General features: G+C 48.8%; 4 protein-coding genes and 1 long non-coding RNA gene across 9 annotated transcripts; 3 read left to right on the top strand and 2 right to left on the bottom strand.

Annotated features, from left to right (window-relative positions):
• The first annotated feature begins 19,251 nt into the window (after positions 1-19,251).
• On the top strand, positions 19,252-72,911 carry TGM2 (transglutaminase 2). The gene is made up of 13 exons (XM_083744311.1): positions 19,252-19,411; positions 30,741-30,920; positions 44,433-44,675; positions 46,931-47,049; positions 55,136-55,264; positions 56,673-56,850; positions 58,145-58,280; positions 59,706-59,809; positions 60,653-60,892; positions 61,805-62,074; positions 68,755-68,915; positions 69,470-69,606; positions 70,956-72,911. The coding sequence occupies exons 1-13, from the start codon at positions 19,402-19,404 to the stop codon at positions 71,110-71,112; spliced, it is 2,064 nt and encodes a 687-aa protein (XP_083600437.1). The 5' UTR covers positions 19,252-19,401; the 3' UTR covers positions 71,113-72,911.
• A 10,359-nt stretch (positions 72,912-83,270) lies between these two features.
• Positions 83,271-109,276, bottom strand: RPRD1B (regulation of nuclear pre-mRNA domain containing 1B). Of its 3 annotated transcripts, none has more exons than XM_083744645.1 (7): positions 109,117-109,276; positions 103,465-103,594; positions 102,191-102,324; positions 99,239-99,351; positions 98,573-98,699; positions 97,385-97,560; positions 83,271-85,203 (listed from the first exon to the last, which is right to left on the bottom strand). In XM_083744645.1, the coding sequence occupies exons 1-7, from the start codon at positions 109,265-109,267 to the stop codon at positions 85,054-85,056; spliced, it is 981 nt and encodes a 326-aa protein (XP_083600771.1). In that variant the 5' UTR covers positions 109,268-109,276; the 3' UTR covers positions 83,271-85,053. The 3 variants fall into 3 exon arrangements, 2 of the variants coding, with proteins under 2 accessions (XP_083600771.1, XP_083600772.1); XM_083744646.1 differs by having other exon boundaries at positions 109,123-109,276; XR_014565663.1 differs by lacking the exon at positions 83,271-85,203 and adding an exon at positions 95,679-96,361 and having other exon boundaries at positions 97,177-97,560.
• A 229-nt stretch (positions 109,277-109,505) lies between these two features.
• Positions 109,506-138,443, top strand: TTI1 (TELO2 interacting protein 1). Of its 2 annotated transcripts, none has more exons than XR_014565642.1 (8): positions 109,506-109,906; positions 110,554-112,870; positions 115,018-115,218; positions 116,327-116,472; positions 118,009-118,149; positions 122,518-122,722; positions 124,407-124,778; positions 125,053-125,134. XR_014565642.1 is itself a non-coding variant. In XM_083744158.1 (8 exons), exons 2-8 carry the CDS (start codon positions 110,605-110,607, stop codon positions 137,912-137,914), a joined length of 3,267 nt encoding a protein of 1,088 aa, XP_083600284.1. In that variant the 5' UTR covers positions 109,506-109,906; positions 110,554-110,604; the 3' UTR covers positions 137,915-138,443. The 2 variants fall into 2 exon arrangements, 1 of the variants encoding a protein (XP_083600284.1); XM_083744158.1 differs by lacking the exon at positions 125,053-125,134 and adding an exon at positions 137,695-138,443 and having other exon boundaries at positions 124,407-124,494.
• Positions 138,444-155,478: 17,035 nt separating this feature from the next.
• VSTM2L (V-set and transmembrane domain containing 2 like) lies at positions 155,479-244,746 on the bottom strand. Of its 2 annotated transcripts, XM_083744754.1 has the most exons (5): positions 244,254-244,746; positions 183,857-184,026; positions 176,162-176,212; positions 157,702-157,987; positions 155,479-156,796 (listed from the first exon to the last, which is right to left on the bottom strand). In XM_083744754.1, the coding sequence occupies exons 1-5, from the start codon at positions 244,363-244,365 to the stop codon at positions 156,789-156,791; spliced, it is 627 nt and encodes a 208-aa protein (XP_083600880.1). In that variant the 5' UTR covers positions 244,366-244,746; the 3' UTR covers positions 155,479-156,788. The 2 variants fall into 2 exon arrangements, with proteins under 2 accessions (XP_083600880.1, XP_083600879.1); XM_083744753.1 differs by having other exon boundaries at positions 155,479-157,987; positions 244,254-244,745.
• On the top strand, positions 175,485-206,432 carry LOC310847286. The gene is made up of 2 exons (XR_014565763.1): positions 175,485-175,591; positions 206,370-206,432. It is a non-coding gene; the product is annotated as an uncharacterized lncRNA (long non-coding RNA).
• Positions 244,747-285,629: the final 40,883 nt, after the last annotated feature.

Genomic DNA, 285,629 nt, shown 5'->3' with positions numbered 1-285,629 from the left:
GCTGTGGTGGCGTACATAAAAAAAGTCTTATCCTTCCTTGACACCAGTTGGCCGACCATGCCCAAGAGAAATGTCTCTGGTTTCTTATGAAAAGTACATTTAAGTACCTTCTTAATTTCATTATAGATCATTTCCCAAAAGGCTTTAATCTTTGGGCAGGTCCACCAAAGGTGAAAGAAGGTACCTTCAGTCTCATTACATTTCCAACATTTGTTATTGGGCAGATGATAAATCTTCGCAAGCTTGACTGGGGTCATGTATCACCTGTAAATCATTTTCATGATATTTTCTCTTAAGGCATTGCATGCCGTAAATTTAATACTGGTGGTCCACAACCGTTCCCAGTCAGCAAACATAATGTCATGGCCTATGTCCTGTGCCCATTTAATCATAGCTGACTTAACTGTCTCATCTATTGTATTCCACCTCAGCAACAGATTATACATTCTTGATAAATTCTTAGTATTGGGTTCTAACAATTCTGTTTCTAATTTCGATTTCTCCACCTGGAAGCCAATTTTCCTGTCTTGTTTAAAAGTCTCCATTATTTGATAATAATGGAGCCAGTCTCGTACCTTGGACTTTATTTTCTCAAAACTCTGTAATTTGAATTCGCCACTTTCTTGTTCTAAGATTTCAGAATATTTTGGCCATTTAGATTTCATATTAAGTTTCTTCACCTCCTTAGCCTCCTTTGGTGATAACCACCTAGGAGTTTTATTTTCCAACAAATCCTTGTATCGAGTCCAAACATTGTATAATGCTTTCCTAACAATATGGTTTTTGAAACCCTTGTGAACTTTAACCTTGTCATACCATATATATGCATGTCAACCAAACCTATTGTCAAATCCTTCCAAGTCCAGAATGTCTGCATTCTCAAGAAGTAGCCAATCTTTCAACCAGCAGAAAGCTGCCGATTCATAATACAGTCTTAAGTCCGGCAGGGCAAACCCCCCTCTTTCTTTTGCGTCAGTGAGTATCTTAAATTTTATTCTGGGCTTTTTGCCCTGCCAGACAAATTTAGATATATCTTTCTGCCACTTCTTGAAACAATCTAGTTTATCCACAATTTGTAATGTCTGAAACAAGAATAACATTCTAGGCAATACATTCATTTTGATCACTGCAATTCGGCCTAACAAGGAAAGCTTCAAGTTCGACCATATTTCTAGGTCTTTCTTTACCTCTGTCCAACACTTATCATAATTGTCTTTAAATAAGTTCACATTTTTAGATGTCATGTTAATCCCCAAATATTTTACTTTCTTTGCCACCGTTAACCCAGTTTCATTTTGGAACCTCTCTCTTTCAACATTTGTTAATTTTTTTTCCAAAACTTTAGTTTTTTGTTTATTCAACTTAAATCCTGCAACCTGACCAAAAACTTGAATTAGTTCTAAAACTCTTTTTGTACTAGTGTCTGGCTCTTGTAAAGTCAATACTAAGTCATCTGCAAATGCCTTCAATTTATAATGTTTGGCTCCGACCTGAACTCCTTTTACCAGCTGGTCCCCCCTGATCATATTCAACAAAACCTCCAGGACTGATATAAAGAGTAGTGGGGATATTGGGCTGCCCTGCCCTGTCCCTTTTTCTATAGAAAGTTCATCAGTAACCACATTATTTACAATTAACTTTGCCTTTTGTTCAGAGTATATTGCACCTATACCATTTTCAAACCTTTGGCCTACCCCCTTCCCATGGAGATTCTTCATGAAGTTCCAAGAAATGTTACCAAAGGCTTTCTCCGCGTCCACAAAGATTAAAACTGCCTTTGTATTATTATTTACTGTCAACATTTCCATAATGTCAATTATGTTCCTTACATTGTCTGATAAATGCCTTCCTGGGAGAAAGCCTGCCTGGTCCTTATGAATCTCCTCCACCAACACCCTCTTCAGTCTTTTTGCTAAAATGTCCGCAAATATTTTGTAATCCACATTAAGTAATGATATAGGGCGGTAGTTCTTGATCTGATTTTTTTCAGTTTCAGTCTTTGGTATAAGTGTAATAAAAGCTTCTTTCCACAATTCAGGTGCCTTTTCCCCCTCTAATATTTCATTGCAAACCTCCTTAAGCGGCTGTATTAACCATTCCTTCAATGCTTTGTAGTATCTGGAGGTTAGTCCGTCTGGTCCTGGAGATTTCCCTAATTGCATGTTTTGAATGGCACCCTCTATTTCTTGATCTGTTATTTTCTCATTTAAAACCAACATACTTTGTTGCGAAATTTTTTGTAATCCATATTTCTTAAGAAAATCTTCTATTTCTCCTTCGTTTTCCGGCCCTTGTGCATATAGTCTTCTGAAATAGCTCTGAAAACAGTTGCTGATCTCATTTGGTTTAAAAATGTTCTTTCCATCCACCTCCAAGCTTGTGACTGTGTTCAATTTCTGTCTCTTCTTCAGTTGCCATGCTAGAAGTTTTCCACATTTGTCCGCTGATTCGAATGTCCTCTGTCTCATCTGCTTGATTTTCCATTCTATCTCCTGGTTCATCAATTCCATATACTGCATTTGGTAAAACTTGATTTCTCTCAAAATCTCATGAGACTTTGGTTTAGACCTCAATTTCTTTTCTCCTTTTATTTTTTCCAGAATCTTATCTTCTCATTTTGTTTCTTCCTCTTTAAAGAATTCTGTTGTATTAGGAAACCCCGCATCACGGCCTTGCTTGCGTCCCAAATCACTCTTTTCTCAACATCTATCCTCAGATTTATCTCAAAATAGTCCTTCAAAGTTTTCCATTGATTTCAGTTTGGGTTGCCCGTCCCTCCGGTATAGTCTAGCAATTCCCTGCCCCCCCCCTGTCTCTTTCTGCCCTCCTCCTCTGCCCCCCACATGAAATCTGGTGCTTGGCCTTCCCAAGCTTCTCTTGTGCTTCCTGGGTGTATCTGGCCTCAGTCAGGGTCAGGGCAGAGCCGTCTCGGTCTGGTTCAGCCAGCAGGGTCTCCTCTTCCAAGAGAAACGCTCTGCTTTTCTCCTTTCTTTAGATAAAAGAACAGAAAAACGGTTCTGATAAACTCTTCCAGGTGTTGAGAAAACATAGGCTCTTTCTTCACTAGCAGGATTTATTTACTGCCTTAGGAAGAAAGTGATGCATGTTGAGCAGATCCAGAAGAGGGAGACATGAGACCAGAGATCCAAATTAGGAAGGAGGCCCAGTTAGCAAATGCACCAACTCCTGTTCATAAATGCTGGTTGTGTACCTTGCACTCCTAATGCAGCAGGCTGCTCTGAGTTCCCGTTGCCCCGTCTCAAAAAAAGGACATCCATGGATCTGAAAAACCCATAAAAGGCTGCCCCCAATCATCGGGGGGGGGGGTGATACAAGCCTTTCCCTGTGAGTATTTCCACTCTTAGCAGGACTCCCACAAGGCTAAACCGCTTTGAGCTTTCTAATTTGAGAGAATATATTCTCTGTTTATTTGCTAAATCTGTATACCACCCTTCACCTGAAGATCTCAGGGTGATTCACAGGATAAAAATACGAGATACAAACACAAAAGACATAATAAAAACAAGAACCAAACTCCTCTACCTTCTATTATGTTACAACGTGGTGTCACCCTGTGAAGCGAACTTTGCAGTAGGTGCTCAACAGATAAAAGTACACACTCGTGCAATACACAATTAGCCTACATAATTCATTGGCAGAAGATGAGGTGATGACAGCTAGCATATACAGCTGTACCTTGGGAGTCGAACATTTTGGCTCCAGAACACTGCAAACCCAGAAGTGAGCCCATTTGTGAATGTTCTTTGGAATCTGAACGGCGCTGCTTCTGATTGGCTGCAGGAGCTTCCTGCACTGAATCGGAAGTCACACCTTGGTTTCCGAATGTTTTGGAAGTCGAACAGACTTCCAGAACTGATTCCGTTTGACTTTCGAGGTACGGCTTTACAGTATTTTAAAGAGGTTTGGAAGAATGAAGGAGCAGGAGGCAAGGCTGCTGAGCAGTGTCAGGGGGAGCTGGCAGCAACACACGCTACTGGCAAAATGGAACCTCTGTATTCAGGGGCACTGTACCCGAGTAGGGACAGAGCAAGAAAAGGCCTCACTGGCAGCCTAGTCACATCTGATACAGAAGAATATCTTCTTAAGCAGGACACACCCGGGTTCTAATCTTTTTGTTTGTTGTTACTTCAGGTCCTGTCCATCCTATCTCCATCTATTTTAAGAGGTGTCAAAAGCAAGGATGAGCCTGAGGGGTTGCACATCTTCCATTCTTTCTTGCTCCTATAGATATTTTGACATGGGTCACCACTGTTAGTGCTGAGCCACGCTGCTCTCCCTGCCAGGAAATGGGGTCTCTCCCACCTAAGAAAGTAGTCTCAGATAATGTGCAAATTCACGCATGCTCGCTGTAAATGTATCTTAGTGCTACAGAGGACAGCCGTTCTGGCTAGAGACTGATGGGGTGGGATAGGAGCTTTTGATGGTGGTCAAGACTTAATCTGAAGGGTTTTTGTGCTCTTTTTGGAATTTGGTTTTGTATCTTTATTGTTATACATTATTATGAATTACCTGGGGCCTGTTTAATCTTACCGTATGCTTACTGAGATGTTTTCATTTATTATTGTTTACTGGCGGGCACATGTATATATTAGTGTAGTTTGTGAATTTGGCCCCATCACACCAAAAATCGGGTGAAGTCATGCCAAAGTCACATTTCAGTCCGCCATCTCAATTCAAAATGACTCCTGGCTTCCAAATTTGGTGTGAAATTCATTTTAATGTAAAATCACCTAATCCGCCGTTCCCAAAACAATATGCAAACACAGCCGTCTTTCCAAATCTGCACTTCTCTGAATGCTGCAGTGCGGTTTTCTTTCTTTTTAAAAATTAGTTTTTAATAGGGTTGTTTGCGTTACAAAGAAAACAGATAAACATGTTTGCAGTTTTCAAGCCAAAGAACATACTCAAAAATGAGTACAGTGGTGCCCCGCAAAACGAATGCCTCGCAAGATGGAAAACCCGCAAGACGAAAGGGTTTTCCGTTTGCGAGTTGCTTTGCAAGACGAATTTCCCTATGGGCTTGCCTTTGCAAGAAGAAAGCCCATAGGGAAATCTCCGGGGATCTCTTTTAAATGCTGGCGGTGGGGAGCAAAGCCTTTCTCCCCCCCTCCGGCCTTCAGAAGAGGTCCAGGAAGGCCGGCGGGGGCCGAAAGGCTTTGCTTCCCACCGCCAGCATTTTAAAAGCCGTCCGGGATAGCAGGGAAGCGCTTCCCGCTATCCCGGACGGCTTTTGAAGGCAGGCGGGGGGGAGCAAAGACTTTCGCCCCCCGCCGGCCTTCAGAAGAGGTCCCGGGGTTTTTTAAAATGCTGGCGGGCGGCAGCGAAGGCTTTGCTGCCGCCCGCCAGCATTTTAAGATCGCCCCGGACAGCAGAGAAGTCCTCCGCTGTCCCGCGGTTTTTTAAAATGCTGGGGGTGGGAAGAAAAGCCCTTGTCCCCCCCCCCAGCCTGCCTTCCCGGGAGAGTGGAGAAATGCAGAGTGTTTCTCCGCTATCCCAGACGGCTTTTGAAGGCAGGCGGGGGGGAGCAAAGACTTTCGCCCCCCGCCGGCCTTCAGAAGAGGTCCCGGGGTTTTTTAAAATGCTGGCGGGCGGCAGCGAAGGCTTTGCTGCCGCCCGCCAGCATTTTAAGATCGCCCCGGACAGCAGAGAAGTCCTCCGCTGTCCCGCGGTTTTTTAAAATGCTGGGGGTGGGAAGAAAAGCCCTTGTCCCCCCCCCCCAGCCTTCAGAAGAGGTCGGGGGACAGACTGTCCCCGGACCTGGTCTGAAGGCGGTTTCTCAATGCATTCCTATGGGAAACCGTGCTTCGCAAGAAGAAAAACTCGCAAGAAGAAAAAACTTGCGGAACGAATTAATTTCGTCTTGCGAGGCACTACTGTATATTAGGGGAATATGTACATTAAAATAGCATGCCAACTGAATTATGATAGGGGCTAGTGCTTGCAAAATGTATTTGTATTATAGCAGGAATGTGCGCTAATATGCTGATGAAAAATTGTAAAAAGATAAAGATGTGCAAGAACTGAACCGAAGATTGGGAAGGAGAGAAAAGGTGGAAAGCCAAGACTGATTCATGGATCCCTGCTGTTACACACCAACAGAAATGCCTCTGTTAAGAGTTTTCCCTCCCTTTCCCCTCCTTTCAGAGCTACACATCTCTATCTCAGCCAAGTGTCACATTTTTAAGACCAGAGGAGTTCGAATGCAAAGCAAACAGCTCTTTCCAGTTGCCAATGTTTTGTTCTTTCTTTATCCTGATCTGCGTTGGCAACAGCAACCAAACAGCTGAAATGAAATCAGTTTGATCTATTTAATCTACAGGAGACACTGGGACAAAGCAGGCGTGTGTCCGTTGTGCTCTGATTTCCGCCTCCTCTCCATCTGCCGTCAGAAATTTGGGTTTTCTGCCAGCCCCCTCGCATGCAGCCTGGACACGCATCCAAGCCGTTTACATCCCCAAGGCTCCTGCTCATTGACAAGTGGCTTGCGGTGCCCCGGCTGGCTTGGTCGAGTGCCAGAGGCATCACTGCCGTTGCCGAGTGTTGCTTCTCGGGGGTCAAAAGCAATCCAGGCATCCTGGCTGGCCTTGAAGTTTGACTTCAAGCCAGGCATACTTATGCACCCACTTACGTTGTTAACCCACCGCTTTCCTCGCTGCCTGATTCCACAGCGGCCCTACCAGACGCATGGCTAGGGGTGGCGGAGAAATCCAGCTCTGTGTCTAGTTTGCATTGCTTGAACCAATTTGCAACGCGGAACACAGCTGTGCTTTGAAATTTGCACTTCTCTGAACTTTGCAGTGTAGTTCTCCAACCAGCGCGCGCACACACAAAATTATAAAATAGTGACAATACAAAAAAAGCATTATATAAGAGAAATACTGCTTTCTTAAGCGTTTTTAAGGACTGGTTGGATGAGAGATGGTTGAGTGCTGGGGCGTCAGAAGGTATTTGGATAGAGGATGAACAGCTACTATGATGTATCTTTTGCCATATAGTGTGTGTCCTAACGCAGGGGACGCAGGTGGCGCTGTAGGTTAAAGCCTCAGCACCTAGGACTTGCCATTCTAAAGGTCGGCGGTTCGAATCCCTGCGGCGGGGTGCGCTCCCGCTGCTCGGTCCCAGCGCCTGCCAACCTAGCAGTTCGAAAGCACCTCCGGGTGCAAGTAGATAAATAGGGACCGCTTACCAGCGGGAAGGTAAACGGCGTTTCCGTGTGCGGCTCTGGCTCGCCAGATGCAGCTTTGTCACGCTGGCCACGTGACCCGGAAGTGTCTCCGGACAGCGCTGGCCCCTGGCCTCTTGAGTAAGATGGGCGCACAACCCCAGAGTCTGTCAAGACTGGCCCGTACGGGCAGGGGTACCTTTACCTTTACCTTTACGTGTGTCCTAATGGAAATGCTCTCGCAGACTCTTTGGACTCTGGTGAAGCATTACTGAATGATGTCTGACTAGTTGGGAATATGGTGTGGGCCTCTGTACTTGAGCCCCAAGGGGAATTTACCCCATAAGACTCTTGCCCAGAAAGTTCTGGATGTGATATGCAGGAAAACAGCACTGTACAAGGCAATAAATACTCTCAACACAGCTAAGACCTGATTTCTCCAGAGGAAAAAGAGTAGAGACAGGCTTGTAATACTGAAGATCTTGGCATCAGTCAAGTTTCTTTTCCCTATTTCCGCACATCGTTTTACATGCGTGTTGCTTTAGTTCATATCCCCAAACCTAAAGTCTGAAACCAGAGCAGCACTCAATGGCTCCCGGCTCCCTCCTGGGAGACCCATTAAGAACGTCATTACAGCAATTCGCACTCAGGTTTGCATTCACTTGATAATCTGTGTTAATCCTTGTCATGTTGTGTTGCTATGGAGATCAAAATTGCCATGGTGAAGTCTTCGGAAACACATTTGCCGTTAAATTTATGCTCGTGTCATAAATTTGGGGGTTTGGATCATTATGTTACGATGCATGTTGTGCATCCGAAAATTTTTACACATCACTTAGGAAGACAGGCAAACTAATGCCAGTGTACTGGAAGAAGCAAAGATCACCCGTGTGGAAGCAATGATTCTTCAACATCAACTTCGCTGGACTGGTCATGTTGTGCAGATGCCTGATGGTCATCTTCCAAAGCAACTACTCTATTCTGAACTTCAAAATGGAAAGCGTAACACGGGTGGTCCACAAAAGAGGTTGAAAGACTGTGTCAAGGCAAATCTTTAAAAATGTAGTATAAACACTGGCAATTGGGAAACACTGGCCTGCGAGTGTCCCAGTTGGAGAACAGCCTTTACCAAAGGTGTCCTGGGCTTTGAAGACACTCGAACTCAGGACGCAAGGGAGAAACATGCTAGGAGGAAGGCACACTTGGCAAATGCACACCGTGATCAACTCCCGCCCGGAAACCAATGTCCCCATTGTGGAAGGACGTGTGGATCCAGAATTGGCCTCCACAGTCACTTATGGACTCGTTAAAACTGTGTTTATGGAAGACAATCTTATTTGGCTACGAGTCATCGCCGAAGAAGCATGCTGTTTTTTTGGATCTGGAAGGTGCCTCGAGGGCTTTCTGGTGAGATTGCAAAGCAGCATTCCCCGGGGATTTGGAGCCACGTGGCCTCAGGATCAGCCCTTGGGACTTTCCCAAGACCACATCCGCTCTCGCCAGGTTACACCCTCCGGTGAATAATGTGATTGTGCTTTTTTCTTGCGGCCAGGCAGGATGAAGAGCTGTGTGGGTGTGTAGAGCAAGCCTCATGAGTCTGGTGTGAGCGGAATGCAGCTATTGTTGAGGAAGTTAGGTATGTTCAGCCTGGAGAAGAGCAGACTGAGGTGTCACCTGAGATCCACCTTCCAAGATATGAAGAGAAATTGGAGCAAAAGCTTTCTGCTCCTCCAGCAAGGTTTCAAACCAATAAATACAAATGCCAAGAATGGAGATTCCGGCTGAACATTAGGAAGAGCTTTTTGAGGGCAGGAACTGTTCAGCAGTGGGGCAGACTTCACTGGAGATTTTTAAGCAGAGGTTGGATGGCCATCTGTCAGGGATGCTTTAGCTGTGATTCCTGCATTGGACTAGATGAGCTTTGGGGGTCCCTTCCAACTGTACCATTCTAGGACATGACAAGGTTTGCCGCTTCTTGGATGGGAGTCCATTGCAGACATGTATGGAAAGCAATGCGTTGCAGATTGGGAGCAGCTGTCTCTGGGTGTGGATTTGGAAGTGTGTCTCGTGCGTGCCGAAACAGTCAAAGGATACTTATCCCAGCTTAAAGGCTAACACGTTTATTATAGCATGAGGTTTCAGGAACTCAATCCCACTCAGTCAGATGCATGAAATCTTCATTGGCAGGTATATAAAAAAGAAGTGTAAGGTGGGAGTTGAATAGCAATGAGGTGCAAAAAAGCACAGTCAGTGATCATTAGGGCTTAAATTATGTTTACGCGCGTTTCACCATTTTTAAGTATCAGATTAATGATCATTGCTGAGATTCTCTTATTAGCACCCGTAGTGGCGTAGGGAAACATTTGCAGGAAATAGTCTTAGATGACACAAAATATATCCGGATACTAACGTTAAATAAGTTGGAGTTCCTGTTATTAAGTATATCAAGAAAAAAGCACACCAAGAATTCAGGCTTTTTTCTTGATACAAAAATATCCTGACATTCATAAGCTAATTAACACATCTAGTTTGATTTTTTTTAAAAAAAAATTGGCTCTGTTTAGCCAACAATTCTTGGTATTCAACTTTCTGGTGAATGCTGGTTCATATTTCATCGCTGCATGACACCATCACAATCTGCAAGCGGTGAGAGACTGGGGGTTCCAGGCACGCAGGTTCGGTTTCCTTGGAATGAAGGTCAGCATAGACTATGGTGTCTTTAGGATTATATGGGCTTATTTGCACTTATAAACAATCTGGGGGGGGGGGCTCAAAACATTAACACCCCAACTGATCGTACATCTCCATTCATCACAGCTTTGGATTCAGCACAGAACAAGCAGGTCTCTGTGTCTCCAGCTTCCAGCCTGCTTCCAGCTCACCCCCCCCCTCAAACTTTGGCTCTTCATCTCCTACCTAGCAGCTGGGTGAGGGGGGTGGAGGAAAATCCCACCCATTAGCCTGAAGGGCTTCACACCTTAGCTGTAGCTCTGGCAACCTGGCTCCCTCTTTGGGGATGCTGATGAGACTACTCGAGTGGCCAGGTAAACTCAGTTTCTGACAAAGAAACTTGTCTGACCAAATCAGCAGCCACTTCTATTAGATTGTAACCACTACTAAGTACAGTCATACCTCATGTTACGTCCGCTTCATGTTATTTCAGGTTACATCCTTCGGCGACCCGGAAGTACCGGAAAGGGTTACTTCTGGGTTTCGCCACATGTGCAGAATGACACCACATGCACGCACAGAAGCGGCGAATCGCAACCCGTGCGTGCGCAGACGCTCCGCTGCGGGTTGCGCTCTTTTCATGTTGCGAACGGGCCTCCGGACCGGATCCTGTTCGCAACCAGAGGTACCACTGTACAGGACCCCAAGAACTGGGAGGGCCTCAGGGCATCATCCTGACCACACGTGCAGATCTTGAGCTGAGCCTGGGAAGCCAGTCTAGTGCCAGTCTCTTGGAACGGCAACCCAAGCAGGTGGTGGGCTCAGCAGAAGACGGAAGTGACGCTGAGCTCTGTCCAAAGTCAATAGCAGCAGAACAAAGAGGGATTTGCAGCAAGATTCTCCTCTTCCTCCTCCTCCTCGCTGACTGTTGTGTGACATCCTACGGAAGTTATGAGAGACTTGAAAGGAGGACTTGGGGTCCTTTGCAGACAACGCCTCTGTTTTGGCCTCCAGGAAAAAAAGGACTCCTGCCAAAATAAATCTCTCTGCAAATCTCCCCTTAACACCCATTTCCCCATGGCACATTCTGGCAAGCAAGAGGCGTTTACTTTCCTGGTTCTGAGCCGAGACCTGACAGGGTCACCGTCGGCCACATCTGTTTTCCATGTATTGGCCGTTTTTGTGCATAAAACAAGGGCGGGGGGCGGGTGTCTGATATTCACAATGAACAATGTCCCTGCGAGGGAGGGCAGCCAAACGCGCCCATGACTGAGTAGACAGAAGAACGGAGGAAGATGCCTTAGACGGAGTCAGATCTAGCTAAATACTGCCTATGCTGATTGGGTTTGGCTCTCCGGCATGTCAGGCAGGAGTCTCTTCCAGCCCTACCAGGGTATTTCAGAGGGGGTTGAACCCGCAGCCTTTTGCATGCAAGGCAGATGCTGAGTTAGGGCCCTTCCCTCCTGGGGTCACGCTAGTAGCCCCACAGAGGAAAATGTATCTGTCGGTAAAGGAATCTCTTTCTGTTGCTGTTCTCACCTGAGCCAGGGTAATGGTCTTTGTGGAAAGGCCAGGTGTTGTGGAGTTGTCCCCCTTGAGCCCCAATAAGAATAAGGATCAGGCAGAGCCCAGGAGGTGCCGGGGTGCCATGCTGTAGCGCCAGCATGTTAGGCTTCTCGAGTCCAGATGCCCTTTCATAGGAACATAAGCAGAGCCTACTGGATCAGAGTTCGAGTGTCTTCAAACCCCATGACACCTTTGGTAAAGGCTGCTCTTTCCATTTTTAAGTTCGGAATAGAGTAATTGCTTTGGAAGATGATAATTGGGCATCCACACAACATGACCAGTCCAACAAAGTTGATGTTGAAGAATCTTTGCTTCAACACTAGTGATCTTTGCTTCTTCCAGTACACTGATCTTAGTTCGCCTGTCTTCCCAAGTGATGTGTAAAAATTTTTGGAGACACCTTTGATGGAATCTTTCAAGGAGTTGGAGATGGCATTTATAAGTGATCCATGTTTCACAAGCATACAGTAAGGTTGGTAGTACAATAGCTTTGTAAACGAGCCTTTTGGTTTCCCTGTGAATGTCCTGGTCCTCAAACACTCTGCACTTCAATTGGGGGAAAGCCACACTTGCAGAGCTCAGGCGATGCTTGATTTGGGCATCAATGTTGGCCCTTGTGGAAAGATAACTCCCTAGGTAGGAGAAGGGCTGTCTGCTATGACCCCAAGATCTCATTCCTGGTCCATCACTGCCCGTTCAGACCCTATGAGCGTATATGTGAAAATCAGGGTGTGTTTTTTTGCCCTGACAAATGATATTGCTGTTCTGGAATCTGGAAGCCCCTTCAAATAAACCTTTTCTCTGATTCTGGGCAAGGTTATTCTGCTATTCCAGGCAGGAGGAGGGAGGTGGCTGCCAATATTCTCCTGCCAAGCGGTGGGAAGGCTGTGTCACTCCAAAACCACCAGAAGACAGCTGTCGGTGACAGCCAAGACCCGTTACCCTCCCTGAAGCCGTAACAGGTCATGATCAGTCAAGGCCCACTGCGGAGAAGACAGACAACCCAAGGAAGAGAGGCAGCTACTCTTCGGAGCCTGAGGGGTCTCCCTGTGGGTGGGTGTCCATGTGTGTCAACATGCATCTGGCCGTTCCTTCATTCAGCATTCAGCGTGGGGCGACGAAAGAGCCTTTCAGAGCCAGAGCTCAGCCTGGCTTTTGCATCCTTTGCAGGGATGAAGGCATTCTGTTTTGCTCACTTCACATTTGGCCAGCGGTGCCTGCTGGCTGATCTCATGGCTGAGGAGCCGGTCCACGCTGCTCCTGGAGAGGAAAACACGTCGGCAAGCCAGCAGCACATTCGCCTGGTTGTTCTACAAGGCAGGGACCAAAACAAGCTTGGCTGCCAGCGTCAGCCATGGCTAAAACCTTTTCCCTATAGATTTTTGTAGTGTGTGCATTGATGGTTTTGTTTTTGTGGATTTCGTACATGCAGATGCTCTGATCTATTTTTTAAAAGGACTTTATTAAGTAGTCAAAGTGTTTCACAACAAAACAAAGAGTCAAGGAGTAACTTGCTATAAATCCATACTACCTAATTGGAACATAAAGAGGTTAGATCTAAAGTCAGACTAGAAAATAAGATTCTTCTCACAAGAACTGAGAGGACGATCAGTACCGAAGAAAGTCAAATTTGGTGGGAACCTGATTTTTTTAACATATGCATGGATTAAGCAAGAGGCACATGATGCCTGAGCTGTTGGGGTGAGAAACTAGACAGGACACCCTGTGGGGCACAGGATGATTCAGTGGGGTGGTGGTGAGGTCTCCACACCCTCTGTGAGTGCCAGAGCCAATATCTGCTCCCAGCAATGCAAACACTATTCAGCCGGACACTGAGGCATATCTGTGCAAATGTCAATACTTTGCTCAGGTGGTGCCAGACTGGTGGGAGGGTGGGAGCAGAAGCCGCCTCTGAATGTGATGCAGTCACAGTTGACACACAGGGACTGAAAGCTCTCTGTGGGACAAGTCACAGCAAGGGGTGGGGGCCGCAGAGCTGCTGGTCAAGCTTTTGCAAAGGGCAGCTCCAGTTTCCTAGGGAAATGAAATCAAAAATTTAAGGTCTTATATATATATAATAAATGTACCAAGCAAACACGTACATAAAAATATAACCCACATGTCTGAAGCAGCACAGGAAAACAGTCCTGGAACCATTTTGGCTCCCAAACTGACCAAATGATTTCTCTGCAAGGTCAAGGAAAATGGCAAAGCCTCCCCATTGCCTTTTCACAAATCCTGTCTTAAGGGTATGTCTGTGTATGACTAGGTTGAGCCTGTGACCTGGCTCAGGAACTAAGTATTTGTCACTACAAAAGATTGGCCAGGCTCCCCAGGGTATCCAATCAAGTGAGCATTAACAAGTAACCTGCCAGACAGGAGATAAACAAGGCACTCAGATTTCTGTTGTAGACCGCCCTTTCTGTGATGTAGGTATGATGTGTCTGGGTGGTGGTCTTGGACTCCAGGGTGGGCAATTTAAAATGTCTACATAAGTGCAGACACACCTTTGTTCTGGGTTCCTCCTCCTTTCCTGCGTGTGAGGGGAGCATCCTGTTGCAACAGATCAATAAAGATCAGGCTTACTAGCTGCTTTGCTTCTCAATATTCTCTCATTGGCCTCTGTTATTTTCCCTGACTGATAGGGAACCCACTTAAGGACTCTATCCGGGCTCTTGTGTCCCCCACAAGGGAATAAGGGCAGGTTTTCGTTTATTACAGAATTAAAGGAAAAATGGAGGATTCAGGAGACTATCTGCTCTCCTGGGAAACCAGGAAGTTTGAGCCTGAAGCTCCTCATTCATCTGATACTGCAATGTGCACCCAAAAGCAGAAATCAAAAAGTCCAGCTGGAAGATACAAGGGCAGCTTTCCCAAACCCAGGGCCCTCCAGATGTTTTGGAGTCCAGCTTCCATTGCCCCCTCCCAGCACAGCTGCACACCCATCAGCCCATCGTCATACAGCCCCTGACTGGGGATGATGGGGTTTGTTGCTGTGGCTCAAGGGTTGAGAACTCGCCTCGCCTGCAAGAGGCCCCAGGCTCCATCTCCAACAGGACTGGGAAGAGCCTCCTGGATCAGGCCAATGCCACATCCAGTCCTGTCTCCTGTCTACACAGGGACTGACAAGGCGCTTGTAGGAAACCTGCAAACAGGATTTGAGGACAAAAGCAATTCTCACTTCCTGTGGTTTCCAGCAACTTGGATTATGGCTCCCATGGTGGAGGCAGAGCTTAGCTATCATGGCTTAGTAGCCATTGATAGCCTTGGATTGGAGGAATCTGTGAGTTGGGAGGGACACCAAGGGTCATCTAGTCCAACCCCCTACAATGCAGGAATAACAGTGAAGTATACCTGGCAGATGGCCATCTGACCTCTTTAAATACCTCCAAAGAAGAAGAGGCCACTACATTCTGAAGGAGACCATTCCACTGTCAAACAGCTCTTACTATTTACGGGACCGCCTCTCCTGGTCTGCCCCACAGAGGACATTAAGGTCCATGAATAATCCTAGTTTAGAGGTCCCAGGCCCTAAGGAAGTCAGATTATCCTCCACCAGGGCCTTCTCAGTGATGGCTCCGACCTGGTGGAATGCTCTGTCCCATGAGACCAGGGCCCTGCAGGATTTAACCTCCTTCCGCAGGTCCTGTAAGACAGAGCTATTCCAACTGGCTTTCAGTTTGAACTTAGCCTGATCTTTTATTCCCCTTCCTTCCCTCCCACTCCCCTTTTTATGAAGATTACCTGCTCTGGGATCCCACAGCTAATTTTCCCCTGGTCTCCTCGCTGGCCCAAGTAGGACTAATTTAGCCAGCTAGCTTTGGGGATCATCTAATGTTTATTGGATGGATTTCCCCCCAAATTGATTTTTGAATTCTGAATTTATTGTTATTCACGCCAGGCCCTCCTGTCTTCCACTGCCTCCCTCATGCTGGTAGCTTCGAGAACACTGTCCCACCATCTCGTCCTCTGTCGTCCCCTTCTCCTTGTGCCCTCCATCTTTCCCAACATCAGGGTCTTTTCCAGGGAGTCTTCTCTTCTCCTGAGGTGGCCAAAGTCTTGGAGCCTCAGCTTCAGGATCCGTCCTTCCAGTGAGCACTCAGGGCTGATTTCCTTCAGAATGGAGAGGTTGGATCTTCTTGCCATCCATGGGACTCTCAAGAGTCTCCTCCAGCACCAGAATTCAAAAGCATCAATTCTTTGGCGATCAGCCTTCTTTATGGTCCAGCTCTCACTTCCATACATCACTACTGGGAAAACCATAGCTTTAACTCTACGGACCTTTGTCGGCAAGGTGGTGTCTCTGCTTTTTAAGATGCTGTCTAGGTTTGTCATTGCTTCCCCCCCCCCCGACTCCCTCAAATGTTCCTCATAAGGCGTAGGTCAAGACCCCACTGCAATAAGATTCCTCCCACTCCAGACTTCAGAATCAGCCCTAGAAATTTACCAAAGAGTCTGGCTGTTCCTGGGCGTGGGGTCTCTGCATGAGTCTGTGTTTCTGCTTTAATGTCCGCAGGGTGAACTGCAGGGGCGACAGGAAGGCAAACAGCATCTGCTGAGATGAAGAAGAATTCTTGACTCAGCTTTTCTCAGAAGCGGCTGCTGATTCTTCAAGTCACATCACCCTCCAGTTTACTCCTTGGTTGTCTAAGCAAACTGTTGTGTTTTTTTAAAAAAATATTTTTTATTAGGAATTTCAACAAGTAACAATTTATCAAAAATACATCATCCTCATTTTTTTCCTCTCCCCCTCCCCTAAAAAGACAAACCCACCCTCACACCCCACCCTCCAGACCCTAACCCTAACCCTCAGCTCCTCTCTCTCTGGTTTCTCAGCACATATTATTCTCTGCATGTTATAAAGTTGTAAAGATCCTCAATTGTCTAAGCAAACTGTCAAGTCAAACATGTTAACCTAGAAATAGCTTGAGACAGTCAAGAAGAAACTTCAAGATAAAGGCAACAGAGACTTTAAAAAAAGACTGGGAACCATTTAGTAAGTTATACTTACAGAAACATTGTAAAGAAGTGGACTCACTAGCAGGGTTTGAGTAAACACAATTAACAAAACAAACATAGAAAGTGAGGGAAGTCGTGGACACTGATATGGGAATTGCATTTTTCTTTTTCTCTGAGAAAATGTCATTGTGATGAATATAAAACTAAAATTTAATAAAAACTTTTTTTTTTTTTAAAGGAGACAGTCATGTGGCGAGGAAAGCAGGAGAAAGGTCCTTGGAGAGATCCGAGCCATGGAATTAAGCAGGGCAGAGAAAATGTCCTTCTTCATCCACTGCATAGTTAAACTATGGAACTCCCTTCCACTTGAGGTAGCAATGGCTTTATAAATCCATACAGCAGGAGAGGGCTTTCAACAGCTATTCACGGTGATGGCTCTGCTTTGCTGCCACAGTCAGAGCTAGCAATGCTTCTGGATCCTGGTTGCTGGAAATTGCAGTAGGGGAGAGGCCTCTTGTGGTCGAATCCTGCCTGCAGGTCTCACTTTGGGGCCTCCAGTCAGAACAGGATGCTCGGCTAGATGAGACATTGGTCTCATCCAGCAGCCGCCTCTTGCGTCCTTATGTCCTTGTGATTGGTCAGTCATAGAATCGTAGAATTTTAGAGTTGGAAGGGTTCCCGAGGGTCATCTAGTCCAAACCCTGCAATGCATCCATGACAAATGACCTTCCAACCTCTGCTTAAAGACCTCCAAGGAAGGAGAGTCCTCACCCTCCCAAGGGAGATGGTTCCACTGTCGAACAGCCCTTACTATCAAAAGGTTCTTCCTGGTGTTGAGTCAGAATCTCCTTTCTTGTAACATGAAGCCATGGGTTCGAGTCCTACCCTCCAGATCAGGAGAGAACAAGCCTGTTCCCTCTTCCATGGTACAGCCCTTGAGATATTTGAAGATATCTCATATCTCCTCTCAGTCTCCTCTTTTCCAGGCTAAACATACCCAGTTCCTTCAAGCGCCCTTTGTAAGGCTTGGTTTCCAGACCCTTAATCATCTTGGTTGCCCTCCTCTGCACATGTTCCAGCTTGTCAACATCTTTCTTAAATTGTGGTGCCTAGAACTGGACACAGTATTCCAGGTGTGGTCAGACGAAAGCAGAACAGAGTGGCACTATGACTTCCCTTGATTTGGACACAGTAGACTTTTGTTGATGCAGCCTAGAATAGCATTAGCTTTTTTGCTGCTGCCCTGTGGAACACCCTCCCATCAGATGTCAAAGAAATAAACAACGATCTGACATTTAGAATACATCTGAAGGCAGCTCTGTTATAGGGAGGTTTTTAATGAATGATGTTTTAATGCATTTTTAATCTTTTGTTGGTAGCTGCCCAGAGTGGCTGGGGAAGTCCAGCCAGATGGGCAGGGTATAAATAAATAAATTATTATTATTATCATAATCACCATCACCATCACAATCTTGACTCATGTTCAGCTTGTGGTTTATTAAGACCCCCATTAAGACCCCGGATCCTTTCCACATGTACTACTTGCAAGCCTGACTGCCAATAGCCCTTTCCCCTCCATGAGTTTGTCTAATCTTCTTTTAAAGCCACCCAGGTTGGCCATCTCTGCCTCTTGCAGCAGTGAGTTCCACAGTTTCATTCTGCCCTGTGCGAAGAACAACTTTCATTTCTCTCTTCTGAAACTTCCAAGATTCAGCTTCATGGATGTCTATGAGTTCTAGAGTTGGGAGAGAAGGAAAATTCTCTGTCCGCTTTCTCAATTCCAGATATAATTTCATAAGCTTCAGTCATGTTGCCTCTTACTCACTGTTCCTCAAGAGGATTGAGACCTACCCCTCCTACTGCACGCACTACTCTAAAAGAGAATGTAATGAAAATGATATATCGCTGGTATTTAATACCTGTCAAACTAGCAAAAATGTATAGGATGAGTAGTAAAATCTGTTGGAAATGCAAAGAAAAGGATGGTGATTTTTACCACATGTGGTGGACATGTGATAAAATGGAAAAAATTTGGGAACTGATCTATAATGAATTTTAAAAGTTGCTTAAATATACTTTCCCAAAAAAGCCTGAAGCTTTTTTGCTAGGTTTGATAGGGGAGGATATTAAGAAGGTGGACCAAAGATTATTCATGTATGCTACAACTGCTGTCAGAATCCTGATAGCCCAAAATGGAAAACACAGGAATTACCAACTTTGAAGGAGTGGCAGACGAAAATACTAAAATGTGCGTAATTAGCAAAACTGACCCACAGGATCCATAATCGGGAGGAAACAAAGTATCAAAAAGAATGGAGTAAATTCATGGACTATATAAGTGAGGACTGCAGAAATTTGAAAACATTAGCAGGACTGAAATAAATCTTCTGACACAGTCTAGAGATTACTAAGGATTAGAGATTGGAATAAGAAAACCTGCGGAAGGGAAGGAGGAATGTCAATTGCTCTACGGAGCGTAAAGAAAGATAGATGTAAAAAAGATATGAAATATTTGTGTATTTTGTTTGTGTTTGCGTATTTGAAATGAAAAGCTAATAAAAAGCATTTAAAGAGACCTACCCCTCCCTGTGAATGCCACAAAAGAGCCCCAGTTTTCAGGTGGGGGCAGCAGTGGTGGCATCTTGCCCCCCAGGGAGAACATGTGGCTGATCAGCCGGCCAGAGGGTCTCTTCCTCCAGCTGCGCCACAGTTGACTTGGTCCCCGAAAAGCCCCCTCATTCATGCTCAAGTTCAACAAGTGCAGCCTTTAATTTTCCCTGGAAATGCGTTTGCATTTCTCCCCCTCCTTCCTCTGCCACAACTTTTGTTTGGCCACGGCCAGACATACACCCAGCCTGGGGTGTGTGTGTTGTGTGTGTGCGCGCGCTCTCCGGATGACTATATAAGTGGACAGACGCCAGGCAGGGGAGCTAAGCTAGGAGCTCCTTTTGCAGAAGCAGGAGCAGGCAGAGACCGGAGGCGAGACCAAGGAAGGGCATTGCGGGGCTCCTGTGACAGGCAGCATGGCAGAAGGTAAAAAGAGAAAAGGGAAAGGAAACCCAGAAAGGAATAGAACAGCTCTGTAGGGACTCTTCTCTCTGGCTTAAGGCAGAGATCCTGTCTTCTTTCCATGGTCTTTCTGCAAACGCTTTTGCCTAATTGTAATACGATCATTGCAAAAGGATATGGACAATATTTGCGTGTGTGCATGCATACTAACTCCAGAACGAGCATGTTCCAAGTCGACTCACCGACTCTATTAATGGCAACCTTGTCAAAACAAACTGCACTACTTTTACTCCTTGAACCTAAACTGTCCACACAGTTGTTGAAAGATGTTCTGCTTGTTATATTTTTTTTAAACAAAGAAGACATTCTCAATTGGGAAAAGCTGAGGTAAACAAGCTAAAGCAGTTGTGTTTGGCATATGTGAGTTTGTGGGCAGGCAGCAATTAATTTATCCGTATAATACTGAAATGATTTTTAATAATTTTTGCTTTTAAGTAAGGGGAAAAAAATACCAAAAAAGGGAAACTTTGGAAGAAAAAGTTCGAATGTTTGAATAGGGTTTGCCGGCAGTTGTTAGAAAATGAAATATATATATTTATTTCAGAGTGCTTCTTGCACATCCAGAATTTATAACAGTTACAGCCCAATGGAATATTTTTCTGCACAAACCCCACTGTAATTAAATCCCTGTCTTTAAACTGAATATTTTCTGCAGCTATTCCCTGCATTGGCCAAGGTGACAAATCCGCTTGCTTGCTTTCTGCCCATGATTTTTGCTTTCGGAAACTCATCTTCAGATTCAGAACGGACGTCCTGCAGGTCTACGCAAATAATTGCTTTAGCGCGAAAAATTGTAGAGAATTCCTTCTGCAGGTCTTGGCTTCCTTTCATCTTCCTCATCACTCTTCTCTGAAGTTTAATTCTCGATTCCTCCATGTCCTTGTTATTAAAAGGGAAAACCTTGATGGCCCTCTCAGGAGAGAATGGGTGCATGAGATCCACAGCTTAAGAACAGGGCCTCTTGGCTTTGCTCTTTACACAGTCCACTTTCATCTTCATCCAAGGTCTCCTAAGCAATGCTCATTCCGAATCAGCTTTGCAAAAGTACATTTTCCTAGCACTTAGCTCAGCTCTTCTTCAGGCAGATGAAAACGGCCCTTGCAAAACCTGAGCTGCCGGCTTATACGACGCAGCCTCTTGCAAGCCCCCAGCTGCTTTGCAAACTTAATAAGCTGGTCTAAACCCTTGCGGGGGAGATTAGCAAGACCACCTCTCCTCTCCCACTGGAATGGGCACGAAGGCTATTTCTGAAGCCCTGGGTTCAAATCTCAGCTCAGCTGTGAAATTCACCGGTGTGGTCAGTCACCAAACCATCTCTTGCCTTCACATACCTCACAGGGTTAAGTCCTCGTGAAAAGTGACAATTCTTGAGCTGGACTGTTCCGTTTTCTCCCTTGGGAGGCTTCCTCCCATCCTTCTACTTTATTACAAGGACAAAGAAGAAGCCATCGACCTGGGAAGGGCTGCAAACTCTCTTTCACCAGAGGTTTATAAGCAGAGGTTGGAGGGACACCCGTCAGGGATTCTTCTGCTGAAATTCCAGAATTCCAGCATTGCAGGGGGGTTGGACTAGATGACCCTTGGGTACCTTCCAGTGATTCTATGGGGGGATTGTCTGTATGCTTTTAGACCTCTTCTTTTCCAGTGATGCTTTACCAAGAAGTCCACTGGTCCTTGCAAGTTGGTGCAACCTCTTTCCTCGGGAATATTGACGTGGGTGTCGTGCATGTGGCATAACACTGTTTGCTTTCTTGCTGTGTGCCCTCAGTGTGCCTGGATGGGCAGGGAGAGAGAAACGGAAAGAGAGCCCTAGGGTTGTGGCACAGGTGCAACTTGTGTCCTATACAAATTCAGAAGTTGGGAAAAGACCTAAAATGGCTTAGGTCAGGCTATCTGAAAGACCCTATTCCCTCCAATGAGCCTCCCCAGACAGATAGATAGATAGATAGATAATTATTTTAATTCTGTTAGGGTTAAATTTCTTTCTAATGACTATCTTTGGTATGTTTTTAGCTTTTTTAAATTGACATGTGTCATTTTAATTTATGTAAGCTGCCAGTTTGGGAAAGGGAAGGGATAATAATAAGAATAAGAATAAGAATAGCAGTAGCAGATCATTAAGGCATTTTGTTCCACTTTGGAAAGAGCTCCAAAATCTGGGCGTGGGGGGATTCAGACAGAAACATAGACCATAGGAAGATTCCTTATTCTGAGTCCGACCTTTGGTCCATCTGTCTACTGTACAGCACACTCTGGTGACTTCTAAGCTGGGTTATTGCAATTCACTCCACGTTGGTCCAAAATGCAGCACTCCGACTTCCAGCCAAGGTTCCATTTAGATCTCACACAACCCCTGTTTTAAAAGAGCTGCGCCAGTTGCCCTTTCATTTCCGGGCGCAATTCAAGGTGCTTACGTTGGTGCTTAAAGCCCTGAATTACTCAGGCCCCAAACACCTGAAGGACCTTCCCCACAGACCCTCTTGAATGCTGTGATGGGCAGAGAGTCCCTCCACTCTACCCTCTTGGTAGTCCCTCCACTTTCAGAGGCCCAGGGGGAAAGGGCCTTCTCTGTGGTGGCCCCCAAGCTGCAGAGCTCTCTCCCCATGGATGTGTGCCTAGCACCTTCACTGTGCACCCTGCAGAGGTTGCTGATGATGATCTTCTCACGTTGGCTTTTTACACCTGAGGTGTGTGGTTTTAGGACCCACCTCATTTTAATAATAATAATAATAATAATAATAATAATAATAATAATAATAATTTATACCTCGCCCATCTAGCCAAGTCTCCCCAGCCACTCTGGGCAGCTTCCAATAGAATATCAAAACAGAATAAAACATCAAACATTAAAAGCTTCCCTAAACAGGGCTGCCTTCAGATGTCTTCTAAAAGTCTGATAGTTGTTTATCTCCTTGACATCTGATGGGAGGGCGTTCCACAGGGTGGGCGCCACCACCAAGAAGGCCCTCTGCCTGCTTCCTTGTAACCTCACTTCTCCCAGTGAGGGAACTGCCAGAAGGCCCTCGGAGATGGACTTCAGTGTCCAGGCTGGACAATGGGGGTGGAGATGCTCCTTCAGGTCTACTGGGTCGAGGCCGTTTTATAGCTGCAAGTTGTTTAAAATTGTTTTTAATGCAGTAGCCCACTCTTAGACTTTGGGGTGAAGGGTGGGAAATGAAAAAATCAAAGCTCAATATTATCTACCCCGACTGGTAAGGGGATTCCGGCAGGAGTTACTCGCAGCCCTATTTGAAGATGCTGACCCAGGGACTTTTTGCATGCAAAGCCCGTGAGCTGAGCCCTTCCCTAAATGAGGATTGTTTCAGAAGCATCCGTGCTCTCAGAAGGGCTGGTTCCTCTCCTCTTTCCCTGCGTGTAATAGCTGCGTGTAGATTTACAACTGCCAGTCGCTGCACATTCACTAGACCCCAAAGAGTGCTGACTGAACGTGGGCTGCCCAATTGCACAAGGACAACAGCGGGTGTCAACTTCTCTGCTGCTGGCGGATCCAGGTTGGCGCCTTTCCGAAAAACATACCACCGGTTGCCTCATTTTGCTGGATGTGAGAGTCTGTGTTAGAAGTTCAAGAGAGCGTGGCTGACTTGCAAGGAAGGAAACAGGGACTAAAGAGACCCACAACTAGGAGGAAGATTCTCAACAGCAGCTTTAATAATAATAAACATAATAATAATCAAAATAAACATAACATGAGCCCTGCTGGATGAAGCCAATGGCCCGCCTAGTCCAGCATCCTATTCTCCCAGTGGCCAACCAGCTTCCGTCAATGTGCTGCCCTGTACTTCCATAGCTAATCTTTGGAACCCCCTTTCTGCAGGAGGCAGCTATGGCCACCAACTGGGGTAGCTTTAAAAGAGGGTGAGACAAATTCATGGAGGAGGAGAGAGCTATCGAATCTATAACCCACAATGGCTGTGATCTGCCTTCACGGCTGGAGGCCGTGATGTTACTGAGTACCAGTTTCTGGAAGCCACAAAGGGTAGGAAGGTAATAATTTATTATTTATGGCCCACACATCTGGCTGGGCCTCCCCAGCCACTCTGGGCGGCTTCCAACAGAACACTAAAATACAATAACCTATTAAACATTAAAAGCTTCCCTAAAGAGGGCTGCCTTCAGATGTCTTCTAAAAGTCTGGTAGTTGTTGTTCTCGTTGGCATCTGAAGGGAGGGTGTTCCACAGGGCGGGTGCCACCACTGAGAAGGCCCTCTGCCTGGTTCCCTGTAACCACACTTCTCGCAGGGAGGGAACTGCCAGAAGGCCATTGGCGCTGGATCTCAGTGTCCAGGCAGAACAATGGGGGTGGAGACGCTCCTTCAGGTATTCTGGGCCGAGGCCGTTTAGGGCTTTCAAGGTCAGCACCAATACTTTGAATTGTGCTTGGAAACGTACTGGGAGCCAGTGTAGGTCTTTCAAGACCGGTCATAGAGCCGTAGAGATGGATGGTACCCCAAGGTCATTCATATCCAACCCTGGGCAACACCGGAATCACAGCTAAAGAATCGCTCTGTTCGAAAACCTCTACCCCCTTCCAAGTTAAGTTTGTCCTCCTGCTTAATGGCTCTTACAATCAGAAGGTTCTTTCCAATGTTTAGTCTGAATCTCCTTTCTTGTCATTTGAATGCTTTGGTTCGGATTCTCCCCTGTAGAGCCAGTGGCGTAGCACATACACAAACATGCCAGTGCCCGGGGCAGAGCCTTTTTTAGGAGACCAGCCGAAGTTGTTGAACTTTTTTGAGGGGCGAACAGTGGCTCCACCACCCTGCAGCTTACCTGCAGCCCCCCCCTGATGCCCATCAGCCCTCCGGGGTACTCAGTGTGCACCACCACCCCTCCCTTCCTCCACTACTGTGTAGAGCAGCAAACTTGCTCCATTTTTTCATATAAGAGACCTTGACGTACTTCAAGATATTTTTAGATAATATCTAAGCTTTGTAGGGACGCGGGTGGCACTGTGGGTTAAACCACAGAGCCTAGGGCTTGCTGATCAGAAGGTCGGCGGTGGGTGAGCTCCCGTTGCTCGGTCCCTGCTCCTGCCAACCTAGCAGTTCAAAAGCACGTCAAAGTGCAAGTAGATAAATAGGTACCGCTCCAGCGGGAAGGTAAACGGCGTTTCCGTGCGCTGCTCTGGTTCGCCAGAAGCGGCTTAGTCATGCTGGCCACATGACCCGGAAGCTGTACGCCGGCTCCCTCGGCCAGTAAAGCGAGATGAGCGCCACAACCCCAGAGTCGGTCATGACAGGACCTAATGGTCAGGGGTCCCTTTACCTTTAAGCTTTGTAGGTCACTTAGAGACTTTTGTAGTAGCGAGCAACTAATAAATTGAAGAAGTAATAAATAATAATGTTTTGGATGACAAGTTGCTCAAGAGACAGACAAGAAGGGGTCAAGGGGGGGTCACTTGTGTGGATCTTCACCCTGTATTGTGGCCCATAAACAGTTGGCTTACTTTCTTCCCCATTGAGTTGAGGATTAGGGTACCCTCTCCGAAAGGACCCACCTTACTGCTGTAATTTGAAGTTGTTTCAAACTGTTTTTCATATTGTGTTCTAATTTTTTGCAACCCGCCAAGTGTGACTTGAATCCATCCAATCTTGGCATTTCTTCCTTGTTAGCTTTGCTGGTGGTGACATGCGATGACTTTGCCTCCCCTTCCTAGAATGGGCTGTTCTGCCCTGACTAATGGAGAGCATTGTGTCCTGTGACACTTTTCTTCAAGGTCAAGGGAAGAGGAAAGGTGGAAATGGAGAGGCAGACACTGTTCCCAAAACAAGTAATTTGGGGAAATACTTCTCCCTTCCAGCCAGGGCTGGTTCCTTCTTCCATTCCCACCATCGCCAGATGGAAAGTGCGATGGTGCCATCACAGGTTAAGCACCAGAGACGGGGCTTTCACACTGAACACAGATGAGCTTTTGCTGATTTCCTGTTCATTCCAGTGGAAAGTCCTGCAAGGATTATGCCTGTAAGGTGGAAAAATGAGTGCATTATAGAATAGCTACATTAGAGGTACCTGGCAGGTGATTGTAAAGTTCAGAAAGTTTTGAGAACATTCCCTTGTATGCTTTCCCGTGGTTTCACCATGATCCCACAACCTGGGCAACTCCTGTTTTGACCAAAAGGAAAAGACTGTCCTCAGCTACAAAGCATTTAATTAGCATGCATTTAGACTGGCAGGCGATTTCAGGACACGGATAAGAAAACACTTTTTCTTGCAACAAACCTTTGACTCAATGCAATGCATTCACAGTACTAGCGTTGCTTTTTTAAAAGTATCTTTTTTAAAATTGTCTATTGATAAACAAAATAAACCAAACATAAAGAGCTTTAAGAAATCCTGTTACAGCTGGCTGAAAGCAGCCTAAAATTGGACAGTATAATTGAACTCGTTCCAAAACGTTACCAAAAATACCCGTCGCTCCATAAACCTGCTAGGCTGGTTTATATGTATTCTTTTGTAGTAAGTTAGCTTGATGCTAGTAACTAGGGACTAGATTTTCTCAACCCACTTAGATATTGGAGGAGATAAGAGTTTTAGCTATCCTAAGTACTGGTGTTGCCTCTAAAGCCTGAAAGAGTTTGGGAATGGGGGTCCCTCTGTTCTAGGAGCATCTAAATAAATAAATTTTTATTTATACCCCGCCCTTCCCATTTAAAACCCGGGCTCAGGGTGGCTAACGCAAATATAAAACATTGATGAAAATGCAACTTAAAAACAGCATAAAATACAACATAAATGCAGTATCAATGCCAATAAAATCCAAAAATTCAGGGTCATTTTTTTTCGGGGGGGGGGGGGGGGACACAGTCAGTAAACATCAAATGATCACCAGGGCTAACTGGCCAAGTTGGTCCTACTAGGGCCAGCAAGCAGACCAGGAAAGAGTTTAAATGTGGGGTCCCAGAAGGTTTCTTCATAAAAAAGGGAAGGGAAAAGGGAATAGAGGATCGGGCTAATTCAAATTGAAGGCCAGGCGGAATAGCTCTGTCTTACAGGCCCTGCGGAAGGAGATCAAGTCCTGCAGGGCCCTGGTCTCGTGGGACAGAGCATCCTACCAGGTCGGAGCCATCACTGAGAAGGCCCTGGTGGAGGATAGTCTGGCTTCTTTAGGGCCTGGGACCTTTAAGCTATTATTATTCATGGACCTTAGGGTCCTCTGTGGGGCAGACCAGGAGAGGCGGTCTGCTGCCAATGCCCATTTTCCATTTGTGTTCCCACCCTGAAGTGACGTAGGTGGCATTTGGGAAGGGGCTCTTGATCAGTTCTGGCCCCCTGGCATTTGAGATGGCAAGAAGGGCAGAAACTGGGCCTCACATTTGTTCACAGAATTGATGAATGGAAACCAAACCTTATCAGACAATTTAGGTTCCAGGCAAATAGCTGCTTACTTGTTCAGGCTGCAACTCTTTTAGATTTGCTGGCTTATCTTTTCACGGTGGTTCTGCGTATTTGCATTTTTGTTCACCTTGGCATCTGAGCTGGGAAGCTGGAATCAATTCTGGACAAGAGCAGTATCTAAAGAAGAGATCTGCACTGGTTGAAAAATTGCTGCTGGGCCAAGTTCAAGATGTTGCTATTAGTCTATAAAGCCCTTAACAACTTGGATTACCTATGGGATCCCCCACATGCATCCATGAGACCACTTCAATTGGTGGTTCCACATTTATAAGAATTTGATCTTTCAGTGCAGCAGCACCAAGACTTTGGAACTCCTTGCCTCTTGATATCAAGCAGGCACCTTCAGTGTATTCCTTTTGGTGCTTGCTAAGAACATTCTTAGGGATGCGGGTGGCGCTGTGGGTTAAACCACAGAGCCTAGGACTTGCCAATCAGAAGGTCGGCGGTTCGAATCCCCGCGACGGGGTGAGCTCCTGTTGCTCGGTCCCTGCTCCTGCCAACCTAGCAGTTCAAAAGCACGTCAAAGTGCAAGTAGATAAATAGACACCACTCCGGTGTGAAGGTAAACGCCGTTTCCGTGCGCTGCTCTGGTTCGCCAGAAGCGGCTTAGTCATGCTGGCCACATGACCCGGAAGCTGTACGCCGGCTCCCTTGGCCAGTAAAGCGAGATGAGCGCCGCAACCCCAGAGTCGTCCACGACTGGACCTAATGGTCAGGCGTCCCTTTACCTTTACCTTTAAGAACATTCTTGTTTAGACAAGCCTGCTTAGAAAATTGGTGTGAATTTTGACCTCTTTTAGTATTTTAGCTTTTTATGTTCTAAAATATGGTTACATTTATTTTATTTTATTTTATTGTTTTACCTTTTCATAAACCACTTTGATGGCTTTTAAAAAATACAGTCAAGCAGTGTATAATTTTTATGAAATATCTATATATATAAATAATAACATTCACTGCCCCAAGGTTTGGTGAAAGCTTCCAGTTTGAAATGAAGTTGTGGCAAATTCATGGAGGAGGGTGGACGCGAGGGAAGGATCTGTCAAGAGCTGTCAGTCAAGGTGGCTTTCTGGGACAGACTAAGGGCTGATCCAGTCTCCCTTCTGCAACCTGCTTTCCAAACACAGGCCAGTGCTTTAAAGCTCCATGTCCAAACAGGGGGATTTTTTTGGTCGATTGCAGTTTGCCCCAGTTCAGCAGTAAAATGTGAGTTTTCCCCTGGAAACTGCTAGGACCAAAAAAAACACACAAATCCACTCAGAAACAAAGCTTTAAACTCCCAGACCTGTACCTAGAAACAGGGCACACAAGGAGGTTTGGATGAGGCCAAAGTTGGAAGCCACATCCTGGGGAACAAAGGCAAGAATGGCTATTTCCTTTATTTATTTATTTATTTATTTATTTATTTATTTATTTATTTATTTGTATTATTACATTTTATTTATACCCCGCCCTCCCCAGCCAAGACCAGGCTCAGGGCGGCTAACACCGGTATAAAAACAATTGATTGAAATACAACTTAAAAACAAGATTAAAACACAACATTAAAATGCAGCCTCGTTTCAGTAGGAACTCAAATCAAAAACTTTTGGGGGGATGAAAACGTCAAGTCTTCACCAAGGCCAGACTGTCCTCTGTACCCCGGGACATCTGATGGGCCAGTGTGTGAAACAACACATGAGTCTATGTGGACCTTTGGTCTCATCCAAAGATGCGCTTTTTATTTTTTTACTTAAGCTCTTATTATTTTAATACTAATGATGATGATGCAGAATTGGGAATACAACATTGCAAAACACCCCAGCTGCCAGACAACTGCGCGTCTAGGAGGTTGAAACTCCTGGAAAAATACGATCCAGCAAGTGAGAGCCGTTAAACTTCGCTTTGTTCATTTCCCCGAAGGAAGGTGAAGAGGGGATGGGGGTCTGTTTCATGTTGGAAAGGAAGCAACAATAGCAAGGGGGTGATTAACACTCGGAACCAGCTGCCAGCAGGAGGGGGGAGGGCTGTTTCCAAAGAGGCCCCCATCCTCCCACTGTTGCTGCTCACAGGCTTGAACTTAGAATCAGAGGAACATCCCTGCCCAGAAATATAAGTTATTTCCACCGCTGCGTGGAAAGTACCTAAGGATTAGGCCACACAAACACACACACCTCTCCCTGCAGTTTCTCCACTGAAAGTTCCTCCAAAGGCTGCTTTTGGTTTTTTTTAATAAAGGAAAGGTGGGAGAGATACAGACATGGTCAAGTGGTTTGGTTTAAACCTCACCCACACCTCTACCTGACCTGTATTTTGATAACAACATGGGAAGAGCCTGTTGGATCAGATTCCTGCATTTCAGGGGGTGGGCTGGATGACCCTCAGGGTCCCTTCCAACCACAGTTCTATGATTTTATGATAGTTCAATCTTGCCTCAAGTAGTTCCATAGATGCTGATTCCACCACCTACCTCAGCAGCCCAGCCCTATTCCATAAGCTGGTTTGATTCTAATGTGTTGTTGTTTAGTCATGTCCGCCTCTTTGTGACCCCCTGGACCAGAGCACGGCAGGCCCTCCTGTCTTCCACTGCCTCCTGCAGTTTGGTCAAACTCATGCTGGTAGCTTCAAGAAGACTGCCCCACCATCTCATCCTCTGTTGTCCCCTTCTCCTTGTGCCCTCCATCTTTCCCAACATCAGGGTCTTTTCCAGGGAGTCTTCTCTTCTCATGAGGTGGCCAAAGTCTTGGAGCCTCAGCTTCAGGATCTGTCCTTCCAGTGAGTACTCAGGGCTGATTTCCTTCAGAATGGATCGGTTTGATCTTCCTGCAGTCCATGGGACTCTCAAGAGTCTCCTCCAGCACCAGAATTCAAAAGCATCCATTCTTCGGCTATCAGCTTTCTTTATGATCCAGCTCTCACTTCCATACATCACTTCTGGGAAAACCAGAGCTTTAACTACACTTGTTGGCAAGGTGATGTCTTTTCTCCCAAGAAGATTCTAATGCACAACCCTATAATTAAGAGCCCGCTTCTGTATTCACCGGAACTGTTAAGAAGAGGCTGCTGGATGACACCAATGGCCCATCTCATCCAGCCTCCTTTTCTCACAGTGACCAACCAGATGTGTCTTCTGGGAAACCTGCAAGCAGGATTCAAGCACCAGAGCAACTCTCCCCTCCTGAGATTCAGAAGCATCACTGTCTCTGACTGTGGAGACTGCGCAGAGCAAATAATAATAATAATAATAATAATAATAATAATAATAATAATAATAATTTATACCCCGCCCTCCCCGGCCAGAGCCGGGCTCAGGGCGGCTAACACCAATAAAATCACAGTAAAAACACAATGCGGGGGGGACACAAATTTAAAATACAGGTTAAAATGCAGTCTCATTTTAAAAGTAGCACATAGAAGACCATAAGGGGAGGGAAACAGAAGGGTCAGACTGAGTCCAGACCAAAGGCCTGGTGGAACAGCTCTGTCTTGCAGGCCCTGTGGAAAGATGTCAAGTCCCACAGGGCCCTGGTCTCTTGTGACAGAGTATTCCACCAAGTCGGGGCCAGTGCTGAAAAGGCCCTGGCCCTAGTTGAGACCAATCTAACCACCTTGCGACTTGGGACCTCCAAGGTGTTGTCATTTGTGGACCTTAAGGTCCTCTGCGGGGGATACCGGGAGAGGTGGTCCCGTAGGTACGAGGGTCCTAGGCTGCGTAGGGCTTTAAAGGTCAAAACCAGCACCATTGTGGCTTATAGCCCTCTCCTCTTCCCTGAATTTGTCCAATCCTCTTCCAAAGCTATCGAAGTTGGCGGCCACCCCGGCCTGCTGTGGCAGTGAGTTCCGCAGCTCCACTATGCGCCGCCTGAAGAAGCACTTTCCTTCTTCTTTGTTCTTGCAGATCTCCAGCTAGAAACATGGGACCTGGAATGCGAGCGCAACAATCGGGAGCACCGGACCTCCGAAAACGGCAACGAGCGTCTGATCGTGCGCAGGGGGCAGCCGTTCACCATCACCTTGCACTTTTCCGGGAGGGAGTACCAGGAAGGTGTGGACCAGCTCACGTTCCACGTTGAGACAGGTGAGTGCTCCTTGATGCCCCTAACCCATCCTCCTCCATCGTGCTGACTTCTGGACTTGGCTGTACCACAACTCCCTGGGAGTCTGGGCTGATGCAAGTTCGAGTCCTCCAGTGTCTGGAGGGCACTGCTCAAAATCAGTGGCAAGCAAGTAGACAGGTAGTGTTGCATAGTGGTTAGGGTGCTGGACTGGGACCTGGGAGAGGCCAGGGTTCAAATCTCTCCCCTCAGCCATGAAGCTCTTCCTGGGTGACGTGGGCCCAGTCGCTGCCTCTCAGCCTAGCCTACCTCCCAGGCAATAAATTAATAAAATAAATAAACCTGGTTGGACTTTAGAGACCCAGTGGTGGTACTGTAGTTAAAGAGTTGGTCTGGGACCAGGGTTCAAATCCCCTCTCTCTCAGCTTGACCTACCTCATAGGGTTGTTGTGGGGATTAAACGAGGGTGGGGGAGCCATGTTTTCCGCTTTGAGCCCCGTGGGGGAAATGATGGGGTACAAATGCAATAAATAAATATGGATTAAGGCAGTGCTGCTCTTAAGGTTCAGCCCGCTAAACTGTGCATAGGACTGAGCTGGACATTTTACAGGAATGTGAGAATCCGTTCTCGACATGTGGACGCCACAGGTCTGGATCTTGACCTCACCACACGCATCCTGGTCCTCAGCCCTCTCTGGTGTAAGCAAGCACTGCATTGCTGACTCATGCCTGGGAACTGGGTCTGAATGTTTTCCCCAGTCTCAAGGCTGCTTTTTAATGTGACTCTGGCGAAATGTCACCGGGGTGAAGTAGCTTTGAATGCTGCGGCCAAATGGGTGGAAGGGCTTGATGTAAACTGAAAAAACAGCCTCAAACTCATAATAATAAAGCTTGCAGTGGTGTCCAAACTTTTTTCAAAGAGGGCCAGATTTGATGAAGTGAAGGGCCGTGAGGGCCAACCAAAGAGCCAACCAAAGTTGTTCAGCTTTTTTTAGGGTTGAAATTGTTGAGTTGTTGTTTTTCAGGATTGAACCTACCAGGTTAAACCTACCAGTAGGCCGGAACAGATTTTGGACATGCCTTAAGGCTTAAGGGTTTTTAGCCCTTTAAAAACCTCAGTTTAAAAACCTCCAGTGAAGAAGACTACACTGCTTTCTGAGGCAGTTGAGTTAGCATCTGCCTCTGCTCAGAGTGGCAACCAGTCAGATGGGAGGGGTACAAATAAAATTACTATTATGATTGTTACTAAGTAATTGTGCAAGGCCACTTTTGCTCCATTCCAATCCTGCCAACCCTTTTTCTTACTTTAATCAAAAAGCAGCCAACAACTTGGTTCCTCCTTTTTTTCCTTTCTTCCTGATTATTTTTGCCAAATTTCCCTTATTGTAATTCTGTGGACAATGCAGCCAGGAAAGGAAAACATGGCAGAGGATGGGTGACCCCAAGCTCCGTCCCTGGCCAGGGTCCTCTCTCTCGCTTTGTTGTTGGGCTTAGGAAACACTGGCGGAAAAAAGGGAGTCATCCTCCTGGAACTTTGCAGCAGCAGCAGCAGCAGCAGCAGCAGCAGCAGCAGCAGCCGGGCCCTGGAAACCCATTTCATTTTGGCCAGTGGCTACAGAGGTGTTGCAAAAGCAAACAAGGGGGGACTTTTGCGGGAGAAGCAGAAATGGAAAGAGAGAGTAAATGATCCAGTTTGTGCAGTGAGAATGGAGGGAAGCTGTGCGGGGAGCAGCTGGAGGAAGAGGCACCTTTAAGATGATGGTCTGGACTTGCACTGGTTGGGAAGCTAGGATTTGAAGGAGCTGAGTATGTTTAGCCTGGAAAAGAGGAGACTGAGAGATGACACGAGAGCCATCTTCAAACATCTGATGGGCTGCCATTTTCTCCTGCTCTGGAGGGGAGGACATGAATCAATTATCCAGGTTTGTTGTTGTTGAGTCGTTTAGTCGTGTCCGACTCTTCGTGACCCCCTGGACCAGAGCACGCCAGGCACTCCTGTCTTCCACTGCCTCCTGCAGTTTGGTCAGACTCATGCTGGCAGCTTCGAGAACACTGTCCCACCATCTCGTCCTCTGTCGTCCCCTTCTCCTTGTGCCCTCCATCTTTCCCAACATCGGGGTCTTTTCCAGGGACTCTTCTCTTCTCCTGAGGTGGCCAAAGTCTTGGAGCCTCAGCTTCAGGATCTGTCCTTCCAGTGAGCACTCAGGGCTGATTTCCTTCAGAATGGAGAGGTGTGATCTTCTTGCAGTCCATGGGACTCTCAAGAGTCTCCTCCAGCACCAGAATTCAAAAGCATCAATTCTTCGGTGATCAGCCTTCTTGATGGTCCAGCTCTCACTTCCATACATCACTTCTGGGAAGACCATACCTGGGACCAATTATCTAACCAAATATTAGGAAGAACTTTCTAGTGGTGTGAGCCATTTGACAGTGGAACAGACTCCCTTGGAAAGTGGTGGACTCTCCTTCCTTGGAGGTTTTTAAGCAGAGGTTGGGTGGCCATACGCCAGGGATTCATTGGCTGAGATTCCTGCATTGCAGGCTGGTTGGGCTAGATGACCCTGGAGGACCCTTCCAGCTCCCTAGTTCTGTGATTCTAAGAGCCTGTATTTCTCTTAACCTCATACCTTCCAGCTATGCCTGTTCTTTTCCCGTGTGAGGGCTCTGTTACTGTTTCCTGGAGTTTGTTGAAGCAGAAGAGTCCTGCCAAATAATTAGCATGTGCAATCCAGCCCTCAGCATTCCTCTCTGAACATAATGCTTTTAGACGGGGAGATGGCAATCTGACAGTGCAAAGACATCTTGTCCTGGGAGTTAAGAACATAGAAAGATCCTGAAGAATCAGAGCAATAACACGTCTAGTCCAGCATCCTTTTTTCACAGCGGCTGACCAGATGGTCGGTGGGAAACTTGCAAGCAGGATTTGAGCACAAGAACAACACTCTCCCCTCCTGAGGTTTCCAGCATAGCTAGTAGCCATCAATAGCCCTCTCCTTCGGGGATTTGGCCAGTTCTCTTTTAAGGCCATCTAAACTGGTGGCCATTCCAACCTCCTGTGGCATGGAGTTCCATAGTTTAACTATGAACTGTGTGAATAATGACTTTTTTAAATCTGCCCTGAATCTTCCAGTGTTCAGCTTCATTGTATGTCCTTGGGTTTTAGTGTTAGGAAAGAGGGGAAGGCCTCTCCTCCGCCTCTTCCTCCTCTTGCATCAAAACATACCAGATCCCGACAGAGCCGTGGGGTTCATGAAATACCCTGCAATAATGTCCAAGAACAAAACAAATAGAAAAGCTGGACGCGTGTCGTCCTCACCCTTGCAGCAACTCTGCAGCAAAAGAGAATTTGCTTTGGGGATTAACAGTTTAGGTGATTCCTTGCAGGGATTAATTGATACAGGGGTCCTTCCAGACAGATGTTGAATGTGCAACTGATGCTCCTCATAAACACAAGCACCTTTGCAGCATCTCCATGAAATCATGAGCATCAAATGGCAACCAGTATACCTCCCCCCCCCCCCATGGATTAGGTAAAGGTAAAGGGACCCAATGACCATTAGGTTCAGTCGTGGCCGACTCTGGGGTTGCGGCGCTCATCTCGCTCTATGGGCCGAGGGAGCCGGCGTACAGCTTCCGGGTCATGTGGCCAGTATGACTAAGCCGCTTCTGGCGAACCAGAGCAACACACGGAAACGCCGTTTTTACCTTCCCGCCGGAGCGGTACCTATTTATCTACTTGCACTTTGACGTGCTTTCGAACTGCTAGGTTGGCAGGAGCAGGGACCGAGCAACGGAGATCACCCCGTCACGGGGATTCGAACCGGCGACCTTCTGATTGGCAAGTCCTAGGCTCTGTGGTTTAACCCACAGTGCCACCCGTGTCCCTTCTCCCCCAATGGATTACCTGCTTGCAAATTAAGTGATTCCTGCATTGCTGGGGTTCGTTCAGATGGCGCTTGGGTGTCCCTCCAAACGCTACAATTCTATGATTTTATAAATGCTCCTAATAAATGCCTCTCCATTCGTTCTCCCAGGGCAAAGACTCCACATGCCCTTTTGAGGCTGGGATGGGAGAAGGAGGCGAGGGGATGGAGGCTCCCCGAGGTCTCCGACCCCATTTTATCTCGCAGCCTCAGGCAGCCGGTGGTGAGTTGAAGAGCTCAAGGGCAGGAAACAAAAGGAGGAAGCTTTCCCCTGGCTTGGCCTTTCCCACAGTTCTCTGTGTGGCTTGCAAGGAAGGAGGACTCCCACTTCATCCTTCCCTTTTCCAGAAAAAACAAAGAAAGCAAAGCACCCAGAGCAGAGCTCGGGTCTCAGCTTCTTCAGCCCCTTCTCCAGGGCTTAATTCACACACAGTGCCAAGAGGTCACTGCCTGGTTTTGCTTAAGAGGTTAAGAACATCCGACGAGCCCTGCAGGATCCGGCCAAAGGACCATAATAAAGAAATAATAAATAAAATTTTATTTAAATCCCGCCCTCCTCAGCTGAAGCTGGGCTCAGAGCGGCTAACAACATTAAAGCAACACAGCATTCTAAAATCAATTCATTTTAAAATCAATTCAAAATCTAATTCATGGCAACCATTGGGCTAGAGTTCTATGAGGATTGCCAGGCAAAACAACAGCTCTGTCTTGCAGGCCCTGAGGAAAGATGTCAAGTCCCGCAGGGCCCTAGTCTCTTGTGACAGAGCGTTCCACCAGATTGGAGCCGTGGCCGAGAAAGCCCTGGCTCTGGTTGAGGCCAGCCTAACCACCTTGTGACTTGGGACCTCCGAAATGTTGTCATTTGTGGACCTTAAGGTCTTCCGCGGAGCATACCAGGAGAGGTGGTCCTGTAGGTACGAGGGTCCTAGGCCGCATAGGGCCTTTAAAGGTCAAAACCAGCACCTTAAACCTGACCCTGTACTCCACCGGGAGCCAGTGCAGCTGGTATAGCACCGGGTGAATGTGATCCTGCGGCAAGGACCCCATAAGGAGTTTCGCCACGGCATTCTGCACCCGCTGGAGTTTCTGGGTCTGTCTCAAGGGCATCTTCCATATGAGAGCCCTTAAGATCATTGAAGATGGCTATCATATCTCCAGGCTAAACATACCCAATTCCCTCAACCGTTCCCCATAAGGCTTCGTTTCCAGACGCTTGATCATCTTCAGATATTTGAAGATGGCTCCCCTCTCACCTGACAGCCTTCTGTCCTGAAAGACGAGGGCACCAGAGAAGACCCGACCCCAGGATAAGGGACTTTTGTGAGAAAGATGAGGCTCCAACCCACGCCCTGATGTTCAGGGGCGCCGACTTATAAAAAATATTGGGGGGGCCCATACCGACTTATAAAAAATATTGGGGGGGCCCAAGACCTCCAAACCGCTGCTGCTGGGGGAACGAAAGGGGCGAGCCCCGGGCTGCCCCAACCTTAAGTGAACCTGTGAGGGCCCGCCCTTTGCGGCAGCCGATTGGCTGCCGCCGTGGGCGATGAATATTAATGAGCTAGGGGGAATCCCCGCTTCTAGGGGCTGACGCCAGCCCCGCGAGATTGTTGATGGGTCGAGAGCCCGCAACCCCACCCCCTCTCTAGATTGGGAGTGGCTTTGTTTTAACTCATTACTGAATGTATTTTAAAAGGTAACTATCGTCAAACAAGGAAAATAAAAAATACCAACATAATTTTGTGATTTTACAAAGCATAATATAACTAATAATTTTCTTAAATTATTGGGGGGGCAGAGCCCCCCCAAACGAATTTTTGAGGGGGCTCGGGCCCCCTCAGGCCCCATGGAGTCGGCGCCTATGCTGATGTTTCGACCCACCCTTCCCAGAGCAAAGTGTACCAGTCTGGATTTATCCACCCAGGTGGTGAAAGGCCCTTTGTCTCCCCCCCAGGTTCCAGGAAGTCTGGGCAGTGAGAAGCTGACAGGAGGGCCTCCTCCACCTCGCTGTGCAAAGAGAAGGTCTTGTTGATGAGCCACCGGGGGTGGGATGGTCCGGTCTGTTGTGAGGCCGCAGGGTTGCGCATAAACAGATCCTGTGGATGTTTCCGATGGAGAAGGGCCTTGCGTTCCCCCACCCTGTAATTCTTTGCATTTGTCCGAGGGAGGAAGAACACAGTGAGCTTGTTTGAGAAGAAGGCGGAGGAGAAACAGCTACTCCTGTTCCCCGGGGGGCTGAGTAATGGCTCCGGCGACTCAAGGAAGCCGTAGCCTAGCCTTGTTCTCACGCTTGAGTGTCCCAGCAGGATCACACACACACACACACCCCACTGCCCTGCTCCAAGGAGGGAGGGCAAGCAGGCTGCGCACACCAATGTGAGCTCATGTGTATTTTCGTACACAGACTCCAACTCCGTCCACAACTAGGGTGGGGGTGAGGAGCAGCGCAGGAGACCAGGACTTCGCTGGAGGCTTTTCAGCAGAGGCTGGACATCCATCTGTTGGGGATTCTTGAACTGGGAGTCCTGCAATGCAAGGGGGTTGGACTAGATGACCCTCAGGGTCCCTCCCAACCCCCTTGCCGTTCTATGATCCACTGACCTCATAAGGTGGTGGACTCTCCTTCCTGGGAGGTGTTTAAGCAGAGGTTGGGTGGCCGGCTGTCAGGGATTCCCTGGCTGCCATTCCTGCTTTGCGGTGGGTGGGTCTAGAGGACCTTTGGGTGCCCCTTCCAATTCTGCCATTCTATGATCTTTCATATGAAGCTACAATGTCCCTCAGCTCCCAGGACGCCCGGAGCTAGAGGGGACATTTTAACCAGGGGGCAGCTGTCCAAAGTCCGTTTGGGGAGCCCAGCAGTCGATTTAATCTGGCCCCATAGTAGTATATGTCCTGGGGTCAAATCCTTTAAAAAGCTCAACAACAAAGGGGTCAAATCCTTTAAAAAGCCCAACAACTTAGGGGTAAAATTCTAAAAAAAAAAGCTCAACAACTTCAGCAGCTTTCGTCGGCCTCATGCATGTTCACATCATCACATCTGGCCCTCTTTGACCCAAACCTGGCCTTCTGGCCCAACCTTCGCCAACCTGGTGCCCTCAAGATCTTTTGGACAAGGGCTCATGCTGGCTGGAGCTGATGGGAGCTGTAGCACCTGAGTGGCACCTGAGCAAAGGGGTGTCAGGAGGTAGGAACAGAAGACCTGGGGCTCATCAGGAAATGCCAGGGCCACCCCTACAAGTGCCTCTGCTCCAAGGCCCTTCTGTGGCACAAACTGCCCAAAATTCCTGCATTGCAGGGGGTCGGACTAGATGTCCCTTGAGGGTCCCTCCCTTCAACCCTGCAGTTCTCAGATTCTGAGTTTAGCAGACAGTCAGGAGCGGAAGTCTGTGACCAGCCCTGGCACTCTGTGAAAGCTGTGAATCACCGTGGGCAGACGGGCGGGGAGGGCGGGCGGGCGTGAAGCATGAGTCTGCAGTTCACCAATTGCCAAACCCTCCGTCTCGGGTGGAGCCTCGGAAGAGGGCAGGGCCTCTTTTTGCAAGGCTCCCTGTCGCTTGTGGGCTGCGCCTGGACAGAAGCAAAAGGGAGCTCTGTCTTCGGGGCATCTTGCCTTCTGACCACTGGCCAGTGGAAGTTTACAGCCATCCCTCAAAACAACCTGGCTATTTAAGGGCAGCCAGTTGAGGCTTTCCAGTACATAGTCCAGAAGGTCTGGGTCACCCCCAAAGGCTTGTCTCAACCACAGCACAATCATGGCACGCAGAATGCTGCAGCACGGTTGCTGACAGGGGAGGGGTATAGAGGGTGGAGTATTATTATTATTATTATTATTATTATTATTATTATTATTATTATTAGCCCCCATCAGCATATAACGCCTGTGCTCAGAGATCTGCATCAGTTGCTGATTTTGCTTCCAAGTCAAGTTCAAGAAGTTAACTGTTCGCATATAAATTGTGGGAACTAAGATTTCAGTTCTGAAAAACGAATTAGCTGAATGTCACATTTCCTGTGATAATTTCTGAAAGTTAATAAAGGTTTATTTAGCAATTGTATTTAATTTCAGAGTTTATGTGAAAGCTAGAGACAGGGCAGTTTAACCCTTTTGTTTGGTTCCCTTTCCCCTCACAAAAAATACAAAAGACACTCTTTTAGAGATTAGATAATTACTTTTCCTCACGGTGTCCTTGCACTTGTTAGATTAAATGCATATGCATAGGGCAGGCAGGTCTTTCTTAGGTTAGTAATGCACTGCAGAGATTTATCACTAAAACTCCAACAGACTCTCACTAACTCGGAGTCAGGCAGCAGCAAAACAGAACAAACCGACTGATCAGCTGCTCTAGCAACACAAAAAAGGCTATAATTAACTGCCATAACTGTGCCAACTTATGCAACCGCCTTGGGCACAAGGTATAGGATTGTCACAAGGTTCTTTCTTAAAACGTTGCAGCCCTTGTAAGTATCAACCTTTGACTTTGGAAGCTCCTATCCCATATAAATCGACCATAACATCCTTCTGGACCGTCTAGAGGGGCTGGGAGCTGGGGGCACTGTCATACAGTGGTTCCGCTCCTTCCTCCTGGGCCGTGTCCAGAAAGTGGGGGTGGGGGGTGAGTGTTCAGACCCCTGGGCTCTCACTTGTGGGGTGCCTCAGGGTTCTGTCCTCTCCCCCATGCTTTTCAACATCTACATGCAGCCGCTGGGAGAGATCATCAGGGGGTTTGGGCTGGGTGTTCATCAGTATGCAGATGACACCCAGCTCTACCTCTCCTTTAAATCAGAACCAGTGAAGGCGGTGAAGGTCCTGTGTGAGTGCCTGAAGGCGGTTGGAGGTTGGATGGCGGCTAACAGATTGAGGTTGAATCCTGACAAGACAGAAGTACTGTTTTTAGGGGACAGGAGGCAGGCAGGTGTGGAGGATTCCCTGGTCCTGAATGGGGTAACTGTGCCCCTGAAGGACCAGGTGCGCAGCCTGGGAGTCATTTTGGACTCACAGCTGTCCATGGAGGCGCAGGTTAACTCTGTGTCCAGGGCAGCTGTCTACCAGCTCCACCTGGTACGCAGGCTAAGACCCTCCCTCCCCGCGGACTGTCTCGCCAGAGTGGTGCATGCTCTGGTTATCTCACGCTTGGACTACTGCAACGCGCTCTACGTGGGGCTATCTTTGAAGGTGACCCGGAAACTGCAATTAATCCAGAATGCGGCAGCTAGACTGGTGACTGGGAGTGGCCGCCGGGACCACATAACACCGGTTCTGAGAGATCTGCACTGGCTCCCAGTACGTTTCCGAGCACGATTCAAAGTGTTGGTGCTGACCTTTAAAGCCCTAAACGGCCTCGGTCCTGTATACCTGAAGGAGCGTCTCCACCCCCATTGTTCATCCCGGACACTGAGATCCAGCGCTGAGGGCCTTCTGGCGGTTCCCTCATTGCGAGAAGTGAGGCTACAGGGAACCAGACAGAGGGCCTTCTCGGTAGTGGCACCCGCCCTGTGGAACGCCCTCCCATCAGATGTCAAAGAGATAAAGAATTACCTGACATTCAGAAGACATCTTAAGGCAGCCCTGTTCAGGGAAGTTTTTAATATGTAATGCTGTACTGTTTTTAACACTGATTGGGAGCCGCCCAGAGTGGCTGGGGAAACTCAGCCAGATGGGCGGGGTATAAATAAATTATTATTATTATTATTATTATTATTATTATTATTATTATTATTATTAAAAATCCCTTCGCAATTTGGGACCAGTTTGCCCTTCCCCTTATGCACCCATCTGACCTCTTCAAACTGTTGCAGCTGCACCTAATAATAATAATAATAATAATAATAATAATAATAATAATAATAATTATTTATTATTTATACCCCGTCCATCTGGCTGAGTTTCCCCAGCCACTCTGGGCGGCTCCCAATCAAATGTTAAAAACAATACAGCATTAAATATTAAAAACTTCCCTGAACAGGGCTGCCTTCAGATGTCTTTTACAGATAAGATAGCTGCTTATTTCCTTCACATCTGAAGGGAGGGCGTTTCACAGGGCAGGCGCCACCACCGAGAAGGCCCTCTGCCTGGTTCCCTATAGCTTTGCTTCTCGCAGTGAGGGAACCGCCAGAAGGCCCTCAGCGCTGGATCTCAGTGTCCGGGCAGAACAATGGGGGAGGAGACGCTCCTTCAGGTCTACTGGACCGAGGCCGTTTAGGGCTTTAATGGTCAGCACCAACACTTTGAATTGTGCTTGGAAACGTACTGGGAGCCAATGCAGATCTCTCAGGACCGGTTTTATGTGGTCTCGGCGGCCGCTCCCAGTCACCAGTCTAGCTGCTGCATTCTGGATTAATTGCAGTTTCCGGGTCACCTTCAAAGGCAGCCCCACGTAGAGCACATTGCAGTAGTCCAAGCAGGAGATAACCAGAGCATGCACCACACTGGCAAGACAGTCCGCGGGCAGGTAGGGTCTTAGCCTGTGTACCAGATGGAGCTGGTAGACAGCTGCCCTGGACACAGAATTAATTTGCGCTCCATGGACAGCTGTGAGTCCAAAATGACTCCCAGGCTGCGCACCTGGTCCTTCAGGGGCACAGTGACCCCATTCAGGACCAGGGAGTCCCGTTCCACATTTGCAAGGAACTGATATTTTAGTGAGGCAGCCCCTCAGGTCAGGTACCTTCACTGTCCGCTTTCCAGCATCTGCTGAAAACATGCTTGCTTAGATAAGCCTATCCAGATGTTTAGGAAGTTAGTGCAAGTTTTAATCTGCTCTTAGTCAATTGTTCTTTTAACTTTTTGCATGCCTCGAATTACTGTCCATTTTTCTTAGCCATCTTTTAACTTTTCGCAAACTAATGTGAGGTGTGTGGTTGTTTTTTTGCAATCCCAGCGGCTTATACCTTTTATAAATCGTGTGGGATAATAAATGCCTCGCTGCCTTGAAAATGTGGACGCTGCCGGTTATGAGACGCAGGGCTCCCACGTTGCATTAAAGGAGTCTGTCTGGAGGTTTTCATCCTTGTCTGAATTTCACCTTGTTAACTTGTGCTGGGGAGGAAGAGATGGCGAGGGAATCGCCTTACATGGCAAGATGCTCCCTTGCTCCTTCTCAGATTTATGGGCTTGTGGGATTGCCGGAGCAAAACCGCCGGCGGGGTGAGGCCACCAGAAATGTGTGCATTGGTTCAGGAGTCTATTTATTGACATGGAATGACGAGGGACGGGGCTGGTGCACAAAGCACAGCTTTGATAAATCTGCTCCGCCAAGGACGCCTCTCCTTTGCTGGCCTCGTCCAGTCCTGCATCAGTCCACGATCCTGTTGTCTCTTAGCGGTGGAACAGCTTGCAACCTTTGTGACTGGGGGTGTGATCCTGTGACCCTCAGGAGACGCAGCTCAGGTATCCTCATCAGTCATCAGGAAAACCTCCTCCTTCCCAAGCAGCCACACCCTGGAAAAAATGCTGGAAATAAACGCTCTCCAATAAAGACTCTTCAAAGGAACATACCTTGTAGCCCATCTACACTTCTCCTGCTCTTGAGACACAGTGCTGTCTGTCAAGGTTTTGCCTTTTGTGGGCACACGCGCTAAACCCTGTCTGTGGTGCCTACCCCATTATCCCAAATGATGAGACAAGAGACCAGAGTATGGGTTCAAATTGGCCACAACTTTATTGCGCTTCAGAAGTGGGCAACTTGGCACAGGCCTTGGCAGGCAACCCTCTCAGCCCACCTGCCTGAGGATATGCAGGCAGGTGAGGTCCAGTGAGAGGGGACTGCAAAGCACAAACTTACACAGCATGCCCTTCCACCGACCTCGTCCCGGGAGTTTGACCTACTTGCCGCCGCTCTAGGGCCAAGGACTCCCAGTTTTTTGCCCTTTAACAGGCCCTGCAAGCGCCGCCGCATGGGGAGGGAGCATGAATGCATCCCCCCCAACTTGATGTTAGACTAAAGGCTACCTTGCCAAGGTCTAAAAACTGCTACTCGAGGCCCTAAGGGGCCTCGCTGCCAAGTCCCACAACCAAGGACCAATCAAACCCCACAATCTATCCGGTCCCCAAGGGCTTGTCGCAAGTCGTGGAGCCAGAAATCATTCCCCAGTGGGGTCAGGTGCACCCCGCCCCCGCCCCCCCCCCCGGAATAGGTCAACTCTATCTGCTGTGATGGTGGGATGTGGGATAGAGAACCCACCAATTTGCCGCATGGTGTTGTGCATGGCCCTGTTAATTTTACTCACTGCATAATTAATGCGAGAGGGATTGATCCTGGAAGGAAGAACAGCAAAAGAGGCTTGAGCCAAAGGGTCAGCCTCTTTTCTTTTGGCCTTAGGCCCACCCTCTGCCGGCCGTCCATTTTCCTCCCTGGCTGAGGGTGAGTCAAAGACCAGCTCAAGCAGGTGGGTGGCACCCACCCAGGTAAGCCCCGCTCGGTGCCGCAAACCCCACCCACCTGCAGGGAAGGGAGGGCGGATATTACTCCATTGGCCCTTGAATTCGGCTTTTTCCTCCCACCTGTGAAGCCAGCAGGGCACTTTTCTCTGGGGCACTTCAACCCCACAGGCTTCAACTGGTCCAACAATCAACCCCTCTTTCCAGGGAAATGTGGGAACTGTAGTTCTGTGAGGTGGATCGGAGTCTCCAAATATCTCCCACCACGCTTTGCTAACTACCATCTTACCATCAGAAAGTAGTTTCCGGGGTTTAGTTGGAATCTCCTTTCACAAAATCAGAGAACTTTAGGATGGTTGACTTGGACAGGGACCTCCAAGAGTCATCTAGTCCAACCCCTTGGCAAACGACAGTTTCCATGATTCTTTGGGGGAACCCTATCTGTTAAAAGTGGCATAAAACTGCTATAAATGTAACATGTGGGAGAGGTTCTGCTTGCTTTGGGTCTGATGGCTGATGGCTTTTAAAGTGGGAGTGGCTAAGGTCGTCCGTTTCACAGCTGAGCAGCTCTTTCCATCAGAAAGTTGTTTCTGGTGTTTAATTGGAATCTCTTTCACAAAATCATAGAACTGTAGGATGGTCGATTTGAAAGGGACCCTCAGGAGTCATCTAGAATCAATTTGATTCCCTCCCCCTCTTCTTTTTTCCTTTCCCCTCCTGTGATGGAACTCCTATTTGGGGACTTCCCTGGCTTTTTTCTGGCCCATGTAGGACCAGTCTGGAAAGTTAGCCTTGGTGAAGACTTGACGTTTTCATCCCCCCCAAAGTTTTTGATTTGAGTTTCAATTGAAATGAGGCTGCATTTTAATATTTTAACGTTTTAATGTTGTATTTTAATCTCGTTTTTAAATTGTATTTCAATCAGTTTGTTTTTATATGGGGTGTTAGCCGCCCTGAGCCTGGTCTTGGCTGGAGAGGGCGGAGTATAAATAAAATGTATTATTATTATTTATTATTATTAGTCCAGCCCCCTGCAATGCAGGAATCTCAGCTCAAGCATCCCTTTTTTTTCCCTTTTATGGCCCCCCAACCTCTGCTTAAAATCGCCCAAGGAAGGAGCGTCCGTTCCACTGCAAATCGGCTTTTGCTGTCTGGCTGTTGTGTTCTGCACCGTATCTCTAGTTCATGCGCAGAGAGCTCTGACCACCGGCCTGTTTTGCTTCCTCCTCCTGCAGGGCCCTGCCCCATCGAGACATCGGGGACCAGATCTCTCTTTCCCCTTTCCTGCTCCCTGGAAGAGGCTGTCTGGAGCTCAGCCGTGGAATGCCAGGAGGGGACCTCTCTGACTCTGTCCATCTCCTCCCCTCCTGACGCCCGCATCGGCCGCTACCGCCTGACCATGGACGCTGCCACTGACCATCAGGGCTCCAGCTTCAGCCTGGGCGACTTTGTCCTGCTCTTCAACCCTTGGTGCCCAGGTAGGTGGTTGCAAGCCTTGGCAGGAGCCTGCGTCATCACGGGAGCATCTGGATCAGTGCTCACCAACCTGGTGCCCTCCAGATGTTTTAGACTACAGCTCCCATTGACCTTGGCCAGCACCATCACGCTGATGCTGCTGCTCCAAACATCTGGAGGACACGAGGTTGGCAAAGACCAGGTTGCAGTGACCAGCAGTGGACAAGGGTCTTTTGCAGTCCTGCCTAGAATTGCTGGGGATTGAAGCTCCAACCTTCTAGATGCAAAGCAGCCATGGATGAAATGGTATTAGAGCGTGTGCTCTGTGGGCAGAAGGTTCCCACTTCCAGTCTGTAGGATCTCAGGCCGAAGGGCTGCAGAAGCGTGGGACAGTTAGAAGGAGGCAGACCCGTTTGGAAGGAGAGCTGGCTTGGAGAGAGTTAGACCATTGGTCTATCTACCTCAGTATTGTCTACACGGGTGGGCAGCATCTCCTGCTCCCCCACTGCCTCCTCCCCCAGACAAGGCTTTATGTTTCTAGTGCAGGGAGACCACATTCCCCAGCAAACTCCGCTGAAAGCGTTACAGTTCCTCCCCTTATTATCGCAGTCTTGCACAGCCTAACCTGGGCGGCGACACTGCTGGCGACGCTTTGCATTTCTGTCGCGTCTTTTCAGTATCCCATATGATGCTGCCGATGAGTGTTATCTTACCACCTTTGTCTGTGTCAGTGTTCAAAGGTTGAAATGCACCCACGGGGTTTGATGCTAAAGTGGAACAGACACACAGAGCAGAGCAAAATGGAGGATTATTTTAGATTCCAACTACGTTTGTTCTGGGTATAAGCTTTCGTGTGCAAATCTGAAGAAGAAGTGTGCATGCACACGGAAACCTATACCCAGAACAAACTTAGTTGGTCTCTAAGGTGCTACTGGACAATTTTTTTATTTATTTTGACTGTGTTAGACCAATTGGGCTGCCTACCTGAATTTAGATTCCGTTTACTTGAAGGAGCAGCTGGAGCAATCTGCAATGTTTGCTCCAAGATTCTTTGCCGTGTCGCTGGGGCTCTGCTCCCGGGTCATCCCACTGTCCTTGATGACATCAGAAGGGATCTGCTTTCTCAGCTTCTAGGCTTTCCCAGAGACAGTGCAATGCAGTGGTTAGAGTGTTCGCCTAGGACCAAATCTCTCCCCTCAGCCATGAAGGTCACTGTGTGACCTTGGGCCAGTGCTTGCTTTTCACTCTAACCTACCTCACAGGGTTGTTGTGGGGGTTAAATGAAGGCTAGAATCACGTATGTGGGTGGCGCTGTGGTCTAAACCACTGAGCCTCTTGGGCTTGCCGGAAAGAGGCTCGGCAGTTCGAATCCCCGCCACGGGGTGAGCTCTCATTGCTCGGTCCCTGCTCCTACCAACCTAGCAGTTCAAAAGCACACCAGTGCAAGTAGATATATTTAGATATAGGTACTGCTGTGGCAGGAAGGTAAACAGTATTTCCAGTGCTCTCATGGTGTCCCATTGCGCCAGAAGCGGTTTAGTCCTGCTGGCCACATGACCTGGAAAACTTTATGTGGACAAATGCTGGCTCCCTTGGCCTGAAAGCGAGATGCATCCCCGTAGTCGCCTTTGACTGGACTTTCCCCCCGAGGGGTCCTTTACCTTTACCTTTTACCTGGGAGGAAAAATTGGGCTATAAACATTCTAGGTAAAGATAAAGGGACCCCTGACAGTTAAGTCCAGTCATGGACGACTCTGGGGTTGCGGCGCTCATCTCGCTTTATTGGCCGAGGGAGCCGGCGTACAGCTTCCGGGTCAAGTGGCCAGCAGGACTAAGCCGCTTCTGGAGAACCAGAGCAGCGCACGGAAACGCCGTTTGCCTTCCCGCCAGAGTGGTACCTATTGATCTACTTGCACTTGGATGTGCTTTCAAACTGCTAGGTTGGCAGGAGCAGGGACCGAGCAACAGGAGCTCACCCTGTCATGGGGATTTGAACCGCCGACCTTCTGATTGGCAAGTCCTAGGCTCTGTGATTTAGACCACATTCTAGTCCTCATTAATCCCCACAACAGCCCTGTGAGGTAGGTTTAAGCTGCGAGGCAGTGACTGGCCTCCAAGGACACACACCATGAACGTTCATGGCCGAGTGGGGATTTGAACCCAGGTCACCCCAGTCCTAGACTAACGCTCTAACCACTACACCACATGGCCTCTCCCCCATCCCTCTCCTCTGAGGCCTTTTCCGCCTTCCTCTTCTGACGGCATCTTTCCCCCGCAGCGGACTCTGTCTTCCTGGAGAGCGAAGAGCAGCGTGTGGAATACGTGTTGACCCAGCATGGCCAGATCTACCAGGGATCCAAGGATTACATCTACTCGATCCCATGGAACTTTGGCCAGGTGAGTTGCTTCCTTGTCCTCTGCTGCCCTTTTGCGAAGCACGTGGGGAGCAGGAAGAGGGGCCCAAAGGATCCATTAGTCCAAGCCCCTCTGCACTTGGTTGAAAACAGGCACTCCAGGAGTGTAAATGGCACCACACCTGAGAGTGTAAATGGCACCACACCATCAGATACCTGAGCAGAGAACTTGCCTGTCTATCGTCCTCTTAGAGAATGTTCCACAAAATAGAAGAGAGGCAATATGAGGAGTTTCTGGCATATTCCCCCTGGGATGGAGATGGAGAGAGTGAGAGCGTGCGCAAAAGGCTGAAATTCCTCAGCAAGCTTTAGAAAACAAGAACACAGAGGAGACTGAAGTGGATCAAAACATTTTCACAACACTCTGCAGCTCTTCAGGCAATGGGTTTCAAAACGGCTCTGTCTTCTGATGTCCTAGACCAGAAGTGCTTCCATCATCCATCCGTCTTTGCGCCCACTCATAGATTACTTTGGCTCCTGTCATGCTGTCCACTTGCACAGAAATAATCCAATTGCCCCCAGAACCCAAAGTTTCCAAAGGCTTTGGGTGGATGATAGTAGATTTAGAAGCATATGGGGTGAGTTTTTAAAAACGTAAGTCTTGCAAAGGTTTAAAGAGGAGAGTGTGGAAATGGATCTGCCAGAATGATTTTGTTTCCTTTTGGAGAGTCTGGGCAAATGAGAGAATGTGCTTCTTTGCAAAGCACCCGGTCAAACTGCCGCAAGTTCCAGGGATGGCTGCCAACTCTGAAGGGTTTAAGTGGGGATTAGATAAATTCATGGTGGATGTAGCTGTCTTTTGCTATAAATATACCAAGAAAAAAAGCACACCAAGAACTCTGGCTAATATAAGTTTCAATAGTGGGGGTGGTCCCTACTGAGTAGTTGGTTGTAATGATGATTCCAGCTGATGAAGATGAATACATCGAAACAGGGCCCTGTCCTGGTTTCTGATCCATAATTGACTTCTGACTTCTGCTCAATGATTGAAACTAAGATCTTCATGTCAAATCTGACTATGGACTAACATGAACTTATCTGTACTCATAAACTCTTATCTCTAATTCTGTAACAAATTATTGTGTTATACATATCCTTATGAGTTTGAGTTTGTAATCCCTGTTTGAGTTTGTAATCTCTATTTGAGTTTGTAATCCTTGTCAGAATACATACTTTTGAATGGATTAGTTTTTGTTACAATTGACTACTGATTTGTGAGTAGGGACCACTTCCACTATTGAAACTTACTGGTATATTGGCCTGAGTTCTTGGTGTGCTTTTTTCTTGGTATATTTAATAACAAGAACTCCAACTTATTTGGCTGTAAGTCACAATGTTCTACCTCCAGCATCCAGTGTGGGAATGGCAGATGGACAGAATTATTGCACCCCAGTCTTGATAGCAGATATCCTGTGGGCATTTTGTTGTCTGCTGGGAGAACAGAGTGTTTGACCAAGTGGCCTGATCCAGCAGCAAAGCTCTTCTTATGTTCAGGCAGTTTAAACGGAACACTCCTAGTTATATGCTGTTATTTGATCATTTTGATGCCTGTGGGAAACCCGCTGGCTGGACCCAGGCATGAGATTCCTCTCCTCTCCTGCAGCTTCCAGCAACTGGTATTCAGAACCATTGCTTCCTTCGACCGTGGAGGCAGAGCAGAGCCATCCTGGCCAAGAGCCATCAGTTGTCTCCTCCTTCTCCATGAATTTTTCTAATCCTCTTTTAAAGCCATCTAGGTTGGTGGCCACGACTGCCTCCTGCAGCAGTGAGTTCCATAGTTTAACACTAGGCTGCATGAAGAAGGACTTCATTTTATCTGATGCCAATGGTCTTTTAAATATCACGGTCCTGTATACCTGTGTACCTATATACTTGTATATCTCCACCCCCATAATTCAGCCCAGACACTGAGGTCCAGCTCCGAGGGCCTTCTGGCGGTTCCCTTGCTGCGAGAAGCCAAGTTACAGGGAGCCAGGCAGAGGGCCTTCTCGGTGGTGGCCCCCGCCCTGTGGAACGCCCTCCCATCAGATGTCAAAGGGAACAGCAGCTACCAAACTTTTAGAAGACATCTGAAGGCAGCCCTGTTTAGAGAAGCTTTTAATGTTTAACAGACCAGTGTATTTTAATATTCTGTTGGAAGCCGCCCAGAGTGGCTGGGGAAGCCCATCCAGATGGGCAGGCTATAAATAATAAAATATTATATTAATATTATCACACAAATTCATCTCAAATGGGTGAAACCCAACAAGCTGAAAGATGCATACTGAGGACCTGTCAGGACCAATGAAACAATCCCACACATTTCTGGATGTGAAAATGCTGACTCCAAAACTTGCAGGAACAGAGAGAGAGAGAGAGAGAGAGAGAGAGAGAGAGAGAGAGGGAGGGAGAGGGAGAGGCAGGCAGGCTATAGATCACTGAACCCAGTCAGGGTCAGGGAAAACTGCATAGCTTGCATAGCATTGCACACTGGAATCCAGATTTTGTATCCGTTAGCAGGAGCAACATGACCCACATGAAATTCTGTGCATGCAGAGTCATAAAAGATGGGCATCCCTTGGGTATGTGCGAGTCTGGAGGTGGTGTCCCCAAATGTTTGGTTTGGACTGTGGGAGGCAGGGCCGTCTAGCAACAGAGCTGCACAGCTGAGGGGAAGCTAGTGGCTAACTAGATCAGGGGTCAGCAAACTTTTTCAGCAGGAGGCCGGACCATTGTCCCTCACATCTTGTGGGGGGCCGGACTATATTTTGAAAAAGAAAAGAAAAAATGAACGAATTCCCACGCCCCACAAATAACTCAGAGATGCATTTTAAATAAAAGCACACATTCTACTCATGTAAAAATACACTGATTCCCGGACCGTCCGCAGGCCAGATTTAGAAGGCTATTGGACCGGATCCGGCCCCCAGGCCTTAGTTTGCCTACACATGATCTAGATCAGTGGTTCTCAACCTGCGGGTCCCCAGATGTTGTTCAACTACAACTCCCATCATCCCTAGCTAGCAAGGCCAGAGCTCAGGGATGATGGGAGTTGTGGTCCAATAACATCTGGGGACCTGCAGGTTGAGAACCGCTGATCTAGATCAGTGTTTCCCAACCTTGGGCCTCCAGCTGTTTTTGAACTACAACTCCCATCATCCCTGACTAGCAAGACCAGTGGCAAGGGATGATGGGAATTGTAGTCCAAAAACAGCTGGAGGCCCAAGGTTGGGAAACACTGATCTAGATAGTCTGGCTATACTATTAAGCAGCTGCCTCAGGTGGCAGATGCTGCAGAGTGGGCAGGAACAGGGAGGTATTTGAGCATATTTCGCACGGCCAGCTCTAACCTAGCCAGCATCTCTTGGACGTAGCAGAGGATTCTGCCCACTTGACAGCGTTGAAATGAGATGCATCTGACCATGTGCTGGGCTTTGCCCATGGGGTAGGGATAGAGGGAATATCTTGTCCTTTGCCTCAGGCAGCAAAATGTCTTGGGCAAGTCCTATTCTCCAGCCCTGAGGCAATAACGCAGGACACCATCCATCTCCAGATTCAAGCACATGATAAGGAGAGAACAGAAGGTCCTCAGCCACAAACAACCATGTTGCAGGCACTTTTAGAGCCAATCTAATGCCTTCCAGATGTTTTACGCTACAACTCCCATCAGTGCTGGCTAGAGAGCACCACGTTGGCAAAGGCTATTTTAGAGGATAGGATGGCAAGTTAAACCAAGATCTCAGAGTCCTGATGATCCTCACAGGGACATGTCACCTTGGGCAAAGCTGTACCCCACAGCCTCAGTTTCTCCGTTTGTGAAATGGAGCCAAAGATAACACACTTTGCACTAGCTTTTCGGGTTCCAGGTGGTTGTATTTGCTTCGGACGTGCGCCAGAAGCCAACAGGAACAAGTGCAAACATCTGACTGTACAAAACGTTCATCATCACATCACCCAGTCCAGCATTCCTGGATCTCTCCAGTACAAACAGGAAGCAAATGCAGATATTTAAAGAGAATAAAAACAGATCAAATCCACATACAGCAAGCCTGCACATGAGGAGAAATCAGATAGTCTGAAACTGATCCGGATGACAGCCAAGGACAAGAAAGGGAGGAAAACACCACAGCATTGGGGCGAGATCTGCCAGGGGAATCAGCCGTGCGCTGGGCAATTCCATGGCTGTCAGGCTTGATCCAAAAGTCTCCTTTTGGGTATGGTGGCCCCATAGCCACACAAACAATTTCACAGGGCAAGGCAAGGGCAAGTGCGGAGCATGGCTCCCTCTGCCCCAGATGCCCAATGGGAAACCCACAACCAGGAATCGAGCACCAGAACAACTCCTGTGGCTTCCAGCACCTGGTATTCATGCGCATTGCTGACTCCGAAGGCAGACCATAACTCTCCGGGTCCTCTCCTGCATGAATTTGCCTAATTCTGGAGGGCAGCAGGTTGGGACTGTTCATTGAGCCAAACTGTGCTTTGGCTCACAGCTGCCCCCTCCCCTCCTTTCGCCTTTCTATGGGGCCAGAACAGGGGGAAAGCTGCTCCCTGGAGTTCTCCGTTCTTATCTGAGGCTTCAGCGAGCATCTAATCTCTGCTGCACAAACAGGCCAGAGGCATCCTGGCTGGCTGTCAGCCTGCCCAAGTCCTCTTCCTGGACTGTGAGATAAAAACCATAAAAACCGCTTCTGACGCCTCCAGACGAGGCAGCCAGTCGTTGCTCTCTCCGATGCCTGAGAAAGTCCTTCAAAGTGGCGTCCGCTGCCACTCTCGGTGCCAGACTCGCTTGCCCTCCGTAGGCTCTGCAGCCGTGAATAAAATGCACATCAGGCTCTGCCAAAGTCCTGGTCGTTGCAGCTTTGAGAAATGGGACCCCACTGAAGGATTTTCTCCAGGAGGCTCCTAGCCAGGAGGGCTCTACTCTGCCTCCACAGTCAGAAGCAGAGGTGCTTCTGAATCCCAGTTGCTGGAAACTGCAGGAGTAGAGAGGGGTCCTGTATTCGAATCCTGCTTGTGGGTTCTCCAATAGAGGCATTTGATCTGGTTGGCCATGGTGAGAACAGAATGCTGGATGGAAAGAGCTGTTGAATACCTTCCAACATTTCTCCAATGAAAATTGTTGTTGTTTAGTCATTTAGTCGTGTCCGACTCTTTGTGACCCGATGGACCAGAGCACGCCAGGCACTCCTGTCTTCCACCGCCTCCCACAGTTTCGTCAAACTCATGCTCGTAGCTTTGAGAACAGTTCCAAGCCATCTCGTCCTCTGTCATCCCCTTCTCCTTGTGCCCTCCATCTTTCCCAACATCAGGGTCTTTTCCAGGGAGTCTTCTCTTCTCCTGAGGTGGCCAAAGTCTTGAAGCCTCAGCTTCAGGATCTGTCCTTCCAGTGAGCACTCAGGGCTGATTCCCTTCAGAATGGAGAGGTTTGATCTTCTTGCAGTCCATGGGACTCTCAAGAGTCTCCTCCAGCACCACAATTCAAAAGCATCCATTCTTCGGCAATCAGTCTTCTTTATGGTCCAGCTCTCACTTCCATACACCACTACTTTATCCAGGTAGGATAAAGCTGTCCAATTCCCACAGGTGTAGGGAAAGTATCCCTCAAAGGGCTAGAGGTGCTTTTGCAGGAAAAGGAAAAGTGCATAGTCCTTAGCTGCTACTCCTGTGTTATTGCAGGGCGATGACGCTTTGGATCCCTTCCAACTCTACATTTCTATGATTCGAGGAGGAAATTGTTTTTATATAAATAGTTCTGTAGTGGAGGATTGCAAGCACAGTTCGTGTTCAAACCTGAACTGGCATTTCAGACAGAAAACCAGTACTGTGGCTTTAATGCTGAACCGGTCACGCTTTATCCCGCTCTGAGAGTTTAATAAAAACACAGTTTTTGTTTCCATTGTGCCTCAGCTCTGATTTACACCTAGTGCAGGGGATGAGTTGTCACAGGGCCCCCCCAATATCAAGAGTCCTTGCTGTGGGTTTAAATGATACTGTACGTTGCCACCTATAGAGTATCCCCAAATTCTCGGTTGTTAGGGAAGCAACCAGGGTTAAATTCCCTCGGACTACGTCCTGTTGCCCTAGTCCCATCTTCCTTGAGGGAGGGTGTCTTGGCAAAGAAAAAGGAGCTAGCTGTGTGTGTGTGTGTGTGTGAGAGAGAGAGAGAGAGAGAGAGAGAGAGAGAGAGAGAGAGAGAATATGCTATGAACTCAGTGGGACAATTAGCCTGATAATCACAGGCGTTAAGAGAGCTTTTAAAACGCAGATTACCAACCCAATGGGCATGTGGAGCTGCTGAGATCTGTGCAGCAACACACAGCTTTGGATTTTAATCAATCGGTAACCATGCTCAGCTTCCCTCCTTATTTCCCCCTGCCTTACCAGAAAGGGAAACTCCTCAAACCAGAGAAAAATGTGCTGCACTCAGATGTGTTCAGGTTTTTCTTGGAGTCAACGGTTAATAATATGTCTTTGACGTGTGCACCCGTGTTTGGACAGGTTTGTCCATGTCCACTTGGGGCCTGAAAAATACACCCCTTCCCTGATTTTGATGGCTGACTTGATAGACGTTGTGTTGGATTCAGGGAGGCGTTTGTGGTGTTCTTTTTTCCTTTTTTTGAAATAATTTTTATCTGATTTTACAAGTGTAGAATTATGACAATACAAAATACATATCCATATTTAGAGATTTCTCTGAATCTCCAGACTTCCCACCCTCCACTCCGTGGGTCCTACGGTCAACATTTTCAACTGCATATTCTTTCCTTATCCATATTTTATATCTCTCCAAATGGTCCACGGTACCGGTATTTTGTTTGTGATGTTCTTCATCCGCACGATGCAGGAAGACATACAGCAGGCATCCTTTGGCTAAGATGAGTCCTTTCCCCCCACAGCAAAGAGATGTGGGATGGTGATGGTGATTTTGGTAGTGGCCAGGAAGGTTTAACCCCCTCCTCTCCACATGGCACAGCGGTAATACCGATTGTGGCTATTTAGAGAGAGAGAATTAGGAGTGCAGACTTCCATGATCCAGCATCTTGTCTAGTTTGCTTTATTCCTGATTTATTGCAGCTCAGGGAAATAAGAAAAACCTGGGTGTTTTCTTTTTCATTTCCTGGTACTGTCTGACAGCACTGGCTACCCATTAGTTTTTGGGCCCAATTTTGACCTTTAAAGCCTTATATAGCTCACGATGGCCTCTCCTCCTATCCACCAACCCAGACCCTGCGATCTGTTGGAATTCTGCCTCGGTCAGAGGGATGTGCCAGTCTTCCAGGCACCGGCAGATATTCCTTGGTGACCTCCCCGCTGCTCCACTCTGCTGATAAGCAGCCGAGGTCTCGGCGATTCTTCTCAGATGTGTGAGAGGAACACACCGTTCATCCTCTCTCCCCTTTGGTGTCCCCCAGGGAGGGGAAAGAAGCAGACAGAAATCTATTTACATCTTTTATTTCTGTCTCTTACATCAGTACAGAGAAATATGTCTGCACTCCACAGCAGTAAGAATAAACTCCACCCATGTACTCCCAGTACAGGTCATATGACACACACTCTGAGCTAACATCCGGTGCTCAGTACAGAATGGACTGCCCCTTTGTTCCCATGGCAACAGTCACAAACATCCTGTTTGGCTTTCCAGCCACAAGCAGCTGACTTGGCTGCTAGAGCCTTTGCTTGCTGCTGCATTGCTGCTTTAGAATAACACGATCATCATCTGAAGCCCTTCTTTGTTTGCCTATTTCACAAGAGGCCCGTAGGGCGGCAACATGAGAACGGGACCTTTTTAGTGGTGGCTCCCTGCTTGTGGAATGTTCTCCCCAGGGAGGCTCGCCTGGTGCCATCATCATATATCTTCAGTCACCAGGGAAATCATTCCTCTTTCACCAGGCCTTTGGCTTTAAACTACGCACTTTTAGAGTTGGTGAGATGTTTTAATGTAAACCCCCCCTTGGTTTAATGCATGTATGTGGGGTTTGCTGGTGCTCTTTCACTTTTTGTAAGTTGCCGTAATGATGATGATGATGATGATGATGATGATGATGATGATGTCTTCCTCTTATGCCTTCCTTCTCCTTCTGGATTAGTTTGAAGATGAAATTCTGGACATCTGCCTCCAACTGTTGGACACCAACCCCAAGTTTCTCCGTAACCAGGACAAAGACTGCTCCCGACGCAACAGCCCTGTCTATATCAGCAGGGTAGTGAGCGCCATGGTGAGTTTGGAGCAAGAGGGCAGGCCCTCCACGTGGGCAACTGTGCCAGCGGCAGCCTCCCCAGGCAGCTTCTGCCCAGTCCTAAGGAGATGCTTGCGTTGTCTTCTGCCAGCCCCACAGAGAGCCGAGTCCTCCTCACACACTCGGGGGCTTTCCTGTGAAGCTGAAATGGCCCAAACTCCTGCCATTTGCAACTCTGGTTGCAGAATAATATAACACAGAATTATGTGTTAGGGGACACTTGCATTCTGAAACGTGTATCAGAGATGCTGCTGCCTTTATCTTACTTCAGGTAATTAGTTCTGCAAGTACAGGTGAAACTCGGAAAATTAGAATATCTATGGGGCATTGCCAAGAGAAAGATGAGAGACATGAGACTGAGCAATGCAGAAGAGTTGAAGGCTGCTATTAAAGCATCCTGGTCTTCCATAACACCTCAGCAGTGCCACAGGCTGATAGCATCCATGCCACGCCGCATTGAGGCAGTAATTGATGCAAAAGGGGCCCAAACCAAGTACTGAGTATATATGCATACTTCTAACAATGAGTCCGTAAGTGACTGTGGAGGCCAATTCTGGATCCACACGTCCTTCCACAGTGGGGACATAGGTTTCCGGGCAGGAGCTGATCATGGTGAGGGTTTGCCAAGCGCGCCTTCCTGCTAGCACATTTCTCCCTTGTGTCCTGAGTTCAAGTGTCTTCAAAGCCCATGACACCTTTGGAAAAGGCTGTTCTCCAACTGGAGCGCTCGCAGGCCAGTGTTTCCCAGTTGTCAGTGTTTATACTACATTTTTAAAGATTTGCCTTGAGACAGCCTTTGAACCTCTTTTGTTGACCACCAGCATTACGCTTTCCATTTTTAAGTTCGGAATAGAGCAGTTGCTTTGGAAGACGATCATCAGGCATCCACACAACATGACCAGTCCAACGAAGTTCATGTTGAAGAATCATTGCTTCTGCACGGGTGATCTTTGCTTCTTCCAGTCCACTGGCATTAGTTTGCCTGTCTTCCCAAGTGATGTGTAAAAATTTTCGGGATCCAGGGTACAACTGTCAAGACAATGAAAGCAGAGTTCACAGCACCATCAAATAAATGCAGGTTTTAAAAAATGGCTCTGGAAGTTGTTTTGAAGATGAACAGGGGGAAAGACCACAAAATGGTGTCAGGCAGGCCTCCCTGGGAAGGATATTCCATAACTGGGGTACCCACTGCATTTCATTCAGTAGAGGTACCCGGACTGGACCTCCAAAGACAGCCTCGGGCTTTGGGCAGATAAATAGGATCCCTTGGCTCCAAGCTGTTTTGCACCTGGACTCAGGAAACCCCACCCAATCTGTGCAAATGGTTCCTTCAGCTCCTGAGCCACCTGTCCACATCCTCCTTCTCTTGTTGTGTCTTGGGCTGCAGGTGAACTGCAACGATGACCAAGGCATCCTGTTTGGACGCTGGGACAACCAGTATGATGACGGCGTGAGCCCCATGGCCTGGAACGGGAGCGTGGACATTCTCCAGAGGTGGCAGAAATATGGGTGCCTGCCAGTCCGGTACGGGCAGTGCTGGGTCTTTGCCGCTGTGGCCTGCACAGGTGAGGGGTCCTCAGTGAGGAAGCAGAAAGGGGCTGCCTCCTTGGCTCACCCCCATCACAAACAGCATTTGGGGAATACCATGTCTCTGTTGGTTTCTGTGTGTTGCCACTGTGCAGTGCCCTTGGAGTCACAGGACTCTGTTTACATTCCTGGGATTCCAGACTGTTGGAAGTCTGATGGAAGACAGGAGACAGATGTGATGTTTACTGGTTTACTGGAGAGCCAGTGTGGTGTAGTGGTTACGAGCGGTGGACTCATAATCTGGGGAACCGGGTTCGCTTCCCTGCTCCCCCACATGCATCTGCTGGGTGCCCTTGGGCCAGTCACACTTCTCTGAAGTCTCTCAGCCTCACAGAGTGTTTGTTGTGGGGAGGAAGGGAAAGGAGAATGTTAGCCGCTTTGAGACTCCTTCAGGTAGTGATAAAGCGGGATATCAAATCCAAACTCCTCTTCCTCTTCCTCCTCTTCTTCTTCTTCTTCTTCTTCTTCTTCTTCTTCTTCTTCTTCTTCTTCTTCTTCTTCTTCTTCTTCTTCTTCTTCCTGTTCCTTTGTTTTTCGGTTGCTCTCTGCTTTCACAGAGAGAGGATTTATTTCTTTTCTGTCTGCGTAGCTTAGTAATAAAACTCTTAGCATGTAGCTCATATTTCTTGCCCTTCCCTGTGCTGGCTACTCTGCGTAATGGGGAAATGTGCTTGGAGCCTTATCAGAGGCTCAGGTCGTTAATCACATCGGAGGCGGTTTTTTAAAGTGTGTTGGGGGTTCTGGTATATGCAACAGCCCCCTGTTCCACCATTCTCTGTAGCAGGGGGCCGTTTCCTCACCCTCTCCATGGGGGACGGTGCCCAATGCCCCCTCCTATGGGGGCAAACTAATAATAATAGAATGTGTTTGCGGGAGGGGGGCTATTGTTTTGTTGCTTTTTGTTGCTTTGGCTTTGGCTTTAGCTATTTATTTGTATTTTTATCTTGTGAATGCCCTAAGATTTTCTGACGAAGGGCTGTATATAAATCTAATAAATAATTAAAATAAAATAATAAACTTGGGCTTGGGTATCCTCCCTTTGGGAATGAGGCAGCTAGTTCTGCCTTTGTCTTCTTTGCTTGTTAATATTTCACTGTAGGACCGGAATGATTGCAGATGCAAGTATATCTGTATTGCCTTGCATGGAGTTGTGTGGATTTTTGAAGTCAGCTGTTGGAGCGAGTGTCTCCCTCATTTGGGAGCTTGCCAGGTCTGTTGGGCGTGTTCCATGAATCGTTCACCTCTCCCTCTTCTGCTCCCCTCCCTTCCCAGTGCTGAGGTCCCTGGGGATCCCCACCCGCGTGGTCACCAACTACAACTCTGCCCACGACACCAATGGCAACTTGGTCATAGAGCAGTATTTGGATGAGAACGGGAAGCTGCAGCAGGGGAACCGGGAGCTCATCTGGTGAGTGGAGGTCCGGTGGGTGTTTGGGACTCCCCAAAAATACATGCAGCATCTTGGACCTGCTAGTCTGATAGCTTTGCCTAACTATGAGGTGCTGAGCTCTGTCCATGAAGGAACTTTAGGGTTCCTGGTGCAGCTAGCAGGGAAGCAACAACTGAATCAACAACAGCAGCTTCCTTGGGGGTTTTTAAGCAAAGGTTGGACGGCCATCTGTCAGGGATGCTTTCAGCTGAGATTCCTGCATTGCAGGGATTGGACTAGATGATCCCTGGCAGTCCTTTCCAACCCTACTGTACTGTTATTCTGATTAATAATGATAATAATAATAACAATAATAATAATAATAATAATAATAAATTATTATTTATACCCGCCCATCTTGCTGGGTTTCCCCAGCCACTCTGGGCGGCTTCCAACAGAATATTGAAATACAAAACCTATTAAACATTTAAAGCTTCCCTGAACAGGGCTGCCTTCAGATGTCTTCTAAAAGTCTGGTAGTTGTTCTTCTCTTTGACATCTGGTGGGAGGGTGTTCCACAGGGTGGGTGCCACTACCAAGAAGGCCCTCTGCCTGGTTCCCTGTAACTTGGCTTCTCGCAGGGAGGGAACCGCCAGAAGGCCCTCGGAGCTGGACCTCAGTGTCCGGGCAGAATGATGGAGGCGGAGACACTCCTTCAGGTGTACTGGACTGAGGCCGTTTAGGGTTTTAAAGGTCAGCACCAACAATTGAAACATACTGGGAAACAATGTAGGTCTTTCAAGACCAGTGTTATGTGGTCTTGGCAGCCACTCCCAGTCACTAGTCTAGCTGTCACATTCTGGATTAGTTGTAGTTTCCGGGTCACCTTCAAAGGTAGCCCCATGTAGAGCGCATTGCAGTAATTCAAGTGGGAGATAACCAGAGCATGCACCACTCTGGCAATAACCTTTTGATGGTGGAATGGACGCATTTGGAAGGTGGAAAACTCTCCTTTCTTTGTGGTTTTTCAACAGAGGTTGGAGGGCCGTCCATCAGGGATTCTTTAGTTGTGATTCCTGTATTAGAGGGGGTTGGGCTGCATGAACCTTGGGATCCCTTCCAATCCTATAATTCCACGATTCTCCTATTGTTGCCTCAAGTCAAAGCTGTTGCGCTGCTGGAAGCAGCAAAGTTTGCATTTCAGGCCTTGATAGGATTTCTCTGCTTACGAGGTGCCTGATACTTGAGCATCCCATAACGGCTTTCAAGCATCTTGCAGAGTGAGGGTGCCTGGCACTCCTCAGGAACACCTAGGAGAGAAATTCCATGGGGGGGAGCTGAGAATTTTCCAGCTGGTCCTGTGCCAAACGCCTCTGGAATGCGAAGGTCCTTTGGAGCAATGCAGAGTGTGCCTCTCTTATCGGACTTCGCTCCCTCCCTCTCCCTTTTCTCTGCCTCCCACAGGAATTATCACTGCTGGAACGAATCCTGGATGACCCGCCCAGATCTCCCAGGCGGGTATGACGGCTGGCAGGTTTTGGACCCAACTCCCCAGGAAAAAAGCGAAGGTATCTCTGCCCAGAGCGCCAGCCAATAGCCTCCTCCTCCATCCTTAGGGCTACAGCTCTCGGCCCCATAGGCAGGCCCCCAAGGATTTGGGCTGGGAGGAGGTTGTTTGTGTTGTTTAACTGAAGGACAGAGTAGAACTTTAATAGAATAAAGGAAAGGTGCCTAAAACACAGGCAATAATGATGATCGCTTATTACAGCTAGGCACGTATCTATAATGTACGCCCAGCCCGATACCCAATTTCCTGTCATCGCTTTGGCTGGGAGGTTCTGCAGAGCTGGGAATGGAGGCAATTAAGGGACAAAGAAAAGAGGCTTGATTATTCCCCTAACGCTCCATACAGTGGGACCTTGGTTCTCAAACGCCTTGGTATTCAAACAACTTGGAACCCAAACACTGCAAACCCGGAAGTAAGTGTTCCGGTTTGTGAACTTTTTTTGGAAGCCAAATGTGCTCCATTTTGAGTGCCACACTTTCATTTTGAGTGTTACGCTGAGGTCTGTCTGTTTTTGCTATTTATTTTGTGTTTTTGTTTTTGCGGCTCTTTTTTGTTTTGTTTTTGTGACTGTGTGGAACCGAGTTCAGCTACTGATTGATTGATTGATTGTGTGACTGCAGTACATTGTTTATTGCTTTCATTTTATGGATCAATGGTCTCGTTAGATAGTAAAATTCATGTTAAATGGCTGTTTTAGGGGTTGTTTTTAAAAGTCTGGAATGGATAATTTTTTATATATATATTATTTTTTATTACTTTTCAACACATCATTTTCAACAATAATTAAACACAGCCAGTGTACGTTTTAATATTCCTCTGGTCGATGGCTTCTTTCTCCTCACAGGAGTCTACTGCTGTGGCCCCACTCCGGTCCGAGCTGTCAAGGAAGGAGACCTGAAGCTGAAGTACGACGTGAAGTTTGTCTTCGCCGAGGTCAACGCAGACGTGGCCTATTTGATGCTGCAGAGCGACATGTCTCGGAAGAGGACCACGTACTCCTCTCTGGTGGGAAAGCACATCAGCACCAAGAGCGTGGGCAGGGATGCCAAAGAGGACATCACCCACAACTACAAGTACCCGGAAGGTATCCAGAGCATCTCTGGGTTTTATATAAGTTGGAGGCAGGCAGGGAGGGAGGGAGGGAGGAAAGGAGGGAGGGGATACTTGTTGTTGTTGTTGTTTAGTTGTTTAGTTGTGTCCACCTCTTTGTGACCCCCTGGACCAGAGCACGCCAGGCACTCCTGTCTTCCACTGCCTCCTGCAGTTTGGTCAAACTCATGCTGGTAGCTTCGAGAACACTGTCCCACCATCTCGTCCTCTGTCGTCCCCTTCTCCTTGTGCCCTCCATCTTTCCCAACATCAGGGCCTTTTCCAGGGAGTCTTCTCTTCTCATGAGATGGCCAAAGTACTGGAGCCTCAGCTTCAGGATCTGTCCTTCCAGTGAGCACTCAGGGCTGATTCCCTTCAGAATGGAGAGGTTTGATCTTCTTGCAGTCCATGGGACTCTCAAGAGTCTCCTCCAGCAGCATACTAGAGGGAATGCTAGATTCAGGGAAATCTTTCAATAATGACAAAGATTCATGTCTCTGAATGTAAGGAGAGGATTCACATCAGTTTCCCAGACTTCTGTATTTATTAATAAAAACATTTATAGACCGCTGTCTCATTAAAAAAAAAGGTCAAAGCGGTTTACAACAAAAATACACAAAGCCACACACAGAACAAACCATACAATTTAAAAATATTTTTTTAATGGACATCAAATAAGATAAATAAAATAAATAAATAAAATCCTTCCAGTAGCACCTTAGAGACCAACTAAGTTAGTTATTGGTATGAGCTTTTGTGTGCATGCACATTTGGTATCTGATACCAATAACTAGGACCTCTAAACTACTAAACTACAGTTATTCATGGACCTTAAGGTCCTCTGCGGGGCAGACCAGGAGAGGCTGTCCTGTAGGTACCTTAGTTGTTCCTGCTTCCATTTTTGCAGACTCAGAGGAGGAGAGGTCCGTCTTTGAGAAGGCGAAGCACCAGAAGGTCTACCCGCCATCAGAAGAGGGCTTGAAAGTCAAAATCAAGGCCTCCGAGGGAATGAACAATGGGTGCGACTTTGACGTCTTTGCCGTCATCAACAACAACACGGACACCGAGCGGCGATGCCGGCTTATGTTTGGTGCCCGGACCGTCACCTACAATGGGACGCTGGGGCCCGAATGTGGGAGCAAAGACCTGCTCAACGTCAACCTGGAGCCCTACGCAGGTAAAGACAGATGAGAGCAGGTGATCTATCTGCCTTCTCCATCCCCTAATCCTATGGACCCATGAAGCCTCCCGCAGTTTGGTCAAACTCATGCTGGTAGCTTCGAGAACCCTGTCCCACCATCTCGTCCTCTGTCGTCCCCTTCTCCTTGTGCCCTCCATCTTTCCCAACATCAGGGTCTTTTCCAGGGAGTCTTCTCTTCTCATGAGATGGCCAAAGTCTTGGAGCCTCAGCTTTAGGATCTGTCCTTCCAGTGAGCACTCAGGGCTGATTTCCTTCAGAATGGATACGTTTGATCTTCTTGCAGTCCATGGGACTCTCAAGAGTCTCCTCCAGCAGCATAATTCAAAGGCATCAATTCAGGAATCTGGTGGGGGAGAGCCTGAACCATTTCCCTCCCTATATGGGGGTCCCCATGAACCTCCCCCTCAGAGTCATGGGGCTGTGGAAAGAGGGAGCAACCCCTGGCCCTGAGAACATGGCTTGGATCCCAGGAGTCTGGAAGCAGAGCAGCTGCTGCTGCACTTTCAGCTTTGAGTAGAACAGCAACGACTGGCTGTTGTGCTGTTTCTCCATCCTTTCTTTGGAGGCAGCAGACAGAGGATTTGCAAGCCTCCTGCTGAGCAGGGCCCAGTGGCCTTTGCTCCCCTCTCCAGTCCCTTCCTGGGCTGCAAGCTTTCCCTTTCCTCCCCTGCCCCTCTGTTGCTCCTCTTCTCCTCCAGTTGAGATGGCTTCCCTTCAGCCCAGCTGTTCCCCATCAGTCTGTGACCTCCTTGCGCCCCCAGCTCCACTTCTCCTTGTTTAGCATTCCTGCTGCGCTTCAGGAGTGACGCAATGGAAATGATCTGCATCAAGCGCCCAGACCTTCTCCTTCTCCTCCTCCTCCTCCTCTTCACCACAAGAGGAAGCACCAATGGGGAGCGGCTGCCTGGGCATCCCTATCTCCTAGCCGCAACATCACCTCCACCGCAGCAGACATCTCCAGATGTTGGAGAGGCTTTCTTTGCCCAGGGCAGCACCTAAATCTTTGGCGTTGCACTTTCAGCTCTCTGCATCTCTGGTTAGAGCAGGTGGTTAGGAGCCTCTAGATCAGCGGTTCTCAACCTGTGGGTCCCCAGATGTTGTTGGACTACAACTCCCATCATCCCTGAGCTCTGGCCTTGCTAGATAGGGGTGATGGGAGTTGTAGTGCAACAACATCTGGGGACCCACAGGTTGAGAAAGGCTGCTCTAGATCATGGGTAGGCAAACTAAGGCCCGGGGGCCGGATCCGGCACAATTGCCTTCTCAATCCAGTCAGTGGATGTTCCGGGAATCAGCATGTTTTTACATGAGTAGAATGTGTCCTTTTATTTCAAATGCATCTCTGGGTTATTTGTGGGGCACAGGAATTTGTGCATTTCCCCCCCCAAAAAAATATAGTCCGGCCCCCCCACAAGGTCTGCAGGACAGTGGGCTGGCCCCCTGCTGAAAACATTTGCTGGCCCCTGCTCTAGATCTCCTTGGACTACAACTTCCATCCTCCTTCCTAGCCACTGACCATGCTAGGTGCTGGGCCTGCTGGGATTTGGAGTCCTCCCACGTCTGGGGGGTCCACAGGGCTGCCACCCCTCAGCAAGGCTGGAGGGAGCCTCTCTTTCCCAGCTGGCAACCTGAGACATCTCTTGGCAACTCCACCAGGCCATCCTAGGATGGAATTGGAGAGGGTGGCATCGTCTCCTGGTTTCGAGCAGACACACAAATGCTTGTGCATTCTTGTGAGCTGCTTGTCGCTTGGCTCACGCCTCTTGGCTCCCGTCCTGTGGATTTTGGCACGAGGGCCTGGATTCACATCCTGGGGACCCAGAGTAAGTGGAAGGGGATCATTGCACTCTGAGCAGGCAATTTCCTGCCCTTTGTGGCTCCTCCAAGTGAGCAGCTGCTATTCCTTTCAGCCCATTTATATAACAGCACCTGAAAGGCGGGGTTTGGGTGGTGGGTTGCAAGCGAACAATGGGCCTTGCAGTGCTGGGGCTGGTGGAGTCAAGTTCCTTCCAAATTGCATACCTTCGCAGAGGCAAAACCGCTGAGATAAACAGCCCTTCCGGAGATGGAGACTGGCGTGAGACTTGGCTCCCTGCCCCAAGGGAGAGAGAAGAGCTTGTTTGCTTTGAACCCGGACCAAGATTGTCACTGTGCATTCATGCAGAGGGTGTGTTAGCACAGGAGTTTTTGCTGGCTTCCTGGTGCCTGGGACTGTGGGGCTAAGAATCAAGGCGATGGGTGTTCTTTGATTGGAGCCTTTTAAGCGGAGGTGGCCATCCATGAGGGATTCTTCAGCTGTGATTTTTTGCATTGCTGGGGGTTGAGCTTTTGGGTTCCCCCATCTCTGTAATCCCATGAAACAGCTGGACTGGTTCTTCAAATTGGTGGATCTGGCTGTGCACTGAGTGACACTTCGGCGGGAGTATGACCTCACCTTCTCTTTCGTAGAACCATAGAACTCTCTAGTGGCAATCACAAAACGCCTGACAGATGGCCCTCCAACCTCTGCTTTGAAATCTCCAAGGAGGGAGAGTCCGCCACCTCCCAAGGGAGTCGGTTCCACTGTTGAACAGCTCTTACTGTTGGAAAGTTCCTCCTCATGTTTAGTCAGAATCTCCTTTTCCGTCATTTGAAGCCATTGGTTCAAGTTTTGTCCTCCAGAGCAGGAGAAAACAAGTTGGTTCCATCTTCCATGGGGCAGCCCTTGAGATATTTAAAAATGACTATCATATCCCCTCTAAGCCTTTCCGTCTCCAGGCTAAAATACCCAGCTCCACAGGGCATGTTCAACAGTGCCCAGGAGAGGCAGAGGGGCCCTTTACTAAAGAAGAACCAGCTGCGTTTTTCCTCCTCCCTCCAGATACCTTTTCCTTTTGTGCCATGTGCCTTTTAGATCATAAGCAGGGATGTTCTGCGAACATTTGCAGACAGTGCAGAGAGCCTTTTTTTCTGGCTGAAGAGCAAGATGAAAATGCTACGAATAAAAGAGGCAGGCTCTGTCTCGTTCAGCTCCCTCTCTCCCCCACCCCTGCACCCATGGTCAGCCAGATTGCCCCAGAAAGCCCCTAAATAAACCATGCAAGCCAGAACCTTCCCCCCTCCTTCTCTTGCATTAAGAAAGCCTTTCCACCCTGGGGACTTCCTCTTGCTTCAGCTGGCAGGCCTAAGCCAGAATGCTCATTTGCATTACAAATGCCCTCCATCACTTCCAGACAAACAGCAAGAATTTAGAGGTGAGCAGCAAGGGAGGCTAGCTTCCTGGGTGAAAACACCCACAGCCTGAGCACCAAATGGTTGACAACCATTTGGAAGGGAACGCAGAGACACGTTGAGGCGAACCGCAGGTTGTCGTTCAGCGCCCAAGACTGCTCAGGCAGGAATGTAGCTGTTTGGCAGAAATCCACCTTAGGGTCATTGATGGAGCATCGATGTAAGGACCAGTGGTGAGAGGCACACAGACCCCTGAGAAGCTGCGACAATCTGGGTCGCTCGAGCTTCCGAGTCCTCCTGAGGCTCCGTCTTGCTGGATATCTCCAAGCTGTGGGATTTTGGGAGTATTTCCACCCTTTGGGGACCCCCAAAGCCTCTATGCTTGCAGAGGTTAAAACCCAGGATGCTCCCAGGCTGCTGCTATTTTGCAAGCAGGGCTTGGATCTTGTCCCAAATAACTCAGGTTTGCTGTTCCAGTGGATTCGGTGCTTTGGCACAACAAGCCCATTTTCCTTTAAAAAATGACCCTTTGCGGTGAGGAAATTAATGGGGAAATTCAGCGTGGGAGAACAATGGCTTGGTACAGCGCAGTTTAACCTCCCTTCAAATAGGTCAGGATGACAGCTCAGTTAAACCGGTTATCTGGGAGTGACCTTGGCCAGCTCGCGGATCCTCTTTGGAAAGACATGATAGAAACTTATAAAATTATTCTCGGCATGGGGAAACTGGATCGAGAAAAGTTTTCCTCCCTCTCTGCTGACACTGGAACTCATGAACAGCCAGTGAAGCTGAATGTTGGAAGGTTCAGGACAGATAAAAGAAAGTCCTTCTTCATGCAGTGCAGAGTTGAACTATGGAACTCCTTGCCACAGGAGACAGTGATGGCTGTTAACCTAGATGGCTTTAAAAGAGGACTGGACAAATTCATGGAGAACGCTATCAATGGATATTGGGCATGCTTCTGAAAGCCAGTTTCTGGAAACCACAGGAGCGGAGAGTTGCTCTTATGGTCAGGTCCCGCTTGTGGGTTTCCCATAATGGGCATCTGGTCAGTCACTGCGAGAGCAGGATGCAGGACTGGATGGGACCCTGGCCTGATCCAGCAGGCCCTTCTTATACAGTGGTACCTCTGGATGCAATCGGGATCCGTTCTGGAGCCCCGTTTGCATCCTGAATAGAACGTAAGACGCAACTGCGTGTCTGCGCGTGCGTGGGTCGCGTTTTGCCACTTCCATGCATGTGCGTGATGTCATTTTGAGCGTCTGCACATGCACGAGCAGCGAAACCTGGAAATAACACGCTCCGTTACTTCCAGGTCACCGTGGAGCGTAACTTGAAAACGCTCAACCTGAAGCACATTTAACCCGAGGTATGACTGTATTCTTGACTTCTGGGGAAATTGTCCAAATGCCATCTCCATGTCTGAAAGCATTAAATGGTGTGTCCTATTTGCATCCTATTAATACCCTAGAGTTTTTGTCCTCTCCAAGTTTTCCATTTCAGCTGCAATTCTGAATTAAAGAACCAGAAAGCTGAAGACACAAGGCATGGGAACGACAGTAGAAAAAGCAAACTATCTCTCTCTCTCTCTCTGCATTCTTTCATTTAGAAGTGACGGTGTTTTCTTCCAGAGCTGGGAAGGAATCCGATATGCTTTGATCCAACGCTTTCTGATGGTGCTCTAGCATTTTACGTGCACCGGAAACTTTTTACAAGTGCAACTTCCACTTGACCCGCCTGCATTAACTGGGCCTTATCTTAAAGGCCCTTGCCATTGGGCAGACTTTGGAAGAGATTTAGAAACAAAAACCCACAAGATCCCTAAAGGGGGAAACTCTGCAAGACTTGGAGGCACAGGCCAAGCGTAAACCCAGAGTCTTGGCCAAATGCATCCTAGGGCAGCTAATTTGCGTCTGGCCCCCTGCTGGACACAGCTGGGTTTGGGGAGCTGTCATGGCTTTGAAGTGCACCCAGATGTCCATTGCACTGAGGGCCAAAGAGAGATCAGGACAGGTGCATGGCTGTCACTCAACGCAGCAGCAGGTGACCCACATCTATGCCCCTCCCCAAATTGTTGTTCTTTGTTGTTTAGTTGTTTAGTTGTGTCCACCTCTTTGTGACCCCCTGGACCAGAGCATGCCAGGCCCTCTTGTCTTCCACTGCCTCCCACAGTTTGGTCAAACTCATGCTGGTAGCTTCAAGAATACTGTCCCACCATCTCGTCCTCTGTCGTCCCCTTCTCCTTGTGCTCTCCATCTTTCCCAACATCAGGGTCTTTTCCAGGGAGTCTTCTCTTCTCATGAGGTGGCCAAAGTCTTGGAGCCTCAGCTTCAGGATCTGTCCTTCCAGTGAGCACTCAGGGCTGATTTCCTTCAGAATGGAGAGGTTTGATCTTCTTGCAGTCCATGGGACTCTCAAGAGTCTCTTCCAGCACCAGAATTCAAAAGCATCAATTCTTCGGCGATCAGCCTTCTTTATGGTCCAGCTCTCACTTCCATACATCACTGCTGGGAAAACCATAGCTTTAACTATACGGACCTTTGTTGGTAAGGTAATGACTCTGCTTTTTAAGATGCTGTCTAGGTTTGTCATTGCTTTTCTCCCAAGAAGCAGGCGACAATACTAAACTCGGTGGGCCATTGGACTGGCTCAGTAGAGGGCAACTTTCTATGTTTGGAGGGGGAACAGAAGAACTCATTAGTGAGAAATTGGGCCCTCAAATTTCAGTGGCACCTTGTGTGGTGCTAAAATTCAGCACCCCCGCTACCCTAAAATCGCCCCTGCGACTGCATATGACCTCCAGGGTCAGGGTCCAACATGCTTTGGAGAACATCAGCCCGAGAGGGCGATGGCCCTCGTCTCCCACTTGTGGGTCTCCCAGAGACATCTGGTGGTCCACAATGAGACAAAGGATGCTGGCTGAGATAGACCAATGGCATAGGGAACCTTCGGACAGCCTGATGTCAGTGGATTTCAGCTCCCAGAAGCCCCAGCAAGCACGGCCAATGGTCAGGGATGATGGGAGATGGGAGCAACATCTGGAAGGCCAGAGGTTCCCCACACCTGAGAGAGGCTCTCCCTATGTTCTGAAGGAGATATGAGGCTGATGCCCTCAACCCATGTGCATATGGGTTGGTTTTTGTATGTGATGCTGCGTTCAGAATGCTTTCTCCCTCCTGTGGTTATGTGGCTGGTTTCTCCCAGCTGTGGTTCCACCCAGCGGTCAACTGGGTATGTGCAAGAGACAGTCCCATTCCCTCATGCTGTTTTTACATGATGTTGTGGAATCTTCTTAAAACTGGAGGAGATCCAAGGAGTCTGGATTCCGTCTTTGGCAAAGCTCATGTTCTTTCTTCTTCTTCTTCTTCTTCTTCTTCTTCTTCTTCTTCTTCTTCTTCTTCTTCTTCTTCTTCTTCTTCTTCTTCTTCTTCTGGCTTCCTCTCCAGAGAGGGTCGTCCCCTTGCGCATCCTCTACGAGAAGTACGGCGACTGCCTGACGCAGGACAATATGATCAAGGTGATGGCTCTCCTGAAGGAGCACGAGACCAACGAGATCGTCCTCGAGTCCAGGAACATCTATGTCAAAAACCCAGATATCAAAGTCCGGGTAAGGCAAATTTGCATGGGCATTTTATGGCTGCTTCTGGGAAGTGCGTGCCCTGGGCGTAATCACATTGTAGAGTTGGAAGGGGTCAGAATGTTCATCTAGGTTCTGGGGAAAGAGAGAAAGACAGACAGACAGACAGACAGACAGACAGACAGACAGACAGATGTTGAGTCCAGACCGTGCAGCTTAATGAAATTCTGCTAGGGGCATGTGTGGTTCTTCTGTGTTTGCAAGAGAGAATGACAACGTATCACATAAGAAGGATCTTGCTGTTAGAAGCTATTGTAGGGGAAAAGAGAAGGAAGTTAGAAGAAAGAAGGATGTATTGTCATATATGGGCATAGCTTCCCCCACGCTTATAGGTGCATAAATGTTTGTGCTGTTTTCATAGTTGTCCCGCTGCTCATCAACTCCTTGTTGGCTGAGCATGTCCTGTTTTGTTGACCCCTGGAATCTGGGTTTTATGGGCCTCCAGGCTGAACCCAGAGTGTATTGGGCATTGAACCCCAATATTTCCCCATCAGGCTGAGCTTTCTCCTCTTTTCCAAATGCAGATCTTGGGGGAGCCAGTTCAGAAGCAGAGGCTGGTGGCCGAGCTGACGTTGAAGAACCCCCTTCCGACCCCCTTGAATGGCTGCCTCTTCGCCGTCGAGGGTGCCGGCCTGACAGAAGGGCAGAAGATCCAGGAGCTGTGAGTTTTCCCCAACCACATCTTCTGGTTCTCAATACCAACACTTCCAAGACACGAACAAGGGCTGTTGACGCCCAGTTCAGTTGTGGAAGGGGAAAAGGCTTAATTCTGCAAGCAGAGCAGACTTTGGATGTTCCAGGAATTGCAGTGCTATGAGAGAGGGAGAAGAACTTTTCTCAAACCAACCATGCATAATTTCACAAACGTCTATCGTGCCACCTCTTGCTGGCCTTTTGGCTCAGCTAAGAAGCCTGAAAAACGGCAGCCTTCCGTTGTAGGGAAGTGGTTCTGATCCCTTGGACCATTGGATCGTTACAAAAGGAAGTGAATATAAAACTACCGGCATCATGATGTCATTCTACAAATCTATGATGCAACCACATTTGCAGTACAGTCGTACATTGGATCCCGAATGTTTTGGCTCCTGAACACTGCAAACCTGCAAGTGAGCGTTCCAATTTGTGAACGTTCTTTGGAACCCGAATGTCCGACACGACTTTCACAGCTTCTGATTGGCTACAGGAGCTTCCTGTAGCCAATCGGAAGCTGTGCCTTGGTTTCTGAATGTTTTGGAAGTCAAACGGACTTCCGGAACGGATTCCGTTTGACTTCCAGGGTACGACTGTACTGTGTGACGTTCTGGTCACCTTGCCTCAGAAAGGATATTGCCACCAGAATTTTTCCTCCCTCTCTCAGAACTGTGGAACGTGTGGACATTCAAGGAAACTTATTTCAGGACAGATAAAATTCTTCTTGCAGTGCAAAGTTAAACTATGGTACTCATTCCCACCAGATTAGATAACTTCGTGGAGGAGGAAAGCGTTATTGAGGGCTCCTAGCTGTGAGGGCTGTTGGAAGCCGCCCAGAGTGGCTGGGGAAGCCTAGCCAGATAATAATAATAATAATAATAATAATAATAATAATAATAATAATAATAATAAATAAATAAATAAATAAATAAATAAATAAATAAATAAATAAATAAATAAATAAAATTTATAGCCCGGCCTCCCCAGCCAAAGCCAGGCTCAGAGTGGCTAACAGTAAAATAATACAGATGGGCAGGGTATAAATAATAAATAATAAATTTGTTATTGTTATTGTTATTGTTATTGTTATTGTTATTGTTATTGTTATTGTTATTGTTATTGTTATTGTTATTGTTATTATTTTGCCTCCACAGTCAGAGGCAGCAATGCTTCTGAATATGGGTTGATGGAAACTCTGGGAAGGGAAAGGGCTCTTGTGTTGATGTTCTGCTGGACTCACTGGGCCCTGGGCCTGATCCAGTGGACTCTTCTGATGACCGTAGGCTGACCTCGTGTGACCCCCTTCCCCTCTCTCCGCAGGGACAGCCCCGTCGGGCCGGGTGAGGACGCCAAGGTGAGGGTGGAGTTCGTGCCCCGCCAGTCGGGCCTGAGGAAGCTGGTGGTGGATTTCGAGAGCGACAAGCTGAAGGGGGTGAAGGGCTACCGGAACGTCATCATCGCCCCTCTGCCCAAATGATGTGCAGCCCCGCCCTGCCCAGAAGGGAAGAGGGTTGCTTTGCTGGCCCGGCTTGAACTCCATCGCCTGAGCCGCCTCTTTAGAAAGACGGGTGATTCCGGCAGCAACGGGGACCCTGGAAAACTCCCCCAGTGTACACGCAACGGGGACCCAAGGGGGCCTTGGAAGCAGCGACCCTGAACCCCCCCCCCAAATGTGACAATATTGCAAGGGGCCATCACCCCCCAACTGCTTCTTCACCAAGGAGCCGAAATTTGGTCCTAGCTAGACCCTCCCCTGCAATACAAAAAGATATATTTTTGTGGCTTTTTCAAAGAATCGTGGTTAGAATTGACCTCCAGAGGTCATCTAGTCCAACCCCCTGCAATGCAGGAATCACAGCTGAAGAATCCCAGTTGGAAAACCTCCAGTGGACTCTAGAAAGTTCCTCCTTATTTGCGCACACAGCAGAAATGTGTTGCTTCGGGCCATGGACAGGACAGGTACCTGGCAAGTTTGCAGACTCCCTGGCCTGCTGGTTTTCTGTCTTCAAGGGAATTGGGGCAATAAATAAAGCTCCGTCCTTCCACCTCAGGAGGGCTTGAACCCCTTATCTCCCCTCCGTCTGCTGTGTCCGTAAGACAGGAATATCTCCTGCCCAGAAATGGGTGGCCCTTAATGTCCAGCTGTCTGCGGCCCCAACAAAATGTGACATGCCCTTCCCCGAAGTCGTTTATGCTGGGGAGAGGGACGCAAATATTGTAAGCTGCTTGCTGCACCATGCCAAAAATAAAGAAAATAATATATATCTAGATTCCAGCACCAGCAGCCGCCAGAAATGTATGGCAGCACGTACAGACTTCTGCTACGCCAGTCCTGAAAGACCCACCTAATCTGGCATCCTGTTCTCACAGTGATCATCAAATGCCTCTATTGGGAAACCCGCAAGCGGGATTCGAACACAGAATCCCTCTCTACTCCCACAAGTAGCCATCAATAGTCTCCTCCCCCCTCCATGAATTTGCCCCGCCCTCTTTTAAAGTTGGCCCCTGCCTATGGTGGGAGGGAGTTCCACAGTTTAAGCGTTCATCAAAGTCCAGGGTTTCACAATGATGGCACAAGCGCTTTGTCTAAAAACTGTGACGAGCAGAGTTTTATTTCGTGTTTGAAACCAGGGAAGATCTGGCTGGGTGGGACAGGAGAAGGACTCAGAAGAAGGAGTCTGCCAACGACCGTCAGATAAACAGAGACGTCAAAGTCACTCAGCATTGCCAAGGCAGATGCTGGCCAGAGACACCAGCTCTTCTTGTGCTCAAGAGCACCAGCCTCAAATCCTTTCCCTGGGCCATCTTTAAGTATTTAGCCAGAGAAACAAACTCTCTGTGTTCGTTAGAAGGCACGGCAGGGGGAAAAATGAAATTGAGAGCCAGGACTGTGGAGAAGGAAGGCAGGCAGAGAAAGCAGCTTTCTTACCCCCTTCCAGTGCGGTTTCTGGGGAACAGAAAGACGAGCACAATTTCTTGGTGGAGGCATTTCCTGCTAAGAAGCTCCCAGGTCCACACTTTGGAGAAAGATTCATTCATTTATTTTTTTAAAAGCTGACCCAAGAAACAAAGGGCGTGATAATGTGAGCCATGTAACATGTACATAGATATATTTGCGTACCGTGATGCTATGCGTAATCTCAAATGTGCGAAGGAGAAGGTGGTTTGCTGGCTTCGCTTGAGCCTTTCTAGCTGACGCTCGCGGCAAATGCTGTGTTCTCAGAGTGGAAGTGAACTATGCAATCACTGAATAAAGAGTTAATTTTTCACCTTCAAGATTTCTCTGGAGCGCTTTCCTCTCCTTCCCTCCACCATAAATGACTTCCTTGCTACTCTATATGGGGCTGGGTGGGTGGGTGTGTTTTCCTAGGGGGGTAACTCAAATAATTTCAGACCCTCATGAGTCCCTATTATCCAGTTACAGATAGGTAGCCGTGTTGGTCTGCCATAGTAAAAAAATAAATAAAAAAAAATTCCTTCCAGTAGCACCTTAAAGACCAACTAAGTTAGTTCTTGGTATGAGCTTTCGTGTGCATGCACACTTCTTCAGATACCAGTTATCTGAAGAAGTGTGCATGCACACGAAAGCTCATACCAAGAACTAACTTAGTTGGTCTTTAAGGTCCTATTATCTAGTGACAGTCCTAGATTTATAGAAGCCCTCCAAATTTCTGACTTGATCCTGGAATGTCCTGCTTTTCCTTAGGGCATCCCTATTTTCATCGGAGACATGTTGGAAGGTATGGTGTTAATAATGACAATAACAACAATTTATTTGTACCCTGCCCATCTGACTGGGTTGCCTCAGCCACTCTGGGTGGATTCCAGCAGATATAAAAACATAATAAAACATGAAACACTAAAAAGCTTCCCTATACAGGTGTATTCTAAAGGTTATGTAGTTGCTCCTCTCCTTGGCGACTAATGCGAGGGTGTTCCACAGGGTGGGTGCCACCACCAAGAAGGCCTGGGAAATGATGGAGGCTGTGTAATTTTTGCAGCCCCAGTTAACTGGGTCAATACTTACGATTGCACAGCCTGTGGCACTTCAAAGTTAACCACTTAGTCATCATTGCAGCATAAGAAGAGCACGCAGGATCAGGCCAATGGCCCATCCCAGCCAGGATCAGAAGTGTCACGGCCTCTGACGATGGCAGCAGAGAAGAGCCATCATGGCTTGTAGCCTTCAATAGGTTTCTTTTCCATAATCCTCTTTTAAACCACTGCCTCCTGGGGAAGGGAGTTCCACAGTTTAATTACCGTATTTTTTGCCCCATAAGATGCACTCTTTTCCTCCTAAAAAAGTAAAGGGAAATGTCTGTGTGTCTTATGGAGCGAATGTGTGGTCCCTGGAGCCAAATTGCCCAGGGGCAAAAAGCAGATCGTGCTTTTTTCTTTTTTAGAAAGAGGGAAGGGGGTGTTGAAATGAAGACGCTGAGTAGCTGATCGGCAAGCGATCGGGAGGGAGATAAGGGACTCTAGAGATAAAGGAGGTTTCCTGGAAGGAGGGAGGTAAAAGCCCATGGAACCTCAGGATTTTTGCATTGGGTCACCCCAAATTCACCATCAGACCACATAGCATGTCCACGGCTACAGCCTGCACCAAAAAGATCACACACCCACTGTTTCGTGGGGCCGCAATGGCGCAAAAATGTGGTTACAAAGCACGGATCCACATGGATTCTCAGGATTTTTGCATTGGGCTACCCCAAACTCACCGTCAAATCACATATCATGTCAGTGACCACAGCATGAACCACAAAAATCATACATGAATATTTTTCTTTCTTGTTTTCCTCCTCTAAAAACTAGGCGCTTCTTATGGTCAGGTGCGTCTTATGGAGCGAAAAATACGGTATGCCCCGGGACCCAGTGGCTGAACAGGCCCAAGTGGAGGATCCTCAGGAGTAGCTGGGAGAAAGTTGGGGGGGGGGAGACCTTTTTGTGTTGCCAGAATGCAGAACTGAGCACAGTGAAAACTTGTCAGGTCCAGCCTTATCATGACAGCTGTCCGTGGGCAGGGTAGGAATTCCATCATCCTTGGAAATCCAGAAACCTCCAATTCTGTAGCCTCTTTGAAACCAGCTGCCTCCACGCTGACCTGACCCTGATGGAAACGGGGGGTTATCTCTGCATTCTTGACCCATGCAGCTCAAGTCCGAGGCAATGAAGGTAATTTCTGCCCATGTTTCCCAGAGCCAGATGCTGGGAGGCCTTAAAAGGGCTGGTCAGGCAGCAAACTCCACAGAAAGCGATGCAAGAAGCCATCTCCTTCCTGGGAGGTTTTTAAGCTGAGGTCAGATGGCTATTTGTCATGGATGCTTTAGCTGCGATTCCTGCATTGGGGTCCCTTCGAACTCTGATTCTATGATTCAAAGTAAGAAGCAAAGGTGAGTGGCTCCCCAGGCAATCCAATCAAGTGACCATTAAACAGGTAACCTGGCAGGCAGGAGGTAAACAAAGCACTCAAATTTCTGCTGTAGACCACCCTTTCTGTGATGTAGGTGTGATGTATGGAGGGGTGGTCTTGGACTCCAGGGCGGGCAATTTAAAATGTCTATATAAGGGCGGACACACCTGGTTTCTGGGTCCTCCTCCTTTCCTGCGTGTGAGGGGAGCACCCTGTTGCAACAGATCAATAAAGATCAAGCTTACTAGCTGCTTTGCTTCTCAATATTCTCTGCTTGGCCTCTGTTATTTTCTCCTACCAATAGGGAACCTACATAAGGACTCTGTATGGGCTCTTGGATACCCCGTAAGAGAAAAAGGGCAGATTTTGTTTACAACAAATGGATACCCAGAAATTCTAGCTTTGAAAGAGAGGGACAAAGACTCTTCTCTACCCTCTTATCTGCAGAGGCTTCTCTCTTCCACCTGAGAGCTGTTTTCTTTCAGAAACCAGCTCTGGAGGGAAGCGGAAGCCACTCATCCAGCCAGGATCAAGCCCCTTGCACAGTGGCGGGGACCAAAAAACCCCCAAACCTTCTTCTTCCTGACCGGCTTGCAATGTTCAGAGGGAAAATTGTGGGTGTCAGGCTAGGACTGCAAACCACTGGCAGAGAGAGACAGGAATGGGTGGGAAATGGAATCGGACAGCCTTGGAGAAGCCGCAGGTGTCAGAGATAAGATTCTAGACTTGAGGCCGCAGCATTTAATCCTGGGGGGATGTGGTCAGAGCTAAATTGACGTACCAGTGCGGTTTGGGCCAGTTTTGCCAGGAAATCCCCTGCAGCCATTGACCTGAGGTTCAAGGGGCTGTTTAGACAACACATTCCTTCCTGAATGGAAGAAATGAAATTGTGGATATCCAACGAAACTGCCTGTGGAAAGATTCATAGCAGATAAAAGAGGAGGCTCTCTGGGGCCATGAGGCTTGCTGACTTTTTTTGGGGAGGGGGGACAACCCTTGGAAGTCTCTTCCAACCCTACAATTCTATGATTTTAAGCTGGCCACTTTTGGGGGGTGAAGTTTTTTTTAAAAAATTAATTTTACTTTAAAATGCATATAAAACAGAGAGAACGATTATAAAAACAGATGACAAGAGATGAAAAACAAGGCTATAAAATAGGTGTGTAGAATGAGTAACAGTTTCACAGGGGTCCAAGTAAATACTATCAGTATCATCAGATTATTAATTCCAGATTTGCCAGGCTGGTTGAGGGTTGCCTTGAAAAGGACGGCTGAAAATGCCAAATCACATAAAAAATTATCTGGAGCTTCTCATCTTTGTCGGCACCTCAATTATTGTTTGATTTTCTCCGTTGTAGCTCTATTCCAGAGTGTCCAATCTAAGGTTGTGGGCTGCTGAGCTGCAGCTACTATTTGAGTTGCCAATTTCATGGATAAAAGGAATCCTTTTAACAACAGACCTGCATTGGCATCCTCAGAAATACTCAGCGTTGATTTAGGACTACAGTCAACCGTTCCTTTAGTAGCGCTTGTCGTTTCTGTCGGAATTAAATCCCAAAAATCTGGCACCGCTTTGCCAGAAGGATAATGTGCCCCCAGCTGGGCGTTATGAAATGGAGGCTGTTGCGGAGACCCGGCATTTTGCTTCCATCCCTGCTGAATCACCTGCGTGGCATTAATTGGAGGAGAGGAGAAGGAGAGACCTAGCAGCCGGAGAAGGCCAGCCTCCTCCATCTCCCTCCTCTGCTGCCGCTGCCTCTCCCCAGTCCTTTTCATCTGCTCTCAGTTCAGAGCAATTACAGTACTTCTCTGCTGGGCGCAGATTCCTCCTTGATCTTCTTGGCTCTCATCCCTTCCCTCGGATTGAGGCACTAATGAAGCCTCCGCAGGTGAGATCCTGCAGCAACAACCACACACGACTCTTCCAGCTTCTGCTGCTATAACTGACAATCGCACCCGCTTCCCACCGAGAGAAGCAATTTAGCTTTTCTGCCAATATCTCAAAAGGACATCTTGCTCCCGTGTGCCAGGCTGGAGTGGATGCATCCTGCACAGATCCGTTTGGAAATGGGCTCCCCCCCCCCATTTTGTGTGTGAGAGAGGGCTGTTGTGCTCGGATCCTGCCTGTGGGTTTCCCATAATGGGGATCTGGTTGGCCACCGTGAGAACAGGATTCCGGTCTACATGGGCCACTGGCTTGATCCTGCAAGCCTCTTCTTCTGTTCCAATGAATGCCTGAAATATGTTTCGTAAGGCTACCATATTTATAGGTTTTTTTTTAAAGGTAACGACACAAGCTTTTTGAGGGCTCAGAAAGAAAAGGAAAAAACTCTAAGCAAAACTCAGCATACTGCAAACATTTTTTTTGCATGCGCCAAGTTTCTGTCCATTGCTTTGGGCTATTAGATTAGGCTGTATAAAAATCCCCCAAAATAAATAAAAGAAGATCAGAGATTTCCCGCACAGCATCTGGTCTCCCTCCCTGCATTGTGTTCTTGACCACAACCATTCCCTGGCCTAGAGAATGTTAGCAGCTCCTCCAAAACAGCATCTGGCTTGCCTCTCCAAAAACCAGGGGGCTGGTGGGGGTGAAGAGGGGAGAAAGCCTTTCATTTCTTTTCCAGGACGGATTTGTAGGCACAGAATTGTACAGTTGGAAGGGACCCCTGGGGGTTATCCAGTCCAACCCCCTGCAATGCAGGAATCACAGCTAAACAATCCCTGACAGGTGGCCATCTAGTCTTTGCTTAAAAACTCCTGGTGATAGAGAGGCCAGCACCCTCCTCCCAGTTCACTTTCTGCTTATTCTTCTTGACAAAGGGATAAAGTTGCAAAGCTGCCATCAGCAGGGAGAAGAGGCAGCATTTCAGCATACCAGTCCCAGAGCCCTTTGACTGTGGGGTTGCTGCATCAGAGCGATTTGCAGTGGCGGCTGGGGCCCACTGAGCCTGGTAGGAAGGCAAGCAGGGAGCCCAGTACTTTTGTTGTTTAGTCGTTTAGTCGTGTCCGACTCTTTGTGACCCCCTGGACCAGAGAACGCCAGGCACTCCTGTCTTCCACTGCCTCCCGCAGTTTGGTCAAACTCATGTTCGTAGCTTTGAGAACACTGTCCAATTTAGAAGTGACGGTGTTTTCTTCCAGAGCTGGGAAGGAATCCGATATGCTTTGATCCAACGCTTTCTGATGGTGCTCTAGCATTTTACGTGCACCAGAAACTTTTTACAAGTGCAACTTCCACTTGACCCGCCTGCATTAACTGGGCCTTATCTTAAAGGCCCTTGCCATTGGGCAGACTTTGGAAGAGATTTAGAAACAAAAACCCACAAGATCCCTAAAGGGGGAAACTCTGCAAGACTTGGAGGCACAGGCCAAGCGTAAACCCAGAGTCTTGGCCCAATGCATCCTAGGGCAGCTAATTTGCGTCTGGCCCCCTGCTGGACACAGCTGGGTTTGGGGAGCTGTCATGGCTTTGAAGTGCACCCAGATGTCCATTGCACTGAGGGCCAAAGAGAGATCAGGACAGGTGCATGGCTGTCACTCAACACAGCAGCAGGTGACCCACATCCATGCCCCTCCCCAAATTGTTGTTCTTTGTTGTTTAGTCGTTTAGTCGTGTCCGCCTCTTTCTGACCCCCTGGACCAGAGCATGCCAGGCCCTCTTGTCTTCCACTGCCTCCCACAGTTTGGTCAAACGCATGCTGGTAGCTTCGAGAACACTGTCCCGCCATCTCGTCCTCTGTCCTCCCCTTCTCCTTGCGCCCTCCATCTTTCCCAACATCAGGGTCTTTTCCAGGGAGTCTTCTCTTCTCATGAGGTGGCCAAAGTCTTGGAGCCTCAGCTTCAGGATCTGTCCTTCCAGTGAGCACTCAGGGCTGATTTCCTTCAGAATGGAGAGGTTTGATCTTCTTGCAGTCCATGGGACTCTCAAGAGTCTCCTCCAGCACCAGAATTCAAAAGCATCCATTCTTCGGCAATCAGCCTTCTTTACAGTCCAGCTCTCACTTCCATACATCACTACTGGGAAAACCATGGCTTTAACTATATGGACCTTTGTTGTCAAGGTGATGTCTCTGCTTCTTAAGATGCTGTCTAGGTTTGTCATTGCTATCCCAGCACTAGGTAAAGCTAAAGGGACCCCTGACCATTAGGTCCAGTTGTGACCGACTCTGGAGTTGCGGCGCTAATTTCACTTTATTGGCCGAGGGAGCCGGCGTACAGCTTCTGGGTCACGTGGCCAGCATGACTAAGCCGCTTCTGGCAAACCAGAGTAGCGCACGGAAATGCCATTTACCTTCTCACCGGAGTGGTACCTATTTATCTACTTGCACTTTGATGTGCTTTCGAACTGCCAGGTTGGCAGGAGCAGGGACTGAACAATGGGAGCTCCCCCCGTCGCGGGGATTCGAACCGCCGACCTTCTGATCGGCAAGTCCTAGGCTCAGTGGTTTAACCCACAGCACCACCTACATCCCTAGCCCAGCACTAGGGGGTGGCAAAACGAACCCTTTCCAGTCTTGTCCCCAGCCTCCTCTTCCTTGCTGATATCTACAAGGGCAAAACTGAGGCTCAGGAGAAGGAGGAAGAAGGCTGTGCCATTCCCTCTGCTGGGCTGGTTGTAAGTAGGGAGGGGGGGGGGCAAATGGAGGCTGAGCCCCACTTGTCCTCAAGGGACCAGCTCTCTTTTCCCAGGAAGGCTCGTGGCATGGTGGCTGAAAGGAGAGATTCTGAGCAGAGTTCCTTGCATCTTTCAAGCACCACTTTTACAACCAGCAAGCCGTGCCAGTTTGTGTCGGTGCCTCGTTGAATCAGGCACTGGCGGGGCTCCCGTTTGCTGCTTTCTTTCCTCACTTGGGGGGGAAATATGAACCTTTGGCTGTGGAGCTAACGCACTGCCCATAAAAGTATTTGGTAGAGACTGCCAGCCAAGGGGGTTGTGAACTGCCCTGACCCCAGAAAAAAGCCAGAAAAAGAGCCAAATTCTCTGTGTTGTTGCTTTTTTTTTTGCTTTGAACAAACTGTCCTGCTCACTATTTACTGGGACTCTGGAGACCTCTTGCCCACAAACTGGAGGGGCTCCAGGACAGGGCAGGGCTTATGATGATGTCTGAGGAGGGCTGGATTGAAAGGAGGCCAGAATGACCATCATTTTATGCAGTGCAACAGGGGAAGGGAGAACCACCTCCCTGTTTTCAGGCATCCTGGAACTGAAGGACACGAGCAGAGCATCGGCTGGATGAGACCAGTGTCCAGCATCCTGTTCTCACAGTGGCTGACCAGAAGCCTGTGGGAAACCAGCAAGCAGGATTTGAGCACCTCCCCTCTTGTGGTTTTCAGGAAACTGGAATGCAGAAGCATTGTGCGAACTGCGGAGGCAGGGCAAAGCCATCCTGGCTAGGTGCCATAGAGACACACACCCCCCCCCCCAAATTTGTATTTTAAAGTCTTCCAAGCTGGAGGCCATCACTGCCTCCTGCAGCTTTGAATTCCCTACTTCAACCATGCACTTGAATGTCTGCTTAACCCTCAAGAAAGAAGGGCATTTTTGCTGGCCAGGTTTAATTCAAATCCATCAAATCCCCTTTGGGGAAGGTTCTCAGGCAGGGTGGAAGGAGAAAGAACTTGCCCAAGTGAAGACCACCTAGTGGAAACCCTCACACACATGGTTCTTAATTGTAAACTAAATGCTGATCTCCATCAACAATTTCTAGATCAACTCTGCATCCCCAAATGGAAACCAGAGTTGGAGGTCATACATTTTCTATTACGGGGGAATTATCAGAAGCTCACCAAGTTAGTGGCTAAATATCTCTATTTGGTTTTTTGTCGTCGAAATACACTGCGGGCGTCTGATCTCCCTGGAGACCAAGAGATGCGACGATAGACTGCTCTGCCTCCTTTCTTTAGCAAATGTTTTGTGCCACTGGGGAAGTGGCAATTCTGTATTGATTTGTTTTGGATGTTGTATGTGATGCCAATAAAGGTTTTACAATACGATTTTGTTTATCTGCCCTTGGGCTCGGAACCTGCTTGTAGGTTTCCCATCATGGGCATTTGGTTGGTCACTGAGAGAAGAGGAGGCTGACTAGATGGGCCATTGGCCTGATCCAGCACACTCTCCTTAAGTCCTTATCGGGAAGAATCTTAGAATACAGGCTGGTCCTCAATCACCCCCAGTTATTAATCCCATCTCTCTCTTTCTCATTAATTCCATCTACAGGCAACTGGCTCACACAAAGGGGAGACATGGCGAGGGAACAGGGTTGGGATGGAGGCACCGGCGCCAGCTGTGCTGAATTTCCCAAGGCATGAAGACCCCAGATTTGCTTATCTCCATGTCAAGAGCCCTCTTCTCCTCCGCCAGCAAACTGGTTAGCGAATTCCTCCTGGAAACCCCAAAGAAACGGAGGCACAGAAGACAAAGGGCATCATTTACCCGATGTTTAAAGGTAAAGGTAAAGGTACCCCTGCCCGTACGGGCCAGTCTTGACAGACTCTGGGGTTGTGCGCCCATCTCACTCAAGAGGCCGGGGGCCAGCGCTGTCCGGAGACACTTCCGGGTCACGTGGCCAGCGTGACAAAGCTGCATCTGGTGAGCCAGCGCAGCACATGGAACGCCGTTTACCTTCCCGCCAGTAAGCGGTCCCTATTTATCTACTTGCACCTGGGGGTGCTTTTGAACTGCTAGGTTGGCAGGAGCAGGGACCGAACGACGGGATCATTTCAGAGAATGTGAGTGAATTAGGACAGAGGGGCATAGAGATAGGCCTTATTCCGTGTCATCCTTGCTGGGCTCAACTGATGTCCCCCTGCCCCCAATGGAGTAAATTTAAAAAGCGTCCAGGAAGATGTGGCCTCCGCTCCGTTTGTGTGCTGGTAGCAATTATGCGATGCTGAACTCCCATTCCTGTATGCGCCGCAGTTTACAGCCAAAATATCCCAAGCACCATGTAGCAGAACAGCCCAGATTTTCAAAGTTTTTGGGCTGTTCTGCTTCTCCCTGTGAGCCGCAGACGGGAACTGGCAACCCATCCACGGGGGGGGGGGGGGGGAGAGCTTCAAGTTGCTTGGCTGACACACAAATTTGGGGAGTTGGCTCTTTCTCTGTGCATGGAAGGGAAAACAAGGGGCTAGAAGGATACACAACGCTCTTGAGGACTGATTGTAAAGAGCTGAGCCTCAGCCCTGCAAGAGGCACCCAGCACCCTAAGCTGCTTTTTCAAGGTTGTGACACACTGTGGTTGCCACAGAGTGAAGGAAGATCCCCAGTCGTTACGTGAGCAAGGAATCGGGGGCCAAGGACACATTTTGGCATTAAGACCTTAACGCATGATCTAACATACAGATGCTTCCAGCTACCCTCTTTGGGAAAATGTACTAAAACAAAACATAACATTTATTTATAATTCTGTTTGGAATCGAAAAGGGTTAGGGTCACTCCTTTGTGCACTAGTTTCAAGTGGGGAGCTGGCTGGGCCCAGAACATTGCTTTAGATGGGGCTGTGGGTTGATTCTGCAAGGCATTCTTAAGCACCCAGTCAGACCATCTACGCAAGTCGCTCAGCTACTGAACTTGGGCAGAAACATTACATCCCTTGTACTGCCATTTAATAACCTTCTAAATGGGAGAGGACAGGACTTAACCAAGGACTATTATTTAAGAAAAAAGCTCCTTCAAGTTACAGCTCTTCTGCAAACCAGCAGCCAGCCAGCATCCTTTGCTCATGCCTAAACTCTCCCAATCAATCTGGGTAGCATTAATGGGTTTCCAGGAACCAATAATCAACATTTAAAGTTCCACAAGAGAAAATAACTGCGAGGGTTTGATGGCTGAACTTGGGCACTTACCTGTGCTCTCTGAAAATGGAGTACACCTGTCAGCATCAGTCAGCTGGCTACAGAACGCACCAAATTCGGAAGAAGTTGATTCAGGCACTGTTGAGCTTTATGGACCTCAAACATCCAGCTACATCAGAAACTGCTTCCAAACTAAATACCCTTGACTGAACACCCATATTTGGGAATTCCAGGATTTTCCAGAGGGGCAGCCAGATCAGTCTGAGGCAGCAAGAACAACAGAGTGTCACCCTTGTATCTGATGAAGTAGGCTCTATCCATAGAAAGCCAATAAATGTTACTTTCCAGGTGTCCAAAGACGCTGTTGTCCAAGCACAAGACTTTGAAACATACACGGTAGAGCCCACCAAAAAAAGAGGCACTCGCACCTGTTGAACGACACCCTCTTTATTCAAAAATATATTTATGAGACATTTCAGAATATGCTGCTGCGAAAATGGCAGCCTATACCTCTAAATTTATTTCTAGACCGATTCATATACAGATTTAAGAAAATGTTTGGGGGGAAGAATGTGGATTTGATCTTGAGGGAAGATCTTGCACGGAGCACTGGGTCCCCAGCCAGACTCCTGCCCCTCCTTGACCCTTTAAAGCAAATCAAATTCACAGGATTTCAATGACGTTAAAAATAAAAAGTGGAACAGGTGGATTGCCTAATCTGTGCTGTTGTGTCCAAACCCTCTCCCCTCTGCCACAACCCCTCAGGGATTTCCCCATGACCCCCTGATGTATTTAGAGGGAAATACACTGCATGGAGGACTCTCCTGCCTCTGATAACGTAAAGCGCCATGATGCATGCTGATGTTTGTGGCTGGATTTGGCACATGCAAACACACACTGGAGATGCAGGACACTTGCAGGCCAAACGGAGGGCAGAGGGCTCTGGGAATACAGCAGGGTCCCAGGGGAGGGGAGGGGGAAGCCCCCTCCGCTAAAGATCAGAGTGTGAGGGATGGCCCTTGTGGGCACTGGAATGAATTGGAGCTGGGAGGTTTGCTTTCCTTGTGGGGAAAGAACGGGAGACCCCAAAACAAAGGGAGAACAGCTGCTATCACTGCAAAATAAGTCTGCCTACTCCAGATGTGCAAATATTCCTGCACTGCTTGTGTAGTGAAGGGAAAACACGAACAGGATTTTGACTAGGTCCTCCAGATGTTGTTGGACTCCCTGACTGAAAGGCCCAATGATCACGGATGATGGGAGCTGGTGATCCACAGCATCCGCAGGGCAACAGATGCTCCCCATCCCTGAGAAGGACCAGCAACGGGAACAAGACCACAGCTACGCAATTCCCAGCTCCTTTAATGGACTTGACATGCCAACGGACTTTCCCTGGACGAAGTGGACACCTGCAACCTACTTCTAAGCTCAGCCCATCTGCTTACAGCACAGAAGAATTTTGACTGAGGTCTCAGAGCCTTCTTAAGAGGGTCACACATCCCAAGTGGGTGCCTCCTGAGAATTCCCACTGCGGGATGAAGATAAGGGAGCCTGAGCAAAACTGACATGTGCTGAATGAAAGACAAAGGGCAGTGCTGGTTGGAGGAGGAGGAGTTTTGCCTGGGCCACGCAACCTCCTTTTGGTCACCTGTGCGCTGCTGCATCTCCACGCAGCCATGCCATGAGAGAGCAGGAGCCACGCTGCACTGAGATGCACCCGCAGAACGGAGGCCTCGGCCCCTGGACACAGCCACGCCGCATGCGCCCATGCCAGAGTTGTGAGGCCCAGAAAAACCAAGCTTGACACACACCAAACCAATTCGGAAACAATCCAGTTCTTTTTTTATATGAGGGGAAGGAGGGGGAGAGAGCAAAAGTGTACATCAACTTTTCTTTCTTTTGCCTAAAAAGCTCTCAGAAGACGACACACATGATTTGCACAGGTGGTGGTGGAAACTGGAGGTGCTAATGGGGGCAGCCAAAGAGAAACTGAATTTTCTGCCCAACGTGAGGGCGCTTGCCCCCTTCCTTCCGAAAGCGAGCCATGCCTGCCCGTGCCACTGCAACAACATGTCCTGCGGAGGGTCAAAGGAGAGTCATCCTATGTCCAGTCCTTCCTGTGTGAGAATGCGGTGGGAATTTCCGGTGTCCTGCTGGTAGTAACTGGAACTGTGGGTGGAGGGAGGGGAAGGGGAGAGCAGACATCCACGTGCCCTAGTCAGTTGAGAAAAGGTCCCCAGCAGATGGCAAAGGTGCCAACCCACCCGTCACGTTGGGCAGCAGCGACAAATCGGGAAGGCTCTGGATGTGAGATTTGAGCTCTTTGCGGACCTGAGTTACCCGAGCAAGCTTCTGTTTGTACTCCTGGGGGGACAAAGGGAAAAACAGAAAACACAAAGGAAAAAACGAATTAGACGATGTTCCTGTTTCCCAACCATCACCCCCGTCTTAGCTGCAGTCAAGAGTTGATTTGCAGCCTTCCCTGCTTTTGTTGCAACATAATGTGAATGTGATTGCCATTTATAGCCACGGGCAGAAATTCTACAGCTTCATCTCTACGCTGGGCCAAGTGGAGCCACAGCAAGTATCAGACTAAGGAGCAGAAGAAACAGGGGGCGTAGCAGGAGGAAGAGGAAATCAGGAGGTGAAACACGAAATGGGCACAGCGGCAGGGACAAGGCAGGCAACCTGAGACATATATTGTTCGCACAACTCACTATGCTTTCTGAAATCTGACGGGGTTGGGCTGACCAAGACTGGGGGAATGGGGGGGACTGTGGGGTCTTCAGGGCAAGAGGCCCAAGGAGCTCATCTCATCTCGACCTTGGAAGTCCCGCTCAACCCACGTGCAGCTCCCAGGGTCCATCTTACACAAAAAACAAGGGGACAATCCAGGCTGATTTCAACAGCATTTGTACATGGCTTAAATGCTTCTGAACAGTTTATGACCTGCCAAAAACACAAGCACATGTAGGCTTTGTCACAGATGCACTAAAACACAACGTGCATGTCCAGAATACAAAGTGTGGTGTGAGAAGTGGCCTTTGGATAGTGTCAGGAATTTTGCAGTGGGGAAAGTCTTAATGCTCACTGTCTAGTTTTCTATGTGTAAAAAAAAATCTTGTGCATCCAACCACAGGCCACACACAGGCTTAGCATTTAACCAAAGCATTCTGGGGGTGGGTTACAGCTAAGAATTTCCATAATGCTGCTCCCCAATGCTTTCCCTGTGCCCTTGTTTTCCCCACTATCCAAACGCTTTCTGACCCAGCTGCTTCTGCCAGAAGAGGGTGCAGTGCTGTGGGAAACCCAACCTCCTGAGCCACAACCATTGCTCTGGTTGGCTTTCTTGGCTAAAGGTCCAGGGGACCCTTGTCCCGCAGGAAGGATGAGGGTACTGACACACTGACTATTCCTTAGAACTGGGGGAGGAGAGTGTGCTGCCTCCTCACCAAGTTGTCTGCCAAACAACAGTGCAAGAGTTCTTCATCTCCAAGCCACCTCCCACCTTTCCCTCCTGCATCCAAGGGGGTTGGGCTAGGTGGCCCTTTGGGATCATACAATTCTAGGATCCCGGCTTTACAGCAGGAATAATGCAAAAGCCCCACTTCTACTGGGGCCCGTGGTGTGCTCTTCTCCCCGTTTGCTGTGGGAGCACTAAATACATTCAGCAACAGCGGCTGATGCACAGATATGGATTTCTATTGCTAATCCCTGCAGGATTCCAAGGCTGAGGAGAGTGTCAGGCCACTCCTTCATGGAGATCTATGTGAAGATGCACAGCAGTAGACGGGACGACTGCAGAAGAGGTACCGCAGGTTTCATCAGGCATAAAATAAATAGCTGGAGGTTCTCTGGCAAAAGGAGGGAGGGAGACACTGCCACAGCACCAGCTCAGGATGTGGCCCAGAAATGGGACTCCAGCAGCGAAGCATCAGGCAGCTCCTGGGCAATGAAGGCATTTGTTGTGGCAAGAGACTTCTTCATCACCTGCACCCACAAGCTGCACTGGGTTCAGGAAGCTGCAGGATGGGTGGCAAAGCTCTAATTCAGGATGGGAGCCAGAGCTCTAATGGGGGTGAAGGGTGTGTTGCTGTTTAAACCCCTCAGCATTGCGCTCCAGCTGTAGCCCTGCAAAAACTAGGAAGATTCGCAGTGGGAGGCAGGGAGAAGGAGAAGAGTCTGACCTCATGCACAGCCAAGAAGGATACGTGAAAAAGGAAGAACAACATTTTCTTTCCAATAACACAAAGGTCCAGGAGACAAGCAGAGCTAGTCCTGGAAACAGACCCCCATCCATCTTCTGTACATGCAACGTGAGATGGGACCAGTGGTGGGGTTAAGCAACTGTGGGGTGCATGGGGCCATTTTATTCCCATGGGTGGCTGGGAGCATCCTGCGCCAGCCCCTGACCCAGCTTGATATGAGGGCCACATTCAAACACCTCAAGGGCCATCACATGGAAGAAGGAGCAAGCTTGATTTCTCCTGCTCCAGAGGGGAGGGTCAGAACCAATGGATTCACGTTACAAGAAAGGAGATTCCGACTAAACATCAAGAACTTTCTTACAATAAGAACTGTTGGACTGTGGAACAAAGTCCCTCGGAAGCCTGCACACCCTCCTCTACTGGAAGGCTTTAAAAGAGATTGGATGACCATCTGTCAGGGATCCTTTAGGTGTGATTCTTGCACCGCAGCGGGTTGGACTAGATTATCCCTGCGGTTCCTTTGAGCTCTACAATTCTATGATTCTTTGCCCCTTTGGTATATATTCTGCCAAAGTCATTCCGGCTGTTTCCAAAAACATAGGCTGGAAGAGTGTGTTAACAGCTGAAGGACAAGCTCTCCTGCCTTGCCTAGGGGCGCAGACAGAAATGGGATTTTATCGTAGCTGAACATGCACACAGACAGGAGGCTGACACAGCTGAGTCTACAGATAACTTCCTGCCAAGAATCTGCTGCCTGGAAATTGTAGTACATGACTCTGAACGACAGTGATGGATGCGGCACTGGGAGAGCCAGGAGGGAGAGGGGGCAAGAGCTGCAGGCCAATCCTCGCTCTCCTGCACCCAAGAATGGGGGGGGGGGGGTGTCTGTCAACCCGTCAGGCCAGGCCTGGGGGTCCTTCCCCATAACCAGTCGGAAGAGGGAGCCCACAACTACCAGGGAGGGCACATTCCCAGAAGGATGTTCTATTCCTCCAGGCCAATTTCTCCCCCCAAAGTAGGGCAGGGGAGCAGAACGGAGGGCTCAACAGGGAGGACAAGGGGGGGGGGGGTTCCTTCCTAGAAGTCAGCGCTTCTTCATTCTCTCACCACCCAGGGCCATCTAGTCCGGCTCCCTGCGATGCAATACATTCTCTCTTGGAAAAACACTCGACTGCATGCAAGTGTATATATCAGGCAGGCCCCTGCTCCAGGCATCCTGCAAGAGGGTGAGCGTGCCCACGAGCAACAGGGAGCATTTCAATGTCCCCTACGCCTGCTCCCCAACTAATCAACAGCCGCAGTCCACTCCCCACGCTCAGGGGGCTTAGCTGACCCAAATCCTTCTCCCCTTTCAATTCTCACAGAGCTCTTTCAGGATTACATTTAATCCCAAAGAGGCGCCTGACGAGAAGGGACAGAGTGCTTAACCTTGAGAAAAATCTGTAAATGATCTTCCAAGCAACTGTGGCAAAAGAGAATCATCACTAGAGCAGCAGGGTAAAAATTATTTGTGCTGTAACACAACTGTCTGGAGAGGCACAAGGAAATTACCCCAAACTGCATTTTCCAATGGTGTAGCCTTAATCTGAGGACCTTATTTCATCTAGACCAGGGGCTTCTAAGGCGTGGTACACAGGCCACTGGGCTTCATGCAGACCATCTGTGGCCTCTGGACTGTGCATGAAGATGGGAGATGGGACATCCATCGCATTACATACTCATATTGTTTTTTAATTGTATTTCTTTGGTATTTTTATTGCTTCTTTTATTGTCTCATGATTTGAAAACAATAGGCATTAGTTTGATTGTTAGTTTTATGGCATTGCAATTATTCCACATCATTCTATGGAGTAAAATACAATACACAATAAAAGCAGCAATAAAAATGCAATTAAAAACCATGCTAGTACAGTGCATTACAATTGCTATGACTGGCAGAAAAATCATTACATGGTCCACCAAGACCCACAGCAATTGTGGGGCAGGGGGATTAAATCCCCTGATCTAGACTGGACAGAAAGCTGGTGATGGACTTTCCTTCACTGGGAGGCTTTTCAACACAGGTTGGATGGCCGTCTGCCAACGATCCTGCAGCTGATTCCTGCATTGCAGGGGGTTGGACTAGATGACCCTCTGGACCCCGCTCCCAGCTCTACAGTTCTATGATTCTGGGGCACCCATACATAAGCAGTGGCGGCACCGAGATTTCCACCATGCTCTCTCACCAGGCTTACTAACTGGAGTTCAGATGGCGAACAACAAGCCATCATAAATCTCTGGTGTTCAGCCCGTTAAGCAGTCAATGACCCCCTAAACCCAGTCCTAAAATGGTTGGTCTGCATCCACGAGGGAGGCACATTACCCATAAAAGGAAACAGCCAAACCAAAGTAGTAAAGACTTAGCTGAACCAAAAAAACAACACAAAATATTAATAGGCCTAATTGAGGCCGGCTGTTCCTGACTTGCAGGGTTCAGACAGACAAAGTAAACACTCCGTGACTTATGCTCAATTCCCATCCCAGCTGAGATGAGGTTCAGGGAAATTCCTTCGGAAGATCCAGATGAGACACACTAAATCAGATTCGCCATTCAACACGGGCCTTTTAAAAAGACGCTGTGCAGGCTGAGCTATTAAAGGAAAAGGCATCCTTCGGGGCTGCTAACCTGCCACCGAGCGTGTAGGGCAGAACTGGGATGCAGAGCAAGCAAGGCAGGGTGTGGGCAGGTGTGGGAGATGCTTGCTGGAAAAGGGGGTTCCACTCCCTGTCCACATTTCAAAGGCTGGAGCTGCAACAAAGAACTGCACACTTGCGGCTTTAGATGGTTGCCAAACACTGACTCAGCTGCGGGAGGGGAGCAAGCAACATTTTACACACACACACACACACACACACACACACACACAGACACACACACACTCTCTATCTCTCTTTCCATAGTTTGCTACATCCATTATACCGTATTTTTCGCCCTATAGGACGCACTTTTTCCCCTCCAAAAATGAAGGGGAAATGTGTGTGCGTCCTATGGGGCGAATGCAGGCTATCCGCAAGCCGTGGGAGCCCGCGGGAGTTCCCCCCGGGCTCCCCCGGCTTGCGCAGAGCTGCCTGCATCCCGAAGCCCCGGCGCACTGAGCGGTTGCGCCGGGGCTATAGGTAGCTCTGCACAAGCCGTGGGAAGGCTCCCCCAGCTTGCGCAGCGCTGCCTCTTATCCCGAAGTCCTGGTGCGCTGAGCAGTCGCGCCGGGGCTTTGGGTAGCTCTGCGCAAGCCACGGAAGGGCTCCCCCGGCTTGCGCAGCGCTGCTTCTTATCCCGAAGCTACCCGAAGCGACTGCTCAGCGCGCCGGGGCTTCGGGATAAGAGCAAGCCGGGGGAGCCCTCCTGTGGCTTGCACAGCGCTGCCTCTTATCTCGAAGTCCCAGCGCGCTGAGCAGTCGCACCGGGGCTTCGGGTAGCTCTGCGCAAGCCACGGGAGGGCTCCCATGGCTTGCGGAGAGCAGCCTGTTCTGGGGGCCCCAGCCTCGCGCCTTGGGGGGGGGGAGAAATAATTTTTTCCCTTTATTTCCCCCCCAAAAAACTAGGTGCGCCTTATGGGCCGGTGCACCCTATGGGACGAAAAATACGGTACTTATCTTCTTTTATCTTAAATACTTGGACCTCCCCCACATCCCTTCATGGGTTCTTGTTTAGTCCTTGCTGAGCTGCATTTCCTTAATTACCCTCCTCTTCTGCTTGTTTTTAACTACTGCTCATATGTCTAACTCTGCTTGGAAATTCATCTAATTATTGCATTTCTTTAAATATTCTCCAAAGTGTTCCCACTCCTCTCTTATATCTGTCTCATCCTGATTCCTTATCTTTGCAGTCAACACTGCTAATTCCGCATATTTTATTAACTTATTTTGCCATTCTTCTTCTGTAGGACTATTTTTGTCCTTCCACTTTTGAGCATAAATTATTCTGGCCGCTGCCATTGCGCTTAGGAAGAGGCCAAGTACTTTCTTAGGTTTTTCATCCTCTATAATATTCAATAGCAACATCTCTGGTTTTTTTGAGGAATGACAGCTTAAACATCTTTTTTAGTTCTGAATATATCATCTCCCAATATTTGGCTTTCTTACAGCCTTGCCACATATGTATAAAAGGGAACTGACCAACTTTCAATCACACTTTGTTCCAGATACAGGTTTCCTTTTGATCTCAATGCCACCCCAACCACCACCAAAAATAGTGGACCTGGGAGCCCAAGGTTTGCAGGAGAAGTACATTCATTTTAAGTAGTTGCCAGGTGTCAGTGGGATCTCTTTGCTTCAAGCAGGGATGGGGAGCCTGTCATCCCCCAGGAAGCAGGGCCAGGGGTCAAGAAGGACGGGAGCCGCAATCCAGGCAAGGCTCAGAGTTCCCTCATCCCTGCCTTAAAGGGAGATACGCTGTGAGTTGCGCCCATCCACTACAGAGCCAGCTTCAAGGTCCTTGTTGCGAAGCACGGTCCGTCGCAACTGCGCCTCTTCAAGCGGCTTTAGGAAAAAAGCGAACAAACACGCAAGACGTTTTCGTCTTGCAAAGCAAGCCCATAGGGAAATTCGTCTTGCGAAGCGACGCAAAAACCGAAAAACCCATTTGTCTTGCGCGTTTTTCGTTTTGCGAGGCATTCGTCTTGCGGGGCACCACTGTAGTAAATCAGGGACCATCTGAACCCTTTGACCCCACCTTGAGCACTGAGATCACCTGCTGCAGCGCTGCTGGTCATTCCCTGGGTTGATGAGGCTCACTTGATAACAAGGCATAGAGCCTGTATTTTTATAGTCGTACTTTGGTTGTTGAACGGAATCCGTTCCGGAAGTCCGCTCGACTTCTGAAAACATTTGACAACCAAGGCGCGGCTTCCGATTGGCTGCAGGAGCTTCTTGCACTCAAATCAGAAGCCACGGAAGCCGTGTTGGACATTTGGCTTCCAAAGAGTGTTTGCAAACCGGAACACTTACTTTCGGGTTTGCGGCGTTCAGGAGCCAAAACATTCTGACTAACAAGGCATTCGGGATCCAACGTATTGTGAACTGCCCTGAAATCTATGGATAAATGCTGGTATAAAAGTTTAATAAATGCAGTGGTACCTCGGGTTACATACGCTTCAGGTTACAGACTCCGCTAACCCAGAAATAGTACCTCAGGTTAAGAACTTTGCTTCAGGGTAAGAACAGAAATTGTGCTCCGGCGGTGCGGCGGCAGCAGGAGGCCCCATTAGCTAAAGTGGTGCTTCAGGTTAAGAACAGTTTCAGGTTAAGAACAGACCTCCGGAACGAATTAAGTACTTAACCCAAGGTACCACCAGAGGTATAATAATAATAATAAATTTAGGGTGTACCAGAAATTCGGCAGGCACCTTCTGTGCCAACTTTTGAATGCCTGCTGTAAACTATGCAGGCAATTAATACGACACCCCTTCTACAATGGTTAACTGATGTCTGCTTTTACCTTTTTGTGCTTTTATTGCTGTAAACCCCTTTGATATACCACACAGCAGTAGACATTTTTTTAAAAATAAATGAATAAACAAACCTTTCCTGGCCTCCTTGAAAACTGTTTACAAGGGCTGAAATGCCGTGTCTGTGCGTTATTACATTTTTAATTTTGAAAAAGAAAGAAGGAACAAAACGGAATATTGTAATAGGGAATGAAGAGTAGTAAGTAATAAAAGAGGGGACACCACAGATAGTTAAGTTGGTGTAAATCAATTATAAGGACGCAATCTGCCTGCTACTTTGCCATTCCAAAACTGAATGAGCAGGGCTCATCTTTCAATATCTTTGTCATGATAATTGTTGGTATGTTGCCTTCCTGCTGCACATTGGCTTTATCTGCAAAAACAGTCGTCCAAGGTTTATTCAACCACTCTGCCCATGAGCAATGCAGAGTTTCACTGTTGTCAATAAGGTATGAGATTGTGTTCCACATGTCAACTGTGAATTGCATCCTCCATATGCACACTGTGTCAAGGACGGACATCATACCCTTTTTTTGCATCTTTTCAACCCAAACCCACGGCTTCTGAAGGTGAAACTTGTCTCTTTATCCCCTAATGAAGATTAAAACTCAATACTTTTTCCTTTGCTCCAGAGTTAGCTCACTTGGCAATACGTCCTGGTTTGATTAATGCTTTGGTATGACAGAGCCCAGAAAGCGTGCCCAGAGCCCCCAGGCCCCGCTATTTCCAGTCCTTGGCCAACAGCCTGCAATGAGAAATCACTGGCATTCCATGTAAATAATATTTAGTTGCAGGATCTGCCTTGACCGATGAGTGATTATGTTAGCAGCTTCTAAATTTGAACCCCAATGTTTAGATAGCTAGCTGTGATGCCAGAGAAAGGGATTAACTGTTTAATTACTTGGGCGAAAAATCACTTTGAGAACATGGAGCACCCCTGAAGATGCCTTATTTGATCAGAGCACTGCAGACTTTTCCTGACTTAGCAAAATAAATCCCAATTTAGATTTGCCAGAGGGGAGCCAAATTTCTCCTCCCAGCTCATTCCAGAAAGTTTTTGGCCTTTCAACGCACTTTTTCTGAGAACGAGGGGTTGGCTTTCCTGCAGTAGAGACCTTGTGCCGTAAGAGGGCAAAACAAAGCAAACAGGGCACCTGGGAGAAACCTATACCGAGGATGTTTTGCCAGAGTGCTTGAAACACACCAAGTTGTACATTTACGCCACCCTTTGCAATCCTCCTAGGTCAGGTCCCAGAAAAGCAGCAAGAGATGTAGCTGGAGGATTCCTTTATACTGGTCAGTATGCTAATAATCTTACATGCATCAATCAACGTTGTATTTTGGCAGCAGTGGTATTACCAGTGACCTGAGCCACCACAAACCCATTTCTAAGGAACAATCCTGCTCCTTAACACATGCAGAATAGGGTATACCAGACTTGGGAGGTCCCAAGGACCCAAAAGGCTTAGGACTTCAAGGAGAACTGCTTCCCCTTACAAAGTGTCTCACAGTGTCTCACGCAAATGTGAATGGCAGCCTTGCCCAATTCACTGGCAAAGAGGTGAGCTTATGACTCTAGCACAAGTGCATCAGTTGCACTGTTGTGCCAGCCACGACTCCTTGAACCGTAGGGGTGTTTTGCCCACGTCAGGGACAAAGCGGCACGTTTTAAAACCACGCGCTGCTCCCAGTCTTATAGTAGATTTCATCAGCCAACAGCCTCAAGAAGAGCTGCAGTGCAAGCGCGTCCGTGACATCTGCAACAACATGTACAAGTTCAAGACAAGAGCCAAGAGAAAGCGGCAATCTGAAAAGCAAGGGCGACATGCAGCTTTCGAGGAGACAACACCGGCCCCGTGGCAGGACAAGAGGCTGCCATTGGGACAACCTGCTTAGCACTCGCTGTCTCCTTCTGGACAGCTCTGCACTCTGCAGCAACTCACGTTCCGCCCAAGAACAGCTGCTCCTAACAGTCAGCCCTGACAGCCACAGGAAGCCCTTAATGTGCTAGCCAGGGGCAACGCAACAGATGGCAGAGTGCCATACAAGCAGAATCATTAATTATGTTCCCGTCATAATCCCAGGGTGCAGAGCAGAACATGCCGCCCTGCTGAAAATGGTACATTGCAGATAAATGACTCTCCACCCCGCTCATGCGCTCTCTTCCAGTGGCTTTTGGACGCTGGCGAGCTCCAGCCTGCTGCCAAAGCCATATTTGTCAGCTGCTTCCTGTGCTCCCAAGTCAAGCGGCTTTTTACGAAACTGCTTTTATCATCTGCCCACATGTGTGGTTGCATGTCAGGTCAACAGCAATTCAAAAGGGCTTCAGCTGAACTCGCAAGATGGCAGCAGGCGGCGAGGGTGGAAAAGCTGAGCACAGCAGATCAAGTGAACCAAGAAGAGGAAAGTTACCGGCAAAGTGCAAGTGGGGGGACTCTGATAATACTGGGGAGCTGACCTGGACTTAACGCCAGAGCAACCCAGAACTCAAATTTCCTTTGAGGAAGATCATGTTTAAGGAGTTCCTTCTTCCAAGTGAAGTACAGTGGTACCTCAGGTTAAGTACTTAATTCATTCTGGAGGTCCGTTCTTAACCTGAAACTGTCCTTAACCTGAGGTACCACTTTAGCTAATGGGGCCTCCCACTGCCGCCGCGTGACTTCTATTCTCATCCTGAAGCAAAGTTCTTAACCCGAGGAAGTATTTCTGGGTTAGCGGAGTCTGTAACCTGTAGCGTCTGTAACCCGAGGTACCACTGCATCATGTTTTTAACATTAACTATTAAAACATAGAGGGACATGGGTGGTGCTGTGGGTTAAACCGCAGAGCCTAGGACTTGCCGATCAGAAGGTCTGCAGTTCGAATCCCCATGACGGGGTGAGATCCCGTTGCTTGGTCCCAGCTCCTGCCAACCTAGCAGTTCAAAAGCACGTCAAAATGCAAATAGATAAATAGGTACCGCTCCGGCGGGAAGGTAAATGGCATTTCCGTGTGCTGCTCTGGTTCCCCAGAAGCGGCTTAGTCATGCTGGCCACATGACCCGGAAGCTGTATGCCGGCTCCCTCGGCCAATAAAACGAGATGAGCGCCGCAACCCCAGAGTCGGCCACGACTGGACCTTATGGTCAGGGGTCCCTTTACTTTATTAAAACACGATGCCTTCTATTGTATACAAACATCAATCCAAACACACACACACTTCCTATGCTCAAGCTTTACACACAAGGATGCTATCTTTCTCTCCCCCGAGGAGCACAGAATGCCTTCCATCAACAGCCTTATCTGGAGAGGGAAAGCCTAACTTCTGGTGCACACGCTCCAGTGACCTCGAAAGTTACATTGCTGAAATAAACTATATATGGGACTGCCTTTGAATCGGAGAATCATAGAGTTGGAAGGGACCCCAGGAGTCATGTAGTTCAAGACTGTTTCAAATTTGCAGCTGGAGTGGGTTGCTTACTAGGGCATGATGGTCTGAGCATACAGCTTCACACATCTGTATTTATCAGCTATGATTTCATTTCTGGGGTCAATTCAAAGTGCTGATAAGCCATATACGACTCAGGAGGCCAGTATCTCAAGGACTGCCTCTCCCCACATGAACCAACCCAGGCACTGCATTCATCATCTGAGGCCTTCCTTCTCCATGCGCCTGACCCAAGGGGGGAGGTGACAAGAGGGTGGCCACACAGATGGACCTTTTCGGTGGTGGCACATCTGTGGAATGCCCTTCCCCAAGGAGTCTCACCTGGTGCCATCATTGTCTATTTCAAGGAAAAAACCATTTTCATTTACCCAGCAGGCCTTTGGGTCTTAACTGGGAGGGCAACTAGTCATATCTGTGGCCTGTTTTCAGGCGAGGTAGGAAGGAAGTATTCCTTAAATATATATGTATTTCTGGATAAGCACTTTAGGTATTCTTTTATCACTGCTTTTATATTTGACTATAGCATTCCTGTTATTTTTATTATGTCGGACATACAAAGACACTTTTATGTATAAAGCAAATAAACAAAAGAAGGCGAAGAAGAAGAAGAGGAGTTTGGATTTGATATCCCGCTTTATCACTACCCGAAGGAGTCTCAAAGCGGCTCACAATCTCCTTTCCCTTCCTCCTCCACAACAAACACTCTGTGAGGTGAGTGGGTCTTAGAGACTTCAGAGAAGTGTGACTAGCGCAAGGTCACCCACCAGCTGCATGTGGAGGAGAGGGGAATCGAACCCGGTTCACCAGGTTACGAGTCCACCGCTCTTAACCGCTACACCACACTGGCTCTCAGTATGGGTGGGGCCTGTAAGTGCCACCTAAAACAGTCTCATGTGTTGTCGTCTTGCACTCTCCCAGCAGTCCTACTTTCTGGCCATATTGCACAGGGAAGGTCTACATGCAACTACCACTCACACAAACACATATATCATGCAATGGTTAGTAATAAATCAGGGCCCCTATTCAGGGCTGCTGCTGGTGGGGGTTCTACGTATGTTCAAGCAAATGCAGGTTGGAAGACCCATCCCGATCTTCCCCAAACCACATGGGAAGGCACATGCCCTTGCCCACACTTTGAGACCATTCTTGTGTTCAGGCCAATGTCTGAACATTCCTGGAGTCATATTTCCCGTCACATTCTCCTGCCCTCAGTGCACACACCTGGAGAGGCCACAGTCCCCAGCTTCATGCCCATGGGGTGGTGGAGGAGACACAGGTGTGACTGCTGCAGCTGTGACTGTGCAAACCACATGGCCATTATTGGAAATGTGGATTAAAGCAACCCCAGAAGCCAGGGCTGACCCGAGGAACTGACACGTCTAAGAAAGGACACTGCTCGGCATCTATCGGAGGAACGCTACTCACTTCTAGCTTTTTCTCCTTCTCCGTCAGCACGTCCTTCTGGTTCTGGGTGTACTCAATCAACATGCGTGCCAGCTGGCGCCGGTCTTCCAGCTCTGCTGCCAGTCGCCCATTGTACTCCGCTAGTAGCAAACATGCCTCGTCCACAGTCTTCGAAAGACGCTCGGCAGCCTCTTTGTCTAGGCACAAAGGTGGCAAATAATCAACAGTGACTGTGTGCAAAAGCCTTTGTGTGGGTGACAAAAAGCAGCTCATCTGGGGTGAATTCCAATCAAGTGTGGATTTCACAAGGACCAGCAAGCAACACACTTCTTTAAACACTGGCAGAGGAAGACAAGTGCAGCTAGCCCAAAGTGTCCTTTCTTTTTCTGGAAGGCCAAGAAGTCAGGGTTAAGGCTGGCTGGCTGCAGGTGATCCAGGAAGCAGACCGGCACATCTGCAGGGAGGGGTGGTCCCACAGCCACTTTGTCTGCGCCCAAGGTTAGCAAGCTGCTAAGGCCTGAGCAGACCGCTTTAGAGGACTTGGGGAAGAACATCTGTTGAACTGATAGCTGCAGTGCCACCCTCTGCAAAAGCAGTGCTGAACTGAAACTGTGTTGGCTCTCTTCTGATGAGCACAGACAGCGAACTCTACTGCTAAATGCCTGATTCAGCTCCCCCTGGGCCCTACTGTGAAGAGAGCTGTGCTACCACAGTTGCCTTGGGAGTGCAGCTCCTATGCATCAGGTGCTCTGCCTAGATCTCCACCCAGCAGCACACACTGCAAAAGTGGCATCCTTTTCTCCACTGTGAGACACTGTAAGCAGTGATGGAGGAGGTCATCGAGGGCCAGAGAGGAACAGAAATGAACAAATGTGTCCTGGGCCTCTCACATGGTCAGTTAAAGCAGCAGCCTCTGCACACAATATGCAGGGCTCCCTTTACAAGGCAATGATCCCCTTCAGTGAGGAACGTGTCAAATGCTCTTGCCACACAAACAGCAGCAGGCAGGGCTTGGCATGTGGCCCAACAAAGTTCAAGCCACATTGGAACAGGACAAAAAGGGAAAAGGCAGGTTCATATTCGTCTTTTGGCATCTGAGGGTGAAGGAAACCCTTAAAAACAAGCTAGTCTCCTTGGGCAGTTTCCAGGTGCAGAAACAGAGTTGTGTCCTGCCTTCTGCATCCAAGTGTTGGCACTTGAGAGCCTCACCTGTAATCTTCTCCAAGAGTGACACGTCCTGAACCTCCTGGGGAAGAGAGGCAATTTTCTGCCGCACTGTGGCATCTCCCGAAGCCGCGTTTTCCAGATCTTGCAGGGCTTTGATCAAGTCCTCAGTCTGCGCAATTGAGACATAAACAGACTGCCATGATCACTTTCCCAGCGCATGTAGCCACCACCACCCTGCTTCTAACTTCTTAGTCCAACACAAGTCTTGCTTTTCGAAAGCTCTCACTCCCCACCCCTTGGTCAACAAGCCACCCTCAAAACCAAACTACAATCACAGAATATTTGAACCCCCATTTCTGGTCCACAGAACAGACAGCAGAGCAGGAAATCTGAGTTTAATGAACTTCCTGGAATCATCTACCGCCATATATAAATTAGATCACACCATGCTGGGTATAATATACTGTCATGCTTTGGGCAATTTGTTTTATTTTGCTTTGACTGCAGCAATTTTATGGAATAATATTTGTTTTATGTTCCGTTTTACTATGTTCCATGTTCTTCCTTGAGTCGTGAGGGCGTGTTTCTGAGCAAATAAACAGAACAACACTGGTCCTCCTATTGCATTTGCTAATGGCGCCACCATGTGGCTCTCTCTTTAGAATCCAGGGCCTTTATCTCTCTCAATCCTTGGCCTTCCAGACATACCAGAAGAGGCCCAGCGTTGGGGTCCTGCGGGGAGTAGCTCCCGGGATAATCGTCATCTTCTTCTTCTTGTATCTGCTGAAATGTTCGTTTCAATGACTTTTTCTCTTCTGTAACTGAGAAGAGACACAGAGAGACAGTCACAACCTGCAAGGAGACATTGTTCCAGTGGTACCTTTTGAAAAGCGTGTGTGCATGTGTGATAAAACCTAAACTGCTTTGAAGGTCAAAGTCTGATCAGGTTCATCTTTTAAAAAGAAAAGAAAAAGTTAGCTCTAAAAGCTTAAAGCAGAAGCCAACCTCACCTGCCACAGTGTCCCATAGATCAGGTTGAGGAACAAGCCTCCTGCCTTCAGGGTGGGGAGAAAGATAAAAGGGAAACCACAGAGGCCTCCATTTCCCCTCACTTCAATTCTGCACTGCTTGGGGCAGCTTTTGGGAGCTTGCACAACTGGTGATGGGTGGCATTCTTTGCCACTGGTTTAAAGGTTCTGGAAGAATCAGGAAGGTGTGAACAACTGAAGACTGACATATCATTAGGCCACACTCCAGAATTTTCCATATTTTGTATGCATCAGCTTATCATGAATTTTACTTCCTTTTTTTTTTTTAAAAAAAAGGAAAACCCACCCCACAAATTGCCAAAGATAAATAGAACACTGCAGATCTGCAGCTAAAGAAGGAACCTGCAGTAACCTGGGGAGGCAGGCACCAAGGTAGAAAGACAAAAGGCTTCCCCATTCCCCATAGCAGATCCTTCTCAGGCTGAATTGCTGGGCGATCTCAAGGTGGCGCTGTTGGATTCCTGTGTCTTCTCCTGCAGACCAGACAAGTAAAGCGCTCTGGGATGCCAGAAACCCCTCCCATCTAAGGTAGAGAATCTGAGAATCCTCCGGAAAAACAATCTCTCAAAGGACCTGTTGATGGCATTTTACGATTGTACTGTTGAGAGTGTATTAACTTATGGTCTCTGTGTGTGTGGTGTGGGAGCTGCACGGTCAGGGAAAAAACAATGCTGTCCAGGGTTGTAAAGACTGCGGAGAGAATAATTGGGTGCACTCTTCCCACCTTGGATCAAATCTATGCTTCCAGGTGCTATAAGAAAGCTGCAGAGATAGCGCAGGATAGTGCGCACCCTGGAAATGATCTCTTTCAGTTTCTGCCTTCTGGAAGAAGGTACAGGGTTATACAGACTAGGATTAGCTGCCTGAGAATAAAGATTATTGTATCGTATCGTAGAGAAGGACAGCATGCAGAGGCTTTTCAGAAAACATTTTGGGAGGCTGGGTGTCCCCTGGTTCTTTTCCCCTTCCCTTTTTTTGGACAGAACTCCAGGTTTGCCCAATACCAGCCCTCCTCCTCCTTGCATACAGAACTATCGGCATGTTTTTGCAGGTGGGAACCTGCGGACAGATGGTGAAGAGCTGGAGGGCAAGGGATGTTTGGCATGTCCTCAGCAATCATGCCTGGAAGGGGAGCAGCATCTGGCAGCACCAGGAGAAAGATGAAGCACAAGCTGGTCAGAAAGCATTTGCTGCCGCCATCGACAAAGGGGTCAGGTGTTTCTGGCTGGCTTCCAGGCTGCAAATTAAACCCTCCTGAAGCTGGCGGGCCCCTCTTCTTTGCCAAGCCAGATCTTCCGACCAAGAACTTGAGGAAAGCCAGCTGTGCTGAGGGCACTCTGTCCCAAGCACCCCTTTCAAGTGTCATTACGTTGAAAAACAGAGCAGTAAAGCTCATAAGGAAAGGGTAAACCATCTGAGAGCAGATGAAGCTGAGGGCCTGAAGAGATGCCGACAGTCAGGAGAAAATGCAGGGGTAGACGCACAACCACAGTGGTACCTTGGTTCTCGAACAGCCTAGCTCATGAACTTAGAACCTGAACACTGCAAACCTGGAAGTGAGCGTTCTGGTTCTCGATTTTTTGGGGGAAGTCAAACGTGTCCTGAGCTTCCGTTTTTAGTGTTGCACTTCTGTTTTTAAAGAGATTGCGCTGACTGGGCTGGTGAGGAGAAGCATCCCGGCAGTGTTCAGCAGCCCAGCCGCTTTGGCGAGAGAGAGATCAAGAAAGAAAGAGATCGAAAGATCGCACTGATTAGGAAGGTGGGGAGAAGCATTTTAGGGGTAGTTTTTCAACAGCCAGGAACGGATTAATCCGTTTTGCATTACTTTCTATGGGAAAAGGAATGAGATAGGTTTTAGGTTATGCTATGCTTCTAATAGGTTATGTTATATTCTGGATTATGTTATGTTCTAATAGATTATGTCTGAATAGGATGAGAGTGTTGGAGATACGTGCGAATGTGTATGTGAATCCGGTCTTGGGTGTTTGATTTTCGTTGTTGTGTATACTGTGTATATACGGACAATGACAATAAATTTATCTAAATCTAAATCTAAATCTGAAAACGCAGCTTGGTTTTGGAATGTTTTGGTTTTGGAACAGACTTCTGGACTGGATTAAGTTCGAGAACCAAGGTACCACTGTAATATGATCTAGTACAAGGCAACTTCCTATGTCTCACTCTGGCTGTTGCCTGCCAGGGCCTAGAAAGACCCCTGGGATGATGGACCCCGCTCCACAAACATAACTTACAGAGACGCTGGAGGGACAGGATACAATAAGTGTCTACACAGTGCAGATGTGAAGACTGTCACCAGTTCAGTTCCAACCAAGCAGGAGCCCTTGAGCGCAGGTACCTTGAATTCAAACGGCCATGAACCACAGCTGGGGATCCTGTGGCCCTCCAGATGTTTTTCAACTCCCATCTGCCCCAGTCAGCATGGCCAAATGACCTGGGATGATGAAGGTTCTCGTCCAACAACATCTAAAGGCCCCCAGGCTCCCCACCACTGCCATAAACACACCATTCTTTGCTCCTTAGCACGCTACCTTGTCAAAGTGGCTCGATCAGAGTCAAGGGTGTTTCGAAAAAGCAAATACTATTTTTTTACCTTTGGGTTGGGGGCTATTGGAGTCTTCCAAAGACAGTTTCAACTGCTGTATGAACTCGCTGCCATACACACTCCTCTCTTGCCAGATGTTCAGCAATCGTTCCAAGGGCTTTTTGCAGCCCTCATCTGCCTCTCTGGAGGGTCAAAAATTCAGAACGTCAGAAAGGGGAGAACACACACTAGGGGGGAAAGTGGTAGAGGGTGTCCACTCCATTCCTTCCCTCCCACATAAAATGTTTAAGGAGAGACACAATCAGAGACAAAACAGGGATGAAACTGAGCTAAACCCATCAGACTTCCCAAGTAAGGTGTTCACCAGCATGCTAGCCACTTATATCAAAAGGCACACAAATTGGAAATATGCAATTTCAAAGTAAAAGGAATACTTAGTCACCAGCAACACATCCAGTTAAGTATAGAGTTATCCAGAACACACTTGCTCACTTATTCATCTCTGTGTTCTAGATATAATCAGTTTGCAGACTAAGGTCTTCTCTAAATAGCACCACAGCCTTTAAATAGCTGATAACATACAGTGTGCCAAGAAATGACACGTAGCTGCTCATTTGTAGCTTGCCCCACAGTGAGAGAACAGTCACTCAATGACAGATGGAGCGAGCCAAGCAGAAAGGCAATCTGGTGGAAAAAATCTGATAAATCCATAGCATTTGAGAAGCTGACCTCACTTAAAATGGTGTTCAGACAGAGCAAAGGCACGTGGAATAACTAGCAATTGCACAAGGCTGCCAACTGGGGGTCTGAAAAAAACAAGCTGAAATTTCTGCAGGGAATACTCCAAGTGGTAATGTGTTTGCCACAGTTATAACTCTTCAAATAACAGATCAAAGGAAAGTTAGATTTGCTGAAATCTGAAAAGAACACTTCTGCAGCGCAGAATGATCAAATACAACGTGTCCAGCTCAATCCCAAAGGGAACAAAGCAAGCGTGCCTTAAGGAAGCCCCTTGTAGTACAGTAGGGGTAGAGCCTGCAGAGAGCAAACCCTTCCCCCCAATCCTAATGCAGGTCTTCACCTGCTGAAGGACAACATGGAGGGAGACAGTCTACCTTCTCCCGGGGGGGGGGGGGGAGTTCCAGAGTCTAGGAGCAGCTACCGAGAAGGCCCTTTTCCATATCCCCCCAGGGTGTGCCTATGAGGGTGGTGGGACCGAAGAAAGGACCTCCCTTGAAGATCTGTTTTCGTTAACAAGTAGCACATTGCAGCAATCCAGCCTAGAGGTTGCCAGAGGCATTAGAAGAGGTTGCTATACATACCTGGCAACGTGTGAAAAAGCATCCACCAGAACCGATTCAAATTCCCTTGTAAACTCAGGCCCCTTCCTTTTACTGTTCTGGATGACGTCATTGGCCAAGTATAGGAAAGTCAGTTTCCTACTTGACTTTGCTAGGGAAATAGAAGAGGGGAAAAAAATATCTGTATAGCATGTTTAGCTCTCAAGTCACCCATCCTTTTCATTCAGTCTCACAGCCACCCTCGAGGTCGACATCACAAACAGAAGCCAAATTCTCATTTCATGCCCCCTTCTTTAAAGCCAGCAGCGGATCTACACTTAACCAGAGCAGAGCTGCAGAAGCACAAGGAAAGACGTCTTGTGGCAACTGAAAGACCCAACAGATGGTTTATTGTGGCGTCAGCTTCCACAGGCTAGTATATATTTCATTTCATGCAAGGTGACCTCCCAAGCTGGCTTGCTTTGTTCTTGAAGGTTCCTCTGGTTAGCCTCAGTAACGCCATGCTTTCAAGACAAAACAGCTCTCAATTAGCCTATTTCAAGTCAGATGGGTGGCTTACAAAATGAAACAAATCTTGTTTTGTTGCATTTTATCTTGTATTTTTTTTTGTTTACATTTATTGTTTAAATTATTTTAAACGCAGCATTAAATAATAAGGCACAACCAGAAACAAATAAAAGGAAACAAGCAAATTTAAAAACATTAAAAGCTTAAGAAAATCTTAATGTCCTTTGCAAAAAGGAACTAGACCCATGGGCCACAAAGGGCCCATGGGGGTCGCTTAACTGGTTCATGGACCCCCACCGCCCGCTCGGTCAGCTCCCGTGCGCCGTGCTAAACCGGCAAGGAGCAGAGCAGGGACCGCCTTCTGTAACGTTGGCTGGCTTCCCATTGGCTGCAGGAAGCTGCTGCCAGCCTATGGGAAGTTGCACATGTCTCCTCCGCACTGGAAATAGCGTTTGCACATGCGTGCATGCGCACTCTGGCCCACCGCGGCGTCTGCAGGACCATGAACCGGCCCAAGCCACAAAAACTTTGCTGACCCCTGAACTAGACTAAGCACTGTGGACTTTCCAGGAAAAGGCATTCCACAACAGAGAGGCAGGCCACTGCTGAAGAGACTCTTTCAGCGACTCATAATCCCCTGCGGAGCCTCACTTGCTGGGAGCATTCAAAGAAAGATTTCAGGGCTCAGGGTCTGGGTAGGAAAGCACCAGGTAAACTAGGGCCAGGCATGGACTTGCCCTTCCCAGATGCCCTGCTCATCCCTGCCCAAATACAAAAGGAGTCACTCTCTATTGAGAAACCACGCCAACCCCTATGGCATGGTGTGGTGTCTAAATTAACAAATTTCATAGAATTCTGCTGCCCTTAGGTTCCCAGACTTGAAGAGAAAGGAAGCCTGGAGAGTTGAAGGGAAGAAAAAGGAAAACAGCTACCAAAAAAGCATTTCTTTGCACCATCAGCACTTGCAGCTGGTGCTCATTCTAATTACAATATTCCAAGAAGAGTTGCGTGAACTGCTTGGCTGCACTGAGCTGTTTCAGTGGTAATTATTTCAATATCAAAGCCAATAAATATGACTTATTTGTAGAAATCCTTAAAAACAAGCAAGCAAGTGGCATTGACAAGAATGAACTCATCTGTAATCACGGTGAAGGCTTGGGGAAAGAGGAAGCCCCAGAAAACAATGTTGATGCTGACAGGCTGTGCGATTCTACGATATCTTTCATCCAAGCATGCCCTATATTGCTCAAACCTGACAGGCCACAGTATCAAAGCTAAGCTTTTAAAAAACAACAACAGCCTGGTAGCCTCGTACCAAATTAAGAGAACACAGGTGAGGGGCAGTGGCGGGAGGGGCTTATTCACACCCCACAGATGCTTGCAGGGGTCAGGAACGTAACCCCCCCCCCCCCGCCGCAAATCTGTTGTTCCCTGTATTTCCTTTTTATCTGTTCTGAAGATAAAAGTTCAACTTCATTGCAGTGAGCCACACACACGGCTTCTTTGCACCATGCGTTCAACAGGTTCCACTCAATGCAAACTGGCTCATTTGAGTCAAAATACAGAAACTGCTTGGCATCCTAACCAAGGAGGGGCAGTTAACAAATTGACTATCAAAAATGCATGCCACGGAGCATCAAATTGACTCAAAAAAATGCATGCCACAGCACGTCAGAGCAGCAGTAGCACAGTCTTTACTGCAAGTCTTCTGCCCTCCCCAATTCAAAGCATGACAATTTCATTAGTGTTCTGAATAGTTCATTAAGTTCAGAGTGTCTATAGCGGTAAGTGCCTGGCATCAACCAGCACATTTTAAACTCCCCAAAAATAAAAGTACACCTTAGACTCCTAACAGAGCTTTCTAACTGTAGAAGCAAGGCATCACCCTAAGGTGATGTGACCTGGTACCGCCGGGTGCTGGAGGGGCAGGGGGAGATGGGGACAGACAAAGTGAGTGCCACACTCCTGGAAGGGCACCAGCTACGGAGACCCCATTTAGGAGTGAAACCAGGTATCTTTCTCTTACTTTACCAACTGAGGGATCACTACTTGCTAACAGTCAGCTCAAATGTTATTTGCAAATCGTATATTTTTAGAACCAGCAGGACAGGATCAAGAACAAACACTTTGCCCTTGAAGCTGAATACTGAACAATAGACTATACTGTGCACCAGAGAACAGACAACCCAGGCTATTCAGAGCAATTCAAGAACTGCACAATTTAGTTTTCTGAAGATGTTCTGAGCCAATGGGTGGCTTGCCCCTGTTGACTTTGACCCTAATAGGCCTGCAATCTTTAAACCCTCCCTTTCCCATACCAGGTTTACCCAGCACTAAGCAAAGAGTGCCTTTTGACACATGCCTCTCCACCAAGACACACAATCAATTCATTATACTATCAAGGCTGGAAGAATAGCTTTCTTATGAGGGGGTAAAGCTGAGCTCAGCACCTGCCATTAGAAAAGCAGCCACAAGGTAAGTTCTTAATTCCTCAAACACATCCTTTGTCAAGGCCCTGTGTTGGGCAGATACGGGGAAGCTGAACAACTCAGCAGGTGATAAATTAGTAGACATTTTGTCAAAACTGAAGCTTGAGGAACAGAAGAATCATACAAGGACCAGTCCCAGTGGGAGTTCCACAGGCAGAAAGTCTGAACCTTCCCTGATCAAAGCTGCGAAGACCACATCATCAGCTCTTATGCTCAGGTTCTCCAAGCTAATCTTCAGCTCAAGCCGCCACTGAGAGGGGTGGGGTAAGAGCCTGCAGATTAAGTTGCATTACAAATTACAAGTTGGGATGTTAAGCGATAACAAGCCAACAGCCCAAGTTCAGCAGGGATCCCCAGCTCCTAAATGCTGCCCTGCAGAAGCAAACAGAATTTTTATTATTTATTGAATTTATTTACCATCCTATACCCAGGGGTCTCAGGGTGGTTCACAGAAGACACCCAGCTTCTGTTACCACACACCCACCTTATCTCAATGACACAGGAACCTGAAAAAAGGCCTCAGTAGAAGATATTAACATCCAGGCAGGTTGATCATCTGGAGAATCAGATTAAGGTTTTAAAGTATTCATGGCCTCTTTTGATGTGGCAGAAGGACCTGTCTTTTAATTGTACAGGTGTGTTTATTGTAATTGATTTTTAATATTTCTATGTATTAGTAAGTACCTGGGCACCTGGGTCAAAAGCCATGTAGGGCTTTCAGAATCAAAACCCACACTTTGTATTGGAATCAAGTGAAGCCCTTTCACAACTGGCAAGATATGATCCCAGTGGACTGCTCCCAGTTAAAATCCCAGCAGCTGCATTCTGAACGTGTTACAGATCCCCAAGTGTCTTCAAGAGCAGCTCCACATACAGCACATACTAACAGCATGGAGTAATGGTTCCCAGAGCTACCTTCTGATACCAGCCCTGCAAGCAGGAGAAAAACTTCCACACTTCCAGCTCACAACTCACACAGCTGTTGCACAAAGATGTTGGGAACAACGGGATCTGGAGAGCCTCTATAGGCCTCCCAACAACCCAGCCCTGCTCTGAAGGCTCTCCTACAACACACCCTTCCAGGACAGCACATAGTGCTCCGGTTAGGCGACTGTTCAGCCATGCTGGCATTCCCTAAACTAATTCAGTCTTTCGGAGGACTTGGCACTCTTATCACACGACTGTTCAACCATGCTGGCATCTCACACATGCTTTCTAAAGAGGGGGCACGGTGCTCTGGATATGCCACGCTTGCACACCCACCCACCCCACTTGTGTGCTCTTTCCCATGAGGAGGCATGCTGCTCTGATTACATGACTGTTCAGCCATGCTGGTGGCCACAAGAACCAACTCCTAGGAGCTGAGGTCCCATAACATATTTGAGGGGGGCAAAGTTGGTAGGCCTTGCAATTCAAATGGTGTTTGTGCTCTGTGTTGTTGCAGGAATTTATGTATAGGTTGGGGGGGGGGGTTGCCCCTCCAGCAGATATCATGCACATGCAGCCCACTACCAAAATCAGAATAATCACTTTTGTGACTTGTCCCCACCAAACACTTCATCACAGTTTCTTCCTATCTATTCAAAGGGCCTTTTCTGCACAATACCAAATGTAACAATTCACTTATTTATCTATGCACTGGCTCACTGGGGAAACTTCAGAAATTCATATAGACAGGTAAGCTCAGCTCCTCAGCAGCCCCTCTGCCTGAGTGATCATTCCTGGCATCCTGATACCTGAGTGCCAGACAGGCAGCCATTCCAGAAATAACAAACCCAGATGAAGACAAAAGGGTGTGATGAACTTGGCTGGGAAACAGGGAAATGTAAATATCTTTTCTGTTACACTTGATGGGTGTTTGGTGGAGGGCAAGGAGAACCATGGGGCAGGGTCCAGGATGCTCAGATTCCTGCCACCAGACTCCCCTTTCATGATGTAACCATGATGTAGTTTGGAGGGTGGGGGGTGTAACATGGGGATTAGCAGCTAATAAAAGTGTGGATTCTCTTTTGTTGGGGGCTTCCATCTTGTGGCAGGTGGGAGTCCTGCCACGACAGTCTTCAATCAAGACCAGCCTCCTGGCTGCTGTTTTGCTCTGGGATTCCTGACTGGTGTCCTTGTTTTTTTTCTCCAAGGGAGCCCTCAGATTTCTCCGTTAACAGTGTTATGTGATCAATTATTGGTACCCCTACTGGCAACTTGTGCGCTCTTTCCCAGGAGGGGGGCACGCTGCTCTGATTACATGACTGTTCAGCCATGCTGGCGGCCACAAGAACCAGCTCCTAGGAGCTGAGGTCCCATAACATATTTGAGGGGGGCAAAGTTGGTAGGCCTTGCAATTCGAGTGGTGTTTGTGCTCTGTGTTGTTGCAGGAATTTATGTATATAGGAATTTATGTTGTTTGATCAATTATTGGTGCCCTTGCTGGCAACACACCCACCCACCCCCTTCCCTGGTTACACAAGGGCTCAGCCATGCTGGCCCCCTGCTTCCACTCTCTCTCTCCCCCCCCCCCAGGAGGGGGCGTGGCCTTCCCTTTTACGCGACTGTTGGGCCATGCTGGCCCCCCCGCACTGCACAAGAGAAGGGACCCGGGGGAGGGAGACCGAGCGACCCCCGCCCCGGCCTCCTCTCTCTCCCGCGCCCCCCGGCGCCCTGCCGCCTCCCTCCTCCTCACCCTTACGGAGCTCTCGGTGCCAGACGGTGACGATGGGCCCGGCGTGCTTCCGGTGGTGGATGAGCCACAGGCTCAGCGTCTGGACGCTCTGCTGGGAGTTGCTCAGCTCCGACAGCTTCCGCTCCAGCGCCGACTCCGAGAACGAGGACATGGCGCGCCCGGCGGCGGAGGAGGAGAGGAGCTCCGCCCGGCCCGGCCTGGCGCGGCCTTGCTGGAGCGGCCCGGCCCCGCCGCCCTCCCTCCCGCCCGGCCTCCCTCCTCGCCTCACAGACCACCAACCGCCGACACAAAATGGCCGCGCGCCCTTTCACCCCGGCGCCGCGCGAGGGTCAGAGGGCGGCATGCTACGGGAGGCCAAGGGGGACAAACCACCCAGGAGGCGCGAGAGAACGCCGGCCGCCGCTGCTGCTGCTTCGGCCGGACAAGCGGCGCCAAGTCCAGCCGGCGCCGCCCTAAAGCGCACGCGCGGACTCCCAGCGACGCGTGCGCAGTAGGGCCCGGCCGCCGCGCATGGGCGGTGCTGCTCCGGTGGGACTTTTGTCGCTCCGTCCTCCCGCCCGTCTCCCCCGCGGGAGATATTTCGCTCCGCCAGAATTGTGACTTCCGGCATGTGGCGAACTCTCGCTTTCTCCCGAGCAGCGCCTGAGGAAGGGAGAAGCGGGGGGAAGGCGGGAGGCCTGGGGGGTGTTTGGGGAGGGGGGAATAGAGGGCCAGTGACCTGCCATCCGGGGCCACTTCCAGGGCCTTGCCGGTGGCCTGACCCCGCCCACTCGCTGGACTCCAGCCCCAGGTGAGGCAGTGTGGCTCAGTGGGTAGAGCGCGTGCCCTCCGGGCATAAAGGCCAGGCCAGGCCCCTTCCTGCAAAGTTCGACCCCAAAGAGACTGCCAGTCTAGGCCAGGGACTAGCTTCCAGGCTAGACCAGAGGGCTTGACCCCTTGCAAGGCTTTGCAGGGGGTCAGGCTGGATGACCCTTGGGAACCCCTTCTAACTCCACAATGCTGCGATTCCTTCACTGCAGGGGGTCGGGGCTGGGTGGCCTTTCGGGGTCCTTTCCGGTTGTACAGTCCCGGGATTCCCAGGCCCCTTCCTTTCTATGCCAAAGGGTTTCTCTTTCCCTCTTCAGCTCCAGGCATTGGCCAAAGCTGCCCTGCTCTGCACACACTGGGGTAGCTAGCCATGCAGTGAAACTCTTTAAGGGACCTTGAGACTGCCTGCTGTTTTTCAGAGAGCCTTCCTCTAGCTTTTTGAGAACTTGTTATTTCCCCTCTTAAGGCCGACAGAAGTTATGTCAAGGGGCACATTGGGCATGTTACCTTATTTATTTATTTGTTGTGTTTATACACCCCTTTTTCCCCCTCTGAAGGGGTTCTCTCCTCTTGCCCCTCCTGTAACCTGAAAGCTGCTCTCACAGAACTTATTTCCCCTTCCCTACGCAGGATGACGACGACCGGAGGAGAGGCCTGAGTGGAGGGCGGCAGGGCCAGGCCATGGCTGTTTTCGACACCCCACAGGAGGCGTTTGGGGCCTTGCGCCCGGCCTGCGTGCAGCTGACCAAAGCCCAGACGGCGGAGAACGTGGAGCTGCTCCGCTCCCAGCTGCGAACGGTCAGCGACTCTGCTCTGCAGGAACTCCAGGAATATGTCCTCTTCCCCCTGCGCTTCACCCTCAAGGTCCCAGGGCCGAAGCGGGAGCGCGTGGTCCAGACCGTGGCCCAGTGCGTGGCCTCGGTGCTCTCCGCCACGTGCGTGAAGAAGCCCGACCTGCTCCTGGAGCTGTTCTCTGAGCTCTGCGTCTGCCTGGCCTCCCCCTCCAGCCCGCAGCAGCTGGCCCCTCTGTCGGAGGAGCTGAAGGAGGCTGTCTTGCAGGCACTGCTGGCTCTGCTGCATTCGGCCTCCGGCGACGTCCTGGCGACTCTGTACCAGCCCTCCAACCTCCCGCACCTGGGCTTTGCCGTCTCCTTGCTGCTCTCCCTGGCGGAGCAGGAGAAAGCCAAGCAGCTGAAGATCACGGCCTTGAGATGCCTGCAAGCGCTGCTTCTGCAGTGCGACTGCGAGGGGGGCCACCGGCCGCTGGACGGCGAGGAGGCAAAGCGTTGCGGGGATCTCTTTGCTTCCTTCTTGCCTGGGATCTCCCTCACGCTCTCCCGGATCATTGCGGGGGACGTGAAGCAAGGCCATGGCATCGTCGTCTCGGCCGTCAAAGTCTTCTCCCGGACGTTAGCTTTGGTCATGGCAGATGAGCAACTGGCACAGATCCCGCCAAAGACGGAGGCATCCGTGCAGGGGCAAGGCAGGCTCTCGGAGCTCGTGGTCCACCGAGACCCCGACTGGGCAAAGAGCACAGCAGCCAAGCTCTCCATCCTGATCGCGAAGGTGGTTGGGTCTGTGTCCGTTCACCCTCACTGGAAGGCGAGGATGGAGCTGGTGGAAATGGTCCAGCTCTTGATGGCGACCTGCAGCCGGTCTTTGGTCGACTCCGCCAGCCAGCTCCTGAAGGCTTTGGTTGGCCTTGTCAACGACGAGAGGCCCGAGATCCGAACTCGGAGCAGCGAGGTCCTGCGGAGCACTGCGGAGCAGGGAAGGGTGGCGGAGAACCGCCTTCTTGCCGACATCCTTTCGGAGGACCTCCACTCCCTGGCCACCACCCTTCCCCGCCTGATGAGCTCCCAGGATGACCAGGGCAAGACGGTCACCTTGAACTTGCTCCTCGGGTACTTGAAGCTGCTGGGCCCCCGGGTCAACCTGGTTCTGAACTCGTCTTCCCACCTCCACCGCCTCTCCAGGGCCCTTGTGCAAGTCCTGGAGCTGGACGTGAAGGACGTGAAGGTTGTGGAGGAGCGGCGTCTTGGGGACGTGCCAGGACCTTTGCAGCACAGCAGCAGCGCCCAGAGGAAGTGCTTCCGGTTCTTTGCCGACGAGCACATATTCTCCTTACTCCAGCAGATCTGCCGGGTCCTGGGATACTACGGGAACCTCTATTTGCTGGTGGACCATTTCCTGGGCCTGTACGGAGAGTCGGCTGTCTACCGGAAGCAGGCAGCGATGGTCCTCAATGAACTAATTGCTGGAGCAGCTGGGCTGGAGGTGGATGTCCTTCACGAGCAGGAAGAGGTGACCAGTGCTGAGGATCTCAGAGGCGTCGTGGCTTCTGTGCTGGAGGAATACGTGGACCAAGCCAACTGGCATCTGGTCACCAGCATCGAGGCTGAGGAGTTGGCCAGCGAACCGGAGGCGAAGCGCTCCGGGCTCCTTGCCGTTCCGCCTGGCCAGCCCCTTCCTCTCCCAGATGCCAAGCTCACCGTCCACGCCATGAACGGCAACATCTGGCAGATTTGCATCCAGCTGGAAGGGGTGGGCTGCTTTGCTTCCGCGCTCAAGCAGGACTTCCGCCCCCTGCTGATCTCAGCCTTGTACCCCGTCCTGGAGAAGGCAGGAGATGCCACGCTCCTTATCAGCCAGGCAGCCAGTGGGGCCATGGAGGACATCTGCTGCGCCTGTGGCTACGGCTCCATCCCGGACCTTATCAACCAGAATGCTGACTACCTGGTGAACGGCATCTCCTTGCACCTGCGCCACCAGGCTCATGTGCCCCGTTGCTCGCGGGTCCTGGAAGCCATGCTGAGACATTCGGATGCCAATGTGCTGCCCCTGGTGGACGACGTCATCCAGGACATCCTGGCCAAGCTTGACCTGCATCACGCTGACCGGGCGGCCTCATTCCTCGGAGTCATGCACACTCTGCTGCTGAGGCTAGGTACCCATTCACTGCCATGCTTCTGTCCTGCTTTTTCTTTCAAGGAGCTCAAGGCATAAGTGGCTCTGTTTCCCTCTCACAGGGACGTGAGTGGCACTGTGGGTTAAACCACAGAGCCTAGGACTTGCCGATCAGAAGGTCGGCGGTTCGATTCCCCGCGATGGGGTGAGCTCCCGTTGTCAGTCCCTGCTCCTGCCATCCTAGCAGTTTGAAAGCACGTCCAAGTGCAAGTAGATAAATAGGTACCGCTCCAGCGGGACGGTAAACGGCGTTTCCGTGCGCTGCTTTGGTTCTCCAGAAGCGGCTTAGTCCTGCTGGCCACATGACCCGGAAGCTGTACGCCGGCTCCCTCGGCCAGTAAAGCGAGATGAGCGCCGCAACCCCAGAGTCGGCCACGACTGGACCTAATGGTCAGGGGTCCCTTTACCTGTACTTTCTCTCTCACAACAACAGCCCTGTGAGGTAGGGCTTAGCTGAGGGATGGCGAATGGGCCAAGGTCAGGCTTCGTGGTCATGGGGAATTCGAACCCTCCTCTACCAGGTCCTAGTCTGGCAATCTAACCACTTCACCACCTTGACTCAGGGTAGAAAATCCACAGCACACCCCCCAAAATGGGGGACCTCTGTCTTGTCTGTGCTATCCCAGGGGTCCTGGACTTGGTTGCAATGTGTTGCTTAATTCACCCATTTCTTCCTTTCAGAAATTCTGTAGCCGAGTTAGGAAATGACCCAGGGCCTTGGATCCATGCTGGTAACATCTGCACCACTGGTTCCCAAACCTTTTCAGGCCATTGCCTCTTGGTTCCACATTCGCATCCCCAGGGCCCCCAACCCTGTAAAAATCACTCATCAGGATAGCAGTTTGCCCAACCCACTAGGGAAGAGAACGGCACAATGAAATTCAAAATGGTAACCGTTCATTGCATGTTTATTCAAAATCAAATTAAAACTATTTAGTTTAATTCAACAAAGAAGATGAACTTGAGTCAATGATACCAGCTTTTCAAATTCTGTTAGTCCTTTAAACCTCTGGCACCCCCTTCCTGCCCCCTTGCCTCTTAGTGCCTTCCTAGGTAACCCCACTGTCCTCCGTGGGGTGGTGCTCCCCACTGATCTACACTGTGTGGGGGTGCCAAATGACTCGGGAACAACTCCGTTAATCTATGCGTGGGATTTCCTTCAGAGGATGCATACTTAGGAATGCATATGTGAGAGTAATATTCAGCACTGAGAGTTATAGCCAACTAAATCATACTTGCGAGTAGACCTATTGCAATTGAGGCACCTATGTCATGCCCTTTTAAATTTCAGTGGGTTTGCTCTGGATAGGATCAGCACAGGATTCATCCCACAGTTATTCGGAGTCCAGATCTACCTGTTCAGAAAGGAACAAATTGAATTCCTTGAAACTTCCTTGGTTTGCAGCCTGATTGTCCCAGTTGCAGAGGAAAGCCAGGAGAATTTATAGCTGCTACTATGTACTGTACAGTTTCTCTTTTTATATTTTAGAACTTTATTAAGGAATCAAAATATCTTACACAATGAAGCGAGACGATTCAGGTAGCGGCTTGCTATCATAGTTCTATAGAACATGGGAGTATGAAGAGGTTGATTAAAATCAGGCCAGAAAATGGGATTATCGTTCTCTCGGGATCAAAGAGGGCTTGTGGTAGTGGATTTTGGTATATACTCAGGAGCAAATAAATCTGGTTCCGTGGGAATTTGCCAGTTCCTTAATGCTTGTCAGAAACATCCATCATGCGAGAGCTGTTGGCTTGGAGGTATCTCGTAAAACACACATCAAATGATTCCACTCTTCTGCAATTGGGGTGTGTAGGGCCTTCTGAAACCAAATGTGAATCGAAAAATCAAACATATTTCTCCATTATTGGGCAATAGTCAATCTAGCCGCAGCCAACAAATATAGAATAAGCGTTTTACAAACTAGTTCTGCACGGTTTTACGGACATAGCCTGGCCTGGAGATTCACTGCGCTGTGTCTTTCCTGTGTGGCTTAGCCCTCTTTCCCCAAATTGGGACTTAAATGTACACCCCAGCTGCCCAGAACATAACCCGTTTCCAGCAACGGCCAAGTTTAGGATTGCTTTGTTGGGCTTGAGGAAGTCACGCTTTCCTCCTCTTGGCAGCTTCCTGGTTTGCGGTGGAGCGCCAAACAGAGAAGAATTTGGAGCATGAAGGGGGCCGTTTCTCGGGAGCAGCTGAGCAGAATGAGGAAACCCCTCCCCTGACACTTCTCACCGCAGAGGCCATGGAAGAGTTCTTCCTCGAGTACGTGAAGCAGAAGCGGATTGCAGAAGGCAATCTCACAGAGGAGGAGGAAGAGGAAGGTCAGTACAGCTGAAAGTCCTTCAGGTCTGTGGTCGGAGCCCAGGATGCTCGTCCCCTACACTCACGCGCACGGAATGCCATAGCTGCATTTGGGAGAGCTTGATCTTTTAGTGTGGCAGCATTTGCCCTTCGGAACTCCCTGCCTATTGACATCAGGCTGGCGCCTTCACTGTACCCTCTTTTGGTGCCTGCAAAAAACATTCTTGTTGCAGAGGGCCTTCTCGGTAGTGGCGCCCACCCTGTGGAATGCCCTCCCATCAGATGTCAAAGAGATAAACAACCACTTGATATTTAGAAGACATCTGAAGGCAGCCATGTTCAGGGAAGTTTTTAATGTGTGACATTCTAATGTATTTTTAATCTTTGTTGGAAGCTGCCCAGAGTGGCTGGGGAGACCCAGCCAGATGGGTGGGGTACAAATAATAAATTATTATTATTTATTATTATTATTGTTTAGACAAGCCTACCCAGATGGGTGTGAGTTTTAACCTGCTTTTAGTCTATTGCTATTTTAACTTCTTGAAAGTTTTGAAATATTGTTAATCTTTCATAGATTTTGTTGTTGTTTAGTCGTTTAGTTGTGTCCGACTCTTCGTGACCCCCTGGACCAGAGCACGCCAGGCACTCCTGTCTTCCACTGCCTCCCGCAGTTGGTCAAACTCATGCTGGTCGCTTCGAGAACACTGTCCCACCATCTCGTCCTCTGTCGTCCCCTTCTCCTTGTTCCCTCTATCTTTCCCAACATCAGGGTCTTTTCCAGGGAGTCTTCTCTTCTCATGAGGTGGCCAAAGTATTGGAGCCTCAGCTTCAGGATCTGTCCTTCCAGTGAGCACTCAGGGCTGATTTCCTTCAGAATGGATGGGTTTGATCTTCTTGCAGTCCATGGGACTCTCCAGAGTCTCCTCCAGCACCAGAATTCAAAAGCATCAATTCTTCGGCGATCAGCCTTCTTTATAGTCCAGCTCTCACTTCCATACTGCTTTGAGACTTTTTTCCTACAGTCAAGCAGTGCAGCATAAAGTTTATGAAATAATAATTTTAAAAAATGTGTTTAAGTTCCACCCTGTATCGTTCCCATAAGTGCCAACCCTCCTTTCTCCTTCCCAGAGGATCAGCTGCCTTCTCTGGAGCCAGTAGCTGAGCAGAGCCTGGAGACAGAGAGCCTGTTGCCAGCCCATGCCCAGACCGCCAAGGCCGTGATGGAGAGATGTGCCCACTTGCTCTCCGACAAGAGTCTCCATGTGCGGCTGAAGGTATGCCTTGGAGCAGCAGCCAGGCCACCAGGCGCTCTGCTGTTGGCCCAGCCCTGGAGATGGTATCTAAGTGCCAAAGCCCTTGCTTTGAACATGTAAAATGCAGTGAAACGAGTTGCTTTGAGCATGTCCACTGTCCCCTTTTCATGCGCCTGAGACTGATGGGCTTGGCTCCCAGCTCAAAGGGCTGATCTTAAAACCAGCCAGAGGGTACCCTTGGGTATAATGCGAAAAATGGGTTAAATGACACAGTGCTTGGCCTCCTGTCTTGAGAAGCGCATCCTCCGTGTCTGGATGCTCTGAGATAAGGGTGTCAGGTGCCCTGGGTCACCATAGCAACACCAGCGAGGTCGAGTGTATGATTTGCAGAGTCCTTCGCCCTTCCGTTGGTTCAGGGATGTGGAGATAGGTATAATGGTCTCCAGGGCATTGTTTTTAATAAATAATAATAATAATAATAATAATTTTTTATTTATACCCCGCCCTTCCTGGTTCAGAAAACTGGGCTCAGGGCGGCTAACAACAAATTTAAAACACTTAATTGATGCTACAAAAAAACAGCATAAAATATGGTATCAAACGTGAATAACAATAAAATCAAAAATCAATTTAGGTGAAAAATCCATCCAGTAAACATTAGATGATCACCAGGGCTAGCTGGCTAAGTTAGTCCTATTTGGGCCAGTGAGGAGACCAGGGGAGAATTAGCTGTGGGGTCTCAGAGCGGGTAATCTTCACAAAAATGGGAGGGGGAGGGAAGGAAGGGGAATAAAAGATCAGGCTGAATTCAGATTAAAGGCCAGGCGGAATAGCTCCGTCTTACAGGCCCTGCAGAAGGAAGTGAAATCCTGCAGGGCCCTGGTCTCCTGGGACAGAGCATCCCACCAGGTCAGAGCCATCACTGAGAAGGGGAGCCATCACTGAGAAGGCCCTGGCCCTGGTGGAGGATAGTCGACTTCCTTAGGGCCTGGGACTTCTAAACTATGAGTATGTCCTGTTTTCCTGATCTTGTGTTGATGTTGAGCCCTGCCCTGTTTGCTGTCATGGTCTGACTCTGAAGCTGTTAGCTTAAGAGGCTGTAGGTTTTACACAGCAGCGTTTCGCTAGCATGGTGGTGGTGTTAGCAGATCTCTCTGCTCATAGGTCGATAGTAGTGTCTAGCTTCGTCTTGTGTCTGGAGACAAAAAGCTCATTGTTCCTTTGAACTGTGCGGGAGAGGAGTTTTCCCCTTAACTGGGGACTCTGGAAGAAGCTCTCTGCTGGGAGCAAGAAATCTCTGGAGACTCCGCTGGGGCTCCACACCCTCTGCCGACACATTACGCAAGTTGAGGGGTGGTCAGCTACCAACTGACTCCCGCAAGTGACCAACGCATTTTAGTCTTTGAAAAAGAGATCAAGGACTGTTTTCTTCTCAAGGTGAGAACAAAGCAAGAGCACTGAACACTCTTATATCGCACAATCACTCGTCTAGCTGTCTCCACCTCCGTTAATGCCATTGCGTTTCTCCTCTGAATTCTCCTGCGCTTTCCCTGGCAGGTCCTCGATGTCTTGGAACTCTGCGTGACGGTGCTGAGCCCCCACGAGAGCCACCTCCTTCCGTTGGCCCATCGGACGTGGCCTGCCCTTGTCCACCGCCTGACCAAGGACGACCCCCTGGCTGTCCTCAGGGCCTTCAAGGTGAGCCTGTTCAGAATCCTCAGCACCCACCCACACCCCACCAGGGCCAGCAAGGGGCTGAAATTGGCCCCTGACACAGTTCCTGCAAGGGAGGAGCCAGCCGTCTTGACCACAGTTTAGTTTTGTGGGACTGATCTGCTGAATTTGGGGCTTCCCCCTATTAGGTTGTATTGAACTTTTGCAGATTCTGAAAATGAAGGGGGCTAAAACGTTGTAACGTGGCTTGGGGATTCAAAATATATTTTGGTTAAATTAATACAATTTAGTTTTCTTGGTAAGGAAAATTGCATGGAAATCATTGATTGCCAGGTATTTCCAGTTACATCATCACCATCGTTTAGCATTAGCTGACATTTTCAGAAGGTGAAATTAAAAGTTATTTGGTTTTCCAAAAGGAGTTTACATGATTCTTCATCAGATGTAGACTTACAGAGCTAAATGCTGTCTAGTCACAAAAATAATAGCAGATTTGAATTCCTCACACCCAAAAACACATTTTAAGGAAAGAGATTTGCAAAAATTAAATTCCTCCCCTAAAATGGCACACCCTGGCCCTCTGTTTAATAAAACTATTTTTTTTAAAAAAGAGTATGTGATAATAATAATAATAAAAATTTATTTATATCCTGCCCTCCCCAGTCGAAGCCGGGCTCAGAGCGGCTAACAACAGGAAAAGTAACACAGTTTACATAAAATCACAATCAATTAATTGAAATACATTCTAAAATTAATTCATTCTAAAATCAATTCAGAATCAAATTAATGGCAACCATTGGGCTAGAGTTCTGTGAAGATTGCCAAAGGAGGGGGTCAGACTGTGCCTTGGCCAAAGGCCTGGTGGAACAGCTCTGTCTTGCAGGCCCTGCAGAAAGATGTCAAGTCCAGGGCCCTAGTCTCTTGTGACACAGCGTTCCACCAGATCGGGGCCATGGCTGAAAAAGCCCTGGCTCTGGTTGAGGCTAGCCTAACCTCCCTGTGGCCCGGGACCTCCAAGATGTTTTTGTTTAAAGACCGTAAGGTCCTCCACGGGGCATACCAGGAGAGATGGTCCCGTGGGTACGAGGGTCCTAGGCCGTATAGGGCTTTAAAGGTCAAACCTTCAACCTGACCCTGTACTCCACTGGGAGCCAGTGTAGCTGGTATAGCACTGGGTGAATTTGATCCCACGGCGAGGACCCCGTAAGGAGTCTCACCGCGGCATTCTGCACCCGCTGGAGTTTCTGGGTCAGTCTCAAGGGCAGCCCCGGTTTCTGAATATCAGCTGCTGGAAACCACAGAAGGCCAATCGCCACAGTGGCCAACCAGACGCTATCACTACCACTCTCCATGCTGCTCTGTTCCATCTGGAGCAGCCGGGGAGTTATGTGAGGCTGCTGTTTGTGGATTTTAGCTCTGCTTTTAACACTATCCTCCCCCATAGACTGGTGTCCAAGCTAGAGGCGATTGGACTCTCCAACTCCACCTGTCTCTGGGTTTTGGACTTTTTGTCAGAACGTTCTCAGAGGGTTAGAGTAGGGTCACATATGTCCACAGCCCTTAGCCTTAACACCGGCTCACCACAGGGTTGTGTGTTGAGTCCCCTGCTCTATACTCTCTATACGTATGATTGTACAGCCATTTATTCCAGCAACAAAATCATCAAGTTTGCTGATGACACTACGGTGGTGGGGCTCATTTCAGGAGGGGATGAGTCCGCCTATCGGGACGAGGTGGAGCGGCTTTGTGCTTGGTGTGGAGAGAACAATCTGGCTCTTAATACGACTAAGACCAAGGAATTGGTGGTGGATTACAGGAAAAAAAAGGCGGACATTCAGCCCTTGTATATCAACGGGGAACGGGTGGAGAGGGTGGCGGAATTCAGGTTTTTGGGAGTGACTATCGATCAGGGCATGACTTGGAGCGCAAATACCACTGCTCTGGTGAAGAAGGCCCAGCAGAGAATTTATTTCCTCAGACTTTTAAAGAAGAACAATCTGAGTGAGAGACTGCTGGTGTCCTTCTACCGAGGCTCCATAGAGAGCATTCTCACATACTGTATTTGTGCCTGGTTCTCCAGCTGTACAGCTAGGAAGAGGAAGGTGCTCCAGAAGGTCATAACCACAGCCCAAAGGATTATTGGTCATCCCCTCCCATCTTTGGAAGAACTGTACGGTTCCCGCTGTCTTAGGAAAGCAAACAATATCCTGCAGGATGCATCTCACCCGGGACACAGTCTGTTTGTACTACTGCCTTCTGGCAGGAGATACAGAAACATCAAGTCAAGGACAAATAGACTGAAAAATAGTTTCTATCCAAGAGCTGTGGCCTTCTTAAATGCAGTAACTCGATAGTGTGACCTGGGAGTTTGATGGGTGTGGGTGTGGGTGTGGCTGGAATGTGGTTTGTTTGGTTGTTGTTGTTGTGTTGCTTTTGTTGTTTTTAAGGGATGGCATCCAATTTCGTTGCACTTGTGCAATGTTGCACTTGTGTAATGACAATAAAGAATCTATCTATCTATCTATCTATCTATCTATCTATCTATCTATCTATCTATCAGACGCCTGTGGGGAGAAACCCACAAGCAGGATTCGAACGCAGGAGCCCTTCTCCCCTCCTGCAGTTTGCAGCAGCTGGCAGTGAGAAGCATTGCTGCCTCCAAAAGAAGGCCAGTCGGCCGATGAGAACAATGCAGATTTGCAATAAGCAAAACAGGGAATAAAACTAACAGCCTGACAGTGCGGCCCAGTGCTGAGCTCCGTAGTGCTAACTGAGCCAGAGTGTGGGGGCACCAGGTTGGCTTCCGCAGCTGCAGCCTGGCTGAAAAAGCAAAGTGAAAGACAGGGTCACAGGGGAAAAAGTGGCGCAGCAAAGAGGAAATCTCCCAGCTATGTTTCATCTCCTGTTTGTTTCTCAAGGGCTGGTGCAAGATCTGGTCTTCTTTTTTTGGGGGGGGGGGGATTGTGCTCCCCTTTTAGCGAATCTGGCCAACTAACCTGGCAAGGAAGAAGCATTCGATGCCCTCCAGGCTTCCAGCTCCGAGATGTGGCCTACAAGGAGAGCGTTTGAAGTGCAAATGGTTTGAGCGACTTAAAGCTAAACGTGTAATACACAGGGCCCCCCCCTTGGGGGGGGGGGACAAAAAAAAAACCCCAGCCAAGCCTGCAATACCCAGCCAACATCTCAAGGACCAGGCAGGATTTTTTTGCGCGGGAGAGGAGAAGACGTTATCGAGGAACGCAGTTACCTTTTCAGCATTTTGAGATATGCTGCCAAGCAGCAGGGAAGGTGATACTTTTTAATTATAGAAATCCCTTTGATCGTGGTGGCCTCCTTTCTGAAACTGCAGAGAGGGAGGGAGAGAACTTCAGTGCAGCAGGGGACCCAACCCTCCCTGTGCTGGGTGGGCCTCCTCTTGGCAGCCGAGTTTAGAATCGTAGAATTGCGGAGTCGGAAGGGGTCCCAGGGGTCATCTAGTCCAACCTGCTGCGATGCCTAGAGGCTTAGCAGTTCTTGCACTTTCTTGTCTTTAGTCCTTTGCATGATGCTGCAGGCACCCCCAACTTGCACAGTCGCTCTCATACACAGAGCTGCACGGCACTGTGCAAACAGTGCGGAAAAACAACCTGCAGTATTTGCTCTGAGCCCCCCAGATATGGGCTGAACGTGGTGTAGAGAAATAATAATAATTTATATTCATAGCCCGCCCATCTGGCTGGGTTTCCCCAGCCACTCTGGGTGGCTCCCAACAAAATATTAAAAACACAATCAAACAGCAACCATTTAAAAACTTCCCTTCTAAAAGTCAGATACAGTGATACCTCTGGACGTGAACGGGATCTGTTCTGAAGCACCGTTCGCACCATGAGCAATTTGCCACGTCTTGCGCATGCGCACGACGTCATTCTGAGCGTCTGTGCATGAGCGAGCGGCAAAACCCGGAAGTAACCCATTCTGTTACTTCCGGGTCACCGCAGGATGAAACCTGAAAAGATTCAACCTGAAGCAAACGTACCAAGAGTTATGACTGTAGTTGTTTTATCTGACATCTGAGGGGAGGGCGTTCCGCAGGGCAGGTGCCACCACCGAGAAGCCCCTCTGCCTGGGTCTTGTGGCAGAACGCCCACTCAGTGCAGATTAATGCAGAAAGCAAGTCTGGGTGCAGGTGGCCTGGCACAGAGCGGCTGTGCTCTGAAGCAGAATGAAAAAGAGTCCTGCTTTTCATCGCAGGGGAGAAGGGGAATGGAATGGAGTATCCCGGGAAAGGGCATAGCTGGCTAGAAAACTGCACAGGAGCCCTCAACATTGCAGCATTCTGTTGCAGATTGCACTCATTCCAGCAAATGTGACTTGCTTCTGTGAATAAGAGCCTGTTTGGTGGAATTTCCGCAGGTGCTGTGCACTTTGGGAGCCCACAGCGGCGACTTCCTGCGGCGGCGATTCTCCAAAGACGTCCTGCCGAAGCTGGCAGCCTCCCTCGTCACCCAGGCCCCGGTCAGCGCCCGGGCAGGGCCCATCTATAGCCACACCCTTGCCTTCAAGCTACAGCTCGCCGTGCTGCAGGGCCTCGGTTCCCTATGCAAAACTCTGGACCTTGGTGAGTAGTTAATCTGTGGAACTCCCCGCCACAGGAGGCAGTGACCAACCTAGACAGCTTTAAAAGAGAATTAGCCAAATTACAACAGCCGAACCTTTGTAACCTTAGGATAACAGAGCTTGGAAAAACTATTTAAATGTACCTTCCCCAAAAAACCGGAAGCTTTTCTGCTGGGGTTGATAGGCGATGGATTAAGAAAAGCAGACCAGAGACTATTTATGTACCCTACGACTGCCGCCAGAATCTCAGTAGCCCCAAAATGGAAAACTCAGGAAATACCAACACTAATGGAGTGGCAGACAAAAATGGTTGAATATGTAGAATTAGCAAAACTGACCCACAGGATCCGTAACCAAGAAGAAACAAAGTTCAAAAAGGAACGGAGTAAATTTGTCGAGTATATAGGTAATAACTGTAGATGTTTAAAGGCTGTAGCAGGATTAAAATAAATCTTGTGATGTGTGTAGAATGCAACTAAGAACCTGTGAAAGAGAAAATTTAATATGAAAGCCTGTTGAAGGGAGGGAGGGAGGTCTGTGCGCGATAGAGCGTGTAGAAAATAAACAGACATACAATTGTTGAACTTTAGAGTATTTATTTTGTTTGTACATGTTAAAGAAAACACAATAAAAAGCGTATAAAAAATAATAAAAAAGGATAACGGAGGTTGTTGCTTGGGAACTGCAGCACAAGGGGCTTTGTCAGCCTGGCGCTTGGGAACGAGCCAGAGGCAGGGCTGGCAGAGCTGCTTTCTGCAGGGGTCGTGTGAGCATCTCTACCTGCCCAATGCCAGGTGAGAAAGTCTTTAACATCAGTCTTTAGTCCTTAATCAGTCTTTAACATCAGCAGTAACATCTAGACCATGGGAGTGTTTCAACCCTGTTCTTGAGTTCGTTCAAAATCTAAAACAGGTTTATCTTATATTTCTTTCTTTGAATTTGTGCCATTTAGGTTTTTAAACCTTTTTGTAAAAGCAGCACTAGAATTTTCACAGTTGAGTCCTCAACCCTTTATTATTGTGCTTTGCCTTCTTCAAGTTGGGCTTTGTTTAAAACTTGCCATTTTTGTAGCTTTTTTCTAAATTCAGTATTAGAAACTGTACTTTTGAGTCCTCAATCCTTTATTACTGTGCTTTGCTTTACCTAGGTCAAGCTAGGATTGTAATACGTCAGAATTTTGGGGGTTCTACCCTTGTTTGAATCTTGGCCATTTAAAGTTTATGATTTTTCTATTTCCTTCTGAGGAAACGGAATGGTTCAGTGAAACGAGGTTTGTAGCCGTCATCCCGTTAAAGGCTTTGTTCTATTTTAGATTTTCCTTATTTTTTCCTTAAGCTTTTTGATTTTATTATTTAGTTGATTTCCACAAGGTAATACTTCTAGTCGATTACTTCTCGTTTCAGGGATTTTCACGGTATTTCATTTGTTTTGTGCAATACCAGGTGAGAGGCAGATGCGTGTGCTCTTTGGGAAACGGCCTTGTAAGGACTGTGACCCCCTGTGTTCCTGCCTTCCCACGAACCAAGTTTCCCTTGCCCACCCCAAGGCCTCGGTTCACTCTGCAAGCCCTAAATCTTGCCTGACCCTCCTTGTTTGCAGATGCAAGCCGACGCTCTGCCCACCCTCCGGGGCGCTCCCTGCGCGAGTCGTCTTCCGCTGACGCTTCTCTCTTCCTGTTCCTACAGGTGAGGGCGACCTGAATAAAGTGGAGGATGCCTGCCTCCCCTACCTCAGCATCAAGCAACCTGCCAAATTGCAAGAGGCCGCCTGCAGGTAATGGAAACGCAAGCAACACAAAGCCTTTCCTGTTGTACCCGGAGCAGAATTTCATAGCAGTGTAGAGTTCCCTCAGCCATCAAGTAATCCCCACACTCTGCAGAAAAGCTGCCCCCTCCTAGATCCATAAATATGCTGCACAAGCAACACCACAAAGCCGGCTGCTTCAGGTGACTCACGCAAGTGAGCCAAGGTGCAGGGGGCCTTGCCCTTCACTCAACAAGGACCAGCATTCATTCATTTCATAATTATCATAATTTTATTTATACACCACCAATCTAGCTGGGTTTCCTCAGCCACTCTGGACAGCTTACAGCATATATAAAACATATATAACATATATAAAACATATAATAATAATAATAATTATATCCTGTCCTCCCCAGCCAAAGCCAAGCTCAGAGCAGCTAACAACAATAAAGGTAACACAGTAGTAACACATAGTAAAATATCAAACATTAAAAACTTCCTGATATATCTATACACTGTTTAGGGAAGGTTTCAATGTTTGATGTTTTATTGTGTTTTTAGTATTCTGTTGGAAGCCACCCTGAGTGGCTGGGGAGGCCCGGCCAGATGGGTAGGCTATAAGTATTAACTTACTATTTATTATTATTGCTGCTTGATTGTTAAAAAAAAAAACCTTGGCGCAGTTTCCAAAGGGAATAAAACAGTAAAACTATCTGTAAAAACAGTAAAAAACAAAACAAAACCCAGACCTTTGAAACATCCCAAAGATAAAAGTCAGCTATGAACTAAAAAGAGATTAAAACATACATCCACTTTCTACATGCGCAGACATTCCTTGCCAGACCGAAAAGTTTGGAGTCCAGTGAAGGCGCTTGCCCAAGGCCAAGTGGCAAGGGGTTCCAGAGTGTAGCTGCCGCCCCACTGAAAGACTCAGTTCTTTCCAACGCAGAAAAGGCACCCTGTGGCCTTGTATCAGTGCCAGCTCTGCTGATCAAAGTGGTTCAGTGGGCACATGTGGGATCAAGGCGACCTTGTAGGTAAACTGCTCCCAAGTTCTTCAGGGCTTCCTATGCTAATATTGACACCTTGGACTTGGCCCAGCAACCGGTGCAGATTTCTGAGCACACACAGGTGTTCTCTGCGGACAAGACCCCCCCCCCTCCTGTCAGCAATTGTGCTGCAGCATCCGGCACTAACCCCAGCCTCTTGGAATTCCAGTTCCAGGTAGGTGGACCAGCCAACGAAATCTTCTTACCATATAAGTCTCTTTGGAAAAAGGCAAATTTGCTTCAATGGGAAGCCTGCCTAGCCCTGCCTGCTGTTTTCACAAAACCAGGCAAAGGTGGCTCTCCCACAACACACCCATTTTCTTTCTGTTTTCTCTCTTCTGTCCCTTTGGCCCTGAACGTCACTTGTGCTTGCCTGAGCCCAAACCCATTTCTCTCGACCGCTTGGCAAATCCTGGAAAAGGGCCAGACCCTCCGTTGCCGTCGTGGCTTCTTAGGTAAAGATGAAGGGACCTCTGACCATTAGGTCTAGTCAAGGACAACTCGGGGGTTGCGGCGCTCATCTCACTTTCCTGGCCGAGGGAGCCGGCATACAGCTTCTGGGTCACGTGGCCAGCATGATTAAGACGCTTCTGGCAAACCAGAGCAGCGCACGGAAACGCCGTTTACCTTCCCGCTGGAGCGGTACCTATTTATCTACTTGCACTTTGACGTGCTTTTGAACTGCTAGGTTGGCAGGAGCAGGGACTGAGCAACGGGAGCTCACCCCGTCACGGGGATTTGAACCACCGACCTTCTGATCAGCAAGCCCTAGGCTCTGTGGCTTAACCCACAGTGCCACCCGTGTCCCTGTGGCATGGCTTCTTAATACATGTTTAGTCAAGGAAATTTGGAGGAGGAAAGAAACCCCCAGTCAACTCACATTAATAGCAGAAGAAGCACCAGTGGTTCTCTTGATAGGGCTCCAACCTGTTGGGATGCTGCTGGGAACAAGGGGGCATTTGGCAGCCCCCAGGTGACTCCAGCCGGCAGCCAGGCGAACTCCGGTTTTGGAACAGCATCCATCAGTGACTCGAGCCTCCGAAACCTTCAGAAGCTGAGCACGCTCTTATCAGCAGAGTGAACAAATCTTCACAAGGGAAGTGGCGGACAGAGACATGTGTAAGCATTATTTACAGGCATTTATTCAGCATAGTTCAGGAACAAAGGAGAAACATGTCTGCTTCCCTTCGTGTCCAAGCAAACAAGCAGCACAGCCAAAGCAATATACAACGGATGTTCCCAGCAGGCTGGAAGTAAACAGACAGGTGACATACAACAACTCCACATATCTGTTCCTCTTAAGGCAGAACGGAACATCGATATCCTAACACAACCAAGGCCAAAATGCCCTGGGGGCGGGGGCAAGCGCTGAGGGTCCTTGCTCTGCCTCAGTGGGAGCGAAAGACCTTTCCCATCTCCAAAGTTTCTGCAAGCTTCAATTCAAGTTACGTGAGCCTCTCCCTTCCCAGAGGGACGCCCAGCCTGAGTCCTCCCTGTCAAACAGAAGACGGAGAGAAGATGCAATAGCCCACCTTCAGAGATCTGAAGGGCTGTCGCATGGAAGAGGGAGGCAGCTTGCTTTCTGCTGCTCCAGAAGGGAGGGCCCGAACCAAGGGATTCAAGTTACAAGGAAGGAGATCCTGATTCAACATTAGGAAGAATTTTCTGAGCGTAAGAGCTGCCCAACAGTGGAACAGACTCCCCTGGAAGGTGCTGGACACTCCTTCGCTGGAGGTTTTTAAGCAGAGGTAGGGTGGCCATCTGCCATGGATGCTTTAACTGAGATTCCAGCATTGTGGGGGGGGGGGGTTGGGCTAGATGGCCTTTGTGGGTCCCTTCCAATCTGCTTTTTTAAAACGCCATGCACCATTTTATAAAGTTCTATAATGTCGCTTGTTACTCTAAACTTTAAAAAAGGCCCCAGATGCTGCAACCTTTCTTCATGGACAAAGTGGGTAGAGAATTTTTTTTCTCCCTGTCTCATAACACACAAACATCCAAGTTGATGTTGGAAGACTCAGGACAGATCAAAGGAAGTCCTTCTTAATAAAAATAGTAATAATAAAATTTTATTTATATCCCGCCCTCCCCAGCCGAAGCTGGGCTCAGAGCGGCTAACAACAGTAAAAATAACACAGTTTCCATAAAATCATAATTAATTGAAATACATTCTAAAATCATCTCATTCTAAAATCAATTCAGAATCAAATTAATGGCAACCATAGGGCGATAGATCTGTGAGGATTACCGAAGGAGGGGGTCAGACTGTGCCTTGGCCAAAGGCCAGGCGGAACAGCTCTGTCCTGCAGGCCTTGCGGAAAGATGTCAAATCCCGCAGGGCCCTAGTCTCTTGTGACAGAGCCTTCCACCAGATCGGAGCCACAGCCGAAAAAGCCCTGGCTCTGGTTGAGGCCAGCCTAACTTCCCTGTGGCCCGGGACCTCCAAGATGTTTTTGTTTGAAGACCATAAGGTGCTCCGTGAGACATATCAGGAAAGGCGGTCCCTTGGGTACAAGGGTCCTAGGCCATATATGGCTTTAAAGGTTAAAACCAGTACCTTAAACCTGATCCTGTACTTCACTGTGATACCAGAATGATGGCCTAGGTGGGGCACTGGCCGGATCCAGCAAGCTCTTCCTATGTCCTTCACCATCAGCTGCAGGGCGCAGATTCCTGCACACCCACCCCCCAGCCTGCGCCCAAAAGGTTATTCTTGGAAAGGCCAGGGCACCGACAGCAGCCTTTTTGCAAAGCAGATCGGCCTCTTCACACCGCAGAGAAGCTTCTGCGCTGAGCAGCCTGCTTCCAACTTGCCCGGACGAGCCAAACCCATCGAGACGCCCCAGCTCTGTTCAGCGCAGACCCGGCGGGTTTGCACAAGCCAGCGATTCCGAGCCGTTTCTCGCCACGGTTAAACAGGCGCCTCTCCGTGCTCCTGGCTTGGGCTGCTTTCATTCCCCACATCCCCATCTGCATCTGCCAAGTTGCAAGCTCTGGTGCAGAGCCCTGCCAAGCGAAAGCTTAAAAACAAAGTAAAAATCAATAAGCCGCACTTGAGTAAAGCAAATACAAAGGCGAGCATGTCTGCTTGGATTAACCCGGGCATCTTTCGCCATGGAAACGGAGGTTGCTTGGAAACTGCTGGAGTAAATTCATATATATATATAATTACAGGAGTCAATTTGCTCCTTAAGCTGCACAGCCCTCTGGACCGCCAGGGGAGAATCTCGGCCCAAGAGGAGAAGGGTCATGGCGTGGAGGGTGGGTCACCCAAGGTCAGGCTGTGGAGGCACCTGACGGAAGGGGTCAGGAATGCATCTGCCATGCCAGGCTGGGGAAGGCAAGTAACCAAACAATTAAACAATTGCAAACAATTATCAGTAATATCCAAGGCAACAATGTACCAAGTACAACAATGCAATGTCAATATAAACTCTTTATATTATAATCTATACAGAACATTAAACAGTATGAAAACAAAATAACAAATAAAAGAAGTCTTGTAAGTCTTTTTTCAGAGACTTGCATAGTCTGCAAAGACTTTCAGAGACTTTATTTGGATCTATGTTTTCAAGAGAATCCATCAAGAGCGCATATCTTGTGACTTTCAGAGATTTGTAAGATTTCTGTTTATTTGGTTTTGCAGAGAGTGCCTATGTCATATACAGTCATACCTCGGGATAAATATGCTTCAGGATAAGTATTTGCAGGTTGTGCTCCGCAGTGACCCAGAAGCAATGGAGCACGTTGCTTCTGGGTTTCGCCGCTCGCGCATGCACAGGCGGGCAAAATGAAGAAGGAACTTGTGAAGAAGGAACTTGTATTTTAACCGCCCTGAATCTTCCAGCATCATTGGACGTGGCTTAGTGAGGACTCGTAGCAGCTGTGCCCAAGCTCTGCCGGCTTGGAGGTCCTGGTTCAGTCCCCAACATTTCCCATTAAAAGATCCCTGGCAGGAGGACTGGGGAAGGGGGGCTTTTGCCAGCGGCTGTGGGGAGCGCTTGCCAGCCCGAGGGTGCCAGACTGGCTGTTTAGCTCGGTGCGAGGCAGCTTCGTGCGTCTGTTGACTCTGGCCGCTGCCGCCCGGTGGGATTCAGGTGGGATTAGGTTGCCGGATGGCGTTCAGTGCCTGGTGGGCTCTGTTGCTGCCCAGGCAAGGCAGGCTGTGCGTATCAGTCAGGGCTGCAGAACAAGCAAGCAAGGAGTCCCTGGTGGAGTTTCTCAGGTGCAAAGGGTGGCGTGACGACAGCCAAGCTCTTGGCATCGTTTTGTAGGCACAGGATTGGGACGAGGGACAGGGATGGGATGGAGCATCTGTGAATCATAGCGCTGCAGGGTTGGCAGAGGACACCCAGGGGCCATCTAGTCCAACCCCCTGCGATGCAGGGAATCCCCACCCAATCTCCCTTTAAAAACCTCCAGGGATAATCCCACAGATAATCCTTGGAGGTTTTTAAAAAAAGGTTGGGTGGGGATCGAGTGTAGGTATGCTTGAACATTTTTAAGGATTGTATGAAATGTATGTTTGTATGCTTGTATATGTGCAATATATGTGCATTAATGCTGAATTATTTTAACAATAAAAACTTTTCAACAAAAAAATAAAAACCTCCAAGGAAGGGGCATTCGCCACCTTGGAAGGCGTAATGGGCTGCATCACGGGACCCCTTCATCTCTTCCTTTGGGACTGGGGAATCCCAGAGTTGCCCTCTTTGTACATCCTAAGGCATTGTAGTACTTTTCTATTTCCTGCAGGATCCCATCTCTGCCTTTTATTTTATTTTATTATTTTATTATCCATTTCATTTCATCTACAGTCATACCTCGGGTTGAAGTTGCTTCAGGTTGAGTGTTTTCAGGCTGCGCTCCGTGGCGACCCGGAAGTAACGGAAGGCGCTACTTCCGGGTTTCGCCCCATGTGCAGAGGCTCAAAACGACGTCATGTGCATGCGCAGAAGTGGCAAATTGCAACCTGCGCAGACGCGGGTTGCGTTCGCTTCAAGATGCGAACAGGGCTCCAGAACGGATCCTGTTCATATCCAGAGGTACCACTATTTCATTTATCGCCTCCATGGAGTTTGAGGTGACATGCATACCTCTCCTCTTCCTCATTTTATCCTCACAACAACAACAACAACCCTGTGAGGCAGGTTAGGCTGAGAGCAAGCGCTTGGCCTGCAAGGTCACAGCCAGTGAACTTCGTGGCCCAGCGGTGGACTCCAACCCCGGTCAAGTGGGTCCTAGTCCAGCACTCTAACTGCTGTGCCACGCTGCCTCTGTACTCAATGAATAAACACCATTCGTTGTGGAGCGCGTCTGGTCCTCCTGCGCGGTTCCTCGCCCAAGAGGATGGATTTCTCCAGGTCTGCCAGCCGTTTCCTAGGCCACGGAAGAAGTGCTGCGATTATCCCTCTAGGAAAGGGCTCTGCTGAATCCCAATCAGACCTGAAGAGCCTCTCTTGGTTTCAAGAGCGGTGGCTTGGCTGCGGAGAGCATCTAATTCCAGCCTCGGAGGTCGTCTCAGTGGGCACAGCGCAAACACACCTGCCGCAAAGAGGCCAGGAAGCGGCTGAGCTGGGTGGTGCCTTGCCTGGTACAAACAAGAAGTTGAAAAAGCCACGCAGATCCATTAAAAAGAGAGAGAAGGAGAGACCGGTTTCATCTCCAGAGGCCTTCTCTGCCTGCAGCCAAGTCTTTGGTGTTTGCCCAGTTTCCTGCAGCGGCTCTAGAGGAGGCCAGTGGTTGTCAAACTGCCCACCTCTGGGAGGGTAATTCTGGATTGATTCGCCTGGAGAAAAGCCACAGAAATCTGCCAGGGGAATCACACAGGTTTGGGGGGTCCGGCTTGGGCTGCCTAGTCGGTGCCGTGCTTTGGAGCTAAGTTGCTTCATCAATTTGATTTGATTCACTTATATTCTGCTTTCCCACAATGAGCTGTGGCCAAATCATATTACAGCAGACATTCCAAGCATCAAAATACGGAGCGTTGGAGATACCGCTGTACAGAGCGTGTCAGTAAATTCAAAAATGACAAAAATCAGCAATTTGGCTCGCTCAGAATGACTTCAGACACCAAAACAATCTAGGCTTTAAGTACATAAACACATTTCAATTTAAGCTGTTTAAATTTTTCAATCCTGATTAAGGCAATTTGTAGCAAAGTAACAGTAGAACAACCACACCAAATTTACTGGTGTTTCGGCCAATCAGAGGGCATTTTCTGCAACAGCTGCTCCCACGCCTTTGGAACTCATTGCCTCTTGAGCTCAGCATGACCAGCAGACTGCAAACCTTTTCGGAAAGTTCTTAAAACTTTCTCTCGAGGTGGAGTGCCTGCCTCATTTCTTTGATTATATTCTCGCAATTTTGAGTGGGCTTTTAAAGATAAAAGCATGATTTATAGTTGCCAGGTCCCTCCATAACCCCCACCATGTGCATTGGCTTCTGTATCTGATATCTGCGTTGGAGGACGAAGTCCCATAGAAAAGCAGCAGCAATGGCAAGATTTATAAGTCAGTGAGAAGGGAGGCTGCACAATGAAACTGCTTGCAAAATTCTGTGAGAAGGAGAGAGAGAGAAGGAAAGGAACTGCTCTGTTGACATCAGCTAGGTCGGCCTTTCCCAAACTGGGGTCCCCCAGTTGCCTTTGGACTACAATTCCCATCATTCCCCAAGCCAGCATGACTGTGGTGGCTGGGGCTGATGGAAGAAGCTAGAGTCCAAATGAAGAAAATAATAATAATAATAATAATTTATTATTTATACCCCACCCATCTAGCTGAGCTTCCCCAGCTGCTCTGGGCGGCTCCCAATCGAGTGTTAAAAACAATACAGTATTAAATATTAAAAACTTCCCTTCAGATAGCTGCCTTCAGATGTCTTTTAAAGATAAGATAGCTACTTATTTCCTTCACATCTGAAGGGAGGGTGTTCCACAGGGCGGGTGCCACTACCGAGAAGGTCCTCTGTCTGGTTCCCTGTAGCTTGGCTTCTTGCAGCGAGGGAACCACCAGAAGGCCCTCGGCGCTGGACCTCAGTGTCCGGGCAGAACAATGGGCGTGGATACGCTCCTTCAGGTATACTGGACCGAGGCTGTTTAGGGCTTTAAAGGTCAGCACCAACACTTTGAATTGTGCAGATCTCTCAGGACCAGTGTTATGTGGTCTCGTCGGCCACCCTCAGTCACCAGTCTAGCTGCTGCATTCTGGATTAATTGCAGTTTCCGGGTCACCTTCAAAGGCAGCCCCCCGTAGAGCGCATTGCAGTAGTCCAAGCGGAAGATAACCAGAGCATGCACCACTCTGGCGAGACAGTCCGCTGGCAGGTAGGGTCTCATCTTGCGTACCAGTGGAGAGCACCAGGTTGGGGAATCTCAGCAGCAACGTCACACTTTGAATTTTGTGTATGTGCAATTCCTACTTTTAATAGAGCAAGTTTAGGAAGAGATCATAATGTCATCTCAGGTGTTAAGCTAAGTGTGTGTGTGTGTGTGTGTGTGTGAGAGAGAGAGAGAGAGAGAGAGAGAGAGAGAGAGAAGGTATGTTTGCGTAAGATAGATAGACATTCCTTCCAGAGATTTACTTCTTTCTCTCACAGCCTTTTAAAAATTTAATCTCTGAACCAGTTGCTTTATGTAATCACATTCTGAAAATGCAGCTAACTCTGAACCCACAGCTATTCACCTCCGTGTGGGAATGTATTGATGAAGGAAGTTTAAAATAGGAAGTGGCAATGCCTTTAATCAGGACTCTCTCGTTTTTTCCAGGGCTTCGGCTCGCAGCAAATAAGCATTAAGGCGGAGAACACTTATTTAGCACATTGCAATTTCCAGGGTGCTGACTGTGCTGTGAACCAGAACCGTCTTTTGGGGGGAAGGTGTGGGGAAGAAACAAGAGGCCTTGTCTAGAGGCAGGGCTCCAAATGAGTTGAGGCAGGGCTGGTGTTCTCCGCAGCCGTCCAGGATCAAACATATGGATTGCAAAGCAACCAGGATGAATTAACATCCTTTGCCATTGATTAGGTGGAGAGAGGCTGGCAAGGAACCATCACTGCGGAGCAAAAATGGTCTCCGGCCACCCAGTCCAAAAGAAAGGAAGAAAATTCTTGTTGAGAGGACAGAGAAGAAGTTGTTTGATTTGAAAGACAAGCCAGTCGTTGCAGGGACTGGACTAGGAAGGCAAGACTGTCCTCGCCTGCGATGTGAGCCTGGCCTCGATTTGCTGCAATAATGCTGTGTCATTATGAAAAGCCACACCTTGCACCCATTAAAAACCCCGCTGAGCCTCCAAAATAGGAATTTGGGGGAAGCCTGAAAGAGGGCAGAGCCATGTGAGAGGGAAACCACCTCCGACCATCATTCTGAATGATGCGATTTGGCGATTCCCTTTTTACGATATGATACGATGATCTTTATTGTCATTGTCCCATACAGAACAACGAAATTGAAAAAAAATCTACATCAGACTTTCAAAAACCAACAAGCCTGCTATCCCAGCTATCCCAGCCTGGTTAGCCCCCTAAAAACTCTGACACCCCATAATTAAATCAAGGGAAGAGTCTTGACTCTGGGAACAAATCACAGGCCCCGATACATCAGTAATGGTAGGGGCTGACGTACAATGACGCTGTATGTTGGAAGATCCGAGGTGCATAAAAGGATGTCCTTCTCACAGCACATAGTTCAACTATGGAACTCCCTGCTGCAGGAGGCAGAGATGGGCACTGAGTTGGATGGTTTTAAAAAAGGATGAGACAAATTCATGGAGGAAGAAAGGCTATCAACGGCAGTTGGAGGTAGCAGTGCTTCTGAAAACCAGTTCCTGAAGCCATAGGAGGGGAGAGGGATCTCGTGCCGGGCAGGTCAATGATATTATACTGGCTGTGGCAAAGTTTCTTTTGGAGGTTATAAGAAACAAAGATCATTATGCCCTAGATAAAACAAAATGACTGCCTTAGTTTCTTCCATCTGTCTGGTCATTTTAACTGTACAGTGGTACCTCTGGTTGCGAACGTGATCCGTGTGGGATGCACGTTCACAACCCGCAGTGTTCGCAACCCGCATCTGCGCGTCTGTGGTTTAGCACTTCTGCGCATGCATGACCACCAAAACCCGGAAGTAACCCATTCCGGTACTTCCGGGTTTTGGTGGTCCGCAACCCGAAAAAACGCCACCTGAAGCGGCTATAACCCGAGGTATTACTGTATCCTGTTTTGAAATTGTTTTGTGGGTCTTTGGACCGCAATAAAGTATTGATTGATGGGCAGGTTTCTCAGAAGAGGCATTTGGTGGGCCACTGTGGGGACAGGACACTGGACTCGATGGGCCCTTGGCCTGATCCTGCAGGCTCTTCTTACAGCGTTCTTCTAAGCGTTCTTGTGCTAAGCGATCGATGCTCAGAAATAGCCGTGTGCCTTGCAATTCCTTGACGCTTTGGGGAGGAGTAGCCGGGTTGGTTCTCCATCATATTAAGGAGACCTTTGCTGGACTGATTAGTCTATTCAGAGGTTGCCTCAAGTCAGCATTTGAGGAGGGCGGAGCCCTTGTTCAGGTGGATGTGATCAGCAGAGTTAATGAAAAGAGATCCGGCACCCTCAGTGCTGTGCTAACCCAAGTCTAGTAGGGGCTGGGGTGAGCCTGGGTTCCCCAAATCCTGGATCCGGTATTATTAGATCCATTCAGCCATGGAACGACCTCCCCTCGCAGCCTGAATTGATCTAGCCTGAGATACTGGCGAAGGCTAAATGCCTTCGAGGATCTTACCCTTAAGATCAGCTGGTTAGAGCAACTAAGGGCAGGGGGCTGAGCACAAAAGTGGCAAGATGAGTTTAGGATTTATAATCTTCAAATGGACAACTCCTTAGTCCTTAGCCCATGTGGCCTTAGAAACTGGATTTTTGATCAGGATGCCAACCAGGACAGAGCATCCATCACTGCCACCCGTTACTCTACTTGGTACCCCAAATTAAGACCAGTCGCTCAAGGCCCTGTCACCTTGAGACTCTGACCTTCCCACAATGCAGGGCCTTTGCAGAATTAAGATTCCAACAGATGCCCTCAGCATATTTAGAGGGGAGGGATTGGGGAATTCCCCATACGGATTGCAAATGTATACATAGATGCCATCAGGTAGATGACATCACAGGCTGTCTGCTGACTTGCCCCCTGTAGACAACGCCCAGAGGGAAATTTATATTGCCAGTTCTTAATTGGCTTCCAGGTCAATCCACACAGGAAGTGACCGTTGAACTCCTAGCAGGTAAACATCTAGATATTACACACCAGTTTTAATGTTGTAAATTTCTTTTTATGTTGTAAACAGCTACAGGTTACGTTGTATGGTTTTAGAGGAATGTTTTCCTTTTATTCTCTGTCGCCCATTGTAAAGGCCTTTGACTATACAGTGGTACAGTGGTGCCCCGCAAGACGAATGCCTCGCAAGACGAAAAACCCGCTAGACGAAAGGGTTTTCCGTTTTTTGAGGCGCTTCGCAAGACGAATTTCCCTATGGGCTTGCTTCGCAAGAAGAAAGCCCATAGGGAAATATCCGGGGACCTCTTTTAAATGCTGGCGGTGGGGAGCAAAGCCTTTCCCCCCCCTCCGGCCTTCAGAAGAGGTCCAGGAAGGCCGGCGGGGGGCCGAAAGGCTTTGCTCCCCACCGCCAGCATTTTAAAAGCAGTCCGGGATAGCAGGGAAGCGCTTCCCGCTATCCCGGACGGCTTTTGAAGGCAGGCGGCGGGGGGGAGCAAAGACTTTCGCCCCCCACCGGCCTTCAGAAGAGGTCCAGGACCTCTTCTGAAGGCCGGCGGGGGGCAAAAGTCTTTGCTCCCCCCTGCCTGCCTTCCCGGGAGAGCGGAGAAATGCAGCGCCTTTCTCCGCTTTCCCGGACGGCTTTTGAAGGCAGGCGGGCGGGAGCAAAGACTTTCGCCCCCCACCGGCCTTCAGAAGAGGTCCTGGACCTCTTCTGAACGCCGGCGGGGGGCAAAAGTCTTTTCTCCCCCCTGCCTGCCTTCCCGGGAGAGCAGAGAAACGCAGCGCTTTCTCCGCTTTCCCGGACGGCTTTTGAAGGCAGGCGGCGGGGGGGAGCAAAGACTTTCGCCCCCCACCGGCCTTCAGAAGAGGGACCTCTTCTGAAGGCCGGTGGGGGGCGAAAGTCTTTGCTCCCCCCCCCGCCTGCCTTCCCGGGGGCTTTAAAATCGCCCCGGGACAGCGGAGAAGTCCGCTGTCCGGGGCGATCTTAAAATGCTGGTGGGCGGCAGCGCTGCCGCCCGCCAGCATTTTAAAAAACCCCGGGACAGCGGAGAAGTCCTCTGCTGTCCCAGAGTTTTTTTAAATGCTGGGGGTGGGAAGAAAAGCCCTTGTCCCCCCCCCCAGCCTTCAGAAGAGGTCGGGGGACAGACTGTCCCCGGACCTGGACTGAAGGCGGTTTCCATAGGAACGCATTGATTGATTTTCAATGCATTCCTATGGGAAACCGTGCTTCGCAAGACGAAAAACTCGCAAGACGAAAGAACTTGCGGAACGAATTAATTTCGTCTTGCGAGGCACCACTGTACCTTGGGTTAAGTACTTAATTTGTTCTGGAGGTCCGTTCTTAACCTGAAACTGTTCTTAACCTGAAGCACCGCTTTAGCTAATGGGGCCTCCTGCTGCTGCTGCGCCGCCGGAGCACAATTTCTGTTCTCATCCTGAAGCAAAGTTCTTAACCTGAGGTACTATTTCTGGGTTAGCGGAGTCTGTAACCTGAAGCATCTGTAACCTGAAGCGTATGTAACCCAAGGTACCACTGTACAGTCATACCTCAGGTTAAATATGCTTCAGGTTGAGCATTTTCAGGTTACGCTCCGCTGTGACCCGGAGCGCCTTACTTCCGGGTTTCGCCGCTTGCACATGCACAGACACTCAAAATGACGTCACGCGCATGGATCCTGTTCACATACAATAAAATGGATTGACAAAGAGCCTGTCTTTGACTCCCACAAGATACGGTGGACTCTGCTTCACAGGTCTTTAAACAGAAGTTGGGTGGCCACCTTTCAGGGATTCTTGAGCTGTGATTCCTGCATTGCGGGGGTTGGAATAGATGACCTTTGGCGGTCTTCTTCCAACCGTGCGATTTTATGATTCTAGACTTCCCATTGACTCAGCTTCCCCTCCCTGCTTTTGTTTTTGTCTCCGCAGCGTTTTCCTCCACCTGATGCAGGTGGACCCGGATGCTGTCTGGCTCTTCCTCAGCAACGTTTGGTGCCCTCACCCCTATGAGCCCCCCCACCCCAGCCTGCACCCCGTGAAGCTGGCCGGGGTGGAGAAGAAGCGGGGCGAGTTCACCGACAACGTTGGGCGGCTGCTGGGCGAGCTGCAAGGGAGGGAAGGAGCGGCGGCGGTGGCAGCTGCATCCTGAGAGACACCCTTGAAACCTGGAGGGACGGGAGTCTTTTGCTAGAATCTGGGGGTCCAGTGGCAGGAAGGGGAACAGGAGGGTCGATGGGGGAACATCCTCAGGCAGCATTGTGCAGTTTCTGAAGAGGAGTCTTGGAGATGCACCTCCTTGGGAGAAGGTCTCAGCTGGCCAGAGAACATGACTGCGAAGCCTCTGAGCATGAGATGACTGCACCTTCCTAGGGACCTCGGCCCATCCGCACCCCGGCTGAATGTGGAATAGGCACCCCTTCTGTGTCCTTTGATTTCCCCTCGTCCATACGGCATTCACCAGAAACAGCCGCTGCCCTCAAAGTTCTCCTTCTAAATCTGGAATTTCTCCGATCCACGGAAAATCCAAAAGGGACACCTGTTCTGCCGGTCATTTTTATTGATTCAAAAAAGGTTATGCAGTATTCTGCAAAATGCAGGGTTATGAAACAGGATCTGGTGTGGCAGTTTACCCAGTGCATCTACAAATACAGACATGAAATAAAGCCAAAATAAATAAACCACAGGGCTGTTTTGCTGCGTAGGTGGCAGTGGCTGCAGCTATAGTATAGACATAATGGTTAAACAAGACAAGGTTCCCCTGTTGCTCCAAGTTATTAAAGTATTCAGGTGCCCCGAGTCACTATGTTGACCATATTTGTTTGGGGGAGGGGGGTCCTCAGCATAGGCGCTGACTCCATGGGGCCTGAGGGGGCCCGAGCCCCCTCAAAAATTCATTTGGGGGGGCTCCGCCCCCCCAATAATTTAAGAAAATTATTACCGTATTTTTCCGGCATTCTGCCTCAGGGTCTTACTGCCCACCCTGCTCTGTTTCCTTGCTGTGTTTGCTCAAACGGAATAAAGAGCAGGGAAAGCCCCTCCCCTCCAGGCAGAGGGAAAGCAGCGTGTGTCTCTGTGCTCCGTACAGGAGGGAGAGAGAGAGAGCGAGAGAGAGCGCGCGAGCTGGCTGACTTGGGTGGGTAGGTGAGGGAAAACTTTTGCCTTCCTTTCCTCCCTCCTCCTGTTATACCCCTCTCCTGCATTCTTAGCCAGCTGCTTCTCTGCACACCCCTCTCCTGCTCCGTGTCCCTTCTGTGTTTTTCCTTCCCTCCCCACTTAAAATGTGGTTAAAAAGCATGGATCCACATGGATCCTCAGGATCTTTGCATTGGGTCAGCCCAAATTCACCATCAGAGCACATAGCATGTCCATGGCTACAGCCTGCCCCCCCAAAATCACGCACCCACTGTTGCCTGGGGCTGCAATGGTGCAAAAACGTGGTTACAAAACATGGATCCACATGGATCCTCAGGATCTTTGCATTGGGTCAGCCCAAATTCACCATCAGAGCACATAGCATGTCCATGGCTACAGCCTGCCCCCCCAAAATCACTCACCCACTGTTGCCTGGGGCTGCAATGGTGCAAAAACGTGGTTACAAAACATGGATCCACATGGATCCTCAGGATCTTTGCATTGGGTCAGCCCAAATTCACCATCAGAGCACATGTCTGTGGCCACAGCATGAAGCACAAAAATGATACATCCACTGTTTCATTCAGAATGTTTTTTTCCCTTGTTTTCCTCCTCTAAAAACGATGTGCGTGTTATGGTCAGGTGCGTGTTATAGAGCGAAAAATACAGTAGTTATATTATGCTTTGTAAAATCACAAAATTATGTTGGTATTTTTTATTTTCCTTGTTTGATGATAGTTACCTTTTAAAATACATTCAGTAATGAGTTAAAACAAATAATTATTACGGTAGTAAAAGAGGCGGCGCGAGTAGTTTTGCTCGGTGCGTGCGACTGGCCCAGCCCCTCTTTCCTTTTCCTCTCTTCTGCTCTCCCGCCGGGCGCCTGAGGGAGAGTTACTTAGCGGTTCTGAGGAGCCACTGTTGTTTCGGCAGGGGAAAAACCGCCGCCCGCGAACCGCCGAGCTCCCTCTCTCTTTCCAGCCTCTCTCTCTCTCTCTCTCTGGCCAAGGAGGAGGAGAAGCCCTTCAGCCAGTCTATGGCCGAGTGGCGGAGGTTCATCTACAACCCCAACAGCGGCGAGATCCTGGGGCGAACGGCCAAGAGCTGGGGTGAGGAGGGTGAGCGAGCGCGTGCGCGCGGGGAAGGGAGGGGAGGGGGCGGCCGGCACGAGGGGCGGTGGGAGGCGAGGCGCGGCGGGCACTTGCCTTGCCCACCACGCATCTCTCTCCTTCTCGGTCTCTCTCCCTCCCTCAGCTGGCGAGGGGGCCACGAGGCGGGCGGCAGCGGCAGCAGCAGCAACGGGCCGGGAGCGGCTCTTAGAAAACTTCCCGGGGCAGGACCCCAGTATGGGCCCCCCCAATATTTTTTATAAGTCGGCGCCCCTGGTCCTCAGCCATGTTCCTCCTGGCTTACAAATGAAGTGAAGTCAGATCAAGCAGGCGGGAAGTTGTCCTTTGCCTTTGGCTTCTGCCATCTTTCCCTGGACACCTTTGTCCATGTTTTCCTTCTTTTGACAAGGGCGTTTTTGAAGTGGAGCAGCTCCTGCAGGTGGCAGGGCTGCTTGAAAGAGCAAATAGTAGAAAGCAAGGAGAAGACACCCCAAAATCCCTGGCTGAAATCGTGTCCGAATATAAACCACTCAGGTGTGCACTAGCAAGGGGATGAATCGGTGATGTGAAATGTGGATTTTCCGGGTGAGTCTGGATGGGCTCTATTTAGGGATGCTTGACTTTCCTGTAGGTTAAAAAAAAGTCTTGCAGGTTTCTGAAATCCTTGTTTTGCCAAATATCTTGGCTGCTGGGTTTCAAGAGGGCAAAAGCATGTGCAGGTGTGTAGGGAATGTTGCAGTTTTGCAACCATGCAGTGAGCTCATGCAGAATCTGTCCTTCTTGTTATTGTTTAGTCGTTTAGTTGTGTCCGCCTCTTTGTGACCCCATGGATCAGAGCACGCCAAGCCCTCCTGTCTTCCACTGCCTCCCACAGTTTGGTCAAACTCATGTTCGTAGCTTCGAGAACACTGTCCAGCCATCTCGCCCTCTGTCGTCCCCTTCTCCTTATGCCCTTCATCTTTCCCAACATCAGGTTCTTTTCCAGGGAGTCTTCTCTTCTCATGAGGTGGCCAAAGTCTTGGAGCCTCAGATTCAGGATCTGTCCTTCCAGTGAGCACTCAGGGCTGATTTCCTTAAGAATGGATACGTTTGATCTTCTTGCAGTCCATGGGACTCTCAAGAGTCTCCTCCAGCACCATAATTCAAAAGCATCCATTCTTCAGCAGTCAGCCTTCTTTATGGTCCAGCTCCCATACATCACTACTGGGAAAACCATAGCTTGAATTATACAGACCTTTGTTGGCAAGGTGATGTCTCTGCTTTTTAAGATGCTGCCCTTGTTTGCTTGAAGCAAAGAATGCAGATATCTTCCCCCTTCCATCCTGCACCATCTCAGGCCAAGGAAATTCAGTGCTCCCTTCTTTGGGAATGTGAGGAGGTGAAAATGCATGGTTGCTTCAGTTGGAGAGGCAAAAAACCCTGCCTGTGTAGATTTTCAAGAGACTGATGAACCCCAAAGCAAAGAGTGATCCGTTACCCAGGAGCAGCCCAATGCAGAACTTTGCCACCTGCCTCCTCGCTTCTCCACCAATTATTTATCGCAGGCAATCTTTGCAAACTCCGTCACCCATTAATCTCGTTGCTTGGTGGAACCGTTCAAAATATAGTGTGATTTTTTAAACACAGGGGAGAGAGAGAAATAGGATGCCACTCTTTCTAACAACATTGCCATTAAATGCTTGGACTTGCTTTCGAAATAGTAGATCTGTCGGAGTCGTTATTCTGCAGCCATGAATGGCATGCAGGGTTAATGCAAAGTGGCTGTTGCAGGAGGGGCTGCCATTCTTTCAGAGAGTTGGGGGGAGGGGGTTGCAGCAGGTCTATATTGCTATCTGACTATTTCAGTAAAAACTTCTATCAAGTCTCTTCTAACTTGTGCTCCACATGAGGCTACCTTTGAAGGTGAGTCGGAAACTGCAATTAATCCAGAATGCGGCAGCTAGACTGGTGACTGGGAGTGGCTGCCGGGACCATATAACACCAGTCCTGAGAGACCTACATTGGCTCCCAGGATTTTTCTGAGCACAATTCAAAGTGTTGGTGCTGACCTTTAAAGCCCTAAACGGCCTTGGTCCTGTATACCTGAAGGAGCGTCTCCACCCCCATCATTCAGCCCAGACACTGAGATCCAGCTCCGAGGGCCTTCTGGCGGTTCCCTCGCTGCAAGAAGCCAAGTTACAGGGAACCAGGCAGAGGGCCTTCTCGGTGGTGGCGCCTGCCCTGTGGAAAACCCTCCCAGCAGATGTCAAGGCAGTAAACAACTATTTGACTTTTAAAAGACACCTGAAGGCAACCCTGTTTAGGGAAGCTTTTAATGTTTGATGCATTATAGTATTTTAATATTTTGTTGGAAGCTGCCCAGAGTGGCTGGGGAAACTCAGTCAGATGGGCGGGGTATTAATAATAATAATAATAATAATAATAATAATAATAATAATAATAATTAATGTCCTACCTTCGTGCTCCTTCTCTGAGGTCCCAACCTTCTTAATTTTCTTGGGGGACTTCATGAAGAGTGGAAAGATGGTCCGAAGGCCAAGGGTGTTTTTAATGTTTGACGCTGTCTTGTTTTTGATATTTGGTTGGAAGCTGCCCAGAGTGGCTGGGGAGACCCAGTCGGATGGGTGGGGTATAAATAATAAATTATTATTATTTTCTCTAAACTAAAAAAATTCCCACATGCTGACCCTTTTTCCTTCTGGGGGAGTCTCTCCACCTCCTTGATCACTTCTGGCAGCCCTTTTCCGAACCCCTCCCAACTCTGCAATATCCTCATTTGTTGTGTTTCGATGGTACAAGAGGGAGGGAAAGAGATGGAGCAGCAGGAATGTCTAGTTAGTTCCTCAATGAAGGTGGAAAACAGGCCTGGTGGCATTAAAAAAAATGGAGCAAGCAGACTCTTTTTTCTCTCTCTATCTCCCTGTATTTGATTTCTGGGTCCCCCTGGGCATCTCTCCTCCTTCTTGGCCCATTAAGGGCTTTAGCATAAAAGGTGAGGCTTGTCCACATCACATCTATTGATTACAGAGCAAGGTTTACAGCGCTACAGATGAAGCAGCTGTCAGAGGAAAGGTAGATTTTTCTGGTGTCGTTTGTTAGGGAATAAAAGAGACATTAGAGCATCAAAGCCTCTCCGCGTGTCAGGATTCCCGGGAGAAGGTCGAGGGGAGGGGCACGGGCTCTTGTCTTCTGTTCTTCAGCAAATGGATCAGCTGCCTTTCCCGGGGAGGGCCGCTTCCGATAAATTGAATCCAGGGCTGTGATCCAGAAGAGAAGAAAAAGGATAATGTCACCTGAATGAATGAGGCAGTTCACACTGGGCGTTCGTACTCAAGGTAGCTGCGGGGACAAGCAGCCACCTCTCCGTGGCGCTGGAGAAAGGGGGCAAATTAATGTTTTCCTCCCTTTCTCACAGAGCCAGCCAGTTAGGCAGGGTGAGGCCACTGCTTCAGGCTGCAGAACCACCCCAGGGGGCAAGGTGGGGTCCGTTTCGGGCAAGATCTCAAACCAAATCAGCGTGACCTTGTCCCAAATGGGTGCCTATGGCAGCACAACTTCTCCATCAGTGGGAGCAGAGGCAGGTAGGTGGGGGTAGGGGTGCCAGCAGGGTAAAACGGGACACCCTGCTCCACTTTCTCATAACGCTAAAACTCACCTGCATCTAATGATGCTGAATGTTGGACAATTCAGGCAGATAAAAGAGTCTTTCAAGTAGGATGTAATCCACTGGGAGCAGTCAAACACAACATTCCTTGTTTTCCTAGAGAAGACATGTGTTTCCTCCTGGGCTGGAGCATCCTTCCTCTGCATGTGGCTAGAGGTGGGCTTGACCTTACCTGTCCAGGTAACAATAGGACAAGGCATGCTGCCAATCTTTCTGACTTCCTCCATTGTTGGAGCAGTTTTTTAACTAGGACTGCTCTGCTAGCATTTCAGCTAGCAGAAGCACTGGGATTATTCCCCCATATGGGGTAGATCCATGTGTACATATTTGTATCTATGTCTGTCTTCAGGAATCCAACTGAGTAAACTTCTTTTATTGACTTTGAATAGAAGTGTCGTGCCCTTATTATTTTATTCCCCCCCCCCATTTTTTTTAAATTTTCCACCAAATTTTTAAACACACAAACAAAAAAACATAAATCCTAACCTTATTAAAACTAATCTTATTAACATTGTTTGTGTCTTTATTCTTTTAAAAGGGATTAAATGGAGTTTATCAACAACATACAATTTAATCTGAGACAGACTGAATTGTATAACAGTGAGAGGCTCACACGAGCCTGCAACCAGCTATCTGCTGTGCATGCAAAGGGGAATGTAAACTCTGCTAAAGGAACTTGCTAGTGCAAGTTAGGAAGGATATTAATAAACAATATATTGTCTCCTGCCACCCTGAACATTCCCACTCTTCACACAGTGAGCAGTTGAGCTGTGGAACTCCCTCCCTCATGAGGCCGTGATGGCCACCAAGTTGGATGGCTTTGGAAGAAGATTTGGCGAATTCATGGAGGAGGAGAGGGTTCTCCATGGAATCATAGAATCATAGAATTGGAAGAGACCACAAGGGCCATTGAATCCAACCCCCTGCCAAGCAGGAAACACCATCAGAGCACTCCTGACATATGGTTGTCAAGCCTCTGCTTAAAGACCTCCAAAGAAGGAGACTCCACCACACTCCTTGGCAGCAAATTCCACTGTCGAACAGCTCTTACTGTCAGGAAGTTCTTCCTAATGTTTAGGTGGAATCTTTTTTCTTGTAGTTTGGAACCATTGCTCCGTGTCCGCTTCTCTGGAGCAGCAGAAAACAACCTTTCTCCCTCCTCTATGTGACATCCTTTTATATATTTGAACATGGCTATCATATCACCCCTTAACCTCCTCTTCTCCAGGCTAAACATGCCCAGCTCCCTTAGCCGTTCCTCATAAGGCATCGTTTCCAGGCCTTTGACCATTTTGGTTGCCCTCCTCTGGACACGTTCCAGTTTGTCAGTGTCCTTCTTGAACTGTGGTGCCCAGAATTGGACACAGTAATCCAGGTGAGGTCTGACCAGAGCAGAATACAGTGGCACTATTACTTCCCTTGATCTAGATGCTATACTCCTATTGATGCAGCCCAGAATTGCATTGGCTTTTTTAGCTGCTGCGTCACACTGTTGGCTTGTGTCAAGTTTGTGGTCAACCAAGACTCCTAGATCCTTTTCACATGTACTGCTCTCAAGCCAGGTGTCGCCCATCTTGTATTTGTGCCTCTCATCTTGTATTTGTGTTATTGCCACAATGGCTCTGCTGCGCCCTCCACAGCTGGAGCCAGTGATGCTCCTGAATCCCAGATGTTGGAAACCGCAGGAGGGGAGAGGGATGCTCTTGTGCTCAGTTTCTGCTTGTGGGAAGAAGCATCTGATTGGCCACTTTGAGAACCAGATGCTGGACTAGATGGGCTGGTAGGGTAGTGTCAGGTGTGCGTGCAGGAGCCAGGCCCTGTGACCAATAGGACTTTGCAGGACTGGGGCCTTCCCAAGTTTGTTCTGAAGAGGCACGGCACGGCCGCACAGGTGAGGCTGATTGGTAACTCACAGCATCTGGTGGCAAGAGCCGGGAAGGGATATAAGGTCAGCATTTCCCTTCGGCTCTTTGCCACAGCAACACGTTCCCTGCCTTGCTGCGTTTGACCCCTTGCTTCTTGATCCTTGGACCCCTGACTTCATGACTCCTTGCTTCTTGATCCTTGGACCCCTGACTTCTTGACCCCTTGCTTCTTGATCCTTGGACCCCTGACTTCATGACTCCTTGCTTCTTGATCGTTGGACCCCTGACTTCATGACTCCCTGCTTCTTGATCCTTGGACCACTGACTTCATGACTCTTTGCTTCTTGACCTCTGACCCCTGACTTCTTGACTCCTTGCTTCTTGATCCTCAGACCCTTGGCTTCTTGACTCACAGCTCTCTGACCTTCAGACTCTTGGCTTCCTGACTCCTGGCTTCTGGACATCTTGCCCCCAGACCCGACGTCCCCTGCCAGGACTTTGATCACCCGTGAACCAGACCGTGACAGGTAGCCTTGGGTAGCCCTCTCCTCCTCCATGAATTGGCCCAATCCTCTTTCAAAACCAGCCAAGTTTTTGGCCATCACGGCCTCCTTTGGGAGAGATTTCCATCACAGTTTAACTTGGAGCTTCCTGAAGGACTTCCATTTATGAATTGCGTCCCATAGGTAAAGGTAAAGGTACCCCTGCCCGTACGGGCCAGTCTTGACAGACTCTGGGGTTGTGCGCCCATCTCACTTAAGAGGCCAGGGGCCAGCGCTGTCCGGAGACACTTCCGGGTCACGTGGCCAGCGTGACATCGCTGCTCTGGCGAGCCAGAGCCGCACACGGAAACGCCGTTTACCTTCCCGCTGGTAAGCGGTCCCTATTTATCTACTTGCACCCGGAGGTGCTTTCGAACTGCTAGGTTGGCAGGCGCTGGGACCGAGCAGCGGGAGCGCACCCCGCCGCAGGGATTCGAACCGCCGACCTTTCGATCGGCAAGTCCTAGGCGCTGAGGCTTTAACCCACAGCGCCACCTGCGTCCCAGAAACCATCCCAAAGTGGTACTCAGAAGAAGCCCTCGATAGTCCTCTCCTCCGCCATGAATTTGTCCAATCCTCATGTAAAGACATCTAAATAATATAATAATTTATTATTTATACCCCGCCCATCTGGCTGGGCTTCCCCAGCCACTCTGGGCGGCTTCCAACAAAATATTAAAATACAGTAATCCATCAAACATTAAAAGTTTCCCTAAAGAGGGCTGCCTTCAGATGTCTTCTAAAAGTTTGGTAGTTGTTTTTCTCTTTGACATCTGGTGGGAGGGCGTTCCACAGGGCAGGCGCCACCACTGAGAAGGCCCTCTGCCTGGTTCCCTGTAACCTCGCTTCTCGCAGTGAGGGAACCGCCAGAAGGCCCTCAGTGCTGGATCTCAGTGGCTGGATGATGGGGGTGGAGACGCTCCTTCAGGTATACTGGACCGAGGCCATTTAGGACTTTAAAGGTCAGCACCAACATTTTGAATTGTGCTTGGAAAGGTACTGGGAGCCAGTGTAGGTCTTTCAAGACCGGTGTTATATGCTCAGTAGCCGTTCCCAGTCACCAGTCTAGCTGCCGCATTCTGGATTAGTTGCAGTTTCCAGGTCACCTTCAAAGGTAGCTCCATGTAGAGCGCATTGCAGTAGTCCAAGCGGGAGATAACCAGAGCATGCACCACTCTGGCGAGACAGTCCGTGGGCAGGGAGGGTCTCAGCCTGCGTACTAGTTGGCCAACTCTTCCAAGAAACGAGTTCCAGCTCAGCTTTGCTCATCACAAAACAAGACACAAAGTGTTGGGCAGGGTGTGAATGAGACCAAATTTAAATGTGCTTAAGGGGGCGGGAAAAGTCACATTGAGCTCACTTTGGCCAGGGAGGTGGCTGGACCCAGGATCGGGAGAGAAGGTCCCCCACATACTGCTTTCTTCCTGAGGGATCCATCCTGTTCCCTGGAACTTGGGTAGGCTATAGGTGGCAGAGCAGGTGGAAGGAAACTCAAGGAACCCCCCCCCCCAAAAAAAAGATTACAACCCCCTCCCAAAAAACTCTGCAGAGCCATCCAACCTTCAGGTTCTATTTTGAAGCAAGAAGCAGAAGCTTGCAAGCTGGCAGCTGAGGGATGCCTTTAAAAATCCACTGCAAAGCTTTGATTCTTTTTTGGTTTGCAAATGGAGCAAACTTAATATGCAAAGCACTAGCTGAGAATAAATAGGCAGCGTGAAAATGTCATTTCCACACAGTCACTTTTCTGACCATTATGCCGCTTCAAACAAAAGCAATTTACTCTGCCTATAATAAAGCCAAGGTGATAACGAAGCTCTTGAGTCACTTCTGCCCCCTCCCCCCGCTGCCCTCGTCCTCCCAGCCAGACACCACCATAAAAATGGGAACATGAACCATCTTGCCTGCAGCCTTCAAGCTTCCCAGAGAATTTCTAATGGCGCCATAAACTTAGAGAAACATCTTGTTTCCTGTGCAAAGAGGGCCATAACCTGGGCAGGGGAGCCAGAGGTGGGAAAATCAATGCCTTGATGGGACGGTTAAGCTGGGTCACAAGTCTATAAAAGAGGTGTCAAGGGGAGCAGAAAGGGGGGCCTTGTAGGGGTCACGGTGGGTAGGGGTCATCTCAGGGCGCCCCTTGATATGCAGGGCCACTGTTTAAATTCTTTTGTATCCTTAACTGGATGTCCATTTACAGTTCTATCCATCTCTCAGATAGATAGTCTATCTATCATCGATATCTATCTATCTATCTATCTATCTATCTATCTATCTATCTATCTATCTATCTATCTATCTATATCTCTATCTATCATCTATATCTATCTATCTATCTATCTATCTATCTATCTATCTATCTATCTATCATCTATCTATCTATCTATCATCTATTTATCTATCTCTATCTATCATCTATATCTATCTATCTATCATCTATCTATCTATCTATCTATCTATCTATCTATCTATCTATCTATCTATCTATCATCTATCTATCTATCTATCTATCTATCTATCTATCTATCATCTATCTATCTATCATCTATTTATCTATCTATCTATCTATCCCTATCTATCATCTATATCTATCTATCTATATCTATCTATCTATCTATCTATCTCTATCATCTATATCTATCTATCATCTATCTATCATCTATCTATCTATCTATCTATCATCTATCTATCTATCTATCATCTATCTATCATCATCATCTATCGATCTATTGATCTACAGTAGTACCTCGGGAAGCAAACGGGATCCATTCTGGAGCCCTGTTTGCGTCCTGTATGGAACGTAAGATGCGACGGTGCGTCTGCGCGGGTCGAGTTTTGCCGCTTCTGCGCATGCGCGTGACGTCATTTTGAGCGTCCGCACATGAGCGAGAGGTGAAACCCGGAGGTAACGGGCGCCGTTACTTCCGGTTTGCTCCGGAGCGCAACCCGAAAGCACTCAACCTGAAACACATTCAACCTGAGGTATGACTGTATCTATCTATCTATCTATTGTAGAGTTGGAATGTATCCAAAGGTCATCTAGTCCAACCCCCTGCAATGCAGGAACCTCAACTAGATCATACATGACAAATGACCATCCAACCTCTGCTTAAAAATTTCCAAGGAAGGAGAGGAGTCCACAACCTGTCAAAACAGCTCTTACTGTCAGAAAGTTCTTCCTAATGTTAAGTCAGAATCTCCTTTCTTGTAACTTGAAGTCACTGGTTCGAGTCCTACCCTCCAGAGCAGGAGAAAAGAAGCTTGCTTCATCTTTTATGGGACAGCCTTTGAGATATATGATGATGATGATTTTGTCATTTATACCCCACTCATCTTTCTGGGTTTCCCCAGCCGCTCTGGGTGGCTTGCAACATATAAAACCACAGCAAAGCTAGATCCTTTTCACATGTACTGCTAGTAACCCAGGTGTCCCCCATCCTATACAGTGATACCTCGGGTTACAGACACTTCAGGTTACGGACTCCACTAAACCAGAAATAGTACCTCGGGTTAAGAACTTTGCTTCAGAATGAGAACAGAAATTGTGCAGCGGCAGCGGGAGGCCCCATTAGCTAAAGCGGTGCTTCAGGTTAAGAACAGTTTCAGGTTAAGAACGGACCTCCAGAACAAATTAAGTTCTTAACCCGAGGTTCCACTGTATTGTTGTATCTGGTTCTTCCTGCCTAGGTGCAGAACCTGACATTTGTCCCTATTGAAATTCATTCCTTTAGTTTAGGCCCAGTTTTCCAATCTGTTAAGATCACCTTAAATCCCAGTTGTGTCTTCTACAGCATTGCTAACCTTCCCAATTTGGCGTCATCTGCAAATTTCATGAGAATTCCCTTAATTCCTTCATCCAAGTTGTTTCTAAAGATGTTGAACAACAACGGGCCCAGGACTGAACTCCCACTTGCCACCTTTTCCCCAGGAAGACAAGGAATGGTTAGTGAGCACTGTTTGGGTTATTTCCCCAGAGACCCACAAAAATACATTTCCAATTCTGTCTGCCCCCAGCAATGAATTTTCTGAAGATTTTGTCTGGTTCAGTTTGTGTGGCCGCTTCCTCAGTGCTGTCAACTGTGTGCTGCTGAACTCCCTTCAGAGAGTATCTCTTGGCAGCTGGAAAAGAATAATGGAAACCTAGAACTGCAGAGTTGAAAGGGACCCCACGAATCATCTAGTCCACCCCCTGCAATGCGGGAATCTCAGCTAAATAATCCCTGACAGGTGGCCTTCCAACCTCTGCTTAAGAACCTCCAAGGAAGGGAGTCCTTTCCACTGTCAAACAGCTGCCGCCCCAAGCCTCGCACGCCCGGAGGGACCTCCCGCCGGGCACGCAAGGCTTGCAGACACTCGCCCGAAGCACGGGGAGCCCTCCGGAGGGCTCCCTGTGCTTCGGGCAACAGGCTGCCACACCAAGCCTTGTGCGCTCGGCGGGACCTCCCGCCGGGTGCACAAGGCTTGCGGACACTCGCTGGGGCTGCAGGCTGCTGCCCGCAAGCCTTGTGAGCCCGCGGGAACTCCCGCAGGGCTGCCTAGGCTGCGGATGTCTTCCTGAAGCCTGGAGAGCGAGAGGGGTCGGTGCGCAATGACCCCCCTCACTCTCCAGGCTTCAGCGAAAGCCTGCATTCACCCCATAGGACGCACACACATGTCCCCTTCAATTTTGGAGGGGGAAAAGTGCATCCTATAGGGCGAAAAATACGGTATTCCATGTTTCATTCTTTTCTTTTTTTGTATAATATGTGTATGTAGTTTGTATATATTGTATTATTGTGTACTGTTGTGTAAGTTAATGTTGATTGTTTAATAAAGGTTTTGAAAAGAGAGAGAGACCAAGATCCCCATGCTCTACCGAACAGAAGCGGGAGCAACCCCATGTTCAGAAATGCGGTGTGTGGGTGAGAGAGGTCAGCCAAGAGTGCTGTGCATTGTCCGCGCCATGTGCCAGCGGTGTGCAATGCTTCTGCATGCGCAGGCTTTTCTCCATCCAGTTGCCCCCTCCTTGGTCCAGCCAGGGCTGCTGCACAAGGGCAGGCAGAAATCAAGCGCTCCCCCAGCCCAGAGATGTGGTGAAGTGGGAGGGGGCTTTGCAAAGTCCCTTGCTAGCCCGAGGCTCTGCTTTTATTTCAACCTCCTCATTGGCCAGGCTCCTGTGTCTGGAATGCATCATGGAATTGCTTATTTATCCCTCTTCATTTGGAGGGGTGGGCTCTCGTCAGCCTTGGGCGAACCTCAGCCGGCCCCCACTTTCCAATCTTCCGCCTCTTGCTGGGTGAGACGTAAGTTTGCTTGACAGGAGGCATAAGAAGGGCAGACAAAGCGAGAAATCTCCGTCCGAGGAAGATAGACAAGCGAAGCCTGGGGACGGTTGCAGAGAGGCTGTGTATTTCTTTCCTGACAAGACCGTCAGGGCTACTTATGGAGCTGTGCACAAGTTCACACCCCCCCTTCTCTCTCTGCGTAACGGGGTGATTGTGGGACAGAGGAGAAGGAACAGAGATGGTCCTGGTCCACGAGGTCTGAGCCTCTGCCTCTCTTTGGGACATCTGGGGAAATGAAAAATGGTCTGGAGACAAAGCCTCCATCATCATCTTATATTATTTTTATTATTCAAAACAAAAAAATTTCCTTCCAGTAGCACCTTAAAGACCAACTAAGACAGTTCTTGGTATGAGCTTTCGTGTGCATGCACCCTTCTTCAGATACACTGAAACAGAAGTTTCCAGACCCTTCTATATAGTGAGAAGGTGGGGAGGGGTATTGCTCAGCAGGGTGGTGGGAATGGGTGATTGGCAGATAGCTGTGATGAGCCTGTTGACGACTCTTAACGACTGCAATAGGTCTTACAGGAAAAAGCAAGGGGTGAAAAGGTGAAAAATGGCTTTGTCATGTATAATGAGATAAGAATCCAAGGTCTTTGTTCAGACCAGGTTTCTCCATGGTTTTAAGTTTGGTGATAAGTTGCAATTCAGCAGCTTCTCTTTCCAGTCTATTTCTGAAATTCCTTTGTAGTAAAACAGCTACTTTGAGATCTTGTATAGAATGTCCTGGGAGATTGAAGTGTTCTCCTACTGGTTTCTCTGTCTTGTGATTCCTGATGTCCGATTTATGTCCATTTATTCTTTGGCGTAAGGTCTGGCCTGTTTGTCCAATATAGAGAGCTGAAGGACACTGTTGGCATTTGATGGCATACACAATGTTAGACGATGAGCAATTAAATAGTCCCGAGATGGTATGTGTGATGTTGTTGGGGCCAGTAATGGTGTTGCCCGGGTGTATGTGGCAGCAAAGTTGGCATCTGGGTTTATTGCAGGCTCTGGTGCCAGTGTCCGTGTTAGGTCTGGTTGTAGTATTATTGTGGGTTAGGAGTTGTTTAAGACTGGGTGGCTGTCTGTAGGCAATGAAAGGTCTTCCTCCCAGAGCTTGAGAAAGAGAACTCTCTATATTGGACAAACAGGCCAGACCTTACGCCAAAGAATAAATGGACATAAATCGGAGAAACCAGTAGGAGAACACTTCAATCTCCCAGGACATTCTATACAAGATCTCAAAGTAGCTGTTTTACTACAAAGGAATTTCAGAAATAGACTGGAAAGAGAAGCTGCTGAATTGCAACTTATCACCAAACTTAAAACCATGGAGAAACCTGGTCTGAACAAAGACCTTGGATTCTTATCTCATTATACATGACAAAGCCATTTTTCACCTTTTCACCCCTTGCTTTTTCCTGTAAGACCTATTGCAGTCGTTAAGAGTCATCAACAGGCTCATCACAGCTATCTGCCAATCACCCATTCCCACCACCCTTCTGAGTAATACCCCTCCCCACCTTCTCACTATATAGAAGGGTCTGGAAACTTCTGTTTCAGTGTAGCTGAAGAAGTGTGCATGCACACGAAAGCTCATACCAAGAACTGACTTAGTTGGTCTTTAAGGGGCTACTGGAAGGAATTTTTTTTGTTTTGACTATGGCAGACCAACACGGCTACCTATCTGTATTTTTATTATTGTTATTATTAATGAATTAATTTAAATTGGAGCGTATGAGGTGTGGGGACACGTTGTGCTCCTTCTGGGGTCCTTTGTCCACCTTTGGTCCCCATCTGTGATGGCTTGGGAATCGGATTCAGAGGCTGAACCTGAGGGATCCCAGCCTGCACAGGAGTCCCCGCCTCCAGAACCAGCTGAGCCAGGGCTGGGGCTTGAGCCTGAAGGGTCCTCACCTGTGCTGGATCCTCAGGTGCAGGCACCAGCTGAGTCTGCTCTGGCTCCTGAGGTGATGGAGAACCCATTGCCTGCAGGTGCTCCACTCTCAGCCCCGTCAAGGGAAGCTGAGGCTGCTTCTGGGTCCGGTAACCCTCCAGCCTCTCCTGAGCTGCAGAGGCTCAGGGCAGAGAGGTGGATGGAACTAAGTTCCCGCAGGAGGAGTGCTCACCTCCAGGCCAAGAGAGGTGAGTCACCAGAGGATTGGGGCCACCCTATGCCTCGGGGCAGATAAAAGCCGACCAGCCCCAGGCCCAGGTTGCGGGAGCAACATCGTTGGTTGCCTGTTCCTGCCGGCACCCTGTCCTGCTTTCTGCCAGAGTTCCTGACTACGCCTGACTCCCTGCCTTGGACCCCACTTCAGTCTCGGACCGGACACGGACCCCCCCGGAACCAGCAAACCATCCTGCACTCAGATATCACCTGTGGCTCCTAGAAGCTGTCAGCATGCGACAGCAAACACACCCAAGGAATGGCGTTGACTGGCTGAGGGGATCCAATGGGTCTCAAACTATCTGGGAGTTAAGAACTTCCCCTGCATGCGAAGACAGGCTCCAGAGGACAGGCGAGGCGAATAGTGGGCCCAACCGCCAGGAAGGTGGGTTCTGCCTGTGCTACAGAGGGAAGTGAGGGACACCTGGGAAGGTAGCTCATCCAGGAGAAGGAATACTCTGATCCTAAACTTCCCCTGCCTTTGTGGTGATACTTGTGGGAAAGACTTTGGGAGTAAAACCTGAGGGAAAGTCCGTACCCTCAGCCTTGTGGGACAACTCTGGGAGAAGAAAAAGCTAAGGTTCTGGCTCCGGTTCGCCAGAAGCGGCTTAGTCCTGCTGGCCACATGACCCGGAAGCTGTATGCCGGCTCCCTCGGCCAGCAAAGCGAGATGAGCACCGCAACCCCAGAGGCGTCCGTGACTGGACCTAACGGTCAGGGGTCCCTTTACCTTTTATAGGACACCTTGGTGGCGCTGTGGGTTAAACCACAGAGCCTAGGGCTTGTCGACTGGAAGGTTGGTGGTTTGAATCCCCGCGACGGGGTGAGCTCCAGTTGCTCAGTCCCTGCTCCTGCCAACCTAGCAGTTCGAAAGCACGTCAAAGTGCAAGTAGATAAATAGGTACCACTCCGGCGGGAAGGTAAATGGCGTTTCCATGCGCTGCTCTGGTTTGCCAGTAGCAGCTTAGTCATGCTGGCCACATGACCCGGAAGCTGTACGCTGGCTCCCTCGGCCAGTAAAGCGAGATGAGCGCTGCAACTCCAGAGTTGGCCACAACTGGACCTAATGGTCAAGGGTCCCTTTACCTTTATCTTTTGAAACCCAACACAAATCCAGAGGGGATTCCCTAAGATGGTTGGGTGGCGCCTTTTACGCCTCCTCCTGGCAGCTCCTGCAGCCGAAAGTAATTCAGAAGCATGGCTACGTCCAGCTGAGGAGGCAGCGCATAGTCATCATGGCCAGTCGCCGGTGATAGCCCTCTCCTCCATGAATTGCTCTAATCCTCCTTTTAAGTTACCCACAGTGCAGACCCACCAACTGTCCTGTTTTAAGCGGGACGTCCCAGATCACAGCAGCAGCCAATCCTGGCTTCTGTTTTTGGTTTGGCTCTCTGGCGTGAGCACCAGACCAAAAGATGCTCACTCTGGCGATCAGCAGCAGCAGCAGCATGCCAAAACACCTTCCGGTTCAGGGCTCTGTTGATGATCGACAGAGGCACAGAGGCTTGCCTTACTCTGTGCTTAACCCAAAGCTGTAATGGAGAAGCAAGATCGTTTGGGGTGTCAATTGTACAACTCCCTCCATTCCGTGCTCAGGTTGTGTGTGTGTATAAAACTATAAATCCTAAAGATGCCGCAGTCTCCACTGAGCTGCATTCCCACACCCCTGGGGTCTCCTGGCCCTCAGCAATTGCTGTGCAGGCAACACTGGTGTCAGAGGTAGGCTTGTGTTTCCTGGTGAACCCTCACCACTTGGAGATTAGCAAGCACACGACAATATGTTTGCCTCCTTCCCCAAACCACAGACCCACCCAGTCATGCCTGATGGGCTCCCAGGCTCCCGGTCACTGCTTTCACTTCTTTTCCATGACACTTCAGAGTGTGCCCCAGGCGTGTTTTGATACAAATGAAGACTCGGAGATGGCAAGCCCATTTAAAGAACTTTATTCGCTTCAGCTGGTTACAGACTGGTTTGTGTGGTGCAGGTAAGGGCAGGGCATTGTGGGAAAGCTGCTTGCCTCCCCTCTTAGTGCAGCATAAGGGGCTCCTACCCTGGGCCTGGAGTCACAGAGCTGTAAGGAAGAGGTCGTCTCTCGTAGACAGCTAGGCTGACCCTCTGCCCAGAGGCGGCAGCAGCAGCAGCAGCAGCAGCAGCAGGAAACGGTATTCTCGTTGAGACACACATTGACCTCCCCTGGCTGGCTGCCTTTCCCTGCACCAGTCTTGCCTGCTTCTGCAAACAACCTCCCCCGAGACATAGCAAATAGAAATATATACAAGAGGAATAGGATTGGGGAGGGGGCGAAAGGGGCTTGTGGAACCAGGTGGTTTGGGTGTCTGGTTTTGAAACCCGGAAAATTGGTATTTCTTGTGCAATCTGCATTTTATGCTCTAGTTTTTGGGGACCAGAATTGTTTCAGTCGGGAGCCTTGGCATCCCCAGACCCCGCTCTAAGGACTGATTTTGGAGGGCACTGGACTAGATGCTCTTTTGGGTCCCTGCCAATTCTACAATTCTGTGCGCCCATGAGTTTTGCCAAGGTTAGGGTGGCAGCCACCTGTGGGCGTCCACTCCCACAGGGGTGGGGTCTCATTCCCCCTCCCCCCCAAAAAGTACCCACCCAGGTGGGTCTATATTCCCAGGTTGCCGTCAAATTTGACTCTACTGGTTCTCCGGCGTGGCCTCCACATCCAACTAAGGTCTGCTTCTTAAGAGATTTCTTGTTCTCACTTCCAGTGACTGAGATACAGAGGCCTCACTACAGTTGTGTCCGTGCCACTGCTCCAGATAGTACATAAAAAAGAGGATCCCAACCTGATGCCAAACTTCTCCCAAATTAAAAAAAAAAATCATAAGAAGTAGTGCTGAGAATTTAATCCGACACCCACCATTTGTGTGCTCAATAGCCGGTGATTGACAGCTCTTGGACCTGAGCTCCACATCAACTTTTCCAGCTGGCAAATTGTCACCATATTATTGTGCTCTAGTACCAGATTGCAGCATCACTCTGGAATAGTATCTGGGACATAGATTGGAGTGGAGTGTTTAAAAAAGAACACAGCAATGCATGAAATCACTGTGCAAATTGGGCGTCGTAAGAGACAACCAGTTTTATAACGGTGGCCTCCCATGTTTTTTGAGATGGGATTTCCAGTGGCCAGCACCCCCAAGAATGCATCCTGCTGGTTCTCCACACAGTTACAAAGAGGTGCCACTTGGAAAACTCATGGGGGCTGGGTCAGTGTCCTGGGAATGCAGGAGGGAGAAACAGTCGGTTATATTTACAATATACAGTCATCAACTTCATAGTTACACAGTTTGATACTAGTGAATTAAAACGGCTGGTCTAAACGGCATCCCTCGGGTGTCTCATTTTACAAAGCAAGGTGGAGCATCTCCGGGGGGTTCACAAATGGCATAAGAAGCTAGCAATGCAAAGGTGAGGACGGTCAGCCCCAGGTGTGGCTTAAAGTGTCCCCAGAGCTGGGGGAAGGTCCAGCTTTGAATTAAACCTCCTCACAGCAAGGCAGGTGGCCTCAGGCCCACGTTCGGAAACCCTAAATACTTCCAAAAAGACAATCAGAGAAGACAGTCCTGCTTGGACGCCCGTAAAGGTGCCAGGGGGCATCCACAGCTGTGTTCCTTGGGGAAGATGCCCTCTCCTACCCATGTGGACATAGGCAGTCAGCAGGACAGTGTAACCCGGCCAACTGGGCTCCCTCTGTTTAAATCCACCCTGGAGCGGCTCCGTGTCGTCTCCGGAGTCCTGGAAGCAGCCCATTGTCCATTCAAGGGGAGAAATTCATAGTTAGAAAGGAATGTTAAAAATACATATCTATATGACCAAGTGGAAGGGATGCTGACAATGAGGTTCATGCGGAGGGGGTGACTCTAGTTTGTGGCATTCGTTTTACATCGGTTCCTCAGCAACCTGGCCCAGATACGGGCTGGCCACTGGGATGTCATGTTCCCACCACCCAGTGGGATGGGGCAAGTGTGTGTGTGTGTGTGTGTGTGTGTGTGTGTAAGAGTGGGGGATGGAGGAGGAGGGAGAAACCCCATTTAGGCCATTCAGTACCACAACTCGCGACGCAACCCAGTCTAGAGGGCACAGGACGCATCGTCCACGGAGCGTTTCTTGAGCTCCTTGCCTGGCTTGTGGTGCTGGTGGTGTGGGTGGGAGCCGCTCAGTTTGCTGTGGTCAGAGAGCTGCAAGCCCAGCAGCTGGGTGTCTTGCAGGTGCCCAGTGGGGGAGCTGTGGCGATGGGGCTCGTTGGTCTCTTCTGGTTCCACCCGCAGGTAGGCCTTCACTTTGTGGTGGCGGGCTTTGCTGTCGCTGAAGTCGATGACGCGACACTCGTAGGTGCCTTCGTCTGTCGGTTTGACCCGAGAGAGCCGCAGCTTGTGGGAGATGTTACTGCCGACCACTTTCACGACCTGGAGGGGAGGTTGCAGGGGTTGGGCAGGGCAAGGGAGAGAGAGCACAAGAGTGAAGCCACTGCAGATATTCAGGTCCCAACACCAAACTATTCCCAGACTCATCCCTACCCAGCAACCATTTTTATCCACAGCAGTGACAATACCTGCAAAAGAGTAGACATCGGCTCAGAGTAGACCCAATGAAATTAATAAACCTCACTTCATTAATTCCAATGGGTCTACTATGAGTTGCACTAATATTGCATACAACACAGACTTTAATTGGCTCCAAAATCAAGAGGAGACCTTGCTGATGTTTCTATATGCAGAAAAGGCTTTTGACAATAAAGAATGGCATTTCCTTTTTGGATATTCTTAAAGCTTTTGATTTCAGATTTGCAACAGACAATGGATTTAAGCCATTTATTCAGATTCAAAAGAAAGAATTCACACTAATGGGAATTTATCAAAAAAGGTTAATCTGGCAAAAGGCAAAAGGAAAAGATGTCTGTTTAATATTTCTCTTAGCTTTAGATGCCTAAGCAAGTAAAATAAGAGGAAATAGTGTATAACTGGGGTAAAAATCGAAAAGTAAATAAATATGTGTGGCCAGTGTCACTGTGATGCTAACTAAACCAGGGCAATCCTTTAAAGAAATGGAATTAGTAATAACTGAATCTGGTCCCTTAGCTGGAAGGGAAAAACTGAAAAATGTGAAATCAATGTAACTGCTAATTGAGGAATAGAATAGAATATAGTTGGTGGGTGAGAGCCAGTAAGATATGCGGGAACAAAAACAACAAGATAGAAAATATTTGAAATTATTTATGTGTTTCTAGACAATGTACTGCCCCACAAAGGGGAAAAGTTACATTTTTCTTTCCTAGGCAGGATTTCTATAATAAAAATTGTATAGTTGCTGGCTAATTTTTCTTTTTCAGCCTTTGGCAATAAAAACATCCAACCAGCAAATAACAAAATGGCAATGATTATTCTTAAAATTTATTTGGAAGAATGGGAAGAAAGAAAGGTTTAACAACCATATTTTATACGCGGATGGGAAGAACAGGGGAGAAGTATCAGCACCAAGCTTAGAGCTCAGCTGCAGCATAAAAGCAAGTTGTGCAAATACAGCCAGTTGCACCAGGTCTGCAATATGGCAGGAAACGAAAGGGTGAAGCAGCCCCCATCGTGGATGCTGGCGCCCCTTCTGCTCAAGAATGTAGTTTCTGTAGCTGATTTGGGCTGAAATAAAACCAGGAGACTGAACATCATGTGCGCATATGAACACAGGCAGCTGCCTCACACCAACGAGTCAGATCACTGCTCCTTCTAGCTCACTATGGTCTACTCTGACTGGCAGGGATTGCAGCCGGAAGATATTCCCAGCCTCACAGGAGAAGCCAGCGGGATGGAAAATTCTGCACCATCTGTGTGCAGAGCAGACGCCCAACTTCTTTCCTCTAAAGGAAACAGCACACCGCGGCAAGATAGTGCAATCACAACTTGCGCCGTTTTAACCATGTGTGCTTGAAGGTCGGCTGGTTGAAATGACAACTTAAACTCAAGCGAGGTGTAGACCAGGGGTCAGCAAACTTTTTCATCAGGGAGCCAGTCCACTGTCCCTCAGACCTTGTGGAGGGCCGGGTTATATTTTGAAAAATATAAATACCCTGCAAGCCGATCCCGCAGCTGCTTCTGGACCTGGAGGAGGAAAGCACTCTGCATGCGCTCAGCAGCGCGTCTTGGCGGCCCATCCCTGCAGAGCCTCCCTCCCAGGTGGCATGCACCACGTGCTGCAGCCCGTCATCTGAGGCCAGGTTGGCGGGCAGGTGGCACGCAGCTCACCCTCCACCGCCGAGCCAGGCCAGGCGCGGGGCCAGCAGGCACACCAAGCTCTGGCTGATGACCTGCGACGCGCCTGTCATGATGCCCATGGCACAGCCGAGACCCGCTGCCCACCCACCAGCCTCTCCGTCCATGGCTGTGCTAGGTTTACCTCAGTGTGCGGGCGGCGGGACTTTGGATTGGCCACAGGAACTTCCTGCAGCCAATCCAAAGCTGTGCCAGCAACGCTGCCTGCCCAGAAGCCGTGCCAGTGTCACGAAAGTCAGTCTCTACGTGGCGAAGCATCTGCAGCGTGTGGGGACTGACCGAGCGGGTGGCAGGGTCCACGGGCCAGATTTACGAGCTTGGCGGCCCCCGGATCTTAGTTTGCCTACTCCTGGTGTAGAGCTTCAAAGCTCATTTTGCACTTGCCAAAGGAAAGAGCTTTTAAGCTCTCTGCATTGCTGGTGTGTGCGTGGGGCGGGAGGCAAGTCCTGCTCAGTGTGCCGGCTCTGGGATGCTCGCACAAAATCTGGCAGGGCAACCAAGTTGCCACAAGAACTCATGTGAGCATCCCTGGCCAGCCAAAGCCTGCACACTGAGGAGGCCTTGCCCAGCAAACAAGGCGCAAAGCTTAAAACCTCTTTTTGCAGCAGGCCGGTCAGCCTTGCTGGCTGGGAAAGACACACTCAGCGCATGGGATCTGGGAGCATGGGACTTTCTCTTTCTCCCCTACACTCAACCAGTAGCCATGTATGCGTAGAATCCTTGGAGCCAAACCCTACATAAGATTCGAACATGATATAAGGTAAAGGGACCCCTGACAGTTAAGTCCAGTCGTGAACGACTCTGGGGTTGTGGCGCTCATCTCTCTTTACTGGCCGAGGGAGCTGGCGTTTATCCACTTCCGCAGACAGTTTTTCCGGGTCATGTGGCCAGCATGACTAAGCCGCTTCTGGCGAAGCAGAGCAGCGCACGGAAACGCCGTTTACCTTCCCGCCGGAGTGGTACCTATTTATCTACTTGCACTTTGAGGTGCTTTCGAACTGCTAGGTTGGCAGGAGCAAGGACCGAGCAACAGGAGCTCACCCCGTCACAGGGATTCGAACCACCGACCTTCTGATCGGCAAGTCCTAAACTCTGTGGTTTAGATCACAGCGCCACCCGCGTCCCTTTTCGAACATGCTATATGGAGCTGCAAAGAAGTCTTCCCACACACTAAGGCCTCACGTAACCAACAGCCAATACCTCCATCTGACACCCTCTTACATATTTGTCTCACCTTGATGTGACCGGCATTATGGCCAGCCCTCCTAAGGTCTAAGTTTGCCATTACGGAGCACGCCTCAAATTAAACGATACTTATTAATGGAAGAGTTTGCTGAAACTAATTTGGAAATTGGAATACAGAAAAGGGAGGTGCGAGGAAGTCGGGAAAGTAAGGTACATGAAATTAAGAATTGAACCTATATATTTTTGTTTGATTTTTTTGTGGTTTTTTGTGTGTCTGCTATTGTGTTGCTTTGTTTTGTTTGTTATGATAAAATCTGTTGAAACCCTAATAAAAATCTTTTTAAAACAACAACAAATTAAACGATACTTATAAACAGGATATCCTGTTTATAAGGCTCTGGAGGGCGTGGTTTTCTTTATTGAAGAAAAATATTTTTCCCTGTGTTTTTCTATCTCACACTTCATAATTTTAGCCAGTCCCTCCTTGGTGCAATTTGTGAATTTTCAGGTTTCTTCCATTTGCTTGTTTGCTTAAAGCCATGCTGCTTTAATTGATTTTTATCCACCTCGAGCAGTCTGAGGCACAGAGGTTATAAATGATAAGCCAGAAAAACCCTAATCACAGACATTCAGCTAAAGCAAGCCCTTGGCAGGACTCAGCAAACCAGCCCAAGGATTTCTGCTTGCACTCGACTAGATGACTTCCCTCTCTGCCATTCTCTGCTCTCTGCTCTCCAGCAGTCTCTTCCCAAATGGTATTGGGGCCCCCACCCCATGACTCCACCCCGGGGCCCTTCCCCCCTCGCCCCCTCCATCGCCAGAAGATGAGATCCAGCCCCCTCCAATGCGAGGCGCCCCGAGATCGATGTGGAATCGCGGGAGCTAATTAGCTTTCCTACCAAATTGATTCGCTCTCAGTATTTATCACCTAATGAAATTTAAGACTTACTCACTAGCCCGAGCTGCTGCTGCTGCTGCTGCTGCTGCTGTTGCTGTTATTGGGTTGGGTCAATAAATCAGATTTTATTACCCGCCCGGAGGCTGCTGGCTCTGCTCCCTTTAATCACGCGGGATGCTAAAGGCTGCCCACCCTCTCTCCCCACTGCCCTTGTCTCCATCACCTTTGTTAGCTCAAGATTTTACAGCATCTAGCTAATGGGATCGGGGTCACACAAAAACCCACCGTGTTTCTGATGGGCTAAGGATGTGGAAAGAAGGAAAGATGGGCTGGACTGATATGAGTGCTGGGCAGGTTTATTTGGAAAAGGCCTTTCTTGAAATCAGAGCGGTCAACAGGGGATGGAGAGGAGAACGGCTTTTGCTTCTAATCCTGCACCTGGCCTCGGACACCTTGGCACAACCTTCCTTGCAAGGGGTTGGACTAGATGGCCCTGCGGGTCCCTTCTCAGGGTACCATTTGATGGTTCAATGCCTCAAGCATCTGTGCCGCATCGGTGAGAGGGAAGCACGTGCATCATCACAATGCGGTGACTTCCAAGCTGGATTGCTGCAATGTGCTCTACGTGGGGCTGCCCTTGAAGACGACGCAGGAACTTCAGCTGGTCAAAAATTCAGGGTCCTGATTACCGGCTAGCCTTCCATTGAGATCTCACACAACCCCATTTTAAAACAACTGCGCCAGTTGCCATTTCATTTCTGGGCCCAATTCCAGGTGCTCAGGTTGGTGATTAAAACCCTAAATGACTCAGGCCCCAAATACCCGAAGGACCACCTCCTTCTCTACAATAGTAATACTACTACTACTACTACTACTACTACTACTACTACTACTACTACTAATTTATTATTTATACCCCGCCCATCTGGCTGGGCTTCCCCAGCCACTCTGGACAGCTTCCAAAGTATTAAAATACAGTGGCCCGTTAAACATTAAAAGCTTCCCTAAAGAGGGCTGCCTTCAGATGTCTTCTAAAAGTCTGGTGGTAGTTCTTCTCTGCCCTGGCTTTTTGACACTTTAAGCATGAATTTTTAGGACCCACCTTGCTTTTATGGACCCACCCGCCTGCCTGCTCTGACAGCAGGCTGCATGTCTGCAATCCTGACAACCAAGTGAGCGAGTCTCACAAGTCAACAGTTGTCATTCAGCAGCAAAAAAAGGCTAACGCAATCTAGGCTGTATCCGCAGATGTGTAGGAAATAACTGTACTGCTCTATTCTGCCTTGGTCAGACCCCAACGGGAGTCCTGTGTCCAGTTCTAGGCACCCCAGATCAAGAAGGGTGCTGACAAGGAGAAGGTGCAGAGAGGAGGGCGCCCAAGATGATGGAGGGTTGGGGCTCTGTGGCCCCTGGAAGCACAACCCCTCAGCTGGCAAGGCCTGCCTCTTCTTGGCCTGCCTTTGCTCTGCAGCCCTCCTCTGCTCCCAGCACCAGAAGGGCCAGGAGGAGAGGGGAGAGAGAGCGAGAGCAAGAGAGAGGAGAGGCCGGGTCCCAGCTGCTTCCCTGCTTAGACTCGGGAGGAAGGGAGTGACAAGGCCCATTGCTGGCTCTATAAATCAGATATATTGCCCATCCCCGAGGTCCCAGGAGCTGCTCTGCTATATAATCACCTCTAGAAGTTTAAGGCCATTTGTCTACTTGCCCCTGCCTTTGTGAGCAGACAGTTTTATGGCATTTTGGTAAGGGGATGATAACAGCACATGCAAAAGAAGGAGAGGGAGAGGGAGGGAGAGAGATGCGAAACTAGACACAGGGCTAAATGCATCACATTAAATGTCATGGCTGCAAGAATGAATATCTGGCACATGTGCACATGGGGTCAACATTTTCCTCCCCTGCTGCAGTCCAAACGAAAATCAAATACATGCCCCTGCATGGCAGCTCTCAGTGGCAGCTTACATTCTGGGGCTAACAGCTGCTGTGAGGTTGATTTTGGTTTGGATGATGCAGAGAAGGGTTAACCCCTCCCTTCCTGCATGCCGCAGTCCCAGTTAAAGCAGGGTGGTGCTGTGGCCTGCTCAGATTGCTATATACATAAGAATCTAAGGCTGTTGTCACGCTGCACTTCACAAGACCACCAGCAGGGGGCCACACTGGCTCCAGCATAAGGAATGGCAGGCAGGTGAGAAAGAAAGCAGCATGGATGGCAGGCAGCCAAGGCAAGCTGTGCTACCAGGGGGTGAGGGAGGTGTTTCACATAGCCATCTGTTCTGGGACTACAATTCCCATCATCCCTGACCACTGGTCCTGTTAGCTAGGGGTGATGGGAGTTGTAGTCCCAAAAGAACTGGAGGGCCAAGTTTGGCCACCACTAAAGCAGTTTAGGCAACTGCTGCCTGAAGAATCTCCCTTTCTTTTAAAAGGGAGGGGCTTCATATAGGGGGAGGGGTTTGAGATGAGCTGTGGGGGGGGGGTTGATCAGGTGGTTGACAAATGTGCAGGCAGAGTTCCTTTGCACAGCAAGCATGGGTGGAAGCTCCTAGTATGAACATACACACAAATAACCCCAACTGCAGTACAGCATCACATCTAGAAGTCTGATGTGTTAGGTCTAGTTAAAGCTATGGTTTTCCCAGTCATGATGTATGGAAGTGAGAGCTGGACCATCAAGAAGGCTGATCGCCGAAGAATTGATGCTTTTGAATTCTGGTGCTGGAGGAGACTCTTGAGAGTCCCATGGACTGCAAGAAGATCAAACCTCTCCATACTGAAGGAAATCAACCCTGAGTGCTCACTGGAAGGACAGATCCTGAAGCTGAGGCTCCAATACTTTGGCCATCTCATGAGAAGAGAAGACTCCCTGGAAAAGACCCTGATGTTGGGAAAGATTGGGGGCACAAGGAGAACAACAGAGGATGAGATGGTGGGACAGTGTTCTTGAAGCTACCAGCATGACTTTGATCAAATTGCGGGAGGCAGTGGAAGACAGGAGTCCCTGGCGTGCTCTGGTCCAGGGGGTCACAAAGAGGCAGACACGACTAAACGACTAAACAACAGCCACCCCAATAGCCTTTGCTGGCACTTGGGTAGGACTGCAGACCAGTGTAGACAAGCATTTTCTACTGGGTCAGAGGACTGCTCCATCTTGCTCAGTATTACCTACACAGACTGGCAGTGGCTGCCCAGGGTTTCAACTGGGGGACATTCCAGAACCTGAGACCTTCTGCATGCGAAGCCCTCCTGCATGTGATGGGGTTTGACCCCAGTTCAAATACTTGCATCTGCTGCAGCTTGGGCCCTGCAAGGCAATGTCTCCTTTGGGGCACAGAGCAAAACCTCTTGGGCAGCCTCTGCACACTGTGTCCCAGTGAGCTAAGGGGCAAAGCACCCCTTACACCCCGTTTTCTCCTTCCATTCCCACCCATCTTCCGGCTAGCTGAAAGACCGAAGGGTGGGCGGGGGAGAGGAATCAGGCCCCCGTGTTAACTCCATCATACGAGAACAAGGAGTCACTTAGAGAAATTAACAGCCGGCAAATTCGGAACCCATAAAAGGAAACGCAACTTTGCACGACTCGCAGCTCAGAAAGGGGGTTCCTCCAAGCCGGAGGATTATAAAAGGGCTGAGTAACTTTATGGCCCTTAATAATGTTTGCAGTTATTCAGGCTGGGAGGAAAAAGCGGAACGGTGTTTTATGCTCCATCACAGGGGTCAGGAAGGAATATTCTTGTTATCTTGATGGCACTGTGTGTGTGTGGGACTGTGTTCTTTGGGGTGTAGCGCCCGTCCACATGTGACACGAAGGCTGGAATCCTTTCCTTATCGCAGTTTAGGCACAGCACATCTAAGGGGCCTCCCAGGCCAACGAGGGCTTGCCTTTTGTAGTCTGCAACCCGTCATTGATGCAGTCAGACTTCATTTGTGGTGCATTTCTACTGGGCCGTCCGCACCCGGTTCCACTTTGCTAGTTGCTCCCAGTGTTCCTGCAGTATTGCCTTCTGGGGGGGGGGGAGCCTTGTGCTACAGAGCAGCAGAAGCAGGAGAACACCCCCCCCAAAGCGGAGAACATTTGAGGCACGATAAGTCACAGGATATTAGTAGGAAACTTGGGGACGTGGAGACGGAGCAGACATAACCGTGACGGAAACAGAAGATGTATTTGTAGAGAAAAGCCTTTTCTTCCTCTCTCATAACACTCAAACTCACAGGGATCCACTGAAGCCGAACATTAGGAGATTCAGAACAGATAGAAGAAAGCCTTTCTTCACGCACAGGGCTGCCATACATCCGGAATTGATGTCCAGGGGGAATTTCCGAAAGGTGGCTCTTTGTCCTGGATCTTAGGTAAGTTAATCGAAAAATTGTGGGCATTCCCAACAACTTTTGGGGTCCAGTAGCACCTTAAAGATCAACTAAGTTAGTTCTTGGTATGAGCTTTCGCGTGCATGCACACTTCTTCAGATACACAGAAGAAGTGCATGCACACGGAAGCTCATACCAAGAACTAACTTAGTTGGTCTTTAAGGTGCTACTGGAAGGAATTTTTTTTGTTTTGACTATGGCAGACCAACACGGCTACCTATCTGTAACTGGAACTTTTGGGGTGTCCTAGTTTTTACTTTTTGAAATATGGAAACCCTATTCATGCAGCATATAGTTAAACTATGGAACTCACCGCTGCAGGAGGCAGGGACGGCCACCAATATGAAAAAAAGGATTGGACAAATTCATGGACAAGGCTACCAATGTGTACAGGCTATGATGGCTCTGCTCTGCTTCCATAGTTAGAGTTAGCACTGCTTCTGAAGACCCGTTACTGCCGTGGTTCCCTATTTGATTTTTAAGGGGGGGGGCAATCTGAGAATGAGTTATTAACAGTTAATGGCCTTTTAGGCTTTCTCCAAGTAAAAGTGATGCGGGTGGCGCTGTGGGTTAAACCACAGAGCCTAGGGCTTGCTGATCAGAAGGTCGGCGGTTCAAATCCCCGCAATGACGGGGTGAGCTCCAGCTGCTCAGTCCCTGCTCCTGCCAACCTAGCAGTTTGAAAGCACCTCAAAGTGCAAGTAGATAAATAGGTACCGCTCCAGTGGGAAGGTAAACGACATTTCCGTGCGCTGCTCTGGTTCGCCAGAAATGGCTTAGTCCTGCTGGCCACATGACCGGGAAGCTGTACGCCGGCTCCCTCGGCCAGTATAGCAAGATGAGCGCCACAACCCCAGAGTCGTCCATGACTGGACTTAACTGTCAGGGGTCCCTTTACCTTTACCTTTACACGTAAATAGGAGTTCAATTTTTGAATAATAAGAATTGAATAATAAGAATCACAGGGGATGGGCATCAGGATTTTAGAGATGCTTAGGTGGGGCATGGCCAAAAAAAGGTTGGGAACCACTGTGTTACTGGAAACCACAGGAGGGATGAAGGTTCTTGTGCTCAGGTCCTGCTTGCAGGTTTTGCACAGGAATCTGATCAGTCACTGTGAAAACAGAATGTTGGGCTGGATGGGCCACTGACCTGATCCAGGAGGCATTTGTTATGTTCTTACGTTCTGAAATATACTTGGAGTCGAAAGTGGATTTCATGCTCTTTATTCAGCTCACAGACGTGAGGAGGAATGGAAGTTCCCCCCGAAATGTCTGCTTTATATACATTATTTACACAATGGGCCCCACATTATTGGCTAATTCCAGGATTTTCTTGTAGGCCAATCAGGTTGCAGATTCACTTCCACCTGGAGCTGGATTGGCTGGCTCCTGTGGACTAATCAGACTGCTGCATTCTGGGTCCTATTGTTCTAGGACCAATCAGACAGCTGCCTTTCGGATCCTATTCAACTCAGTACATAACACGTTCTTAACCTGAGAAGCAATACCACTAAGAAGCGACTCCTTTCAAGCATGTGCCGCCATCTTCCAAGGTCCATCATGCAGGCACAACCAGTGCACACACTTCTGGGATTTGGGGAAGGGCTTCTGGGCCAGAGAATGAAGTTTCTCTTCAGCGGCAGCTTGCCATGGTTCCCTGTCATTTCTCCGGAATATGTGCATTTGCATGGATGCATCAGGAATCCTGCAACGTCTCCCAAATTACTTTAATGGCTGTTTGCCTTCTGAGCCCCTTTAAGCGGGAGACGGGCCTGGCAGGCGGATCGTAAGTCTTTCTGAAATGGAGGCATCATTAAAAGACTGGTTTAAATAAATTCCCCTCGTGTCTCTCAAAGCACCTCCTTCATCTCTTTTTACAGCTTCCGGTCCTCTTCAGACCGACAAAAATCTATGTTCCCGAGTCCCTCTTAAACAGGATGGTGCTCAGAAATGGGTCTTGGGGGACGTCAGAGTCTTTTCCAGCACAATTGGCACAAAAGTTAATTTCACCCTTGGCAAGAATTTATGGGTTACTTATCTCCAAGAAGGTGCTGTGTCTCACTCCCCTGGGTCTAGTAAGGCATTTCTGAATCTGAATTTAGGTCTTCTCCAAGAAGGGGGAACATTGATGATTACACGCTTGGCATTTAGACATGTGGGCACACGTCTCTCCACAGCTGCTCGCTCAGACTCTTCTAACTTTTAAAAGAGCCCAGGAGTTTGGGAAAGTGTTGTGACTCCCAGAATCAAGCACACCAACTCTAGGGGGCCGAAGACACCCTGGCCCCCTCAATGTGTGTTGGAAGGGGCCCAGGGCCCCACATCCTGTGCTGTCCTAAAAGCATAGGAAGAGCTGGCTGCTGGATCAGGCCAGTGGCTCATCGAGTCCAGCATCCTGTTCTCACAGTGGCCAACCAGATGCCCCCCCCAAGAGAAACCCCCAAGCAGGAGATGAGAGCAACAGCCTTCTCCCACACTTGTTATTGTTCTAAGGTAGACTGGATCTGTCCATGGAGGCTCCTTTGAGGAATAATAAGAAACTAAGAAGATCTCTGACGCCTGCTTCTTGGGAGAAAAGCCATGACAAACCCAGACAGCATCTTAGAAAGCAGAGACATCACCTTGCCAACAAATATAATTAAAGCTCTGGTTTTCCCAGTAGTGATGTATGGAAGTGAGAGCTGGACCATCAAGAAGGCTGATCGCCGAAGAATTGATGCTTTTGAATTCTGGTGCTGGAGGAGACTCTGGAGAGTCCCATGGACTGCAAGAAGATCAAACCTATCCATTCTGAAGGAAATCAGCCCTGAGTGCTCTCTGGAAGGACAGATCCTGAAGCTGAGGCTCCAGTACTTTGGCCACCTCATGAGAAGAGAAGACTCCCTGGAAAAGGCCCTGATGTTGGGAAAGATGGAGGGCACAAGGAGAAGGGGACAACAGAGGACGAGATGGTGGGACAGTGTTCTCGAAGCTGTCAGCATGAGTTTGACCAAGCTGTGGGAGGTAGTGGAAGACAGGAGGGCCTGGCGTGCTCTGGTCCAGGGGGTCACAAAGAGTCGGACACGACTAAACGACTAAACAACAACAAAGAAGATCCCAGCAGCAGCAGCAGCAGGATTAGGCCAAAGGAGGCCTACCTAGTTGAACATCCTCTTCTCACAGTGGCCAATTGGATGCCTGTGGGAAAACTAGTGAGCAGGATCTGAGCACCAGGACCTTCCCTCCTCCTGTGGTTCCCAGCAGCTGGGATTCAGAAGCATTGCACCCTCCAACTGAGGCTGGCTGGCTCTGAAGGCCAACAGCCAACACAATATCGGCGTATCCTCCCGCCCCCCCCCCCCCGGTCGAGGGAACTGATGCCTGCTGAGAATGATTAAAATGAGACAATGTCAGAGGAGCTGCAATTAGAATAAATGCTTTTTAAATATTATTCCGTTTTTAGCATGGGCAAAAACCCTCTGCTGTAATGAGCTGGAAGATAATTGACGAAGCGACTCCTGCAAACCTAACACCCCCCCCCCCGAATTGGAATGGGAATGGCAAGAGACAGGGAGGCCAAGGCACTGGGGGCAGGGCGGGCAGAGACACGAGGGGCCGCGGAGATTTGTTTTATTTAACTAATTAGCATATCTCCTCATTCCGTTCACGTGAGCCTAAATGGGGTTTTGGAATTCTAATCTGCTCAGCAAATTAGATTATTACCTCCTTAGCGTCAACTTGTTCTTTAGACGCTGGCAGAAATCGAAGGAGATGTTTCCAGGGATGAGAGGCAGCCGCTTTGCTCCGCGGACTCGGTGGCAAGTGTGTCGTGGGAAGATGAAGTGGCCGGAGAATGTCAGAAGAGTCTCAAAACAGCTGGATCAGGCCAGAGAGGGCACATCACATCCAGCCAACCAGAAACCTCTCAGTGGCTGGGCCAAAACTCTCAAGCAAATGGGCATCTCAGTAGAAAAATATGATCTATTCTGCATTGGTCAGACTCCACTGGAGTCCTTTGTCCAGTTCTGGGCACCTCAGTTTAAGAAGGGTATTGACAAACTGGAAGGTGTGCAAAGGAGGGTGACCGGTAGATGATCAAGGGTGTGGAAACCAAGCCTTATGAGGAACGGTTGAAGGAGTTGGGCAGGTTTAGCCTGGAAAAGAGGAGACAGAGACAGTGGCGTAGCGTGGGTTGTCAGCACCCGGGGCAAGGCAAGTAATTTGCGCCCCCTAGCCCGTGGATTTGCGCCCCCTAACCCTAACCCCCAGATGTTGCGCCCGGTGCGGCCGGCCCCCCCTGCACCCCCCACGCTACGCGACTGGACAGAGAGGTGATATGGGGAAGGGAAGATGGACAAAGCTTGTTTTCTGTCCCCCCAGAGGATTCGAATGACAAGAAAGTCCTTTGAACTCTCTGACAGTTCAAAGATGGGTTTTTGTATTGAAATTTGATGGTCTTTGTGTAGTTCGGCAAGCCTAAATCTGACCTGGCGCTCGCCTTTGTATACCTCTCCTTGTGTTCCTTCCACCCCTTTCACTTTTGGAGCTTACCCCTTTTTCATCGCAACAGGATATTTAGCATCTCTATATGCCACATATTTCAAATCACACAAAATGCAGAGCAACCCTGGAACCCGCGGTTTGTGCTGGTCTCCCAGTCCTAAAAATAACAGCCAGTGGCTTCAGACTCAAAGTTTATTTCAGAAGGTGGTGGCCTCTCCTTCCTTGCATGTTTTTTAAGCATCCCTCAGGGATTCCTTAGCTGTGACCCTTGCATTGCAGGGGGTTGGACTAGATGGCCCTGTGGGGTCCCGTCTAACTAGTTCTATGATTCCATGACACTTGGAACAACAGGCATCTGGGCAGGAGATGGAAACCAGGCCGGGCAGCTGAGCCAGGAAGAGGAAGCCCCTCTCAGAGAGAGTTTTACTGTGGGCTACCTCGCCAGAGACAGCTACATCTATCAGCGTAAATGGAAGTCAAAGGAAAAGCAGAAGACCTTGGCCCGAGCAATTTATTTCTCACGCCGTCCTTCCTCTGGCAGAGGACTTGGCTATAATTTATCAGCTGGCCACAGGAGGTAAAAAATAGTTGTGGATCCAGCAGGGCCTTGGATAGGATCCGCCAGGAAATTTAAAATCCCCACGGCAGCTCTCAGGCACCATCCTTCATGCAGTTGCAAACGGAGGCTTCTCCAGCTGCCTTGAGACGCCTTCATGGCCAGCTGCTGTCTTAAAAAGGTAAAGGGACCCCTGACCATTAGGTCCAGTCGTGGCCGACTCTGGGGTTGCGGCGCTCATCTCGCTTTACTGGCCAAGGGAGCCGGCGTACAGCTTCTGGGTCATGTGGCCAGCAGGACTAAGCCGCTTCTGGCGAACCAGAGCAGCGCATGGAAACGCCGTTTACCTTCCAGCCGGAGCGGTACCTATTGATCTACTTGCACTTTGACGTGTTTTTGAACTGCTAGGTTGGCAGGAGCAGGGACTGAGCAACGGGAGCTCACCCCGTCGTGGGGATTCGAACTGCCGACCTTCTGATCGAAAAGCCCTAGACTCTGTGAAGGTATGAAATTTACGGCATGTAATGCCCTAAGAGAGAATTTAATGAAAATGATTTACAGGTGGTACATAACACCAGTCAAGCTTGCAAAAATTTATAATTTACCTGACAATAAATGTTGGAAATGTAATGAGACTGAAGGTACATTCTTTCACCTTTGGTGGACATGTCCAAGGATTAAGACATTCTGGGAGATGATTTATAACGAAATGAAAAAGGTATTTAAATATACCTTCCTGAAGAAACCAGAGGCCTTTCTCCTGGGCATGGTCGGCCAATTGGTGCCAAAGAAGGACAGAACTTTTTTTTTATGTATGCTACAACAGCAGCCAGAATACTCATTGCAAAGTATTGGAAGACACAAGATTTACCCACCCGGGAAGAATGGCAGATGAAGTTGATGGACTATATGGAACTGGCAGAAATGACTGGCAGAATCCGAGACCAGGGAGAAGAATCGGTGGAAGAAGACTGGGAAAAATTTAAAGACTATTTACAGAAATACTGTAAAATCAATGAATGCTAGAAAAATGTTGGAATGAAGTTATATGGCTTTAGCAGAAATGTTATAAGGAACTAAGTACAAATAGATTATTAATGTTTTGAAGGGAAAAAATAAGGTTAGAACATGTTAAGATAAATTACAGGACAGAAAACAGAGGAAGATGGAAAGGAATTGCTGAAACAGTTAATTGAAGTGGAATACAAAAAGGGAGGTGTGAGGAGGTCATTGAAACAAGTGAATGAAAGATAAGATATTGAAACTATTGGATGTGTTTTAAATTGTTTTTGTTTTGTTTTGTTAATTCAATGTTTTAGTGTTAGTGTTATGTAAGTGTTATGTAGTGTCTTTGTTTTTGTATTGTTTTGTTTAATTCTTTTTCTTTCTTTTGTAGTCTCCAAATTGTTAATAAATATTATTATTATTTTTTTAAAAAAAGAAAAGCCCTAGACTCTGTGGATTAACCCACAGCGCCACCCACGTCCCAGCCACTGTCTTAGGTGGGAAGTAATGTGAGTCACAGCGCTGGGTGTGGGGGGAGCAAGTGCCAATCAATCCAAAAGGGGAGGGGCTTCCCAGGGCCCCTCTGGAATGATCAGTGCATTCTCAGTGGAGGGATCCCAAGGGTCATCTAGTCTATGTTACGATATTGAAGCAATGCTGCTGCAAAGTCCTAGCATGAAAAGTAAACATGATGGGAATGTTGGGACTGCCCGTGGGAAACAGAGGGACAGTCAATTCACAGTGCAAAGCACCGGAATTAGCTCAGAGTGTAATATGAGCTGTACAGGAAGTACAGGAAGTGTTTGTCACAACACTGCTGGAGTTTGAAGAGAGCAGTCATGTTTTTTGTAATGCTGCAGACTGCTGGAGTTTGAAGAGAGCAGTCATGTTTTTTGTAACGCTGCAAAGACAGAAATAAAAGCATGTAAATATGTTTCTGTCTATCTCTTTCCCCTGCCGGGGGGGGGGCAGGAAAGGGGGGGGGTTCTTCCCACGTTTGAGAAGAATCGCCGATCGAGACCTAGCCTGCGCTTGCTGGGGAATGCAGCCAGGGAGGTCAACAGGGAATCAAGCCGGGTGCCTGGGATTGTTGCCAGCTTCTCCTGATATGGGCTTGAATTCCCAACAGTCTAACCCCCTACAATGCAGGGTTCTCCTTGGCAAAACTGACACATAAATTACACGACAAGGACGACTGCGACTTTAAAGATGAATGGGAACCCTTCACAGAGTACTTAAAGAAACAGCAAAATGAACTGGTCTCCTTGGCAGGTTTTGAATAAACATACACAAACTTTTTATTGGTGATATTTAGATACTAGATAAATTAAGGATCTGTACAATTCTGTGACATGCAGAGAATTGCTGAAAAACCAGAGAGAGGAGCTGAGGGAAGTCTGGAGAGGGGGTGGGAAGGGGGGGTGTTCTTTTTTGGGAAGGGAGGAGGGAAGAATGGGGAGTGGGGGAAATGAAGGTGATGTATTTTTGATAATTTGTCATGCTGAAATTCTTAATAAAAAAATATTCCAAAAAAACAACAACACCAACCACAATGCAGGGATCTCCACTAAAGCATCCCTGACAGGTGGGCCACCTGACCCTTGCTTAAAAATCTCCACGGAAGGAGAATTCACCACCTTCCAAGGAAGGGAGTTCCAATGTTGAACAGCTCTTCATATCATAAAGTTATTCCTGGTGTTTAAATTGGAATCTCCTTTCTTGTAACATGAAGCCATGGGTTTGAGTCTTATCCTCCAGATCAGGAGAGAACAAGCTTGCTCCATCTTCCATGTGAGATCCCTTGAGATATTTGAACATGGCTCTCATATCTCCTCTCAGTTTTCTCTTTTCCAGGCTAAACATACCCAGCTCCTTCAACCGTTCCTCATCCGACTTGGTTGCCAGACCCTTGATCATCTTGGTCACCCTCCTCTGCACACCTTCCAGCTGGTCAACATCCTTCTTAAATTGTGGTGCCCACTCAGAACTGGACACGGTAGTCCAAGTGAGGTCTGACCAAAGCGGAATAGAGTGCGACTATTACTATTATTTCTGGGCAGGTTCGGCCCAAGATATTTTGGCGCCTGAGGTGGACAACAAAGCAATGCCCCCCCTTCCCTGCTGGGGAAGGAGGAGGTCAGAGAAGGTCTAAGTAAGGGACAAAGGGGCTGAGAGAGAGATAAATAATTATTCATTCATTCATTCATTCATTCATACCCCGCCCTTCCCGGTTCAAAAACCAGGCTCAGGGCATCTAACAACAAATTTTAAACACTTAATTGTAAAAGTAGCATAAAATACATCATAAAAACATGAATAACAATAAAATTCAAAATTCAGAAATCAATTTAGGGGAAATAAGCATTAGATCAACATTGGGGTCTGCTGTCCAGGGGGACGGACCCTGCCACCTGAGATGGACACCCCACCTTGTCAGCCCTGCTTCTGAGATACCATTCTGCAACCCCAACAAAGAATGCAAATGACCGGTGGGAGGAAAGGCTGAAAAGTCACCATAGGGAGTGCAAGTTGCTCAGAGGCAAATTGCCTTGCGGGATCAAAACGGATAAAGGGACCTGGAAAAAATAAGAATGTATATTTTTCCTAGTTCCAGAAGCCGCACAGCAATATAAATGGAGCAGAGACCCTTTTGGGTTTTGGCCAGGCTCACGGTGGGGCTCCCCCTTGCTACCACGGCTGCCTCCTTGCCAGCCCCCCAAGTCCCAGGGCCCCTTCCCTTCCCCCAAAGGCACCTGTTAGTACTCGTATTTCTGGGAAATAATGGGGAGCCCCTGGCAGTCAGAGGAAGCAGCGCCTGGCTAGGCAGATTCAGCAGAAGACTCTTTGTCTGGTCCCAGCTCCTCAAAGCAGACTTCGCCAACCTGGTGCCCTGCAGATGCTTTGGATACCAGTTCCTTCCAGCCACACAATGTTGGGGCTGATGGAAGTTGTTATGTACCGAGCTGAATAGGATCCAAAATGCAGCAGTCTGATTGGTCCTAGAACAATAGGATCCAGAATGCAGCAATCTGATTGGTCCTAGAACAATAGGATCCAGAATGCAGCAGTCTGATTGGTCCTAGAACAGTAGGATCCAGAATGCAGCAGTCTGATTGGTCCTACAACAATAGGACCCAGAATGCAGCAGTCTGAATGGTCCGCAGGAGCCACCCAATCCAGCTCCAGGTGGAAGTGAATCCGCAACCTGATTGGCCTACAGGAGAATCCCGGAATTAGCCAATCACGTGGGGCCCATTGTGTAAATAATGTATATAAAGCAGACATTCTGGGGGAACTTCCATTCCTCCCCACCACTATGAGCTGAATAAAGAGCATGAAATCCACTCTCGACTCCGAGTATATTTCAGAAGTCTTAGTCCCAAACATCTGGAGGGCGTTAGGTTGGCAATGGCTGCCTTGAGAGCATCTGCTTTGGCAGAATGTGTCCCTGCTCAGTGGCAGAACAGCTGCTCTGCATGCAGAACGTCCTGGGTTCAGTCGCTGCTGACATCGCCTGGTGGAGCTGGGAGGGACTTCTGCCTGAAACCCTCTAGAGCTGCTGGCAGTCAGTGTGGACAATATTGAGGTGGATGGAGCAACACAAGGCTGCTTCTTCCCACATTCTTGATGCCGCTTCCTTCCCTGGCAAACGGGCAGCCAGGGCAAAGGACTGTCTCAGAACTTCCCAAGTCCTTAGCTCTGCACTTCATCACATTATTTTTTTTGCTGAAAAACCCCAGGCGCTCCCCACATCACAAGGGAAAAGCTGCCGCTGCCGTGCCCTTGATTTAAAGCCTTCCCGAGAAGTCATTATCGGAAAAACTCACGCTTATTTTTGTCGCCTCCTTCCCGGGTTCTTCCTGTGGAGATGCTTTTAGCTGTCGGGAATGGAAGGGAAAGAGGGAGGGAGAGAGAAGGGGAGAGAAGAACCCATTAGTTCAGCCTGATACAAAAAGGAAAAAAAGGGGGGAAAGGAGGGGGGACACAGAAAGCCCATCAAAATAATTCACACCTTGGCCTTTAATGCAGTCTTCAAAGGCAAAACTGGGCTGGGAGGGAGGGGGGAATGAATTTGGGGGGGGATATATTTAGAGAGAAGAAATCCAAAGTATGAAAGCAGGATCAAGGAAAAGAAGTGGTCCAGAAGAGGCAGGTGGCAGGACAGCCCAAGGTGCATGGGATTGTGTGCTTTCCCAGGGGTAACTCAAATAATTTGCACAGCCCCGGTTCACTGCCTCAATACTTAATATTGCGTGTTTAAAAGTGCTTTCCCCAAAAAACCTCAGAGTCCTTTCTGCTGAGGGTAATTCAGACTGAAATTCCCAGGTGTCAGAAAAAGCTATTTATGTACGCTACAATTTTGGCTGTGTTTCATTATCCCCAAAATGGAAAACAAGCGAGGTCCCAACCAGAGAAGAATGGCAACTTAAGTTGACGGAATATGCACAACTTGCAGACTTAACATCTAGAATAAGAGAACAAGAAGAACACACGTTTAAAGAAGATTGGAAGACATTTATTGAATATGCGGGGAATAATTGTGTACACTTGAAAACATTGGCAGCATTAAGATAAATTCAATGGCGTAAATACGTAAGTTTTGATGGATGCAATGATGGAATACTGAACGGCTTAGTTTTTGTTAAAAATGCAGGGATTTATAATATTCAAAAAAATGAAAACAGAAGAAGGGAATCACTGATATTTTAAGGATGCAAAATGCGTATTTTAAATTGTAAAACAGAATACAGGTATTAATAAAAATTATACACAAAAAACACCACCAACAACACAACAAACTTAATACTGCACATCCCAACACATTTCATAGATATCAACTTAGTGATCCTTGCAACACAAAGAGCCTGCTGGATGAGGCCAGTGGTCCATTGAATCCAGCATCCTGTTCTCACAGAGGCCAAGCAGATGCCTCACTGGGAAACCTGTAAGCAGGAACTGACCACAAGAGCATCTCTCCTCTGCTAGGGTTTCCAGCATTTGGCATTCAGAAGCGCTGCTGCCTCCAACTGTGGAGATAATGCAGAGCCATCCTGGCTAGCAGCCCCTGATATCCCTCTCCTCTTCCCTGAACCTGTCCAATCTTCTTTGAAAGCCATCCAGGCTGGTGGTTGTCACTTCCTCCTGTGGCAGGGAGTTCCACAGTTTAACACCGTGCTTTTTGCCTGTTGTGAATCCTCCAACGTTCTGCTTTGTTGAATGTTCACAATTTCTAGCGTTCTGAGACAGGGTGGAAAACTTTTCTCTGTCCACTTTCTCCACTGAGAGGGGAGAGACTCCATCAGGCAAGGCCTCCATTCACCTGCCTTGCCCCACCCTCCGGCCCTAGGAGTCCTCATAAGGGAGTTGTTCCTGAAGGAACAAGGCGTCTTTCCACCTGCCTTGCTCTACCCTCTAGTCTCTGCTTCTCAATGTGTATTGTATTGTTTTATGTACTGCGGCTTGCCATTGTCTTATTGATTATAGTTTGAATATAAAAGCAAATAAAACAAAAATCCACAGCATTCAAATATATGAAACAGGGTCAAATCACGGAATTGTAGAGCTGTGAGGGATCCCCAGGGGTCATCTATTCCAACCCCCTGCAACAGGTCTTCTGGGTCAGGAAAAGCCTGGGCAAAAAGATGTCTGAAGCCACTGATGGATGACGTATCCGTCAGAGGGAAGGATTGATTTGCATTGTGTGATTGACAGTCATTCAAATCTCTGATTTTTCAAATAAAGGAATTTAAAAGGAAGAAGAGCTGCAAGGCGCTTGGCGGCAAATATTTAGAACTCGCTAAAATGAAATGATATGTGGACATTTCTTGTCCTTATATTCTTAAGGAACTGTGTTTGTTCTCTTGTTTAACATTTACTTTAAAAATCAATAAAGGTATTGAGCAAACCAAGACGAAGACGTGGTCTTGGGATGAGATTGCTTTCGTGGGGAAATGTATTTGCAAGGCAAGTATTTTGATGCACTGGTTTGACCCCCACCTGGCACCTCGTCCCTGGGACTGAAAGGAGGCAGGATAGCCCAGCTGCCCTCCTCCTTCCCTCCAGCCAGTTGCAAAAGTAGGTATAGCATGTTCTGTTAACAGGGCTGTACAAGCCCCCCATGCTCAGAGAAATCAGATTCATAGCCCAGAAAAATGGAATAAAATTTGCACATTAAGATCCCTATATCCTTGCTTATTTTGCATGCATTTGCTCTGCTTATAGACACAAAAGTGCCCTGAATCTCACCTTTCATCAATGCAGTGCATACGGAGGCAGCTAATCTTAGCAGGTAGGTAGCCGTGTCAGTCTGCCGTAGTCGAAACAACATAAAAAAATTCCTTCCAGTAGCACCTTAGAGACCAAATAAGTTTGTTATTGTTATGAGCTTCCGTGTGCATGCAAACTTCTTCAGATATACTCTGAATCTGAAAAAGTGTACATGCACACGAATAATAAAGCTCATAGCTCATACCAATAATAAACTTAGTTGGTCTCTAAGGTGCTACTGAAAGGATTTTTTTTTTATTTTGTTCCAACTAATCTTAGCAGATGGCCACTGGTCCCATCACCTCCTGGCAAATAGAAGGGGAAGAAATGGAGGTAGTGAGAGATTTTACTTTCTTGGGCTCAATGATCACTGCAGATGGTGACAGCAGCCACGAAATTAAAAGACGCCTGCTTCTTGGGAGAAGGGCAATGACAGGCCTAGACAGCATCTTGAGAAGTAGAGACATCACCTTGCCAACAAAGGTTCATATAGTTAAAGCTATGGTTTTCCCAGTAGTGATGTATGGAAGTGAGAGCTGGACCATAAAGAAGGCTGATCGCCGAAGAATTGATGCTTTTGAATCATGGTGCTGGAGGAGACTCTTGAGAGTCCCATGGACTGCAAGAAGATCAAACCTCTCCATTCTGAAGGAAATCAGCCCTGAGTGCTCACTGGAAGGACAGATTGTGAAGCTGAGGCTCCAGTACTTTGGCCACCTCATGAGAAGAGAAGACTCCCTGGAGAAGACCCTGATGTTGGGAAAGATGGAGGGCACAAGGAGAAGGGGACGGCAGAGGACGAGATGGTTGGATAGTGTTTTCGAGGTTACCAGCATGAGTTTGACCAAACTGCGGGAGGCAGTGGAGGACAGAGGTGCCTGGCGTTCTCTGGTCCATGGGGTCACGAAGAGTCGGACACGACTAAACGACTAAACAACAACAACAATCTTAGCAGTGAGCTGCACTCTCTGCATTTGGTTCAGACACCAATCTATTCTGCCTCGGTCAGACTCCGCTCAGAGTCCCGTGCCCAGTTGTGGGGGCCTCAATTTGAGGAGGATATTGACAAGCTGGGAGGTGTGCAGAGGAGGGGGACCAGGACGATCAAGGATCTGGAAACCAAGCCTTGTGAGGAATGGTTGAGGCAGTAGGGGATTGCTGCAGTTTGTTGCCTGACCAGGCAACCTTTTATGGGGTGAGCTGGGCACATTTTAAAAATTGGGCACGTTTATCTTGGAGAAGAGAAGACTAAGAGGTGACATGATAGCCATCTTTCAGTATTCGAAGGGCTGCCGCATGGAAGAGGGAACAACCTTGTTTTCTCCTGCTCTGGAGGGTAGGACCCAAACCAGTGGCTTCAAGTTATAAGAAAGGAGATTTCAACTAAATGCCTGGAAAAACTTTCTGGCAGTAAGAGCTGTGTGGCAGTGGAACAGACTCCCCCAGGAGGCAGCGGACTCTTCTTCCTTGGAGGTTTTTAAGCAGAGGTTGGGTGGCCACCCTCAGGGATGCTTGAGCTGAAATTCCTGCATTGCAGGGGGTTGGACTAGATGACCACTGAGAGTCCCTTCCAACTCTACGATTCTGTGACTAGAAGGGCCATCAGCCTGATCCAGCCAGCTCATCTTATGCTCTTATTGGGGAAAGAAGGTGCATGTGTGGAATGAAGACGAGATAGGATTTCTTCCATGAATCCAGAGAGAGTGAGATGCTGGACTGAACGGGGCCACTGGCTGGATCTCTTCTTACGCTCTTACTGTGGGGGGAAAGGTCCTTTAGGAGAAAGAAACGACGTGTGCAACAGGCTTGGCTTCTCCATTCGCACTTGAGCAAGCAGGACCTGGAACACAATGACTCCATGGCCACCTCTCTCCCTATAAACTGACTGACGTCACCATCTGAGGGCCAGAGGCTGTGAGAGGGCGGCAACACGAGAACGGAGCCTTTTCTGCAGTGGCTCCCTGTTTGTGGGGTGTTCTCCCCAGGGAGTCTCGCCTGGTGCCTTCACCACATAGTTGGTTTCTCCTTCTCTGGAGAATAGGACTCGAACCAATGGCTTCAAGTTATAAGAAAGGAGATTCCGACTAAACATTTGGAAAAACTTTCTGACAGTAAGAGCTGCTGGACAGTGGAACAGACTCCTTGGGGAAGTTGTGGACTCTCCTTCTTTGGAGGTTTTTAAGCAGAGGTTGGGTGGCCATTTGTCATGGATGCTTGAGCTGAGATTTCCTTCCAACTCTACAATTCTATGACTCTTCTCTGCATTTAAAACAGGTTGCCTTTAAAAACAACAACCCGGTTTCATTGCAGCAACTTCTCTCAAAGAATCTGGGGACTGTCATTTGGTGAGGGCAGTGAGAATCGTCTGCAGGAGAAGCCCGCCCCCACCGCCCACCTTCCAGCCCTGCAGGCCTGCAGGTCCTTGGGAGAAAGAACAGGGAAATTAAACCTTCAGCCAATTAGTTCTTGGCTCTGGCAGGAGGCTTCCTGGGTATCTGCGTGAAGGAGATGGTTCCATTATGCATGCTCTGTAGATTAAAATTGCATTTTAAAAAAGGTGAGAATTAAAACTAATGGAACATATTCTGATAACTGAAGCACAAAACAATGTGCATGCACCTTATGTGGTCAAATGGGGGATAATAAAAGCTATCTGCACCCACGGCCAGGCCTGGAGGAGCACAACTGGACTGATCAATGCATTGCACTCCGAAAGTCGGCAGGCAGAGCGGGGCTCCCTCGGGTGGCCCTGGCATACGAGGGTGGGGTGTGGAAAGAGAGACAGAGATCAGCATTCAGAAAATCATTTCTCCAATGCAGTGATCACTGCTAGAGAATCCCTGACAGGTGGCCGTCCAGCTTCTGTTTAAACACTTTCAACAAAGGTGAGTCCACTACCTTCCAAAGGAGTCTGTTCCACTGTCAAATAACTCTTCCTGGTTTAAAGTTCTTCTTATATTTGAAGATGGCTATATCCACATCATGGGACGTGGGTGGCACTGTGGGTTAAACCACAGAGCCTAGGACTTGCCGATCAGAAGTTCGGCGGTTCAAATCCCCGCAGGGTGAGCTCCCGTTGCTCGTTCCCTGCTCCTGCCAACCTAGCAGTTCGAAAGCATGTCAAAGTGCAAGTAGATAAATAGGTACCGCTCTGGCGGGAAGGGAAATGGCGTTTCCGTGCGCTGCTCTGGTTCGCCAGTCATGTCCGACTCTGGGGTTGCGGCGCTCATCTCGCTTTATTGGCCGAGGGAGCCGGTGAACAGCTTCTGGGTCATGTGGCCAGCATGACTGAGCCACTTCTGGCGAACCAGAGCAACGCACGGAAACGCCGTTTACCTTCCCACTGGAGTGGTGCCTATTGATCTACTTGCACTTTGACGTGCTTTCGAACTGCTAGGTGGGCAGGAGAGGCTTAAGTTGTACAAATGTGCTAATACCGATCTATCCGAAAGACACCACAGTCTCTGCTGTGCCTTATTTGCAAAAGGAAACACAGACACTGGGTAAATGCACCTGGAACCTGTGGAATCTCGCACGGCTCGGCTGGGGTGCAACCCTGTGTTCTCATGTGCACCCCCAAAGTCACTCTGGGGCAATGGGGCTCAAGCTTGGAGCGCCCTCTCCTTCTCTCCTTCCTCCTCTCGCCCCTCAGGGCCATCGGCTGATGGGACGAGCACAGGCAGCAGCCGAGTTGCACCAAGCACAAAATCATCACCAAGCCCCATTACCAGGACGGGAGGCCCTCGCCATTGTCTGGCCCTTATCTCTGTGTGAGCAGCGAGAGGGAAAGAAAGAGACAGATGTTTGCGGAGTCTGATAGCACAGGAGAGAAAGGAGAGAGCGGGAGATGGAAGGGAGGATACAGAGAAGAACCAGGAGCAGCTGAGAACATGGTGGTGGCAGAACTGGGGGGTGGGGGCATACACCCCCTGATGGTATCGGGTGCCAGAAGGCAGGGAGGCAAGGAGGCCACCGGGCAACCTGTTCTGCCCTGGGCAAGGGATCTCTTTCGCCTTTGGAAGAGACGGTTTTGCAGAATCATAGAGTTGCAAGCCACTGTTTTCCCCTAACCACCCTCAGAAAGATTTGCGACGGCAGAATATCCAAGTAGTCATATTTATTGTTAGGGGCTTCAGACAGTATTTATAATATTATTTTGAGATGTCTAGAGAGCGACGTCAAAGCAGCGATGGAAGCAATTTCGGTAATGAAATGAATGCAGTTTAAACGAACGAGAGACAAAATGAATTTGAGCTTTCATAATGAAAATTAAAATCTGCAGATAGCGATAATAACAATTAATAATAATAATAAATCTTGCACATCCCCTATTAGAGCCGATGTGTGTGGTCTAGGGGGTCAGAGTGTCGGACTAGGCCTTTGGAGGGTTCAAATCGCCACTCGGCCACTCGGCCCGCTGGGTGGACCTTGGGTGCCAGTCACAGTCGCTCAGCCTATCCTACCTCACAGGGCTGTTGTGGGGATTAAAAGTGGAATGACAGAACCTTATATGGCACCGTGAGCTCCTCGGAGAAGAAAGTGGGATATAAATGTAATAAATAAATGAATGCATAAATAAATGAATGTGTCAGAGGGCTGCCATCAGGGGAGGGGAGACAGGCAGGAACGTCCAGAGAGCCTCCCCCTTTGTTGAACAGTTGCACCTCGTCAGAGTCTGGTGAAGGCGAGCCTTCAGGAGAAATGGATGAAGAAGGCAGAGGCTCACTCAGGCTGAGATGAGCCACGACACCACTCCCAAGGAGTTGGAAATGCCTCCTCCGTCATCGTCATCGTAGAGTTTTTGCCAGGGAATTAAGCATAAGGAAAAGAGGCAGAAAGGGGTTTTCCCCAGGCTTTTGTGCTGGAGGGCGAACCGGAAGAAACCACTTCTGGAATCTGCTAGTGATTGAGGCAGACATGGATTTTGGACTTATGCACTGTACATAGTTTTTGCACTCAATAAAACCTGTAAAATACAGGTCGGAGTCCTGGCTGTTATCTTTGTGAGCAACCACACAGAATGTGTGAATATTAGACCCTTCTCTAGGCCTGCTCTTCATATCACCAAAAGGATCCCCAGAGGAGGCTTCGGGGGTGTGTGTTCCTGACCAGGAATCTTTTCTCGGAGTGGAGTCTTGCAGAGAGGGTGTCTGCAATGGGAATTTAGGTGCATTGAGCTCTTTGCAAAAAAATGGAAAGGTGGAGGTAGAGGCAGGGCAAGGGGTGGGGGGTGGGGAGGAGTGGGTCTGCCATACCTGATTGGAGGCCCAGTTCTGCTTGTCCGTCCAGTCTTTGTGAGTGCGCACGTACCACCACTGGATCTCGAGCGAGTACGAAGGGGAGCCGCTGCCACGGAAGGAGCAGGCCATCTCCACGTCCTCACCAGCCCGGGCGGTCATGTCGTGGGGGGTCTCTGTGAAAAACGCTGCGGGGGAGACAAAGAGCCACAAGGAAGGCAGGTCACCCTCGGGAGTCTGGAGCTCTGCACTTCACAGCAGGTTGATGCACAGATGCGGGGGGGGGGGGGCAAGGAGGATGCAACACTTTTCTCATGTCGACCTTTGCGCTCCTCAAACCAGCATACTTTTTGGGTGGCTTGGTAACCCCTTGAAAGCCAGGCTGGCTGGCTGCTGCCAGGAACAAAGCCTTGGATTTATCACAATACTTTGGCACATTGGGGAGTTTAGATTTCAAGGGAGGAGGGTAGTTTTTTCCTCTCCTTCCCTTTTTTTAAACATTTCTCCAACAATTAAAAATCAGAGCTGTCAGCCCATTAACGGCCCTTTAGCTAATTAGCTATCTCCTTTCAAATGATTAATCAATTAGCCAATTAAAATAAATACTACAGTAACTCAATACAGGTGTTATCTTGAGAATATGCAATTAAGATGGCAATTGCTCTTGACTAAATAACACAGACAAGCCATTTATTGTTGGGGAAATCATCTTCGGTGCATTGCTGCGATGGGGAGATGCAGAAAGATTGGCCGCAGCAATCCTGCACGCAGCAGGGAGCGCTGGCTTCCACGTCTGGCTCTGACAGCCAAGCACATTTCCCTCCAGCTCTGGATAGCACAAGACAGGATGTGGTGGGTTTGGGGAGGCAGGAATTTATGTATAGTTTGGGGGGGGGGTTGTCCCTCCAGTGGATATCATGCACATGCAGCCCACCACCAAAATCAGCACAATCGCTTTTGTGATTTGTCCCCACAAAACACTTCATCACAGTTTCTTCCTATCTATTCAAAGGGCCTCTGCTGCACAATACCAAATGTAAGAATTCACTGATCAATGTATCTATGTTCTGGCTCACAGGGAAAACTTCAGAAATTCATATAGACACGTGAGCTCAGCTACTCAGGAGCCCCTCTGCCTGAGTGATAATTCCTGGCATCCTGATACCTGAGTGCCAGACAGGTAGCCATTCCAGAAATAACAAACCCAGATGAAGACAAAAGGGTGTGATGAACTTGGCTGGGAAACAGGGAAATGTAAATATCTATTTTCTTAAACTTGATGGGTGTTTGGTGGAGGGCAAGGGGAACCATGGGGCAGGGTCCAGGAAGCTCAGATTACTGCCACCAGACCTCCCCTTCATGAGCCTACTGGCTGCTGTTTTGCTCTTCTATTCCTGGCTGGGGTCCTTGGTTTTTGTTCAAGGGAGCCCTCAGATTTCTCCATTAACAGGGTCAGGACTGGGTGATGCCCTGAGTCCCTTCCACTTCCTGGGGTCCTGGACCCAGCAAGGGTTAGGATCTAATAGAAGATACTAACTGAAGATTACATTGCTGAACTAGTCAGACAAGCATGTCAAGACAATGTCCTTGGCTGGCCACTTAAGTGTCCTCTTCAGCATCCCAAAAGAAAAAGCCAGGTTGCAGGTGCTACAACTAAGGGATGGGGCTCTCCACATTAATGAGGGCACTCTCCCTTCACCCCCATCACCCTGCTGCTAGGTAGAAGAAGAAGAGTTTGGATTTGATATCCTGCTTTATCACTACCCGAAGGAGTCTCAAAGCAGCTAACATTCTCCTTTCCCTTCCTCCCCCACAACAAACACTCTGTGAGGTGAGTGGGGCTGAGAGACTTCAGAGAAGTGGGACTGGCCCAAGGTGACCCAGCAGCTGCATGTGGAGGAGCAGGGAAGCGAACCGGGTTCCCCAGATTACGAGACTACTGCTCTTAACCACTACACCACACTGGCTCTCGTAGGTAGGAGAAGAAGAGCTACAGAGTTGTGTGAGAGCTGAGCTGGAGGACGCTGGAAGCTGGAGACCCAGAGACCTCCTTTCTCTGTGCTGGAGAAGCAAGATCTCCTAGGATGTCAATGCCCTGAGCCCCTACATCTTATGCTCATGTCGTATATCGGGTGTCCAACCAGTAGATCGTGATCCTGGCTGATCATCCTGGTAGATTGTGGGATCCTTATCATGTAAAAAAGTTACAGGGAAAAGGCTAAAATACTCTGTGGAATCCTCCTAAAAAAAGCTCAACAACTCTGGGCAATCCACCCACCCCACGCAAGCTCCAACTCCCTCCAAGGACAATGGGTAGATCACTGCCAGTCTTTTATACTGGGAATTGATCACAGTCTCTTGGGAGTTGGATATGCCTGTCGTATATAAAACCATATACCCTGAGCATAATTCAAAGTGTTGGTGCTGACCTTTAAAGCCCTAAACGGCCTCTGTCCAGTATACCTGAAGGAGCGTCTCCACCTCCATCGTTCAGCCCGGATGCTGAGATCCAGCGCCGAGGGCGGTTCCCTCGCTGCGAGAAGCCAAGTTACAGGGAACCAGGCAGAGGGCCTTCTCGGTGGTGGCGCCCGCCCTGTGGAACGCCCTCCCGTCAGATGCCCCACTCACATGCCTGCATCACTCGCACACAGACCTTATGGGAGCATGCTGCAGAAGGAAGCAGAAAGCTTAGGAGGAAAGAGGGCTGCTCTTGTGCTCAGATCCTTCTTTCTGGTTTCCTAGAGGCAACTGGTCAGCCACTGTGAAAACAGGATGCTGGATCAGATGGGCCATTGGCCTGATCCAGAAGCGCCTTCTTCTGTTCTTCAGGATGGCTCCCACAAGACTGTCTAAAGGCACCTGAACTGTCCCCGAGTGTAGAAATCCCTGCTCTACAATACTGCACAGAGGATGCACATCAAAGCCAGGCTGCCCCTGTGTGCATTGGGCTTGCAGAGTCAGCCCCCGCAGCTGTTGGGAGATGTGCGGAGTTCCCTGCACCAACCCCACCCAACCCCCACCTCGCGCACTAGGATTCCCCCTCCGCCTCCTTCCGCACATCCGTCTGAGGGATAACGTGACAAGCCAGAAGCGGAATACTAAAAAGGGGAGATCGGGATTAATCATAGATAATCTGCCATCTCTGTTCCTGGAGCAACGTCGGTTCCACTTCAGTTCCTTCTGCATCGCTGGAACCTTTCCGGAACGGGCGGAGGAAGCCTAATTGAGATTAGTCACTGGAGCCCCTAGCAAGGGATTCCTCATCATCACACTTAGAAGAATTGTGTGACTCTCGGAGGCTGGAGAAGGGGTGTGTGTGAGGGTGGAATCCTGGTGTCCTGGCCGTCTTCCATCTTAAGCCACAGTGAGACAGGACATGGAACCTCCTTACTCCCAAATCAAGCGTTTGGATATCGGTGAACATTGACAGCTGCCCCCCCCCAATTCACTCCCCACTCAAATATGAAATTGCCAGACCCCCGAAATGAATGGACTATGCAGAATTAGATAAATAAACAGGAAGGATTCGAAACCTGCGGGATCAGAGATTCTCAGAGGACTGGAGTAAATATGTGAACTATTTGAAAAGCGATTGCAATCAACAGATTACGCAAGTAGGATTGCAAGTTTTCTAAGGAGGAATATGTGAAATATTGCAGAGAAAAGTATGACGTGAACTATCAGTGAAGGACTATTAAAAGTAATAGTGAAATTAATGAAATGCAGATTAAGTGATAAAGACTGAAAAATCTTCAGATGTGGTTGATGGAAATCCAAAACACTGAATAAGATGAGAAAATGTGTTCTTGGTTGTTGTTGTTTTTTGGAAATTTCATGTGTGTGTGTGTGTGTGTGTGTGTGTGTGTGAATATATATATATATATATATATTTGCTTTCGTAGATTTTCACGGGTACAGGAATGCAGGTTTTGGTGTCCTCGGGTGTCTTCCCGTGTAAAAGTTGGGGTGTCGAAACGTCGCCTAGACACCCCAACTTTTACACGGGAAGACACCCGAGGACACCAAAACCTGCATATATATATATATATATATATGATTGCCAGACCCCCTCTGGGTGGCAGACGGAGGAATTTAAATTCCAGGTAGGCAAGAGAGCTTTTAGTTAGATATATTTAGGTATCTCTAGATATATTAAGAAGACTGTGCATGCAGCTTGAAAGCCCAACAGGAGTTGTCTGTATAGATGCTTTTTTTTGCCCTCCTCTGCTCCCCTCTGTCCTCTCCCCCCACTCGCTGCCACAACCATGCTTGCCAAATCGGGAGGTAAAGGTAAAGGGACCCCTGACCATTAGGTCCAGTCGTGGCAGACTCTGGGGTTGCGGCGCTCATCTTGTTTTATTGGCCGGGGGAGCCGGTGTACAGCTTCCGGATCATGTGGCCAGCAGGACTAAGCTGCTTCTGGCGAACCAGAGCAGCGCACGGAAACGCCGTCTACCTTCCCGCCGGAGCAGGACCTATTTATCTACTTGCACTTTGACGTGCTTTCAAACTGCTAGGTGGGCAGGAGCAGGGACCAAACAACAGGAGCTCACCCCGTTGCGGGGATTCGAACCACCGACCTTCTGATCGGCAAGCCCTAGGCTCTGTGGTTTAACCCACAGCGCCACCTCAGCCATGTGTTGATGCCCTTCCAAGGCTGATTGTTACACACAAGCATCCAGCGCATGGCATCTGTACCACATAAAGCAAACACCCTATAAAACTGGTTGTGCGGATCAAATGCCAGATGTGTCTGAGGCCGTTGCCTGCACAGTGCAGCGCTTTTCCTGGGAACAACTTGGATGCCCCAGAAATCTCTGAACTTCAGCGCAGCCGCCTAAAGATATTCATGAAAGGAGCCTGTGGGGTCCGAGACCCGATGTTAACAGAAGCCGGGGTTGTCAAAGTGACTCCCCCCGCAGATTAATCCATCACAGGCCTCCCACCCCCCTTTCCTCATTTATGGGACCCGGCCGAGGCTTCTCAGGAGACCGCAAGTGAATTTGCGGCCTCCCCTGAGTTTCTGATCCGGTCTGAAAAGTGAATTATTATCAGGCTAGACAGAAAAAGTTAATACCTCTACTGTCTCTCTGTCCCCCTGGATGCCTGGAAATCCCACAGACTTATTGCTTTCCTTTAATCCATTTTAGCAGGGGAACACTGGAAAATACAGAGTGGGGAGGGAGGCTTAATGAGAGCCCCGTCTCCCCGCTGCTTTTGCAAGAGCCTCTCGCCGTCCGTTCAGTCAGCGGACAAATGGAAGGCAAGAGAGTCTGGAGGGAGATGGAAACAGGCAGAGGTTTCTGGAGAGGTTCAAGGGAACTTTTCCAGAGACTCTTATTATAGGCTGTTGCCCCCCAGGGCTGCCTTCAGGGCCATTGCCAGAGGTTCTGAAAGAGGCTGGTCTTGCCCTTTGGCAGATGTGTTCTAAAAGTCAGACAGTTGTTTATTTCGTTGAAACAAAAAAATTCCTTCCAGTAGCACCTTAAAGACCAACTAAGTTAGTTCTTGGTATGAGCTTTCGTGTGCATGCACACTTCTTCAGATACACTGAAACAGAAGTTTCCAGACCCTTCTATATAGTGAGAAGGTGGGGAGGGGTATTGCTCAGCAGGGTGGTGGGAATGGGTGATTGGCAGATAGCTGTGATGAGCCTGTTGACGACTCTTAACGACTGCAATAGGTCTTACAGGAAAAAGCAAGGGGTGAAAAGGTGAAAAATGGCTTTGTCATGTATAATGAGATAAGAATCCAAGGTCTTTGTTCAGACCAGGTTTCTCCATGGTTTTAAGTTTGGTGATAAGTTGTAATTCAGCAGCTTCTCTTTCCAGTCTATTTCTGAAATTCCTTTGTAGTAAAACAGCTACTTTGAGATCTTGTATAGAATGTCCTGGGAGATTGAAGTGTTCTCCTACTGGTTTCTCTGTCTTGTGATTCCTGATGTCCGATTTATGCCCGTTTATTCTTTGGTGTAAGGTTTGGCCTGTTTGTCCAATATAGAGAGCTGAAGGACACTGTTGGCATTTGATGGCATACACAATGTTAGACGATGAGCAATTAAATAGTCCCGAGATGGTATGTGTGATGTTGTTGGGGCCAGTAATGGTGTTGTCCGGGTGTATGTGGCAGCAAAGTTGGCATCTGGGTTTATTGCAGGCTCTGGTGCCAGTGTCCGTGTTAAGTCTGGTTGTAGTATTATTGTGGGTTAGGAGTTGTTTAAGATTGGGTGGCTGTCTGTAGGCAATGAAAGGTCTTCCTCCCAGAGCTTGAGAAAGAGAACTGTCATTGTCCAGAAGAGAAATAACATTATTTCGTTGACATCTCATGGGAGGGTGTTCCACAGGGTGGGTGCCACTACCGAAAAGGCCCTCTGCCTGGTTCCCTGTAACTTTGCATCTCGCAGTGAGGGAACTGTCAGAAGACCCTCAGAGGAGGACCTCTGTGTGTGGGCAGAATGATGGGGGCGAAAATGCTCCTTCAGGTATACTGGGTTCAGCGATTTTGCTGAATAAATTAAACTGAATATGGACAGATCATGAAGCTGAGGCTCCAAGACTTTGGCCACCTCATGAGAAGAGAAGACTCCCTGGAAAAGACCCTGATGTTGGGAAAGATAGAGGGCACAAGGAGAAGGGGATGACAGAGATGGTGGGACAATGTTCTTGAAGCTACCAGGCTTGAGGCTCCAAGACTTTGGCCACCTCATGAGAAGAGAAGACTCCCTGGAAAAGACCCTGATGTTGGGAAAGATGGAGGGCACAAGGAGAAGGGGATGACAGAGATGGTGGGACAATGTTCTTGAAGCTACCAGCATGAGTTTGACCAAACTGCAGGAGGCAGTGGAAGACAGAAATGCCTGGTGTGCTCTGGTCCAGGGGGTCACGGAGAGTCGGACATGACTAAACGACTAGACAACAACAGCAACAATTGAATGAATGTGTAATGAATTGTTGCTGTTTTGAATTTTACTGTGTGACCCTTAGTGGGTTGTGTAAACTGCTATTCTGAATAATGCTTTTTATAAGGTAGTTTATGGAACCAAGGGAATGGTGGCCCCCAAACATTTGAGGACCGCTGCATTGAACAAAAATCATGTGCAGACGCAGCAATCAATGCCCAAAGATGGCGAAGTGCAGCTTAGTTTCTGGAAAAAATGTAGAGCCACATTAGCTTTCTGAAAAGATGGGGACAGGCAGACAAACAGACAGACAGGCAGAGACAGACCAACCATTTCCTAACACTGGGGCATATTATGACATGAGATGATGCATAGAGCTGTTCCTGTTCATAGCAATTGCTGGATCTTCAACCTGAAAACTCCCCTGGACTTTCCTTCGGCTGAGGTTTTTGAGCTGAGATTGGAGGGCTCCCTCTCATAGATGCTTTAGCTGAAATTCCTGCATATTAGGGGGCTGGACTACAAGACTCCTGGGGTCTCTTCCAACTCTAGAATTCTACTGTTCAGTAGCCCCTAGCTTGGAAGGAAGCCGTGTCCTCTAAGCCCCAATATGTGTGGACCAGCCCAGGACCAGCATGGCGAGTGGTTAGAGGGTCAGACTGGGAGACCAGGGTTTGAATCCAGACTTGGCCATGAAACTCATGGAGGAACCCTGGGACACCAGTCGCTGCCTCTCAGCCTAATTTACCTCACAGGGTTGATGTGGGATTGAATGAGGAGGGGCAGAGAAGCATGTTCTCCACCTTGAGTTCCTTGGAGAAAATAACACTGGGTTGAGTGGAAAGCACTTTGCACGAGCTCAGAGGCACTCTGTAAATTACTTCGCATTCAGAGCTGGGATCTGGAGTTGACAAGCCCCAGCTCCAGTTAAATGGGGTGCCAGGGAGAGGGTGGTTCCCCCCCCCCTCTGAGATCTCCTTCTGCGGAGGGCTCCTCTGCAACCCCCTCCGCCCAATGCCCACCCCCATCTCTGCCACCCTCAGTATCTTTCAGACAGCATCCTCTGCAAAAAAAATCCCCTCCAGGGAGACGGCTTTAATTATCGAGTTTTAGGAGAACACACCGCATCCCGCCGTTGCCCCGAGGTCCTGAGACCGGGTCTAAATTGCTCAGAACACAATTAAAATCCGCTCCTAAAGATTAGAAATTCAGTGGAGGAGCAGAGAAAGAGGCTTGATTGAATCAAACATCTTTTTTCTGTCAGGCTTTAATTGGGAAGCCACGGTATTAATTAACCCCAGGGCCTGGCCTTCTGAACGCAGAGCCAGAGCGAGGCGGAGGGATGCTGCATATATATGTGTACGCGCGCACACAAGTGTGAGTGTGAGTGCATGGTGGCGCAGAGGGGCCGGTTGCTCTTGGAAATGTTGCCTCGCCCATCTCATGGCTCAAATCCTCACTAGCAGAGGGAGCAACGGCTGGGAGGAACTCCCTCTGGCCCTTTCCCCTCTGCTCAGAGGTGGGGATGTGAATCCGAGGGAGAAGGAGAGCAGGAGGGAATACGGATCTTCTAAACCCATAAGGAAAAGCAGAGACATCACTTTGCCAACAAAGGTCCGTATAGTTAAAGCTCTGGTTTTCCCAGTAGTGATGTATGGAAGTGAGAGCTGGACCATAAAGACGGCTGATCGCCAAAGAATGGATGCTTTTGAATTCTGGTGCTGGAGGAGACTCTTGAGAGTCCCATGGACTGCAAGAAGATCAAACCTCGCCATTCTGAAGGAAATCAGCCCTGAGTGATCACTGGAAGGACAGTTACAGATAGGTAGCCGTGTTGGTCTGCCATAGTCAAAACAAAAAAAAAATTCCTTCCAGTAGCACCTTAAAGACCAACTAAGTTAGTTCTAGGTATGAGCTTTCGTGTGCATGCACACTTCTTCAGATACACTGAAACAGAAGTCACCAGACCCTTCTATATAGTGAGAAGGTGGGGAGGGGTATTACTCAGAAGGGTGGTGGGAATGGGTGATTGGCAGATAGCTGTGATGAGCCTGTTGACGACTCTTAACGACTGCAATAGGTCTTACAGGAAAAAGCAAGGGGTGAGAAGGTGAAAAATAGCTACTTTGAGAAAAAGCAATGGGTGAGAAGGTGTAAAACAGCTACTTTGAGATCTTGTATAGACATCAGGAATCACAAGACAGAGAAACCAGTAGGAGAACACTTCAATCTCCCAGGACATTCTATACAAGATCTCAAAGTAGCTGTTTTACTACAAAGGAATTTCAGAAATAGATTGGAAAGAGAAGCTGCTGAATTGCAACTTATTACCAAACTTAAAACCATGGAGAGACCTGGTCTGAACAAAGACATTGGATTCTTATCTCATTATACATGACAAAGCCATTTTTCACCTTCTCACCCCTTGCTTTTTCCTGTAAGACCTATTGCAGTCGTTAAGAGTCGTCAACAGGCTCATCGCAGCTATCTGCCAATCACCCATTCCCACCACCCTTCTGAGTAATACCCCTCCCCACCTTCTCACTATATAGAAGGGTCTGGTGACTTCTGTTTCAGTGTATCTGAAGAAGTGTGCATGCACACGAAAGCTCATACCAAGAACTAACTTAGTTGGTCTTTAAGGTGCTACTGGAAGGAATTTTTTTTTTTTGTTTTGACTGGAAGGACAGATCCTGAAGCTGAGGCTCCAAGACTTTGGCCACCTCATGAGAAGAGAAGACTCCCTGGAAAAGACCCTGGTGTTGGGAAAGATGGAGGGCACAAGGAGAAGGGGACGACAGAGGACGAGATGGCTGGACAGTGTTCTCGAAGCTACTAAGTTTGACCAAACAGCGGGAGGCAGTGGAAGACAGGAGGGCCTGGCGTACTCTGGTCCAGGGGGTCCCGAGGAGTCAGACACGACTAAACAACAACAACCCATAAGAAGATAAGAAAAGGCTGCTGGATACTAGAAAGCAGGATTAGTACACAAGAGCAGCCCTCTCCCCTCCTTTAACTTCCAGCTACTGGGGGTTCAGAAACACTGCTCCATCCAGCTCCCTCTTCCTCCATGAATTTGTCAAACCCTCTTTTAAAGCCATCCAGGTTGGCAGAAATCACTGTGGGAGGGAGTTCCACAGTTCAACAGTTGCCTTGCCAAGGAGGAAAGGGTGTGGGCATGTTAAGGAAGGTAGGAGAGGATATATTGTTTTGATATGATCCCTCTTCACTCAAGATAGTGAGTGAACAGCAGAGCGCATTCCCTTTGCAAGTTATTGGAAGCAAGTCCTCCCCCCCCCAAATCCCCCAACCCTTTTTATCTTTACAACAGCCTTGTGAGGTAGGCCAGGCTTATGAAGAGCAACAGGTCCAAGGTCCCTGGCTGAGCAGGGGAGTGAACCTTGCTCCCCCGAATACTCTTAACCATCAGGTGGCCAAATGTAAAAATATGCCTGGGACCTTTAGGACATTTCAGTCAGCAAAAGAAACTTGTGTGCAGGATGATGATTTTTCCCCAGAAGAAGAAAACTGTGCCTGCTCAATTTTTGCATTAAAAATCCTCCCTCTTTTGCATTTGGTCATCCGCCCCCCCCCCCCCCGCCTGGCAGCAACAGCTGTGATCAGAGAGAGAGAAAGAGACTGGAGGCCAAGGAGGGCGAGAACAGGCAGGAAATAAATCCGCCTCTCATAGCTGCATCTGTTACAATATCTGGGTTCTTTGGAGGCTTAAGGTCTTAAATCAGCTTATTAAAATGAGACTGAGCCCCGGAATGGCCTGGCAGTTGGTGGCGCTTTGAGCCTGCAAGGGTCAGCGGAAGCCAACCTTCCGCCTTGCTAATCCTCCCAGGCCCCCGGGGGACAGCAAAGACCCCCGGCCAGGCAGCGGGAGAGGAGGCATTGCTCCCTCTTTTGCATATGAGTTTGGGGTGCTCTGGGGCGGAGGAGAAGGCTGCGCGCCCTCAATTAACCTCTACTTAAGAGGGGCACTCAAGAGGGAGACTCGGAGTTCCACCTGGCTAGGTCTAAGTCAGCCTGACCGGATTTATTTCATGCTATGCAACAAGCAATTTCAAAAGTTGCCTGTATTTAAATAAATCAGAGCGCTGCCCCTGACTTCCTTCAACCAAGGTGCATCTGAAGGGATTGGTTTCCTCTGAGGGAGGCAGCCTTGGAGGGAAGCTGTGTCTGTGAGCTGCCTCCTGGTTCAGCAAAAAAAGGGCATCTCCGCCTTCTCTTCTGGCGAGAGGGTGAAGGCTGCCCTGCCTTTTGAGCCCCATTGCTCCCAGTCAGGAGTCAGGATGTCTCCCTTTTCCCTTTGGGTTTGCAAATGCTGCAGGCGCAATCTTAATTCATGCGGCTCTTTAAGTCCCATTGAACTCAGGGAGGCTTGTTGTTGTTGTTTAGTCGTTGAGTCCAAGTAAACATGGGCTGGATTAGGCTGGGTAAGCAAATATATTGTGTGGTCCTACGATGTAGGCCACTTATTGCTCCCCTGAGACTGGGGAGGATGATGGTGCTTTAATGTACGTACTTCTATAACCTGCCTTTCTCCCAAACTGGGATTCAACTTGCAACATTTAGAAACACTGCTATAGAACGCAAAGTAATAAAAACAAATTAATTCAAAACAATAGTTAAAATATGTCAAAACACATTTAGAGCCAGCTATCAAAATACGGGGTGAGCTCCTGTTGCTCGGTCCCTGCTGCTGCCAACCTAGCAGTTCGAAAGCACCTCAAAGTGCAAGTAGATAAATAGGTACCACTCCGGCGGGAAGGTAAACGGCGTTTCCATGCGCTGCTCTGGTTCGCCAGAAGCGGCTTAGTCCTGCTGGCCACATGACCCGGAAGCTGTACGTCGGCTCCCTCAGCCAGTAAAGCGAGTTGAGCGCCACAACCCCATAGTCAGCCATGACTGGACCTAATGGTTAGAGGTCCCTTTACCTTTAAAGTAAAGGTAAAGGTACCCCTGCCCGTTCAGGCCAGTCTTGCCAGACTCTGGGGTTGTGTGCCCATCTCACTCAAGAGGCCGGGGGCCAGCGCTGTCCGAAGACACTTCCGGGTCACGTGGCCAGCGTGACATCGCTGCTCTGGCGAGCCAGAGCTGCACACGGAAACGCCGTTTACCTTCCCGCTAGAAAGCGGTCCCTATTTATCTACTTGCACCCAGGGGTGCTTTCGAACTGCTAGGTTGGCAGGCGCTGGGACCGAGCAACGGGAGCGCACCCCGCCGCGGGGATTCGAACTGTCGACCTTTCGATCGGCAAGCCCTAGGCGCTGAGGCTTTTACCCACAGCGCCACCCTTTACCTTTACTTTTATTAAAATGTAGTTAGAGGAGGTATTCCCTATATTCTATCCTTCCACAGACCCTCGTCTGTGCGCTAGCAGACAAAAGGATCAGCTTATTGCTTGTGTTTAAAAGCGTGGGGCTGAGCATAGATTGAATCTCCTCTTAAGCAGTTTGACTGAAAGCATAGGAATTAGCTACTGTATTAGGCTGCTTTGTCCCTTTGGTAACCCTCCTTTTCAGAGAAGCAGGCTACAGACTAAAAAGTAACTTTAAAACATATACTTTATTCACATTCAGGCATTCATCCTTAGCAGCAACAGCAGTAAAAATAACTGCAGGTAAAATTCTTGTATTTACAGCAAAAACAGCCTTAGGCATGTGCATGATGTTGGTGCAAGCAGACAGAACGTCTGCTCCCATGGCTGGTCAAAGACAGAGAGAGCAAGAGGGAACAGGAAATACTTATTTGCTTCTTCCCTCCCAGGAGAGGAGGGGAAATGACATCATACAGAGCCTTTTCTACCAATTACGCTTCTGTGGTTCGAGCCTGCCTGTCAGCAATACAGCTCTATGACCTTAACCCCTTCACACGCTAACTAGCAAGAACATTCACTGTTAGATTGGACTGCATATCTTGCACAGTTTTCCCTGACAGCAGCCCAGTGGTCAGCGTTGTCTGTTTGAACGAGAGAGTCTGAGCTGGGTGGCAGAAGAATAACAAAGAGGGAGCCAGTCTGACCTCCCTTGGGAAGGAATGCCGCAATATGGGAGCAGCCACAGAAAAGCCTCCATCTTGCACCATCACCAACCGTGCCTCGGATGTGGATGGGACCAAGAGGAGGTTCTCACCTGAGGATCTTAGCACCTGGGCAGGTTGGTAAAGGGAGATATAGTCTTTAAGGTAACCTGAGCCTAAGCAGAACAGGGCGGGCAAGTGGGGAGCCGATAGCAGAGTTTGCAGTTTATCCTGCGATCAACAACTTGTCCTTTTTAGGCTTGCCATCCTGTGGCTGTGAAAGGTCATGTGGGAACTGTGCCTTATGCCTCCGAGAAAAAGAAACCTCATTAACACCTCCAAGGCCTTTAATGGATAGCAGCCTACGCACAAGAGACAGTTTCATCCCAGGGGAAAGTCATTTATCTCTGGGCAGCCAGCAGCATGGCTGCTTCCCCACTGGAAGCCCTAAACATGTGGGATTTTTCCCCATCTTAATGTCAGCTGCTCCATGCTGTGACACACTGGAGGCTGACACTTTTGCTGCAGCAGAAACTTCTTGCTAAAGTGGGCCCTGTCCCAAGAATGCATGGAAGGAGAAAGCTGGATCACAACTGCTGGCCCCAACCCCCACCTCACCGCTGTATTTTTCAAGCATTCGCGTACAGATCTGAGCAGAATTCATGTGAGCACAAGAAAGCCATCTTCAGACAGTCGAGGGAGCTGGGTATGTTTATTCTGCAGAAGAGAGACGGAGAGGTGATATGAAAGCTATCTTCAAATATCTAAAGGGCTGTCACGTGGAAGAGGGAGAAAGCTTGCTTTCTCCTGCTACGGAGGGTAGAACACAAGCTACAAAAAAGGAGATTCTGACTAAACATTTGGAAGAACTTTGTGTCAGGAAGAGCCCTTTGAAAGGACTCCCTCAAGAGGCGGGGGCCTCTCCTTCCTTGGAGGCTTTTAAGGAGAGGTTGGGTGGCCATCTGCCAGGGATCCTTTGGTTGAGATCCCTGCATTGCAGGGGGTTGGGCTAGATGACACTCGGAGTCCCTTCTGTTGGGATGCATCCTGGGAGATGGGGGCAATTGGCAGCCCCCACCTGGCTCCAGCACACTGGCCAGCAGCCGGGCGAACTCCAGTTCTCGGAACAGCATCAAAAACTGCAACTCAGGTCTCAGAAACCTTTAGAGACTGAGCACGCAAGCCAGCAGAGATAAGAACTCTCTGCAATGGAAGTAGTGGACAGAGGCATATCTAAGCATATTTACAAGCATTTATTCAGCATTAGAACAAAGGAAAAACATGTCTGCTTCCCTTCATGTTCAAGCAAACAGCAGGGGCAAAAGCTATATACAACGGAAGTTCCCAGCAGGTTCTGCTGGAAGTAAACAGACATGTGACATACAAAAACTCCATGTGCCTGTTCTAAAGGTGGAATGGAAACTCAATATCCTAACACCTTCCATCTAAAATTCTATGATTCTGTGACAACTGGATGGGCTCCCATCAGCCTCTGCTAGCATGGCCCAAGGTCAGCCATGCCTGGTCTAAATCCCATGCTGCTTGGAACCATAAAAGGACCTAGATTCTCCTGATCTGCAAGGTCACCAGAGATCCAATGCACTCCTCCAGGAAAATCAGTTCACATATGCGCACGCAGACCATGAGATCCGAGACCATTGTCTCCGCCTCAAATCCCAGCCAAAGGACCTGATTTATAAAGGTTGCTTGCTGCAGGGACAGCAATGAAAGCACACAGAGAAATTATCTTCAGATGCTGCAGTTTTCCAGCTGTGCACTTAGGCCTTTCTGAAGTGCACACCTGAATATGTAATGTGTGAATGAGCCAAACGGATGCAGAAGTATTATACAGCAAATTTCAATATGCCCATTGCAGTTCTTTGGAAGGATACAAACTCAGACCTGGGTTTCTTGCTGCATAATGTGTGGGGTGGCCAGAGAAAAGCAGCATTGCCGGGGGGTTGGACTAGATGACCGTTTGGGTCCCTTCCAATTCTGTCGTCCCATGATTCTAGCTGGAACCGGATCTAAGCTTGTGATCAAATCACACGGAAGAATCTCAGGAGCAGTAACTACCTGTGGCTCTTGTCAGCAGCAGCCACAGAGGAATTGGTTTTGCTTTCTCTTTGTGGCCATCGATGTGGCAGGTGGGTGAGCTCTGCAAGTTCAAGGAGGACATTTCAGGTGACGTTTCCATGGGGAAAGGAAGCAGCGGAGGAGGATAGCACCTTGTCCTGCCACATCTCATTCCGTTTTGTTTCACCCATCACAACGGCTCAGTTGCCGCTGCTCCAAGAAGCATCACCGAGACAACCCCAAAGCAGAGAGGCTGAGCCTCACCCCCCTGTGAGCCTCCTCCAGCCACCGCATTGCAGGGAGAAAGAGAAAAATCTAAGATTCTGGAAACTGTGGAACTCTAAGGCACAGATGCCAGACAGTATTATTCAGTTCCATGTTGAGCAAGGGGCTGGGTGGAGGGGGAGGGGAATCCCTGTGAAGTCACATGAAATGTTCAGAGGTTATTTGCTTTTTCCATACAGGTGTTAAGGGCGGCATCTACATCCCACAATTCCCCAACTGATTTAGTTGCAGCAAGCAGTATTTAAAAAACCTAAGGAGCTTGGTAAAGATAAAGGTAAAGGGACCCCTGACTGTTAAGTCCAGTCGCGGACGACTCTGGGGTTGCAGCGCTCATCTCGCTTTTCTGGCTGAGGGAGCCGGCGTTTGTCCACAGACAGTTTTTCCGGGTCATGTTGCCAGCATGACTAAGCCGCTTCTGGCAAAGCAGAGCAGCGCACAGAAACGCCATTTGCCTTCCCGCCAGAGTGGTACCTATTTATCTACTTGCACTTTGATGTGCTTTTGAACTGCTAGGTTGGCAGGAGCAGGGACTGAGCAACGGGAGCTCACCCCGTCGCGGGGATTCAAACCGCCGATCTTCTGATCGGCAGGTTCTAGGCTTTGTGGTTTAACCCACAGCGCCACCATGTCCCAAGGAGCTTGGTACAGGATATTAAATAATACCCAGTAAGAGAACAGTGAAAATCTTGCTACTGTGGCTTGAGAAAATGTCTCCTGCATCCAGCTTTCCAAAAGTTGTTTTTGAGATGTAATATGTATGTTTGTACATGTAATATGTATTTTGTATTTATGATTATGTGCGCTTTTGTAAGTCGCCTTTAGCCTTCAGTAAAAGCGGCGGCCCGATCCAATAAATAACAAGAAAAGAAAGACAGAAAGGTCGTCAGCGAGTCCAGAGTTGTTATTTATACAACAGCAAAATATTCTCTCCAGGGTAACCAAAATGGATATAATGGTTTGCTACAAATAACAGTTGCTGTATCATTACTAGTGATCAATAAACACAAAACTGTTGGGCTTAAGAAAACTTTACCCCTGCCCTCCTTTACGATGCCTCCTTCCCCCTCCTTCCCCATCGCAAAATGCCATAAATTTAGCAGCCGGGACTCTGCCCCCCTCCTCGCCCCACCATAATGTATCTGTGTCCCTAGGAAGCATCATTGATGGAGTCCAGAGGTGGCAGCATCTGAGCAAGATGGAGATGTTAAGCAACAGTGAATGGCAGGCAAGGAAGGTCTGAGAGACAGTTGATAAAATCATCCGTTCAGAGGAGAACAACCTGGAAACAGCTCTTGATGGAGGTGGGGGGAGGGAGGGTCCATGTCCTCAGCTCCCTCTCTCTGGTCCTCAACACACCCTGTGCCCCCTCTAGCCCACTTCCGAGGAGATGTCGACACAGTGGGAGGCAGCCTTGAGCAAGGCAAATTCCATGCCCAGGGGTCCTTCGGAAAGGAAAGGAAAAATAAAACTACCAATATTTTTGTTTAAAGGGAAAGGGACCCCTGACCATTAGGTCCAGTCGTGACCGACTCTGGGGTTGCGGCGCTCATCTCGCTTTACTGGCCGAGGGAGCCGGCGTACAGCTTCCGGGTCATGTGGCCAGCATGACTAAGCCGCTTCTGGCAAACCAGAGCAGTGCACGGAAACGCCGTTTACCTTCCCACTGGAGTGGTACCTATTGATCTACTTGCATTTTGAGGTGCTTTCGAACTGCTAGGTAGGCAGAAGCAGGGACCGAGCAACGGGAGCTCACCCCGTCGCTGGGATTTGAACTGCCGACCTTCTGATCGGCAAGTCCTAGGCTCTGTGGTTTAACCCACAGAAGCTTTTTATGTTTGATGTATTACAATATTTTAATATTTTGTTGGAAGCCACTCAGGGTGGCTGTGGAAGCCCAGCCAGAATGAATGAATGAATAAATATTATTATTATTATTATTATTATTAGTATTAGTATTATATCATAATGCCATCATTTAAATCTATTTGGAGCACGGTGTGCAGTTCTGGTTGCCTTGCCTCCAAAGGACATTGTAGAGTTTGAGAACGTTCAGAAAAGGGCAACCGAAATGATCTAGAGGTTGGAGGGACTCCCCTAAAAGGAAAGGTTGAGGCATTTGGGGACTTTTTACTTTAGAGAAAAGAAAATCAAGAACCTGCACGATAGAAGTTTATAAAAGTATGTGTGGCATGGAGAAAGGGGGAAGATAGGGGAGATTCTAGAATTCGTGGGCATTCAGCGAAGATTCGGGACAGATAAAAGAAAGCCCTTCTTCATGCAAGGCGTAGTTAAATCTATGGAACTCCCTCCTGCAGGGAGGAAGCAGCGAGGGCCACCAAACTAGATGGCTTTAGAAGAGGATCAGACCTATTCATGGAGGAGGAGAGGGCTGTCGGTGACTCCTAGCCAGGATGATTATGCTCTGCACTCCACAGGTGGAGTAATAATAATAATAATAATAATAATAATAATAATAATAATAATAATAATAATATATTATTTGATCCCCGACACTCCTCCAGGTATACTGGACCGAGGCCATTTAGGGCTTTAAAGGTCAGCACCAACACTTTGAATTGTGCCTAGAAACGTTCTGGGAGCCAGTGTAGGTCCCAGTATATTATAAATAAGATGGAGGCAGCGATGCTTCTGAGTCCCAGCTGCTGGAAGCCACAGGAGGGGAGAGGGCTGCTCTTGTGCCTGAATCCTGCTTGCGGGTTTCCCTTTGGGTCACCTGCTTGGCCACTGTGAAAGCAGGATGCTGGCCTAGATGGGCCATTGGTGTGATCCAGCAGGCTACTATTATGTTCTCATGTTCCCTTCCAGCAGCCCATCATTTTCTCTCTTACTTGTTTCCTGTTTTCTCCCTTCTCTAACCTTTTTTCCTTTTCTTTTCCTTGCTTTTTCTGCTTTTGTGGATTGTAGCTGCAGGCTTGCAAATTTCTGTATTTGAAAGAAGGTGGAAATAGATTTGCTGCTTGCAGGAGGGAGGCCCCAACTGTGCTCCTTTTTAAAATTTCCTCTGTTTGCACAATGCCTCCCCTGCCGATCCGCAGGAAGCTTTCTCAAAGTTCACAGTCCAAGGTTCTCCCTTTTGGCTGGAGACTATTAATAGTCTTTTTCAGGAGAGAGTTGAAGGAAACTCCCTTGGGAGAGACTCAGCTGGCTCTGCTGGCAGAAGGGGCATCTTTTGTCCCACCCTCATCTCTGGGCAAATGGGCTTCTGGAACAGCAAGAGACTTGCAAAAGTCATTTAGCAGGGACAGAAAAAGGTAGGCATGCCAAGGCCTGTCTTTCAAGCCACTGTCAGCACAATGAGGGTAAAGACAAATGTCACCTTTTCAGAGCATCTGGGCCAGTATGGAAGTGGCTGGGCTACATTCAGCAGGGACATATTTTTTAACTTCGTGAGCTCTGACAAATCGCTTCCACAAGCTTCAAGTATGGTCAGTGTGAACCAGGGAAAAGCTGGTTGATGGGAGGGTGTGTATTGGCTAGCACCTGTACCATCAACACCACCACACACACACCAAAGCAGTTTCTCTCTCTTTCTCTTTTTTTCTCTCTCTCTCTCTCTCTCTCTCTCTCTCTCTCTCACACACACACACACACACACACAAAGATGACAGTCCACCTGATGAAAAAGGGGAGGGGCAAGAACATTGTGCACAAAATATGGTCTGAAGCTCAACATAAAAAAAACCAAGATCATGGCCACTGGTCCCATCACCTCCTGGCAAATAGAAGGGGAAGAAATGGAGGCAGTGAGAGATTTTACTTTCTTGGGCTCCATGAGCACTGCAGATGGTGACAGCAGCCACGAAATTAAAAGACGCCTGCTTCTTGGGAGAAGGGCAATGACAAACCCAGACAGCATCTTAAAAACCAGAGACATCACCTTGCCAACAAAGGTCCATATAGTTAAAGCTATGGTTTTCCCAGTAGTGATGTATGGAATTGAGAGCTGGACCATAAAGAAGGCCGATCACCAAAGAATGGATGCTTTTGAATTCTGGTGCTGGAGGAGACTCTGGAGAGTCCCATGGACTGCAAGAAGATCAAACCTATCAGCCCTTGAGTGCTCACTGGAAGGACAGATCCTGAAGCTGAGGCTCCAGTACTTTGGCCACCTCATGAGAAGAGAAGACTCCCTGGAAAAGACCCAGATGTTGGGAAAGATGGAGGGCACAAGGAGAAGGGGACGACAGAGGATGAGATGGTTGGATGGTGTTCTCAAAGCTGCCAGCATGAGTTTGACCAAACTGCAGGAGGCAGTTGTGCCTGGCGTGCTCTGGTCCAGGGGGTCACGAAGAGTCGGACATGACTAAACAAAAACAAGAACATTGGATGACCAATCACCCAACATGCTTGAATATATGTTTCACTTAGCACGGAAACTAACTTCAGTACGCTGTGAATCTGGGGTAGACCAACTTGGATGTCTGGCTGCATCATTGGGCTTAATTTCCCTCACCTGCTTTTTTGGGTTGTGCATATACACTAACCAGCTCTTTAATTTTAATTTTCCCTTAGCAGGCAACGGGTGAATTTGCTAACCTTAAAATAAATGAAAGCATGCCAGCAGAGCGGGGGCAGGGGGGGGAGCTCCTGGTTTGCTCCTGGGTAAACAAGTTGGCAGGGTCCTTTAATTGCAACTTTATTGCTCCTGCATCTGGTGGCAATGATGGATCTCAGTGGCCAGAGGCGCCCAGCCTGGTCAGAGGCCTTGACTAATTGTCTGCTTTCACATTTCATTGGAAACTCGGCTCAAGCCGGCGTTGCTGAAAATGAGTTTGCCATGTTTTGCTTAATCACGGGCCAAAAGCGGGGACTGCTAGGAGGGAGGAAAGCTCTGGTTTGCCATAGAAATTGGCGCCATATTCTGCGTTAATTAAAGTCCTACCCAACACACTCAAACCTTCAGCCTGATTTATGGAAGGGAAGCCTCGTGCCCTCTGTAATGGCTGCATTGATTTCTTCAGAGATTCCATGATGGTCTGAAGGATCTGCCAACCATCGAAGGAGCCGTGGGGTTGTGACCTCTATCGTCTGTTTTCTCTTATTCATTAGAAGTGGGGAAACACAGAAGAAGACTGAGTAGCATTTTTCTCTTCTGGTTAAAATGAAGGATTGCTCTGCGTTCTGATTCCCAAATACTGGGATGTTAACTCTGCACTCAGCTGTGGAGCTGTGGTTGTGCCAGCTGGTAAGGAGAAGAGAGGGATGAAGGAGGGCAAGAAAATCTACCTGCCCATCACTACCTGGCATTCCTGCTGACTCTGAGCCCTGAACTCCAATTAACTGGGAATAATAATCTTTGATGTTTGCCTTACGGTAGAATTGCTGCTTCTTGCTCCTGCTTATATGGTTTTGTAGTTTTTGTATATTTCTTACCCTCTGTTTATTTTCATTACTTCGCTCCCCATTCTGGGATTGAAAACATTAAATGGAGAATGGGCTCTAAATATTGCAGATAACGATAATAAATAAACTGAATAAATAAATAATGCCCTGTAATTAAAGCTGCAAGCCATTTCAATTACCTTGTTTTAATCTAAGCAGGGATATGTGTCTCAGGATGGAAAGGAAATGCTGCAATCAATTAAAAGTGAAAGTACCTTTTAAATAAAAAGCAGCAGCAGAGATATGATTTTTTTTAAAAAAAAATTTAAGATTTCTTAGTTTACAAAAATACATGCATTGTCTCTTTTTTCTACAGATCAGTTACATTTGTTGTGAGACATTAGTGTTGCATGCAGTATTGAGTTGGGGAAAAAAGAGGGGGGAAGTAGGGAAGGTGAGTGGGGTGGCAAAGCTTCTATTCTTCTACTTAGTGTATATGTGGAGTTTTGTGTCACTTGTGTGGGTTTTCTTACTATTCACTTGTTGTATTTCCTTGGTGGTGAGAGAGGTTGGTGGTGTCCTAGGGTGTGGTTGGTTGTCTTTGGTTGCCTGTAGTGAGATTTGTTTATGTTTATGAGTGTGTGAGAGGGTGGATTTTTTGAATCAGGTTAGCCAGATTGATTTGTATGCTGTTGGTGGATTCTTGTCGTTGTCTTGTGTATGTGATAAAGAGAAACCATACCGGGGTGAAGGTGTCTTCTTCTTTTTGTCCCCGTGTCAATTTCAGTTTATTGGTTAGTTTTTCTAGTAAGCCTGTTTCCCATACTATTTTATAGTGTTGGTCCATGTTTACTCCTGACAGGTCTCTCCAGTGTCTTCTTCTGGCTGCTGAGTGTAGGTGGGTTATGAGCTCTTAATGAAGCAAAGATCACCAGTGTGGAAGCAATGATTCTTCAACATCAACTTCGTTGGACTGGTCATGTTGTGCGGATGCTTGATGATCATCTTCCAAAGCAACTACTCTATTCCGAACTTAAAAATGGAAAGCATAATGCTGGTGGTCAACAAAAGAGGTTTAAAGACACTTTCAAGGCAAATCTTTAAAAATGTAGTATGAACACCGACAATTGGGAAACACTGGTCTGCGAGCGCTCCAGTTGGAGAACAGCCTTTACCAAAGGTGTCCTGGGCTTTGAAGACACTCGAACTCAGGACGCAAGAGAGAAACATGTTAGGACGAAGGCACACTTGGAAAATCCACATTGTGATCAACTCCCACCCGGAAACCAATGTCCCTACTGTGGAAGGACGTGTGGATCCAGAATTGGCCTCCACAGTCACCTACGGACTGATTGTTAAAACCGCATTTATGAGGTGACTTCTAATACTTGCTTAGTTAGTTTGCTTATTTCTTACATAACTGGTATCCAGGAGAGTTGGATTTGGGGACATTCCCACCACATGTGGATGTATGTGCCTGTGGAGGTGCATCTTCTCCAGCATTTTGGTGAGGCTCCTGGATATATCAGCGCTAGTTTCCATGGTGTTATGTACCATCTGTGAGTGCGCTTCAGGGTGTTCTTTGTTTTCGCTGATATGGATTTAAAGGGAGATTTGGACCACATTCTAGCCCATTGGGTAGAGTTAATTTCATAGCCTATGTCATACTTGGTTTGCTTTTTTGAAATAATTTTTATTTGACTTTTGTTATGTACTGAGTTGAATAGGATCCAAAATGCAGCAGTCTGATTGGTCCTAGAACAATGCAGCAGTCTGATTGGTCCGCAGGAGCCACCCAATCCAGCTCCAGGTGGAAGTGAATCTGCAACCTGATTGGCCTACAGGAGAATCCCAGAATTAGCCAATCACGTGCGGCCCATTGTGTAAATAATGTATATAAAGCAGATATTTTGGGGGAACTTTCATTCCTCACTACTATGAGCTGAATAAAGAGCATGAAATCCACACTCGACTCCAAGTATATTTCAACTTTGCAAGTATAGAATTATAAGGTTCTCCCGGGTGATCCCTGGCACACATTTCCTGGTTGGGCCCCATCCTGCTCTTTTCGTGCCAGCTGCCAGGGAGGTCAGTTTGGGGCTGGGGCTGGGCTAGACTGCGCACTTCCTTGCGGCCTCCTTGGCTCTCCTGTCCTCTCCTACCTTTCTCCCTTGGATTGCTGCAGTGCTGGTGGTGGTGATATTGGCGGCAGGGGACTGGCCAGGCAGCGCAGCTGGAGCTGGCAGTCCTTTTGAGCTCTGTGTGGCCATGGCACACACCATCATCCAAGAGCTGGACAGCATGGAGGATGCAAGGCCAGTCTCTTTGACCAGCCATTTTCCCACGCGGAACCAGACTGGGCTGTTGACTTTGCAGAGCAGCCCACTAAAACAGCAGAGAATTCCCAAACAACACACAGGGAATCAGAGATATAAAAAAATGGATTTTGCTTTTTCTCGTTCGTCTGCCTTTTTTGGGCTTTCAGCTTTCGGCTGGGAAAACAGACCTTCATCCCAATGCACATTGCGGTGCAGTAAGTTACAGAGAAACGGTTTCCTGATTTATATGCACAAGTGCGCACAGATGCCATATGTACTTTTGTCACCATAGACACGCCGCTGCAAACCCAGCACCTGCCTATAGCTCAAGCCAGAGGAAGAAAATGCCTTTTCTCCCCTTCTTCTTCTCCAGGTTCCCTTCGCGTATCACATTAGCAAGCGACGACGCCTCCCAGCATATCGTGGATCACTGAATCAAGGCTGATATGGAAGGGGACCCGCTCTCGAGTGATGAGAGACAGGCAGAGAGATGTTCTGCAGGATAGGATAGCTCTGAGAGGCAGCACAGTGCTATGTGCGTGATAAACAGAGACTCAGGGGCAGGTGGTGAGAGAGGGAGGCTGGAAGAAGGATCGGCAATACAGCAACGCTCTCCAGCAATCCACCCATGGGATCTTGCGGCCCAAAATTGCAGACTGAGAGAGTTAAACTGAACCAAGGTAGGCCAGTCCAAAACACAGCAAGGAAGGCACCCTATGTTCGCACTAGATTGTTGCGGATCATTCGGACGACAGAGTCCACAAATCTCTGCTCTGTAGTAAGTCAATATTTCTAGTACAGTGGAACCTCAGTTCTCAAATGTCTCTGTTGATGAATGTTTCAGAACCCGAACGCCAAAACCCCGGAAGAAACTGTTTTGGTTTTTGAACGATTTTTGGAAGCCAAACGTGCTATGCGGCTTCCGTTTTGAGTTTCCCTATTAAACTGAGGCTTCTGCTTTCAGTTTTCGGTTTTCGAATGTTTCAGAAGTCGAACGGTCTTCCAGAACGGGTTACATTTGAAACTGAGGTTCCACTCTAGTCAGAAAGCCTTGACTTCCCTACTTCTTGCTTAGTGCCTGCGGTGGGGAGTGTTACCAAGAAGGAGGAGGAGGAAATGAGAGAATCCAAGAATTGTAGAGTTGGAAGGGACCCCAAGGGTCATGTAGCCCAACCCCCTGGAGGGCTGGAATCTCAGCCAAAGCATGGCCCTAAGAAAAGTTTGCTGGATCAGGCCAATGGCCCACCAGGCCAATGACCCATCTAGACCAACTTAAAAACAGTGCCCTGTTTTCAGATGCCCATCATGGGAAGCAGGATCTGAGCACAAGAGCTCTTTCCTCCCCTCCTGCGACTGGCATTCAGAAGCATTGCTGTTTCTGACAGTGGAGGCAGAGCAGAGCCATCCTGGCCGGCAGCAGTAGTAATAATAATAATAATAATAATAATAATAATAATAATAATAATAATTTATTATTTCTACCCCACTCATCTGGCTGGGTTTCCACAGCCACTCTGGGCGGCTTCCAACACAATGTTAAAATACAGTAATGCCTCTTGAAAGCCTCATCACCCATGAATTATAGAAATATAGGAAGCTCCTGCTGGGTCAGACCCAAAGCCCATCTAATCAGCTGTTGTCACAGTCGCCAAACAGATGTGGGAAACTCCAAGCAGGATTCGAGCCGAAGAGCATCCACTCTCCTTACGCTGTTCTGTTCCGCTTGCATCCTTTCTTGATCAAAGGCAAGAGGATGTTGGACATTTTCCATATCTGATATTGGGTCCCCAGAGAACAGATTCATAGAATCATAGAATCATAGAGTTGGAAGAGACCCCAAGGGCCATCGAGTCCAACCCCCTGCCAAGCAGGAAGCACCACCAGAGCACTCATGATTCACATGAAGTGGCAACCAACCTTGCAGGATTCAACAGGATTTATTTGAAATGCATATGCAGGACAAAGGCACAGCGCGATAAGCTCGCAATCTGCACACCCCAGTCAGGGTATGCTCACTTTTTATACATTTGCAGAATGCAATACCACCTGATTTCTTGTAAAACCACCTGATTTCTGGGAAATCAAAAGTTATAGCAACTTCCTATGTCCTTACATGGGCTTGCCCCCTCCTTCCTGTAATGGCCCCACCAGCCTCACCACACCACGGCAGTGTGCATTCCTGAGTCTGCTTATCTCTTTACAACCTTGAATAATAAACATTTGAGCCTTTTCCATCAATGCCAACCTTGTTCTCCTGATGGACCTTTCCTTTCTCAGAAAGGCCATTTTTTTTGGGGGGGGGTTTCTTATGACCCTACAAGGAGGCCAGCCATTTTGGACCTATCTGTGACCGACCCCTGGGGACTACGTAGAGTGCAGTCAAAACCAAGGCAGTCAGGGAGCTGCACTGGACATCCCTCAATGCATTTGCAAGCAAGTCTGCTTTCAGAAAGACCAGCGTTCTGCTATCTAGATGGGACAGATGTCTAATGACACAGGGGCTACTCACCCCCGTCCGATATATTTGTGGGGTTTGTGTTCCTTCTGTTGGAATCCAGCATCTCTGGAGCAAAAGGAAGAGTCTGGAAATGTTGCGTTTTCCTAGAGTGAGACGTAGCCGCTGCATCTTTAAATATTAATTTGCCGCTTAACCTTTCTTCAATATTTGCAAAAGCACTGTAGATCATTCAGTAATGGAGACGGCCCCAGCAATGGAGAGCTGGCCATTCTGCCTTTCGGGAATTTATTCCTAGCTTCTGGGGAAAGCAAATCTGAATCCGTTGCCCCCGTGAAGAGAGCAGCATCCATTTCCACCCGGCTGCCCTGCCCCCTTGGCTCTCGGCTGCTTCTCCTTATCATTCCCTTCTCAGATGCCTTTTCTCCACAGTAATGGGAGATGTTTGCATTCTGAGTGCATCATTTGCCAACCAAAAAACCCCCGACACCCTCCTGAACCTGAGCAGCCGAGTGTAAAATCTGCAGCCAGAGGAGATGGCACAGTTCCCCGTTGGCAGTCCTCCTCGTGGCAGGAACACTGCTAAGCAGGGTGGGCAGAGTACCAGCTTGTACCAGGTGTGGTGGCACAGAAGGCAGTTGCTGGGATGGGAGACATGCCCAGGGCAGCTCATGGGAGCAGGGCAAGCGAGACAGGTGCCATGGAAAGCATGGCGGAGTCCAGAGAAGGGGGCTTGGGCTAGGGACAGAGAGGTAGTATGAAAGCCATCTTCAAATATCTGAAGGGCCGTCGCATGGAAGACGGAACAGGCTTGTTTTCTGCTGCTCCAGAAGGCAGGACCCAGCCCAAATTACAGGATTCAAATTAAGAAGAAGAAGAAGAAGAAGAAGAAGAAGAAGAAGTAGTTTTATTTATACCCCGCCCTCCCCAGCCAAGACCGGGCTCAAGGCGGCTAACACCAGGTAAAAACAATTGATTAAAATACAACTTAAAAACAAGATTCAGTACAACATTAAAATGCAGCCTCATTTCAGTAGAAATTCAAATCTTTTTGGGGATGAAAACGTCAAGTCTTCACCAAGGCCAACTATCCAGACTGGTCCTATGTGGGCCAGAAAAAAGTCAGGGAAGTCCCCAAATAGGAGTTTCATCACAGAAGGAGAAAAGAGAAAGGAAAGAGGGGGAGGGGATCAAGTTGCTTCCAAGCCAAAGGCCAGGCGGAACAACTCTGTCTTACAGGCCCTGCGGAAAGAAATCAGATCCCGCAGGGCCCTGGTCTCATGAAATGAGATTCTAACGAAACATCTGGAAGATCTTTCTGATGGTATGAGCTGTTCAATGGTGGAATGGACTCTCTTGGAAGGTGGTGGGAGATTTCTAAACAGACGTTGGGTGGCCATCTGTCAGGGATGCTCTAGTTGAGATTCCTGCATTGCAGGAGGTTGGAGTAAATGGTCCTTGATGTCCCTTCCAACTGTACAGTTCTATGATTCTATAATCTCAGAAGGTGGTGGACTCTCCTTCACTGGAGCCCTTCAACAGAGGCTGGATGGCCACCTGCCAAAGATTCTTTAGCTGTGATTCCTGTCTTGCAGGGGGTTGGACTGGAAGACTCTCAGGGTCCCTCCCAAGTCTACAATTCTATGATTCAGTGCCAAGCAAATGGGAAAACGGAACACAGGGGAAGCATGTTGATCCTTTGTCCTTTGCTATGAAACAAATACAGTGGTACCTCGGGTTAAGAACTTAATTCGTTCCGGAGGTCCGTTCTTAACCTGTTCTGAACCTGAAGCACCACTTTAGCTAATGGGGCCTCCTGCTGCTGCCGCGCTGCCGGAGCACAATTTCTGTTCTCATCCTGAAGAAAAGTTCTTAATCGGCTACTTTTAAAATGAGGCTGCATTTTAAATTGCATTTTAACCTGTATTTTAAATTGTTTTTTTCTCTCTCCCTCTTTCCCCCCTATTATGTTTTTACTATGATTTTATTGGTGTTAGCTGCCCTGAGCCCAGCTCTGGATAGGAAGGGCATGGTATAAATATTTATTATTATTATTATTATTATTATTATTAGCCCGAGATACTATTTCTGGATTAGTGGAGTTTGTAATCTGAAGCATCTGTAACCCGAGGTACCACTGTAAAATGGGAATAAAATAAGTTCAGATTTGCTCCAGATGTTTCTGTTTACCCTTGCAGCAGACACAGAGCAGAAGGGTGGCGAGAGAGAGGGGAATTGGGGTGTGTTTTTAAGTATTTTCAAAAAGAGACCCAGCCTTTAACTTTGGTGTCTTCCACCCAGCCAGGGAGGGCACAACCCGGCCCCGTTCCAAGGGAGGAGACCTGCCAAATTTTCAGAGTCAGCCTTCAGTGAGGACACCCCAGGCAGGATGGCCAATGGCCAAACCCCCTTCCATGCACTGTTCACAGAAACAGTGGCAACCTCCTAAAGATTCAGATACTTAAGAAAGCAGACATTTCTTTGTTTTTTGGGTTTTAAATGTTATGTATGCATTTTTCCTTTCCTAATGATGTTACTGCGCCTTAGGTAAACTGCTTAGGGGTTTTGCATTTTTAAGTGGTATATAAATGTTATGCAGGATGTAGAAATGCACTCGGTTTACAGGGTGTGGGAAACTGCTACACAGAGATGTAGTTTCAGTTTGGGAATATTGAAAATGGGGGGGGGATCTGCCCTTGAATCAATGCTGTTCTGATGAATCAGCAACAACACAAAGGGTTTTTCTAAAACTGAAAAAGAATGGCAGAAGACTTTATGCAATTCATAATGGCAGCCTTAGACATTATCTTGTCTTTTAGGATGTTCAAAGCAGTTCACACAGATATGATCTGATTCCATTCTGAACAATAACCTTGTTATCTCTGTTGGTGAATCTGGGGCAGGAGGGGGACTGATGGAGAGAGCAGCTTCCCTAAGGCCCCTTCATGATTTTTAGGGTGGGGGCTGGAGATTCAAACCCGTGACTTCCTGCTTCAGAGCTCAGTCTCCTAAAGTTCAATACAAACCCAAAATCCAAATCAGCAAATCTTGGGCCACATTGGCAAAGCCCCTGGTGGGAGAAGGTTTACTTTGGGGGGTCGATAGGGGGGGGGGTTCACGCCAGATTCCCCAAGAAGTGCATTTATTCAGAAGTGCATTACCGACAGAGTCCATAAGAGTCTGTGAGAGCATTTCCATTAGCACACACACCATGTGTTAAGTTGTGGGTGAACATATCAGACGACACAGCGATTCTTCAGACAGCTCTTGTTTATTCACAGGCCAGAACAGAACTGAACTGAAGGGTTCAGCCAACCTGCTTATATAGAGCTCTACTACAAAGCAACAGTAACAACTTTCTGTAACTATCCAATCACTGAACGTCACTTTCAATTCCTTGTTTGCATATGCGGACCTGAGTGAAAACTATCTACAGTATCCCCCTGCTGGCCCAGGGTGAGAACTTCAGTACATAACACCATGGGTAGGCAAACTAAGGCCCATGGGCCGGATCAGGCCCAATCGCCTTCTAAATCCGGCCCGTGGACGGTCTGGGAATCAGTATGTTTTTACATGAGTAGAATGTGTGCTTTTATTTAAAATGCATCTCTAGGTTATTTGTGGGGCATAGGAATTCATTCATTCTTTTTTTCAAAATATAGTCCGGCCCCTCACAAGGTCTGAGGGACAGTGGACTGGCCCCCTGCTGAAAAAGTTTGCTGACCCTGACACACAATACAGCCAAATTATGCCCCCTCCTGCCACCTCAGCACCCTACCATCTCTTCATCCAGGGGTGGCCAACTGGAATAAAATATAAATAAAAGAATAAAAGGAAGAAGAAGGAAGAAGAAGAAGCCCCACCCCACATAATCGCATGGTGCAGTACACTCACACCATTTGAATGGCAATGTCCATCAACTTGGGCTAGGGCAGTCCCCTCAAATATTTTAGGGTGGGGTCAAAGGAACCGCTGCCCCTAGGAATTGGCTCCTTTGTCTTCATCCAATCGCAATCCTTGGAGCCACTGATCTTTTTTGACTATACATGCAGAGCCCTCCTTGCACCTTATCTGGAGTTGTTTCTCACTGTAGCCTTCAGCCATTAGGTTCCTCCTAAACTGATTCTTGGGACGTGGGTGGCGCTGTTTCCCACTGGGACATCTTCTTGGGCACTGTGAGAACAGGGTAATAGACCAGATGGGCCCCCTTTGGCCTGATCTAGCAGGCTGTTCTTACGTTCTTTTGCAATTTCGGCAAGCATATGTTGCGCCGAAGAATGGATGCTTTTGAATTCTGGTGCTGGAGGAGACTCTTGAGAGTCCCATGAACTGCAAGAAGATCCAACCTCTCCATTCTGAGGGAAATCAGCCCTGAGTGCTCACTGGAAGGACAGATCTTGAAGCTGAGGCTCCAAGACTTTGGCCACCTCATGCGAAGAGAAGACTCCCTGGAAAAGACCCTGATGTTGGGAAAATGGAGGGCACAAGGAAAAGAGGACAACAGAGGACGAGATGGTTGGACAGTGTTCTCGAAGCTACGAACATGAGTTTGACCAAACTGCGGGAGGCAGTGGAAGACAGAAGTGCCTGGCGTGCTCTGGTCCAGGGGTCACGAAGAGGCAGACACGACTAAACAACTAAACAACAACAATGTTGCGCCAACTTGCTATAATTAGGATTATACCAGCCAGTTCATAAAAGGAGCTGGTGGCAGAAAGTGCCAAAAAGTGCAGATTCCGGGCGCTTTCGGAACAGAGAGGAGTTCTTGGGAGCATTTCGAAGAGAAAGTGCCGTAACTGCTTTTTACAGCTGTCGAGGTGGGGAGGGTGGGGGGAAAAACCAAGCAATGAATAAAATTTCATCACAGGCGAAGCACCCAAGCGTCTCCTTTTGGAAACAGAGCTTCTGTAATCTGTTATGAAATTATTTTTGCTTTTTTGGTTTTGTTTCACTCTTTCCGGCAGCTTTCAATGATGCAGGCCAAGCAGCTACAGAAGCAAGAAGAAATTGCTCAGTGAGATGGTTTCAGCTCCCGCTTCCATACCAAGCGCCTTTCCCACCACGACCGGCTGCTTAGCACCCACACATATGGCCACAGGTGCTAGAAATATGGTGCCCCTTTCCCAGAAAGCAATTCATGCCATGACAATGCGCAAGGGAGTGTCTGCTGGAACCATCAGGGGCAAAGCTATTCTCCCTGCCGTGCCCCACCCCTCTGCCTGGGACACTGGCAAGGAAGAGCCAATCTTTAAGTGCTTAAGTGTTGTTGTTGTGTTTTTTTTTGGGGGGGGGGGACAATCTGTTGCCCTTTTGGCAGGGAAATGAATGCATTTTAATATTTTTGAAATGCTAAGATTTAGTGTGATTTTTATTGTATGGCAGGCACAGGCGAACTCGGCCCTCCAGATGTTTTGGGACTACAGCTCCCATCATCCCTGACCACTGATCCTCTTAGCTAGGGATGATGGGAGTTGTAGTCCCAAAACTACATTTGCCTATGCCTGTTGTATGGTATTTGCCATGGTATGTTTGGATTTGCATTATTTGTGAGCCACCCTGGGATGCTTTTCTGGTCAGAAGGCAGCATAGAAATAAAACAACACAACACAACATAAAACATAACATAACACAATAACACAACACAACACAACACTGCAGCCTCCCAGTTTCCACCGAGCAATCTGCGGCAGTCAAAAGTCTCCGGCTGCTTCCACAAATACAGGCAAGGGAGAGGACGCTTCTATTTTCCTTGCAAATATTTGTGCTCATGAATCAAAATGAGGTTCCCAAAAGCTCCCTCACCTGTGATTCACTTTCCATGAATGCTTCTGCCAGGAAGACATGATTGCAGACAAGTTTTGCAAAAGCCAAGCCGGGAGGAGGGAGAGGGAGAGCTCCAATTGCAGGTGTGCCGTTAACTCGTCTCCAGCAAACAGCAGGTCCAAATGGAGGCAAATGGAAGAAATTGCCTTGCTGGGCCAGATATGAGCCAGCCGCCTCCCTAGCAGCCACACCTTGGACTTGTGAATCCCCTAATTTAATTCTTGTGATGCATTGTGCGCAGAAGGAGGCCTTCACTTCTGTCTCTCCTCCCGTCCCCAGGCTGAATTCTCTTGGGGGCCACGTACCGATTCTGCTGGTGCCAAAGCCCCGGCGACATGATAGATGTGTATAAAACGATGCCTGGCACAGAGAAAGTGGATAGAGAAAGGTTTTCTCCCTCTCTCGTTACGCTGGAACTCGTGGGCACCCAATGAAAATGAGCACTGGAAGATTCAGGGCAGATAAAAGGAAGGACTCTGTCACACAAGGCACCTTTGAAGGTGACCCAGAAACTACAACTAATCCAGAATGCGGCAGCTAGACTGGTGACTGGGGGCAGCCGCCAAGACCACATAACACCGGTCTTGAAAGACCTACATTGGCTCCCAGTACGTTTCCAAGCACAATTCAAAGCGCTGGTGCTGACCTTGAAAGCCCTAAACGGCCTTGATCCAGTATACCTGAAGGAGCATCTCCACCCCCATCATTCTGCCCAGACACTAAGATCCAGCGCCGAGGGCCTTCTGGCGGTTCCCTCACTGCGAGAAGCGAGATTATAGGGAACCAGGCAGAGGGCCTTCTCAGTGGTGGCACCCGTCCTGTGGAACGCCCTCCCACCAGATGTCAAAGAGAAGAACAACTACAAGACTTTTAGAAGACATCTGAAGGCAGCCCTGTTTAGGAAAGCTTTTAATGTTTGATGCATTACAGTATTTAAATATTCTGTTGGAAGCTGCCCAGAGTGGCTGGACTAGGTGGGCCATTGGCCAGGATGCTGGACTAGGTGGGCCATTGGTCTGATCCTGCAGGCAAATCTTGAGTTCTCCTGCGCATCCGGAATCTCATCAACAGGGGAGGCACCTGAGGGATTTCTCGAGCTGAAGGGTTTTGTCTGGTGGCTACTGGGAGCGGTCTCTTGTCTGATAACCTGCTTGAGCCTTCTCCAAGGTCAGGGGCATAGGAAGGGGTGGGTGAGGTCTGTCCATCCTGGGTGTCATCCCTGGGGGGGGGGTGTGTGTGACAAAATTGTGGGATGTGAAACACAAGAGCAGTCAAGTACAACATTCCTAGAGTGAACATGTTTACACATGGGGAGGAATGTTTGTCCAGCCAGCAGCTAAACTTCCTGTTTCCTTCTGGGCTGGGACAGACTTCCTCTGCATGTGACTAGAGGTGGGTGTGGCCTCACCTGTGCAGGTAGCAACAAAAGCATAGGGCAGGGCTGCCATCTCTCCCTTTGACTACATGCATCGAAGAAGCAACATTTGCTTAGCCAAAGATGCTCTCTTGGCTTCCAACCAAGAGAGGACAAAGGAACTTTGTCTCCTTATGAGATAGTTTCCAGGTGTATGTCACTTTTCTAAGCTAAGTCTGCCCTCTGGGATCAGATTGTGAACAGAATGATGTGTGAGTAAACCTTTTTATACTTTTATAGAAGACTGTGCTGTGTCTTATCTTTTATGAGGGGATAAGGGGAAAATAAAGGGACGCGGGTGGCGCTGTGGGTAAAACCTCAGCGCCTAGGACTTGCCGATCGCATGGTCGGCGGTTCGAATCCCTGCGCGGGGTGAGCTCCCGTTGTTCAGTCCCAGCTCCTGCCCACCTAGCAGTTCGAAAGCACCCTTAAGTGCAAGTAGATAAATAGGTACCGCTGTATAGCAGGAAGGTAAACGGCGTTTCCGTGTGCTGCTCTGGTGCCGATTCGCCGGAGCAGCTTCGTCACGCTGACTCCGTGACCCAGAAGTGTCTGCGGACAGCGCTGGCTCCCGGCCTCTAGAGTGAGATGAGCGCACAACCCTAGAGTCTGTCAAGACTGGCCGGTACGGGCAGGGGTACCTTTACCTTTACTAAGGGGGAAATACCAGAACAGTTATTATAGAGGCTTTAGCGTGCCTGAGCAAACGCATCCGCTGCAAGTTTAAAAAGGGGAATGTTACTCTGCTAAATTGTGAACTTGTTAACACAAGCTGGAAAGGCTATAATCAGACAATATATTCTCTCCTGCATCCCTGAACATTCCCACAAAAATCTCTCCAGGCAGATCACAGCACCAATTACCCCCCTGGACACTGATCACCACACCAATCACCCCCAATGGGCACTGATTGCCATGCCTATCGCCCCCAATGGGTGCCCAGCGCCCTGTCCCAGCCCTCTCAAAGGGCACCGCGTGCCCTGTCCCGTCCCTATGGGTGGTTCACCCTGCCCCTGGCTGCGCCACCCCAGGTGCCCATGAGGCTTCCTTTGCCACTGCCCAAGGTTAGGGTTGGTACCAATGGCCTCCTCCCTGGATGACTTTGAGACTTCCCCAGGACTGGACAAAGCCTGTTCTAACCCATTGGAAACTTCTCCAGGAAAAGGCAGCCTCCTGGCATTTGGTCAGAGTAAGGAAGAGACCCCTTTCCTTGCTCTGACTGAGGCTTGCATTTGGGGGACTGGAAGTGACAGGTTCTGTTTGCAGAAGTAATACCCTGGCGGGGGTACTTTTGACTCTTTTTTACTCTTAGGCCTGTCAATCCATCAGGAAACGGAGGGCCTCCTCTCTCCCCCAGGGATGGAAACTCCCTCTGTCTCTCTGACCCGCCTTGGAGCAGCATCCTGCAAGAGACGTGTTTTAATGTATCCCCCTTTTAATTTCTAGAACCAACATAAGGCCTGTTTATTTTTAAAGATTTGAGCTGAGGTTTTTTTAACGATACAGCTGGCCTTTTACGGTCGCTGTGTGCTGTTAAGGTTTCAACTTTTGAGTGTTTGCTTTAAGTTGCTGGTGGTTTAAAAATTTCTTGGGTGCTTTAAGCATCTGGATTATGTTAACAACAACAACAATATGCATTGATAATCCTAACTTGGAGGAATATTGAAGCCTAGGACTTATCTTCATTGAACCAGGCACATTTTAGCCTGAGAAGGACTTTTGAAAAGCTGAGGTCAAGTAAAATAACGTAAGATGAGTGTGCTGGATCAGGTCAATGCCCCATTTAGTGCAGCATCCTGTTTTCACAGTGTCCAGCCAGATGCCTGTGGGGAACCAGCAATCAGGATTCGAACACAAGACCCTTCTCCCCTCCTGCTGTTTCCAGCAACGGGTATTCACTGCCTCCTGGGGGAGCAAATTCCAGAGTAAAACTATGGGCTGTGTGAAGAAATCTGCTCTGAATCTTCCAATGTGGGTGTCCACAAGTCCTGGCATCAAGACGTCCTCCTGGCTGCCTTTCAGGAGAGTCTGTACCCCCAGTTTGCCTTGCCATTTCCTTCCTAGTCCCCACCACCACTGCCACCATCAGCACCAGCACCCACCTCTGCATGGGCTGCCAGTCCTAGGGGCACCTGCTGAGCAGCTTCTTTTAAACTCCGACAAAGCCAAAGAGAGAAAGAGAGAAAGAGAGAAGAATGGTCTCAGCCTGCTTGCCAGTTTATGGCACTCTCGCCGTCATAAACTGAGAAAATCAGGATGGATAAATCTTCCAGGAAACAAAACTTAGGGGAAATAAAACGAAGTCAGTGGGGAAACGCAGATAAACAGAATTGAAAACGCCTGTTGGGACAGCTTGGTGCTCTCATAAACCTGAGATATACCGGTTGCTCCGCTATCTTCCTGCCCCAGAGCCAATATCATCACTGCAGAGGGAGGCCCATGGCAGACGAGGGCAAGGCAGACTTAACCCCTGCAGGGCTGATGGCCAGTTCCGCCCCATGCCTCCTCCAGAGCGTCTGCAGTCCTCCAAGGGGGAAAAACCCAATGGATACATTTGCCCTTCCTTGCCTTTGGATTTCAGCTGGGCTTCTGGTTGTGTTGAAGCTGGGACTGTGCAGAGAAAGGCAACAAAAATGGTCAAAGGTCTGGAAAGATATTGCCTTTGAGCATAGAGGCAGAGCATAGCCATTGCGCCAGCAGCCATCAACAACCCTCTCCTCCGTGAAGTTGTCTAATCCTCTTCTAAAGGCATCCAAGTTGGTGTCCATCCTTGCTTCATGTGGGAGTGGGTTCCACAGTAGAACTATGGAACCTGCATAAAGAAATGCTTTACAGTGGTACCTCGCAAGACGAATGCCTCGTAAGACGAAAAACTCGCAAGACGAAAGAGTTGCTTCGCAAGACAAATTTCCCTATGGGCTTGCTTCGCAAGACAAAAACGTCTTGCGAGTTTGTTTCCTTTTTCTTAAAACCATTAATACGCAGGGAATCCGTGCTTCGCAAGACGAAAAAACTCGCAGAACGAAAAAATTAGCAGAACGAATTAATTTCGTCTTGTGAGGTACCACTGTATTTTCTCTGTCCTGAATCTTTGAATGTTCAGCTGATGCCCATGAGAGCTCGTGTTAAGAGAGAGGAATCAAAACTTCTCTCTTTTTCTCCCAGGAGATGCTCTGCCACTGAGCTTTGCCTCTTCTCGATAACATATGTAAATTTACGAACTTCTCCAGGTTATCACTTTGAAAGAAATATTACAGAGAGAGAGAAGTGGCTTAATAGAAGTTCATAAAATTATGCATAAGATGTGTGTGTTTGTGTGTTTAAGAGGAAATATTGTTTAATGCTAACTGATTAGTTGGTTTTATTTCATAAAAAATATATACTGCTTGATTGTAGGGGGGGGGGAACCCTCAAATCAGTTTAGAGAAAATATAAAACAATAAAATCATCACTGGAAAGTCTGCAGCCATAATTTGAAACATACAGAAAGTTAAAACCACAATAGAACATAGACTAAAAGAAAGCTGATACAAACTTTCTAAATGGATGTTGGAGATGTAATGCTGAAAATCCCTCACTGAGGCATACAATGTGGGCATGTCCAGTGATACATTAACTTAACATATGCAGAATTCATCATGCAAAAGGCTGGGCTGGATGAATCCCAAAGCAGAATTAAGATTGCCGGAAGAAATATCAACAACCTCAGATATGCAGATGACACAACTTTGATGGCAGAAAGTGAGGAGGAATTAAAGAACCTTTTAATAAGGGTGAAAGAGGAGAGCGCAAAATATGGTCTGAAGCTCAACATCAAAAAAACGAAGATCATGGCCACTGGTCCCATCACCTCCTGGCAAATAGAAGGGGAAGAAATGGAGGCAGTGAGAGATTTTACTTTCTTGGGTTCCATGATCACTGCAGATGGTGACAGCAGTCACAAAATTTAAAGACGCCTGCTTCTTGGGAGAAAAGCAATGACAAACCTAGACAACATCTTAAAAAGCAGAGACATCACCATGCCGACAAAGGTCTGTATAGTTAAAGCTCTGGTTTCCCCAGTAGTGATGTATGGAAGTGAGAGCTGGACCATAAAGAAGGCTGATCACTGAAGAATTGATGCTTTTGAATCCTGGTGCTGGAGGAGACTCTTGAGAGTCCCATGGACTGCAAGAAGATCAAACCTCTTCATTCGGAAGGAAATCAGCCCTGAGTGCCCACTGGAAGGACAGATCCTGAAGCTGAGGCTCCAAGACTTTGGCCACCTCATGAGAAGAGAAGAGTCCCTGGAAAAGACCCTGATGTTGGGAAAGATGGAGGGCACAAGGAGAAGAGGATGACAGAGGATGAGATGGTTGGACAGTGTTCTTGAAGCTACCAGCATGAGTTTGACCAAACTGCGGGAGGCAGTGGAAGACAGGAGGGCCTGGCGTGCTCTGGTCCAGGGGGTCACGAAGAGGCGGACACAACTAAAAGACTAAACAACAACTGGCTCTCAGCAGGGAAGGACTTTGGTCTTTCAGATTTCAGGCCAAAATTCAGTGCCCACCCTACCTATTGCCTTCCATTCTGCTCGGTTCAGTACATCATAGTTGTGATGCCCTGCGATGCCCACTAGGCTTGGCACCCAGTGTGGTGGAACTGCCCTAAATCTACCTCTCCTCTCAGCCTTTAGTAATTGCTTCCTGGAAGGAGGTTTCCTCAACCCAGCAGGAGGAAACTGGGATGGCCATCAGTTTAGCTGAGATTCTTGCATTGCAGGGGGCTGGAAGAGATGACCTCCAGGGTCCCTTCCAACTCTACAATCTATGATTCTATGAAACAGCAATGCTTCCTCCCAGATGTGGTTGTGACTGTGTCTTGCAAGGCTGCAAATCCTTTAGCTGTGGCTCAGATCCCTCTAGCTCTCTGCTGCAGGGACGGGAATTGGTTTCTTTCCTCCCTTTCAATTGCAATTGTGCTCTGGTAGAACAGCGCAGTTAAGAAGCAGGGAAAATCAAGCCCACATTTTTTTCCCGTGGGTGTTGGGGTGTGATTGTGAAACTGACCAGATTGTGTTTCCTGATTAGATCCTGCTGGGCTGACTGCAGAGCTGGCATTCCACCAGGGCAATCCAGGGGATTAACTCCCCATTCCGTAACCATGTTTACTCAGAAGTAATTTTAGCTGCAGTCCTCTTGCCCTGTGCTGCCTTATTAAAAGATGTTTGCAGCTGGGCTGCTTAAAAAATTATAAAGGCACATTAACAAAAACAAGGTGAAACAAGGGTACCAGGAAGTATCAGCTTCAAAATGTTGTAAGAACTTAAGAAGCTAAGAAGGGCACCTGCTGAATCATCTACTCAGGCATGCTGTTCTCACAGTGGCCAAGAAGGTGCCTCTTTGGGGAAAGCCACTTCCACCCTACGGAGGAGGTGAGGTTGTGGGCTTCACAGCCCCTCCACATGTGCGGCGGGCGGAGCCAGCCCTGCACGGTTGGGGGGATCCCTGGCCGCGGCATCCCCTGGCCAGCCAATCAGCTGGCTCGGGGAGCGTGGCCTGCCCTATTTAAGGCAGGACACAGCTGGGGATCTCCCTCTTTGCTGGCCCGCCAGCTGTTCCTGCTTTTCCCACCCTCCCGCCCTTTAATGTTTTTGTTCCTTGACCTTGCTATGGACCTTGGTTGGTCGCCACTGAGGGGCCTGGTAGGAATTTTTCCACTTGGCAAATTGGCACCAGCCACTTGGTTTTCGCCTACCTCGTAGCAAATCGTCACAACTTTCTGGGTATTGGCGGTTAGGCATTGGTATTGCTCTGTAGATGGAAGAGGGGAGGAAGCGCCATCCCTTGCCCCCCCATATTGAAGGGTAGTCTGTTAATGGGTTCCAGGGGGCGTGGCCCTGTCCGAAGCCTGGGGAGGTGAGGTCCTAAGGCACGCCCCCTATCCGTGACCCCGGGGGAGTTCCTAGTTGATGTGCCTCAGCAGGACTCCCCCTACTGGTGGTTAACCCTTCCCGGACTTCAAGCGGACAGGCTGAAGTTGGATATAGTCGGTTGGGACCAATGCCTAAACCAATACCGCTCATCACCTGTAACCAATAAAGTTGTGGCCTTTTATAGCCCATTAACCTTAATAATTGTGTCCTTATTTCCACCGGGGGGGGGGCGAGAACTCGCCGCGCAAACCCATAAGCAGGATTCAAGCACAAGGGCCCTATCCACTCCAGTGGTTTCCAGCAACTGCAGACCCTCCAAGTGTCCCTGTTTTCCAGGGTTTCTGATTTGATCCCGGAATGTCTCTCTTTTCCTTAGGATATCTCTATTTTCATCTGAGAAATCTTGGAGGATATGGAATAGGACATCCCTATTTCCACTGGAGAAAGGTTGGCGGGTATGGAGTATTGTGACTACCAAGCCAAGGAGATGGGAAACTCTACAATAATCAATAATAACACTTTTATTACTATTACTATTATTATTATTATGGAACAGGACATCCCTATTTTCATCGGAGAAATGTTGGAGGGTATGCAACTGGTATTTAGAAGCATTGTTGCCTCTGAGTCAGAGCAGAGTCAATGTGTCTGGTAGCTTCCTCCTTCTGCTTCGATTCTCTCCCAAGCCAGCTTTGCTCCGTCCTGCAACTCCCTTCCATCAGGGTCAATATAAAAGAGCATTCCCCCCCCCCTCACTCACACACCCCAAAGTAAGAGGGAAGACTAGCAAGGCCTTCTGATTCTTGCAGTTAACAGCCCAGGAGACTCCCGCAAAACCTGACTCCTCGGCTCAGACAAAGCACAGCACTGGAGGGGAGAGAGAGAGAGAGGAGGAAGGCAATTTTCCTAACTAACCTGGCACCATCCGCTATTACCCCGGGAGGATCAGAGAGGGAAGGGATGGCGAAGGCACAGTAATTGCCTCTCCTGCAGCTAGCAAAAGGGTCTCTCCCTGGCCTCTGGTGGACCATTGGAGTCAGAGAGCTCTTTGCCAGAGAGGAATTAAGCCAAGGGCTCCTCCCCAGTTTCAGAGAGGCTTCTCTGCCTTGTGGCTCATTAGCAGCGCTCGTTAAGGCCTGGGGTTGTGGGAGGGCACCTGCTGGCACATTTGCTTTCAGGTAGAAGCCCCCCCCCCCTCTCTCTGTTCAGCAGCTTCCCAGTGCTTCGGTACGGCTGAAATCCCTAATTTGTAAAATGAGAGGTTCTAGGAACTCGACACATCCACCAGCCTTGACCCTAATCACCAGTTAGCATCCTGGCTGCGGATGTGGCTCTCTGCACATGCTCAGAGCATACCCTCCAACCGCCCCCAAGCACCCCCAGCTTCCGTCTGGATCCGGGAATGTCCTGCTGTCACCCTCCAGCACCGCTGCCGCCCAGCTCAGGGCCAAGGATGAGCTGGCTGGCCGAGCCTCTCTATGGCAGCTTGCTCCATGGCTCAAGTGGTCTGAAAGATTTACCTTTAAACTATGGAACTCCCTGCCACAGGAGGCAGAGATGACCGCCAACCTAGATGGCTTTAAAAGAGGATTGGACAAATTCATGGAGGAGGAGAGGGCTATGGATGGCTGGTAGTCAGGATGGCTCTGTTTTGTCTCCACAGCTAGAGACAAAAGTGCTTCTGAATGCCAGTTGCTGGAAACCATAGCGCTGCTCTTGAACTCAGGACCTGTTTGTGAGTTTCCCATAGGGGCAACCACTGTGAGAACAGGACGCTATTCTAGATGGGCCATTGGCCTGATCCAGCAGACTCTTCTTATGTTCTTACATTCTTGTAGATACTCCAAGTCTTACTTCCTTTCACTCCCGCCTTGTATCGTCGATGAGCAATTGTTCGCCCTTCTAGAAACAGCACAGAGAATGCATAGTAAGACCTGTTTAGACAAAAGCGACTGGATGTGTTTTTCATGGCCTCAGTACATTTTGAGTCCTTTTCTAAAAATAAAATATAATCCTTAAATAGCCTGATTCTCATCACTGCTTAGTAATATTAATGCAGCGCCACAAATTTCAACAGACATTCATGATTACAAGCAAATGGTTCAATAGGCTGTATGTTCCCTCTAGAGATTATGAATAGGACATATTTCTATGCTCCAGGGCATAATACATTACAGATGGGTGGTGCACCTGCTCAGAGAGTGGGAGAGAATAATTCCTCATGTGAGCTTTCTCTCTCCCTGTCCCAATTAAAAATACAGGCTCACCACTGCAGCAATTAAACCTGGTTGACAGGTGCCAAAACCCCTTGTCCCATTTTGTGGGGTGTAGTATTACTAGAGCAGTCAAGTGCAACATTTTCCTGTTGCCTAGAATGGACACACAGGGGAATGTGGCTCCAGAGTAAGAGGACTTCCTGTCACACCTGGTCTGGAGCTTTCCCTCCCTGGGTGTGACTAGGTAGATGGGCGTGACCCTAGCTGACCAGATAAAAGAGCTGGTCATGCAGCCATCTCTCTTTTGGACTCTCCGCCTTAACCTCTGGCTCTCCTGGCTCTTAGCCAGCGCATGGCTCAACCTTCACATGGGATGGAGCCCACAAGCAGAGAGTCTGAGATGCAGCTCAGACTTCTTTTCACTGTAACCACAAGGTAAAGCCTGCCTTCAGATTACTGCTGTGAACCGAACTTTTAAAGAAGACTGTGTTGTGTTATTATTATTTTAAGGGGAAACTTACCAGGAACATGCCAGACTGGACAAGCCAGACAGGATTGCTTAATTAAAGGATTCTGACAAATCATCAACTTGTTTCCCATAAGTTGCAAAGGGAATGTGCTCTGCTGTTTACTCTCTAGCGTGAGTGAAGAGGGATCATATCTAAACAATACAGTGGAACCTCGGGTTGCGAATGTGATCCGTGCAAGAGGCACCTTCGCAACCCGCAGCGCCGCGTCTGCGCATGTGTGGGTCGTGATTCGGTGCTTCTGCACATGCGCAAAGTGTGATTTAGTGTTTCTGCATATGCGCGAGCGCCGAACCCGGAAGTAACCCATTCTGGCGCAGTGTGCAACCCGAAAATGCATAAGCTGAAGTGTCTGTAACCCGAGGTACCACTGTATATCCTCTCCTGCCTTCCTTAACATTCCCACACATTTCAGGGGACAACAGTGCACAGAGGCAAATCGCTTTTGCCCACATTTCACTCGATGGGGGAGGCTCCAACATGCACTGGGAGCTCGCAGGAGGGCATGCAGCTTGACCTTCATTGAAGGGAATGGAGAAAAGACCATGAGAAGAAGATCTGCTGGATCAGGCCAATGGGGGCCCATCTGTTCCATCATCCTGTTCTCACAGGGGCCAACCAGATGTCTCAACAGGAGACTCTCAAGCAAAGTTTGACCTTGTGCGAAGAAGTCCTTCCTTTTATGTGTACGTCCTAAATCTCCCAACATTCACCTTCGTTCGATTCCCGCAAATTCTTGTGCTATAAGAGAGGGAGGAAAAACTTTTCTCTAGCCACTTTCTTCATGCTATGTGAAATTTGACAAACCTCTCACTCACTTTTCCTTTAAACATACAAAGTCCCAAACCCTCATAGGGGAGTTGCTCCAGCCCCTTGATCATTGTGGTTCTGAACCTTTTCCCGTTCTACGGTATCCTTTTCAAGGTGAGGAGACCAGAACAGCACACGCTCTGTTCAGAGGCTCCATTTGTCTCCTCCAGCAGGCACTGGGCTCTCGAGTGCTTTGCTGCAGATCCTTAACCCCAAAGGCCTGGTTGCAAACAACCTGAGAGTTCCAGGAAGCAGCTCTTTAGAGAGGGGCCTGCAAGCAAAATCTCCCCCACCAGGATTCTCTTCCAGAGTTGGGATCAGCCAGTCGGAAGGGTGGTCTGAATGCAGAAGAAGCGGTGTCAGTGCCGCCTGACGGCAGATCGCATATTATGCACAGATATGTTGCTAGGAAAAAACAACCTCTCCCTCCGTCAGTTTCAGGCAAGTGGGAATGGCAATCTGTTTGCAGAAAGGCGAGTTTGTGGAAGGTGTCTGTCCTCCCCAGAGAGAAAAAAGAGCAGCCTGGTCCAAAAATCTAAGGACAGCAGGCAACGGGCGAGACAGTTAAGCCAGAAGCAGAGATTATGACCTTTTCAGCAATAGTGGGTCACCCTTGGTTACCATTTCTACCTCATCCCCCCAAAGACACTCCCTAAATATACACTGCAGTTTTCTTCTACATCGACTGGGTTTCTAAGAGGTCTTTGCTTTGCCAAATGTTGGCATGGGGTAGTCTTTATTCCTCAAGTGACGCTGCTTTGGGGTTCAAGGAACGGCTGGGTATTTCTGACAGCTTCTGGGGGCTTGGAGTGTACTTTCTGGGGCCTGGGAAACTGATCCACTTGTTTAAGAGGATAGAAATAAGTCAGGGCTAGGCAACCTAAGGCCCGGGGCCGGATGTGGCCCAATCGCCTTCTAAATCCGGCCCGCAGACGGTCCAGGAATCAGCGTGTTTTTACATGAGTAGAATGTGTGCTTTTATTTAAAATGCATCTCTGGGTTATTTGCGGGGCATAGGAATTCGTTCATTCCCCCCCCCCCAAATATAGTCCGGTCCACCGCATGGTCTGAGGGATGGTGGACTGGCCCATGGCTGAAAAAAGTTGCTGACCCCTGAAATAAGTTCTTTGGCCCACTGGCCTCAGTGCATGCAGAGAGCTCTCTAGCAAAATCTCTGGGTGTGGCAGAGTTGCTGATTTATTGAGGGCCAAGAGGTGGCCGTGGGAGGGGGAGAGATGAGGAAGGAGAAAGGAGAAGAGCAGCAGCGTTGAGAGGATTAAAATTCCCCTGGAGAGCTGCAGAAAGCGAAGGCGGCTGCGGGGACAGGCCGAACTGAGCAGATGCAAGAATGACATCCTAGGAGGAAATGAAGGGCAGATCTCAATCAAGGCTGTATCAGATAAAGGGGACGGGAAGGTCTTGAGCAGCCGCCAGCCGGGCCTTTCAAGGATGTTGCTGCCGAGCTGCCAGACACCGACTCTGAAAGGCGACAGGCAGAAAGGCAAACGGGCATGCTGTTCGACAGGGGCTGGGCGCATGTGGAGGACTCCCTGGTCCTGAATGGGGTAACTGTGCCCCTGAAGGACCAGGGGCACAGCCTGGGGCACATTTTGGACTCACAGCTGTCCATGGAGGCACAGGTCAATTCTGTGTCCAGGACAGCTGTTTACCAGCTTCATCTGGTACACAGGATGAGACCCTACCTGCCCGCAGACTGTCTTACCAGAGTGGTGCATGCTCTGGTTATCTCCCGCCTGGACTACTGCAATGCGCTCTATGTGGGGCTGCCTTTGAAGGTGACCCGGAAACTACAACTACTCCAGAATGCAGCAGCTAGACTGGTGACTGGGAGCGGCCGCCGAGACCATATAACACCTGTCTTGAAAGACCTACATTGGCTCCCAGTATGTTTCTGAGCACAATTCGAAGTGTTGGTGCTGACCTTTAAAGCCCTAAACAGCCTCGGCCCAGTATACTTGAAGGAGCGTCTCCACCCCCATCGTTCTGCCTGGACACTGAGGTCCGGCACCGAGGGCCTTCTGGCGGTTCCCTCGCTACAAGAAGCAAAGCTACCGGGAACCAGGCGGAGGGCCTTCTTGGCAGTGGCGCCTGCCCTGTGGAACGCCCTCCCACCAGATGTCAAAGAGAAAAACAACTACCAGACTTTTAGAAGACATCTGAAGGCAGCCCTCTTTAGGGAAGCTTTTAATGTTTAATAGGTTGTTGTAATTTAATATTCTGTTGGAAGCCGCCCAGAGTGGCTGGGGAAACCCAGCCAGATGGGCAGGGTATAAATAATAATGTATTTATTATTATTATTATTATTATTATTATTATTATTATTATTATTATTATTGAATCATGGAACTGAAAGTTCGTAGAATCATGGAATTGGAAGGGACCCCCAAGGGTCATCTAGTCCAACCCACTGCAATGCAGGAACCACGGTTCAAGAATCCCTGGCAGATGGCCATTTGAGCTCTGCTTAAAATCCTCCAACAAAGGGGAGTCTCCCACCTTCCCCAGTCGAACGGCTTTTCCCTTCCAACCCTACAATTCTGTGGTTCCGTCACCCAGTAGAAGGTAGTCAGTGGCAAAACTCTGAAGGCCGCAAGTGGGAGGCAGTGGAGAGCGCTGTCCTTGGGGGAGCTGACATGCAGCGCGGGGTTGGGGGGGGCGTGTTGCTCCGGCTCTGCTATCAATATTGCTCCTAATGTTTCTGGTTCTTTTGATGACTGTTATTATGTGTGGGGCAGTGATGGAGTGCCGCTTATTCTCTGCCTTCCACAAAGCCCCTTGTCATCATTCATGGTTTATTATGGCTCGGTGAGCCGAGGTGCTCAGAGAGACCTAATTGCCGGCTCAGCTCCTCTCCGGTGATGAAGGGCTTCCTCTTTTCCTCCCTGCATGCCTGGCCTCACAACAGGAAAATGGCCAAGCAGGTTGTCAGCGGGAGCTCAGCCTCTTGCAAACTCCTTTCCCCCCTAGTGGATTGGCCCATCCTGGTTTCGGAGGGAGCAGGGAGCCTGAAAGCAAGCGAGGCAGGTGTCCGTTCTGTCCAGGCTGAGCCAAATTCAACTAGGAAAAGGGAAACCCCTCCCCATCAGTCATGGAAACAAAAGATGCTGCCATCTCCCAGCTCAGCTTCTTTGTCCACCTGCCCCAGCATTGAGTTGCGTGGTGAGTTCCCCCAGTGGAAATAATGACACACAACACAATTATTAAGGTTAAGGTAAAGGGACCCCTAACCATTAGGTCCAGTCGTGACCGACTCTGACCTTTATTGGCTGAGGGAGCCAGTGTACAGCTTCCGGGTCAGGTGGCCGACATGACTGAGCCGCTTCTGGCGAACCAGAGCAGCACACGGAAACGCTGTTTACCTTCCTGCCAGAGCGGTACCTATTGATCTACTTGCACTTTGACGTGCTTTCAAACTGCTAGGTTGGCAGGAGCAGGGACCTGCAACGGGAGCTCACCCCGTCGCGGGGATTTGAACTGCCGACCTTCTGATTGGCAAGTCCTAGGCTCTGTGGTTTAACCCACAGCGCCACCCGCATCCCTATTATTAAGGTTAATGGGCTAAATAAGGCCACAACTTTATAGGTTACAGGTGATGAGCGGTATTGGCTTAAGCATTGGTCCTAACCGACTATATCTAACTTCAGCCTGTCCGCTTGAAGTCCAAGAAGGGTTAACCACCAGTAGGGGGAGTCCTGCTGATGCACATCAATTAGGAACTCCCCTGGGGTCACCGATAGGGGCGTGCCTTAGGCCCTCACCTCCCCAGGCTTTGGACAGGGCCACGCCCCCCGGAATCCTTTATCGGACTACCCTTCAATATGCGGGGCAGGTGACAGCATTACCTCCCCTCTTCCATCTATAAAACAATACCAATGCCTAACTGCCACTCGAGCAAAAGGCTTGCCACCAATACCCTCAATCCTGCAACCAATCCCTAATCCCAGAAGTTATATGGCAGGTGGCAAAGAGGGAGATCCCCGGCCGGTGTCCTGCTTTAAATAAGGCAAGCCACACACCCCAGCGCCAGCCGATTGGCTGGCCAGGAGGTGACGCGGCTGGGAATCCCCCCAATTGCACATGAGCTGGGGCCGTGAAGCCTGCAACTCCACCTGCTGGGAAGGGTGGAAGTGGCTTACTCCGGCGGCCTAAGGCCCCCTGAGTCCGGCATCCTGTTCTCATAGTGGCGAACCAAAAGCCCGTTGAAAGCCTGCAAGCGGGACCTGAGCACAAGAGCCCTCTCCAGTCCTGCGTTTTCCACCAACTGGAAGCGTTGGTGCCTCTGGCCGTGGAGCCAGAGCTGAGCCACCGTGGCTGGTAGCCACCAATGGCCCCCTCACAGTGCCCAATTTACGTATAAGCTAAACAAGCCCTTGCTTAGGGCCCCACTCTCTTGGGGGCCCCCCAAAAAAATTAAAGAAAAAATCCCCTGTATGTACAGTGGTACCTTGGGTTAAGAACTTAATTCGTTCCGGAAGTCTGTTCTTAACCTGAAACTGTTCTTAACCTGAAGCACCACTTTAGCTAAGGGGGCCTCCTGCTGCTGCTGCGCCGCCGGAGCACCATTTCTGTTCTCATCCTGCAGCAAAGTTCTTAACCCGAGGTACTATTTCTGGGTTAGCGGAGTCTGGAACCTGAAGCGTCTGGAACCTGAAGCGTCTGTAACCCGAGGTACCACTATACATTTCCAAAATATAAGATAAAAAAACAAATAAAATAAAACCTACAGACAGCAACAGTGTTTTGTGTTGTGTCGGCTCCTATGATGTAAGTGATGGGCCCCACCTGTTAGCCTGCTCCCTAAAATATCACTGCTTTGCTCCTTTCTGTATATAGGGTGCCTACATTCTGTATGGACTGCTTGCATGGCAACATGCGCAAATGGCTTTAGGTCCATACAGCATATATTCAACACAAAAAACAATGACAATTCGTTGTTGACAAAGGACAACTGGACGTATAAAGGGCCCCATTTCCTCCAGTAGCTTAGGGCCTCATCAAACCTAAATCCAGTCCTGCCCCCTTGATAGATTGGACCTGGGACCCTCTGCAGGCCACCCAGCTGCTTTGCCGCTGAGCTTTGGTCCCCCTCCCTGCTTTCTGGGTCCTTCCGGCTCCCTGTGACCCACGTCCCCCCTCCTAAATTCCCCCTCGACTAGTAGAATTGCTAAAATTAATTCTGCAGCTGGAATATAGCTGACTTGTGTGTTGGGTGAATTGCATGGATGAAGCCTGGAGAAGGTTCCATATATGAGAGCAATGGTTGTGGGACTGAGAAGGGAGCACAGAATTGCACACTCCGTTTCCCGACCTCCCACAACCGCCTTCAGTGCAGATTCATATCAACACTAGCAGTCACCAAAGCTGAGAGGAGGGAGGCTCCCTCTTAACTGTGGAGGCAGCCGCAAATCCCAGTTTCCAATCTTGGCAGGAGAATTCTTTAGATGAGATTACTGCTTTGCATAGGATTGGACTGGGTGACCCTCTGAGGACTATCGCTGCCGACTGCTTATGAAGGCTTTGCTTGTTCTACCTCCACAGCTGGCGGAGCATTGCTTCTGAAGGCCAGTTACTGGAAAACCCAGGAGGGGAGAGTTGCTCTTGTGTTCGAATTCTGCTTCTGGGCTTCCCACAGACATCCGGTGTGGGAACAGGATGCTGGACTAGGTGGGCCTGATCCAGGAGGATCTCTCATTATGTTCTTATGTCCTAAGTAGACCCTGCCTGCCCTAGTCAGAGGTTGCAGCCTTGGGTGAATATCTACTTTCTACACTGTACCGGGGTAAACACTAACCATTTGCAGCACTGCCTATAAGAAGGAACCCCTTCAAAACCAAAGGGTCTAGAGGCACAAACTGGCCAGGAATCACAGGCAAAAGTGATGGAGAATATAGGCCAGCCTCTCCCTTGCCTGAGCAGCTGCTTCGCTCTCCTCCATCCGGCCCTTTTCCTCCGAGAGTGCTGTTTGCCCTCAGCTGGTATCTGGCGGGCAGCAGGGCAGGAGATGCTCCTGCAAGCCATCTGGCCTCTATTGTTCTTGCTTTGTAAAACTGGAGAGGGCCCTATCAACTGATGAGCCGATTCCTTCCAGTAATTATGCAATTGCCCTTTTCCACAGATGAAAGTGCCGGCCTTGGCGGGGAAGTGCCGGAGAACGTGCCGCCAGGCACCAGGGGAGGGCGATTGTTTTCCGAGCGGGCGGAGAAGAATAGTTTCCCTGACCCTATTTATTGTCATATTAGTGGCAGAATTATCTCGAATTTGCACTGTAAATTAGAGGCAAAAAAGAGAAAGCCCAGCCAGCTCAGAGATTGCCATCAGGACTGGAGTGCGCCTTGCCAAGGCATTTGAATTAACCTTGAAACCTGCAGGCATTTCTAATTCTCCTCCAGCACCAGCCCGGCAGGGGGGAGGGGGACAGATGGTGGTGGGTGCGTGGAAGGGAGAGGGGCTCTCTGGTTTAGTGCTGTCAGGTGGAGGCAATGCTGGGCAGGGACCTCTCCTTGAGCTAGGTTCTGCCAAGAGTCTATGAAGCCAGGCAGAAGGGCAGTTTGGAAGATGGTTCTCCATGGAGAAGAAGGTTCTCCAATGCCCTCTGTTATGCGATCTGGACCAGCGGCCATCTGGGTGATTGGATTTCGCTCTGGCTAGCAGGACTTCTGAACTGCCAAGCAGAGGAACAGAAGAAGCAGCCCAGCTAGTCCAGCGTCCTGTTCTTCTCACAGTGGCCAAGCAGCTGACTGTGGGAAATCAGCAAACAGGAGTCGGGCACAAGAGCAGCCCTCTCCCCTCTTGTGCATTCCGGCACCTGGTATTGCTGTCTCCAACCCTGGAGGCAGAAAAAAGCTGTCATGGCTAGTAGCCATTGAACAGAGGTGGATTGATGATTGATTTTCCCCACATACTTGCTGACAACAGCAAGAGGTGGATATAGCAGAGGGCAACCAGTTCGCCTGCGCTGGGCGCTGAGCTGAGGGTGCTGCAAGCGTCATGGCTGAGTAGGGATTTGAACCCAGATCTCTCCCAGGACTTAGTCCAAAACTCTAACCGCTACACCACACTGGCATCATGGGCATATAGAAAACCACTCATAGCTCCCTCACAGTTGTGAATTGCCTTATTTCTGGATACTTGCCTGCTATTGGCCTCTATATCTTCCAAACTGCTATTAAACATTGTGGCTGAAGTCAGGAGAGCTGCAGATATTTTCCATCTTTGGGGATCTGGTAGGATTTTTATGCCCGGGACAGAAACGGTGCTGGAGATGGGGATAATATGAAAGCTCAGCCACGAAGCTTGCTGGAGTAACCTTGGCCCAGATAAGGTAAGATGTATTTCCTTCAGATTAAAGCAGGAGGGAAACCCCATTCACTGCTCCAAGCTCCCTAGTGAAATGGTGGGATGAAAAACTATGAATGGAATTGAAGTGTTTTGTTCTGTCTTTAATTATTGTGCTCCATCCTGGGGTTGATTGGGTTGGAAATCCATGCAAATTAGCTTTGAATGTGTTATTTCAGAGGTCCGATCTTTGCTGAATTCTGAAAGTCTATTTTTAATTCTCAAGTTACTACTTCCTTGTCTCGGGCTGTCTCCAATGCGGAGCGAAGTCTCTTAGTGGCAAACTTGTTCTGCTGGCGAAAGATTTGGTGCAGGCGGAACTTTGTTGCTCAAGAGAACAAAGAAGCAGGTTGCTGGTGACTTCACTGCACAATAGATACTGCAATCTGTCGTGCAATGAGGTTCTGCTAGTGCAAGTGACAGGGCAGCCATATTCAAACTTCTGAAGAGCTGTCACATGGAAGATGGGGCAAGTTTGTTTTCAGGTGCTCCAGAAGGTAGGACCCAAACAAGTGGATTCGAATTAAAGGAGATTCCACTAAACTTAGGAAGAGCTTTCTGACAGCATGGGCCGTTTAACCATGGAATGGATTCCCTCAAAAGATGGTGGACTCTACTTCATTGGAGGGTTTAAAACAAATGTTGGATGGCTACCAGGCAGAGGTTCTTTAGCTGTGATTCCTGCATTGCAGGGGTTGGACTAGATGACATTCAACCCTAGCCAGTGTGGAGTAGTGGTTCAGAGCTGTGGACTCGTAATCTGGTGAACCAGGTTCGATTCCCCGCTCTTCCACATGCAGCTGCTGGGTGACCTTGGGCCAGTCACACTTCTCTGAAGTCTCTCAGCCCCACTCACCTCACAGAGTGTTTGTTGTGGGGGAGGGAGGGAAGCCACTTTGAGACTCCTTAGGGTAGTGATAAAGCGGGGTATCAAATCCAAACTACTACTTCTACTTCTTCTTCTTCTTCTTCTTCTTCTTCTTCTTCTTCTTCTTCTTCTTCTTCTTCTTCTTCTTCTTCTTCTAGAATTCTGTGATTCTATGACTCTGTAAGCTGAACTTCTTGTGTGCCAAAGATGCTCCCAAGGCTCCAACAATTCTGGTGCCAAACTCAGAACTCACAGAATTATTACTCAATTTCCCGGAATGCAAGTCCCTGGCCCGTCTCTCGGGAACACTTGCCTGTTTGCAAAGGGATAGCAAACCTCATTTGCAAAGGCCGCCTTCTGTTTGTTGCTACTTTGTTGGTTTCTAGTGGAGTCTGAGCAAAACACTTTGCATTTTTAATCGGGTGTTACCCACACTGAAATTCCTTTCAGCTGCCAAACAAACCAAAGGTGGCACTGACCAAAGCTGGGTACAAAATGCAACCCCACTTTCAAGCACGCCGTTCAGCAATTGTTCACATCCCTTTGGAAAAGGGTGCAAAACCGTTCAAATGGGGCTGAATGTTGGCAGGAGAGGGGAAAGTGAACAGATCCCCCTTGCCAAGCTGAGAACCCCCCACCCTGGTCCTGTATAAATCAGCTGACTAAGTGGGCAGAACAGGGATGCACACTCCAGATTTATTCCAGTGACCGATGATGAGAGCTGATGAAACCCAGATGTGGCAGCAAAGTTGGCATCTGGGTTTACCAGATGGCAACTTTGCTGCCACATACACCTGGACAACACCATTACTGGCCCCAACAACATCACACATACCATCTCGGGACTATTTAATTGCTCATCGTCTAACATTGTGTATGCCATCAAATGCCAACAGTGTCCTTCAGCTCTCTATATTGGACAAACAGGCCAAACCTTACGCCAAAGAATAAACGGACATAAATCTGACATCAGGAATCACAAGACAGAGAAACCAGTAGGAGAACACTTCAATCTCCCAGGACATTCTATACAAGATCTCAAAGTAGCTGTTTTACTACAAAGGAATTTCAGAAATAGACTGGAAAGAGAAGCTGCTGAATTGCAACTTATTATCAAACTTAAAACCATGGAGAGACCTGGTCTGAACAAAGACCTTGGATTCTTATCTCATTATACATGACAAAGCCATTTTTCACCTTTTCACCCCTTGCTTTTTCCTGTAAGACCTATTGCAGTCGTTAAGAGTCGTCAACAGGCTCATCACAGCTATCTGCCTATCACCCATTCCTACCACCCTTCTGAGTAATACCCCTCCCCACCTTCTCACTATATAGAAGGGTCTGGTGACTTCTGTTTCAGTGTATCTGAAGAATTGTGCATGCACACGAAAGCTCATACCAAGAACTAACTTAGTTGGTCTTTAAGGTGCTACTGGAAGAAAAAACTTTTTGTTTTGACTATGGCAGACCAACACGGCTACCTATCTGTAACTGGAACTTCTTTCTTGTAGTTTGGATCCATTGCTCCGTTGGTGCAAGTTTTAATCTGTCCTTAAGAGACTTTATTTCAACTTTTAAATGATATTAATTTTTCTTACTGATGATTTTATTGTTTTGCCATTTTTATAAAACCGCTTTGAGGGTTTTTGTTGTTGTTGTTTTACCCTCAAGTGTTCCTTAATTGTGTGAAATAAATAAAGCAAACCTATTATTGCAGGAGCAAGATTTTAATCTGGTTTTGACGATGGAGGTAATGAATAGGGTAGCAGGTGTGCTGAATATCCTGCCCACCTTCTGGAGTTCACTCCTGAGCCCGGCCCCAGTGAGAAGGCCAAGCTCTTGCCAGCCTCCTCCAGATTGCCTGCCTGCCTGCTTGTTGCTGCTTCAGCACGTCCCAGGCAGAGACCGAGGACCACAGCAGAAGAGGATTTCAAGGCTGCCAACTCAACATGCTAAGCTACTTCACACACTGAGAAGAGTCTGTTCATTCACAAAACCACCGCATCTTTAGTCCAGGTAGCTTAAGCATGAGTAGTCACCATTGACTTACACAAGAACATGAGAAGACCCTGCTGGATCAGGCCAGTGGCCCCTCTAGTCCAGCTTCCTGTTCTCACAGTCGCCAACCAAGTGCCTGTTTGAAACCCGCAAACAGGATTTGATCACAAGACCCCTCTCCCCTCCTGCAGCGTCCAGCAACGGGTGTTTTGTTTCTCTGTCCCGATTTCTATTCATTAGGACACCCACTGCAGTGCGCAGATTGTGTGAGAGGCCTCAAAATAAGACATATATTTTATCGCACTAAGTATTGGGGCAAGTGAGGGGCTAAAAGATGCGTGAAGCATGGCAGGTCTTGAAAACACCCCACTCCTTGCCACCAAGGGTTAACCGAGAGGTGATGGTGGATGGAGACCCAGCATCTCAAGGGCAGCTGCTGCTTTGCTTGCACAGGACACAAACACACTTCGTGCCAGATATGGCGAAAACATCCCAGGGACCTCACCATCTGCTGCCCTACTAATGTTGCAGCAGGTAACTGTAGACCTAGCAGAGGCTGGAAAGGATGTTGTGCAAAAGACCCAGAAAACATGCTCTTTACAACCCCAGCATCTCTCCAGCTGCCTTGCCATGGGTGTGTGATTGTGACCTTGGGTATGCCTGAAACCTGTGGCTGGCCACTAGCCTTCTCAGTGGGCCACTTGAGGGGGGTGGTCATAGGCAAGAAGCCATCACTCAGCCCACCTGCCTGCCTCCATCAAGCATCCTGAGCTAAAATCCACACTGCAAGTTCTGGTTGGGGCAGTTTTCCTTTCTGGGGTTTAGCCAAGAGAAGGGCACTGAGGGATTGTGTGTCAACCAGTATGACATGGGGTAGATTTGATCCACAAGCTACCAGCTGCAGACCACTGACCTAAACCTTAAACAGCTGGAAGATGGAGAGCTGGTTGCAAAATGCTGACTGCTATCCCCTTTCAGCTGCTCTCCTCCTCCTCCCCTCTCAGTCTTCTTTCTGTGTCTTCTTCAACTGTCTCAGCGGCAGAAACCTTATTTGCAAGGGAAAGAGTCCAGGATCATTCCCTGTCTGGTATCTACAACCTTAGGGTACCACTGCCAGTCAGAGTAGACAATGCTGGACAAATAACCTGACTCGGTATCATAGGAACCGAGGAAGCCACATTCCACGGTGTCACACAGAGCTCACCTCTGCTGAGCAAGGAAAGGGGTTGGCTTTAGCTCTTGGCTTTGCTGTCGCACATGTTTTGAAAATTCAAAACTAGGAATGAAATCCCACTTCCGTCCATCTCGGCCATTGCAAGCAAGCCTCTCAGGGCCTGGGAGACTGGGTGCAGGGACATTTTATGGGGTGAGGGGCGGGGAGTTGTGTCAGAAGCAATTTCACTAGATGAAGGCCTGCATCACAGCAGCAGGAAAAACACAGGTGGGCGGAGAATTCGTCACTGGAAGCTTGAGGAAATCCAGCTGAATGCAAAGTGTTTGCAGGGAGATAATGGAGAGTGTAATCATCAGAGGCTGAGACAAAGGGGAGAGCAGCCAAATGAGGACAGGGGTCCAGCAAGGGGCTCTTAATTGTCTGGCCACTACGCTAAGTGGTTTATCGATGGAGATTGAAAATGCAGTGGGAAAGGATGGCCACACACCTGGTGCTACTCTCCTGTAGCCGCCTAGCAAAGCATGCCTGTCCACTGTCAGGCTCTGGCAGAAGAAAGTCTCTTGCTGGCAGGGAAGGAGGGCAAGCAGGCGTGGCACCGCCGGGCATTCGCAGACTGCCTGCAATGGAGGCATGAATAATTGAAGGGAAAGCTAAGAGGCAGGGAGGTAGAGGAGGAGGAAGAGGAGGAAGAAGGGAGCAGGGATGTGCACTGCAGTAAAAACTGCCTCCTGGGGTGCCCTGGAGCCTGGCTAGCTGCTGGACACAGAGAAAGAGACGCCACGCTGGAGGCTTTGTTTTGCTGCCTGCCTGGTTGGCAGAGCACACAGCCTACATTTCCAGGAAGCTCAAGGGGGGAAAGGGAGGGAGGGAGTGAGGAGGGGACTCCATCCACTCCTGCTGACCAATTAAAGAAAGAAGGGATTCTAACTGGCTACATGCTCACTGCAACATTGGGAAACTACGGTGAGCAGAGAGGAGACCCCTAGACCCCGGCACAAGGAGGGTCTGTTGGGTAGTTCGCAGAGATTGTGGGTCAGCCGGAAAAGACAAGAACCAGTGAAGGATGGAAGGTCAAAGGCAGGAGTTTCAGCACAAGGTGTCCTTTAGCTGCACAGGAAAAACCCTGACAGGGAAATGGGCTGAAACTGAAGCCTCAGGCTGGCATCAGAGGAGTTTGGGTGGTGTCTTCTGCAAGAGATATTTGGGTGGCTTAATCCTACTGTGAAGAAGGACACGGTCAGTGCTATGCCAATCTCCACCTGGTCCCAATAACTTTGTCAAGTTAAATCACCATGTTTCATTCCCATCCAATGACACCTTGGTGTGTAGACTGAGGAACTCAAGAACTTCGATGAAAGCAGGGAAGTGATCTTTGCAATACTGTCCCTTGCGTGGCGGTGGGCGACCAGCTCCTGTGATCTACAAAACTACCAAGACCTGCAGCCTAACCCAGAGCAAAACCCCCTCCTCAATCTCCTGGGCAAAAAGGACGTCTCTGCCCTAATGCTTTTCCACAGGACCTAATCCAAGCCGGACCTGCACCCAACAGCATTTTGGAAATGAGTTCCAAGGGAGCTTTCAGAGACCAGATGCACAGCTTTCAGAGTGGGCCTCCCAAGGTGCTCAACTTGAACCCTGCAGCAATTTCCTCAAAGCAATTGCATAAATCCACGGGGGACTTGAGCCTGAGAGATGCAATACACCCTCTGGCCATTTGCAGCAGTGGAGCTGCAGAGCAGCAAATATCAAGCAGCCGCTCCTGGAGGTGTTGGGAGGAGTGTGCCTGGTCCCCCCGGGCAAGGGAAGTCTCTCCTGCAAAAGGTTGTGGGCTTCAGGGGTGAGGAACAGCTTGACTACAGCTCCCATCATCCCCAATGATCGGCCACACCGACTGGGGCTGATGGGAGTTGGACTCCTATGATACTTTGAGAGCCACAGACTCTGCCATCCCTGGCTTAAGGAGTTTCAGCTTTATGGCTTTCCTTCTGTGAGCACCCTGGCCTCTCTTTTGCAGTATTATAGTGCTACGGTTGTGTTTGGGGCAGCAACAACAGCCATCTTTAAATATCTCAACTGTTGCCACACAGAAGAAAGAACAAGCTTGTTTTCTCCTGATCTCGAACCAATCCCTTCAACTTAGAAGAAAGGAGTTTCTGACTAAATATCAAGGAAAGCTTTCTGACAGTAAGAGCTGTTTGACAATGGAACAGACTCCTTTGGAGGTGGTGGACTCTCCTTCCTGGGAGGTTTTCAAGCAGAGGTTGGATGGCCATCTGTCCTGGATGCTTTAGCTGAGATTCCTGCGTTGCAGTGGGTTGGACTGGATGACCCTAGGGGGGTCCCTCCCAACTCTACAATTCTATGGTTCTATTACTGGAATAGTAACTGGGCCACCTGCTGGTGCATGTCAGGAATCAGGCCCCACCTGCCCTCTATACCTCCCTGCTTCCTAAGGGTCTTGCTCCCCCAGTTTCTTCCCGCTTTCTTTTACAGCGGTTGGTCAGCAGCTCCCACTGGGCTTCCCCTCTTTGCTCCCTGCTGCTCTTTGGCTTAGATTCACAGCCTCTCTCAACCTGTGGGTCCCCAGATGTTGTTGGACTACAACTCCCATCATCCCTAGCTAGCAAGGCCAGAGCTCAGGGATGATGGGAGTTGTAGTCCAACAACGTCTGGGGACCCACAGGTTGAGAACCGCAGGCTTAGAACATAGGGAGCTGCTTTATACTGAGTGAGAACCAGTATAAGGTGGACTGAGTAAGTCCAGCTAGCTCAGTCTTGTCTACACTGGCTGATAGCAGCTCTCTGGAGTTGCAAGCAGAGGTTTTCCCCAGCCCTTCCTGGACCCTGCCACCTTCTGCTGCAAAGGAGATGCTCTGAACTATGGCTTCTTCTGTTTCAACCCTTTCCAGGCTAGGTGCACCCAGCATTTTATTCCAGAATCAATGGAGACAGAGCACTCCCCCCTAAATAGCCCCCCCAAACCTAAATCTATTGCATATTTCTTGCCCCCGGAAGGTGCTTTTTGAGAAGCTGGTTTCATCCTGAAAACAAAAGCTCACTGCAGACTGATTCTGCATTACCCTGTACTGCATCCACGTGAAAACACATGTAGGTGGTCCCAGAAATGCAGGAAGAGGACATATCCACACCTCCCCAATGATGCTGTGGGTGGTCATATAGCAAGAGCATAATCCCCACTTCCTTCTTCATTCGGCTGGAGCACGTGCAGAAAGGAAAAGGCGCAGAGAGCCTAATCAAGGGGAGGCTTTTCAAATGTGTATCAGGTAACCCGCCCCCCACCCATGTGGATGGCAGGATCCATGATTATGCTTGTCATTAATCACCTGTCCTTCACTCAAAGGTCCCAGGGTGGCTTGCAGCATTAAAATACAGCATTAAAAACAATTGGAAACAGCTTACACAATCATAAAAACATACATCTCAAGGGTCAAAAGCTAGAAGGGAAGATGTGCACGAGTGATTCCGGATGGAGAAAACACATGTTTTTGTGTGTGCTGCAAAAGGGTTAGCATGTTTGTGGCCCTAAACTCACGCCCTTCCTGATCCCACCATGCCTGTTGGGCTTCAGTCTTCCTCCATTTCCACACAGTGTCCTCTATCTCCAGAACTTGTGTGGTGCCTGGAATAGGTTCATGCAATCTCCACCAACATACACATTCAAGGTTGTTGGGGGTTTTTTTATCTCCTCCTGTGAGACTCTCTTCACAGGTTTGCCTGTGACTGCCTGAAGTGGGGGAGCTGCCTGAGCAAACCCATCCCTTTGGTCCCCCCAACCCTTGAGCCAGGCCTTTGCCTGAGTCCAGTTCAGGGAAGGTGTCACGATGACGGCCAAAAGGAGGTGTCAGTGGTGGGGATTATATAGCCAGTCCCCTTCTGCCCCTGCCTTCTTTTCAATACGTCACCACCAGCTCTGTGGTTCATGCTCCTTGCTTCCCAGGGAGTTATTGTGGCCTCCGCCTCCTCCGCCTCCCCATCTCGCTGTGCCAGGAGGAAGCTGTTCCAGCAAGTAATGAAATGGCCAATCTCCAATCTGCTAAACAGCCATTGATACCAGTTCCTTGCAAGCTGCACTTTCCTCAAATTGGTATTCACCTACTGATCGCGAGTGGCTTATTATACACGACCCACTTACTCACTGCTCCTCAGCCTCGTTAATAAAGGCTTTTGGTTGTGATTAAGTGAGTTGCTGCAGAACTACTCTTGGTCACAGGCTCTGCAATCCTGGGGCTCTCGCTGCTTCCCCGCTTTGCAAGAAACAAAACACAGCAACCCCTAACAAATGGGTCTCTGATTCTTCAGGACGCAGGAAAGGCAGGCTGCTTCATAGAGCATGCTGGTCAAGCCAAGGAGGGATTGCTGCACCCAGGAAGCTGCCTGGGGCCTGCTCCCTAATGGGCGCGACACTGAAATCCTTCCCCTCTGCCTAAGCCTCACACCACTGCACAGCCAGATATGCAATGCAATCCGGTCCAGTCCCTGCCTTGCAACAGGGTGATATTAAACTTGCAGGACATTTCTGCACCAGAGGCCAGTGAAAGCAGCCAGCTCTGTCCCCAGAAGGGTAAGTTGAATAACTCCCCCAGCCCCACCAGTTGCTAACACAGCTTGCACCTCTTCCCCTTGCCAGAAACTGGTTTCCTGGGCAAATGGAGGGGGAGGAGTGAAGAAGTATTATGGAAGGCAAGGGAAAAGAAGCAGGGCGATGGAAACACTTCCCCAAACACTGCCAGATCAAACTGCTGCCTCTCCTTCAGGGGTGTATCTGGTTCCCACCACATCCAGGGCTGGGGTGTGTGTTCCTTTTTATATAGGGTTCCTCTTGGTTTTTCAGCTTGTTGTGGTGCCGGATTTATTTATCTTAAGGCACTCAGCTCATTTGCTGTTCCCAAAGAGGATGCCAGCCTCTTCCTTCTCCCCCAGCTTCTCTCCTGGATTTGTCCCCAAGCTCATCCTAACCTTAACCCCGGCTCCAAAAAGTCCTAAGCACTTTTTCTAGGAGGTCTTTGGACTTTAGCAAGCCTGTGAAGGAAGGGAGTTGTGCCATTCCGAAATCTCCAGCCCCAGTTGGCACTGGCACCAGGGTGGGTGAAAGGATGCAGGATCTGACCGAGGATCCATGTAATCCAGAGCCCTCCATCCAACAGCAACCAGCTAGATGCCTTCAAAGAAGCCCACAAGCTGGGCACAACACAGGACACTCCTGCCGCCTCCTCCTCTGCTATCTGAGAGGTTTAAGGAAGGCCATTGCGGTGGTGCCTGTTCAGGGCTATTGTCTGGAGACCCTCTATGCCTTCCCCTGCCACCACACTGCTTGCAGTCAGCTAAGACCCTCAGGCTCCTGCCTTGATGAAGGAAGTTCAGGGTGCCCCCTCGGCGGTTTCTCTGGGACCAAACCACCCAGGAGGACACCCAGGTGTTGTTGTTTTTTTAAGCATCCTGAGCAGTCAGGATTTGCAAGGGAATGCTTAAACTCCACCTGAGTTCTTGGGTGTCTGTGTTGGAAAACAGGGCAGATGCTAAGAGCATGAAAAAGCTACTCTGGGCAAGAACATCCTCAGAGCTGTGGGACAGGGGCTCTCCTGGGATTCCAGGTGAGGGTGACATCCCAAGCCCTGTGTAGATACTACTTCGGGGACTGAACGTGGGACCTTCTGCTTTGGAAGAAGGTGTTTCCCACCTTCCACAGGTGAGGCCCACCATCTCCACCCTGCTGACTCCCTATGCACAGAAACTATTTATCACAACATCATGGAATTGTAGAGTAGGAGAGGATCCAAAGGGGCGTCTAGTCCAACCCCCTGCAATGGGGACCAAGATCGTGGCCACAACTGGGGCAGAGAGGAACGAAGGACATCCTACAGAGAAACTCCAGAAGTTAGAAATAATCTGGCTGTGCCTGTGTACATGCAGTGTGCGTGCCTCCCCTCATAGATTCGGTTTTGTGCACAGATCCGGCCCAGATGTGAGGTTTCTGACTCTTCTATATGCTTAACTGGGGGCTCTCTCTCCCCCCACCAACAGCCACGCAGCTTCTCTTCCTCCTATACATTTCCTGCTCTGCTGTGCCAAACTGGAGAGCGGTTTCCCTGGGGAGGGGTCTCCCAGTCTTCCTTCCAAACAAAGGGTGGGATTTCGAGGAAAGACACCCCCCCCACACACACACCGCATTAAAAAAAGTTCTCTTCCTAACTTACGCATGTCCTGCCTCCCGTACCGAATCGCCTGGACTGATTTTGCCTCTCTTCGTGGACAGAAAAGAGGTTGCCTCGACCTCCCCTGCGACGCCAGCCCTGCCCTCACAATCGCTTTGCCGCTTACAAACAACCAAGTCCCGGTCTCTCTCTCTCTCTCTCTCTCTCTCTCTCTCTCTCTCTCTCTCTCTCTCTCTCTCTCTCTCTCCCACCCCAATCAACGCCCCGCAAACTGGCAAAAATTATATCCCAATCCACAACCGGAGGACTCGCAATTTCCATCCCGAGCAGTTAAAAATGGGGGGGGGGGGGGGTTTGCATTGGTCGTAGACAGCAATAGGAGAAGGACCACATTCTGCCTCGCGGTCCCAATTTGGGCACAGGCACGATTCTGCCCGGACGCCAGGGGGTGCCCGTTGCCACCGCTCCCGGAGAAACCCTATTCGGACTCTGCGCCAACGCTCCGGACTTGCCCCCCTCCCGGCAGCAACTAACACGGGGTAATTAACACGCCACCCATGAAAAATGGGGCGGGATACGACTTTGTGCCCTACAAAGCTGGGTGTGGGTGGGTGTTTAAAGGGGGGTTGCAAAGCGGACTATGCGGAGCGAAAGAATATGAGCAGTTGATCATTTGGTGCGGGGGCACCCATAGGACCCACCCCACCCTGCGGCTCAGCACCCCCGCTCGGTCCACTCACCGTTGCCCGAGATCTGGTTCTCCCACTGCGGGGGCCGCGAGGAGGCTCCGAGCTGCAGGTAGAGTCCCACGGAGTGGCAAAGGGCCAGGGTCAGGCCGAAGGCGCCCCCCATCTTCGTCGTCGTCCTCCTCCTCCCCCCGCCCGTCTCACATCAGGGAGGGCCAGAAGCAGCCGGCGGCCCCCGCCCGATCCGTCGCCCCCGCCGCTGCTCCGGGTGGTGCTGAAGCCGCGGAGAAAGATGCTGAGCCGCCGCTGCCGCCGCTGCCTCGCCTCGCCCCGTCCCGCTCGCCTCCTCCTCCTCCTTCTCCTCCTCGGCTCCGCTCTGCCAGCCGAAGACTGCGGGACTCTTCCCTACGGCGGAGGGCGCCACAGTGCAGCGGCTGCCGCGCGCCTCGCTCGCTCGCTCTGCCGTCCGGCGGAGGGATCTGGCCGAGGGCTTGATTGATCGGCAAAGTTTCTCCAAGGGGATCGGTTTTAAAGCCGCGACGGCGCGTCCCTGGCCTGGAGGGGGGGAGAGACTGGCACCGTCTTGCAAATTTGGAAGTGGGGGCGCGGATGAGACCCGCAGCTCCCCAGAACAGGAGGAGGTTTTCTCCGCCTTCTATTCTGCTGGGGGGGGGGGCAGTAAAAATGCTCGACTTTTGCAAAATAAAAGGGGGGCACCTAACATGAGGGTGTGCACGTCTCGTGTATTTAAACCCGTGAAATATAGTTCGGCAGTGATTCTACTGTAGCTTCCCCCACCCACTTCACTATCTAAAAAGTGGGCGGGGGTTTTTTCACATTTTTTTCTGGTGAGAGGGCTGGGGAGGGTCTGTTCAAGCCCACCTAAGAGCCCAGTCCTTATCCCCTTGGCTCCATCTCGCCCGCCTCAGTCCTTTTCAGGACATGCATCGGCGTGGAGGATTGACCTGACGTTGGTAGACAGGAGGTGAAGTGGGAGGGGGGAGCGGCTGAATGCCCCCCTCGCCCTCCCCAGCCGCCTACAAGGCGCCCCACCTTCACTACAGAATCAGACTCTGTGGTGCTGTATCTCTTCGAGACACGCCCGGGAAGTGGATTAGATCTCTCCTGCTTTATTTATCACTATATATAATTTATGGTGTTATTTTTAACAGGAACGCGCCTGCCTGCCTTGAGAACAAAGCGCATTGCTTTGCAAGCTCGTGCATTCCTGAGCTTGGAGACGGGGACTCATCCTGTCCCCTAGTCCCTAAGAACTGGGAAATGCTCTGCACCGTTGCTTGCAAGGGGACCTGGCCTTGTCGCTTGACGGCACCCAGAGATCAGGAGCTGGCCCGGAGCACATGGCGGTGCAGCTGCTGCAGCACCGGCCCGCGGACAGCTCCCGCAGCGCCAGCGGCCAAGGACGGGGGATTCCAGAACCATGTTTGTGGACAGCGCTCAGCTTCAGCACCTGAGCGGAGGGACAGCGCCCTTTCTCCCCGAGCAAGATGGGAATTCCTTTCCAGATTTGGGTCAACTTTAGGGTCTATTCAGGGACGCGGGTGGTGCTGTGGGTTAAACCACAGAGCCTAGGACTTGCCGATCAGAAGGTCGGTGGTTCGAATCCCTGCAACGGGGTGAGCTCCTGTTCCTCGGTCCCAGCTCCTGCCAACCTAGCAGTTTGAAAGCACGTCAAAGTGCAAGTAGATCAATAGGTACCGCTCCGGCGGGAAGGTGAACAGCATTTCCGTGCGCTGCTCTAGTTCGCCAGAAGTGGCTTAGTCCTGCTGGCCACATGACCCGGAAGCTGTACGTTGGCTCCCTCGGCCAATAAAGCAAGATGAGCACCACAAACCCAGAGTCAGCCACGACTGGACCTAATGGTCAGGGAGTGTTTTATCTTTAGGGTCTATTCAAGCTGTCAGGGCAATGGACTAAGCAGGCCCCTGGGAAGAGGGCAGCAAAGGTCTGTCACTACATGTCCAGTTCTTAAGGACTGTTCTGGGACTGTTGTTGTTATTGTTGTTGATGATGATGTATTTATTGTGTTTACATTCCACCCTTTTCTCCAAAGAGGTGTACATGGTTCTCTCCTCTTCCTTATTTAATCCCCACAACGACCCTGTGAGGTAGGTTAGGCAGAGAGGCAGTGACTGGCCTAAGGTCAAGTGGGGTATTTGAACCCTCGTCTCCCAGGTCCTAGTCTGAAACCCTAACCACTACACCACACTGGCTCTTAGCCTAGCTATGGAAAGCCTCAGCCCTTGCTTGGTCCTCAGGTGACAAGGTCAGTGCAAAAGTTAAGTTCTCCCTGTAACTGTGTGAATAATCAGTCTTCCCTGGTGCGGTCATGACACAGCACTGCAGTTACTCAACCCAATTCTTTAAAGTTTTATGGAAAGCGGGAAAATAGAAGACCTCTGCACAGTGCCAGAATTGTGGGAATGAGTCAATATTGGGACAATGTCACTGGGTTCACACTGACCAAGTAGATCAGGAAAATTCTGAAGAATCTCTCTATGCTTCACCACAATAACAGGTGGAGAAAACCTTCATTGGAGGTTTTTAAAGAGGTTGGATGGCTTTCTGTCAGTCAGGGATTCTTTAGCTGTGATTCCTGCATTGCAGGTAGTTGAACTAGATGACCCTTGGCATCCCTTCCACCCCTACAATTCTATTATTCCATTAACAATGGGCAAATAAAGTGCTGGAGAAGGGCTGCAGCTCAAGAGCAGCACATAATCACATGTGATTGCATGCAAAAGGACTCCAGAATCCTCAGGTAAGAGTCTGCAGAGAACCTCACCAAGTCCTCTTTGAGAAGGAAAATGTGTCACCAGCCCCCTAGCTTTGAGAGATGGATCTGATCTACAAAATGAGGCATCTGAAATCCCTGCTACACTGGCTCACTAGTCCACGAAGGTTATCTGTTTTTCTAGAGATCCCCAGCTGAAGAGACCACGGACACAAAATGAGGTAGCACCAGGCTACACCACAGTGTGCAGCCCCAATCCAGAGCATCTTCACCTTCACATGCATGTCCTTCAGCTAGGGAAGGGAAGGGCAACGTGCCAACAGTAAGTTGGGCATCAGCTGTGCTTGGGATATATACAGACATCTGTCCTTGGTCAGAGCACAGTTGCTCCAGGTAGAGCTACCCCAGGTCACCTTCCTTGTATCTCCTTTATGCATCAACCTGGCCCTCTGATTGCCACCTCCGCTGCCCTGATCGACTATTCAAAGCTCTCCTTGATGGTGATGAACCCACAGGGACACAAGAATAGCTATGTTTGATCAGGCCAGCACTTCCTTTGCACAGTGGCCAACCAGATGCCCATAGGAAGCCTGCAAACACCCTCCTGCCCTGAGGTTTCCAGCAACTGCAGTTCAGAAGTGAAGCTCCAACAGGTTGACTTTGACCCCAAGGGCACACCCTTCCATTGTCTCCTGTGACAGATGGGTGCCAAATACAGTGGTGCCTCGCAAGACGAAATTAATTCGTTCCGCGAGTTCTGTCATCTTGCGATTTATTCGTCTTGCAGAGCGCGGATTCCCTGGGTATTAACGGCTTTAAGAAAAAGGAAGAAAACTCGCAAGACGTTTTCATCTTGCAAAGCAAGCCCATAGGGAAAATTGTCTTGCAAAGCAACGCAAAAAACGAAAAACCCTTTCGTCTTGCACGTTTTTCGTCTTGCAAGGCATTCGTCTTGCAAGGTACCACTGTAACTGAAGGTAGACAGAACATAGTGATCATGGTTAGTAGTCACTTGCAACTCATTAATTTGTATAATTCTCTTTTAAAGCCATCCAAGTTGGTGGCCATCACTGCCTCCCCAGGGAGCAAATTCCATAGTTTAACTGTGCAATGCATGGCTTTCTTTTATCAGTCCTAAATCTTCCAACAGTCACTGGATGTCCGTGAGTTCTAATGTTATGAGAGAGGAGGAAAAACTTCTATCTATTGACTTTCTCCATGTCATGAATAACTTTAAAAACTTCTCTTACTTGCCTTTTCTCTAAGCTAAAAATCTCCAAATACTGCAACACTTCTTCATAGGGGAATCATTTTATTCCCTTGATCATTTTGGTGTCCCTTTTCTTAACCTTTTAAAATTGTACCTTTTTGAGGTGAGGTGACCAGAACGATGCAGAGTCTTCTATGGGCACACCATAGATTTGTTTGATGTAATTATGTCATCAACAGCTTTATTTTCAATTCCTTCCCTAAGGATCCCCCTTTTTTTATAGCTGCCGCACACTGGGTCATCTTCACTGAGCTTCTACTATGACCTCCGGGTCTTGTTCCTGGTCCATCCCTGCCTGTTCAAACCCTAGGAGTGTCTATGTGAAATTAAGACCTTTCCCCCCAACATGCATCACTTTACACTTGTTTACATTGAATTGCACTCGTTCAGTTTGAAGAAGTCCTTTCGGAGCAGTTCACAACCCCTTTTTGCTGTAAGAATTCAGTGCCACCAGCAGACTTGGCTCCTTATCTCTGCAGTCTCCTTATCCTCCTTTAGCACACCTTTGACTCCCTTGCCATCCAAACTAACATGGTCTCCCACTTCATCTGGTGAAGATGTGGCTCTCTAATGAAAATATGAAAAACATCACCTTGCCAACAACGGTCTGTATAGTTAAAGCTTTGGTTTTCCCAGTAGTGATGTATGGAAGTGAGAGCTGGAACATAAAGAAGGCTGATCGCCGAAGAATTGATGCTTTTGAATCCTGGTGCTGGAGGAGACTCTTGAGAGTCCCATGGACTGCAAGAAGATCAAACCTCTCCATTCTGAAGGAAATCAGCCCTGAGTGCTCACTGGAAGGACAGATCCTGAAGCTGAGGCTCCAAGACTTTGGCCACCTCATGAGAAGAGAGGACTCCCTGGAAAAGACCCTGATGTTGGGAAAGATGGAGGGCACAAGGAGAAGGGGACAACAGAGGGTGTTATGGTTGGACAGTGTTCTTGAAGCTACCAGCATGAGTTTGACCAAACTGAGGGAGGCTGTGGAAGACAGGAGGGCCTGGCGTGCTCTGGTCCAGGGGGTCACGAAGAGTCGGACACGACTAAATGACTAAACAACAACAATGGAAATATGAAGATGCCAAGCTCTGTAATACTGGCCTTCCAGCTACTGGGATTGGGGAACATACACGGGGCATCTCTAAGTCTGACACCTGAAAGACTTTAGATTGGAGCTCCCTGTTAGGAACCAAGGCAAACATCTTGAGGATGCAAACCATGTACGTCTTCTGTGTGCTCCCACTTCACTCTGGACCCTCCAATCCCACATGAGGCAAGGATTGCATCTGACATTTGCGGCCCCAGCCTCCCTGTCCTTTTTCCTTTTTGAATACATTTTATTCCGGCCTTCCTCTTGTCACATCTGCCTCTCAGCATCTGGATTCCAGAGAAGATCTTGGTTATTTGCCCTTTTTTAATTTAGAGAAAGGAGACATGGGATTAATGATCAGCTGCCTTGCATTTCAATGTTGGTTTTCTCCATGCCCGAGAGGAGTGCCATTTCCCGCCATAGGGAAAAGTCCCCCCTGATTTCCCTCATAGCCTGTCAGTAGTAACTGCTCTAAGATTTGTTCTTTTAATCCAGAATCAATAGCAAATTTCATTTAAAAATAAATTAAAGCCGGCATTGGAAATCATTCACCATGTGGGTTGGGGCTATATGTGGAACCGTCTAAATGGCTCCCTTTGGCTCATCCATCACTGCCATGAACGGGGGGGGGGGGGGAGTGTGTGTAAGAGAGAACTCGGCAACAGCACTGATTCATGGGAAGCCTATTTAAATGTATCAGCTCTTAACAATGAGTAGAGCAAGGTGTGTGAGAGAGACCTTTTAACATGCACTAAGAGGAGCTTATCAAGGAAAGGTGGCCAGTGGCAGAAAAGGGGCCTCTGTCTAGATGGCAGCAGTGACTCCTCCTCTGAGGCAAGGCATCATTTCTCAATCCTGCCTTGCAGGGAGGAGAGGGCGGCTGCTCTGCAAGTCCAGTCGAGCAGGTGGGACCCAGCTTACTGGAGGCCCTGTTGGTGATGGGTGAGCTATCACTATCTCAGCTAAACTTTGGTTCCTTCTTTCCAAGGTCCCCTGGAGAATTTTTGGGGGAATCTCAGGGTCTCACCCACCTACAAACACAGCTAAGAGTTCTCAGATGCTGGATGAGTTGACTGAAAAAGCAAAGTTGAAGAGGGGTAGGGGGAAAATGTACTTTTCATTCCTCTGTCTGCCTCTCTCTCTCTCTCTCTCTCTCTCTCTCTCACACACACACACACACACACACACACTCACACACCACATTCCTTGTCAATTCCTGGGACTAAATTCTGGGTACAATAAACAGAATTGCATCTGCCCTTGACACCACAATGCTCCCAGCTCAAAGCATATACAAACCTCTGTGTGCTTCTATATTTAAAGGTAAAGGGACCCCCGACCATTAGGTCCAGTCGTGGCTGACTCTGGGGTTGGGGCACTCATCTTGCTTTACTGGCCGAAGGAGCCGGCGTACAGCTTCTGGGTCACGTGACCAGCATGACTAAGCCACTTCTGGCGAACCAGAGCAGTGCACGCAAACACCGTTTACCTTCCCGCTGGAGTGGTACCTATTGATCTACTTGCACTTTGACATGCTTTCGAACTGCTAGGTTGGCAGGAGCTGGGACCGAGCAACGGGAGCTTACCCCGTCACAGGAATTCGAACTGCCGACCTTCTGATCGGCAAGCCCTAGGCTCTGTGGTTTAATCCACAGTGCCACCCATGTCCCTGCTTCTATATTTACTTACAGTAAAATCCTTTGACTTTCCCTATAAAGAGTGTTGTGAAACAGGGCAGTGTTCCTGCCTCAACTCTCTCTGGCATACTCTTCTCCCGGTTGCTTTCGTGTGCCTTCAGTTCGACTGCAGACGTTGTGTACTTCCCCTCAAGGAGGGACGGGGGTCTGTTCAGCCTTGCACATCTCAGCACCAAGACAAAATATTTAATGGGTTTTTATCCATAATATGTTGTTTGCAGATGTCACCGCCTTTACAGCACACTCTGGGGAAGCTATTCAGAGACTCACCAACTATTTTGCCCAAGCCTGCAGGGAAGACCAACACTTTGGGTCAGGCGTCATCAGCACTCCACACATCAGTATTGGTGACCACATGCTTGAGGTGGTAGACAGTTTTGTCTACCTGGACTCTACCATAACTGTTGGGATGTGATTAGATGCTAGGAGAGGATCTATTTGCTTAAGCTCAGACTTGCAGGTGTTCTCACATTGCTGGCCTGGTGGAGAGGATCAGAAAGAGAGTGTGCCCAGGCAAGGAGGAGAACATATAGCTATGCTCTCTTCCTGTCAGGGCACAAGGGGATTGTTTTCACAGGGCTCCTTCTAGCAAGTTTAGAGAAAAACTCTGCGAGCCTCAGCTCCTTCATGTGCCTATCTGGCAATAATTGCTGGGTGAACTGCATTTAATATCCCAAGCTAACCAGCAACCCTTCCATTGATGCTGAGCTGGGCAAGCTTATTGTCCAGGCAGCTACAGCAATGGCTCAAAAGGGTATGGGAGAATTTGATGCTAACGACCCACACCAAGATGAAGGTCTACCAGGATTGTGTGTTTAATGTTTTATGGTAGTGAGTCATGGGCAACCTCAGGAGGAATGCCTAAATGCCTTCCATATGCACTGTGTCAGGAAGATTTTGGGCATGACATGGCAGGACAGAATCTCAAAGAAAAATGTGCTCTTCCAAGTCCCAATTCCCAGCATGTTTGCACCAGGCCAACTGGCAGACTAACTCTGTGTTGCAAAGTTGTCTGCAAGTGAGACATGAAGGCTGGCAACATCAACCTCTTGTTGTTGTTTAGTCATTTAGTCGTGTCCAACTCTTCGTGCCCCCTGGACCAGAGCTCGCCAGGCACTCCTGTCTTCCACTGCCTCCCGCAGTTTGGTCAGACTCATGCTGGTAGCTTCAAGAACACTGTCCAACCATCTCGTCCTCCGTCGTCCCCTTCTCCTTGTGCCCTCCATCTTTCCCAACATCAGGGTCTTTTCCAGGGAGTCTTCTCTTCTCATGAGGTGGCCAAAGTCTCAGCTTCAGGATCTGTCCTTCCAGTGAGCACTCAGGGCTGATTTCCTTCAGAATGGAGAGGTTGGATCTTCTTGCAGTCCATGGGACTCTCCAGAGTCTCCTCCAGCACCATAATTCAAAAGCATCCATTCTTCGGCGATCAGCCTTCTTTATGGTCCAGCTCTCACTTCCATACATCACTACTGGGAAAACCATAGATTTAACTAGACAGACCTTTATTGGCAAGGCGATGTCTCTGCTTTTTAAGATGCTGTCTAGGTTTGTCATTGCTTTTCTCTGGAGCAGGAACCGGCAAGCCACTCCAGTATCCCTGCCAAGAAAACTCCATGGACAAAGACAACAGGCATATAAAACATCAACCTCACTGTGTAGGAATTCCTTGCAGATGACCACAATGCCTGGAAACGGGTAGGCAGGTTGTGGAGTCATAGCAGTGACCAGAGGATGAATGCCACTGGAAGGAGCACAGAGAGAAGTAACACCCAGGTGCCTGGATGCCTTCTTCTGCCCAGATGCAATAAAACATGTCTCTCTTTTATTGGTTTCTACAACCACAGCAGGTGCTGTAACTCTCCACTGGCATGACTTTACCCCCGATGGCATTGTCTCTCAAGGCAGACAGATACCAACAAATTTATAAAACGCTCAGTGTAAGAGCTCTCCACTTAGAATCTCTTGCTGTTTTTTTAAAGTTCTCGGAAGCTGTGGGGTGATGAGTCTGAGATCAGATCAGAATTCAGGGGAGGGGTGGTCAACTCCCCATCCTGGAGCCATGTTCCTGATTAAGATTGTCCCCTGACCTCAATTTATGCATATGATTGTTCTGAAAAATAAACATGTCTGCAATTAAGGCAGTATGTGCTGTTAAGTAAACATTATAAATAATTTAATTTTGATTGTCTGGAATGTTGTAGCAATGTCTGTAAAAAGCAATGCAATAAAAGTCATGCTCTTTTTTACAAAAGAAAAGCAAAAACGTTTGCTCCAGGTGTGTTGGCAGGACCCACCTGAATGTGTCAGAAGTCCCCCCCCCCCATTTTATTTTAAAGATTTTTGCATACAATATTAATTGCATTCATTCATAACAATTTCAATATTTATATGGGGGTTCTTGCCACCCCCGGACTTCCCTCCACCCCTTCTCCGGTTTCTATCTTTTGGGATTTTTTTTTAAAGAAATATTTATTAAAGTTTTACAAAAACAAAAACAAGAATACAAAGATACATGAAAAAAGAAAAGAAAAAGAAAAATACAACATACAAAAGACAAAAAAGAAAATAAAAACAAATTAAAAAACAAATCCGTTTTTCATAACTTTAAACTCATTTGCTTGTTTCTTTGACCTCCTCACACCTCACCTTCTTGTGTTCCCATTTACATAATCAAATCAGCAAATCATTACCCTCTTTCATATATCTTAACTCTATTCTTAACATATTATAACTCTATATTTCCATCCCTTATCAATTCATTTTTGCATATTCTTAATAGCTTTGTTGCTAATATCACTTATTTTCAATCCAACATCATTTTAACATTCATTAATTTTACAGTGTTTCTGCAAATAGTCTTTAAATTTCTTCCAGTCTTATTTCACCATCTCTTCTGCCAGGTCTCGGATTCTGCCAGTCATTTCCGCCAATTCCATATAGTCCATCACCTTCATCTGCCACTCTTCCAGAGTGGGTAGATCTTGTGTCTTCCAATACTTTGCGATGAGTATTCTTGCTGCTGTTGTAGCATACATAAAGAATGTTCTATCCTTCTTTGGCACCAATTGGCCGACCATGCCCAGGAGAAAGGCCTCTGGTTTCTTCAGAAAGGTATACTTAAATACCTTTTTCATTTCATTATAGATCATCTCCCAGAAAGCCTTAATCTTTGGGCACGTCCGCCAAAGGTGAAAGAATGTACCTTCATCTTCTTTACATTTCCAACATTTATTGTCGGGCAAATGATATATTTTTGCAAGCTTGGCTGGAGTCATGTACCACCTGTATATCATTTTCATAATATTCTCTCTCAAGGCATTACATGCCGTAAATTTCATACCGGTGGTCCACAACTGTTCCCAGTCAGCAAACATAATGTTATGACCAATGTCTTGTGCCCATTTAATCATAGCTGATTTAACCGTTTTATCCTGCATATTCCATTTTAACAGCAAGTTATACATTCTTGAAAGTATCTTAGTTTTGGGATCTAACAGTTCTGTTTCCAATTTTGATTTTTCCACCTGGAAGCCAATTTTTTTGTCCAAATTATAGGCCTCTCTTATTTGATAATAATGAAGCCAGACTTGCACTTTATCTTTTAATTTCTCAAAACTCTGCAATTTCAATTTATCTCCTTCTTGTTCCAATATTTCCCAATATTTCGGCCATTTGGCCTCCATATTGAGCTTTTTCTGAGCCTTTGCTTCCATTGGTGACAACCACCTTGGGGTTTTATTTTCCAATAAATCTTTATATCTTATCCAAACATTAAACAATGCTATCCTGACAATATGGTTTTTAAATGCTTTATGTGCTTTAACCTTGTCGTACCACAAATATGCATGCCACCCAAAAACATTATTGAAACCTTCTAGGTCCAAAATGTCTGTGTTCTCAAGAAGCAGCCAATCTTTCAACCAGCAGAATGCTGCTGATTCATAGTAAAGTTTAAGGTCTTTTGTCTCTTATCTTTTCTGCGACTAAATACTTTAATCCAATCTCTTAAATCTCCCTTTTCCATACATTTTATTACAAATGCTAATCTAACCCTGCTAATGTTTTTAAATGTTTGCAGTGCTCTTCCATGTAATCTATAAAATTAATCCATTCATTAAAAAATTAAAAATCTTGGTGTCTAATCTTCCCAGTCAATTTTGCCGTTTGTGCAAAGTCCATCAATTTCAATATCCATTCTTCCTTCGAAGGGTTCTCTCTTCCTTCCAGCCCTGGGCATATATCATTCTTACTACTGTTGTCACATACATAAACAGGACCAAATTTCAGGAGTTCTTATTCCCCCACCCTCAATTTGTGGTTGTGGAGTCCTGTGTCACCAGCAAAGCAGCACAACAAGCAGGTAAGGAGAGAAAAAAGAAAGGTGTGCAGCTTGATCGCCTTGATGGAATCGCTCTTCACCTGCTGGTATTTCTTTTGATTAGAAAACCCAGATGGTTAGAAAGTTTTGATTTAGTTTTAGTCTATTGTTATTTTGACTTTTCGAAAGTCTTAAATTATTGCTGTTCTTTTTCCTTTTTTATAGTTCTGTCTTTTCACAAATTGCTTTGAGGTGGGTGGGTTTTTGTTTTGTTTACAATCAAGCAAGCGGTGTATAAATTTTATGAAATAGATAAATCAAAAGTCAACAAGACCTCCTTGGAGAGTAGGGGGTTAACAGGGCCTCCCTCCCTCCCTTTATGGAAAGCAGCAGAATTCCATCTGGCTTTGGGCAGATCACACTTGCACAGAAGCTCATTAACCACTCTGAGCTGGGGGGGTGGACTTTGAGGGGGGTGGGAAGCTTTTGATTCGTACATCAGCTGAGCATCAGGCGAGGGCCAACTCTGTATAACAAGGCAGAGATAATTGCAAGCCTTGGTACCGCCGCCAGGTTCACAGCACAGAGCCAGATGCATTTAGGAGGGATCACTTTTCTGGGTGTAGATCCTGGCACGTGCACAGCTGGGAGTTGGAAATCCCAGGAGCTGGATGCATAGCTGTCAGCTTTTCCCTTTCCTTGCAAGGAATCCTATTCGGAATAAGGGAATTTCCCTTTAAAAGGGGGAGGCATTGATAACTATGAGCTGGAGAGAAGAGTCAAGGTAGAGGAGAGCAGGTTGGGGGCTGAGCACGGGACTGGATCCTCTGAGGGAGGACTGGGAGAAGGAAAACAGCAGAGAATGGAGCTGGCCCAGGACAACAGACCCTTCCAGTCAGGGCCATCTTTTCCATAGGGCTTAGTGGTGCATTGCGCCAGGGCGACGGCCTCTCAGGGGCATCCCAGAAAGTGGGGGAGCTGCGTAGCTTTTCCAGCGGCCTCCCCTGTTCCATAAGGCTGGTGGGCGTGCAGCTTCCCTCCCAAGCCTCCCAAGCCTCTGCGGGGATGGCTCTCCTCCCGAGGAGGCTTGGGAGGGGTGCAACTTCACTCCCAAGCCTCTGCGGGGATCGCTCTCCTACAGCGGCATGGGGGAGAGTTGCGCCCCCCCCCAGATGACTGGCAGTGCACAGCTAAGGCCACCCCAAAACTATCCATGGTAATTTGGTGGCAATGGGTGGCTATTTGCACCCCAGCGCCATATCTGCTTCCCTGCTTCCAGTGTCCCTGTTTTCAGGGCACAGGCCCTGATTTAGAGAAGCCAGCCCGGTTTCTGATTTGATCCCTGAATGTCCCGGTTTTCCTTAAGATGTCCCTATTTTCATCAGAGAAATGTTGGAGGGTATGGAGTTATGTGACCCCTGAGCCAAGGAGACAAGTAGCTATTCAACCTTGAGAAGAAATCTGAAGGCAGCCTTGTGTAGTTTTTAAAGTGTTTAATGCTTTATTATGTTTTTGTATACCGTATTTACTCGAACATAATGTGCACTGTTTTTCACCAAATTACGTTGCAAAAATTAGAGCGCACATTAGATTTGATGGCGCATTGACCTTAGCCAGCAAATACTTTTTTGGTTTCAAGGCTTTGAAAATTGAGGTGCGCATTAGATTTGATGGTGCATTAGATTCACATAAATATGGTATGTTGGAAGCCGCCCAGAGAGGCTGGGGGAACCCAGTCAAATGGGTGGGGAATAACAACAACAACAACAATAAAGTGGTACCTCGGGTTACAGACGCTTCAGGTTACAGACTCCACTAACCCAGAAATAGTACCTCGGGTTAAGAACTTTGCTTCAGGATGAGAACAGAAATTGTGCAGCAGCAGCAGCAGGAGGCCCCATTAGCTAAAGTGGTACCTCAGGTTAAGAACGGACCTCCAGAATGAATTAAGTTCTTAACCCGAGGTACCACTGTAATAATAATGGAATAAGATGCCTCCTATTTTCATCAGAGAAATGTTGGAGAGTATGGAACATCTGGGGACGCAGGTGGCGCTGTGGGTTAAAGCCTCAGCGCCTAGGACTTGCCGATCGAAAGGTCGGCGGTTCGAATCCCTGCGGCGGGGTGCGCTCCCGCTGCTCGGTCCCAGCGCCTGCCAACCTAGCAATTCGAAAGCACCTCCGGGTGCAAGTAGATAAATAGGGACCGCTTACCAGTGGGAAGGTAAACGGCGTTTCCGTGTGCGGCTCTGGCTCGCCAGATGCAGCTTTGTCACGCTGGCCACGTGACCCGGAAGTGTCTCCGGACAGCGCTGGCCCCTGGCCTCTTGAGTGAGATGGGCGCACAACCCCAGAGTCTGTCAAGACTGGCCCCTACGGGCAGGGGTACCTTTACCTTTTATGGAACATCTGTGGATGGGGTGGGCAGCAGGAACACCAAGAGGGGAAGAAGATTGGGGAAGGTCTTCAGGCTTGCAGGGAGGGGGAGAGAAAAGGACAGGCGCAAGAGGAGGAAGAGGGGTGGCCATCAAGTGAAGAAGAGGGACTCCCAGAGGAGGAAGGCAAGAGGGCACTCCCAACGCCAGCGCAAGGCCCAAGCCAGGAGCCAGAGGTGGTGGAAGGGCCATGGGAGACCCTGCTTCACTGGTGGGGTGGTGGACCAAGGAAGTAGATGGCTCCACAGTGAGGGGCATTTGGTGCCCCTTCATCTAGAGAAGGTGTGGGGAAGCTCTGGCACTCCAAAGGCTGCTGAGTGACAGCACCCATCAGCCAGGCAGGGTTGGGAGAGACTCCTTCCTGAACTCCTGGAGTGTCATTGCTTCCGGTCAGTGTAGAGAATACTGAGCTAGATGAACCAATGACCTAACTCAGTATATAAAGATTGTCTCTTGTGCATGTACATGGTCATCGTGTTGCCTAGACATTGCTGACATTCTCTTTGCAACACAGGGGTTTGTTTTGCTAACTCAGCATAAGGCATCATCCTATGTGCCCATGTGCTTTTTCTTGGTGCCCTGTGGCTGGAGCAGGTGGCTCTCCCAGCCCTGCAGGGGGGGGGGCAGAGGGTGGAGCCTGGCAAGGACTTGAGGCGGCTGAGTTGCGTTGCCTCATCATTCTTTTATTTCTCTGTATAAATAATTTACTTTCCAGCGAGAGAGAGAGAGAGGAAGGCCTTCCAAGCCCGGCCCACTCCTATAAACCACCCAAATGTAGAAAACACAGGCATCGGATTTGCATAGATTATTGCTCCGCGCTGGTACAGAGTAGGTGGCGAAGCCTTCAAATCTCGTATTAGAGACTATTAAGCTTTGATTTTATTGTATCCTCTTATGAAGGGGAACTCGGCAAAGCGGTGATTTGCGATGTGCTTCTCGCACTTTGCAGGGAGGGGGGACACGAATTCTTCTCCCTCAATATGTTGCGTGCATAATGTATGCAAACAGCCTTGCCTAATGCAGCATTTATGGGTTCTCACCATTTATATTTCATGGCCCACACTCTTGCATTTTACTTTCCCCTATTAACAGAGAGAGATTAGACCACTTAACCAGAAAATCAGGGAGAGCAATGAATGCATTTTTAATAAAGATAAATGTGCGTCCCATCCCAAAATAGGGAAACAGGGAAGAAATAAATTTAGGGATTTAATCTGACCTTTGTATATATAAAAAAGTCAGCATCCTTCAAGCTCTGTGAGCAGTTGCGGCATCAACGAAGTCAAGAACCGACAAGTCCAGGGAGATCTTGCAGCCCAACCTCCCTCCTCACCGGCCGAGGAAATTAAGGCAGGAGATTGCTGTGTCCAGCCAAACAGAATGTATAAATTGGATTCATATAAGCTGAAATAATGTGCAAGGCAAGGTTTGCTTGCTGGCGCCTTAACTTTCTCTTGCAATCCTCTGCTCTCCAATAATTTGCAAACCGCCCTTTGCTTTGGATGGTTTCTGCACCCTCCTTACATCCCAGAATAAAAGGGCCACACAAGGCCACCAGGTCTGGGTCTAGAGGGAATTCCCCAGGCATTCCAACTTGGGGGTTCCATGGCAGAAGGGGCAGAAGAGAGGTGGGCTATAGACTGGGCTCTCCCCCCCCCAGCTGGAACTCAGTTTTGGCACCCCTCAGTTGGGTCCCAGCCCCTCTCAAGGGGGCACCATGGCCATTCTAAAAAAATGAGGGAGGGGTCCAGAGTGATTTTTTCCCTTAAAAAATAGCACTGGCTCTAGAAATCCACGAAAATTAAGAAATTGGAGGGCACAATAGCCAAAGTGTGTTAGCTGGGACCAGCTAAGTGGAACTTAGAAACCACAGGGGAGGAAGTTCCCAAAGACAGCAAAAATGGGGAAGGGCCACAAAAACAAGTATCTGATTTGGCTGAATTTTGAATAAAAATTATTCAGGGTCTCTACAAAGAAGAGCAATTAGCCCTCATGTAGCACGCCATGTGGTGCAGTGGTTAGAGTGTCAGACCAGGACCTGGGAGAGTTGTTGTTGTTTAGTCATTTAGTCGAGTCCGACTCTTTGTGACCCCCTGGACCAGAGCACGCCAGGCCCTCCTGTCTTCCACTGCCTCCCGCAGTTTGGTCAAACTCATGCTGGTACCTTCGAGAACACTGTCCCATCACCTCGTCCTCTGTCGTCCCCTTCTCCTTGTACCTGGGAGAGACCTGGGTTCAAATCCCCACTCAACCAGGAAGCTCACTGGATGACCTTTTGGGTCAGCCACTCACTCTCAGCCTAACCTACCTCACAGGGTTGTTGTGAGGATAAATAGGAATACCACCTTGAGCTCTGTGGAGGAAAGGTGGAATAGAAATGCAACAAACAAACAAACAAACAAACAACTGTGTGGGTCCCATGTTTTTCCCATGTGGGTCCTATTGGGGTTTGGTGGTAGTAGAAGCGCCCAGTGGATTTCATGGCACCAGGCAGTTCCCTCCATATCCTGCAACCCCAAAAGAGACCACTCAGCTGCATCTGCCCACTGGGGCTCCCCCATCCATATCTCTCTCTCTCTCTCTCTCTCTCTCTCTCTCTCTCTCTCTCTCTGCTAGACAGTAATTCATAAGTGATGCATTTTGCATCTGGCAGCAGGGAAGGGGGCAGCTGCAATTAGCCATAACTATTTCATTTTAGTCAAGCGTCCCATTATAATTTGCATTTCACCTTTTAATTGCATGGTGGAGAAGATGGGAGCCGGCTGCCTACCAGTTGCAATGAGAGAAATATGCCGGAGCTATAAAAAGCCAATGCCTGGAGAGACCAGCCCAGAGAACTTTATGGGGAGATTTTATTTACTGATGTAAAAGCTAATCCGGCTTCTGTGTCTGGGCTGCCTTTGTGTGTTGCTCTTTCCCTTTCAGCTGGGTGAGCCCCTCTGCCTGGGCTCTGGATAAAGCCTGAGCCCCTGGGTCGGGGGGGGGGGGGGGGCAGAGACGCAAGAACCAGAAGGTTCCACCAAGAAACAAAACCAACCAATTGCCAGTTCCCCCACCCAGATCACCCTGAGGTTGTCCCAAGCAGCAAACCAACACAATGCTCCAGCCAAGACTAGCCCAGGAAGATGCGCTTTTTTGAGGCAAAACAGAAAATGCTGTCTGTCCCCCCCCCACCCCTGCCACCATGAAAAGTGGTGGGGGGGTGGGCAGGGTCAGAGGAGGAAACAGGGCCTGTATCTGCCTCTCCTCCCATCCAGCTGCCCTGAGGCGACTGCTTCCCCAAGCTTCCTTGGTGGTCCAGCCCTGGCTTCATCAACGCTGATTGGAGGGATGCAGCGCCTGCTGTGCTTCGCTCAGTTCTTCCGAGGGAGAGAGAAATCAATATGTGGCTGTTTGTTTTGCATGCAGCAAATATTTATTTGTTTCATTTCATTTACATTTCGCTTCTCATTGAAACATCCTGAAGCAATTTAACAGTAAATAGCAAGTGTACATTCCCAAATCAAATGGGATTCAGGACATTCTAGAACAAGACGTTTTTGGTTCATAGCATTGCGATTGTCCCGGCTGCATCACCTGCCGATATAGTTATTCGCAACCCAGAAAGGCACAGACCCAGCAAACACCTCATTTTCCCCACATGGAAAAGAACCACTCAGCCGGCTGCAACAAAGACCAATCTCTGACCCACAACTCTCCATGGCAGGTGATGGGCTAATCCTGTTGGAGGCAAAAGTTCTTCACGACGCCCATAAAGAGTGGAGCTGAAAATGAGCAAAATCCACCCACCAAGCCTTCCCAAAGGAGACTGTTGGGTTGTATCCACTACTAGTCCTACCCAGAGTAAACCTACTGTTGTTGTTTACTCGTTTAGTCGTGTCCGACTCTTTGTGACCCGATGGACCAGAGCATGCCAGGCACTCCTGTCTTCCCCAACATGGTGCCCTCCAGCTGGCAGCCCATCCACCTCAGTCAGCCTCAGCCAACGGGGGTTGTCACCCAACACAGCTGGAAGGCACCACAACTTCCACCGGGGAGTTCCAAAAGTGTAGCATTACTCAGTGAGGATTGCAAGGCATGGTGGGCCTCACTGAAGTTGGCTACAATTTCTGACAAGGTGGTTGGCTTCAGCCCACAACCCTGGTCTGTCTTCCTTCCTTGTGGCAGAACGGTCTCAGATCAGGGATAGCCCTCCAGATGTGGCTGAACTACAGCTGCAGGAGGGGAGAGGGCTCTTGCAGTCAAATCCTGCTTGTGGTGCTAACTAATGGTATTAGTTACTTGTAGCATTTCACAACAAATGAAAACTCAGCTGTGTGAGCCTCACTTGGTTCAAAGTGTTTATTGGCTACAAAATTTAAGCACCCTCCATCTTGTTCCCAATAGTGATCAGTCAAAGGTTCTGAGCAGGTTTGGTTAGGCTATCGTGATGCACAGACTTCTAAGGCACGTTGGTGATTAAAATCCCATTGAAATCAGTTGACCCACTGAGCTTGAAGGACAATGAACTTTCATTAGGATGGGCCAATAATGACTTTTTTTGCAAGCTTTCAGGAGCCCCTGATGTTCTCTGCTCTCTCTCACCAGTGGGCTAAAACTCAACGTGTGCTCAGAGTTCAGGACACACCATTAGCCTGACAATGCTGCCCGCTTGTGTGGGCACCAGACCACTGCTGAATGTGCCATCTGGATCTCAGCATGAGGGTGCATGCAACAAGAAGCTATCTGCTCCAAGGGCAATCCTCACGCTGAGCCATCTCCACCCACAACATCTGGAGTTCCACACCACCACCAGCTGCCAGGAAAGGCCACCAAGAGTAGTCCTTACCAACTGCAGCTACAAAGGCTAAACAAGGGGACTGCCAGGAAGACGGCCAGCCAGGCATGTGACAGCCCCATTGTTTATCTGTGCCTTTAAAATGACAGACCTGGATAAGGCCTTCCAGATTTTGCTGACTTGCAGCTCCCATCAACCATCAGCTATGAAGATAAGAATAGCCTGCAGGATCAGGCCAATGGCCCATTTAATCCAGCATCCTGTTCTCACAGGGGCCGGCCAGATGCCTGTGGGAAACCTGCAAGCAGGATTCAAACACAAGAGCAGTCCTCTCCCCTCATGGGGTTTCCAGCAACTGGTATTGTTATAAGAATGTTAAGGTCTTAGATATGTTATAAATGTCCAGAAATGTACCAAGCAAACACGTACATAAATATATAAACCGCATGTCTGGAAACCCCACCGAAAAAAAAGTCCTGAACAAATTGACCTCAATTATTTCTCTGCAAGGTCAAAGTGGGAAACCTCCCCATTCTCTCTTTCCTCACAAATCCTGTCTCAAGGGCACATTTAAGATATGAATAAGGTGTGAGCTGTGACCTGGCTCAGGAACTAAGTATTTATCATTACAGAAGACTGGCCAGGCTCTGCAGGGGTATCCAATCAAGTGAGCATTAACAGGTAACCTGCCAGACAGGAGATAAACAAAGACAGGAGATAAGTAACGCACTCGGATTTCTGCTGTAGACCGCCCTTTCTGTGATGTAGGTATGGTGTGTCTGGGGGGTGGTCTTGAGCTACACCCCTTCTGTGATGTGTGTATGATGTTTCTGGGGGTGGCCTTGATCTACAGGGTGGCAATTTCAAAAGTCTATATAAGGCCTTGCGTGCCATTGTTCTGGGTTCCTCCTCCCTCCTGCGTGTGATGAGTGAGGACCCTGTTGCAAAAGTTCGCAGACTTACTAGCCACTTTGCTTCTCAATATTCTCTGGTTGGCCTCTGTTATTTTCTCCTACCAAGAGGGAACCTACATAAGGACTCTATATGGGCTCTTGGATACCCCATAAGGGGGGAAAGGGCAGCTTTTTGTTTACAACAGTATCCAGAAGCATTGCTGCCTCCAACTGTGAGGGCACAGCACAGCCATCTATAGCCTAATTCTCCTCCATGAATTTGCCAAAAGCTCTTTCAAAGCCATCTAGGTCGGTGGCCATCATTGCCTCCTGCGGAAGCGAGTTCTGCAGTTTAACTGTGAGCTGCGTGAATAAGTTGCCACGTTCAAGTTGCCCCTAAAAGTTGCCCCTAAGCTTGGGCTGCCGCCATTCCCGCTTGCCTCCTGCCCTGGGTGGGTTTCTGTGTCAGGCTCTGCCTGCCTAGCAGCTGTGCCACGCGGAGGTAGCAGACGTATTAATGATCTATCTCTGGGATCCCGGTGCCGATGTTGCATAATTACATTTAAATGGCTGAAACCTGCTAAGAACTTTTATTGCATAATCAAATGTGCTTAAATCATGCTAGGTGGGAGCAGAGGAGGGCATAAATCGCGCACAAAGTTAGGAACGTCTCCAGGTGGGGAGCAGGCCTGCTACCCATCCATCTCCGTCTCCAGAAGATTTCTGCCTCCCCAGCCGGAGGGCAAATGGGCCCGTAAGTCATCCATGGAGGGTTGACTCTGAGGCTACAGGAGCCAGGCAGCCGGCTGCAGAGCTCAGCATCCTCTGCCCAATGATGAAGACCTTCTGTCATCCCCTCCTATCATACGAGGGAACGGGATTCTGCAGAAGGGGGAGGTTTTGGTCCTTGCAGGGGTTTCATTCACCCCGTGAAGAGGCAGAGGGCTTACGTTTGCAGGCAGTTCTGAGGGTTATATTCAGAGTGAATTCAGAAAGACACTGATGCAGAAGGACAGGACACCACCCCACAACAAACTTCCAGGAGCTTGTGCATTTGCAAGAACATAAGGAGAGTCTGCTGGAAACTGCAGACTATTGTTCTCCTTCCTAGCAGCTAGGGGTGTGAGATGGGGGGAGGCCACCCCCATTTCTTCTATAGCACACAGCAACTTCTTTGGTGTACAAATCTGTAGGCGCAGACCACCCCCGACTCAAACTAGTTCGTTAAGAAAAACCCCAAACGCCCATTCAATGGGTGACTCTGGGTCATCTCTCTGCAGTAGCTTATCTTAAAGTTTTAAAGTGTCTATACACTTATCGCATTTATAAATTTTAAATTTATTGTTGTACATTGTTTTAATTGTTTGTTTTCCTTCTGGGACTGTACCCCCAAGTGTGTTTTATAAGCTGGTCTCCGATCATAATAAATTATCTATCTATCTATCATCTATCTATCTATCTATCTATCTATCTATCTATCTATCATCATCTTGACAAACCTAGACGGCATCTTAAAAAGCAGAGACATCACCTTGCCAAAAAAGGCCCATACAGTTCAAACTATGGTTTTCCCAGTACTGTAGTGATGTATGGAAATGAGAGCTGTACCATACAGAAGGCTGATCGCTGAAGAATTGATGCTTTTGAATTATGATGCTAGAGGAGACTCTTGAGAGTCCCATGGACTGCAAGAAGACCCAACCTCTCCATTCTGAAGGAAATCAGCCCTGAGTGCTCACTGGAAGGACAGATCCTGAAGCTGAGACTTTGGCCACCTCATGAGAAGAGAAGACTACCTGGAAAAGACCCTGATGTTGGGAAAGATGAAGGGCACAAGGAGAAGGGGACAACGGAGGATGAGATGGTTGGACAGTGTTCTTGAAGCTACAAACATGAGCTTGACCAAACTGCGGAAGGCAGTGGAAGACAGGAGGGCCTGGCGTGCTCTGGTCCAGGGGGTCATGAAGAGTCGGACACGACTAAACAACTAAACAACAACAACAATAGATCTATCTATCTATCATCACCTATCTATATCTATCTATCATCTTCTTTGGTTCTTCCAATCACATTGGAGCAGCAAGTGTGAGTTTTACCTTTGCACAGCAGGTTGCTTTCCTCACATGCAACCTGACACCCTTGCCTGTCCTGCAGACAAGAGAGCAGGAGGCGTTGTCAGAGGCCAAGGTCAGATTCCAGCCCCAAAGGTGGGTGTGAAGTGAGACTGGCAAGGGGGGTGGCCTGGGGAGAGACGGTGTGGCTGGGAAAGGGGTGAGGCCCCAGGAACAGCCCCAAGGGCCTGACGGAAAGGCCTGGAGTGCTGCATTTGGCCCCCAGGGCTGAAGTTTCCAAATCCTGACTTGACAAGACCCTCACAAGATGATAGTTCTGTGTTGGGTGCCTTGAAGAACTGGTCTGGATGCTGAACCAGATTTGTAGGGGAAGCGATACGAATTTTGCAGAAGTTATACAAGACAAATCCTGTTTGCCTCTTTTGGGTCCCCATCTGCTTTTCTAGGACAATAAATCCAGTCTTTGCTCCTCCTGCCCTGCTGTGTTGGGGTGTGTGTGTGAAATGATTAGATGAACCAGGGAACGAGCTGAGCTGGTTGGGAGGCCCAGGCATTTTTATTTATTATTTTTTAAAGACCTCTTCAGAGATGTCCACAGCCTTGGCTGATCCTCTAAGGCGCAAAGACTGTCTCCCCGAGCCTCCTGCTTCCTATCTGCAATCCCAGAGTCTCCAGGGAGAGGTTTGGTGGCAGCGACAGCTTGAGGAACCTTATGTAAAGCAGCCTAAATGCCTTCCTAATGGCTTCTGGGAAAAGCTCAGTTTGGGCAATGCAAGCGCTCGGGTTTTGATGTCCCACCAGCTGCCGGGAGCGGCTGAGAGGGTCCCCCGTGGGGCAGCTTCACCGAGGTGCGCATCCGCTCATCTCCTCTTCTGATCCCACCTGAGCGGTGCTCTGGAGCCTCGGAGCAAGGAGGAAAACGAGCCGAAATCAGGAGTGAAAAATAATTTTTGGCAGCCTTCGGACGGGGATAGTAGCAGGGCCAAATGCAAAGAGACAACCGTCGCATTTGGGGGACGGAGGGGAGCGCAGGTTTTCACAAATTCTCCCTTCTCCTGCCATTGCTTCCCCTCTGCTTAAGATCTCCGTGGCCAGGAATGTTTTGTCCGAGGCCGAGGCAAATAAAACAAAGCGAGGCAAATCGGGCGATTCCTTTCAGGTTTTTGATTCCTGCCCCCTGAAAAATCGATATGTGAAATCGTCACAGAAATAATCCTGATCTGCGGTAATGGGGCATCCTCTGCAGGGTGGCTCTCTGCGAAATACAATGCAGCGGAACCAGCTAAATAAAGGGAAGCGAGGGGGGCAAATTATTCAAAGCAAACAATCTTTTCACAGAGAAGCAGCTTCGATGAAAAGAAAAGGGGTGTTGGGGGGGGCACAGTGAGCTCAGTAGGTGTCTTTGCCGCATCAGATATTATCCACACAAAGCGTGAGATAAGCTTCATCCTGCAGATTTCCTTTGCCCACAAATACTCTCAGCTTCCAGATTCTAAAACTCATAGGACTGTAGAGTTGGAGGGAACCCCAAGGCTCATCTAGTCCAACCCCCTTTCTCTCCATCTCTGTGCAACTCCACACCTGCCATTCTGTTGTTCTCCTCTCACAGAACTCAATTTCCATCTTGGGCATTGAGGGGCAGGGTGAGAAAAGGCTGCCCTCTTTAGACATTCTGGTTGTCACCCTCATTTACCTAACAAAGAGGATATCCTGCGCCTGGCTAGGGATATAAATTAAAAAATTAAAAAATTGTCCAGTAGCATCTTAGAGACCAACGAAGTTTGTTCTGGGTACAGTGGTACTTCGGCTTCAGGTTACAGACTCCGCTAACCCAGAAATAGTACCTTGGGTTAAGAACTTTGCTTCAGGATGAGAACAGAAATTGTGCAGCGGCAGCAGGAGGCCCCATTAGCTAAAGTGGTAGCTCAGGTTAAGAACAGTTTCAGGTTAAGAACGGACCTCCAGAACGAATTAAGTTCTTAACCAGAGGTACCACTGTATAAACTTTTGTGTGCATGCACACTTCTTCAGATACACTGAAACAGAAGTCACCAGACCCTTATATCTAGTGGGAGGGTGGGGGTGGGGTTTTCGGCTAGGGAGATGTAATTGTTGGGAAGAACTGGTTTGGCCCTCTTTTTTCTCCAGACCCCAGAAGGCATCCATCTCTCCCCCCCCCCCTTAACAGACTGTTTCCAGATGTTTCTCCCACTTCTATTGGCCCCCTCTTAAGGGTGCGTGTCGAGCCATGATGTGAGAATCAGCCCTGAGTTGTCTGAACTCTTCAGCGGTTCAGTACAAAGAGCTGCTACCTGAGGATTCTTCTCAGAGGTCCAACTATCCCAGATTCCTCTCTTCCAGGTTCTGCAGCAAAGGCATTTTCTCCCAGACCTGCTGCATCTGCTTCTGGTTTTGGGTTCCTTCTGTAAACATTAGCAGTTAATTCCTTCAATGTACAGACTGCCGCATCCACTCACAGGCCCTAGGAGATGCCTTGACTTATGTCTGGGGTATCCAGGAGCCCCTTCCCCACCCAGCTGGATCTCTGCCTCAGCCCAGACACCCCCTCCTCATCTCAGTTCCTTTACTTACAGAACGAGAAGGAAATCTGTGCCTGTCACAGTGCAGGTGTGAAAGATGACAGACACACACACGCTCATGCACACACACAAAACTGCAAATACATTTGCAAATGAAACACTTTACATAAATGAAAGGAGCTGGCATTGGCCACTTCCTGCAATAGCACTGAGGATGGAATCAAAGAACGGAATTACATTGCAGGGGGTTGCGTGGCAGGGAGGCTGGACTAGAGGACCGTTGAGGTCCCTTCCAACTACAGCTCTAGGATTCTATGAGTCCAGGGCAGGGGACAGAGAAGCAAGGAAGAAGCCAAAGTTTCCTGGGCCTTTGAAGAAATTCATGACATCGCATCACGGCAAACTAACCCAAGAGAAGGTGATTGCAAGTTCATTTGGCGTTGTCATTGTCAAGAGCATAGGGGTATAAGAGGTTCCTGCTGGATTAGACCATCTAGCCCATCATCCTCTTCTCACAGTTGCTGAGCAGTTGCCTGTGGAAAACCAGCAAGCAGGATTCGAACACAAGACCAACTATCTCCCCTCCTGCGGTTTCCAGCAACTGTGATTCAGAAGCATCCCTGTCTCCAGGCTGTGGAGTCAGAGCAGAGCCACCCTGGCTGGGAGCCTTTGACAGGTCTTTCCTTTCCCCTCCCCCCCCCCAGCAGCCCAAGGTGATCTACGTGGTTCTGCCCGTCTTCATTCTATCCTCACAACAACCCTGTGAAGTAGGTTAGGCTGCATTATAAGTGGCACTTTATAGGGAAAGTAAAAGGATTTTACTGTAAGTAAATATAGAAGCAGGGGTGCGGGTGGCGCTGTGGGTTAAACCACAGAGCCTAGGACTTGCCGATCAGAAGGTCGGCAGTTCGAATCCCCATGACGGGGTGAGCTTCTGTTGTTCGGTCCCTGCTCCTGCCAACCTAGCAGTTCGAAAGCATGTCAAAGTACAAGTAGATAAATAGGTACCACCCCGGCGGGAAGGTAAATGGCGTTTCCGTGCACTGCCAGAAGCAGTTTAGTCCTGCTGGCCACATGACCCGGAAGCTGTACGCCGGCTCCCTCGGCCAATAAAGCGAGATGAGTGCCGCAACCCAAGAGTAGGTCATGACTGGACGTAATGGTCAGGGGCCCCTTTACCTTTTTTATATCAGCACAAGGAAAATCCAGGCCTCTGCCTCCAAGGAGCTTACAGTTTACATTTCAACGGTGGGGTGAGAGGGAAGGGAGGCCACAGTAAGAAGCCTCTGCGGTTTCCGTGTCCTTGGGCTTCTATCGCCAGTGCACAATTTCCTCCCCCCCCCGCCCCTCCAGCCCCCCCTTTCCCGAAGTCACCCAATCCCACCGGCGTTTAAATCCATCTCCAGCCCGGCATTATTTCTCCCATTGAATAAATAGGGCAGCTCTCCCTGCTAGCGCTGCCATAAATCCTTGGCACAGCCTTCCTTTTGATTATTCCTTTTATATCTAAAATCTGCCCTTAGCTGTCTCCATGGAGCTGTTATCGTTCTTGTAACATGCTTGTGTAATAAAACGCTGCCTTTTGTTTGATCGCTGGCTGCTGGTAATATGCCATCTTGTGATGCACACAGATCTCCGGGAACAAGAGGGGGGAGGGGGACACCCCCCGCTTTGGGTGCAAATGCTGGGGGGGGGGAGTCATTCAGTAAGATGAGGGCGGGTGGCATCAGGTCAGACATCTGCAGTCACAACAACTTGCCCTTGGTGTCTCGAAGAGGCAGAAAGAGCATTAGCTGGACATGAGGGGCAGCAAAAGGTTGGCGTCCTCTTGGACAGCAGCTCCTTATCTGCACAGGCCCAAGGAGCAGACCACAGCCTTCCCCATCCTGGTGCCCTCCAGATGCTCAGGGCTGCTGCAACTCCCTCCAGTATCAGCCTCCAGAGTTGTGCTGGCTGGGGCTGTTGTTCTTTAGTCGTTTAGTCATGTCCGCCTCTTCGTGACCCCCTGGACCAGAGCACGCCAGGCACTCCTGTCTTCCACTGCCTCCCGCAGTTTGGTCAAACTCATGTTTGTAGCTTCGAGAACACTGTCCCACCATCTCATCCTCCGTTGTCCCCTTCTCCTTGTGCCCTCCATCTTTCCCAACATCAGGGTCTTTTCCAGGGAGTCTTCTCTTCTCATGAGGTGGCCAAAGCATTGGAGCCTCAGCTTCAGGATCTGTCCTTCCAGCTTCAGGATCTGTCAAAAAATAAGAATGTTACAGCCATTTTCATTTCACAATGCAAGACAATGGAATTTCTTGGTGATTTGCAAAACTTAGATCCGGATCTGGTTGGATCAGGTCCGGAATGGTCCTGAACCAGATTTACAAATTGGAGCCACAAACTGGATCAGTGTCTCTGTGTGCGTGTGATAGGGAAAATTCTGGGTTGAGAGACTACTCAGCAGCCCAGCTCATTGGGGTAACAGTTCCCCGCAGATCCATGCGGTCAGGAAAAGAAGGAAATTCCAGCCAAGCAATTTGGAGCAAAACAGCAGCCAGTAGACTTAGATCCTTTATTGTTGCGCAACAGGTTCAACAGCAGCAAGTGAACCCAGAGTATGGGGCGACATTGACTTTTAAAACTTCCCACCATATCCCAGAATAGAGTTTGTACAGCATCATCAATATATCATTGCTACATCACTGACATGTCACAAATGGGGAGGGGTAGACAGGGGTTACACTAGTTCAACCTTGGCAAACATGTCCAGACAAGTCCTTGGTACAAGATGAGCCTAAGCAGACATGGCAGGGCAAGACTCAGGTATAAGATTAGCATAGACAAATTGAGGAGGGGAGAGCTACATTTATAGGGACAGGGAACCAGCTAGAAAGGATAAATTTTGGAGGGAAACACAGTCCTGCCTTTTGGAGGCAACCAATAAGACAGAGGATCCAAATACAGCAGCTTAAATGAACCAATGGTAGCTGTACCCTCTGGAACCAAAAGGCAGTTACTTTACCCTAATGCAAATACAGACAATAATAATACAGATATAAAATCCTTTGACTCAATACACAACAGTACCCACCACCCAAAAGTACAAGAGAAGTTCCTTTGCATGTCTGGACCCCTTGGCATTTTTGGTGATGGGATTAGGCTTTCCTTGGCCAACAATCAGCTCAGCAAATGCCACCTCTGGGCACTTCCTGGGGTGGGAGGTGTGTAGACATGTCCTCAGGCTTGGGGAGGTGGCAGGGAAAAGAGTCCTTTTTCCAAGGGCAAAATAGTGCAGAAATGGAGGAAACTGGCAAAAGAGTTGATTTTATATGATTTATAAAGCTAGGTATCTTCCCTGAGCTGTTAAGTCGAAAGGATCCATTCAGGCATAATATTTGTAACATTTAACAACTTTAATTTTCATAACAGCGTGTTTGTGTGTAGCACACGGGCCTCTTATTTGTCGCTTTAGGCCTAAATTTGTGGCTTACTCAAGAAAAGGACAGGAACTCTCAGAGGCTGCCTGTTTGGGATCCAAGCCCTTCCAGAACCACCCACTCAGTGTTTAGTCTAGACCCAGCAGACGGGCCTTCTGTTCGAGAGTCTGGCACTGGAGAGGAGGGAGAAGAGTCGTCTGTAGCTGCCTCTGCTCCTGCAAAACAGAGCTAAGCCTTCCTTTGCTGACAGGCAGGCTTCGCTAAGCCAGTTTGCCATGGAGATTGGAATGCGCTGTTCCACAAACGTTCAGAGCTGAGGAGGCGATTTGAGCATCTGACTGGGGCCAAAGGATACAGAATCGTAGGACTGTAGAGTTGGAACAGACCCAGTCCAACTCCCTGCAACAGGACAGAAGGAGTTAATAACTTGTCTCTTGATGCTGTTTGGCAAGCAGAGGTTCCGTGGTGAAAGGCACCACAAGCTGTGGGCCATCACCTCCTTACAAGAGAAGGCTAAAAGCAGTGACAAGGCAAATACTCAGATCTGTTTGGGCTTGTTTTTAATTTTCTCAAGGCTGTATGAGTCATTGTTTTGTGACTTGCTCAAAGACCACCAAAGTCCCACCTATCCAAAGGCCAAACCACCCACCCTCATCAACCCATCTAACATCTCTCTCTCTCTCTCTCTCTCTCTCTCTCTCTCTCTCTCTCTCACACACACACACACACACACACACACACACACACGGTGCCTAGGCAGCCTTTCTCAACCTGTGGGTCCCCAGATGCTGCTGAGCTACAACTCCCATCACCCCTAGCTAGCAAGGCTAGAGCTCGGGGATGATGGGAGTTGTAGTCCAACAACATCTGGGGACCCACAGGTTGAGAACCGCTGGCCCTAGAGTGAGATCCCATGGTGCTGAGGAACAAGGGAGGTGCAGGAGCAAGGGGCACCTTTGGCCAGCCTTTCCCAACCTGTTGCCCTCTGGAAATGGTTGGACTATAGCTCCTATCTGCCTTGGCCAATGTGCTAAGCATTGATGGGAGCTATAGTCAGACTACAGCTCGCTGTAGACTTTTGCTGACCCTGGTCACTGCCCAAGAAAGACAGAGGCTGGAACATGAGGGGAGCCCCGTGCCATCTATTCTGTGGATAGGCGTGCAAAACTGAAAATCCAGCAGTGACTGCATGTGTTCCCCTTGAGCTAATTCTTTTAAGAGGACAGTCATGTTCTAAAGGGATGCGGGTGGCGCTGTGTGTTAAACCACAGAGCCTAGGACTTGCGGATCAGAAGGTCGGCAGTTCAAATCCCCATGACGGGGTGAGCTCCCGTTGCTCGGTCCCTGCTCCTGCCAACCTAGCAGTTCAAAAGCACGTCAAAGTACAAGTAGATAAATAGGTACTGCTCCGGCGGGAAGGTAAACGGCGTTTCCGTGTGCTGCTCTGGTTCGCCAGAAGTGGCTTAGTCATGCTGGCCACATGACCCGGAAGCTGTACACCGGCTTCCTTGGCCAATAAAGTGAGATGAGCGCCGCAACCCCAGAGTCGGTCACGACTGGACCTAATGGTCAGGGGTCCCTTTACCCTTTACCTTTTACATGTTATAAATGTGATCATTTATAAGCAGCAAGAGCTGGGATTTTGCAGCCCCTGTTGCGTTCTACATACTGGAGCCCTTTTTCTCCTCCTCCTCTTCTCCCATCGCTTCACAGAGGGAGGGTCTGCAACAAGAGGGTTTCCAAATGCCCCCCATTGCCCCCCAAGCAAGGGCAACAGCTGCTGTGCAAATGGGCAGGAGCAACAACAGTGGCCGGGCCACTTCCCTCCCTCCCTTGCCTTCCGCTTCCACACCCCTAGCCTCCAAGTGCTTCGATCAATCATGCTTCCACTAATTAACTTCTAATTTACCTCTTTAGTCAAATCTGCTTACAACTGGAGACAAGAAAATATGGCCCCAAACAAAGAGGCAATAAATTGGCTCCTTCCCTTTCTCCAGTCCAAGCCCTGCAGGGAAATGGAGGGAGAGGGAAGGGGCTCAGGTCAGAGGCTGGCTCTGTCCCTCCCTTGAATTGCTGTCATTTGCAGGATTTGCTTTTCGAAGTGAGAAACAACACTGGTGTTTGAAGGAGGGCAGACTTGTGCGCACCTGAACACTTAAAAGACACCTGCATTCGTGCCCCAAATTGGCATCCCTTTAAGATGCTAAATAAGAATGAAAGATTGTTGTCCCTGGAGAACCTCAAAGTATTGTGACCTGCCACCCCAATCTCTGAGTATTGAGAGACTCCAGGAGTTCCAGGCACTTACTCAGGTTGTGTGGGATGTGAAACACAAGAGCAGTCAAGTACAACATTCCTAGAGTGAACATGTTTACACATGGGGAGGAATGTTTGTCCAGCCAGCAGGTCAACTTCCTGTTTCCTTCTGGGCTGGGACAGACTTCCTCTGCATGTGACTAGAGGTGGGTGTGGCCTCACCTGTGCAGGTAACGACAAAAGCACAGGGCAGGGCAGCCATCTCTCTCTTTTTTACTACATGCATCGAAGAAGCAACATCTGCTTAGCCAAAGTTGCTCTCTTGGCCTCCAACCCAGAGAGGACAAAGGGACTGTCTCCTTATGAGATAGTTTCTAGGTATATGTTACTTTTCTAAGCTAAGTCTGCCTTCTGGGATCCTATTGTGAACAGAATGATGTGTGAGTAAACCTTTTTATACTTTTATAGAAGACTGTGTCGTGTCTTATCTTTTATGAGGGAATAATACCAGAACAGTTATTATAGAGGTAGCAAACACATCTGCTGCAAGTTTAAAAGGAGGGATGTTACTCTGCTAAATTGTGAACTTGTTAACACAAGTTGGAAAGGCTATTATCAGACAATATATCCTCTCCTGCATCCCTGAACATTCCCACAGGTTGGAGCGAAGGTCAGTGGAGACTGTGGTGTCTTCAGATGGTTTTATTTGCAACCTGAGTATAGGATGGAAGGGTCACAGCATCAACACCCCAGGAGATCTTCCTTCTCCATTCGTCACAGCTTTGGATCCAGCCCAGAGCAAGCTGGTCTCTGGGTCTCCAGCTGCCAGCCTAGCTCTCTCTGGCACTTGTTCTCCTACCTAGCAGCTAGGAGAGGGGGGGGAGGGGGGAGGAAAGCCCACCCCCCATTATGATGCTGATGCAGACACTTAAGGGGCCAGCTAAGGCCATTGCCTTACAAAAGGAACTTGCCTGACCATCTCAGCAACTTCCTTTATTACAGTCTAGCCCTCCCCAGGTGCAGGGCCCCCAGGCAGATGGACCCTCACAACCCACAACAGTGTCAATACCATCACAGACGCTTAGTGCTGAGACACACATTTGTGGGGACCTCAATGAGAGGATGGAGTGAAAGGTCTTCTGAGCTCCGCGGGTCCCTAGAAGTCAAGCCAAGGTGAAAACTGGCAGAGGTGAGCTCCTTTAAGTTAAGCTCATAATTAGGTGAGGGATTACAACTTTTGGCCAGGGTGGGGGGTGGAGGGGAATTGCTTATGGAGGAGGGGAGTTGTTTTTTCCACCTCACAATGGACATTGGTGTTGTTTAGCTTTGTGTGTGTACATCTGGAACAAGAAAGAGGGGTCCTGTGGTCTTGATTGGGGGGGGGGGAGAACAACCCCATGAAATTTTGGGGGGAAATGGGGGGAAGCACTCAAAGAGGGAAGAAACCTCTAGAAATGGGGAGGAGAATGACATCTATTCCACCCTCTGTCAGAAAAGACATCCTCATGTCCAGCTGCAATCTCCTTTTTTGAAATTTGAATCCATTGGTTCAGGTCCTCCCCTCTGGAGCAAGAGAAAACCAGCTTGCTCCATCTTCCATGTGACACCCCTTTGGATAGTCAAAGAAGGTTCTCCCATCACCTCTTAGCCTCCTCTTTGCCAGACTAAACATACCCATCTCCTAAAACCAGCTCTGCTGGCTGTTGGCTTCTGGGGCTTGTGCCAGGTCACATTTGACTGGAAAGGTTTCTTTTCCCGGCAAACTGTGCTGTGCTTGTTAGATAACCGAGCACTGTTTGCTGGACGGATTCACATTCCGAACCGGAATCTCATTGCAAATGCAGGCAAGAGTTCTAGTCAGAACATCGGAGCAGGAGATAGCCCCGTTTCTCCAGCAAACCCTCCTTCTCCCCGGATGCAAGGCAGCAGATCTTCGCTTGGAATAACTTGCTCTGGGGCCTTTGCTTAATGAACTTGCTGGGGAATTAGGCAGACCAAGCCGGCATGCTTGCCCCAGCGGGGGAGAGGAAAGCTTGGCTCAGCCGCCTTCCCTTCTCCATGCTCAATTAGCAGCAGAAACAGCCAGTGGAGGAGGAGGAGGAGACACAGCAAAGGCCTCTCCATTTGGCGGGTGCCGTTGCCTGGCGGGGTGCCAAGGAGACAGCCTAGCTGTGGAGAGGCAACAAACACAAAATTCAAATAATGGAATTGTAGAACTGGAAGGGACCCACCAGGGTCATCTAGCCCAACCCCCTGCAATGCAGGAATCCCAGCCAAAGCATCCATGACAGATGGCCGTCCAACCTCTGCTTGGAAACCTCCAAGGAAGGAAAATCCACAAACTCCTGTGGGCGACACTTCCACTGTCCAACGGCTCTCACTGTCAGAAACTCTACCCTGTGATTCAATGAAATTGTTTTGGAATCTACATGGCATGGCTTCAAGCTACAAGAAAGGAGATTCAGACTAAACATCAGTGGGAATTTAAAGGTCCGTATAATTAAAGCCTAGCAGTTCGAAAGAACATCAAAGTGCAAGTAGATAGATAGGTACCACTCCAGCGGGAAGGTAAACGGTGTTTCCGTGCACTGCTCTGGTTCGCCAGAAGCGGCTTAGTCCTGCTGGCCACATGACCCGGAAGCTGTACGCTGACTCCCTCGGCCAATAAAGCGACATGAGCGCTGCAACCCCAGAGTCGGTCATGACTGGACCCAATGGTCAGGGGTCCCTTTACATTTACCTTTATAATTAAAGCCATGGTTTTCCCAGTAGTGATGTATGGAAGTGAGAACCGGACCATAAAGAAGGTTCTCTTTATGGATGCTTTTGAATTATGCTTTTGAATTATGGTGCTGGAGGAGACTCTTGAGAGTCCCATGGACTGCAAGAAGATCAAACCTCTCCATTCTGAAGGAAATCAGCCCTGAGTGCTCACTGGAAGGACAGATCCTGAAGCTGAGGCTCCAAGACTTTGGCCACCTCATGAGAAGAGAAGAGTCCCTGGAAAAGACCCTGATGTTGGGAAAGATGGAGGGCACAAGGAGAAGGGGACGACAGAGGACAAGATGGCTGGACAGTGTTCTCGAAGCGACCAGCATGAGTTTGACCAAACTGCAGGAGGCAGTGGAAGACAGGAGGGCCTGGTGTGCTCTGGTCCAGGGGATCACAAAGAGGCGGACACAACTAAACAGCAACAAAGAGCTTTAAAAGAGCATCACATACATTTGTGGAGGAGAAAAGGGCTTCCAGTCCTGAAAGACCTGCATTGGCTCCCAGTACGTTTCTGGGCACCATTTAAAGCGTTGGTGCTGACCTTTAAAGCCCTAAATGGCCTTGGTCCGGTATACCTGAAGGAGCATCTCCACCTACACTGTCCATCCCCGACACTGAGGTCCAGCTCCAATGGCCTTCTGGCAGTTCCCTCTCTGCAAGAAGTGAGGTTAGAGGGAACCAGGCATAGGGCCTTCTCGGTAGTGGCTCCCGTCATATGCAGTGCCCTCCCATTAGGTGTCAAGGAGATATCTTTTTAAATACATCTGAAGGCAGCCCTGTTTAGGGAAGTTTTTAAATGTTTGATGTTTTATTGTTTTTAATACGGTGGTACCTCGGGTTAAGTACTTAATTCGTTCCGGAGGTCCGTACTTAAGCTGAAACTGTTCTTAACCTGAAGCTAATAGGGCTTCCTGCTGCTGTCGCGCCGCCAGAGCACGATTTCTGTTCTCATCCTTAAGCAAAGTTCTTAACCTGAAGCACTATTTCTGGGTTAGCAGAGTCTGTAACCTGAAGCGTATGTAACCCGAGGTACCACTGTATTCTGTTGGGAGCCACTCAGAGTGGCTGGGGAAACCCAGCCAGGTAGTGGGTGGGTGGTAGGCTGGGTGGTTAGGTATGTATGTATAAATAAGATGATGATGATGATGATGATGATGATAAATGTCTGGATGGGAGAGTTGTTCTTGTGCTCAGATCCTGCTTGCTGGTTTCCCATCTTCTTGGCCACTGTGAGAACAGGATGCTGGCCTGGCCTGATCCAGCAGACTCTTCTTTTATTTTTATGGGGTGGGTCAGAGAATCTGACCAAGAGAGCCCTTGGGAAGGAGACTGTGCGCAGGTGCCTCTATACAGAGTTTTCTTGGTAGTGGCGCACACTCTTTGTAGAACGGCACTGCGATGCGGGTGGATTTGTTGCCCTCGCCCGCTGGCTGGGCTGCAGCTTCTTCCTTGCTCTATTGCACAAGTGAACAGGCCGTGGAGGAGCCTCTCCCCCACCCCACCTGCCTTTCCAGAAAGCCCACTTTTCCCTCCACTCTGAAGGGATGGCAGGTGTTCAGCCCTTGCCGTGGGTTTAAAGGCTTTAATCCTCCCAAGTCAGTCTTCTGCATTCATCCACTAATAGGTTTAAGAGGAATTACACACAAAACTTGCTCCATGCATACAGGGGATCTTCGACTCTCCTCTCTTGGCAGGGGAGGAGGAGGAGGCTGGATTGGGACCTGCGAAGGAGGGCAGAAGAGGGGCCAGGCAGACCTGGCCACGAGTGCCCACTCTGGCGCTCTCTTTCTCCACCAGCCCTGCTGGAATAACAGGAGGATAGAATAGTAGAGTTGGAAGGGACCCCTGAAGGTCCTCTAGTCTAACCACTGCAATGCAGGAACAGCTGCTGAAGAATCCCTGTTGGATGGATCAGTATGCAGATGATACCTAGCTCTACCTCTCTTTCAAATCAGAACCAGTGAAGGCGGTCAAGGTCCTGTGTGAGTGTCTGGAGGTGGTTGGAGGATGGATAGCGGCTAACAGATTGAGGTTGAATCCTGACAAGACAGAAGCACTGTTTTGGGGGACAGGTGGTGGGCAGGTGTGGAGGACTCCCTGGTCCTGAATGGGGTAACTGTGTCCCTGAAGGACCAGGTGCGCAGCCTGGGAGTCATTCTGGACTCACAGCTGTCCATGGAGGTGCAGGTCAGTTCTGTGTCCAGGGCAGCTGTCTACCATCTCCATCTGGTACTCAGGACCCCACCTGTCCGCGGACTGCCTCGCCAGAGTAGTGCATGCTCTAGTTATCTCCCACTTGGACTACTGCAATGTGCTCTATGTGGGGCTCCCTTTGAAGGTGACCCAGAAACTACAACTAATCCCTAAAGCGGCAGCTAGACTGGTGACTGGGGGCAGCCGCTGAGATCACATAACACTGGTCTTGAAAGATCTTCATTGGCTCCCTGCATGTTTCCGAGCACAATTCAAAGTGTTGGTGCTGAACAGCCCTAAACAGCCTTGGTCCAGTATACCTGAAGGAGCGTCTCCACCCCCATTGTTCTGCCCAGACACTGAGGTCCAGCTCTGTGGGCCTTCTGGCGGTTCCCTCACTGCGAGAAGCCAAGTTACAGGGAACCAGGCAGAAGGCATTCTCAGTGGTGGCGCCCGCCCTGTGGAACGCCCTCCCACCAGATGTCAAAGAGAAGAACAACTACCAGACTTTTAGAAGACATCTGAAGGCAGCCCTCTTTAGGGAAGCTTTTAATGTTTAATAGGTTATTGTATTTTAGTGTTTTGTTGGAAGCCACCCAGAGTGGCTGGGGAAACCCAGCCAGATGAGCGGGGTATAAATAATAAATTGTTGTTGTTGTTGTTGCTGTTGTTGTTATCCCCCCCCCTCTTTAAAAACATTCAGTGAGAGCTGCTTAAAAGTGGACTGGGCTCCCCGGGAAGGTGGTGGGTGGTTGTTAAACAGGTCGTGTGGCCACCTGTCAGGGATTCTCTAGCTGTGATTCTCGCATTGCAGAGGCTTGGACTAGATGGCTTCTGGGGGTCCCTCCATGAGCCAGAGCCACGCTTCCCCGCTGGAGGTTGAGGGGATGCCACGGCAGGTGGTGGCTCTGCCCCGAGACCCAGGCGAGGGCCCAAGGATGAGGCCCGTGGAGGCAGCGAGGCAGGCAGCCGGCCCCCGAAGCAGCCTGGCCGGAGATTTATGGCCCTCGTGCTGCTGGAACGCTGCAGCTTCCTTTCCTAATGAATTTTTACTGCATGTGGGAAGGAGACGCCAGCCCAGCCCAGGCACTGTCCCTATTTAGTGATTACGGTTATTTATGGGCTGGCAGCTCCAGGACCGCCTTGCCAGACACACGCTAAGCCACGCTGCTCTTTCTGGCGCATCTCTCTCCCTCCTTCCCTCCTTCATGTCCTGCTCAAGACCCTTTCGGTGGAGGGAAAAGGCCTCTCCTCTCATACTCACAAGCTCCTGCAAACTGGCCTGCCTGCACCTTCAGCGGGCAAAGGTGGCTGGAACACAGTGGTGTGGTGCAGTGGTTAGAGTCGGATGAGGACCTGGGAGAGAGCAGGGTTCAAATCCCCACTCAGCCACGAAGCTTGGGCCAGGCACTCCCTCTCAGCCAATCCTACCTCTCAGGGTTGTCGTGCGGATTCAATGAGGCGGCGAAACCCTGCATGCCACCTTGAGTTCCTTGGAGAGTAAAGGTTGGCCTATAAATGCAATACATGAACAAAATAGCAATAAATAAGTTTGGAAAGCATTGGAAGGCACTCCCTCTCAGCCTATCCTACCTCGCAGGGTTGTTGTTGAGGATAAAATGGGAAGGAGGAAGACTGCGCATGCCACCTTGGAGGAAAGGACCTCTTTTCCCCATAACAGCACCCAACACGGGGGAAATGCTGAAAATAATGCCAAATTGTTCTAGAAGGAAAGGAGGAGGAGCTGAACATGACCAGTGCAGAGTGAAGCTGGAACAGGCTTAACAGTTTCAGGGGGAGCAGGGTGCCTTCCTTGGAGGTCTTTAAAGAGAGGTTGGGTCTGTGGGGAATGCTTTAGCTGCGATTCCTGCAACGCAGGGGGGTTGGTCTAAATCATAGAATCATAGAGCTGGAAGAGACCACAAGGGCCATCGAGTCTAACCCCCTGCCAAGCAGGAAACACCATCAGAGCACTCCTGACATATGGTTGTCAAGCCTCTGCTTAAAGACCTCCAAAGAAGGAGACTCCGCCACACTCCTTGGCAGCAAATTCCACTGTCGAACAGCTCTTACTGTCAGGAAGTTCTTCCTAATGTTTAGGTGGAATCTTCTTTCTTGTAGTTTGGATCCATTGCTCCGTGTCCGCTTCTCTGGAGCAGCAGAAAACAACCTTTCTCCCTCCTCTATGTGACATCCTTTTATATCTTTGAACATGGCTATCATATCACCCCTTAACCTCCTCTTCTCCAGGCTAAACATGCCCAGCTCCCTTAGCCGTTCCTCATAAGGCATCGTGTCCAGGCCTTTGACCATTTTGGTTGCCCTCCTCTGGACACGTTCCAGTTTGCCAGTGTCCTCCTTGACCTTTGGGATTCCTCCCAACCCTGCAGTTCTGTGATATTTAGCATCCAATTGCACTGAGTATTTGCACTGAGATCCCAGGAGGGGAGAGTGTGGCTCTTGCACCCGGGTCCTGCTTGGGGGTATCATGTTGGCCCCTGTGAGAACAGGATGCTGGACTGGATAGGCCTCCATGGACCTGATCCAGCAGGTGCTCTGCATATATTCCTATTTCTTTTCAAATTTTTGAACTGTGATGAAGTGGTGGGAGAACATAAATCATTCAGCGAACAGATGCTAAATCTATGCTGGAGCAGGGATAGATTTGCTCGTGGCCTGAACTCTGTGACCTGACCGGTCTTGCCTGTTTCCAGGGCTTGTAGTCAATTGTTTGTCCCCTGCCCCTACCCTCCAGGGTGGCCTAGTGGTTAGAGTGTGGGACTAGGACCTGGGGGGCCAGGGTTTGAATCCCCCCTCATTGGCCATAAAGCTCCCAGGGTGTAACCTTGCTCTGCTCACTGCCTCCCAGCCTAACCTACCTCTCAGGGTCGTTGTGCGGATTCAATGAGGAGGCGAAACCCTGAATGCCCCCTTGAGCTCCTGAGAGAGGAAAAGGTGGGTTATAAATGCGATACATAAACAAAATAGCAATAAATAAGTTTGGAAGGCATCGGGATTGCAGAAATTTAGCAGCGTTGGTTAGTGACAGCCAGTCCTGGCCCAGATAACAGGAATTGTGTGCTTAATGCCTGCAACATATGGAGCCTCGTTCAGCATCCATCACAGGGACGAGGTACCAAGATTGCTTTGTACTCCGATAAGCTATGGCATTTCAGGGTTTTTTTATAATCCCCTCAAACATTTCTTTCATTTGGGAGAAGAAACGCAGAGAGGGGGCGAGGAGGAAGACAACAAGCAAGAATTATCTTTGCAGGCTTTTTTTGGGGGGGGGGGAGAGCTCCCGCTGTTCTTTAGAGCCTCCTTCAATGCGAAGGGAAGCACTTTCATCTTGAAAGGTCGGTGCAAAGCACTCCGTGTCCAGAGATCTGGCGTGTGAACTCCAAGGGTCAGAGCAGGTTCTTGACTCATCCTTTCCATTGCAGGGGGTTGGACTAGATGGCCCTTGGAGCCCCTTCCGACTCTGCGATTCCAGGACTCATTGGAGTTTCTTTAACAGGTTAGATGGTCAGGTCACCTGAACTGTGACTCCTGCACTGCAGGGGGTTGGACTAGATGACCCCCAGGGTCCCTTCTAACTCTACAATTCCATGATCCTTAATGAAAGCAACTGTGTCAAGGAGGTCCCATTCCCTAGAGCTGGCTGTGGGGCAGCCCTTTCCTCTGAAAATCTGCCAGGCACCTCCCATTGGTCCAGAAGCCGACACGTCTGTCTCACCAACTTCCAGGAGCAGCTGCATGATTCCTTTACCTGCAGCTCAAGAGAGCAGCAAGCAACACATGCATGTGGGTGGGGTTTTTTTTCCTGGTGTGTGTGTGTGTGTGTGTTGTCAGTCTGGATGATGCCCTGAGTCCCTTCCAGTTCTTGGGGTCCTGTACCCACTGAGGGTTAGAATCCAATAGAGGGTTCTGCTGTTGAGCTGGTCAGGCAAGTCTCTTTGTGAGACAATGGCCTTAAAGGTAAAGGGACCCCTGACCCTTAGGTCCAGTCGTGGCCGACTCTGGGGTTGCGGTGCTCATCTCGCTTTACTGGCCAAGGGAGCCGGCGTACAGCTTCCGGGTCATGTGGCCAGCAGGACTAAGCCGCTTCTGGCAAACCAGAGCAGCGCACGGAAACGCCGTTTGCCTTCCCGCCGGAGCGGTACCTAGTTATCTACTTGCACTTTGACGTGCTTTCGAACTGCTAGGTTGGCCGGAGCAGGGACCCAGCAACGGGAGCTCACCCCGTCATGGGGATTCGAACCGCCGACCTTCTGATTGGCAAGTCCTAAGCTCTGTGGTTTTACCCATAGCACCACCCAGTTAAGTGTCCTCATCAGTATCCCAAAAGAACGAGCTAGGCTGCAGGAGCTGCAACCCAGCTAGCAAGGTCCTACTGGCTGGCGTTGATGGGAGTTGTAGTCCAAAGCATTTCGGGGGCACCAGGTTGGGGAATGCCAAATCCAATTTCTATGTGTGCGTTACTGCATTTGATCTCCAAATATCCCTTAGCTTGGAGAGAAGTTGGGAAAAATGCAAGTTAATACAGTATGACCACATCTTACAAAGGGGTTTATGTTGCAGATGGCACATATGTTCAAACCGCCCTCACGTGAGCATCCCTAGTGTGCTGGAGACGGTGACACAAGAGAGACTTGCCCCCCCCCCCCTTGGACCAGAGAGCTCAAAAGCTCCTTTTGCGCCAGGTTTTCCTGGCAGGAAAAGCACTTTTAAGCTCTCTGCCTTGCTTGCATTTAGCTGGTGGAATTTCAAGCATTCCTGCTGCTAATGGTTGAAATCAAGTGAGCTTAATGCATTTAAGATGCAATTGTTCTGTACAGTGCGCTCGCTCTCTCTCTCTCTCTCTCTCTCTCTCTCTCTCTCTCTCATGCACAGGTACTCCTTCCATATTAATCAGTATTTTGCTTTTCTGGACACTGTTGCTTGACATCGTCTGCAACATCTCCGAGTGGGCAAGACGCAACCTACGCAGAAATGCACAATACGGGTCCACACCTCCCCACCATCTGGTTTTCTCGTGGTTCTGGAAGGAAATGAGTTGCCTGTGGCCTCATTCAACGTGATCCCAGGTTCTTTTGGAGCAGCTTGCAGCTGCCAGTAAACAGCGCTGCATGGGGAGGCCACGGGGGTCTCTCGTATGGACTCCCTCCAGCACTCCAAAGAATGGAGGGAGGTTATTTGTACAGAAAGCGGAAGGAGAGAGGCAAAGGCCCTGAAAGCCTCCTTGGAAATACTTCCACTGCTTTTCTCCAGCCAGTGGGCTCTGCAGATCCCAGGCTGGTGACCAAAATAACAGCCTCCCAGCCTGCAATGCCAACAGGCGCCTCTAAGCTTCCCTGACAAGGCGTTTTTTTGCAGATAAGGAACAAATGCTGCCAGCATGTAAATCTCTCCAAATGAGGCCCGGCCCAGGTCCACGGGAGAAGCTGTGTGGCTTTGTGCCGATGGACGGGGACAGCACCGAGAGCGGAGGCAGACCCAGGAGGCAGCTGCGGCAAATCCCCTCCGCCCCATAGGGGCACCTTGAAGGGAAAGGCACAGGAGGACCTCACACCCAGGGGGGAGCCCCCGCACCAGGAACAGGGCTCTTTCGCCACCTTGGAGGAAACAGGGCAGGATCAGAAGCTCAGGCTGGACAGGAAGCGGAAAAGAGAACTCTCTATGGCAGCCTTTCTCAACCTGGGGGTCCCCAGATGTTGTTGAACTACAACTCCCATCACCCCTAGCTAGCAAGGCCAGAGCTCAGGGATGATGGGAGTTGTAGTCCAACAACATCCAGGGACCCATAGGTTGAGAACCGCTGCTCTATGGGGATGGTATGAGCCTTGGGGGGTGGAAAGCAACTCCAGAAAAACCAACTGCAGCAGGAGAAAATGTTGGTTTGGCTCTGGTCCTCAAGGAAGTTTGAATCATAAGAGTCAGAAGTGACCACAAGGAACATCCTAGTCTAAGCAGCTATTACCAAAGGAGTGACAGACACTTCTTATGTGGGACTCTGTTCCAAGAGTTCAGCATATGCATGAAAAGTGCATGCCAAGACCCTTGGAGCTTCCCCCGTGGCCAGTGGATGTGTGGAGAGAGAAACCTCCATACTTCAGGAGTCCACATACCAAGGAGGTCCTGAAAGCTCTTTTTGCCAGGTCTGGCCGGGTTACCCAGCACACAAAGAGCTTTAATGCTTTCTGCTTTCTGGGGAGGGGGGGAGGCAAGGCTCGCTGCTCATGGTGGCTGGGTGATGCTTTCGCCGGACCTTGCCAGGGCTATCCAACTTCCGGGAGAGCATCCCAGGGCAGCCCTTGCCCACACCAGGAGGGCAGAGAGCTCAAAAGCTCTTTCTGTGCTCAACCGGCCACTCCAGCCAGCAGAACTGGTGCTGCTACAGAGGCAACATGTATTCCACTTCTGTACAAACTTGATCGTTTAGTGTGGCAGCGCCTGCACTTTGGAACTCCCTGCCTATTGAAAAAAGAGCTCATTTGGCACCTGCTAAAAACATTCTTGTTTAGGCAAGCCTACCCAAATGCTAAGAAAGTTAAGGTAATTTTTATATGTTTTAGTATTTCATATTTTGTAAGCTTTTAAGTAGGGTTGTACATTTTTTATTTTACTGTTTTCTCTTTTGTAAACCACTCAGAATCAAGCCGTGAATAAATTTTATGAAATGAATAAATATTGTTTACTGATGGTTTAGCAGCTGGTTTTGCCTTGTGCAGTTTTGATTTTAGGAATGCATCGTTTATTTATTTGTTGCGTTTATATTCCACTGCCCCTCCCGCCCCCACCAGGGCCTCAGAGTGGCATAGCACGTGGCTCTCTTCCTCCCCACTTAATCCCCACAACCGCCCCGGGAGGTAAGTTAAGGTGAGAGGTAGTGGCTGGACCCCACGGTCACCCCTAGAGAACATCATGGCTGAGTAGAGTTT

Source organism: Podarcis gaigeae (genome assembly GCF_964106915.1).
Source record: "Podarcis gaigeae genome assembly, chromosome: 6".
Classification (NCBI taxonomy): domain Eukaryota; kingdom Metazoa; phylum Chordata; class Lepidosauria; order Squamata; family Lacertidae; genus Podarcis; species Podarcis gaigeae.
The sequence above is the reverse complement of the archived record's forward strand: the minus strand, read 5'-3'. Positions and strand labels throughout refer to the sequence as shown.

Bases quoted from the DNA above. Each gene is read 5' to 3' on its own strand.
- TGM2 (XM_083744311.1), top strand. The intron at 58,281-59,705 runs GTGAGTGGAGGT...TGCCTCCCACAG, and splicing joins GGGAACCGGGAGCTCATCTG to GAATTATCACTGCTGGAACG. The intron at 60,893-61,804 runs GTATCCAGAGCA...CCATTTTTGCAG, and splicing joins CAACTACAAGTACCCGGAAG to ACTCAGAGGAGGAGAGGTCC.
- RPRD1B (XM_083744645.1), bottom strand. From the start codon at position 109,267: ATGTCCTCGTTCTCGGAGTCGGCGCTGGAGCGGAAGCTGTCGGAGCTG. The intron at 103,595-109,116 runs GTGAGGAGGAGG...CTATTTCCCTAG, and splicing joins GCACCGAGAGCTCCGTAAGG to CAAAGTCAAGTAGGAAACTG. The intron at 85,204-97,384 runs GTGAGTAGCGTT...TTGTCCCCCCAG, and splicing joins AGAAGGAGAAAAAGCTAGAA to GAGTACAAACAGAAGCTTGC.
- VSTM2L (XM_083744753.1), bottom strand. From the start codon at position 244,365: ATGGGGGGCGCCTTCGGCCTGACCCTGGCCCTTTGCCACTCCGTGGGA. The intron at 184,027-244,253 runs GTGAGTGGACCG...TCTCCCCCGCAG, and splicing joins GAACCAGATCTCGGGCAACG to CGTTTTTCACAGAGACCCCC. The intron at 157,988-176,161 runs GTGAGTTTTTCC...CCTCCCCTCCAG, and splicing joins AGGAGGCGACAAAAATAAGC to GTCGTGAAAGTGGTCGGCAG.
- TTI1 (XM_083744158.1), top strand. From the start codon at position 110,605: ATGGCTGTTTTCGACACCCCACAGGAGGCGTTTGGGGCCTTGCGCCCG. The intron at 115,219-116,326 runs GTCAGTACAGCT...TCTCCTTCCCAG, and splicing joins AGAGGAGGAGGAAGAGGAAG to AGGATCAGCTGCCTTCTCTG. The intron at 118,150-122,517 runs GTGAGCCTGTTC...GAATTTCCGCAG, and splicing joins CTGTCCTCAGGGCCTTCAAG to GTGCTGTGCACTTTGGGAGC.